The 288358-nt window shown below is 39.0% G+C and overlaps 3 protein-coding genes and 1 long non-coding RNA gene across 8 annotated transcripts; 1 reads left to right on the forward strand and 3 right to left on the reverse strand.

Moving 5' to 3' along the window:
* Nucleotides 1-13755: 13755 nt before the first annotated feature.
* pigg (phosphatidylinositol glycan anchor biosynthesis class G) lies at nucleotides 13756-206238 on the reverse strand. 3 transcript variants are annotated; one of them, XM_022683537.2, is made up of 13 exons: nucleotides 205641-206238; nucleotides 204380-204588; nucleotides 185034-185243; nucleotides 182124-182312; nucleotides 162163-162301; nucleotides 153033-153245; nucleotides 126320-126537; nucleotides 116322-116606; nucleotides 101218-101636; nucleotides 86719-86910; nucleotides 36907-37225; nucleotides 31168-31331; nucleotides 13756-17522 (listed from the first exon to the last, which is right to left on the reverse strand). In XM_022683537.2, the coding sequence occupies exons 1-13, from the start codon at nucleotides 205792-205794 to the stop codon at nucleotides 17303-17305; spliced, it is 2931 nt and encodes a 976-aa protein (XP_022539258.2). In that variant the 5' UTR covers nucleotides 205795-206238; the 3' UTR covers nucleotides 13756-17302. The 3 variants fall into 3 exon arrangements, with proteins under 3 accessions (XP_022539258.2, XP_049340348.1, XP_049340347.1); XM_049484390.1 differs by lacking the exons at nucleotides 13756-17522; nucleotides 31168-31331; nucleotides 36907-37225; nucleotides 86719-86910; nucleotides 101218-101636 and adding an exon at nucleotides 110222-113830; XM_049484391.1 differs by lacking the exons at nucleotides 153033-153245; nucleotides 162163-162301; nucleotides 182124-182312; ... (1 more) ...; nucleotides 204380-204588; nucleotides 205641-206238 and adding an exon at nucleotides 149849-150331.
* Nucleotides 68834-69945, reverse strand: LOC125804811 (uncharacterized). Of its 2 annotated transcripts, XR_007440987.1 has the most exons (3): nucleotides 69915-69945; nucleotides 69187-69705; nucleotides 68834-69089 (listed from the first exon to the last, which is right to left on the reverse strand). It is a non-coding gene; the product is annotated as an uncharacterized LOC125804811 (long non-coding RNA). The 2 variants fall into 2 exon arrangements; XR_007440986.1 differs by having other exon boundaries at nucleotides 69187-69936.
* hmmr (hyaluronan-mediated motility receptor (RHAMM)) lies at nucleotides 203631-223123 on the forward strand. Of its 2 annotated transcripts, none has more exons than XM_049484392.1 (19): nucleotides 203631-203649; nucleotides 209699-209797; nucleotides 210279-210355; nucleotides 210441-210512; nucleotides 210905-211093; nucleotides 211228-211314; nucleotides 211431-211542; nucleotides 211757-211822; nucleotides 211911-211984; nucleotides 212632-212702; nucleotides 212800-213167; nucleotides 213308-213456; nucleotides 214509-214723; nucleotides 214808-214924; nucleotides 215000-215149; nucleotides 217829-218215; nucleotides 220059-220131; nucleotides 220254-220430; nucleotides 221652-223123. In XM_049484392.1, exons 3-19 carry the CDS (start codon nucleotides 210317-210319, stop codon nucleotides 221799-221801), a joined length of 2496 nt encoding a protein of 831 aa, XP_049340349.1. In that variant the 5' UTR covers nucleotides 203631-203649; nucleotides 209699-209797; nucleotides 210279-210316; the 3' UTR covers nucleotides 221802-223123. The 2 variants fall into 2 exon arrangements, with proteins under 2 accessions (XP_049340349.1, XP_007247541.3); XM_007247479.4 differs by lacking the exon at nucleotides 203631-203649 and adding an exon at nucleotides 207640-207778.
* A 260-nt stretch (nucleotides 223124-223383) lies between these two features.
* On the reverse strand, nucleotides 223384-225912 carry insb (preproinsulin b). The gene is made up of 3 exons (XM_007247481.3): nucleotides 225862-225912; nucleotides 224091-224283; nucleotides 223384-223569 (listed from the first exon to the last, which is right to left on the reverse strand). Exons 2-3 carry the CDS (start codon nucleotides 224269-224271, stop codon nucleotides 223424-223426), a joined length of 327 nt encoding a protein of 108 aa, XP_007247543.2. The 5' UTR covers nucleotides 224272-224283; nucleotides 225862-225912; the 3' UTR covers nucleotides 223384-223423.
* Between the last annotated feature and the right edge of the window lie 62446 nt (nucleotides 225913-288358).

Below are 288358 nucleotides of genomic sequence, written 5' to 3' on the forward strand. Positions count from 1 at the left end.
CAAGAGTTTAGGTGTTAGTAAAATGTTAGTTGAGTAAATACAGTATATGGAGCATCTATAATGTAATGGACCATCTAAATAAGGTGTTACCCTATGGAGCAGATAAATATAAACCTATTGGTACCATGCCTTATGTTGCTTTGTTAATGCATGCAATTAAATAATTTAAATCCTCACCGCAGCTCACTGCTCCAAATACTGTACATTGAGTAGAAACATTTCCTGGACACTAGAGACATTACTCTAGTTACAGTAACAAAGGCAGGATAAATATATAGTTGCAAGAAAAAATATGTGAATCCTTTGGGACAAGTCACAACAATAGACAAAAACAGTCTGATTAAACTAATACAACACAAAAATAATATATGTTTGCATGGTTTTACTTTATTGAACACAGTGAGGGTGGAAAAAGTATGTGAACCTTTGGATTTAATACCAGGCTGACACTCCTTTGGCAGCAAAAACCTCAACCAAACGTTTCCTGTGGTTGCAGATCAGACCTGCACAACAGTCAGGAGGAATTTTGGAGCATTCCTCGTCACAAAACTGTTTCAGTTCAGCAATATTCGTGGGATATCTGGTATGAATCTCTCTCTTGAGGTCATGCCACAGCAGTAAATAAGCAAGTGTCCCAAAAAATTGTTTGTTTTTTTTGCACTTTTATTTTAAGATGTGGCTCCGTGGTTGGAAATTACAGTGCACATGCTTCCCAGATCTGAAGCAGAATGAACACATGGGGCAGTCCCCCTTGGGTCAGCAGAACAAAGGCTTTATGTAACGGTTAAGTCCCTCCAGGCCTGGCCTCTTTATACTGTACTGTATGTTCACGCCTGTGCGTTTCACGCCTTTTCTTTTTTAACACCTTTAACACCTTTTTTTTATTTCTCTCTTTTTTTGGGGGGGGGGGCCAGGGCTGACAGATGCCGGCAGGTTTCAGGGTGAGGGATGGCGCGACTCGAGGCAGAAAGCTCAGCAGATGCTGCATTTCAGAGTTTGCCTTGTCAGCCATCTTGCCTTATTGCTGGGCCGCAGTGTCCAAGCTGAAAGCGCTAAGAGACAGGTGGCCTGTCTCGTCCCGTCTCCGCTCGAGTCTGCTCGCTAATGAAAGCCTGTCTGCGGACAGGGAGTGCTTTTTTGCGCTATTTGCTGCTTGAGTGGGCGGGCTGAAAGGAAAGTTCTGGTCTGCGAGTGGCCGTTTGGGCTTTGCTTAGAGCTACAGCTCTGGAGGACGTTCCAGGCCTTTAGTGCTGTGTTTGCTGCTGCGCTTATTGACTGGAGGCTATTCTTCACAGTGCCTTTTAGGCTGCACTCAGGAGCTGTGTGCGACAGTGTTGTTTTTCTAGGACAACGGTCCTCAATCCTCGTCTTTGAGTACACCGCTGCCCTTCATATTTCAGTGTCTCTTCAGCTCCCAACACACCTGCACTGGAAAACTTGACAAGTTAAGTAAACTCAAACGATTTGAGGAAACTGATTGCCTTAAACCATTTAAGTTTATTAACTCAAACAATTTGGGCATAATTTATTATTATAAATGAGTGTGAATAATGCTCATAATCATCGTTTTATAGAATTGAGTAAATCAAGTGACCTGTGCTAATCCCTGTTCACAGTGTAATTGTTAGTTTATTTAAGTATTTTGGATTCTTTGCCTCAAATGAATTAAGTTTTCAAAACTCAAAATCTCAGGAGTTCTCAAAATCATTAATTCGCATAAATTAGCTAGAGTGAACACTATGGAGAGCACAGCCAACACAGTTAGCAGCTGCTCAGAAAATTATGCCTGTTCTTATAGCCTACAACACAGAGGCTACCTAAGGTAGCCCGGGGGGAATCCCTACACACTGATGGTGAGTTTCAGAAACTGTTGGACACACCCAGTATGCAAAAAGATTTTGCCAGAAGCCAATGGAAAAGAAGCTGTTAATGGCAACAGACTAAACTCAGTTACTATAAGTGTAATTGAGCAGGAAGAGCACTACAATATGCAGTGCACTGGTATGCCTGGACCAAGACCAGGATTAAGACTGCTTAACAGTCTGCTTCTTAGAACGACAAATGAAGTGAAAGCCAATACTGTATTTTTTACACTATGGAGCACACTTAAAGTATTATAATTTTCCCAAAAATCTTCAGTGCATCTTATAATCCGGTGCTCCTTATGTATGAATTTCACCAGTCAGTTATAAAAGAGCAGTAAAGCCACTCTGCCGAAGTACAGAGTTATACAGAGTTATACAGGAGTTTCAGTGAAGTTTCTCCAGTTCCGAGGCTGGAGCAGTATTAGCATTAGCTGCTAAGCACACTAGCACTAGCTCTTTTGCCAGTTAGAGGTGAGAATTATCAGCCTTTAGCCTGCTGCTAACCCCACCTAGCACTGGTTGAGCAACCTTAGCCGCTAATCGCTAGCTCTTTCGCCGTCCAGAGGTGAGTATTTCAGACTGTAGCCTGCACATTTACTGTTTAAAACAAGCTACGTGGGATGAACCACTAGCTACAGTAATATTGACCTGACATTCCCGAACACTCAGGGTCCCTCAGTGTAATGCTGTCAGGTGGCATTAAGGCTAAATTAATGCTAAATGTACCTAACTTAGTAACCCCCCCACCACCACCCAGCAGCAAAACCTGCTGAATTAGAAGGAAAACCCTTATATGTGATATACTCTGACATTCTGTGCTCTCAATAGGACTTTTTAATAAGGTGCCATTACTGTTAAAATGCTGCATGTTGTGTCGTGACGTGCTACACAAATATCAAACAGTGCTTGGAGTCATGATGTGCCTGAATGCATGTGCAAGTGTGACAAGCCTTGTTAGATGGTAAATGTTCTTTTTAACTGTAAAACCCATCTAACTTAACTCTTCTCTCCCATATTTTTTTCTCCCTCAGGTCACACCTGCATTAATTGTTTTAAATTAAACGCTCCCTACTAATTATAATTACAATTTTAACGATAAAGATAAAAGATAATTAAGGTAAAACATCTAATAAAATAAAACACAATCTCTCTAGACAAGATTCCCTTGAAAATGTCCCTAATTTTGTCAAATCAAAAAAGGCAGAAAGTCAATTAAACAGTATTTTCCCCACAGAAAAAACAACATGGATCTTTAAAGCATGACTGAATCATGTCCTTTTAAGGGCAACAGAGGGTTAGATACCAGACTGTAGTACATTTACAGAGTGGTGTAGCAATTCAGTAGAGACCCCCTCTTCGCTGTTTTGTAATTGTTCAATATTAAGGCAGTTCTGCACTTGTGGAGGTCAGTTAATCCACTGGGGTTGCGCTTCCTCTTTCTGCATGATTGTTTCCGTAAATTAGAAAAAAAAAAAGAAAGACAAAGGTACTGACGGTTGCTGTGGTGTGCAAAACTTCAATCTTTGAAAGTAATAACACACATCTCTCTAAGGGAAAAATCTTATAACTACGTGATGAGCATTGTTGGTGCTTCAGGCCAGGCTCATGCAAAAAGCAAGATTTATTCGGTGACGGAAATATGAGGGCTTGTGGGTTTTAAATAATTCAAATTTGTATTTTGGACCATTACAGACTCAAGTACCTCCCTTGAGCATGCACATCCATTGGTGCTAGTGTTGCAGGATTGCCTGACTGTTTCTATAGATTTTGGGTTAGCAAGAATTTATGACAAGTATTTAAGGACCTGTAAAAAGATACCAATGCCTGAAATCCAGCTCAAAACCAGCTTCTGATGGCAGCTAGATTTAGATAGTCTAAACTAGACTAGTTGAAAATTTAGTAATGCTGGTCAATCAACTTCGTCATGCTGGTCAATGAGCTTGGTGTTGCTGGTCTGTTTGGTCAACAAGCTTGGTCATTTAGGGCAATCAACTTGTTCTTTATGGTAATGCCGGTCAACTGGCTTTGTGATGCAGGTCATGCTGGTCAACCAAATTAGTCATGGTGGTCTTACTGGCCAAACAACTTGGCCATGCTGGTCCTTGAGCTTAGTCTTCTGGTCATTCTGGTAATCAAGCTTGGTATTGCCGGTCAACCAGCTTGGTCATGCAGGTCATGCTGCTTAAACAACTTGTTCTTGTTGGACATGCTGATCAACCAACTTGGTCTTGCTGTACATACCGGTCAACCAGCTTGGTCTTGATGGACATGCTGGTCAACCAGCTTCGTATTTGTAGTGATGCTGGTCAACCAGCTTGGTCTTGATGGACATGCTGGTCAACCAGCTTCGTATTTCTAGTCATTCTGGTCAACCAGCTTCGTATTTGTAGTGATGCTGGTCAACCAGCTTGGTCTTGATGGACATGCTGGTCAACCAGCTTCATATTTCTAGTCATGCTGGTCAACCAGCTTCATATTTCTAGTCATGCTGGTCAACCAGCTTCGTATTTCTAGTCATGCTGGTCAACCAGCTTCGTATTTCTAGTCATGCTGGTCAACCAACTTGATCTTGTTGGACATGCTGATCAACCAACTTGGTCTTTCTAGTCATGTTGGTCAACTAGTCATGTTGGTCAGCTAAGCTCACGCGTTTGAGCTTCACCAAGCCTGAAAATATAACACTAAGCAGACAGACATGCATATGTCTGTATTTTTACAGTGGATTTCAATATTTATCCATTCATTTTTATCTCATATTTTATAATAATAATAATAATAAAGATACTCCCACAGATCCGTTGCAATTATGCCAACTGACAGGTTCTCAACAGAGTGCTTCTCAGCACCACCTTCTTCAGTTGGCAGTAGGGCTGGATCATTAGTACGGGAACACAGGGTGACAGGGGGACATAGCCTCCGAGCATCTGTTGATCCCGGTATCCGGCAGGGCAGGGACAGAACTGATTTGGTATGAATAGCTTGTTAAAAGTTTGCCTGCGTTTATTAAATGTCAGCCAAAAGAGGTGTGAAATGCAAACACTGGGGAGAAGAATGATCTGTGAAAATATTAAGTAACTAAATTTAGTAGGAGCAAAAGTTATCTGTTTCACTGTAGAGTAAAAAAAAAAAAAAAAGTTCCAGACCCAATTCCAGCACTAACAGACCACAAGCACCTTTTTTTTTATACAGAAAGATTACCGCACTCTTACTGCTCATTAGACTGCCTAGTCAAATGCATCTTCTATAAGTCAGGTTCAAATCTGTTTTTTTTTCTCTCTTCTGTCCCTTTTTCTTTCTTTTATTTTTTGAAGGCCAGATTTTACTTTATAAGGCTGAGACATGATGTTCCACCAGCAATTCACTGCAAGCAGGTACTTAATGTTCTCATTTGGCTTTGGGTCAGAACAGAACCATTTCATGCAAACAGAGAGTGAGAGTAAGGATACAGAGGTATTATTTAGATTTGCACTTTTGACATGTTTGGACTGAGCTGTCTGCAAAGGACACACTTTTCAAAAGCAAGATTTATTCAGTGACAGAAAAATGAGGGCTTGTGGGTTTTAAATAATTAAAATTTGTATTTTGGACCATTACAGACCCAAGTACCTCCCTTGAGCATGCACATCCATTGGTGCTAGTGTTGCAGGATTGCTTGCCTGTTTCTATAGATTTTGGGTTAGCAAGGATTTATGATACCAAAGATACCAATGCCTGAAATCCAGCTCAAAACCAGCTTTTGATGACTAAAGGACACACTTTTCACATGCATTTTAGAATTAGAAGTTTTATTTTATGCTGTAATCCTCTGTGATTATGTTTCTCACAGACTTGGATCACCTGGCCAATGATATATCGCATAAAGAAGATGTTTCGGTTGTACTAAAAATATTTCTTGTTCACTTTTGGTCAAAACAAGAAACAAACAAAAAAAAACTCTTACTTTTATAAGTACATTGTGAATAAAATATTTTAATAAAGGGGCATTATGTATACAAATATGTTTCTTGCTCCTGGGCCCTCCTTACAGTCTGAACAGGAAGTATAATTCTACTTTGAACTGTCAACAAAGGACACGCTTTTCACATTTCACATGCATTTTACAAGCTAAGAGCTACAGAACTGGAATCTAAAGATGGTTGTTGTGATGAGACCAGGGTTTCTCTAGGGGTCCGCAGGCTCATCCTCAGAGGGAGACAGTAGTCTGTAGTGAGCACTTTAAATCAGGGATCTCAAACTCGCGGCCCGCAGAACGATATTTTGTGGGCCATGACTTAAAATTAAATTTTAGTGTTAGTGCGGTGCGCACGCAAGAAAGACGCACCCTCTCCCCGTCCACCAGCACAGCGCATCCTATTCATTTACATAGAGAGAGCCGCTGCATGAGCGCAGCCCCTCCTCCTCCTCCTGAAGCAGTTTGAGTAATTGGCTTTGTATCTGTTTTAAATGTGCACTGGGTGTGTTCACACTTAGCGTTTTAAGTGGCTTTGCTTTATCCAGATATAATCCTGATTTTTAAGACAGAATAAGTGACTAGATGTAAACAGGGTCATACTATTGCTCTTTCTTTTCTCTCTTACTTTGCTTTTTTATCTTTTTACTTTTTTTTGGAGGCCAGATATTCCTTTAGGATGCTGAGACATGATGTTCTGCTGGCACTCCTCGCTTGCAATTCACTGCAAGAAAGTTCTGTTCTTGCCTGGCTTGGGGCCAGAACTGAACCACTGCGTGTAAATAGAGGGTGAGGGGGAATACAGAGGTGCTTTGGATGTTTCCTTTTGGTCAAAAACAAGAGACTTTCTTTACAAAAAAGTTGGAACACTGAGGAAAATGCAAAAAAAAAAAAAAATACATTTAACATTTGTTGCAGACCCAATATGTCACAGGACTCTCAGAACTCACAAACTGAGCATAAGACATAAGATATGCATTTAAAGCAGTTCACACACCACACCTGGTACCTCACACACACACACACACACACACACACACACACAGAAATCACTAGGAGTACACTCTACAAACTATCTCTGATCATCAGTAAATTCTGCATTTTATTTTTAATTTAAGGAAGAGTGGAGAGACACACAGTCCAAACTGCTTGAGGTCTAGTGTGAAGTTTCTGCAATCAGTGATGGTTTGGATAAAGAGACATGTCATCTGCTGGTGTTGATCCACTGTGTTTTATCAAGTATTCAGTCCAAAGTCAGCGCAGTTTTGTTTTCCCACAAAATCTTACAGCACTTCATGCTTCCCTCTGCTACTGACAACTTTTATATAGATGCTGATTTCATTTTCCAGCAGAACTTTGCACACTGCTCATTATCATCAACAATAAAAGAAACAAACACTTAAAATAGATCACTCTGTGTGTAATACATCTATATAATATATGAGTTTCACATGTTGAACTCACCCTAGTGATAAAAGTAGATTAAAGTATACTAAGCATTTTTATACTCTAGTGCGATAAAGTGTTCTTGTAGCCACATTATTATTAATCAGTATAATTAATGAGTGCTTAAATGGAACAACTGTTTTTGTACTTATTATACTTTAATTGTATAAAAATAGTACAAAAGTCTTACTTAAATTGTGCTAAGTGTGCTTAACTGTACTAAAATGGAACTATTTAAATTAAATTTAAATTGAAGTAACATTTAAACTACTTCATGTATGTAACCCCATCTTTTAAATATGTCTGTCTTTTGTAAGTAGCATACTTCTAGTATACTTTGTTGGGTATAAAAATATATTTAAATATACTGTACTACAATTTTTAGCATGTTACAAATTTACTTTAATTTTTTGTATTATTAGTAGTAATTTAATTTACTTTAATTTAAAAAGTTAAAAATTGTGACTGAAGTAAACTACTGTAACAGCTGTTTTTAACACACTTTACTAAAAATGTAAAAAAAAGTATTTTAGATATATTTTGAATTACATTAAAAGTGTACTTCATAGTTCATATACTATATTTTTTAAATACACTATATTGTATTTTTTAGCATGAAAAGCATGATCAAAGTTAATTTTAAAACATTTGAGGAAAGCACTATATTAATGAACTTTTAATATATTTTAAGTAAGTACATAAAATGTTATAGTATATTTACAGCATACTTAGACATTTCTCAATATGGTTTAAGTACAATTAAGTGTTTTTTTTTGTTTTTTTTTTTCCACCAGGGCAATTACTGAACTAAAGTACATTTTCAATGATATTCTATTTTTTTTAGATGCACCTATATGTAAGAGCTTTGTGTGTAATGATGAACACCACTTTAACCCTTGTGTGTTGTTCATATTTTTGTTACTCGTTTACTTTGTTATTTGTATTTAATTCAGCAAAATTAAGCAATTTTATATTAAAATGCTTTACACATGCTTGCTTCACCTAAATTGCAAGCAATATAAACAGCTTACATGGTTAATATTTGCCCTTTACCTTTCATATGTTACATTTCTTTCAAAAAGTGCTACTCTTTTTTTTATTAGTTTTTTAATAAAATGTAAAAGAAAATGAATTAATTCAAGATATGAGTAGAAATTTTTATTTAAAAATTTTTTTAGTATCATTTGATGATAAATGAAAACGGGTCCCACAGACCCGAACACCACACAAGGGTTAAACACAACATCAATCAAATTTGCACACTCAGCAAAATTCTCAGGCCTACCGCACACTTACCCAAACACTCCACATACGGAACTCAGCTGCATCTTCTCATTTGGTCTCCATTACTCCTGTTGATTTATCTGCTCAGCCTAAACATAGCTTTAACCCTGTCTTAATCTGCTGCTCAGGACAAGCGACCCAAGCAGAACTCATCTATCTTACTCTGTAAACGGCTCCACTGAGTAAACAGCTCCTTCCAGGAGACGCCTATAGGTACATACAGTCTTCCTCGCTGCGGCTCTGACCCCGGTCCCCTCTGTATTCCTCCTCTGCTATCTCATCAATCTCTGATCGACCCTGAGCGTGTGCTAATTAGAGGAGAAAGCCATGCTTAGGAAGCAGCAGTTACTTTATTTGCAGAAAAGGTGAACAGCTTCTCTTGATCAGAAAACAATCGTGGGAAGGAAAAGCAATAAACACTGATAGGGTGACAAGACAAAGGTGTAGAAAATGTTTTTCTTTTTTGCAGTAGACTCCAAGTTAATCTGAACAAGAGAAGTAACGAAAATGAAGAGAAGTGAGACAAGAAAAGAAGCAAAAAAAAAACTACAAAAAAATAAAAAAAGAATGTAATGAACACAACACAAAATCTCACCCACACAGAACATTATTAGTTACTTGCTTCACACACTGTTTCACCTAATCACTCACAGAAAACATGCAAGCAGTTCTGATATACAGTGTCCTGATTTTCAGGGTATTGTTCATAAATTGTACATTATTTGCAGGAGTCAGGAAGCTGTTATCAATATGCGGGAGACATTAACAATACATTGAAGAAGTGCTAGCCGACTGTATATCCTCCATCACTAGTGATGCCTCAACACAAGGAGGGTGAAACCAATCACCACCTCTTTTCAAACTGCTGCTGAGCATTGTAGCATTGTCTAGTAGCATTGCAATGCCCTCGGAGGAAAGCGCAGCGCAGCTCACAGACGCCTTGCACTGATCGACATCACCCTTTGGAGTGATGAGGTGAAAGAGCGCCATATATCCACCCAGAGAGGGCAAGGCCAATTGTGCTCTCTCAGGGCTCCGGCAGGACTGATGGCAAGCTGCATGACCGGGATTCGAACCAGCGATCTGGATGGTTTGCAACCAGTTTAACATTTATAGAGTCCTCCAACATATTTATATTTCGCTTTGTACGTTTTTACAACAGCAAACAGAAGTGTCAAAATTTGCGAGGTCTCCACCTAACACTGTATAATAATTGGTAAGTTCTATTTCAAATGAAATGCTAAAATGAGTAAATATGTAAATGTTTGTATTTGTGAATGTTTCATAAATTAGACTGAATCTGAAAAATTTAAAAGAAATGTTATAATTATACTACAAATTACATAATTATTACAACCACTTAATTATTTATATTAACACTTCCCCAACCTCACTTACATTCAAGTACACTTTACTCATGATGGGGTATTCACATATTCACATTCTCTTTTTAGAACTATATTTGTTACAGATACATATTTATATTATATTTCTATGTCACATCAGTCACTTTCGTAATCGATGTCATTGCACATTGCACTTTACTCTGTTGATTATTTAATTATTTGTGACCATTAGCAATATCTACTGCACTGCTCCGTTTACAGATAGATCCTTACCTTGTATAGTTAGGTTTTTTATAGCCTTATATATTTTCTATTCTTCTGTGTTTTGATTTGTCTGAGTATGTTTCTTATTGTATTGTGTTGTTGCTGCTGGATGCCTAAATTTCCTTCGGGATAAATAAAGTATCTATCTATGTATCTATCTATCTATCTAGTAATTCACAGTACCAAAAAATGTCTCAGCTAAATATTAAATGACACTAGATCACAATTTATTATTATTATTTGCCACATTTGTAAGCATTAAGTATTTAGCAATTAGTGATGCTTAATGATGTCTCAACTTGTGTCAATTAACATTTGACATAAACTTTAACAATGTTTATTACTGTTGTACGAATTGTTAATTGTAAATTGTTGTAAAAGTAAGTGTGATTTACTTCTAGATCAAATGGATTAATAGTGAACACAGTGATAAAAACTCTCACAGTGCAGTAGAAGAAAGAAGAGAGAAGAGAGAAGACTGAGGAGCTGGGGAGGATGGCAGGAATGAAATGACTTGTCAGCAAAGTCCAGCAGCTGGTCTCTTATGGCTAACTTGCTAACATGGCTTTGACTAAACCCACTTGAAGCCTTTGGTTGGACTGAAAGTCTAAATAAATAAAGTGAAAAGGAAGCTCCTGAAGCTGCTCTCTGGTCAGAAACCTTCTTTCATTTTTTACTTTTTTTTAACTTTTTTTTCCTAACAGTGTGAGTGAGTGCGAGTGTGAGTGAGCGAGCTGTGCGATTCCGTCAGCTTCCAAATGAAGTCACGGATGGCTGCTCAATGCTCCATTCTGCCTGCCTGCGTTCCAGCCAGCCAATTTGCACAGTAAACTCGGGCTAAATGGGGGGATTAGACAGGGGGGAAATCGCTATCTGCAGCCTCCATCCACAGTCACCCAAGAGTGAAACTTTCGCAATTTGAAACCTTTCCGAAAAGGAAGGCGAAGAAGGAGAAAAAAGACGAAGAAGAAATCGCACAGGCTTTTTGCTCGGCTGACAGTCGGGCGCCAATACATTTCCACCCACCTACACCTCTGCCTCCCAGCTACTCTCCATCGCAGACGTCGGGGGGGGGAAGGATGGCAGCCTCTGCACATTAAACCAGTGAGGCTGTCACCTTCTGGCATGAGGAGAATACGTCTATCTTCCTTCTCTCGCTCTCTCTATCTCTCTCTCTCGTTCTGTCTCTCTCTCTCTCTCAGCAGAGTTTCTTCTCTCCTACAGCTTGAATAAAGTGACGGAGGTGAACAGTAATGAGAGAGGAGGAGAGTGAGAGCGCGAGAGAGAGAGAGAGAGAGAGAGAGAGAGAGCAGAGCTGAGGGACTCAGATGTGCTCAGGGTTTCAAACCAGAGGTAAAGAAAGTTATCCCAGCGAGAGAGGGACTTCCAAGAAAAGGAGAGAGAGAGAGCGAGAGAGAGATATATAGAGAAAGCTGTGAATGAGGGAGCGAGAAGGGGAACGAATAGTAAAGGAAATCCACCAGCAAAGAGACTGAAGACAGACTGAAGAAACACAGAAAGAGAAAGAGAGAGAGAAAGAAAGAATAAAAGAAGCAAAAGTACAAAGACACCAAGAATGAAACAGAGTAAAAAGGCAAGGACAGAAAGGCAGGCAGCCGAGGGAGGTGTAGAGCGAGGGCAGAGGGGGGTCTGGGAGTGGGTAGCCCGTGCCGGGTGAGATGCCACTCTGCTCTGGAGCTGATAAGAGGCTCAGCGACGCAGTGTGGGAGAGTGGCAGGAGATGGGCCTTCAAAGGCCCGCCAGCAAGGGGATAGGGGGATAGGGGGACAGTGATGGAGAAGAGAAGGAGACGGAGGAGAGGACAGTGGGGCACTGAAAAGCTCCTAAAGCATCATCAGCTAACTCCTCCGTGCTTAACATTTCCCCTTCCTAACTGTAATCCGAGAGCAGGGGGAAGGGAGGGATGGATGAACAGGGGACTGTACTGAATGAAAAAAGGCTGCTGATAGAAAGAGACTGGAAGAGAGAGGAAGAGAGAGAGAATGAATGAGTTTACGCTCATTTCTAGCTGTGTTGAATCCTTTTGTGCTCCTCCTGAATGTAAATGATGACTGTGCTTGAGTATTTTTACATTTCAGTTTATATATATATATATATATATATATATATATATATATATATATATATATATATATATATATATATATTTAACAAGCAAGGTCTAGGTTCAGCAACAGTATGTGCTCAAAAAAATGAGTATGAATGAATGCTAAATATAGACCAGGTTATTCCATTTTTTTCTTCCCTGATGAACACGGCCGTATTCCAAGATGAGAATGAATGTCAGGATTCATGGGGCTGGAATTGTGAAAGAGTGATTCAGGGAGCATGAGATCATCATTTTCACACATGGATTGTTCACCACAGAGTCCAGACCTTAACCTCATTAAGAATCTTTGGGATGTGCTGGATGGAGAAGAGCTGCTTTGTGCAGTGGTCAGACTCTACCATCATCAATGCTGCTGCAAGATCTTGTTGAAAAATTTATGCAACACTGGATTAAAATAAATCTTGTGACACTGCAGAAACTTACTGAAACAATGCCACAGTGAATGTGTGCTGCAATCAAAGACCACAAAGTGGTTCAATGACCAACTTTACAGGATGGTGAACATGGCAAATAACTGTAAAACCTGGAATCAAAATCCTTTAGTCCACTACTTTTCTTTTTAAGCTGACTGAACCAAAACCAGGCTTTCAATACATTGGAATAGACACAGCAGCGCTGCTGAAGTGTTTAAACACTTTGTCCACCCACAGTCTACTCTAAAACACACTCTATGGTCCAAGTTATAGATGTAAAGAAAAAGAAAAGAGCTCATCTGTTGCTGTACAGTTTGTTTTGGCTGGATATTTTTGGTTGGTGTACTATTCTCCAGTGTTCAAAAACTCCAGCAGCACTGCTGTATCTGATCGACTTGTACTTGCACCAGCACAACACACACTAACACACTTACAGTATCTCCACCATACCAGTATCATTGCAGTGCTGGGAATGACACACCACCCAAAGAATATCCCATTGAAGACCATTGAAAACCAAGGTAAAATTTCATTATGAATGGACCAAATGAAATACTCCAATATACTGTAACTTAGAATGAAATCTTTTTACCTGTACTTCTTTAACACAGCTGTCATTTTTAAAGGAGTTTTTATCTATTTTATCATCTTCAAAAAGTATTGGCTCATCCTTAAAAGGTTCAATATTGACCGATTGAACCTTAGAAAAAGTAAAGTATCATGTCTTCTCTACTTAGCAAAGACAGAGGTTTGGACTGAGGCCATGAACTCATTGTCCCGGCTAAGTGAAAGGGTCTTACAGGTCATGTGGAGCCCCAAGGTCATGTAGAGAGAGTTGGTGAGTGAGATGGTGTGTGTGTGTGTGTGTGTGTGTATGAGCTGTGCTCCTCAATTCCACTGAGAGCGCACTCCATTTGGTAGGGCAGTCGATTAGAAAATCGACCTCGCTCTGCTACTGAAAAGCTGATAAGGAAAGCAGGCCCACACATTCCGTCCGTTCCCCGATGGTTATGGCTATTGGCCAAGCGGCAAAGAGGTCAAGACGAGGTAGCACTGGTTTAGGAGCGATGATTTAATGATGAAACATATCAACTGATACATTAAATGCACATTAAACAACATTTGCCTTGAACTTCACAGTGGTACACACAGACCAGACCCTTTCTGTATGATCACTGCTTCATCAGTTGATCAGTACACTCTTTTATGATCAGTACGCTGCATTTATGATCAAAAAACAGGAAAATAAATAACAGCAAAACAAGCAAAACACATGGGAGTGATGATGATAATGGCTCTTTGATGAATTTAAGGAGAACCAGAACAGCAGAAGGCTTTTAAGTAGGTCTGTACAGTGACAGTGGCCGTTTGATTAATGCACCCTAATAAATGCTGTAATTAAAATGGGAAAAGAACATAAAAAGCCCCAACAACAACACATTTTAGCATTCTTTATATCTAGAACCATATCAATTTAATAAAAACCCATTTCCCCACATATAAGACAAATCATTATTGATATTAGAAAACAAACACCACCCGAATCACCTGAATACCACTTGGAAGCAGCCCTTATCATCAACATACATAAACATTTTTCCAATATAAAGCAAACCACGTAAACCCTACTACTTGTTTTCACAGCAGAGGCTCAATTAAGCTTATAAAGCCAACATGGCATTAAACAGTCCCCCTCGTAAGCAATCTGATCTGCATGCTCTTAATTAAAAGAAAGCGATCCACGCTGCATTATAATCAATCTGTTCACACTGTGAGATTGTTAAAGGGCTGATTTTAAACTACTTTAATATGCATAGCTGGAGTTTGATAAGATTCCTTTCCTTTGAAGCGCTATTTTAATCTAAAAAGGGAAATATTTAGGGAATCTTGCAAAAAAAAAAAAAAAAGATCCATAGGGCAGATATGTATTCTAAAAAAAGGTGAAACAAGGGTTAGGGATGATACGTAATACGTTATAATATAATATTTATCATAATGCATGACTAATATTCTCTGTTTTCTTATCTCTGAAGCAGAACAGTACAGTGATTATTAAAGAAACTACATGTGAGATTAAAGAGGGGACAATGCTTTACCATCTGAACTCATACAGTATGTTGTTCATCATGACGTTCATACATAATTCAGAAACTGCCTGTTTACACCAGGACACTTCATGTGATTAATATCTGGATTGTCTCCTTATAAAAAATTGCACAGATGCGGTTACACTTATACAGTCCTAATTTACCTACAGCCAGATTTTATTTTTAGTTTTTTCACGATTATGTTAGAATTTCTGGTTCATGGTATACGGGGCACTTTGATGTAGCTACTGTTGTGGACACTAATCATAAAGTAACTAGCTTACCATAGAAAAGGGCTTTCCAAAGAAGGTGCCTGCATCTTTGCTTGAACATCCCAAATCTAACCATCCAATAACATCCCCACAAATGTTCATACCTTTTTGTATTAAGCAGCAAAAAAGAAAAATGTATAAACACTGCACATTCTGCAGTGTGACTGTTTCGCATGTGTACATCGCAATTTCAATGCTAAAATTTTAAACTGCAACCCTAGTAGGATGTTTAATTTAAACATCGCCGTTTCAACCATAGATGCAGCTCCTTTTCTTTGGGAGAAGGTGGCAATAAGTTATATTCACAACACTATAATCTTTTTGTGTGTTAATGTTCATAGCACAGCAAAATCTTTAGAAGCGGACCAACTGTCACACTGTAAGTTCTACACAAAGTGAAACTTGGATAACGAGGCTGTGAGACCACTTACAGAAGTGGTTTGAGTGACTGGATTTAGTTGATCAACTTTACCAAGTTAATCTAGCAAGCTACTGTCTATAATACTCTCTTTCATGTTCAGAACAGTTCAAACTTCCGGGAATATAAACGAAGTACAGTAGGAATTAAAGGTTCACAGAGCAGAAGGTGGGAATCTCAGACCCCCGTTTCAGTGATTGGTGCAAAGAATTTGTTTGGCCAATGTTGCATTGATTCATAATTCAAAGTTAAGGAAATCTTCTGCGTTGCCTGCATTAACAGGAAAGTGGGAGGCTCAGTGCACTGAATAACATATTCTGAGTAAATTTTACTTACTTCTGCATTTGCTTTCAACTCAGTTTCAAGACGTAAATGTTAAATAGAGTAAATAAGTGAACTGAACTTCAGGCAATCCTTTCTTTTAGTGAACTTTACTTAATTTATTTTTGCTGAATCAATCCTTTCTTTTAGTAACATTTACTTAATTTCTGCATACAATATTACCTAATTACAATTACTTCATTTATACAATATTACTCATATTATAATTCATGAAATTTAAATATTTTTAGTTAAAACACACATTAAAATATTTACATTATCTCAAAAATGTAATTTGTAAACAGACCAAGTCTCACTGTTTCAACACATGAATGGCATGTAATACATTATTTTACTAAAAAGAATGTATTACATGCTGTTCATGTGTTGAGACAGTGTAATATGTGTGTTTTAACTAAAAATATCTAGATTTCAGGAATTATAATATATTATGTATCATAAATTATTTGAGTAATACTGTATAAATTAAGTAACTGTAATTAGGTAATATTGTATTACTAAAGTTACTAAAATTTACTTACTGCCTGAAGTTCAGTTCACTTATTTACTCCATGTAACATTTAAGTCTTGAAACCAAGTTGAATTTACTTAAATTTATCTCAAATTAAATTTACTTAACCTATAATATAATGGACCTATAATAATGTAGTTACATTTCTGGGGAGTTGCACGTTGGGCTATGGCGTAGGGTATGGTGTAGGCTATTCCATCTACACACAGGCTATGGCATAGGTTCAGTGCAGAAGTATAAACTGACCTTTAGTCTGCTTACTTACTGGGAGTCCCCGTAATATTTTACTTTCTATGTGGCTTGACTTCATCCTAAAAAAACACAAAGTGATCAGGTGTAAACAGGAGTCACAGATGAACCCTATGAACAAGACATGTTTTAACTATTATTGACGAAAGCGCATAATAATTCATGTTTGTAACTGGTTTAGGAATATAATCTTACTTGTAGTTTGTTTAAAGCATTGGAAGCCGAAAGCTGTGCAACACTGTAAACCTCCATTCCCTAAAGCTTCACCCACAATAAATTACCCCCACACATCTCCAATACAAAAATAACTTCAGAATACATTGACTTTATCTTCTCACAATCAAGCCAGAGGTCTTTCTGCTGCACATTCTGCTGCAAAAGCTCTGGAGGAAATTTGAGTGTTTTGCTTATTGCTTTTTTTTTTTTTTTTTTTTTAAACTTCCAATCTATTCCTCGCTCTCTCGCTCTCTTTCTCAGTCACCCCCCTTTATAACTTGCATTGTGACTTGGAATGAATTGTGCTCGTCAACATCCTTTCCATCCATCTCAACAAATACAATCTTCCATCCTTCCATCTTCTACTCCTGAACAAACCTCTCTATAATAAACCTCTCCATCACCTTCTGTCCTCCGTAGCTCCTGACCTGACACCCACTGCTCCTGAGACTTGGGTTAAGAGGTTCTGGGTCGGTTTAAAGGGTTCTGGGTCAGAAGGAGGCTGGAGCTCATGGTCTACGGGTGCGGTCCTGGTCCATGAAGGTGAAGAAGAGGCAGACAGCGGCGGTGACCAGAGTGTGCATGGCCTCGTAGAGGAGCTTCGGGGAGAAGACGCTCCAGATGAAGAGATGGTAGCGCAGCGCTGTGACCAGAACCACGTAGAACACGGCGGGGATGGAGCGCAGAAGGGCGAAGCAGTAGCTGCCGTGCCCGAGAGACACTGCGGCCCTGAGGGAATAAAGAGAGAGAGAAAGAAATAGTAAAAGAGAGTAAAAGAATGTGAGACAAAAAAAAGCTCTTTCATAAACACAATGTACGCTTATGTATTACAGCTATTATTCAGCATAGCCTGGTATCGCACTCTTTTTAAGCCCTGCAGCTCCATTTTTCCTCTATAATAAATACAATAATCATCGTGCTCCTCCAGACAATGCCTGAAGGCCTTGTTCGCTCTCAGTGGCATGCCAGCGCATGCAAAAATGTGACCATGACAATTCACTGTGTCCCAGTGCTCCACAAAACACCCGTCTCCATTCCTGACACGCACCGGACTGTATGTACTTTCTGAACCTAACTCAAAATATTTAGACCACTTGTGAAGAAAAAAATTAGCAAATAACACTACTGATTCCATTACAGTAAAGCAAAACAGGGTTTAGCATGTACAGTACCAATCAAACATCTGGACACATCTAATTAATCATATCTATTTTTCAATATTTATATATTGTAAGTAGGGCTGTATGATATATCGTTTAAGCATGGTCATCACGATGGTCACATTGCAGGATGTGCAATGTCACTTGAGGCAATTAAATCAAACTTCTTGGCACAAGAAGTTGATACACAGTGCTGTCTCTGTGTCTGTGTCAGTGACCGGCTGCTGCTGCCTGAGAAGCATGAGGGGAGGGGGAACCTCCATCCACATGATTGGGTACGTGCTTGTAAACGCTTGTGTTGAAAGCTGTGCACCTCAGTACAGCACAGTTTTGCAGGGCAGATATTTCCAGTTACAGCTGAATTCATGCTTTTAATACCAGAAAAACACATTTATTTACCTTTTAAAAAGCCATTTAAATGCCTGATTAAAGGGCCGATTACTGTTGTTTTGCTGTTTTCCTCAGGTTTTGAGTGCTTAGCGCTGACTCTCAATCGATTCAGACGCGAGACAGGCGCGGGAGAGGGCGGGGCTGGTGACATTATGGGCCCTGCATTGTTTAATATTGCGATATATATTGTTAAAAAAAAAGAACATTTGCAATGTAAATTTTTTCCAATATCGTGCAGCCCTAAGTTATTTCTCTCTGCTTATTGATCAGACCTGTATTGGGTGGAAGTAAGAAAGTAAATACAGAAAGAAAGTCATGTTGTTCTGGGTTAGTGTACACTGGTGTGTAATTTGGTAGATTACATCTGATATTTGGGTCAGGCTGAGGTTGTAATATATTCTCACTACAAACAAACCATTCAAAAGTGTAATTCCATTATTCATATTCTATATATTGTAAATTAATATTGAAGACATCAAAACAATGAAGGAACATATTTATATGCACTTCATATAAATTGATATTAAATTACATTGATAATAAGGACATTGATGGTGGCTCTCATTTTCAATGTAGCTGAGCATTTACAATAGAGAGATTGAAATAAAAATATTAAATCACCTTAGTCAATATCAACAAAGGTAAATAAGCATGGTAAAAACTAAGAAAAAGCATTACAATAAGTCTAATATAAGTCTAAACTTAAGATTTATTTAATATGAAAAAGGTAAAATAAGGCAGAATAAAATAAATAAAATACATACTGTAGATCTAATAGGAAAACACACCAATAACTTAAAAAACAAACACCTTACTATAAAATAAATAAAAAAAAATAATAAAATAAAGCTATAAAAAATAAATAAAGCTATAAAAAATTAAAATAATAATAAAGAATTAAAACCAAGCTCTTTTTATTTGACTATTGACTAAATTAATTAAAATAAAAAAGTAAAAAAAAAGATAATAAGAATAAGAGCAGGTTAATAACAAAAAAAAAATAACCATTAAAATAACTATAATAATATTTTTTTTTTTCCTGTAACGAATTCCATCTCTGACATAACCACTACAGTGTGTCTGATAATGAACATTATGTAGATATTAAAGACTATTTATAGATATTAAAGTAATAACATAAAGTGATATCTGTTGGCATATGACTTGAGATGCATATGAGTAAAGAGCAGTAGATGGAGTCCAGTGGATTAAGGGAACTGGCATAGGCATATTTATGAATCACCACAGTCCAGACAGTGAAGCTGTCTCAACAATTTATTTTCTTGCTGTTTTGTGTTAAACTAAACTTTTTGAATGTATATTTTAAATCATAAAGCTGTGTTGTGCAGAGGTAGGGTTGGTATACTGCTCTAAACTATATATCTATACTATATCATCAGGTGTGATGACACAAAACAAACTGTTAGAGCTCTTACAGTTAGAATCTCTTACAGTGAAATCTGTGCTAGAGGTAAGCAATACCATATGGCCCAGGATTCGCCCTTGAAGCACTAAAAAAGAGATTGAAGCATTTTTGTTTTTATCAGCTGCAGCATATGCACTGGTTTTATTTGTAAAATGGTTTTAGCAGTCTCACCTCGTAAACTTCAGTTTATGTGCACAGTTAACGGTCTTATTACTGGAAATGCTTCTGATGGTAATAATTTAGGAGGACCCTGACACCTGTAAAACTGCAGTTTATGAACACAGTCTGCTACCTGAAATAGACTTGAAAGGCTTGTTAATACTAATATTTTAATAGGATATCAGAACAACCTTCTCTCTGCTGTACTGATCATATAGCGCAAGTCTTTCAAAGGTGAAAAGAGTATGTTCGAAGTTTATTCAAACACACCAAAGATAAACTCATTATGGTAATTTTTTTATTCTTAAAATAATAAATATTTACAGCTCTGGAAAAATAAGACACCCCTGGAATCACAAGCCATCAAACCACCAAGCTGAACTGCTTGAATTCTTGCACCAGGAGTGGTTTAAAGTTATCCAAAAGCAGTGTGTAAGACTGGTGGAGGAGAACATGCCAAGATGCACCAAAACTGTGATTAAAAACCACCAGGGTTATTCCACCAAATATTAATTTCTGAAAAACGTTATGAATATGAAATTGTTTTCTTTCCATTATTTAAGGTCTGAAAGCTCTGCATCTTTTTTTGTTATTTCAGACATTTCTCATTTTCTGCAAATAAATGCTCTAAATGACAACAATGTTCATTTTACTCAAACATATACCTATAAATAGCAAAATCAAGGAAACTGATTCAGAAACTGAAGAGCTCTCTTAATTTCTTTCCAGAGCTGTATTATTTGAAAAAATTATAATATCATATAAATGTCTCTGTGTAATAAAACTGGGTATAGAAAAGGGTTTGATATTTCATCTAGAGGCTGAGAAATATTGTTAGGAACAAAAGCCACACAATCATTAGTAATGAATTCCTTTCATGAGTTAATTCATTTTTTCTTTAACACTTTGAACTAAACTAAAATCAACTTAGAAATAAAATATGTACACATGACTAAATCTGTAAAGAGGCACATAAGACCATTTAACTGTATATTTTGGTTTGATTTATCTAATAAATAATAAAGCTGTGTTTTCTCAATTGTTGCCACAGGGCAACATTATAAAATGAGACTATTGTTAGAACCTTTTTAAGAAAATCTGATGCAATGCTGATGCAGTGTTTCTCAAATTTTATGATTGGTTTAATTTAAAGTTTCTGTATTTTTACCTGCATGTACAAATTATAAAGGGAATCACTTAAAACCAGAATCACTGTAACTGAAATAAAAAAAGTGCAATTGTGAAAACACACTCAAACCTACATGCAACGCACATTTCACTGCTCAGATATTTGCCAATTATAATCTGCTGAGCAGCACACTGATGGAAGGCCACGGTTCACCCTTGCTCAAACCATTGCCGTGGTTTTGGAGGCCACAGATTGATTTTCTTTAGAAACTGGCGATTGCCCTTCAGCTTTGGAACGTGTCACAAGGCCAGGAATTCAACACTACAGAGTATTAAAACAACAACAAAAAACTGTAGTGCAGAAATGCACCCACAGGCTAGCTCAGAGCGTAGAATGTTAGAGTTAGAAATTCTAATGTGCAGCCGCAAAAAAAAAAAAAAATATATATATATATATATATATATATATTTAAAAGTACTTAATTCATACAGGCATCCAAAAATGTTATATCAATGTACTGTATTATTACTGTTAAAAAAGATCCTGTCATCTCCAGTTTACCATTTTCAGTTTCACCATTACCTGACCAGAATGTAACTGCTCTTTAAAAGAGTGTAATTTAATTTTTTATGCTTTTCTAATATCATTATACACTGACATACGATATATGTGATGGGATAGGAACTAGTATCGTATTCCATGAATTTTGCCATGTCCCATGGAACCTAAAGAACACCGCATTGATTAGATTTCTGCTAGAGTCGCTTGTCATGCATTGATGCTAATGAAGAATTAGGTTAGACTTAATGAGAGTGATATATAAACTGATATATGTTTCTATAATAATAAGTCATTGGATAGAAACTAGTATCAGAACAAGTATCTGATATTCCATGACTTTTTTTTCCATGTCCCATAGATGCTCAAGAATGTTGTAAAATGCAACATCCCTTCTATCTGGCTCTCACGTACAAGACAGCACCTCACAATGAATACACATGAGAACATTCTTCTTAATTTGTTTACATACTGCTATCCCATGACTTTTGGTATGTGAGTGTATCAGTGTATCAGCATACAATTTTCTTAAAATGACAAGAATATTGTGTATTGCCTTACAAACAGTTATCATACATTTACATTTAAGGCATTTAGCTGACGTTCTTATCCAGAGCGGCTTACAATGTTATTCTTATTACAGAGTTGGACCAATGTAGTGTTAGGAATCTTGTCCATGGACTCTTATTGGTGTAGCCCAGCTTAGTTACCCAGACCTGGAATTGAACCCCAGTCTCCTACATGGTAGCTCACTGGCAGGGGTTGGTAGCATAGTTACCCAGACCTGGAATTGAACCACAGTCTCCCACATGGTAGCTCACTGGCAGGTGGTGGTAGCATAGTTACCCAGACCTGGAATAGAACCCCAGTCTCCTACATGGTAGCTCACTGGCAGGTGGTGGTAGCATAGTTACCCAGGCCTGGAATTGAACCCCAGTCTTCTACATGGTAGCTCACTGGCAGGGGGTGGTAGCATAGTTACCCAGACCTGGAATTGAACCCCAGTCTTCAACATGGTAGCTCACTGGCAGGGGTTTGTAACATAGTTACCCAGACCTGGAACTGAACCCCAGTCTTACACATGGTAGCTCACTGGCAGGTGGTGGTACCATAGTTACCCAGACCTGGAATTGAACCCCAGTCCTCTACATGGTAGCTCACTGGCAGGGGTTGGTAGCATAGTTACCCAGGCCTGGAACTGAACCACAGTCTCCCACATGGTAGCTCACTGGCAGGGGGTGGTAGCATAGTTATCCAGACCTGGAATTGAACCCCAGTCTCCTACATGGTAGCTCACTGGCAGGTGGTGGTATTATCCACTGCACCACACCAACCGGACAATAACAGGACTACACTGTAAAACAATGTTTTATAACATCTCAACATCTCAGAACCACATGCCTACCAACATATTCAAATCAGAGAAGGTCAAAACACAACTATATGCCGATACATATATATTTTTTTCCTTTTTTCTTTATTCTCACTGATCTGCTCCCCTGCTGACTGGCTGGTCTGGAAGCTAAGCACTATATCAGAATTCTCAGAGTCTCTTCTATTTTACATCACTCTGCTTTTTGACTGGCAGCAGGCGGATGTAGGATGTTACAGCTCCTAATTAGCCCATTGCCAATCCTTCAAGGCTGCTAGTTCACAGAGCGGAGTTGCTTGCCTGTACTGTTGCATTTGAATATCTGCCATCAACACCCTACAGCACTGCCTGCAACGATTTGCCTCAAACTCTCTGAAACGTTCCAGACTGAATTCTCTTAGCACCCTGCAAGCTTTTCTTCACACCCCTCCTTTCTTTCCAGACCCTCTCCCAGCTACGGAGGCATTAGCAATTCAATCTCCAGCTCCTCCAACAGAAGCAGGGGTGTCGGATTGATCCCAGCCCTCAGTATCCGTAACCCAGCACACCTGTCGGATTCTGAACTGGGAACAGTCGCCTAACGAAGAGCTAATTCTGAAACCTCAGCATATCCCTGCACCTCCATCCCGGCGGTCAGTGGAAACTCAGCTCTCAGAGGGAGGAGGGGTCAGGGCGTCCTCTCCCGGGTTCCGGAAAAGCATGTATTGATCAAAGGCAATTTCCTGGATTTGGTGTGTGTGCGTGTGCGTGTCTATGTGTGTGTGTGTAGTAAGGATGCTGATGGATAGAACACAAGCATTATTAATGGGCGGCTGTGTGTGAGACTACTTAAGCCCGTAATTTATCTTGTGTGAGAGAGAGGATGCACTTTGTGGAGTTGTTTTAGAGTGTGGAGGGAGGGAACGGGGTGGGAAGGGGAGGATGTGATGTGAACTGTGATGTGAACTAAGACTATAGGTTCTGTCTTGTCACTGCAGGAAGAAGCAACTTTTTCAAGAATTTTTCAACAAGTTTTCTAACAGCGGAAAATAAGAAATTCTAAACAGAACAAAAAAAAAAGAAAAGAAAATATTTGAATATCGCACATGTTTTGTGGGTTACCATCTGTCTGTGATTTATTCCTGACAATATTGTAGAAATGTATTGGTTTCTAAAAGGATGGCACTCAATAACGCACAGTCTTGTGCAAATTATGTTGCAGAAACATTACAACTGAAGGTATAAAAAACTCTATATTTCTCATATATACAGTTAGGTATTTAGTATTCACATATCTATCATGCTATGTTTTTGAGTTATTATATTGAGATATGTGTTTTTAATCATATCGGCCAGCCCTAATCAGAGATTCTGAAGCGTTTTACAGCTTAACATGGATAATATTGCCTACTTTGATGGAAAGTCTTTGATGTAAGTCATTTATTTAACAAAGAAATAGATAAATCATAGCCAGATGTTGTTGGTACGGTGTACTGAGGAGGGCAACACAGTGGATCAACACCAGCAGATGACGTGACTCTCCAAACTATCACTGACCATCAGTAAATTTTGCATTTTATTTGAAAATCAAGGGAGCAGAGTCTGTAGGAAGAGTGGAGAGACTGCAAAAAGTACCAATTGGTCTTATATAATATTCTTATTTTCTGAGGCACTGACTTTTGGGTTTAAAGCCATAATCATCAACAAATTGAAATAAAGTGATTTTCAATGATATTACACCTGTATTTAACATTCCTTGATTCTCAGTGTCATGTCTGTACAGAAAATACACCCTAGAAGACATTACCACCCACAGTGGACAGCACAGTGTCCATGCAAACAGACCTCCTGCAGGTCAGTGCAACATTCTGTAGCGTCTATGGCACATGGTAAACATCATGGAATATGATATCTGTTCTGATATTATTCCTTTTCAATGACTTACAGTATAAATATGGATACATGTATCAATTAACATACATAATCTCAATACATAATTAAGTATTGATTAGCATTAATGCAGGGAAAAATAATTAGAAAAAGACAAAATGGGAACAACTGGTTCATCAAAGTGCTCTGGAATCATGAATTATATCAACTAAAGTGCACACACAGATACCTCACTGCACAATATCATCATCAACGTATAATACACACCAGCACTTTTAATGTTTCTTTAAAAAAAAAGTGGTAATAAATTGGCCAATCAAAGCTCTGGACAGAAGTTTTAATGAACTGATCAATAAAATGTAAGCAGACAGGATGTAAAAACCCACTGATCAGCTCATGCTCAGGGGTGTGAGATCTCCCAGCGAGAGACTAGCAACAAGAAGTGCAACACATAATGATCAAAACACTTTTCAAACGCTTCAGATGCCGGTCTGGCCGAACACACTCCAGCGTAATTAAATTTTGATAAGAATCTCCAGACATGCAGTCAGACATCCTCACCCTCTACACTCGCCCAGATTTGCATACATTTCTATTTTTAAACCACCGCAAACACTGATGTTTGTCCCCACCGATGATTCAGAGCGTTCAGATCTCACAGCGTTATCATTACCCATATTCCAATCCCGCATTCATCACACCAACCCCAGCAATCTGTGTATTACTGGTCTGTGGTGACACATCATTTTCATGTTGGAGTAATTAGCATGAAAAATAGTGCATGATTGATTAGATTAATATCTCATAATGAGGTAATAGCCCACAATTAAGCAGCGGTGATGCATGCAAGAGCAAATCACTCAGCGAGGGACAGCTAATGGTATGATGAGCAAATTTTAGCATAGAGTTGATTTGTGTTATTAGGAGACAGAAAAAAAAAAAAAAACTAGGGCAACATTTACAGATATACACCATCCAGCCACTTCATTACAACCATCTCCTTCATTCAACTCTTCACTGTCCTTTTTTGAACTTGATTTACTATATAGGAGCAGTTTGTAGTGATTTAATTACAGACTGTAGTGCTGTATATGTTTCTCTGCATACTGTATTATTGTCCTCATTTCACCCTGTTCTTTAAAAGTCAGGACCCCACAGGAGAGACCACCATATAGAAGCTATTATTGAGACACAGCTGTGCTGCTGGAGTTTCTAAATGCCCCTCTATCTGGTCTATTGTCTGCCTCTCCCTTCTCTGTCTGCTGCGTCTCCCCCTCTGGTCTGCTGCCTTTAACCCTCTGTCTGCTGCGTCTCCCCCTCTGGTCTGCTGCCTTTAACCCTCTGTCTGCTGCGTCTCCCCCTCTGGTCTGCTGCCTCTCCCCCACTGGTCTGCTGCCTCTTCTCCTCTGGTCTGCTGCCTCTCCCCTGCTGTATGATGCCTCTCCCCCTCTGTCTGCTGCCTCTCCTCCTCTGTTTCCGGGCATTTCCTCTCTATCTGCTGCCTCTCCTCCTCTATCTGCTGCCTCTCCTCCTCTGTCTGCTGCCTCTCCTCCTCTGTCTGCTGCCTCTCCTCCTCAGTCTGCTGCCTTTCCTTCTCTGTCTGCTGCCTCTCCACGCCTGTCTGCTACCTCTCCCTCTCTGTTTTCGGACATTTCCTCTCTATTTGCTGCCTGTCCTCCTCTTTCTGCTGCTTTTCCTTCTCTGTCTGCTGACTCTCCCCTGCTGTCTGCTGCCTCTCCTCCTCTGTCTGCTGCCTCTCTCCCTCTGGTCTGCTGCCTCTACCCCCCTGGTCTGCTGCCTCTCCCCCTCTGTCTGCTGCCTCTCCCACTGTCTGCTGCCTCAGGCTTTAGTCTGCTGCCTCTCCCCCTCTGTCTGCTGCCTCTTGTTCTCTGTCTGCTGCCTCCTCTCTGTCTGCTGCTTCTCCTCCTCTGTTTCCAGACATTTCCTCTCTATCTGCTGCCTCTCCTCCTCCGTTTCCAAACATTTCCTCTCTATCTGTTGCCTCTGGAAATTTCTGAAAATGTCCTAAAATTATAAAAACGTCTGTTGTACAAAAACCATACAATGTATAGTACAGTAGAGTTTCTAAAATGCTTCTAAATTCCGTGTTTCCACGTCAAAAGCTGTAGGAGGAGTAGCATTTAAAAAATGTGAATAAAATAATATTGAGAAGATTATGAAGAAAAGTATGTTGGCTTTTGCAAGCCAACTTAACAGCAGCCTAGCAGAAGGTTGAAGCTGTGCAGCTATTATGTCTTTCCTTCTTTAAGTTTCTTTTCCTGCAGTTGACAACCATCTCAGTCTTGAAAATCACATTTTAACTTAAAATACTAATTCATATCTAACCTTAAAATTACAATGATATCTGTTATTAGAATTCTTCTTAAAAACTTCTTAAACTCAGTATATGTCTTTGAACCTTAGTATATATAGATAAAAGACTTTGTGTTTGTGTGTCTTCTAGGCTGACTGGTGACAAATCTGAGTCTTTAATGAGGCAAACAGTTCGAGTCTTACCAGGCTGTATAATGTCTTGCCATCAATCATTTGCAGAGCTTTAATATGATTGGTTACACAGAGCACACAGCACAGGGCGCACAGAGTGAGAGTTACAGAAAGAGGAACACAGTATTCCAGAACAAGGCCAGGGACTGAGAGAGAGAGAGAGTAAGAGAGGGTAAGTTATAATTTGTCTGTTCCACCTCATTCACTACATGGCACCTCACAATTGAACGTTTGTGTGATTCAGGTTTCTTTACAGCTTTAAAAGAAATGGTTTCTGGCTGCATTCATTTGATCACATTCATTTGATCTCTTTCTCACACTGGTTACCATTTAAATTCCATATTAATTATAAAATACTTCGTCAATAGTTGCAGTAATATTAAAATTAAGCTTAAATTCTTATCAGAACACAATTCTCCACATAAATATGCAACAAATCCCAGGTACAGTGAAAAGTCAAACTGTTCAATAATTAAATCCACATCGCTGGAATGCGTGCTGGTCTAATTAGCAGACAGGTTTTGCTCATCTCCCACAAGCTGTATTTACTGTTTACTGTTTTAAAGACAGCTAACGATAAATAGATTTATTCATTAAGCATTACTTATCACTAAGCCTTCCCCGTGACTCAGTAATCTCTCTCAGGTGTGTTTGTAAAGGTCTGGATTAAAGGACTAACAGCACGGCGTGTCTGCAGGGAAGGCGTACCTGTCACTGCTGCTACCGCCGTTCTCTTTCTTTACACCTGGATGTGTTGAGTCATATTTCTATTGCATGTCGTCGCTTTATAAACAAAATGTTGTGGTTCCAGTATGGTTATTATATAGCAGAGGGAAAATCCTAATTACTTTTAATTGGAAATCAATGTGAAATGTTTTATTCAAGATCAATTTCTCAATGTTGATAAAGCTAACAACTTTGAATTAGAACAACCTTCGGACTCAAAATATGTCAAACTATGAAAAATGGTCAAAACTTAAGGCACAAATTGAGGTTTTTGTTTTGTCAGTAGCAGTATGGATGATTAAGTATGTGTGTGTTTGGGATGGCTTTACTATATCAGCTAGTTAATCTAATATACTAGGTGCCCAAGGACATAGTGTGCACCTAGAACACTGTCAAAACATTTAATCGGTGATTACCTATTGCCTTTCAGTGTGATTGGTCAATAGTTGGATGTTGTGCGTAAATTCTATAAAGTATGTGAGTTTCCTTTTAAGATGAACAAACTTTACTTTTTTTGTATTCAGTCACCTGCCTTTGTAAGTGCTGTTTGCTGATACTTACTGTAAGTGCTGAGTGATGTTCTCTCCAGAGGAATATCTGGTTAGCAGTGCTAAAAAGTCTTTATTTTCTATATAGCCTGCACATATGTTATAAACATGTAGTTGATTAAAAAAAAGTGTCATTACTACTATTAGCAGATTATAAGATAAGGTGATAGAAGTACATAAATCGAGTAGCCACTACCTTTTCAGTGTTTTATACTGAGATTTTAATAATTTTATTGTTTTATTTTTTATCTTATTGAATCGGCCATTCTTTTTTTAAATCTTTTTAACAGGCTTCCTGTAGATAGATAGATAGATAGATAGATAGATAGATAGATAGGTAGGCAGGTATTTTTTTAAATCTTTTTAACAGTTAACAGGCTTCCTGTAGATAGATAGATAGATAGATAGATAGATAGATAGATAGATAGATAGATAGATAGATAGGTAGGTCGGTAGGTAGGTCGGTAGGTAGGTAGGTAGGTAGGTAGGTAGGTAGGTAGGTAGGTAGGTAGGTAGGTAGGTAGGTAGGTAGGTAGGTAGGTAGGTAGGTAGGTAGGTAGGTAGGTAGGTAGGTAGGTAGGTAGGTAGGTAGGTAGGTAGGTAGGTAGGTAGGTAGGTAGGTAGGTAGGTAGGTAGGTAGGTAGGTAGGTAGGTAGGTAGGTAGGTAGGTAGGTAGGTAGGTAGGTAGGTAGGTAGGTAGGTAGGTAGGTAGGTAGGTAGGTAGGTAGGTAGGTAGGTAGGTAGGTAGGTAGGTAGGTAGGTAGGTAGGTAGGTAGGTAGGTAGGTAGGTAGGTAGGTAGGTAGGTAGGTAGGTAGGTAGGTAGGTAGGTAGGTAGGTAGGTAGGTAGGTAGGTAGGTAGGTAGGTAGGTAGGTAGGTAGGTAGGTAGGTAGGTAGGTAGGTAGGTAGGTAGGTAGGTAGGTAGGTAGGTAGGTAGGTAGGTAGGTAGGTAGGTAGGTAGGTAGGTAGGTAGGTAGGTAGGTAGGTAGGTAGGTAGGTAGGTAGGTAGGTAGGTAGGTAGGTAGGTAGGTAGGTAGGTAGGTAGGTAGGTAGGTAGGTAGGTAGGTAGGTAGGTAGGTAGGTAGGTAGGTAGGTAGGTAGGTAGGTAGGTAGGTAGGTAGGTAGGTAGGTAGGTAGGTAGGTAGGTAGGTAGGTAGGTAGGTAGGTAGGTAGGTAGGTAGGTAGGTAGGTAGGTAGGTAGGTAGGTAGGTAGGTAGGTAGGTAGGTAGGTAGGTAGGTAGGTAGGTAGGTAGGTAGGTAGGTAGGTAGGTAGGTAGGTAGGTAGGTAGGTAGGTAGGTAGGTAGGTAGGTAGGTAGGTAGGTAGGTAGGTAGGTAGGTAGGTAGGTAGGTAGGTAGGTAGGTAGGTAGGTAGGTAGGTAGGTAGGTAGGTAGGTAGGTAGGTAGGTAGGTAGGTAGGTAGGTAGGTAGGTAGGTAGGTAGGTAGGTAGGTAGGTAGGTAGGTAGGTAGGTAGGTAGGTAGGTAGGTAGGTAGGTAGGTAGGTAGGTAGGTAGGTAGGTAGGTAGGTAGGTAGGTAGGTAGGTAGGTAGGTAGGTAGGTAGGTAGGTAGGTAGGTAGGTAGGTAGGTAGGTAGGTAGGTAGGTAGGTAGAAAAATATAAAATATAAAGATATAATATACATATAAATACAATCAAATAAAAAATAGAATGTACAATGTAAAAGTACAGTCTTTAGTGTGTGTGTAATGTAGAATGGAGGTAGTGCAGTTGACAATGGTAGTGCAATAGACAGTGAACACCAGTTGATGTGCATAAAGTGAGGATAACTTCAAATGAACCACTTCAGTTTCTGAATCAGATTCACTGATTGTGTTATTTATAGGTTTATGTCTAGGTAAAATGAACAATTCCCAAATTCCAAATAAAAATATTGTCATTTAGAGCATTTATTTGCAGAAAATGAGAAATGGCTGAAATAACAAAAAAAAAAGAAGAAGCAGAGCTTTCAGACCTCAAATAATGCAAAGAAATCAAGTTCATATTCATAAAGTTTTAAGAGTTCAGATTTTGGTTAAATATTTGGTGGAATACCCCTGGTGGTTTTTAAGCACAGTTTTTGTGCATCTTGGCATGTTCTCCTCCACCAGTCTTGCACACTTCTTTTGGATAACTTTATGCTACTCACTCCTGGTGTAAAAACTCAGGCAGTTCAGTTTGGTTTGATGGCTTGTGATCATGCTCTCATCTTGCTCTTGATTATATTCCAGAAACACTCTTTTTAAGTGGTCTCTTATTATTTTTTTCCAGAGCTGTATAAGTGTGTGTGTGTCTTGTGTGCTACCTTCTATCTATTTGCCTACTTGCTTACTCATAGCTGAACAGATCTCAGCGGTAAGTGCTTCTACGTATGTGTGTGTGTGTGTTTGTGTGTCACCTACTTTCTTCTTTCTCTCTTACTTGTGGAACAACCCTGCTGCCTGCTGTCACTGCAGGAGTGTGTGTGTGTCAGTATGTGAGTGTGTGTGTGTGTTTGTGTGTGTGTATGTGCATGTGAGTGCACAAAACACTCCTACCTGTCTCTCTCTGAGCTGAGGTAGCACACCAGGTGGCACGCCCAGAGCAGTGGACCCGCGTAGGTGCTAAATGCGGTCAGGAACACAGCGGGAGCCTCCACGTAACTCTCCAGCCCCACGAACCCCACCGAGATATCCACGGTCGCTATGTTATTGGAGTTCCCCTGAGAAGACATCAAAAGCAGACCGAATAAAAGCCCGCACAAAGACAGCATGCTGACAAAAAAGTGACAAAAGGAATAAACCACAGTTTTCTTTCCGCCTGCTTTTTCAGCCAGGCAAATGAATGCACGGCGACGCAGCTGCTGTATAGGCAGAGGGAAAGACTTAAGGCTGGGAAATATGCATAATGCATACACACACGCCATGGGGAAGAGGCTGATGTCTCTGAAGAGAGTGAAGCGAGTGTCAGATTTGTGCGCTTGTTAAAGCGGGGAGAAAGCTTCGGAAAAGGGAATTTACTCTTTGCCGCGTTTCTCTGAAGGCAGCAGACACATTTCTACTAACTCTGTAAAGCTGATGGAATGATTGAGTTGAGAGGAGAAGAGATGGAGGGAGGGAGGAGGAAGAAGAAGAGTTTGGACTTCGCATCTTCACTCTTTCTCTGACAGCTATCTGGAGGAGGTCTTGTCTGTCACTTGTCTGACTGCTCGTGTCAAGGCAAACACAGTAGAGGAAGACCTAAAGGTAGCAAACACACACACACACTCATACACACTCATAGACATACATACATATATACACACTCAAGTCACACCCTCTTCCCCCGTCTACACTCTTCATCTTTCACTCTGTCTCACTAGGCTGACACAGTGTATGATGAAAGAGGCCAGGCCTGGCAGGCCCCAGATCATTCAGGACGTGATCAGTGATGAAGCAGGAAGATGATCCACCCCCAACCCAACACTGACCACTGGGCTTTCTGTCATCATGACGACTGATGGAAACATCTTTTTTCATACAGCTTACGACACATGAAGAAAGAGGGATGACCAGATTCAGAAGCTGAAAAGAGAGGGGCTGGGTTATTAAAGAGAGAGATTTATAAAGTTTTAGGTTTTAAGAAAGCAACAGAGGAAAAGAAATAGCAGAAAAGCTGAAAATATGGACTAAACGGAAGACAGAAAGAGAGAGAGAGGGAGAGTCAGAAAAGAGAGACTTATGTGAAAAAAGAGTAAGTGAGTGAGTGAATGAAAGAAAGAAAAAGAAAGACAGAAAGAGATCAAGAGAGGGAAAGAAATACAAAAAGACAGAGACAGAGAGACACAAAGGAGGAAACACAGAAAGAGAGAGCCGAAAGAGAGACATAGAAAGTGAGACGGATACAGAAAGACAAAAAATAAGAGACAAAGAGCAAGAGAAGGGATAAAAGGACAGAGAGAGGGAGTAGGGAGCGACAAGAAAGGATATAGAGGATAGAGAATGAAAAAGACAGATACATTAAGAAAGAAAACATATGAGATAAGAAAGTATGCAAGACCAAAGTGAGAGAAAGGGATAATGAAAGAGAGGAAAATAGAGAAAGGTAGAAAGATGAAGAAAAACAGGAAGAAAAACAGTGAGTGAGAGAAATACAGAGAGACAGAATGTGATGAAAGAGAAAAGACTTGGGATATGAGACAGACTAAACAAGAGAAAGAGAAATGGATAGAAAGATAGATATACAAAAAAAGAGATATATGGCAAGAAGAAGTGAGAGAGAAAAAAAAGGGGCAGAGAGAGAGAGACATGGGAGTAAGAAAAAAGAAAAGGACCGAGTAAAAGAGACATAAAGAGAGAAACGTAGAGAGGTATAGAAAAATACACAAAGGAAGACAAGAGGGAGTATAGAGAGAGTGAGCAAAATAAAAACAGAAAAGGACAGCAAAAAAAAATTGGGGATACATAAGAAGAGACGCAGGAGGAGAGAATGAAAGAGAAATAGGGAGAAACAAGAAGAGAGAGAGGTATAGAAAAATACAAAAAAGAGACAAGAAATTGTGAGAGAGAGAGAGAAACAGAAACAGGGTAAGAGTGAGATAGTAAGACAAGGAGAAATGGAAAGAACAAAAAGATTGAGAAACACACAGAAGAGTTTGAGTGTGAAAGAGAAAAAGAAGAATAAAAAATACAGAAAGAGAGACAAGTATGTGAGAGTATGTGAGAAAGAGTGAGAGAGATAGAAAGAGAGAGAGAGAGAGAGAGAGAGAGAGAGAGGGCATATCCTCTAAAGGCGCGGTGCAGGGGTTGACCTCGTTTGGCTCCTGGATCCGAATGCCACTCTCCACTCCGCTAATTTCATGCTTGGGCAGCTAAAATGATAATTTGCCGGGGCCGGCGTATTCATGGCCAGTAGTTAAAAAGCCAAAGAGGCCCAGGCACAATAAGGCCCTCAGGGGTCACTGACACCTCTGAAAATATCGGTACGGGTGGCTGGACACCCTCAGGTAATGAGGACATCACAAACAGCCTACGACAGACACACTCAGAACAAAGAGTCAGGTATAGATTTGATCTGGTTAGATTTGGTTTCACTCTGCAGTTCAGTAAGCGGATTAAAGACCTACACTACATACCTACACTACATCCTGTCATCCTTACTTACGTGGCCTGTGTCTTTCTATACTTCACACTGATTGGTTAGTAGAATGCTGTGCTGAATCCTGCCTGCCTGCCAGAATTTGACTTCCCATTGCGAACACACATCACACAGTAATGCTTTTTTTTTTTTTTTTTTTACTGTATTTCTCTTAATAAATAATTCTTAATCTACAGTTACAGTAGATACAGGAATCACCAGCACAATCTGTTGCACCCATACTGCTGCGTAATGCACATGCATATGTAAGGGAGTCATATTTCAGCCCAACAGCAGTTCTTTTTCTTCTTCTATTGTTTAATATGGGATTATGGCCAGCTTTAACGTCCAGTAACTGGCCCAAAAGATCTAGAAAAGATCTAGAAAATCATTTTCACACTTAAAACAAACTAAACCATGATTCATTAGATCAATACAAAATCCACCTCTTTTAGTTAGACCAAATTTTGGTCTTTCTTTGGTCTAGACTGTGGTTTGCAGTACCTTTCACACATGCCATTTTATAGGCAGACATTCAGGTGTTGGTGTTCGAGTGCAGAAACCGTCTGCATAAGCAGATGCATTAGCTGGAGTGCTATCTGCACATGAACAGGCTAGCATTTGCACGCCGCGGTTTTGCTGAAGCCGACACCGACAAGGTATTCTGTCCGTGGTTCCATGAAAAAGGATTAGCAAATATCGCAGGTACTAGGAAAAAAAGGCTTTATTCTCGCTTTACGCTGCATTAATATTTGTAAACCAACCCATTACAATTCCGAGAGCAGGCTACATTATTCAGGTCATTCTGCCCCGTCCTATTCAGAGTGTAAAACTGAATTTACACTGCAGAGTAAATGTTTCTACAGGAGCACGAGGCGTGAGGTATTGAGATGTAGAGCTATGGAACTTATGCATTTACCTAAGGAGACAAAAGACTGCAGACCCAGCATCTTTCTAACCCTGAACCCTGAATCCATCTAAACATCACAATTATCCATTTTCACTTCCTCTCCACGTTTTAAAGAAACAGCCTGGTGAAAAATAAGCTTCTACATCACCTGTGGGCATCAGGCAAGCTGTCTTGCATGGAAATGCGCCTCAAACCTAGTGTTAATTTTGACAGGTGATTTTGATTTAGTTTTAGTCGCAGTCTTTTGAATAAAATGTATAATAGTTTTAGTCACATTTCAGTCTTTTGGTTAGTATTAGTTTTAGTCTGGTTTTAGTCAACGAAAATAAACAACATTTTAGTTTAGTTTTAGTCTAATGAATTTTACTCATATAAAAAGTTTTACACATTTTTTACATTTTATATTTATGTTGTTATTTTGAGATGATTTACTGCTAATATTTATTAAAATAATATCCTATAAGCTTTGTTGTATTTAAATAATGATAACATTAAAATGTTTTAAAGCAAGTTACCTGTAAATATGGTGGAACAAATAAAGTGAAGTTTCTGAAATTATACTATATATATATATATATATATATATATATATATATATATATATATATATATATATATATATAGTATAACGTTTTGTGAACTAATAAAAACTAAACATAAAAAAAAGACTGACGAATGGGGAAATTATTTTTAATAAATGATATTATTGAGCAGTGATATATGTATATATATATATCACTGTAATAATATATATATATTATATATATATATATATATCTCACTGTAATAAAAAGTGTAATACATTTCATCATAGTTTTTGTTTTCAAGTATTCATTTTTATTTAGTTTTCGTTTCATTTTTGTCTTGAAAAATACGTCGTCAACGGCAAGATTTTCCGTCATAGTTTTTGTTAACGTAATTAACACTGCTCAAACCATACTAAGTTGTTGCGAAAAATGTGTCTTGCGCTTTGTTTCTAATACTAGAAACAAATGACTGAATACTGTTAGTTTCTCTAGAGGCAAAAAGGGTTCTATATACAGTGAAGGAAATAATTATTTGATCCCTTGCTGATTTTGTAAGTTTGCCCATTGACAAAGACATGAACAGTGTTATAGTGAGAGATAGAATATCAAAAATAAAATCCAAAACAAAAATCACATTGTATAAATGATAACAATTTATTTGCATTTTGTAAATAAAAATAAGTATTTGATCCCCTACCAACCATTAAGAGTTGAGTTCAGGGACAAGATCATACCCCTGCACAAGGCTGTAATGAGCTACAAAACCATAAGTAAGATGCTGGTTGAGAAGGAGCCAACTGTTGGTGCAATAGTGAAAAAAAAAAATTCACCTTGTGGGATATCCTTGATCATAAGGAAGGTGAGAGATCAGCCTGGGTCTTCCAGCACGACAATGACCCAAACATACAGCCAAGGCAACATCTATCTCTCACTGTTACAATTAAGCTACTTTTACAATTATAGACTGTTCATGTATTTTTCTGTGGGCAAACCTACAAAATCAGCAAGGGATCAAATAATTATTTCCTTCACTGTAGTATTAAAAGTAAGTTCTTTAACATGTGATTTAACACTGACATTCCAAAAGTCATGGGATAGCAGCATGTAACGTGATCATTCCTTATGAGAACTAATCTGAACTAGGCTGGACTAACCAGTGGAATATGTGTGTTGGTTCCCTTGCATTGAATGAGGATGCGATTTCATTCGCCAGTCACGGTCCACACCACCCACTGCACTTTTTTGTCATTTAGTGTCATTTAGCAGATGTCTAATGAACTATTAGTGATAATTGTGTGGTATTGTTCCAAGAACAATAGTCAGAGTCTCATATAATTAAAGAGAGATCTCAGACTTTTGCAGCACAGTATTGTAAATAAATAACTGTGTGCCATATTATATCAGAAACAAATCTATCTGTGATAATGGAAAATATGTGATGTGTTTTGAGCCAAGCGTGTGCTAGATTAGCTATTCAATTTGCATGATATAATTGGTGAAAATGAGCCACGATTACCTGTTGCTAAGTTACCGTCAACGATCCGATTCAAAACTAAAAAGGGTCACTGTGATTTTGGGTGAGTGGAAACATAAGAAAATGAGATTTTTCACTGAATATTGATTTTAGGAGGTGTTTATTATATTATAACTACTCATTAAAATTCTGATCAGACATGTGCACACACACACACAGAGAGTACACACTCTCTCACACACTTCCCAAACAGTCTGTGAGCTTCTTTTACCTGGAAATAGAAGAAGGCCTGCCCGAACCAGTAGTGCATGATGGTCGTCTGCGCAGCGTCGTAATGCAGCTTCTTCCAGATGAACTGAGCCATGAGCGTCTGAATGAGCAGGCAGCACGCCAGCGTGGGCAGGTTATGAGCACGAAACAACAGAGCCACCAGCAGCACTACACCACTGTACGCTTCCCATAATCCCCTGCTCTTCAGTCGCCTGCCCTCCACCGCTGAAGACATCACTTGAGAGCGCAGCAGATCCTTCACCCCGGTGAACAGGATCCCCAACACGAAGACGTACACAAACCGAGCCTCCCCTGTTCCTCTACAGAAAAAAGAGAGAGAGAGAGAGAGAGAGAGATATTACGTGTTACACAGGTACGTAAATGTATTTTTATGTACTGGTGTAATGTGGTGTGCATGCCCAGCTAAGGGTTTAATCCCTAGTCTACCACATGACCAGGAAAGTGTAGTATAATTTTTAGATTTTTAAAGGTAATCGTAATATTGTTTTTAAAGCAGCACGCAGACTCTCTCTCCAAGCAAAATTTCACCTTGTGGGATATCCTTGATCATGAGAAAGGTGAGAGATCAGCCTGGGTCTTCCAGCATGACAATGACCCAAACATACAGCCAAGGCAACAAAGGAGAGGCTCAAAAAGAAGCACAAGAAGGTCATGGAGTGACCTAGCCAGTCTCCAGACCTTAATCCCATAAAAAAAAAAAAAAAACGTATGGAAAGACCAAAAGCTCAGAGTTGCAAAGCAAGAGCCTCAAAAAATCTCAGAAATCTTAAAGATCTAAAGATGATCTACAAACCGAGCCTCCCATGTTCCTCTACAGAAAAAAAAGAGAGAGAGAGAGAGAGAGAGATATTATGTGTTACACAGGTACGCAAATGTATTTTTATGTACTGCTGTAATGTGGTGTGCATGCCCAGCTAAGGGTTTAATCCCTAGTCTACCACATGACCAGGAAAGTGTAGCATAATTTTTTGATTTTTAAAGGTAATCGTAATATTGTTTTTAAAGCAGCACGCAGACTCTCTCTCCAAGCAAAATTTCACCTTGTGGGATATCCTTGATCATGAGAAAGGTGAGAGATCAGCCTGGGTCTTCCAGCATGACAATGACCCAAACATACAGCCAAGGCAACAAAGAAGAGGCTCAAAAAGAAGCACAAGAAGGTCATGGAGTGACCTAGCCAGTCTCCAGACCTTAATCCCATAAAAAAAAAAAACGTATGGAAAGACCAAAAGCTCAGAGTTGCAAAGCTAGAGCCTCAAAAAATCTCAGAAATCTTAAAGATTTAAAGATGATCTACAAACCGAGCCTCCCCTGTTCCTCTACAGAAAGAGAGAGAGAGAGAGAGAGAGATTACGTGTTACACAGGTACGTAAATGTAGTTTTATGTACTGGCGTAACGTGTGCATGCCCAGCTTTTTAAAGATAATCGTAATATTGTTATTAAAGCAGCAGGCAGACTCTCTCTATTGCAAATAGGCCTTTCACAATAATTACAATATTGACTAAACCTATGGTAAATGGATATGACCTCAATAATACAAATTATACCACAGTTAGTTCCGACCCTGCAATGTGATTGGCGGAGAGGCGTTTTATGAGTGACATTATCAGCCGGTAATGCACTGTAACCGAAGCTCTTCATGTATTACTCCTCCACATACAGGTAACCTAGCAACGATACAGCGCTTAAAAGCCAAACAGCACAGCTACAAACAGAGCAGCAATGGAACTATTTTTAAATAACTCGCAGATCATATTTTCTAGACCTCTTTCACTCAAAATCTTTTAATAAATAGCGATAACAAAACTGTGGTATCATCGCAATAATACACTCAAGGTTTATGCTATAATGTGTAATATTGGCAATGCTGTGCTGATCTACAGGACTTTGTCTTGTGCCTACGACCGCAGCACAGCAGTGCCAATATTACAGGTTATAGCACTCCCTCTCGTGTGTTATTGCTTCCATAATCATAATATTGTCTACTGTGTTTGTATAAGTTTGTTCACCTAAAAGCAGTGAATAGTATTTTAGCCAGTCATGTTTTATATATATATATATATATATTTCTAAAACTATGATTAATAAAAAATAAGTTGTCTTTAAATGGCATAATTGCTTTGTTTTGGTATTCTATTATCTTATATCAATGGCATTTAAGTTCTTTGTCTTAAAATAAGCAATAATTCCTGGGATGATATATATATTTATCGTCCACCAGATTTTTTTATTGTAACAAGCCTAATTGCAAATCTATGTTCAGACTTAGTGGAGCCATAATCATTAAAGGCTCTGAGAAAACCTTAAGTAAAGTATGATCCCGCTGACTCAAAGGTGATAGGTTAATAATTCCCTTAGGCAGGAGAGATGATCATCTGGCTTGGGTCCTGTTCTGCTACTAATGATTATTGGTTGGTGGATATGGTCCTAACCCTAAAGCTGCATTTACACTGCTTAAACACACATGAATGCACTGCCCCCCTTCAACTGGTCACTTGGAACACTGCCCACACTGCCAAAAGTATTGGTCTTACATTGGTCTATGGTCTTATATAATATTAAAAATGTGTTTTCATTTTTTGTGTTTTCATTGACTTAAGGAGAAGCTGTAGGGGAGAGTGATGCGAAAGAAGCCATTTCTTCAAGCACGCCACAAACAGAGTCGCCTGAGGTATGCAGCGACTCTGTTTGTGGCGTGCTTGCAGAAATGGCTTCTTTCGCATCACTTTCCCATACAGCTTCTCCTTGTGCAAAGTGCGCTGTATTGTTGAGCGATGCACAGTGACACCATCTGCAGCAAGATGATGCTGCAGCTCTTTTGAGGTGGTCTGTGGATTGTCCTTGACTGTTCTCACCATTCTTCTTCTTTGCCTTTCTGATATTTTTCTTGGCCTGCCACTTCTGGGCTTAACAAGAACTGTCCCTGTGGTCTTCCATTTCCTTACTATGTTCCTCACAGTGGAAACTGACCGGTTAAATCTCTGAGACAACTTTTTGTATCCTTCCCCTGAACAACTATGTTGAACAATCTTTGTTTTTAGATCATTTGAGAGTTGTTTTGATGAGCACTCTTCAGAGGAGATTCAAATAGGAGAACAACTTGCAATTGGCCACCTTAAATACCCTTTCTCATGATTGGATACACCTGGCTATGAAGTTCAAAGCTCAATGAGGTTACCAAACCAATTTTGTGCTTCAGTAAGTCAGTATAAAGTAGTTAGGAGTATTCAAATCAATAAAATGATAAGGGTGCCCATACTTTTGCACCGGTCAAATTTTGGTTTAATGCATATTGCACATTTTCTGTTAGTACAATAAACCTCATTTCAATCCTGAAATATTACTGTGTCCATCAGTTATTAGATATATCAAACTGAAATGGCTGTTACAAACACCCAAATATTTAGAACAAAAAATTATTAAGATTAATAGGGGTGCCCAAACTCTTTCATATGACTGTACTGAAATAAAGTAACTTTTCAATTATATTTTATTTTTATGAGATGCACCTGCATAAGAAAAACACAAAAATAAAACAGGATTATAGTCCAGGCTTATTTGTATTGAATTGTCTTGTCATTCAGTGTAAAGTATCAGGATGGTGAATCTGCTGCAGTGTGAGGTGTGCTTATAGCTGGGTCATGGTTATTGATTAAATGTGTCTATAGCTGTCATACTGTAAGTGTATTGATGAGATGCGTCTGTAGCTGAGGCGTATACGCGTATTGAAGAGATGTGTTCATAGCTGGGATATAATTACTGTTTTTTGCTGGCTGTAATGTAATTTAAAGCACTCGTGTCAATAAAGCCTCTTACAGTGAAGTGCCTTTCCCTGAGAAATCATCTGAAAATGTATACAGTGGGGAAAAGTCCCGCAAAATAACACACGCTCTTTCTCTGTGTTAAACACACTCCTCTGGAGGGGTCGATATCGACAGAAGTCTTTTGTTAGAAGGTTTGTCTGCAGTGCACCTCCCCAGACCTGCTGTAGCTCGGTGGATCGATAGCAGTGAGGATATGTTCTATATTACAGAGTGCTGAATAGATCTTATTAGGCCTTATTACAGCCCTCTCAAACAAACACACACACACACACACACACACACACACACACACACACACACACACATACACAGAGGGAGCGGCAGGTTAACAGGACAACACTAATGAGAACATCCAGAACATTTACATCAACACATACTTACAGCTCAGTCTGTAAGTAGCTGGACATGACCTGTACTACAGCACAGCAGATTAGAACTGATTAAATGAAATGATAGCTTTTAAAAACATCTTTTAGAGGGAAAAACAGGACTCATTACACTTATTTTGTACTGTATGCTGTATCAGCCATAAGATTACCTCCGTACATTCTTCACACTAAGAAAAGTAAGTACAGATTTGTACTTAAAAGAGTACAAAGCTTGTCGCTGGGGCTGTACCTTATATTGAGGCACAAAAAAGTACCTTTCAGTGAAAGTCCTTTTTTGTACCCATGGTTTTTGTGGCAGTAAAGATCATAAAGATTATAAACATTATCATCAACTGAATATGGCTCAAAAACTTGATGATACAAAATTGTCTGGCTTTCAAATAAAAAATGTGCAATTTAAATATATATTGTTCATTAGTACAGTGATGCAGAATACTGAATGTACCCTTTGGCTGGTTAAATGGTACAAATTTGTACTTATTGCTGTTAGGAATGACTTTGTACTTCAGAGGGAACAAATCTGACCCCGTAAAGACCAATATTGTACCTTTGAGGGTACAATTATAAAGAGTGTACCTTCGAGTACAAAAAAGTACTCATATCGTACCTCTGTTTTTTAGAGTGTTGTTTCTTTTTTTTTTATAATTTTATTCCTAATTTTTCCCATTATCTCCCCAATTTTGCACGGCCAATTATCTAACCCACTCATTAGGACTCCCCCTATCACTAGTAATACCCCAACACAACAGGAGGGTGAAGACTAACACATGCTTCCCCCAATACACGTGTATTTAGCCCCCCTTTTTTTCGAGCTGCTGATGATGATCAGCATTGCCGAGTAGCCAGCACGCTTGGAGGAAAGCACAGCGACCTGGTTCTGATACATCAGCTCACAGAAGCCCTGTGCTGCAGACATCACCCTAGAAGTGATGTGGGGAGAGAGAGCGCCATTTACTCACCCGGAGGAAGCAGGGCCAATTGTGCTCCCTCTGAGCACCGGAAGCTTGATGGCAAAGTTCCATGAGCGGGGGTTCGAACCTGCGACCTCCCGCTTATAGTGGCAGTGCTTTAGACCACTAGACCACTCAGCGCCCATACATCCTTGTTTCTAAACACATTTTTACTATATCAGATCAATTAAACATACAAGAGCACTAGGTTTAGATAGCATCCTGAAGACACCATCATGTGACCACTGATAAAAGACTAGAGGATGACCAATACAAACTGTTCAGCATCAGATTTAGAGCTGACTTTACATCCACCACCTGGATCAACTATATAAAGCAGTGTATAATAGAGTGGAGGACAGTGTTTAAAAACCCCAGCAGCACAGCTGCATCTGATCTGCTTGTACCACCAGCACAACTCACAATAAAATTGGGTGCGGGTAAATAGGGGCTTGCACTGCATGTCAAATGCAGAAAATAGGCAGAGCTCTTTCTGCGACAAAACTTCTGGCATGTCAGAAATCTGTCCTCGTGCCCGACTGCTCATTCACAGCTCATTTGGGCAATTAATCAGACATCACTTCCCCTCTCACACGGCACGAAACCACACACAAAGAAGCTAAAATTTGACCCGATCATGACATTTAACCGCATTCAATCCAAATACAGTAAAAGTTGCACTGTGGTGGATTTCCTGTGGAGTTCTAAATTATCATCATTTAATAACAGATGAAACGGACAGTGATGGAAGAAACTAGGAGATGGAATAAAGCATCAAAACAAATATGGCCTCATTTCAACCTGCTGTTTTTCTTCTCCAACTGGGTCCATGAGTGAAGTGTAAACTCTAAGGAGATATACTTAAAACACTCACACACCTACTTTCTAATGTCTTCTATATTTAATATAAGAATAAAATAAATTGCTGTAATCATTAGGGCTGCAATAATTAGAAAATATAATCGGCAATGTTGATTATAAAATTTTGTCGATTCCAGATTTGATTAATTATTTATTTGTAACAGCACTGCACAACACAAAGTGCCGGAGACAGAATGAGAGAGGGGTAATAGGTTCACTTTTACAACTTACACAGCTTTTCACATTTTTTTTTCTTTTTACATTTTTTCTTTCTAAATTTTTCACATTTTTCCCCCAATTTACATGGCCAATTACCCAACCCACTCATTAGGACTCAGCCTATCACTAGTGAAGCCCCAATACCAGGAGGGTGAAAACTAGCACATGCCTCCTCTGATACTTGTGAAATCATCCACCGCCTCTTTTTGAACTGCTGCTGATGCAGTATTACTGAGTAGCATCACAGCGTGCTCAGAGGAAAACGCAGAGACTTGGTTCTGATACATCAGCTCACAGACGCCTTGTGCTGATCGACATCACCTGTTGGAGTGATGAGGGGAGAGACCATCCCTCCAACATCTACCCACCCAGAGAGAAAGCAGAGCCAATTGTGCTGTACATGAACAGGATTCAAACTGGCGATCTCCAAACTTTTCCCTTTTAAACATCTTTTCACTTTGCACTTCCAGCTCCCACATTCAGATGTTTCTTTACTTACTACTACTAAGTGATGGAGAGCATTAATAGACAAATCTAAAAATGATTAAAAATCATGTTAACTCACAATATAGACCTAATAATCATATTGGCAGAACAGTTCCAGCAGTGCATTAAAAATGCAAGAAGGTTGATTTTAGAACAATGCGCTTTTAATATAAATTTGTATTTAAATAAAAAAAATACATATTAACAAAAATACATAATAACAAAAATACAGGATAAATAATTAACTGATGTGTTGCTTTACTGTTAACATACTGTAAATCAGTTAGAAATGAAGGAGAAAAACTGGCCTCATAGTGAATAAAAAATCTGATTAATAGTCTGCTTATAAAGTAAACGTTTATGCATTAAAACTACTATATATTGATATAGGAGAATGGAAATTTAATGCTTCAGCTGCTTCAGCAGTCTCATCTTTAATTCCTCACATGCTGCTTAAATTTGCTGTATCAGTGTGCAAAACCTCACCATCAATCAGAATGAGCCAGCTCTCACAACAATCCTGTTTAATCAGTTTTTTTAATCTGTGCAATACTGGTCTTGCTGTGGTTTAATGGAAGCACAGATGAGCGGAGAGGCACAGTAAAAATATGCACATGGTTAATAAGCCTGTTTTATTAATTATACGATATTGAACATGTGGTGAGACCGTAATGACCAGGCTTAATCGAAATTGAATTCTTTATTAGTATACATCCATTATAGGCCACTGTCAGAACTACTTAGGAGACGTTAAGACAACCCGCTGTATCGATTCCATAACCACAAATTATGTGTTTTGTTGGAACACTGAACTGTGGTCCACATTTTCACAACTGTCTAGCTGATGGTTTGATGTTATTCTGAGGTTCCCATTTACCTTGTGTAAACTACTAGTTCCACTAGCAGAAAAAACAGCCCAAGAGCATGATGCTAATGATGCTACCACCACCATGCTTTTCTATAAATGTCAGCCTCTCAGTGAATAAAGATATAGTGTATTTTTCGCACTATAAGGCGCACCATCTATAAACGTCTATTTTCTGGTCTATTTTTATACATAAGGCGCACCGGATTGTAAGGTACAATACGCGACACCAGTAAGGAACAATGGTATTGCCATGTTTTCCTTATAATTCAGAAGGTTTCACTGCTGCGTGGCTAAGTGCTGGATGCTACTCTACACAGATTTCTCTTCTGAAAACTGTTTATTTGGGTGAGTAAAGTGCTTCCGTTTTTTTTACAATAAGCTTCGATTTTTTGATTTCCACTAAAGGCTGGGTGCAGCAGCATTAGCATTAGCAGCTAATGCCACCTGACAGCGTTACACCAAGGAACCATTAGCTAGCAGTTGTCCCACATAGCTTGTTTTAACACAGTTAACAAGCAGGTTTTTTTTATTAGTTTATTTAGTTTTTTGCAAAACATATACACACATAAAGAACAGATAATAAAGAAAAGAGAAAAAGAAAAAAAAAACACATCCTGTATCTTGCATTTAAACAATCACTAAAGCAACCGAAAAGGTATAGGCTGAAGCTTAACTTATTTTGCCTACCCTTTTTTACCTAACTAATATATATATATATATATATATTTATATATATATATAGGTTATCGGCTATTGCTAATACTTCTCCAGCAGCGCTAGCCTGGGTTAGCAGCAGGCTACAGGTTAATAATACTCACCTCTGAACGTTAGAAGAAGCTAGTGCTTAGCACGGTTAGCGGCTAATGCTAATACTGCTAGAGTACTAAATTGAAACTCCTGTTTAACGCTGTACTTCAAGTGGCTTTACTTCTTCTTACAACCTGACTGGTAAACTTCATACATAAGGCACACTGGATTATAAAGCACACTTATGATTTTTGGGAAAATTAAAGGATTTTTAGCGTGTCTTATAGTCCAAAAAATACAATAATATATTTTATGATGACACTGGTGTTCCAGCAGCTTTCAGATCATGGCAGGCCTCTGCCTTGGTGGTTCTTGAGATGTTCCTGACCATCTGAAATCCTCCCAGGTGTGTGAAAGAGGCTTCTGTTTGCCTCACATTGAAATACTGTATAAGCCAGCTAATATAATAAGCCACTATATGGCTAATACAGTACAAATGAATAAAAGGCTATGGAAGGCAGTAAAACGGCATTCTCTATATTACTAAGATTAAACTTTAAAAGCTTTTCTCCATTATATTCTCCATTATTCTTCAAATATATAGCCATTATTGTCATTTTGGTCATTGCGCTGCTCTCTTTTCCTGTGCTCGTCCTTACCTCAGACAGCTAGCAGAACAAAGAATAAAACAGTTTGACTGCCTTTAAAATTAAAGGAGAAACCCAGTGTGAAATGGATGTAGTGAAACATGATAACGAGAAAAAACATATGTCAAATAGCCCATCTCTGTTCACCCCCAGCATTCTGAAATACAGAGCTTTTAGCCAACGCTAAAAGATCAGCAGGCTTTTAATGCAAGAGATAGGGGCATAGCATTTACCATACACAAAAAATCAAAAAAGAATTTTACACCATTAACAAAATCAAAGTAGAATTCCGGGGGTCCTTTAAAAGCTTTAAAAATGCAAAGGTAGCTTATTAAAACACAGTTTTTACACACACAGTACTTTTAGGTAGTTCTTCAAGCACCGCCATCTTGAAATTAAGTTACAATAAGTCAATTGATGAGTTTAAACAAATTAATAGCAATCTAGTACAATCTGTTCCTTATTTAACCCATCATCTTAACCAATCAAAAAAAAAAAAAACTATCCATGCACTTTCAAAGCTCTCAGAGCCTCGTTTTGAATGTCAAGAGCCTCAGAATTCTACCAATGAAGTGTGGAGTTGCTCTGAGATTGATAATGATGTAAAAAGAATAAATAAATGATAATAGAGATTTATTTGCATGGGCTATGCTATGCCCCTATCACGAGCATTGTAAGCCTGTTGGGAGCATTGGCTATAAAGTGCTGTATTTCAGAATGCTGGGGGTGAACGGAGGTGGGCTATTCACCAAAAGTTTGGACTTTTTATCATGTTTAACTCCACCTAAAGTCCATTTCACACTGGAGTTCTCCTTTAAGTTGACTCACATGTAATACATGCAAGTAAATTCAGCAGGAAATATATTGTACATAACTGAATAAGAGAAAACAGTTTGGGGAGTTTTAGGTCTAGAGTAAAAAAATCTATATAATTGACAGACTCACAAAATAGTGAACTAAATGAGTGCATGTAGTAACAGTGTAAAAAGCTATAGTGAATAATGCAGTGACCAAGACTCTCTCTGCTTCTTCACTCCATCTCAAAGCTGTTTGTGTGCCATCAGGTACTACCTTACGTCTGCGCTAAACACTCGCTTGGCAATGTGTTGCCATGGCGACGCAGCCCTGGCAACAGCTTGGTATTAGGCAGGTACATGCAGGAGCTGAAGCAGTGATGTGGCATTGAGACTAACGGGCAGCCCGCAGCAACAGAGCACCACAAGACCAAAAGCAGCTCCGCCATGAAAACCCAGAAACCAACCAGCAGCGGGGGCAAGCCCCGCCCATGTAAAACAGCCGGACGAACACAGACCTGACCTGTGTAATAATTGCTCAAGTCACATCAAAGCTGTCTGACAGCAGGACATGATTTTTTCCATGCATTATAATTTGGTAGCATATCTCCAGCCCAAACCATTCAGCCTGCAGTGTGAAGGAAACTAAAGCAATTACACTGCCCTCCGTTAAAGATAGAGATAACAGGAATGTCAAGCTCTTCAACAGAGCAGAACTACTATTTACCATGGCAACATCACTGCAACAAGTGATATTCACTCTGATTATTGCTTTAATAATATAAAATACATAAAAAAATTCACCAATGTTTAACATTAAGCAACTTATTCAAAAAGGCCTTAGTCATCCATCCTTCTTAAAATGTACTGAGCAAATATTCTCTAAAAAAAATATCCTAAAGGAAGTCAAAGGAAAAGTGTGGAATAGAAGAGGAAAGGAGGGGAAGAAGTAGAAGTAGTTAGTTTGGTGTTAGAGGTGTTAAGAGAGTAAGTGCTCTTTGAAGAGCTCTGTTTTCAGGAGTTTAATAAAGATAGCGAGAGATTCTCCTGATCTGGTAGTGGAGGGTAGTTTGTTCCACCATTGGGGAACTCTGTATGAGAACAGTCTGGATTGTTTTGTGTGAATGTTTGTTTGGTAAAGCAAGGCGACGTTCATTGGAGAATCGCAGTGGGACAGGGCCTTAATTTCATTAAGTATTTTACAGCAGTTCTGACTGTTGCTCAGTCTATGAGATTTCAGATCCAGAACTATCCATTTTACAACCCATCTTTTCAGACTAAATGGGTTCAGTTAGACACAGCGCTACAGGAAGTAGGAACTCCTGACACTCACGCACAGGACGCGACAAGTCCTGCCGTTTTAGACTGACAGTGCGAGTGATGGACCCTAAGGGTGCGTTTTCCTCCGGAACGGTGAAAAGAGGAAAGCTAAACAAAGCTGGAACTCCAGAGCAGAGGGAGGAAAGCAGATGTTCCGTCATGTTTTATTAATCTGCTCTCTCTGCAACTTGCTCCCATGGTGATGGAGAGAGAGAGGGAGAGGAAGAGGGAGAGACAAACAAACTGAAGAAATGGGGAAAAAAAAAGTTCAATTTCTGATGGAAACCGATAGAAACTGAGAGAACTAAGAAAGACTCACACTCACAGTCAGCTGTTGGCTGTTCAAGTAAATCAGTTTGAACCCAAAACCAAACCCGCCGTGGCCAGTCACCGCTCTTTAAGCAGATCGGTTTAAATGGACGCCAGCATTGTCCAGCCTCTGCTCTCCAAATGGCGAGAGGGCACCGCCCATGGGAACAGAAATGCCGCTATGCCATTTAAAGCGGCCCCAGGCAGGCGGGAACAGCATGCCAACTAGCAGCGTTCAGCAACCTCCAATAAACTAAAAGTGGAAGAAGCACCAGAGACCATCTGCACCTCTGACATGCACTCTGCCTGTGAAGATCAATAAGTACTATATGTGAATAAATTGCTGGCAAAAGTCTATATAGGACCACTATAGCACAAATGCATTTAAAATCCCAAATGGTGCTGGTGGTGGCAGCAATGAGTTGGGTCATTATTTGACATCACTTATCTGGAAAACATGAGCAAAACATCCGATCATTCCAGCATTTCTGAATCAGGGTATCTGATTTTGCTATTTATAGGTTTATGTGTGAGTGAAATGAACATTGTTGTTTTATTCTATAAACTACAGACAACATTTCTCCCAAATTCCAAATAAAAATATTGCCATTTAAAGCATTTATTTGCAGAAAATGAGAAACGGCTGAAATAACAAAAAAGATGCAGAGCTTTCAGACCTCAAATAAAGCAACGGAAGCAAGTTCATATTCATAAAGTTTAAGAGTTCAGAAATCAATATTTGGTGGAATAACCCTGGTTTTTAATCACAGTTTTCATGCATCTTGCCATGTTCTCCTCCACCAGTCTTACACACTGCTTTTGGATAACTTTATGCCTTTACTCCTGGTGTAAAAAAAAATAAAGCACTTCAGCTTGGTTTGATGGCTTGTGATCATCCATCTTCCTTGTGAATGTGTGTATGATCTTATGCCCAAATATGGATTGGCACTCAAAGACCAATGCCGTCCATCGGGTGAATGGTAGCTCTGGTTAAGAGTATGCTGTGTGTGTGATTGGCCACCACCTCTTACTGGTATGTGTGTGGATGAGTACTGAGTGTAAGTGATTGTGTATAAAACATGATTGTAAAGCATCCTTTGGTGTCTTAAAAGACGCAAGAGGAGTGTAACTTAATTAATACAAATTGCTAAATTTAAAGGGCTCACTTACTTTTTCTAGCCTGCACTGTCGGCACACACTCAATATGCTTGATTAAAGACATACATGGTACAAATGTTTCAGGTTTTTAGATTTAGTTAGATTTTACTTGCAACTGTACATATCTCAAAATCAACAATTTAGCCCCCATTCACAATTACGCTATATATAGAACTTTTTAAAATGCACTACTTTTATGAACGAGATACAGTAAATGCAAGCATTTATACTAAATAGTAAATAAATTACTTATATTAGGTAATTATACCAATAAATAAATAAATTATTTCAGTCCTAAAGGTACTCTCACAAAAAAACAGTCTGTAAAAAGGATAAGAGGTTGAGAAATGATTAAATAACTAATTATGATTTTTCGAAAAAATATATATAAAAAAAATAAAAATAAAATGGAAAACAATACAACACTGTTCCTTTAAGGACATAGCGTTTACTTGCTCCTCTAATTTATGGACTGATTGGAAGATGGTTGTCTATATCAGCACAACTGCCACTTTGTCATTCATCAGCGCGCTCTTCCATTGATTAATTCAGGCTGACGGGTTTCCAGCGTGGTCTGCCAGTCCGGGCTTATGTATTTCACTCTGCTGCTGCTGCATGTGTGTGTGTGTGTGAAGCCTGCTAAAATAATAATGATAGCCTGGTGTCAGAGGTGTGAGAAATAGGAGGGTTGCCAGGTATTGAGTCAGATTTCAAAATGTCACATGCTAACGAAAGAGCATGTACTGCATCGAGAGGGACCAAGGGGCTGGCTTTGCTTCACAGCGAGCTCACTGCACACACTGATCCAGTGGGAGTGCGATCACAGGAAAAATATGCAAACAGATCCACGTGTATCAGAACTCAGGGCGGTATAGAACAGAAGAATGAGCAGATTTTTTGGACTTTTGCTGGAGCTGAGCATTCCTGAAGCCAGATTTGCCACAGGATGCATTTATTTGGTGTTCTAATAGGTTCTTTAATGTATAAATAGTTTAGGTAAAACAGAATATTCAGATGCTGTTTTACAAGCCTATTTACAACCCTGTTATTTTGCCTCAGAATGAAACAGATTGATTTTTTATCTTTTATAATAGGCTCATGAAAACAATGACAAGCTTTGCATTTACTTGCCCAGTCTAGCATATCATAGCTTTTAACACTGTATCGCAAGGGGGTGGGACAATATATTGATACTGGGCCATAGTGTATTGTTTCAATCATTTTGTATTGTGTTGATATGTGGGATCAAATATTGATTTTTGATTGAAACACACACAGGAGCTCTACACTTCTCAACACTTGCCCCCTAATTTGACTTACTAAAGTTATTGTTGCAATAATGGGGTTTGGTTAGCTGTGACTGTCGGGGATGGGTGCCCATCACTGCGGGCATGTGTGCTCACTGTATATCACTGTGTGGAATATTTGTCCTATTTTTCTTGATAGTGCTGGAGTCCTCTCTTTGTTATTTGATATCCATTTGGTGACACAATGTATGGCTAGCTAGCTTGCTGGTCAGCTTTTAACCTTAACAGCTTCCTCAAAGCAAGCAGTTATTCTTCTCCATTCATCTCACTATATTGCTTCCTTTGGAAAGTTAGTGTGAGCTTTGAGCCTTTTTAGTCTTAATATTAATATTCTCCAGAAGCAGTTAGGGATTATTTGGCTTGTATAATATTAAATTAGAAATGTTGGTAACACTTTCTAGGAATGGTATGTCTATTAGACTCTAAAAACTAATTCATAACATAATATAATGCATTCATAAAGCATTATAAAACATATAAATATACATAAAATTATACTATAAATATTTATAAAAATGCATAACCCATTCTAGCCATGTTTACTATGCATAATACCACATAAGCTGTGTTTATAATATGTATTAAAATAACTAAAATAGTATATTTTAAATCTGTCATAAATAATCTAGTCCCATAATGAAAGTCTGTCACTTTACTTGGAGCACACAAAGACCTGTTATAATACATTATAAGTGACTATAACTAATATTATATTCAAGACAAGTATTCACTGGCAGTTCAAACATATATTTAGAGCATTATACAGGGTGTGTTTATAATTCTGCAAGCTGGGACTGAGTTTCTTGGTATTGATGCATAACATGTTATAAACACAGCATAAACACACAAAGGTGCATTATGATGCCAATTTAGAATGCATGATAAACATGGCTAAGGTAAGTTATACCTTTTTGGTAAATATGTATATTCATGTTCACAATGCTTTATGAATGCATTATAATCTATTATGGGTATATGGGTTATATAGAGTTATTATATGTGATGACATTCATAGAAAGTGTTACTGAAGTGTTGATATGCAAATTAGAATAAAACTTGTTCGTACATTGCAAAACAATGAGCTGTCTAACTTCTATATTCCATGAAGTTTCCCATTAGCTTTGTCAAAAGTATGAAATATTAACAGCAAGATTACTGTAATATCTTTAGCTGGAGCAGTGGAATTGCCCATGCCATAAGAACACACCCACACCAGTATGGAACCAGTCCTAGCCTGAAAACTGGCTTATTAACAACTAGGGTTGACCCCATGGCATCATGGGGTCTGTGTCAACTACCAGAACAATGGAAGCTAAAGTATGCTCAACTGACCTGCAGGTGTAAAGGTGTGCAACAACTTCTGCATTAAATCTGTGGGAGTCCCTTGTGCTGTCCACTGTGGATGGTAATGCCCTCAATGGCATATTCCTAGTATACACAACTTACAAAATAAATGTCTGTTCCATTCATCTGACACCCAATATCAGGCATTGCTTGAAATCTAATAATTTACATGGCCTTGCCATGAGCACACTGTTTACAAGATAACACCTCACAACGAATACAGGTGTGGTTGATCCTAAGCCATTCCCTGAGGTAGCACTTTATTCATGATCTGTATACATGCTGCTCTCCATTGACTTTGTGTATATAGAGTTGTTGTGGGTTCTGTGTAATTTTTAACTGAATAAATCATTTCTGTTTTTCTCCCCTAATGTTGATAAATGAATAATGTACACTTAATGGCTGTTTTGACTGGAAACAAACCAAACAAAGGGCGGTCTCTGACTTTCGCACAGCGCTGTACTCCGCCCAAAGGAAAAGTGCAGTCCAGACTAATCAGATGATTCATTCATTGGAGAAATACATTAGCGATTTGAAATGATTTTACTCAGGAAACACAGCGCTGCGCCACACTTAATCATTACAATTACAATCAAAATCAGTGCCTCTAATGTGCGCTATCCACTGAAGTCCCTGAACTGAACTCCTAATGCGTGCTGAGAGGTCTATTTTTAATGCTAATTTTGGCCACTTTCACATAAAAAAAAGTCCTTTATTAGCGCCAGCATGGGGCTTCAGTAGGAGCTGAGAGGACTGATGGAGCTGTAACGCAGGGCAGTAAATTACAGGTGGGATGCTGGTTTTTAACGGTGAGAATGTGGCATGACCCCACAAGTCCGTTCACTACTTTATAATATTTTATTTCCAATTGTTCCCTCATTTTTCTCCCAATTTAGCTGGGCCAAATGTCACACCCATTTAGCTGCTACTCAGCTGTATATCCCCCATCATTAGTGATGCCACAACCCCAGGAGGGTGAAGACTAGCACATGCCTCCTCCAACACATCTGAAGTCAGACTCCGCCTCTTTTTGAACTGCTGCTGATGCATCATTACTCTGAGGAAAGCGCAGCAACTCGGTTCTGATACATCAGCTTACAGGTGCCTTGTGCTGATTGACATCACCCTAAATGTGATGAGGGGGAAAAAGCACCATCTACCCACTCAGAGAGAGCGAGGCACTCTCAGGGCTCCGGCAGCTAATGGCAAGCTGCATGACAGGGATTCAAACCAGCAATCTTTTGATCATAGTGGCAGCGCTTTAGTTCGTGCATTAGCGTTCTCTTTACTGGTTCTCTATACTTAGCTGGAAGGTTCTCTATCCTGCACCAACCCAGCATGATCAGCTTTTAAAGCAGCTGGGAACAGGGTTGCCAGGTCCAGCTAAAATTTTCATAGAAAAGAGTGTTTTAATCTGTCACTCTATATTGTCTCAGACCATATAAATGGCAAAATAGCTATGAATATATTTAAATCTAGTTACAAAAAAAAATATATATATATTTTTTTTTTTTAACAATTTTGTCTAAAAGGGTATTAACATAAGTAGTAATGCTATTGCAGTACAAAAAGCACATTTTGCCACCTGTGAATTTTCACCTTCGACTATACTTTTAAACAAGCTCAATGTGGTGGGAAAACTGCAAACCTGGCAACTCTGGCTGAGAACTTTTACTAATAACCTGCAGCTGACGGCAATCAGGGAACAGCGAGTGAAATGACACATCCACCTTTCTCCATCTACATTACACATAAATAATTGGAACAATAAACATATTGCACCTATCACTGAAGGCAATATACAGCCACACCTACCTGATGCAGCTTTAACTTCATCAAAACATGACAAATTTAGTTTGTGGTAGTAAGTTGATGATATGTGTATTTATGTTCATCACGGATGTGGAGACTAGGGGGTGCAGAATTGGGGGTGAATGAGGGCTAAATGGGGGTTCGCACCAAGATCCATGTCTTTGTTACATTGTATATACAGTATTTGATCTGGTTAGTTTTAGTTTCAAACTGCAGTTAGGTGGGTGGAGTCTCTCTATTTGGGCACAAATAATGCAAAGAAAACAAGTTCATATTCATTAAGCTTTAATAGTTCAGAAATCAATATTTGGTGGAATAACCCTGGTTTTTAATTACAGTTTTTATGCATCTTGGCATCATGTTCTCCTCCACCAGTCTTACACACTGCTTTTGGAACTTTATGCCTTTACTCCTGGTGCAAAAAATCAAGCAGTTCAGTTTGGTTTGATGGTTTGTGTTCATCCATCTTCCTCTTGATTATATTCCAGAGTTTTTTAATTTGGTATAATCATAGAAACTCATCATTTTTATATGCATGTTCTTCATATTAATTGGTTATGTTATGTTAGTTAAGTTAGAGTTCGGCTTTGAGTTGCTTTGCCAGGTGTTGTGCTGAATTCTAGCTCTCTGTCAGAATCCAACTCTCCTTTGCATACACACTTTCATACTTAAGCAGAATGAGTGTAAAATATTCTCTTCAGATTTTCTTTTATTTCTGTTAATAAATAAGGGTTAATTTACTGTTACATTGAATAAATTAATTCCCACTGTAAGCGTTTGTGTTCATACTGCTGCTTGACGTACCTGCACACAAAGGGAAGTCGGATTTCGGCATAACACCATTTAATTTTTTCCTCAGGTTTGTTTAAAGCCTGCCTCAACTGCCTGTAATTGGTCTGAAAATTTGAACCATCTAGAAAACTGTTTTTACACTGCAAAAGAACCGGATGCATGCTTTAGTGGATCCGAACTGGACCAAACTCTGGTTCTTTGGTTTGGACCGTGGTCTGTGGCCCCTTTCACACCTAATACTTACTGATTCGGACCCAAACTGCAAAGCCAGAAAGTCCAGACCAATCAAGGCAAGTGTGAAAATGCTCTATATCACTATAGACTCTTTTGGATTAAGGTCATGGATTATTGCTGTGAGGCTAAGCAGAAAACGCATTAGAAAAAAAACAATTTTTGATTGATCTTCCCCTCTCTGCGTACATGTTTATCAGCGTGTGCGCACGTTTATGTATTTCCTGATGAGAGCTGGAATTCATTTCCATCTTTATGAGAAATCTGCATGCATAAACACTCACAAATGAGGTGTCAGCACAACAAACGCTCGCAGATTAATCAGGATAAAAATAAAAGTGCTGTTTTTGGTACTATCCTCTCGACGCAGGTGTGCCGGGGACTTTTTAATTACTGCGCTCAGATGTTTCGAATGCCGCCGCTGTAATCCTGAAGTGATACGCAAATTAAAGCGGCTGCTTAAGTTAATGAAACTCTGCCGGGCTCGGTTCACGGTTCAAAAGACGCCTCCCTGTCAAAAGACGCTACGTGAAGCCTGCCAGTCTGGCTGCAGCTGTCCCGCCGAAGACTTCATCAAGAATTCCAGAACTCCACTTGAAAAAGCTGCTTCTTCTGCTGCACAGCAGGATCTCAGCATGTCGGCACTGCGATAGACTGAGAAAGACTCTGAGTGAACCGTCTTCCCGAACCTGACGGGACTAAATCTGACTACACACGCACAGTTCAGCTGAGCTGGGACATCGTTTAGCCAAGTGTGATGGAATTAAGCAGCAATTCATCTCTAATTTCATCATTTTTATCTCCTGGGGAGGAAATCTGATGGAGGACACTGGGGCTGAATCTGGGCCTTCAAACCTAAAACTTTTAACAAAATTTTAAATGACTGTTTTAATCAGGTTGAAAAAAAAAACATAGGGTAATGTGTTTCCAATTTTCATAGTGTGAAAAGTTGTGGCCAAAATAACCTAATAAGCCTATTGGGAAGTCTATAAATGCAGGTAAACAATATATATATATATATATATATATATATATATATATATATATATATATATATATATATATATATATATATATATATATATATATATATGTAAAATTAAAAGACGATTTCAATTTCTGAACTAGTTTCTCTGATTTTGCTATTTATAGGTATATGTTTGAGTAAAATTAACATTATTGTTTTATTCTATAAACTACAGACAACATTTCTCCCAAATTCCAAATAAAAATATTGTCATTTAGAGCATGTATTTGCAGAAAATGAGAAATGGCTGGATGAAAAAAATATGCAGAGCTTAATATCAATATTTGGTGGAATAACCCTGGTTTTTAATCACAGCTTTCATGCATCTTGGCATGTTCTCCTCCACCAGTCTTCAAACTGCTTTTGGATAACTTTATGTCTTTATTCCTGGTGCAAAAATTCAAGCAGTTCAGTTTGGTTTGATGGCTTATGATCATCCATCTTAATCTTGATTATATTTTAGAGGTTTTCAGTTTCAAACCAAATAAGTGGTCTCTTATTTTTTCACATATTTATCCTATTTTACTTTTATTTATTTTATTTTAAGTCACAGTTAACACACAAACAACTATAATTATACTATAATAAGAACATATATTTTTCTTTTTCTGTCCATCGTACAGACGCTCAGCTTATAATTATTGTGATAATGATAATATGATAAGAAAAAGTGCAGACTATTATTAGTCTTTTTAGAAGGATAATAACACTCTGTTGAGGTCAACAAATGATCATAATAGTAGAATAATGTATGCTGATTATAGATATAAAACATATATTAAAGGGTATTTTAAGTTTAGGGTAGCTTTGACAAAGAAATAAAAAATGAAATAATATAATCAATGTTGTCTTTAATTAGAGTTTTACTGTGTAGAGGAATATATTCGCAAACATCTGACAGATGGCAGACTGCTTCTGAGAACATAATGCTCCTTATGATGATGCTTTTAGCCTTGCTACTCTCTTGTTTCTGTATTTTTTTTATTTTCTTTACGTACATTTAGCATATTTTTTTGTCTATGCATAAAATATCTTTTTTTAATATAATATATTTAGTAGTTTTTTCCTGTGTATTTTGTAATTTTTTTTTTCTGAAACTTGGCAATCCATTTTTTTCATTTATGAGGTGGACATAGGTCTCTGAACTATGTTCAAGCACTATTTGTGTAATCTGTTTGAATCTGATGATACGGTTAAGAGAAGATCCTTTTTTTTTTTAATGGGGGCCATTGTAGCTTTCACATTTAATGGCAACAGGAGAGCAAGTGTCCACTTTTCTGGTCTCAATTGATATGACTGAAGATTTATCAAACTTATCAAACTTACTAGTTGTTATCTGGCCAGACAGTGTCCTAACAGCATTTTTATACATAAATTGGACCAGATAATAAGGCGCATTTTATGAGACTCTAGTAAAGAACATGGTGTTGCCTTTTTTTTCTTTAAATTCAGCAGGTCTCGCTGCTGGGTGACAAGACCTGTAAAGCTAAGCTTAGTTAAGTAAACAAAAATGTATTTCTTTAAAAAAATACTACACAAGATTTCTCTCCTAAAACTGTTTATTTGGTTGAGCAAAGTGCTTCTATTTATTTACAGTAAGCTTGGATTTCCAGATTTCCACTAAAGCTGGAGCATTAGCATTAGCGGCTAACGGCTAATGGCGGGTAATGCCAATGCTGCTCCAACTGTGCTAGCTGTTATTAGCAGCAGGCTACAGGACGATAATACTCACCTTTGAGCGGCCAAAGAGCTTGAGTGGTCCAGCAGTCTAAAGCACTGCCACTATGAGCGGGAGGTCACAGGTTTGAACCCCCTCTCATGCAGCTTTGCCATGCAGCTGCTGGCGCTCAGAGGAAGCAAAATTGGCCCTGCTCCCTCCAGGTGGGTAGATGGCGCTCTCTCCCCACATCACTCCTCGGGTGATGTCCGCAACACAGGGCGTCTGTGAGCTGATGTATCAGAACCGAGCCGCTGCGCTTTCCTCCAAGCATGCTGTGATGCTGCTCGGCAATGCTTTTTTCAGCAGCAGCTCGAAAATAAGCGATGGCTGACTTCACATGTATCGGAGGAGGCATGTGTTAGTCTTCACCCTCCTGGTGTGTTGGGGCATCAGTAGTGATAGTGGGGGGAGTCCTAATGAGTGGGTTGGGTAATTGGCCGTGTAAATTGGGGAGAAAATGGGAAAAATTAGAAGTAAAATTATATTAAAAAAAGAACTAGTGCTTTGTGTGGTTAATGGCTAAGGCTAATGCTAATTCTGCTGTAGAACTAAACTGAAACTCCTGTAAAATGTGGTACTTTAGCGAGTTGTTTTACTACTCCATACAACCTGACTGGTAAAATGAAAGGATTTTAAGGGCGCCTTATAGTGCGAAAAACACATGTCTGAAAAGTCTGAAAGCATAAGGTTCAAATTTAAAAAGAACCACTACGGGTTAGATCTTTTTGGATTTGGACTGGAACTATTTTGAGCTACATTTTAGTTCAAAGCAAAATTGCAAAACCTGATTAAAGCTCTTACAAGCTTTGAACCATGTGAAAAACTGCAGCGATTTGGAAACCCTGCAATGTGAAGTGCGGTCTCGTGTGAAGCGCAGTCTGGCCGGGGAGCTGTACCTCAGGAAGCTAAAGCACTCAGCCGAGCCCGGCAGAGCCGAGCAGCTAGTGCGGCTCGAGACGCTGTGTAGGCGACCGGCTGTTCGGGGGTGTTCTAACAGACACGGTTCTTTACATATGTTAGACTGCAGAATCCTACAGGCACCACCGCCCACTCGCTGTTCTTACCCTGCCACCGAGAGCTGTGCACAGCTACTCTGCATTTACAGGAGCCATTCACTGGCCAAGGTTTCTTGGGGACGTGAAATAATAATATCTGCAGTGCGTATAGAGATCGGCTGAAGAATACTTACAATTTCAAATTCCAGGTTGGTGTGGGTTTAGTATCCGTACTGGTATAATTTAATTAATCTCAGACTGTGTAGATGATCAGAGTTATGCAGAGCTGTTACAGTCAGAGATGTACTGAATTTACCATATTCTTTTATAAGGACCAGCTGCTTGTTTCTACACCTACAGTACCAGTCAAAATCTGGACACACACCTTCTCATTCAATGTTTTTATGTATTTATTTATTTTTTTTCCTACTCATCCAGACTATGAAGGAGCACATAAAGAATCATGTATGTAGTTAACCGTCCAGTTATGTTCATTTTGTCATTTTGACCCGTTGCATGTTTAATTATCCAAAAGATGTCTAAAAAAAATCTTAACAAGCAGTGTGAATATTTTATTACTAACTCCATTGCTAATTATTATCAATATAATTACTATTTAGTTCAATGGTGTTCCTTACCTCTAAGAGGTAATGGTTCCATTAGGAAAAAACAAAATCACTCATTTTTAATAATAATAATAATAAAAAAAAAAACTACATGTTCAACCTTTTTTAAATGTTTCCCTAATTAATTACTTTTGAAAGACCAACATATAAAACAGTTGTTTTACATAACATTAAAACATAACTTGTTTTGTTTTAGTTTTTGCAGGCGGTGGTTGCAAATAAGTGAGATGAACCATTTCCGTATTATGTGTTGATTACACTAATTAAGGCAAGTAGAAGAAGTTTCCTACTGAAAAAAAACAAACAAACTTTTAACCATTTTTTTTCTAAATCTACAAACTTCAAGACAGGTCAATCTGACCCATAACATAACAGGAGGGTTAAACTTAAAAGTGTTAAACAAACCAAAACACAAGAAATATTTATGTGAAGCATTTAGGTGCTCTTATCTGGGTTTAGGCTGTTAAATTGTGGTTTTTGAGACTGGTAACTCTGATGAATTTATCCTGTGTAGCAGAGGTAACTCTTGCTCCTCCTTTCCTGGGGCAGTCCTGATGAGTGCCAGTTTCATCATAACAATTTTGATTGTCTTTGCGACTGCACTTGAGGATGATTTCAAAGTTCTTGAAATTGTTCAGATTGTCTAATCTTAATTACTTTAAGTATTTTTTTCGTTACTTAGTTGAGTAATTCTTGTCATAATAACAACAACGGATTAGAACAGTACTCAAATAGAGCTATTCACTGTATACCTGTAACTCTACCTCTTCACAACTTTACAACTGATGCTCTCAAACTAACATTAAAAGACAAGAAATTCAAGTAAATGACTCTTGACGAGTTCAGCACAGCTGTTACCTGAAAGCCTGAATTCTAGGTGACTCTACCTCATAAAACTGACTGAGAAAAATGATAGATTATATATAATTATAGATTGTAGCCCTGTATCTGTTTCCCTGTATACTATTATTATCCTCCCCCCACAGGAGAGATCACTCTCAGCACTGCACACAGTAACACTGACCTGGCAGTCTATTAGTGTGTATGTTGCACCAGATACAGCAGTGCTGCTGGAGTTTTTAAACATCTAAGGTTAGGCCATCAACAGGGTCCTGTGGGCATGTTCCTGTAACCACTGATAAACAACTACAGGATGACCAACACAACACTGTTGGACAGTTAAAGTACATAGTGTTTAAAAACTCCAGCAGCACCGCTGTGTCTGATTCACACTAACACACTGAACAACTCTATAGTGTCACTATCACTGTGTAGAGTGATGTGAATGACCCACATCCCAAATAATACCTGCTCTTATACTATTGTGGGTCTTGTAGGTTCTTAGTATTAGACTCTGGAGGAACATCAGAGTGAAAGAAGGATAATTGATGAAAGTATGCTGAGAAACCTCCTATAAGATCAGTAGAGCTGAAAAATTGAAAGAATAATATGTATAGAAACAAGGAGGTGGTCATAAACTTATGCTTGATCTGTGTATTTTTTCCCCTAGTCTATTTTTTGAACCGTATTTTATTTTATTAGAGTGACGGGGACTGCAGAGAATTTTGCTGGGTCGCAGAGCCGGGCGAAGCTGTTCCATTTGATCAGTATCTGTGCTCAGTTCTGTGCAGACGTGCAATTATCTCTCGGAAGCATCTATAGAATATAGAATTTCAGCTTCTTGCATTCTCATAGTTGTGAACTGGGGAGGAGAAGCGCTGGCAGTGTGCTTGAATCATGGCGTGAGGGCACCTCCTCATCCGTTTCTTTGCACAGGGTGCAGTTTGTTCCCTGCTTGAGTCAGCTGCTCCACTTTTTGCTGTAATTTCAGTTTGAAAGTCGTGAGAGGTAAAAAAAAAAAAAAAAACGAGGAAACTGCTGACAGCCCAGTAGGGGGCAAAGCAAACAACAATGTGCCTGAAATAGAATTGTCAGAACTTGTTCTGGGACCACCAGCCACACCAATTTCATCAGATCTCCACCTAAAAGAACCTAAAGGAGCCCAAAAAACAAACCGACAAGCAAGCAAACGAAAAAAAAATAAGCATGTAAATCTACCTACTCATAGTCCGATATGTAATTAACAGCACATAACATCAGTGACACTGATATCTGCATGCAGAGATTCTCCTGAATTCTTCTGAATATCTTATCTCTCTGTGTGTATATATAATGAGATCGACTCAGAAAGCGAGTTGTTTCCCTGCATATTAAATCATCAGTTCCATTAAACGTTCTTGTTTACACAAAATCTATTTCAAATGAAGCAAATACCACATGCTGGGCTGCTCGGCTACAGCGCCTGCAAGCCTGGCTCTCGTCCTCAATGCAGGAGCGTTGTTTATCCACCTATTACTGTTCAGATCATTCACAAAAAAGAAAACACTTAGGCTATGGACAAATATCTAACATGTACAGCAGCATGCAAGAGTTTGGCAACCCTTAGCACTAAAGGTGGGACAAAATATTGTTATTGCGATATATCGTGTCTTTTTAGTTTGTGATACCTGGAATTAAATAGCAATGTTTTCACTGAAATATAGGGGCTCTAAAGTCTCGAAAGCAGAGGTCTGCAAAAGGTGGCCTGTGGGAAGGTTGTTTGAACTATAATGAACAATAATGAAAAAAAATAAATAAATAAAGTAATATGCTTCTCTGGCCAGCTTTTGTTTACATGCCTCCCCTGTTTCTCTGTCAAGCTCGGCGTGAGTTTATTTTCCGCCCTTTTTTTTTTTTCACCTGCTCCCTATCTTTTTGTAAGGGTGTTTTTTTTGTCTGCCGTGTCTTAATTCACTAGCCAGGGCAGCGGTGGTGTATTGGACCGCGACCCTGACGACACAGGTTTGATGTGTTTATTTATTTATTTTCTTTCTTCTTGGGTTTACCTGCTTTGAGATCAACTGTTCTGCAATTGGGTTCAGCAACCCTCTGGGCTGGAGAGCTACTGTGCTAGTCTGTAGCACTCCATCACATTACACTTCATTTCCCAAAACAGAATTATTTTTTTTGTGGCCCGCCACGTAACAGCTTGAAAAATATCTGGCCCCAAGCCAAACTTATTGCCAACCTCTGCTCTAAAGTAAAGACTTGCCCCCCAATTTGACCTACTACAGTTCTGCTTCATTGCTCCACGTCGTGGCGGCTGTAATCAAATTAATAGGGTAAACAAGGAGTTTTAGGAGTATTTTATCCTCTTCAGTAACACAGATGCTGTGAGGTATCGTAAAGATCGTATATCGAGTATCGCAGAACGATGGTATCGTGATATTATCGCTATCGTAGGCAGCATATCGTGAAAATGTTGAATCGTATGATGCCCTGTGATTTACTGTGGGCAGCTAAACAAGAAAGAGATGACCTGATTTTCAAAACCATTCACGCAAAGGACCAATATGTACAGTTTTATATTTTATCCACTAAGTGACGTGTTTGATTGGGAATCACTGTCAGAAAATCTGACATTTTTGAAGCTTTTAAATTTTTGAGTTAGTGTAAATTAACCACTTGTTCTTTCCTTTTCCTATTAAGTTGCCATTTCAGAGACACAATGTTTTTGTCTGACAGTAATGAAAAAGGGAACTTGCAAACCAAATTCAACCCTGAACTTTTTACCATTCTGTTACTTCAACCAATCAGAATTCAATCTACTCTACTCATAAAAGTGCATTGGAAAGAGAAGTCATTACCGTTTGCTTGCCTAGAATCAATAATAAAGTTGTTAAATACTTATTAAGATTAGTGTTTTTTGCCATTTATCTAAAGAATAAGATTTATATTTAATATGGCAACACTGGACCTGTCCTTCAACTTCCCCTGGTGTCATTAACAACCTATTTATGTTATTCTCTCTATAATTAATAATCGCTATATCAGTGAAATATAAAACTTCGCCTTCATGAAACACTGGCTTCCTTATAATGTATATATGGTATACAGCATTATGGTATATTAAACATGAATGATAAAACTGTAGCACAGATAAAACAGAAAATACTGTAAAAGTATCGTTTTCTCAGAAGCTGCAGCAGGTTTGAGGTTATAGAGTTGTACTGATGTGTGTGTGTGAGTGTGTGTGAAGGATAAGAGCAGACAGTGCAGTAGTGACAGTGCGGGGGGTAAAGCGGAGGTGTTCTTTAGAGCCTGCTGTGATCTAAAGTGTAATATCAATCATTATCACACTCAGCACTGAATACACAGCCCACTGCAGTGAGTACATCCTTCATTAGTGAAGGGCAGATTCCATCAGCACCTCGCCTGAACCCTCATTAAGTTGGCTTGGAAAAGCCAACTTATTGTTCTTCGTAATCTTCTTATTTTTAAGTTGGCTTGGAAAAGCCAACTTATTGTTCTTCGTAATCTTCTTATTTTTTTTATTATTAAGTTGGCTTGGAAAAGCCAACTTCTTGTTCTTCGTAATCTTCTTATTATTAAGTTGGCTTGGAAAAGCCAACTTCTTGTTCTTCGTAATCTTCTTATTATTATTATTATTATTATTATTATTCTTACGCCTTTTTTTCTGTACGCTACTCCTCCTAGAGCTTTCAACGTAGAATCACGAAACTTTCACGGATCGTAGGACCTATGCCAACTTAGCGTGCTTGTGCTTTTTGGAGCGATTTATCGTACGGTTTTCGTAAAAACTTCGTAAACGTACGCATTTTTTCCCCATAGGAATGAATGGGGCGAAATTTTAAACGTCCGTAACCGCCACAATTTTTGAGATACGAAGACCAAATTTGGCGAGCTTATAGATCTTACCGAGATCTTTAAATTAATAGCAGGTACGAAGCGATACGACGTACGGTTTTCGTACAATTTTCGTACGAAGTTTTCCCATAGAAATGAATGGGGGGCCCAGAGTTCCATCTCGCACACGAGCAGCTCTGCGCACGGAACCCCTTCTCTCCCCTGCTCCTCCAGTACTGTGAGTGTATGGAGGAGCTGCTGTATGGAGCAGCTATCAGTCAAAAGTTTGGACACCCCGGCACCCCAGCCAGGGTTTAGCAACCACCTATTAACTGCTTAGCAACCACTCTCTCTTTCTCACTCTCTCTTTCGCTCTCTACTTCTCTAATTCTCACTCTCTTTCCCACTCTCTCTCTATTTCTATATTTCTCACTCTTTCTTTTGCTCTCTACTTCTCTACTTCTCACTCTCTCTTTTGCTCTCTACTTCTCTATTTCTCACTCTCTTTTGCTCTCTACTCCTCTATTTCTCACTCTCTTTCTCACTCTCTCTCTACGTCTATTTCTCACTCTATTTCTCACTCTCTCTCTACTTCTCTATCTCACTCTCTCTTTCTCACTCTCTCTCTACGTCTCTATTTCTCACTCTCTCTCTCTACTTCTATATTTCTCACTCTCTCTACTTCTATATTTCTCACTCTCTTTTTCACTCTCTCTCTACGTCTCTATTTCTCACTCTCTCTCTACTTCTCTATTTCTCACTCTCTTTCTCACTCTCTCTCTACGTCTCTATTTCTCACTCTCTCTACTTCTCTATTTCTCACTCTCTCTTTCTCACTCTCTCTCTACTTCTCTATTTCTCACTCTCTCTCTGCTTCTCTATTTCTCACTCTCTTTTGCTCTCTTCTTCTCTATTTCTCACTCTCTCTTTCTCACTCTCTCTCTACTTCTCTATTTCTCACTCTCTCTACTTTTCTATGTCTCTTTCTTTCTACTTTTCTATTTCTCTATTTCTCTCTTACTCTTTATTTCTCGCTCTTCTCTCTACTTCTCTTTCACTCTACTGTCTTGCTTTCTCTTTCTATCTATCTCTCTACTACATCCTCTTTCTTTCTCTACTTCTTTATTTCTCGATCTCTCTTTTTCCCTAATTCTCTTTCTCTCGCTCAATATTTCTCTCTACTTGTCACTCTTTTTTTCACATTCTCGGGTGTTCTTTCTCTACTTCTCACGCTGATTTTCTCTCTACTTCTCTATTTCAGGCTCTCCCTTTTTCTGTACTTCTACATTTAACACTCTTTCTTTTTATCTACTACTGCCTAGCAACCAGTTAGATACACCTTAGCAACCACCTGGAAAACATTAGCAACTGCCTAGCAACCACTTAGCAACCATGTGTAATACGTTAGCAACTGCCTAGCAACCAGATAGCAACACCTTAGCAACCACCTGGAAAACGTTAGCAACTGCTTAGCAACCACTTTAGAAATGGTAGCAACTGCCTAGCGACCAGTCAGATACACCTAGCAACACCTTAGCAACCACCCCAGATACCATAGCAACATCTTAGCAACCACCTAGCAACACCTTAGCAACCACCACAGACACCATAGCAACCGCCTAGCAACCACCTAGCAACACCTTAGCAACCACCCCGGATACCATAGCAACACCTTAGCAACCACCTAGCAACACCTTAGCAACCACCCTGGATACCATAGCAACACCTTAGCAACCACCTAGCAAAACCTTAGCAACCACCTAGCAACACCCTAGCAACCACCTAGCAACACCTTAGCAACCACCTTGCAACCACCTAGCAACACCTTAGCAACCACCCCGGATACCATAGCAACACCTTAGCAACCACCTAGCAACACCTTAGCAACCACCTAGCAACACCTTAGCAACCACCCTGGATACCATAGCAACACCTTAGCAACCACCTAGCAACACCTTAGCAACCACCTAGCAACACCCTAGCAACCACCTAGCAACACCTTTGCAACCACCCTGGATACCATAGCAACACCTTAGCAACCGCCTAGCAACACCTTAGCAACCACCTTGCAACCACCTAGCAACACCTTAGCAACCACCCCGGATACCATAGCAACACCTTAGCAACCACCTAGCAACACCTTAGCAACCACCCTGGATACCATAGCAACACCTTAGCAACCACCTAGCAACACCTTAGCAACCACACCATTGCATCCACCCCGGATACCATAGCAACACTTAAGCAACCGCCTAGCAACCACCTAGCAACACCTTAGCAACCACCCCGGATACCATAGCAACACCTTAGCAACCACCTAGCAACACCTTAGCAACCACCTAGCAACACCTTAGCAACCACCCTGGATACCATAGCAACACCTTAGCAACCACCTAGCAACACCTTAGCAACCACCTAGAAACACCTTAGCAACCACCCAGGATACCATAGCAACACCTTAGCAACTGCCTAGCAACCACCTAGCAACACCTTAGCAACCGCCCAAGATACCATAGCAACACCTTAGCAACCACCTAGCAACACCTTAGCAACCAACCCGGATACCGTATCAACACCTTAGCAACCACTTGGAAACCATGTGGAATATGTTAGCAACTGCATAGCAACCAGTTAGCAACCACTTAGCAACCACCTGGAAAATATTAGAAACTGCCTAGCAACCACTTAACAACCATGTGGAATACATTAGCAATTGCCTAGCAACCAGTTAGCAACAGCTTAGCAACCACCTGGAATATGTAAGAATCTGCTTAGCAACCAATTAGCAAACACTAAGCAACGATGTGGAATACATTAGCAACTGCCTAGTAACTACCTAGCAACCACTTAGCAACACTTTACTTTATATAGGTATATATAAAGTAAAGTGTTTATATTACTTTATAAGACAATTATTAGCTTTTCACCATGTTAGCCAAAACTTTTTAGACTTTAACATTTAGCTGAAAGTCAACAGCAAAGCAACCACTCTTCACACGCTTTAGACAGAAATATCTTAGCAACCATTTTAACTTTTTCAACGTTATTAACGTACTTTTCCAAGCCAACTTAAAGTTCGTTATCGAACTTTCCTTTTCTAGTTATTATTATTATTCTTACGCCTTTTTTTCTGTACGCTACTCCTCCTAGAGCTTTCAACGTAGAATCACGAAACTTTCACGGATCGTAGGACCTATGCCAACTTAGCGTGCTTGTGCTTTTTGGAGCGATTTATCGTACGGTTTTCGTAAAAACTTCGTAAACGTACGCATTTTTTCCCCATAGGAATGAATGGGGCGAAATTTTAAACGTCCGTAACCGCCACAATTTTTGAGATACGAAGACCAAATTTGGCGAGCTTATAGATCTTACCGAGATCTTTAAATTAATAGCAGGTTGCGAAGCGATACGACGTACGGTTTTCGTACAATTTTCGTACGAAGTTTTCCCATAGAAATGAATGGGGGGCCCAGAGTTCCATCTCGCACACGAGCAGCTCTGCGCACGGAACCCCTTCTCTCCCCTGCTCCTCCAGTACTGTGAGTGTATGGAGGAGCTGCTGTATGGAGCAGCTATCAGTCAAAAGTTTGGACACCCCGGCACCCCAGCCAGGGTTTAGCAACCACCTATTAACTGCTTAGCAACCACTCTCTCTTTCTCACTCTCTCTTTCACTCTCTACTTCTCTAATTCTCACTCTCTTTCCCACTCTCTCTCTATTTCTATATTTCTCACTCTTTCTTTTGCTCTCTACTTCTCTACTTCTCACTCTCTCTTTTGCTCTCTACTTCTCTATTTCTCACTCTCTTTTGCTCTCTACTCCTCTATTTCTCACTCTCTTTCTCACTCTCTCTCTACGTCTCTATTTCTCACTCTATTTCTCACTCTCTCTCTACTTCTCTATCTCACTCTCTCTTTCTCACTCTCTCTACGTCTCTATTTCTCACTCTCTCTCTACTTCTCTATCTCACTCTCTCTTTCTCACTCTCTCTCTACTTCTCTAATTCTCACTCTATCTTTCCCACTCTCTCTCTACTTCTCTATTTCTCACTCTTTCTTTTGCTCTCTACTTCTCTACTTCTCTACTTCTCACTCTCTCGTTTGCTCTCTACTTCTCTGTCTCACTCTCTCTTTTGCTCTCTACTTCTCACTCTCTCTTTTGCTCTCTACTTCTCTATTTCTCACTCTCTCTCTACGTCTCTATTTCTCACTCTCTCTCTACTTCTCTATTTCTCACTCTCTCTTTCTCACTCTTTTCTACGTCTCTATTTCTCACTCTCTCTACTTCTCTATTTCTCACTCTTTCTCACTCTCTCTCTACGTCTCTATTTCTCACTCTCTCTCTACGTCTCTATTTCTCACTCTCTCTCTACTTCTATATTTCTCACTCTCTCTACTTCTATATTTCTCACTCTCTTTTTCACTCTCTCTCTACGTCTCTATTTCTCTTTATTTCTCACTCTCTCTACTTCTATATTTCTCACTCTCTTTTTCACTCTCTCTCTACGTCTCTATTTCTCACTCTCTCTCTACTTCTCTATTTCTCACTCTCTTTCTCACTCTCTCTCTACGTCTCTATTTCTCACTCTCTCTACTTCTCTATTTCTCACTCTCTCTTTCTCACTCTCTCTCTACTTCTCTATTTCTCACTCTCTCTTTCTCACTCTCTCTACTTTTCTATGTCTCTTTCTTTCTACTTTTCTATTTCTCTATTTCTCTCTTACTCTCTCTTTATTTCTCGCTCTTCTCTCTACTTCTCTTTCACTCTACTTTTCTGTCTTGCTTTCTCTTTCTATCTATCTCTCTACTACATCCTTTTTCTTTCTCTACTTCTTTATTTCTCGATCTCTCTTTTTCCCTAATTCTCTTTCTCTCGCTCAATATTTCTCTCTACTTGTCACTCTTTTTCTCACATTCTCGGGTGTTCTTTCTCTACTTCTCACGCTGATTTTCTCTCTACTTCTCTATTTCAGGCTCTCCCTTTTTCTGTACTTCTACATTTAACACTCTTTCTTTTTATCTACTACTGCCTAGGAACCAGTTAGATACACCTTAGCAACCACCTGGAAAACATTAGCAACTGCCTAGCAACCACTTAGCAACCATGTGTAATACGTTAGCAACTGCCTAGCAACCAGATAGCAACACCTTAGCAACCACCTGGAAAACGTTAGCAACTGCCTAGCAACTGCTTAGCAACCACTTTAGAAATGGTAGCAACTGCCTAGCGACCAGTTAGATACACCTAGCAACACCTTAGCAACCACCCCAGATACCATAGCAACATCTTAGCAACCACCTAGCAACACCTTAGCAACCACCCTAGACACCATAGCAACACCTTAGCAACCGCCTAGCAACACCTTAGCAACCACCTTGCAACCACCTAGCAACACCTTAGCAACCACCCCGGATACCATAGCAACACCTTAGCAACCACCTAGCAACACCTTAGCAACCACCTAGCAACACCTTAGCAACCACCCTGGATACCATAGCAACACCTTAGCAACCACCTAGCAACACCCTAGCAACCACCTAGCAACCACCTAGCAACACCTTAGCAACCACCCTGGATACCATAGCAACACCTTAGCAACCACCTAGCAACACCTTAGCAACCACCTAGAAACACCTTAGCAACCACCCAGGATACCATAGCAACACCTTAGCAACCACCTAGCAACACCTTAGCAACCACCCTGGATACCATAGCAACACCTTAGCAACCACCTAGCAACACCTTAGCAACCACACCATAGCATCCACCCCGGATACCATAGCAACACTTAAGCAACCGCCTAGCAACCACCTAGCAACACCTTAGCAACCACCCCGGATACCATAGCAACACCTTAGCAACCACCTAGCAACACCTTAGCAACCACCTAGCAACTGCCTAGCAACCACCTAGCAACACCTTAGCAACCACCCAGGATAGCATAGCAACACCTTAGCAACCACCTAGCAACACCTTAGCAACCACCCCGGATACCATAGCAACACCTTAGCAACCACCTAGCAACACCTTAGCAACCACCCTGGATACCATAGCAACACCTTAGCAACCACCTAGCAAAACCTTAGCAACCACCTAGCAACACCCTAGCAACCACCTAGCAACACCTTAGCAACCACCTTGCAACCACCTAGCAACACCTTAGCAACCACCCCGGATACCATAGCAACACCTTAGCAACCACCTAGCAACACCTTAGCAACCACCTAGCAACACCTTAGCAACCACCCCGGATACCATAGCAACACCTTAGCAACCACCTAGCAACACCCTAGCAACCACCTAGCAACCACCTAGCAACACCTTAGCAACCACCCTGGATACCATAGCAACACCTTAGCAACCAACTAGCAACACCTTAGCAACCACCCCGGATACCATAGCAACCACCTAGCAACACCTTAGCAACCACCTAGCAACACCTTAGCAACCACCCTGGATACCATAGCAACCGCCTAGCAACACCCTAGCAACCACCTAGCAACACCTTAGCAACCACCCTGGATACCATAGCAACACATTAGCAACCACCTAGCAACACCTTAGCAACCAACCCGGATACCATAGCAACACCTTAGCAACCACCCCGGATCCCATAGCAACACCTTAGCAACCACCTAGCAACCCTCTAGCAACCACCTAGCAACACCTTAGCAACCACCCCAGATACCATAGCAACACCTTAGCAACCACCTAGCAACACCTTAGCAACCACCCCAGATACCATAGCAACCAGTTAGCAACCACCTGGAAAATATTAGAAACTGCCTAATAACCACTTAAAAACCATTTGGAATACGTTAATTGCCTAGCAACAAGTTAGCAACAGCTTAGCAACCACCTGGAATATGTTCGCAACTGCCTAGCAACCAATTAGCAAGCACTAAGCAACGATGTGGACTACATTAGCAACTGCCTAGCAACTACCTAGCAACCACTTAGCAACACTTTACTTTATAAGATAATTATAAGCTTTTCACCATGTTAGCCAAAACTTTTTGGACTTCAACATTTAGCCGAAAGTCAACAGCATAGCAACCACTCTTCACACGCTTTAGACAGAAATATCTTAGCAACCATTTTAACTATTCAACGTTATTTAACTATTTAACGTACTTTTCCAAGCCAACTTAAAGTTCGTTATCGAACTTTCCTTTTCTAGTTATTATTATTATTATTATTATTCTTACGCCTTTTTTTCTGTACGCTACTCCTCCTAGAGCTTTCAACGTAGAATCACGAAACTTTCACGGATCGTAGGACCTATGCCAACTTAGCGTGCTTGTGCTTTTTGGAGCGATTTATCGTACGGTTTTCGTAAAAACTTCGTAAACGTACGCATTTTTTCCCCATAGGAATGAATGGGGCGAAATTTTAAACGTCCGTAACCGCCACAATTTTTGAGACACGAAGACCAAATTTGGCGAGCTTATAGATCTTACCGAGATCTTTAAATTAATAGCAGGTTGCGAAGCGATACGACGTACGGTTTTCGTACAATTTTCGTACGAAGTTTTCCCATAGAAATGAATGGGGGGCCCAGAGTTCCATCTCGCACACGAGCAGCTCTGAGCACGGAACCCCTTCTCTCCCCTGCTCCTCCAGTACTGTGAGTGTATGGAGGAGCTGCTGTATGGAGCAGCTATCAGTCAAAAGTTTGGACACCCCGGCACCCCAGCCAGGGTTTAGCAACCACCTATTAACTGCTTAGCAACCACTCTCTCTTTCTCACTCTCTCTTTCGCTCTCTACTTCTCTAATTCTCACTCTCTTTCCCACTCTCTCTCTATTTCTATATTTCTCACTCTTTCTTTTGCTCTCTACTTCTCTACTTCTCACTCTCTCTTTTGCTCTCTACTTCTCTATTTCTCACTCTCTTTTGCTCTCTACTCCTCTATTTCTCACTCTCTTTCTCACTCTCTCTCTACGTCTCTTTTTCTCACTCTATTTCTCACTCTCTCTCTACTTCTCTATCTCACTCTCTCTTTCTCACTCTCTCTACGTCTCTATTTCTCACTCTCTCTCTACTTCTCTATCTCACTCTCTCTTTCTCACTCTCTCTCTACTTCTCTAATTCTCACTCTATCTTTCCCACTCTCTCTCTACTTCTCTATTTCTCACTCTTTCTTTTGCTCTCTACTTCTCTACTTCTCACTCTCTCGTTTGCTCTCTACTTCTCTGTCTCACTCTCTCTTTTGCTCTCTACTTCTCACTCTCTCTTTTGCTCTCTACTTCTCTATTTCTCACTCTCTCTCTACGTCTCTATTTCTCACTCTCTCTCTACTTCTCTATTTCTCACTCTCTCTTTCTCACTCTTTTCTAAGTCTCTATTTCTCACTCTCTCTACTTCTCTATTTCTCACTCTTTCTCACTCTCTCTCTCTACGTCTCTATTTCTCACTCTCTCTCTCTACTTCTATATTTCTCACTCTCTCTACTTCTATATTTCTCACTCTCTTTTTCACTCTCTCTCTACGTCTCTATTTCTCTTTATTTCTCACTCTCTCTACTTCTATATTTCTCACTCTCTTTTTCACTCTCTCTCTACGTCTCTATTTCTCACTCTCTCTCTACTTCTCTATTTCTCACTCTCTTTCTCACTCTCTCTCTACGTCTCTATTTCTCACTCTCTCTACTTCTCTATTTCTCACTCTCTCTTTCTCACTCTCTCTCTACATCCTTTTTCTTTCTCTACTTCTTTATTTCTCGATCTCTCTTTTTCCCTAATTCTCTTTCTCTCGCTCAATATTTCTCTCTACTTGTCACTCTTTTTCTCACATTCTCGGGTGTTCTTTCTCTACTTCTCACGCTGATTTTCTCTCTACTTCTCTATTTCAGGCTCTCCCTTTTTCTGTACTTCTACATTTAACACTCTTTCTTTTTATCTACTACTGCCTAGGAACCAGTTAGATACACCTTAGCAACCACCTGGAAAACGTTAGCAACTGCCTAGCAACTGCTTAGCAACCACTTTAGAAATGGTAGCAACTGCCTAGCGACCAGTTAGATACACCTAGCAACACCTTAGCAACCACCCCAGATACCATAGCAACATCTTAGCAACCACCTAGCAACACCTTAGCAACCACCCTAGACACCATAGCAACACCTTAGCAACCGCCTAGCAACACCTTAGCAACCACCTTGCAACCACCTAGCAACACCTTAGCAACCACCCCGGATACCATAGCAACACCTTAGCAACCACCTAGCAACACCTTAGCAACCACCTAGCAACACCTTAGCAACCACCCTGGATACCATAGCAACACCTTAGCAACCACCTAGCAACACCTTAGCAACCACCTAGCAACACCCTAGCAACCACCTAGCAACCACCTAGCAACACCTTAGCAACCACACTGGATACCATAGCAACACCTTAGCAACCACCTAGCAACACCTTAGCAACCACCTAGAAACACCTTAGCAACCACCCAGGATACCATAGCAACACCTTAGCAACCACCTAGCAACACCTTAGCAACCACCCTGGATACCATAGCAACACCTTAGCAACCACCTAGCAACACCTTAGCAACCACACCATAGCATCCACCCCGGATACCATAGCAACACTTAAGCAACCGTCTAGCAACCACCTAGCAACACCTTAGCAACCACCCCGGATACCATAGCAACACCTTAGCAACCACCTAGCAACACCTTAGCAACCACCTAGCAACACCTTAGCAACCACCTAGAAACACCTTAGCAACCACCCAGGATACCATAGCAACACCTTAGCAACTGCCTAGCAACCACCTAGCAACACCTTAGCAACCACCCAGGATACCATAGCAACACCTTAGCAACCACCTAGCAACACCTTAGCAACCACCCCGGATACCATAGCAACACCATAGCAACCACCTAGCAACACCTTAGCAACCACCCTGGATACCATAGCAACCGCCTAGCAACACCCTAGCAACCACCTAGCAACACCTTAGCAACCACCCTGGATACCATAGCAACACCTTAGCAACCACCTAGCAACACCTTAGCAACCAACCCGGATACCATAGCAACACCTTAGCAACCACCCCGGATCCCATAGCAACACCTTAGCAACCACCTAGCAACCCTCTAGCAACCACCTAGCAACACCTTAGCAACCACCCCAGATACCATAGCAACACCTTAGCAACCACCTGGAAAATATTAGAAACTGCCTAATAACCACTTAAAAACCATTTGGAATACGTTAGGAATTGCCTAGCAACAAGTTAGCAACAGCTTAGCAACCACCTGGAATATGTTCGCAACTGCCTAGCAACCAATTAGCAAGCACTAAGCAACGATGTGGACTACATTAGCAACTGCCTAGCAACTACCTAGCAACCACTTAGCAACACTTTACTTTACAAGATAATTATAAGCTTTTCATCATGTTAGCCAAAACTTTTTGGACTTCAACATTTAGCCGAAAGTCAACAGCATAGCAACCACTCTTCACACGCTTTAGACAGAAATATCTTAGCAACCATTTTAACTATTCAACGTTATTTAACTATTTAACGTACTTTTCCAAGCCAACTTAAAGTTCGTTATCGAACTTTCCTTTTCTAGTTATTATTATTATTATTATTATTCTCGCCATGTTTTATAAACAACTACTCCTCCTAGAGCTTTCGAGCTAGAACCACGAAACTTCACACGATGGTAGAACTTATAGCCGCGGGGTGTGCTTGTGCTTTTTGGAGCGATACATCGTACGATTTTCGTAAAAACTTCGTAAACGTACGCCCTTTTTCCCATAGACAATGAACTAGGAGAATTTTGAACGGCCGTGAACGTCACAATTTTTAAGATATGAAGCTGAAATTCGAATGACCTATAAAACTTACCGCGTTCTTTCCGAAAATATGCTTTACGAAACGATACGTCGTACGGATTTCGTACAAATGTCGTACGAAGTTTCCCCATAGAAATGAATGGGGGGCCCAGAGTTCTAACTCGCACACAAGCAGCTCTGCGCACGGAACCCCTTCTCTCCCCTGCTCCTCCAGTACTGTGAGTGTATGGAGGAGCTGCTGTATGGAGCAGCTATCAGTCAAAAGTTTGGACACCCCGGCACCACAGCCAGGGCTCAGCAACCACCTATTAACTGCTTAGCAACCACCTTAGCAACCACCTGGAAAACATTAGCAACTGCCTAGCAACCACTTAGCAACACCTTAGCAACCACCTGGAAAACGTTAGCAACTGCCTAGCAACCACTTAGCAACCACTTTAGAAATTATAGCAACTGCCTAGCAACCAGTTAGAAACACCTTAGCAACCACCAGGAAAATGTTAGAAACTGCCTAGCAACAGCTTAGCAACCACTTTAGAAATGAAAGCAACTGCCTAGCAACCACTTAGCAAGCACTTGGAAAACAATAGCAACTGCCTAGCAACCACCTGGAAAACATTAGCAACTGCCTAGCAACCACTTAGCAACACCTTAGCAACCACTAGGAAATCGTTAGCAACTGCCTAGCAACCACTTAGCAAACACTTCAGAAATGATAGAAACTGCCTAGCAACCACTTTAGAAATGATAGCAACTGCCTAGCAACCACCTGGAAATGTTAGCAACTGCCTAGCAACCACTTAGCAACCATGTGGAATATGTTAGCAACTGCCTAGCAACCGCTTAGCAACCACTTTAGAAATGTAAGCAACCACCTATTAACTGCTTAGCAACCAACTGGAAAACGTTAACAACTGCCTAGCAACCACTTAGCAACACCTTAGCAACCACCTGGAAAACGTTAGCAACTGCCTAGCAAACACATAGCAAACACTTTAGAAATTATAGCAACTGCCTAGCAACCACTTAGCAACCACTTTAGAAATGAAAGCAACTGCCTAGCAACCACTTAGCAACCACTTGGAAAACGTTAGCAACTGCCTAGCAACCACTTAGCAACCACTTTATTAACGATAGCAACTGCCTAGCAACCACTTACCAACACCTTAGCAACCACTAGGAAAACGTTAGCAACTGCCTAGCAACCACTTTAGAAATGATAGCAACTGCCTAGCAACCACCTGGAAAATGTTAGCAACTGCCTAGCAACCACTTAGCAACCACCTGGAAAACGTTAGCAACTGCCTAGCAAACACTTAGCAAACACTTTAGAAATTATAGCAACTGCCTAGTAACCAGTTAGCAACACTTTAGCAACCACCAGGAAAACGTTAGAATCTGCCTAGCAACAGCTTAGCAACCACTTTAGAAATGAAAGCAACTGCCTAGCAACCACTTAGCAACCACTTGGAAAACGTTAGCAACTGCCTAGCAACCACTTAGCAACCACTTTATTAACGATAGCAACTGCCTAGCAACCACTTAGCAACACCTTAGCAACCACTAGGAAAACGTTAGCAACTGCCTAGCAACCACTTTAGAAATGATAGCAACTGCTTAGCAACTACCTGGAAAACATTAGCAACTGCCTAGCAAACGCTTAGCAACCACTTTAGAAATGATCACAACTGCCTAGCAACCACTTAGCAACCACTTGGAAAACGTTAGCAACTGCCTAGCAACCACCTGGAAAACATTAGCAACTGCCTAGCAACCACTTAGCAACCAATTTAGAAACGATAGCAACTGCCTAGCAACCACTTAGCAACACCTTAGCAACCACTAGGAAAACGTTAGCAACTGCCTAGCAACCACTTAGCAAACACTTCAGAAATGATAGCAACTGCCTAGCAACCACTTAGCAACACCTTAGCAACCAATAGGAAAACGTTAGCAACTGCCTAGCAACCACTTTAGAAATGATAGCAACTGCCTAGCAACCACCTGGAAAATGTTAGCAACTGCCTAGCAACCACTTATCAACCATGTGGAATATGTTAGCAACTGCCTAGCAACAGCTTAGCAACCACTTTAGAAATGAAAGCAACTGCCTAGCAACCACTTAGCAACCACTTGGAAAACGTTAGCAACTGCCTAGCAACCACTTAGCAACCACTTTATTAACGATAGCAACTGCCTAGCAACCACTTAGCAACACCTTAGCAACCACTAGGAAAACGTTAACAACTGCCTAGCAACCACTTTAAAAATGATAGAAACTGCCTAGCAACTACTTAGCAACACCTTAGCAACCACTAGGAAAACGTTAGCAACTGCCTAGCAACCACTTTAGAAATGATAGCAACTGCTTAGCAACTACCTGGAAAACATTAGCAACAGCCTAGCAAACGCTTAGCAACCACTTTAGAAATGATCACAACTGCCTAGCAACCACTTAGCAACCACTTGGAAAACGTTAGCAACTGCCTAGCAACCACCTGGAAAACATTAGCAACTGCCTAGCAACCACTTAGCAACCACTTTAGAAACGATAGCAACTGCCTAGCAACCACTTAGCAACACCTTAGCAACCACTAGGAAAACGTTAGCAACTGCCTAGCAACCACTTAGCAAACACTTCAGAAATGATAGCAACTGCCTAGCAACCACTTAGCAACACCTTAGCAACCAATAGGAAAACGTTAGCAACTGCCTAGCAACCACTTTAGAAATGATAGCAACTGCCTAGCAACCACCTGGAAAATGTTAGCAACTGCCTAGCAACCACTTAGCAACCATGTGGAATATGTTAGCAACTGCCTAGCAACCGCTTAGCAACCACTTTAGAAATGTAAGCAACCACCTATTAACTGCTTAGCAACCACCTGGAAAACGTTAGCAACTGCCTAGCAACCACTTAGCAACACTTTAGCAACCACCAGGAAAACGTTAGAAACTGCCTAGCAACAGCTTAGCAACCACTTTAGAAATGAAAGCAACTGCCTAGCAAATACTTAGCAACCACTTTAGAAATGAAAGCAACTGCCTAGCAACCACTTAGCAACCACTTGGAAAACGTTAGCAACTGCCTAGCAACCACTTGGAAAACATTAGCAACTGCCTAGCAACCACTTAGCAACCACTTTATTAACGATAGCAACTGCCTAGCAACCACTTAGCAACACCTTAGCAACCACTAGGAAAACGTTAGCAACTGCCTAGCAACCACTTCAGAAATGATAGCAACTGCCTAGCAACCACTTAGCAACACCTTAGCAACCACTAGGAAAACGTTAGCAACTGCCTAGCAACCACTTTAGAAATGATAGCAACTGCCTAGCAACTACCTGGAAAACGTTAGCAACTGCCTAGCAAACGCTTAGCAACCACTTTAGAAATGATCACAACTGCCTAGCAACCACTAAGCAACCATTTTAACTTTTCAACGTTATTAGCGTACTTTTCCAAGCCAACTTAAAGTTCGTTCACGAACTTTGCCTTTTCTAGTTATTATTATTATTATTATTATTATTATTATTCTCGCCACGTTTTATAAACAACTACTCCTCCTAGAGCTTTCGAGCTAGAACCACGAAACTTCACACGATGGTAGAACTTATAGCCGCGGGGTGTGCTTGTGCTTTTTGGAGCGATACATCGTACGATTTTCGTAAAAACTTCGTAAACGTACGCCCTTTTTTCCATAGACAATGAACTAGAAGAATTTTGAATGGCTGTGAGCGTCACAATTTTTGAGATACGAAGACGAAATTCGGATGGTCTATAGAACTTAGTGAGTTCTTTCCGAAAATATGCTTTACGAAACGATATGTCGTACGGATTTCATACAAATGTCGTACGAAGTTGCCCCATAGAAATGAATGGGGGGCCCAGAGTTCCATCTCGCACACAAGCAGCTCTGCGCACGGAACCCCTTCTCTCCCCTGCTCCTCCAGTACTGTGAGTGTATGGAGGAGCTGCTGTATGAAGCAGCTATCAGTCAAAAGTTTGGACACCCCGGCACCCCAGTCAGGGCTTTGCAACCACCTATTAACTGCTTAGCAACCACCTTAGCAACCACCTGGAAAACTTTAGCCACTGCCTAGCAACCACTTAGCAACCACTTTAGAAATGATGGCAACTGCCTTGCAACACCTTAGCAACCACCTGGAAAATATTAGAAACTGCCTAGCAACCACGTAGCAACCATGTGGAATAAATTAGCAACTGCCTAGCAACCAGTTAGCAACCACCTGGAAAACGTTAGCAACTGCCTAGCAACTGCTTAGCAACCACTTTAGAAATGACAGCAACTGTCTAGCAACCACTTAGCAACCATGTGGAATATGTTGGCAACTGCCTAGCAACTACCTTAAATTGATAGCAACTGCCTAGCAACCAGTTAGCTGCTGCCTTAGCAACTGCCTTAGCAACCACCCGGAAAACGTTAGCAACTGCCTAGCAACCCCTTAGCAACAACTTTAGAAATGATAGCAACTGTCTAGCAACCACTTAGCAACCATGTGGAATACGTTAGCAACTGCCTAGCAACTACTTTAAAAATAATAGCAGCTGCCTAGCAACCAGTTAGCTACACCTTAGCAACCACCTGGAAAATGTTAGCAACTGCCTAGCAACCATTTAGCAACCACTTTAGAAATGATTGCAACTGCCTAGCAACCAGTTAGCAACACCTTAGCAACCACCTGGAAAACGTTAGCAACTGCCTAGCAACCACTTAGCAACTACTTAGCAACCATGTGGAATACGTTAGCAACTGCCTAGCAACCAGTTAGCTACACCTTAGCAACCACCTGGAAAAGGTTAGCAACTGCCTAGCAACCGCTTAGCAACCACTTTAGAAATGATAGCAAACTGTCTAGCAACCACTTAGCAACTATGTGGAATGTGTTGGCAACTGCCTAGCAACTACTTTAAAAATGATAGCAACTGCCTAGCAACCAGTTAGCTACACCTTAGCAACCACTTGGAAAACGTTAGCAACTGCCTAGCAACCACTTAGCAACCACTTTAGAAATGATAGCAACTGCCTAGCAACCAGTTAGCTACACCTTAGCAACCACCTGGAAAACGTTAGCAACTGCCTAGCAACCACGTAGCAACCACTTTAGAAATGATAGCAACTGCCTAGCAACCACTTAGCAACAACTTAGCAACCACTAGGAAAACGTTAGCAACTGCCTAGCAACCACTTAGCAACACCTTAGCAACCACTAGGAAAACGTTAGTAACTGCCTTGCAACCACTTAGCAACCACTTTATTAATGATAGCAACTGCCTAGCAACCACTTAGCAACACCTTAGCAACCACTAGGGAAACGTTAGAAACTGCCTAGCAACCACTTTAGAAATTATAGCAACTGCCTAGCAACCACTTAACAACATCTTAGCAACCACCTGGAAAATGTTAGCAACTGCCTAGCAACCACTTAGCAACCATGTGGAATATGTTAGCAACTGCCTAGCAACTGCTTAGCAACCACTTTAGAACCGATAGCAACTGCCTAGCAACCACTTAGCAACACCTTAGCAACCACTAGGAAAACGTTAGCAACTGCCTAGCAACCACTTAGCAACCACTTTAGTAATGATAGCAACTGCCTAGCAACCACTTAGCAACACCTTAGCAACCACTAGGAAAACGTTAGCAACTGCCTAGCAACCACTTTAGAAATTATAGCAACTGCCTAGCAACCAGTTAGCTACACCTTAGCAACCACTTGGAAAACGTTAGCAACTGCCTAGCAACCACTTAGTAACCATTTTAGAAATGATAGCAACTGCCTAGCAACCAGTTAGCTACACCTTAGCAACCACTTGGAAAACGTTAGCAACTGTCTAGCAACCACTTAGCAACCACTTTAGAAATGATAGCAACTGCCTAGCAACCACTTAGCAACACCTTAGCAACCACTAGGAAAACGTTAGCAACTGCCTAGCAACCACTTAGCAACACCTTAGCAACCACTAGGAAAACGTTAGTAACTGCCTTGCAACCACTTAGCAACCACTTTAGTAAAGATAGCAACTGCCTAGCAACCACTTAGCAACACCTTAGCAACCACTAGGGAAACGTTAGAAACTGCCTAGCAACCACTTTAGAAATTATAGCAACTGCCTAGCAACCACTTAACAACATCTTAGCAACCACCTGGAAAATGTTAGCAACTGCCTAGCAACCACTTAGCAACCATGTGGAGTATGTTAGCAACTGCCTAGCAACTGCTTAGCAACCACTTTAGAACCGATAGCAACTGCCTAGCAACCACTTAGCAACACCTTAGCAACCACTAGGAAAACGTTAGCAACTGCCTAGCAACCACTTAGCAACCACTTTAGTAATGATAGCAACTGCCTAGCAACCACTTAGCAACACCTTAGCAACCACTAGGAAAACGTTAGCAACTGCCTAGCAACCACTTTAGAAATTATAGCAACTGCCTAGCAACCAGTTAGCCACACCTTAGCAACCACTTGGAAAACGTTAGCAACTGCCTAGCAACCACTTAGCAAACACTTTAGAAATGATAGCAACTGCCTAGCAACCACTTAGCAACACCTTAGCAACCACCAGGAAAATGTTAGCAACTGCTTAGCAACAGTGTGGAATACGTTAGCAACTGCCTAGCAACTGCTTAGCAACCACTTTAGAAATGATAGCAACTGCCTAGCAACCACTTAGCAACACCTTAGCAACCACCAGGAAAATGTTAGCAACTGCCTAGCAACCACTTAGCAACACCTTGGCAACCACTAGGAAAACGTTAGTAACTGCCTTGCAACCACTTAGCAACCACTTTAGTAATGATAGCAACTGCCTAGCAACCACTTAGCAACACCTTAGCAACCACTAGGAAAACGTTAGCAACTGCTTAGCAACCACATTAGTAATGATAGCAACTGCCTAGCAACCACTTAGCAACACCTTAGCAACCACTAGGGAAACGTTAGAAACTGCCTAGCAACCACTTTAGAAATTATAGCAACTGCCTAGCAACCACTTAACAACATCTTAGCAACCACCTGGAAAATGTTAGCAACTGCCTAGCAACCACTTAGCAACCATGTGGAATATGTTAGCAACTGCCTAGCAACTGCTTAGCAACCACTTTAGAACCGATAGCAACTGCCTAGCAACCACTTAGCAACACCTTAGCAACCACTAGGAAAACGTTAGCAACTGCCTAGCAACCACTTAGAAACCACTTTAGTAATGATAGCAACTGCCTAGCAACCACTTAGCAACACCTTAGCAACCACTAGGAAAACGTTAGCAACTGCCTAGCAACCACTTTAGAAATTATAGCAACTGCCTAGCAACCACTTAACAACATCTTATCAGCCACCTGGAAAATGTTAGCAACCATGTGGAATATGTTAGCAACTGCCTAGCAACTGCTTAGCAACCACTTTAGAAATGATAGCAACTGCCTAGCAACCAGTTAGCTATACTTTAGCCACCACTTGGAAAACGTTAGCAACTGCTTAGCAACCGTGTGGAATACGTTAGCAACTGCCTAGCAACTGCTTAGCAACACCTAAGCAACCACCTGGAAAACGTTAGCAACTGCCTAGCAAACGCTTACCAACCACTTTAGTAATGATCACAACTACCTAGCAACCACTTAGCAACCATTTTAACTTTTCAACGTTATTAGCGTACTTTTCCAAGCCAACTTAAAGTTCGTTCACGAACTTTGCCTTTTCTAGTTTAACCTGTTACTCACCATGACACACAGCCAGGGGACAAATATATATATATATATATTATCAATAATATAACATAGCATTATATTAATACTTTTTATTGTTACTAAAGTAACACAGTTTTATACTTGCTTTGAGAGAGAGAGAGAGAGAGAGAGAGAGAAAGAGAGAGACAGAGAGAGAAAGAAAGAGGTGAGGAGAAGAGAAGGACTGAGTAAATGAGTGAGCTGGTGGTTGAATAAATTAATTAGTGAGTAAGTGGGTAAATAAGTGAGACAGTAAGTGAGGGAGTGAGGGTGTGGGAAAGTGAGTGAATGAGTGAATAATGTACCTAGTGAGAGAATGAGTGAGTGAATGAGTGAGTGAGTGAGAAAGCGAGTGGGTGGATGAGTGTGTGGAAGAGTTAGCAAGCAAGTGAGTAAGCTGTGGTGAGTGAGTGACCTAGCAACTGAGTGGGAGATTCAGCTAGCAAGCAAGTGAACGAGTAAATGAATTAGTAAATGAGTGAGCTGGTGGGTGAATAAGTGAATTAGTAAGTAGGTGGGTGAGTAAGTGAGTCAGTGAGTGAGTCAGTGGGTGAGTGAGGGTGTGGGAGAGTTAGTGAGTCAGTAACTTTCCTAGCGAGCAAATGAGTGAATGAATAAGCAAGCGTGTGGGTGAATGAGTAAATGAGTGAGCTGGGGGTTGAATGAGTGAATTAGCGAGTAAGTGGGTGAATAAATTATGCCTTAAGTGAGTGAGTGAGCGAATGAGTGCGTGAGTAAGCAAGCTGGTGGGTGGGTAAGTAAGTAAGTGAACTAGTGTGTAAATGAATAAGTGAACGAGTAAATGAGCAAGCTAGTGGGTGAGTAAGTGAATGAGCAAATAAGTGGGTGACTAAGTGAGCCAGAGAGTGAGTGGGTGATTCAGTGAGTGTGTGGGAGAGTCAGTAAGCAAGTGAATAAGCGATTGGTGAGTGAGTGATCTAGCAAATGAATGGAAGAGTCAGCTAGCAAGTGAGTGAGTGAATGAATGAGTAAATGAGTGAGCTGGTGGTTGAATGAGTGAATTAGTGAGTAAGTGTGTGAGTGAGTGAGTCAGTGAGTGAGCAAGTGAGGCTGTGGGAGAGTTAGTAAGTGAGTGAGTGACAGAATTTACCTAGTGAGCGAATGAGTAAGTGAGTAAGCAAGCAAGTGGGTGGGTGAGAAAGTGAGCTGGCTTGTAAATGAGTGAGTGAATGATAAATGAGCAAGTTAGTGGGTGAGTGAGTGAATGAGTGAATAAGTGGGTGAGTAAGTGAGCCAGAGAGTGAGTGAGTGAATAAGTGAGCGTGTGGGAGAGTCAGTGAGCAAATGAATAAGCGAGCGAATGAGTGAGTGCCCTAGACAGACAGACAGACAGACAGACAGACAGATAGATAGATAGATAGATAGATAGATAGATAGATAGATAGATAGATAGATAGATAGATAGATAGATAGATAGAATGAAATTAAAGTAGAATGAGGAGAAAGGAATACTGTAGGTGGCGATAGAAAAGAGATAAAGCACATGAGAAAGACTAAACCCGTAGCTATATGAGAGAGAGAGAGAGAGATAAATGTGAGAGAAAAGAGAGAGAAATAGAAAGTGAGAGATATAGAGAAAAGAGAGAGAAGTAGAACAGAATTCCCTCAGATACCAACCTAATAGAAAAGCCAGAGGTTGCTGGGCAACATAAACAACATTCTGTAGTGATTAATGAATGAGCGAATGGCTCTGGTGGCACGGGTGATGCTGTCAATTACAAAACGAGTGCAGAGACCCCCCCCCCAGTCTCTCTCTCTCTTTCTCTCTCTCTCCTTCTCTCTCTTTCTATCTATCTGTCTGTCTGTCTCATGGCTGGAGACTAGGTAGGGGAATGCAGCTGGTGGCTCAGCAGGAAGGGCGAAAGGTCAAAGTTTTAATTAGGTGAGAGAAAATGTCAAGGGTAGGAGGTGAGGAGCGTAGCTTTGTCTTGTCAGTGAGGTGTGTGTGTGTGTGCGTGTGTGTGTGTGTGTTATAACCAGGCGATACAGGGGCGTGTGCATGCGTGTGCGTCAAAAAGAGAGAAAAATAATAAAGGAGTGCATCATGCGAGCTTGTGTGTGTTTAGCACCATTAGAGCGGCATTCATGGACTAATGGACGAGGGGCGGGGAACAGATGTGACAGGGTGAACGAGTGAATCAGTGCAGACTAATGAGGAGTAAATGGGGGGGGGGGGACTAAAACACGCCGGCCTTCTGACTCAACTCTTCCCGATTCCACAACAGGCCTATAATCAGAGTAATAATAGACTCCAATGATTTCCAATTCAGACTAATCAAAGGCACTTTCTCTGCTTAACACGCTAAACAGTGCCGCACAATGCACGGCCTTCACCAGGCTGAGAGCAGGCCTCTTTTACACGCAATATCCACACACTCCAAACACGCCCTCAGAGTGTTTGTAGCTTCTCCTAATAAGAATCGAAAACACGGCTAATTACAGCCTCTTCCTCGAGTGCAATCTCCTAACCTCTAGAGGAACTTTCCAACATCAGACAGTACATGCTAATTATACAGATTGGAAGAGAACATTATTATTCAGAGGATGAGGCCAATAAGACAGAGCTCATTAGAGCAGCTATGATAAATGGGTCGAATATTGACACATGAAAAATAATGAGTGAGGATGCGCTGAATATTTGGTGAGGTGTTACCTTGTGAGGGAGGTCGATCACTGTGTGAACCAGTGTGTTTATGGTAGGCTAATGTAAATTGGCAGAGTTTGAGAGTCTATTTTTACCCCTTGCACCCATGCTGTTAAAACAGCGTCTGAGTTTAGGAATAAATGTACACTGCCGTGTTTCTGTTTTGGTGGCACAAAAAAGCACAGGTGCACCACTGACTGATTAAAACCATGACAACATGGCAATATGAGTCAGTCACTAAACACACACACACTTAGACGCTGCAGAGCACAAACCTACTTTTAACTCAACAATAAACAGAATATAAAACAAAACTGCTGTTCCCTTAAATGAGCTGCTGGTGCACCTTCACAGCATGAACACACAGGTCTGTATACTCTGCTGAGACACACAAAAGCGCTGTGCTGTTAAGATACGAACTCGTCAAAGTCAGAGCCTACCTGACTCTTAAAGGGAATGACAACATGACAATTGGCACACTGATTGGTTTATTTCACGGTACACCCAAAACACACCCATGATTAATTAAGATAATTAGAACATGGCTTTTGCGCATTTCCAGTCGTGCAAGCCATATTTTTTGTGCCCTCGTGACACCAAAAACACATCGGCACGGCCTAAATCAAGCTGTGTGATAACTGACCAGTGCAGTATAGATTGCTAAAATAGGGCCCTCCATCCCTAAAGTTGTAAAGTCACATGTGAACTGGGAATACATCATGAAAGGCAAAATCCCCCACAGTAAAGAGCAGCGTAGTAGGGGGTGGTAATGATTGTGACCAGCAGTATCTGGCTAAAATTGTCCATGTAATCAAAAAATAAATAAATAAATAAATAAAAAAAACGGGGTCAGAACAAGAGTATTGTTTAAGGGCTTTAACCTGCCTGGGTATTGAACCCACACTGCTGTAATGTATTACCCAGCACTATAACCACTAAGCCACCAAAACTACTCTTTAAATTACAATCACAGCCTCTTCCTTAAGAGCAATCCTCTAACCTCTAGAGGACCTTTCTAACATCAGACAGCACATGCTAATCATACGGATTGGACAAGAACATTATTATTCAAATGAAGAGGCCAAAAAGACAGAGCTCATTAGAGCAGCGATAATAACTGGGTTGAATCTTGAAACATGAAAAATAATAAGTAGGGATGTATTGAATATTTGGCAACTGAAAATGGAAAAAAAAAAGGTGAAAAGTTTGGCTGAATAAGTGAAAAGTCCAAATAATTTATCCCAAACAGTTCAGAGCACTTACAAAAAAACATATATATATATATATATATATATATACATTTCTCTGGTTACTGAAACAGTTCTGTTTGGAATTATAAGAACCGTGGTTTAAAATTTGGTTTGCAAACCAAAACAGTGGCGGTTCCACAACACCTGACACTCATAAGCTGTAGCCAATAAAATATCTGAATTTGTTCATACTTACTTGGAGACGGACTGGCTTGAATTTTGCCATGGAAACAGGATGTTGTCAACTGCGGCGCGGTAGCTGTAAACTCCCAGAAGGCCGAGTGCCAGGGCGATCTTGGACACCATAGAACAGCGACGCTGGACGAGCAGGAAGATCAGCAGCAGGGAGAGAACAGCCAGCAGAGACAGAAACACCTTATGATCCCCACTGTGAAAAAATACACACATACACAAAAACATAGACTCAATACATGCCAAAAATCATGGGACAGCTGCATTAAAATGATCAAAAATGGGCCTGGGAATGCCCATATCTGTATAAGCAAGAAGTGAGGTCTTATCTTCTTGTGAGTGAAGTTCTTGCTATAAAATGTCATATCCACATTTAATGCACATTTAGTGCCCTGCTATGTTTTTTTCATGCAACATGGCAAAAGTCATGGGATATGACAATATTTTCTGTCCCATGACTTTTGCCATTTAAGAAAAATGTGTCTTCATTGTCATTTCTACATCTTCTACACCTTAAAAAAGTAGATTATCATTGAAAAGGTACTTTATGTCAGTAATTTAGTTCAAAATGTGAAACTCAAATATTATATAGATGTATCTCACACACAGAGTGATCAATTTTAAGCATTTATTTATTTTATTGTTGATGATTGTGGCTTGCAGCCAATGAAAACCCTAAAATCAGAAAACTACAATATTACATTAGACCAATTGGTACTTTTGGCAGTGTGCCAAGTCCTGCTGGAAAATGAAATCCGCATCTCTATAAAAGTTGTCAGCAGAGGGAAGCATGAAGTGCTGTAAGATTTTGTGGGAAAACAAAACTGCGCTGACTTTAGACTTGATGATATAACACAGTGGATCAAATCCAGCAGATGACATGTCTCTCCAAACCGTCACTGATCATCAGTAAATTTTGCATTTCATTTGTAAATCAAGGGAGCAGAGTCTGTAGGAAGAGTGGAGAGACACACAGTGCAAACTGCTTGAGGTCTAGTGTGAAGTTTCTACAATCAGTGAAGACTCCACATATTTCCTGCAAGTCAAAGAAGTGTTTTTTTAGCACCTCTATCATGTGGCAAAAGTCATCTATATATATATATATCTATTTCTTATCTTGTCTTATCTGTAATACATATATGGAAACTTATCCAGATATACTAGGCAATGTATCACTGCAACCCTATACTACTCTACTCCACGACTTTCTCTGTAGAAAAATTGTATCTTTATTCAGTCTTAATAACTTCAGACATGTAGGATCAGCAGTAACCCTGCTGTCTGATTGAGAGCACATGCCACACACACAGACAGAGAAAGAAAAGTGTAGTCAATCTTAAATCAAGGCTAGCTTTAAACCAGGCTATTTATATTTGCTGCTCTCTGTGCTTATTTGTCTGCTCTTTTTCTATCTGTATTTGTTGTTCTATTGCAGCTCTGATATTTCCTCCTCCAAGTTTGCTTATTATTTAAAATTATGCGGAATGTGATTTAGACCAATATGCAAAACATCTTCCGAAACAAAAACAAACAGCGGATGATGATCTCTTTTGTGCGGTTTGTAAGCTGGGTGTATTAAAACGGAAAATAAACCAACAGAGCTCATGAATAAACCAGGACGTCTTCACATTGTCTGATTAATACCAAACATAGCTACGGCAAAACGCATATAAATGGTGGCAGTCTTTTAATTACGGGAGCATCGGCAGAGACGCCTTTATTAACACTGGATAATTAACTCGATAAGAGTACACACCTTTAGAAGCTTTAAATTGACCATCGTCGTAACGAGAGGCCGACCAACAAAACATCAACAATTAATGTATAGGCAGATAACCACACTGTATTAAGTGAAGCTACTGAAGTACACACTGTGTGTGTACATGTATACACTGCCCAGCCAATAAAAAAGAACACACAGTCTTAGTTGGTTGGTAATAGTCGGTTGGAGCGCCTTTTAGCTTTGATTTATTTGTGTCCAGAAAGCTATTATTGATAATTTAAGAGGTTTGGACCATGGATGGATGGATGGATGGATGGATGGATGGATGGATGGATACTTTAGGAACACACACACAAAGTCTTCTCCAGCACATCCCAAAGATTCTCAATGAGGTTAAAATCTGGACTCTGCGGTGAACAATCCGTGTGTGAAAATGATGATCTCCTGCTCCCTGAAACCTGCACTCTTTTATGAATGACGATGACAGCCGATTTTGAGTTTAGAGATCTTGTGGTGAGCACTTCATTCCTGCATTTTTTAGAGAGCAACACACTTACCCAAATGCTCATGTGCTGTTCTCTTTGTCATCTATATCCAGGCTAGAGTTTAGACTATCTGCCTGAGCTGGGCTTTAGAAAATGATGCTTAAAATTGGGCTGAAAATCAAATCATTTTTTTTTTATTAGAAAGTGTTTTATATTCTTAAACATTGTTGATTATATTAGAGTAGAGGAAAGTTATTGTAAATGATATTATTGTTCTTGGTCTATTTCAGTTTAATGATTGCGCAGAGCATAGCCGTATTGCTGTTTTTTTTTTGTGTGTGTTTTTGGACCTAGCCTATATGCTAAATATTAAAATGTTTGTTCGTTCAGAAAGTATTTTATATTCTTAAACATAGTTAATTATATTAGAGCAGAGGAAAGTTATTGTAAACTGTAAAATGTAATTGTTGTTGGCCTATTTCAGTTTAATGATTGTGCTTTTTCTTTTTTTTTTTTGCAAGTTTGTTTCTTTAGAAAGTAATTTATACTTTTAAACCATGTTAAATTATATTAGATTAGAGGAAAGTCACTCAGATGTGATTTTTGTAGCCTAATTTACCGACGTTTTAGACCTGTGGATCATTGATCACATTGTTTATTGTTTCTGAGATCTGTTCTTAATAAATATTTTTCTTAAACTCTAGGTCTATGCTTCTTCAGTGTTGCAATGTTAATTAACATCATTCTGAAAAGATTTTTCTTATTCTAACAGCCCAAATTTTTTTTTTTTAAAGCTCAGTTTTAACGCTCTACTATCTATCCATCCAAATATCCATTAATCCATCTATCTTAAATTGGGCTCAGGCTAATGATGACAGTTTATGGGGAGGGGAGGGTCATGCTCGGACAGGATTTCTTGGGAATTTTTGGGACAGATCTGAGCTCTAATCCAGGCTAGATGCGGTGTGTGTGTGAGTATGTGTATGTGTGTGTGTGTGTGTGTGTATGTGTGTGTGTTTGTATGTACGTGTTGGGTTACTGGAGCCAGACTGTCTGTGGGGTGTTTAGCATGCTGGCAGGGTTGTCCTCTCATCTAAAGTAATCAAGGAGAGGGTACAGGAGCCAAGACAAATGTGTGTGTATGTGTGTGTGTGTGTGTTTGTGTATGTGTGTAAAACAAGGTGGAGGTGTGTTTAATTGTGTAAGTATATGTTGGATTAAAGAGAAGTGCAGGGAATGTGGGCACTATAGCATTATAGCATTGGGAAGGTGAGCCCTGTGTGTATGTGTGTGTGTGTGTGTGTGTGTGTGTGTGTGGTCTGAGCAGGGTGTGCTTGTCAGATCTGAAGCCAACCAAGTTCTGAGTGTGTGTAAAAGTGTGTGAGGAAGTATTCAAGTGAGTGTGTGTCCATGCATCTGAGTGCAGAGGTCAGCTGAGCAGACCCCTAACTGGGGGGGTCAGAGCATCTTCCACTTATTACCCACCTAGAGAGTAGGAGAGAACGAGAGAGAGAGAGAGTGTGTGTGAGAGAGAGAGAGAGAGAGAGAGAGAGAGCATGTGCTGCTATAGAGGGAAGACTGAAGACTTTAAAAGCAGACAGAGAAGAGAGAGATGCTCTCCTAGTCTGTGACCCTGACGGCCTCCCTCTCCTCCATTCATTCATCAGCGTGTAGACAGCCAGCAGAATTCTAATGCACTCAATGAACTGAAGACGAGACAGGCAGGCACACACACACACACACACACTCACACAAAATCCAATTCTGTTTAATTTAGTGTTTACCTCTAAAACCGGCATTGTATCAATCTGCCTTTATCCATATATCTCCTCTGATATGTGTGAATCCATACATCCTCTCTTTTCAAAATGTCACTAGTGCATAGAGCCCAGAGGAAAGCGCTGGATCTCCAGCTCTGATACATCAGCCAACAGATGCCTGTGCTGAACAGCATCACAATACACTGTAAACCCATACAATGCTTGAACTCAAACTATTTAAGTCTGTTTTACAGAAAATTGGATATTTCTAAACAACACTCAACTATATTGAGTTAGTTGAACATTTGTGGGCACATATTATTCAAACTGAGATCTTTGCGTTGAACCAACTTATTATAATAACTGGGTTCAGTGTGTTGCCATTGGCAGGTTCTTTTCCATTGGTTTCTGTCACAATCTATTTGCATACTGGGTGTGTCCATCAGTTTCTGACTCATACTCACCATCAGTGTGTAGTGATTCCCCCTGGGCTCCCTTTGAAATAAATCAAGTTCCCCTTTAGATGTAAAAACTTGATGTTTTAATTTATGCTAACTCAAGTTTTCATTCCCCATTACTTAAACCATTTGAGCAAACCAGCTGCCTTAAAAAAGGTAAGTAAACTCACCTTATCCGGTCTTACAGTATAACACAAATAAAAACGTTAAATCAACTTCCCCTTTAGCTGTCATAACTTGATGTTCTAAGTTATGATAACTTAAGTTTTCATTAGCCATTACTCAACTTTTTTAAGGCAACCGGTTTCCTCAAATGTTTTAAGTAAATTCAACTCATCCGGGCTTCCAGTGTAGGAGTAATTAAGGGGAAAGAATGACCAATTTTGCAATATTAGGCTGTATGACCTTATTCGTCTCATTGAATACAGTGTACAAGTAGTAAAAGAATATCCTTTTTTTTATAAACCCATGATGGTGACTCTGTCCATGTCTACTTTCCTCCGAGCGCGCTGTGATGCTACTAAGCAATTCTGCATCAGCAGCAGTTCGAAAAAAGGTGGTGGTTGACTTCACGTGTATCGGAGGAGACATGTGCGAAATGTGAACAAGCCTCCCCAAGGTCAAGTTGAGTCTATGAGTTCAGCAGATTAGACATTAACGGAGTTATTTTTACAAAATATTTACAAAAATGTATCTCATTTGTGAGATACTGTTTTTTTTTTCTTATTGTAAATGTAAAACAGTAAAACAATAGTAAGCAGTAAAAGAGTTATTTAATTTACCAGGATGCTCTCAACTGTTCTCTGTTCTGTCACTCAAGCTTCATTTCTTTGCCTAAGCAAAATGCAGTACATTTTATTGCACTGTGATTATTACATCACTGTTATGGGTATATTTTCCAATTCCCATTTCATGTCCATTAAAGTGTCTTCTTTTTATGAAGAGCAGAATTTGTCTAAATGAATGAATTAATTATTGTATTAAAGTGTGTTATCCCTGTTGTAAAGGGACGTGGCACAAATATGTCAAGAAAGTGGTGAAGTATTCCTCAATATAAATACATGGTTATATTAAAATATAATGTATTTTGTTATAATTTTTTATGGGTACCACTTTAAAATAAGACTACCTTTATAAAGGGTTTATAAATGGTTTATAATTAGTTTATTAATGGTTACTAATTAGGTTGTAAATGCCTTAAAATATGATTAATAATCAGTTATAACACGTACGTAGAAAGGGCGACAATGACCTGTTGTATGTTAAATAGTGAACCCACAGCCGTCTATATTGTTGCCCTTTCTACGTATGTGTTATAACTGATTATTAATGATTTTTAAGGCATTTACAACTTAATTAGTAACCATTAATAATCTAACTGTAAACCATTTATAAACCCTTTATTAAGGTAGTCTTATTTTAAAGTGGTAGCTTTTTATGTACATAATTTATCAAAAGAACAATAAAGTGGGTTGGAACTTTGTGTGTGTGTGTGTGTGTGAAAGAGAGAGAGACAAAATAATAGAGAGAGAGAGAGAGAGAGAAAGAGAAAGAGAGAGAGGCAAAGTGAATGAATGAGTAAGTATTTGGCAGCCCTATGTGTGAGTATCTGGCAGCCACTCAAACCCTCTAACGCCTTGTAGGTCATTCACCACCTCCTTGCATTCCCCCATATATGAGCTGTATAAGTGAAAGAGAATAAAAAGAGACCATTAGAACTAATATCTCTACAAGCATCAGGACCTTGCTGCTCTGCTGCTGGTCTTTCAGAGGCAGCAGGTCCAGATCAATGAAGCACGTCTCTCACGGCTTTAAAATCCTATAGCTGTGACCTTGAGTCTCATACAGATATCATCCACCTGCATACTACACAAAAACACTTCATTAAAATATCTACAGGCTGTAAAAGAGTGCAGATGTAATCACATGTTCAGTTCTGGCTCTTAACTTGCCAAGGCCACGGCCTCTTTACTTTCTGTTAGTAGTGACAGAGTTCCTTTGTTGCTCTCTGCCCACATTGAAAGTGTTTGTTTGACAGTGGGGGAGTTAAGGAAGTTCAGTGCAGTTATAAAGAGGATAATCCTGGACTTACACAACATTATTTGATGTAAAAAACATTGTACGTGATGACAGATTATTGAGAAATCTAGCCAACTGCCACCTTCAGTTGAGATAAAATTGAAAAATTGAAAAAAAGTACCTTCAAGCTTGACGTGGTCTAAAGTTGGCAAAGTTGGAGTGGTGGTCAGGAAAATTTCTGGCACATTTTTATCTTGGAAACGACCATTTTGTGCACCACTGTATGAAATCCAACCTAGACAGATGTCAACCGTTAGATGTTCATTGCTATCTTGGCAGCTATGAAAACTTTTACATCAACAATAAACAGAATGAACAATCCTAAATAATCAGTTCAGTTTCCTCTGCTGACAAACATTGGACCCGTCCAGGTAGCTGCGCCGTTAAAATAGCAATGCACCAAAGTTAGAGCGCACCTGGCTCTTAAAGGGGCAGTAACGCCTTTGATTTTTGCTGACTCTACCCTAAGCTCTAATTTGAAAAAAAAAAAATAAATAAATAAATAAAAAAACGGGAGAGGCATTTTTGGTAAGGGGCACTGGGTGATGTATGGGTTTAGAGGCAGGGCAGGAGGGAGAGCTGATTGGCTGAGCTGCAGCAGCAGTGTGCCTATTATAGCAGTGAGATGCAGATGGTTGGACATCACCGAAGGCCGGTGTGTTTCATTATTTAATTATTTACTTAATAAATATGGTTTAGGGAATAGTGGATCTTTAAAGGGAATGGCAAGCTACACGCTGATTGGTTTACTGCACAATAACCACCAAGCACAAGCCTGAATATGTCCTCTATATTTTACACAGCAAAAAGTCAAGTGTTGAATTAACTTCCACAGTTGAGTTTAACTCTTTCCCAGGGATTATATACTGTAGCTCCACACTCTTTAGAATTAAATGAACACTTTCAAAATAGTTAAACATTTAACTTCTTGCCAGAGTTTCTTTATAACTCACATTTGTATTTGTTTAACTCCCTACATTGTTATGCTAACACTGACAATAGTTACGAAAAATACATTCGAAAGATTAGTCAATTGATATGACTATTTAATATTAAATTATGATTCAGGGGAGGTCAGCTTGTGTTTTTGGTTCCTAATACATGATAAAAGTTTCTTGCTTACTTCCTGCCAGTGTATTTTTTTATTGCATGGCAACTTTAATCCTGCATTGCAGTTCTCAGTGCATTACCAGCACTTTGCCACAATTTACAGTACATAATATGGTAACTTGCTCTTATAGCCTACAATATGATGGATAGTAAAACAGACATTATATAAAATATAACAGAATTCCCTAATTGAAGGTAGACCTTGAGGGTTGTTAGCACTGTGCAAATAATGAGTTTAATTGGGAGGAGTTTAATTAAATTTCTGTGTAGTCGGGCATTATTTATTGGGTTTATTTGGGTTAACACTGACATATTCAACTCTGTCAAATAACTCCAACACTGAACACCATTTAAATCTGAATAAGTTAAAATTACACTTTGGGAGTGAACATCAACTGAAATTTAAACTCTCCAGTTTTTGCTGTGTACATTTTATTTTTGGTATTTTTGGCATTATTATGCTTTAATTCTAATCAGGTTAAAGTTATGATCATGTAATACAGCTAGGCAGTAATTAATTCCAAGGAATTAAAAATCTACTATTCATATTCAAGACAGACATAAAATAAGTCCTGATATCTTTTTATACAGTAAGCGTATTGCAATCTTCTTGAGCAGATATGCATATTAAGATCTTAATTCCCAGATACTTACTACCCAGCTGAATAAAACCAGAATCTTCATCATGTCTGGATTCTCTGAGTGGTGCAAAGTGTGACATTCAGTAGAGGTGTGTTCTTATTTAGTAATTCCAGTCACTGCTGCTGCACAGATCTCCACAGTCGTTTCAGGAAGCTAGAAGGATATTTCAGCTACGTCTCCATATCCAGCTCATTAATGTGTGTAAATATTTACTCTCAGGTGGCCGCGGCCTTCAGAGACGGAGATGCGCTCCTGAATTATTAAAGAACAACACGGCTACCTTCATCCAGTCTAAACAACAGTTTACACTCCCTTTAAACAGAGCAGGGCCTGAAGCTCCTCCAGCAAGCACCCACCTGTGAACCAGTAGCAAGCGTGCTAAACATACTTTTAAAACTTACTAGTACATCTCAAACAATTAGAAAATTATTGAAAAGTTAATTTATTTCAGTAATTGAGTTCACAATGTGAAACTCATATATTATAAAGAAGTATTACACACAAAGTTATCTATTTTAAGCGTTTGTCTACTTAAAAATTGATTATTATGGCTTACAGCCAATAAAAAAACCCAAGTCAGAAAATTAGAATATATATTTTAGACCAATTGGTACTTTTGGCGGTGTGGGCAGTATGCGAAGTCCTGGTGGAAAATTAAATCTGCATCTCCATAAAAGCTGTCAGCAGAGGGAAGCATGAAGTGCTGTAAGATTTTCTGGGTAGATCAATTTACACCAAGACGAACGAACCACATCCAACAGGATTAACTGTGGACGCCACTGTCCATCACCACAATAAATTATTGTGCTCTAAAACCCGGTGTGTGTGGCCCAATCCTACTATGACTCTACTCTACTAGACAAACTTCTGATGGGCGATCATGATCACACAACCCCCTAGCAAAGGCCACATTTTTGCACCATTTTACATTAAAAAAACTTTGAAATATCTCCTTCAGCTCCTCTGCTAGACTTCAGCATTAATAATGTCTCACAGTGTGAAGCTCGACTCTGCCTCCGAGTTTCACTGTGGCTCTTTACATTCGCAGCCTCATATCCATAATGAGAGGACCTATTCCACTGCTGCTTCCAGACGCAGCAGAAGAGCACGCTTCCCGCAGCACGTCTCTCCCCGAGAGCCTGGCATCTGTCCATCTTCTCCCGCATAACAGAGTCTGGATTTATGATGAGCGTAATCATGGTTATTTATCGGCGGAGCTGCCGAGTGCTGAGAGAATATGATTGTGGCTTTTTGCCTCGGTGACGGGTCTTTCAGGCGCCTACAGTAAGGGGACGGCATTAAAAAACCTGCAGGTATTGATCCACGGGATATTTTTCAGAAAGGCTGCATCAACTGCAGCCTTTCCAGAGGCACTGTGAAGCCAGTGAAGTGAAGTCAAGCCAACCAACTCTGGCAATTATTTATTTATTTATTTTTTTACTTAATGCACCTGTGTTAACAATCTTTAGATTTAGACAGATGTATTAAGTAATCTCCATCAGTTTTGGGTACAAACCGAACCCACACGGCTCAAGGGTTGTGAACAAAACTGATATACGAACATAAAAATAGAACACCGATATACTAGTGCATCTTACAAAATTTTAATATAATTGAAAAGTCAGTTTATTTTGGTAATTTTGGTAAAAATGTGAAACACATACATTATATAGATGTCTTACACTTTTGGTAGTCGACTAATCTTATGGTTATTTTTTCGATTAGTCAATTAGTCATAGATAAAAAAATGATAGAAACAGCTGAACATGAGATTTCAAAGACATTTTAATGCCTGGTTGTTGTTTAAATATGGAAATTAATGATATTTAGTGATTAATTATGTAATCTGTTGTGTTTGGGCATTTTTGGAGACACAGATTTTTGAGACGTTGAGTGTAAATTGTGTGAGTGAGCTGTTTACCCTTTTATCTCCCATTGCGCTTCTGTCCCCAGCACTTTGTGTAAAGCAGTACTGCTACAAAATTAACGATTAGTCAACAATCAAATTTGTATTCGACAAATTTAAATAATCGACATTTCAATTATATTGACTAACCGTTGCAGCCCTATTGATGATTAGGGCTTACAGCCAATTAATGAAAAACCAAAAATGGGTGTCTCAGAAAATTAGATTATTATATATTATATAAGCCCAATTAGTATGTTTGGCAGTGTGGGCAGTGTGCCAAGTCCTGCTGGAAAATGAAAATGAAAGAATACGGAAACTCCACCCAGAACCCCTATAAAGCACTATGAAGTGAATGTGTTAACCACTATAAGCCACCATGTCGCCAATCTAGGTCCTTTAGTCCTCTCGCCCTAAACATTTTATATTCAGAGCTGCAGTGGTGGTGTATTAAAGCAGGGAAACCATTAAAATGTGCAGGGCCTAGTGCCTTGAGGACCAGAACTGAGAAATAATGTTGTAACTACATGTACAGTACGCAATTCCACTCAAACAAAATGCAACAAAACAAAAAGGCTTCAAACTACACATGACTAACGTGTTAACTATAGTGCAGCAGCACTGTGAGCTGTTTACACACAAACATCACACCGGAGTCAGTGTAAAAGCATGAGGGTTACTCAGCCGGAGCTGCCAAGTGAACAGTGTCAATCCCCTACGCATGTCAGCCTTGGCACCACTTCCTTCACTCTCGAGTGTGTGAGATCAGGCTGCTCTTTGATTGGCTGATTGCTCTGGACGGGTTTAATGGGCCGGAATGAAGGCTGGCACTCACCGGCATGCATAGCAGCCAGACCGTCTGTCAGTGTGTGTACAGCAATGCCACTGAGCGCTCCAGAACACACACACAGACACACACACACACACACACAAGCAGACGGGAGAGGGCTAGGGAAGGCCAAGTCAGCGTGGAAGAAGTTGGGATCCAAGGATTATTAAGCAACAAATTGGACGCGAGTGTAAGGACGCACAATGTAATTATGCACTCTTTTTAAGTGCTTAAGCCAAATCGTTTTGTTCAAGTCTATCCACTCTAAATAATTAAAAACACCCTAATTTGAACTTTCATGCTTCACGTGGCTTTCTTTAGTAACTGGCCTTTTCCTAACAAACAACACACACACACACACACACACACACACACCTTTAAAAAAAGGAGATTTAATTGAAAAGAGTTCTGGCCCGAGTTTTTCAAAAGCTTAGATTAAATTGGAGATCAAGTATGGATAGTCTGGAGTGACGGTCTGAGCTTTAAAGCTTCCTCCTGCCCTAATTAAGCTTACTTACTGTAGCATGGATACAGATAAATTTACTGTAGCATATTTACAGATGGCATTACTCTAGCATAGTTACCAATAACTTTACTGCAACGGTTACAAATGGCATTACTCTAGCATAGTTACCAATAACTTTACTGCAACGGTTACAAATGGCATTACTCTAGCATAGTTACCAATGACTTTACTGCAACAGTTACAAATGGCATTACTCTAGCATAGTTACCAATAACTTTACTGCAACGGTTACAAATGGCATTACTCTAGCATAGTTACCAATAACTTTACTGCAACAGTTACAAATGGCATTACTCTAGCATAGTTACCAATGACTTTACTGCAACAGTTACAAATGGCATTACTCTAGCATAGTTACCAATGACTTTACTGCAACAGTTACAAATGGCATTACTCTAGCATAGTTACCAATAACTTTACTGCAACAGTTACAAATGGCATTACTCTAGCATAGTTACCAATGACTTTACTGCAACAGTTACAAATGGCATTACTCTAGCATAGTTACCAATGACTTTACTGCAACAGTAACAAATGGCATTACTCTAGCATAGTTACCAATAACTTTACTGCAACGGTTACAAATGGCATTACTCTAGCATAGTTACCAATGACTTTACTGCAACAGTTACAAATGGCATTACTCTAGCATTGTTACCAATGACTTTACTGCAACAGTTACAAATGGCATTACTCTAGCATGGATACTGAAGAGTTTACTGTAGAATGGATGCCAATGGTGTTACTCTAGCATGGATACCAAAGAGTTGATTGTATTATGGATACCAATGTGTTTATTGTAGCATCAATTCATTTACTATAGTATAGATAGTAATAAACTTACTGAAACATGGATAGTGATAAATTTACTGTAACATGAATACTGATGAATTTACTGTACAATTAATACCGATTAATACTTTCTTTAGTAACTGGCCTTTTCCTAACAAACAACACACACACACACACACACACACACCTTTAAAAAAAAGGAAATTTAATTGAAAAGAGTTCTGGCCCGAGTTATCAGAACTTTCAAAAGCTTAGCTTAAATGGGAGATCAAGTATGGGTAGTCTGGAGTGACGGTCTGAGCTTTAAAGCTTCCTCCTGCCCTAATTGAGCGTCAGCGTCTACGGCGGGAGGCTAAGGTTTATAACAGGACTGAGGGTCTGCGCTCTGACTGAGGCTCAGCCAATTAAAACAAGACTTTTTAATGAAACCTGGCTGCCGTCAGAGACGAAGGCGGTGAGGCTGGGTGCAATATGACAGGGCTTACGGGGGGATCGGGAGAACGGCGCTGTTTGGAGAAAGGCTGTATGTCATGGAGGGCTAATGGTACAGCTTCTCATAAACCCAGTCAATACTGTACAACAGCACATGCACAGGGTCTGGGTACCCGAAGCCAGAGAGTGGGCTTACTTACTAACTTCTTATGCAATCTTTAGTGAAAGGCTATAAACATACACTGACATGGGACAGATGAGTATGGAACAGGAACGAGTCCCAGTGAGCTAAGCGCTGCCACTATGATCAGGATATCACCGGTTCGAATCCAGGTTACGTAGCTTGCCATCGGCTACTATTGGACTTGCTCTCTCTGTGTGGGTAGATGGCGCTCGTTCTCCTCATCACTCCAAAGGGTGATGTACAGTAGCACAAGGCGTCTGTGAGCTGATGTATCGAAACTGAGTTGCTGCGCTTCCTCAGCAGCAGCAGTTCGAAAAGAGGTGGTGGCTGACTTCGGAGAATAGATCCCGATTGCGTTACTCTAGCATGAATACCGATGAATACCAATGTGCATACCAATGTGTTTATTGTAGCATAGTAAATGATATGTTTACTGTAGTTTGGATACCAATGTATATATTGTAGCATTGTTACCAATGATGGTTACTGATGAATTTACTGTAGCATGGTTACCGATGAATTTACTGTAGCATGGTTACCAATGAATTTACTGTAGGATGGATATCAGAGTTTATTGTAGTATGGATACCAATGTATTTATTGTAGCATGGATACCAATGAGTTTGCTGCAGCATGAATAGTAATGAATTTAGAAATGAATACTGTAGCATGTATCAGAACTGAGTCACTGCACTTTCCTCCGAGAGCGCTGTGATGCTACTCGGCATTGCTGCATCAGCAGCAGCAGTTGGAAAAGAGGCGGTGGCTAACTTCACTTGTTTTGGAGGAGGCATGTGCTATCCAGGTGTTGGGCCATGACCAATAATAAGGGGAGTCCTAGTGAGTGGGTTGGGTAATTGGCCTTGTATATTGGGGAGAAAATTAGATAAAAAATCGAAATATAATTAGAAAGCAAGGAACAAGTTGACTGAGTTAGTGTCCCATGACTTTTGCCATATCCTACAGAAGCTAAAGAGAGCAGTACAGAGCTGTGGAAATGTGTGTGGAGCCTACTGCACTAAATGTGCATGTGATTTGAATCAGAAACGAATGCTGATCGCATGGACAATTCAAGCCAGATGCAGCCCCATCACGATGATCATTACCACCCACTGTGCTGTTAAACTGTGATTGGTACACGCATGTACAACAGTGTGCATTGAGGAATGTAAAAAACACCTGCACAGCTATACATCAAGGGAAGCCCTGGGAATGTATATGCCTGTATAAGGTGTGAGGTGTTATCTTGTGAGTGAGGCTGAACATTGGCCAGGATGCTCATGGCAAGGTGACATGAATTATTAATTTAATTCCACAGTCCACTTCCAAAGTTCTAATATGTGACTATATATCGCAGGTCACAGCACAATAGGTGGTAATGACTGTCACAAGCAGCATCTTCATAGAAATTTTGAGCAAAAGAGATATACATTATAGTATGCACTTTCTTGTCCCCAAAAATATAAGTAATCAATTATATTAATAAGCAATTAATTATAGAAATAACTGTCAGCTCAGCCCTAAATACCATACTACAATGCAGCTTTTGAACAGAGATTTGTCCATCTCTCTCTTACCTGTTGAGCCAGTGGCTCAGGTCAGGCAGGTGTGCCCACTGTACTCCGGTCTGGTTCAGAGACCTCAGCAGTCGACAGCAAGCCAGGGTCAGAATGGGAGTGGCCAGGGCCAGCCACTTCTCGGACCCCACGCTGACCCCCAGCTCTGCTGTTGGTGAGAACGTGGCTCGGGTCGGATCCTCCTCCACTGTAGAGGGCAGCAGAGGACCTTCCTCTTCCTCATCGCTGCTCTGTCTCCTCTCCCTGAAGTACTTCCTGCAGACGTCCTGGAAGACTGCCAGGCACAGAGTGTTGAGCAGGAAGTACCAGGTCTGATGCTCCTCCTCCACAAAGCTGCTGGCACCCAGACTGAGGGTGTGACCGACTGTGCCTGTCAGGAGCAACACGTCCAGCTCAGACAGAGTCCAGTCTGATGACTTCTGGAAAAACAAAAGACAAAAAAAAACAAACAGAGAAAGTAAACTACCAATGAATTTAGAGTAGAATGGATACCAATGAATTGGCTGTTGCATGGTTACAAATGTATTTAATTTAGCATGGTTATCAATGACTTTACTGTAACATGGTTACAAATGGCATTACTCTAGCATTGTTACCAATGACTTTACTGCAGCAGTTACAAATGGCATTACTTTAGCATGGTTACCAATGACTTTACTGCAACAGTTACAAATGGTATTACTTTAGCATGGTTACCAATGATTTTACTGCAACAGTTACAAACGGCATTACTCTAGCATGGTTACCGATGAGTTTACTTTAGATTGGATCCCAATAGTGTTAACTTCAGCATAGATACCAAAGGGTTTACTGTAGAATGGATCCCGATGGTGTTACTCTAGCATGAATACCAAACAGTTTACTGTAGTATGGATATCAATGTGTTTATTGTAACATCAATTATTTACTATAGTATAGATAGCGATAAACTTACTGAAATATGGATAGCGATACATTTACAGTAGCATTAATACCGATTAATTTACAATAGCATGGTCACTGATTAATTTATTGTAGCATGGGTACCGAAGAATTTACAGTAGCATGGTTACTGATCAATTTACTGTAGCATGGTTACTGATGAGTTTACTGTCGAACGGATGCCGATGGCGTTACTCTAGCATGGATACCAAACAGTTCACTGTTGTATGGATATCAATATGTTTATTGCAGCATTAATTCTTTTCTGTAGCACCGATAAATTTACTGTAGCATGGTTACTGATGAATTTACTGTAGCATGGACATCAATAAAATTTACTGTATCATGGTCACTTTTTTGTAACATGGATACAAATTAATTTACTGCAGCAGGGTTGGCAATTAATGTACTCTAAAATGGTGAAAGAACGAAAGAAAGATCTCTGCTTCTCTACCAAATGTATAATGTGCAGAAGGCTAATTAAACAAAAAATAGTTAATTAATTAACAGAAATAAAAGTGTGAACAGCCTGGAATGCAGGCAAGTGTAAAAACCTTCTTGAAGACAATAAAGCTGAACTGAAAAGGTCAGCTTCCCCAGCTTTTGCTTGCTTATTTCCTAGCTTCAACCTCTTTTCTGATGCCCCAATTAGCACTGCGGTATATTTGGGTAAAAATATAAAATAAAACAAAACCTGTATTATGTCACATTTGGAGGTGGTCAGAGACGGGTCTCATTCATGTTTAATACAAGTGTAAAAAAATGTCTTTTCTGTGATCAGATTCTGTCAAAGAAGCGGAAACATAACTGTCAAAAACGGTGCTACTGATGCTGCATTGCTGAGCAGCATCACAGAACGCTCGGAGGAAAGCGCAGCGACTCGGTTCAGATACATCAGCTCACAGATGCCTTGTGCTGATCGACATCACCCTTTGGAGTGATGTGGGGAGAAAGCGCCATTTACCCATTCAGAGAGAGCAAGGCCAATTGTGCTCTATCAGGGCTCTGGCAGCTGATAGAAGCTACTACATGAACAGGATTTGAACCATTAATATAACAAATGTAAACAAAATATGGTGAAAGTAAATTCAGATACTATTCAGATAAAAAAACATGATGTCATAGCAAGAAACTGAACAATGTTCACAGTCCGTCAGCATGTGTACCTTTAATAAAAATGGTTTAGAATTGTCAATAGGCTTCCAGATGTTGCACGTTCAGTGTGTGGTCATGCAACAAGACAATGACCCAAATCTTTTCCCACAGTTTTTGGGTTATCAACTCTATTCAAATTTTAGATTGTTTGGTCTAATTGTGTTAATAATGCCAGATGTAAACAGGCCTTAAATGTACATCAAAGTGCTACATGAAACCAGGACTTCAAATCTCAGCTTCCTACAATCAGACAGGAAGGAAAGGATGAAGGAATCTTGAGATGGAGAAGCAGAAAGGGCCAGTCTGGCAGACTGAAACAGAGAGATGAGGCAGAAAATGGCTTTGGAATGAATCAACGAAAGTAACAGAACCAGAAGAAGTCTCACTGCGCCAAATACACAGATGCTTCTTCACAGAGTCAACTGTGACCAACTACCCATTCAGTTAGACAGCAGAGACTACAACAACATCAGAGAACTCACAAGCTGTGGGCAAAATCTCTCTCTCTCTCTCTCTCTCTCTCTCTCTCTCACACACACACACACACACACACACACACACACACACACACACACACAAATGTTGTCCTCGATGTGTTGTTTTATTACAAAGCTGCTGAGAGCAAGGGTTGGAGGGCTGAGCAATAAAAGGAGGACAGACACACACACACATAGCTATTGCCTCCTGCAGGCTGGCATAAACACACACACACACACACACACACACACACACACAATAAATGTTTCTAGAGAGGGAGGGAGACAGAGCTAACACTCGTGTGCACAAACACACCCACACACACACACACATACACACACAAAGCCGCTCTATACTTTATCTACTCTGGGAATATTTTTTATTTCTTTTAATGGCCGTTTAAAGATCAACGCCTGCTCACCCAACTGGACATAACTGTTTATAGCCAATGAGTAAACTTAATCTTACAGCTCTACAGCACCTTAACATGCATAAAGAGTCCGAGTCTATTAATCAGCATTAAATAAAGCAGTAGAGATGAGCAGCTGTGTGTGTGTGTGTGTGTGCTAAATGTCTAAGATGAGAGCTTATTAGCGCACACTTCTCTGCATGGTGACAATAAAAACAGCCATGGCCATCAAACCCACCCACAGAGAGCGAGTGAAGCTAACTGTGCTCTCTGGGAGATCCGGACATGTGGCATCATCACTGTGGATCGTAGCTGTGTTCTCCAAATGACAGGGTTAATGCTTAAGTTGGTGCTGTTAGCAATAAAAAGACAAACTAGAATTACAGAGATATGAAGATCTTAATTGAGAAACCACATTAAGCTATTCTATTTAAACAAAAGTAACCCTGAGTTCACAAGGGCAAACCACATAAGCAACTATTCATTTCCGATAGGCGGCTGAACAAATTCTTCTGACCAATCACAGAAACGGGAGGCCGAAGTCCTTATTTTTCGCTGTCTGAACATTTGATTCCTTAATTCACAGCCCCAGCAGTCTCGTTCTGGACATGGCTTATAGACACTGATTACTGTATTTTTCTGTAATGTATGATGAATATGTTATCATTGTCCAAAGACCAATTTGTATTGTACCTTCAAAACAGCAACTATACAGGAGAGAGATTAAACTTTCTATCTGATAGCAGACACTTTAAACAGTAATACACAACCCAAACACAATGTCTGAAAGAAAAAGAGCACTTTAAAACAACACCAGAACCGCATTCCAACAGTGAAGCATGGTGGAGGAAGTATCATGGTTTGCAGCTTCTTTGTTACCTAACAAACTGGTGTTTTAATTGAAACAATAAGTTCAAAGTTGTATCAAAACACAGGAATTGGTTATATAGGAGAATGTAAGGGCCATGCAACAAGACAATGACAATGACCCAAAACCTCATCCTGTAGTTTTTTGGGATTTCGACACCATTCCAACTTCAGACTGTTAGTTTTGATTGCATAATTGGGGTTTATATACAGAAATTGTAAAGTTTCAGTTTCTGTACAGCACCTGCATAGCAACTATTGAACAGCATCACAGAAACCACCTGGTACACCATAGCAACCACACAACAGCAACAGCTTAGTAACTGCTGAGAAACTGGAACCATATAGGCTGGTTAACTATTATATAATAATAAACTAGATATAACTGCTTAATTTAATCATCTCATTTGCCCACATCAACATCTTTACTGAAATTTGTAATCATTTATGTTTGACTCATTTACAGCAGACAAGAGGGCAACAGAAAGTCGTTTAAATTTATAGTAAAGAACAGAAAGGAATCAGAACATAGCGACAGATTTTGATTGAATCTGGACTTCTTGACTCTTTTTTAATCTTTTAGTCAATCTCACCTAAAATCATTACTCATGGTCATGTACAGTGTTGTACTCTCCCTCACACACTCTCCTTCTCTTTCTCTCTCTCTCTTACACACACACACACACACACACGAGCAGACCTTGCTTTGTGTGATAATGAAATGCTAGTTAGGCACTGTGCGCTTGGGCCAGTGTTTGTGATGGATATGGCCGTGTGCAGCCCTGACACCGGCAGTGTGTAGTCGCTCCTCAGGGGGGTGACAAGGCCTCTACGCTGTGCCCGACACACCGCCATCCATCACCCGTGACAATGGTGTGCACAACTTAGCATGGGAGGTTGAGGGGACAGAGAGGTAGGGGGTGAATAGTGTAACTAACACACTGATATCTGTGTAAACACAATACAGGGAAAATAGGGAGAAAGATAAGAATGAACATTAGCAGCATAAGACTGTAAACCTGCGCTAATCTGGGCTAGCTGAGAGCTATGAGAGCTCTACTGGTTAGCCAACTCACCTACACGCTGGTTGATGCCTACCAACATCTGCTGGTGCTGCCCAAGAACCTGGTCATGCTTTCACAAACCAGATAACAGAACCTCAGAATCCGCAATGCGAGACGTGGGTGCAACACACGCGGATTAGAATCAGAGAATTTATTAAAGAGGGTAACAGAGCTACAGGGAAAACCAAGCACAGGTGTAGCTAATAGGGGTGTGACGAGACACTAATATCACGAGACGAGACGAGACGAGACACGATACTGGGTTCACGAGAACGAGACGAGACGAGATTTAAAAAAATAAAAGTTTAAAGAAAACCTCAAAAATGAAAAATGGCTTGAAAACTAGAGTTTTATTTGACAAAATCATATAACACAAATTTAACAGACTGGTTTCTCTCAAATATTGATTTTATAAGAAATAGAAATAAGAATAAGAATAAAAAATATTCTTATATTATATTATATAGTGAAAACAATAAATGCAAATTCATATTAAGCCTATGGTTTGTGTTTTTTTCTCCTAAATAATTTAACTATTCATAACCAGTCATATTAAGACTATGCTTGAGGTGCAAACAGAGAACATTTTTTTTAATACAGTTAAATCTAAGGGATTAGTACAACTGCCTATGAAACAGTCACGTGTAGGATTTACTTACAGTATTTACATATGGTTTGTGTCTTGTTGGTCACTCTGTTACCGTTTATTGTTTTGGGACGCATAGGGGCGCTGCACTAAAGGGGGCGCCAAATGAAATCCCCAAATAAATTTTTCTCAGGAGAAAGAGCCAATCAGCTTGCTGGTTTTGCGGAGCACGGTGGGCTAGTAATGACAGAACGTATCTCCCACCCCCCCACCCCCCACCCCCTGGGGGCGGTGATTCTACATTTGCATACACCACAAGCACTCCGGCTGTGTTGCCAGATCCCGCTTAAAAAGTCCACACTAAACTATTTTTTTTCCCCGCAAGACAGTTTAAAGCTTGACGAGAAATATCGTCACATTTATTCTCGCGAGATATCGTGCCACGAGATCTCGTCACACCCCTAGTAGCTAACAACAACAGTAAGGCAGCATAAACAAACAAACAAACATACCAGAGAGTTTGAAGCCGACGCCATACACAGAAGATTAACAACTCAAGCCATGGGCAAGGCAGAGAGCAAGGGTCACACCAAAACACAATCTTAAACAAAAGGGCTCAGCTAAAGCAGCAGTGAGTAAACAAACAAGCAAAGGTCATACACGAAAGACGCAAGGTAGAAGAGCTAGAGACTAGATTCAATACCAGGAACAGAGAACAAGAAATGAGGGGTATTTATACAGGAAAGCACAGGTAAGAACAGGTGAGACTAATTAGTATGACGGAGAGTTTGTGAGGTGCAGTGGCACGTGACAGGGAGAGTATGGGGAAAAGAGAGCACAGGGGAATTCTGGGAAGTGTAGTGTAGGGAGTTACTGAACTGGAGTCCATGGCAGGCAGGCAGAGAGGCAGGAAGTGGCTGGCCTGACAGGACAAAAAAAAAAAATCCACTAAAACTATAATGATACAAAAAAAACATTTTAAAGCAATGTTGACACAATCTTAAATAATAATAATAATAAAATGTGTGTCAGGTCCTGAGAGCTCCATTGTACAGGGTTAGTTATATTACTGAACTAACGCTGAGCTGATGTATCTGTTAGCTCAAAGTAGCTTTTCTCAGCCGATAAATTGAAACAAATTGCTATTTTCTAATTCCATAAGTTTTCCAGGTTTTTAAAGACCGACGAACCCTGACTGTCTCTCTCTCTCCCTCTCTCTCTCTCTTTCTTTCTCTCTCAAAAAACTTAGGATAGCTGAGTAAGCTGAGTAGTCTCTCTCTCTCTCTTTCTTTCTCTATTCCTCTCTTTCTCTTTCTCTCTCCCTCTCTCTCCCTCTCTTTTTTCTTTCTCTCTCTCTCAAAAAACTTAGGACAGCTGAGTAAGCTGAGTAGTATATCTCTCTCTTTTTCTGTCTTCCTCTCTTTCTCTCTCTCTTTCTCTATTCCTCTCTTTCTCTCTTTCTCTCTCTCTCTCTCTCTCAAAAAACTTAGAACAGCTGAGTAAGCTGAGTAGTCTCTCTCTCTCTCTTTCTCTCTTCCTCTCTTTCTCTCTCTCTCTCTTTCTCCATTCCTCTTTTTCTTTCTCTCTCTCTCCCTCTTTTTCTTTCTCTCTCTCTCAAAAACTTAGGATAGCTGAGTAAGCTGAGTAGTCTCTCTCTCTCTCTCTCTCTTTCTCTCTCTCTCTCTTTTTCTATTCCTCTCTTTCTTTCTCTCTCTCCCTCTTTCTCTTTTTCTTTCTCTCTCTCAAAAAACTTAGGACAGCTGAGTAAGCTGAGTAGTCTCTCTCTTTCTCTCTCTCTCTATTCCTCTCTCTCTCTCTCTCCCTCTCTTTTTTCTTTCTCTCTCTCTCAAAAAACCTAAGACAGCTGAGTAAGCTGAATGGTCTCTCCCTCTCTTTCTCTATTCCTCTCTTTCTCTCTCTCTCTCTCTCTCTCTCTCTCTCTCTCTCTCTTTCTCTCTTCCCCCCTCGTTGGGAATATTTGGATCCCACAAGCGCTTGCCTCAAACTGGCTGGAATGCCTCCACTTTGAGAAGATTTGCCGAGTTTGTTTCTGCGCTCTTTGTCTGTCTCTCCGCTGGCTCTGGGTTTTGATGTAAGAATAAGAACAGAACATGGTGGTGCCAAACGAAAAAGAGAGGGAAAAACAGCCGGGGTAGCCATTTATATGCTAATTCATCCTCGTCTGTGAGGCCGAGGAGCATGAGATTCTCTCTGACGATAGGCTGCATGTGTTATTATGAGGGCACCAGTCAGATCGCTCGCTGTCCCCTACCCGCCTGCCTGTCTTTATCTAGAACCAAGACTTGAAACAGCTGCAGTTCTCCTCACAACTGAAAGAGATGAACTCATCTGAAGCATCTTCAGGCTGAAACAGTGAGACAGTGAGGATGATCAGTGTAACGTTTAGCAGCTTGGTTTGCTGACTGCCTGGGGCTAAACTTAAAAAAACAGAAAGTCCATTTTTCATTTTTTTTTTTATCATTTCTGCTTCTCATAATCAAAATAAAAATTCTGAATTGTTAACATTTTTGCGTCATGTAACAAAAACCTGATAGTATAATTAAATCTACTTTTGCCCCAAGATGCAAAAATGGAAAGATAATCAAATAATGGAGAATATATATATATATATATATATATATATATATTTTTTTTTTTTTTTATGAAATTGTGATTGTGAGGGACTAAAGATAAAAAAAAAAATTCTGCACTGAACTAAACAAAACTAATGAAATATTGAAGTTTTACATATTTTTTTTATTTCTATTTAGAACTCAAATGTCAGAAAATTACCTAAAGTCCTGGCTGTAAGATGTGTTTAAAAACTGTTGCTTCTAAACGAAGCAGCACAATGGATTCATTCAAATACTTTTCTGAAGTTGCCTTAACACAACTGTATAACAGGTGCCAAAGAATCACTAGAGTTCACAAAATATCAGCAGAGTTTAAATGTGCCCAAGCCTTCCTTACTTCCTGTCCTTATTTTCTCATTCTAGTTATAATGCCAAATGCAAGTGACATACTTTTTTTTATTAAAGTAGTAACTGAAATGTGATTTCAAAATATTTAACTGTAGTGTGTTTAGCCCTATCTGGATGGGATTTGTTTTTCAGGGGGTCCTGGGGTGATTTTTTTCTTTTATGGGGGGTCATTCCTCGCTGAAAGTAAGTCCCGTCCGGATGCAAATCTTTGAGTTTCATCACCTTGTGTTTAATAAAATAGTTATTTGTCCACTGCTACACATCGTGATTACACTTTGGGTGCGCGTTTCCATGGAGATGCACGTAAACACAACAGAGAGTGGAAATGGAGGAGCTACTGAACGCGATGTCATGTGACCGAGAAAGCCTAAAAACTTACTGGTGCTCCTGTTTTTCAACTGCAGTTTTGACGTAAGAATTTTATCACCAAGTAGAAGTGTGAACTATTTTTCACGGACGTCCATCTGAGAAACTAATCCCATCTAAATAGGGCTGTAGAATACTTTATTAGACATAAATGCAGTCAAATTACTGTAATGTGTTACTTTGTAACAAACTTTCCCTAACAATCCCTCAACCTATGTTTAAATGCTGTAGCACTGAAACAGAGCCAGCTAGCCTCCTCAGGTTTGTTTTTTTACAGTTCTAGAGTTTAAGAGGTTAAATTTAGTCAGTGAGCTCCTGCTTTTTTATTGATTTCTAATGCAGAAATCAGGTAGCAATCAGAAACAAATGCAAAAATCACATCAGTAAATGAAGAATTTAATTAATGAACAACAGAAATAACCACATTGGATTTCAGTGAATGGATTTAGATTGCAATTAATGTGCAATTACTCCCTCCCTTTGTCTGACTGTCTGTCTGTCTGTCTCTCTTTCCTCTCTCTATCGTTCTTTCCTTTCCTCTCTAGAGAGCCTAGATTATAGTGTCAAAGGAAGCACGCCACAGTCCAATTAACATAATAATCAAAACATGGTTATTAGTAAAACGACTGAGTGAGCACTGAATCAACATCATTATTAACGAGGATGACAACCCTACTAATTGATCGGGTGGCAAATGATCCAAAATAATTAAATGCCACATCAGAATTCCCTAAAGCCGCTCTGTGTGGAGCAGACAAAAGCTTCGCTACAGTGTCGGGATCTCTTATAAAATAAATGCACTGCCAGGGTTTCTTTAATATCTTTTATATGCCAGGTTTCCACATTAATAACATAAGTACTTAAGTAAGTGGTATGTTTCATAAAGCTTCACAGCTGCAATGCCCGAGAGATCCGGCTTAAACCTGGCTTGTTCTGTGTGTTAAACGCCATCTCTCCTCTCACTGGAGAGGAAATCAAGGCCACAGAAAGCAGCTCATTAAACACCGACTGGATCTCCACTGGCCGTGTTCAACCAGCTCACAGCTCACGGCTTATTAGAGTGTGGATGAATAAGGTAATATGAATGGGTTTAACTGTGTTTTATCCTGTTTTTTTATCCTGTAAAGGCTTAATTAGCGCAGGCTGAGGTGTGTTTTCACTGATGACAGAGATCTTCAGAGCTGGGTAACACATCCCTGTTTAACTGTCATCATCAAAGCAGTGCGTCGCGCTGAAAAGTGTAAAAAACCTGGAATTTAAATAAGCACACGAGGCAAAATCTCACCCCCCACTGGCTGCATTCATCACACGCTTTTAGCCACCCAGTTTTTGGGTCGGGAAAGAAAAGCCGGGCAAGCAGTGGACCCGTTACGGTCCAGCTCTGGCCGGGGGGTAAAGATAATGGATGTAATCAAAAGTTAGCAACCACATCATACATAAATATGCATGAGCATATGCCTTACTTCAACACAGTTCACACAGTTCAGACAGCCATGCTTACCCTCTCCTTTCTTTCTTCCTCTCTGTCTTTTTTTTCCTCTCTTTTTCACACACATTACTGTACACTCTCGTGATCGTGCTCGCTGGTCTTGCTTTTTTGCAGTCAGCACTTTGTGTGTGAATATGATAAAAAAAATAAATAAAAAAATGTGTGTGTGGGGGAAAAAAGTGAGCATGAGAGATTTAGAGGAGAGGAAGACAATAAGGACAATAAAAGAGAGATATAAAGAAAGAAAGCAAGAAGGTTTTTTTTAATTTAATGAAGAGGGCCAGAATAAGATTAAGAGAAAGAGTAAGAGATAATGAGAAGAATTTGGGAAAAGATTAGAGGGAGAGTGTGGCAAAAGAAAGATAATAAAACAGTAAAAAAAAAAAAAAGTAAGAGCAACATTAAGACACAAAAAAAGCATTGGGGAGAGAGTGATAGTGTAACAGATGGAAAGATGGATGGATGGATGGAAAGGGGCAAAAGAAAAATTGAGAGAAAGAGTAAGAGAGAATGAGAAGAAAAGGAAAAGAAAATAATTGGGGAAAGATTAGAGGGAGAGTGTGGCAAAAGAAAGACTAAAAATTTTAGTCTTTAGACTAAAAACAGATGGATGGATTGAAAAAAATTGGGGAAAGAAGAGAGGGAAAAAGAAAGATTACAAAACAGTCATGAAAAAAAGAGCAACATAAGGAGAGAAAAGAAAGCATTGGGGAGAGAGTGATAGTGTAACAGATGGATAGATGGATGGATGGATAGATAGAATCATACATAGATAGATCAACACACCAATCACTGGCATAAATATAAATCATGGGGGGGAAATAGCTGTAGCAACCACCTAGAAAGACTATAACTACCACCTATTAAACCTTTATCAACATCATAACAACCCCCTAATATTCCTTAACCACCACATACATAGCAACTCCAAAGAAACCCTCTGGGATACCAGAGCAACCACTTAGCAACACCATAGCAAAGAGGCAGCAACACCAAAGAAACGACCAACAATAAAATGGCAAACATTAATTATAGCTGCTCAATTATTCTGTGTTTTCTCATTACTAACAAATGAAACGTATGTACAGCTCTGGAAAAAAACAATAAGAGATCACTTCAGTTTCGGAATCAGTTTCTCTGATTTTTATTCTATAAATTACGTTTACATTTATCCCAAATTCCAAATAAAAATATTGTCATTTACAGCATTTATTTGCAGGAAATCAGACATGGCTGAAATAAAAAACAAGATGCAGAGCTTTCAGACCTCAAATAATGCAAAGAAAACAAGTTCATATTCATAAAGTTTTAAGAGTTCAGAAATCAATATTTGGTGGAATAACCCTGGTTTTTAATCACAGTTTTCATGCATGTTGGCATGTTCTCCTCCACCAGTCTTACACACTGCTTTTGGATAACTTTATGCCTTTACTCCTGGTGCAAAAGCAGTTCAGTTTGGTTTGATGGCTTGTGATCATCCATCTTCCTCTTGATTATATTCCAGAGGTTTTCAATTTGGTAAAATCAAAGGTACTCATCGCTCATTTTTTTTTTCCCAGAGCTGTATGTATTATGTTATTATGGAACATGGTATCTATACACTGTGTGTTAATTCTATCCTAGTAAACTGAACTGAGCTAAAAACGAATAGATAAAATAGATAAAAAGAGAGATGTAGGGATAAAGAGGTCACGTCTCATCTCCAAAGAAATTATTAAGAGAGTTGGCTGGATTCTTGTGTCATTAACTCAGAACCAGATTTTTTTTTTTTCTCTTCATTTCAAAGGCTCCTCATTTGTCCAGTGGTTCTGTAAAGGGTAAAACCCTCCACACTGCCCCCCCCCGTTCACACTGACTGTTCAGCAGATTCCCGCTTTTATTAGGATGGCCTATTCCCAGGGTACAGAAGCACTGTTTAATAAGACCTTTACATCTGGAGGAAAGCAGTGGCATTAAGAAGCATGCGGTTATGTAGCAGAAGGTGAAGAAAGTCAGGCTGTGTAGCAATAAAGGAGTGCATGGAACTGCATCTGCCTCCCAGACCAAAAGGTGAACCAATTACCAGCCAACCCCTGGCCCCCCCACCACGAGCCGAGTGTAGGGTGCAGAGCTGCTCGTACTCATTTACCACATACGTGCAGAACTACATCAGAACCCCATGCTGTTAGCTGACACTTATCTCACACTGTAGCTCAGACAGAGGAACCACAGAGTGAGAAGGTTTGGACAGCCTGCTCTCCTGGTGAGAACTTCTCCACGCAACCGGGCCATGACATCAGCGCACAACAGGTCCAGATCCTGAACGGCATTAAGGAAACAGCTCCTGTCAGGAAGTGTTAAAGTAAAGCCTGGAAGTAACTAGACAGTGTCTAGTTAAAACAGTAGCACAGATTTGTAGTTTGAATGGCAAAAAGACAAATAATAATACAAAAAAAAATAAGAACTATAGTCATCACTAGTGATGCCACAACAAAAGGAAGAAGGTGAAGACTAGCACATGCCTCCTCCGATACAAAGTCAGCCAGCAGTTCTTTTCTAACTGCTGCTGATGTAGTAGCACAGCGACACGGAGGAAAGCAAAGCAACTCGGTTTAGATACATCAGCTCACAGACGCAGCCTTGTGCTGATCGACATCACCCTAGGAATGATGAGGTTAAAGAGCGTCATCTACCCTCCTAGAGAGAGAGAGAGCAAGGCCAATTGTGCTCTCTCAGGGCTCCAGCAGCTGATGGCAAGCTGCATGACCGGGATTCCAACAAGCGTTCTTCCAATCATAGTGACAGCACTTCATATAAAAACATCTATTTTTTATAACTCTAACTTTAATACAAGGCTACATTTCTACACAGTGAATTAAATGGTCCATTATCTTATACTGCTGCCATCTCATAATCCTAATTGTACCCCCATTAAAAATGTGTAGGATGTTATTAAATGAACCACCAACACTACTGGTCCACATCTACTACAAAATCTGCAGAAACTGTGTAAATATTCAAGCAGCATAGGATGGATTATCATGATAGACATTATTAGGAATCTGTTCAACTCCATGTCGAGGCATCGTTACATTACATATGCATTACAAACTACTTATGTATGTGTAGTCTATTTTTTATTATTTTTTTCCCCTGTTAATCTCATCTTCCTTCCAAACAGCACTGCAATCTGATACTTCCTTCTGGGTGCGACTATACTTTTGATGATCTAATATGTCACAAAATTAATAATGTGCTTTTTGCATCCAAGATCGAAATAAAATTAACGAAACCGAGCAGATGTAATCTGCTTCTGGTAGATTGAAAAAACATGAAAAAATGGGAAACATGACAACGGGATAAGCCACAGGAGAAGAAACAGATAAAGATTAAAAAAAAGATACTCCATGACGGATGCTTTACATTTTGCTAGTGTCCTTGTCACTACAGGTAGTGCATCTCATTCAAAATTACATGTCCAAGTATGATATTCATTAAAGATAGTTTGCTGTGTTTCCCAGTCCAGTTTCAAGAGCACAGGGGAGCACCGAAACTGAAACCAATGCTGCATTTACACGCACAGCAATGTATCCCATTCACTTTCAATGGGATGTTTCAGCTCCGTCAGATGCAGATGCTATGCAATAAAAAAAATTGAGCCGAGGTGAAATTTATGTAAATTAATCCATCCAATGCAATGCATTTATCCAATCAGAGAGCATGTGTTTGCCTGATACGTGTCCTCAGCGCAGTGCCTGAAAATTGTCAGTTCCGCTTTCAAGCGTTTCAGAAAAGCATGAAAGAGAAGCTAATCATTGCGGTTTCAGGCTTCCCTGAGCTTTATGATCAATCCCTGCTGATTTACAGGGACTCTGGTAAGTATAACTGATTGAATAGGTGTCGGGGTCTATGGTGGGTTTTGAAAATATTAATATATAATTTAATTGGACAAGTTTGCTTTTGTTAGCCTATATGCTAATCACTAGACGGTGTTATGCAGCTTAAATAAACATTTATATTTTAAAAAATAAATGTATATTTATTAGTATATAGCAAAAAAACGTTCGTATACAACTGTTCCCCTTTTATTAAAACTATTTAATTGGACGATGCAGAAAACACCTTTGTAACGCCCACATGCGACCAGTTGAAGGGGGCAGTTTGTTCATGTGCACGGACGTGACGGAGCAGTGTGTCGTAAATGTTAGGCTGAGCTAAAAGCGCTGTTGCCATGTGGGTCAGCCAAACCTCTTCCTGTACCAGTTTTCTTCAGTTTCTATTAGTTTTTGAACTTATCATTCTCTGGCTTTATCTGTAATTTTTTCTAAAGAAAAGCATGATCTTACACAGTAACATGATCTGTTTTAGCACTGCTTCACAACAGACAAAGTCTTAGCAAATGTACATTTTCTTTTATACATTTCTAAAGCTCGGGTTATTTCTATTGCTACTTACCAGCTGTAAGTTGTTAACCAATTAATTGTTTGCTAAGACCATCACCTTTTTTTTTTAGCTTTTTCCCCAATATTACATTTTTTGGCTTTTTCTTTACTGTACTGTACTTTACTTTTTTTAGTTTTTAGTTTATTTGTTTTTCTTATAGACCCTGCCAATTTTTTGCAAAATTTTGTACACTGGATTTTGTACCATTTCCCGTTACTGACTGACTGAAGAGCTTAAATGGCATTTTTGTTTTTTCATAAATTATACATAATGCAGAGCCACACTGCATGTAAAACATGTGGATCTTAATGAAAGTTTGGGCAAGAATTCTGAACTTCAACCCAAACTAAAACTCCAGTCCACTCACCTTAGGCTGCGAGCTGCTGGGTAAGGGGACCCACCTGGCCGCCATGACCACCAGAGAACAGAGTAAAGCTGAGGAAAAGAGGATGGCGGAGAACGCCAGGAGCCAGGGCAGCGAGCAGAAGTAGCAGGACGCCTCGGCGGAGGTGCAGACCAGGACGTGAACGGAGGAGCCCAGCAGGCTCAGCAGGTAGAAGGGCAGAGAGAGGAAGGCAGGGGCTACAGGCACGTCCACACACGCCGCCCCACTCAGAGCCTCCGGCATGGCCAGCAGCAACAGCACCAGCACCTGCAGAGAGCACACAGAGGAAGATAGAGATTCAGAGACATTATACAGGTTTAACATATCAATTTTAATTACGTGAAATACACTTAAAACCACAAAAACTCCAAAAACTCATCCAGTTTTTAGACCCAATCTAATCTGACGAGTGTCGGCTGATACCGATCCGATCTTTGTGCTTCTATTCGAAAAAAGTATCAAAAACAGAGAAACATCTGGAGATAAAGAGAGATTTAAATGTAGCCAAAGCACTGATAGCATAGATAGCACTGTAGGTTTTCAGGAATCTCTGAAAAATATAAATACATAAAAATAATGTTTAGACTCTGAACTGTTCTGTATCATTCTGAAAACACCCCTCTGCAAGCTGCTACAAGTTGTGTCTATTGTCAAATTTCTATTGTTCATTATAAATTATACTATTCACTTATTCGGCTGAACATTGAAAGTGCTTTTTGTCATTTTTTAGCAGGATTATTTTGGTAACCGTCATAGAGAACTTTATTAATACAGACTACGGAAGCACTGAAAAAAAGAAAATATATGGAAATTAAAACAGAATGAAATGAAACAGTTGGAATAAAGCTGAATACGAACACCAAATACAACATAAATGTATTTTGTCTTGGTCTTATAAAATATTCATATAAATATAAAACATTTACTGAACTCATGAACATCCCAACTGGCTGCGATTAGTCTGCATAATCAAAACGATAATTGTTCAGTATAAATTATTCCCTTCACTTTTCTCAATATGATTTCGCCACTTTGCTCAATATGAGCATTAAAGCATTAAAGTTTTTTTTGTGTGTGTTTTTTTAACAGGTTTTCATTCATTTTGACACTTTTTTTCAGGACTTAAACAACATAAACGTCTTGTGTCTTATTTTTAAAGAAAAAGTAAAGACGAAATATAAATCTAAAGAAAACAGTGTATCGAGAATAATTTATATATATATATATATATATTAATCATCTTTTTTAACATCCCAGCTGATTGCAATTTGTCTGCAATAAAAAAAAATGTTCTGTCTTTTTATATTAAATAACCCTAAAAAAAATACAATTAAAAAAAATGACTGAACACATAAGTGTTGACATCACTGCTGGTTGTGACTCGAAAATGGTTCTTTGAAAGATAAAATATAAGAACCCATTTTGGTCCTATAAAAAAAAAAAAAACATGCTGGTAATAGAGAGATTGACGAAGAAAGAAGGTTCTATAAAGAACCCTAAACCTCGTTAAATATGTAATAGGCAATGAAGATTCTTTGCTAATAACAATTTATTGGATTCACAAGAATTACAACAATCACACATCATTATATACACATTCACTAATCACAAACATGTACGGTAACACTTTATTTTAAGGAACACAAATTAGGCGCTTATTAATGTCTTACTATTTGCTTATTAAAGCCTTAATTAGACATTTGTAAATGATTTATTCACTACTTATTAGGCTTTATTCTGTGTAAGTGTTATTGGTGCTTAATTAGGGCTCTGTGATTGATTAAATATTTATTAATTTCTTATTCAGTGTCTAATTAGTGATGAACAGATCCTAACTTTAGTATATGGTGCACATCATGGTCTATTAACATTTATTAACTCAATAAACTCCAGCACAGCCATAACCTTACCAAACTCACATAGATCAAACTGCTGCCAATTACACACTAATAACATGCTTTATAATCAGCTTAACAGGGTGCATAACTGTACATAACTGTTTATTGCGCACTATAAGAACTAATACAGCCATTATTAATCATTTCCACATAACAGACCCCTAATTAAGCACCAATGACACTAATTTATTCACTAATAATAAGTAGTGAATAAATAATTTACAAATGTCTAATTAAGGCTTTATTAAGCAAATAATAAGACATCTAAGCCTCTAATTTGTGTTCCTTAAAATAAAGTGTTACCACATGTACATATACAAAATCTCAAAACTGGAGGAAAACAAAAGACGGTAATGAAGATTCTTTATTAGGGAGGTCCCGATCAAGTGTTTTTGAAAACCGTAATGGTGGCTTAAGGCAGATACAATTACTGTATTACTAGACAAATTATTAGAAAAAATCCTGGCCTGGAACTTAGGCAGGATGCGCCGAAACATTATTAAAATCACGTTAATATGTTCAGGGAGAATCATCTACTTAATCAAAAACTTTAATCGTTCAGTATGAATCGTTTATTTTACTTTTACAGATTATTTTCATGTAAAGCTTTATCAGCACTGCTCATGACTGAGCGAGCTGGTGAGTGAACCGGTGCTCGGAGTCTCTGTGGACTGTAAGTACAGGAGAAGAAGCTGTAGAAAAGGACAAGTCACTGCTGTGTTGTCCTTGCTTCACATCAAAGCCGTGCCAGTCAAAAGTGGAGCTTTGAAACACACACTCCTCTCCTCTTCACTCGGCTCAGTTCCCTCAGTCTGGGCTCCCTCCAGCCGAGGATGACTCTCTCTGGAAGCAGAGCTGGAGCCGAGGACAGTGTTTGATGAGACACCTCGATGAGTCGGCGCAACATCTCCACAACTTTTAACCCAAACGAAAAAAAAGAAAAATCAGAAACCGCCGGAGGGGGCAGAGGAAGTGTGGGCGAAACGGTCCTGTTGGTTTTTTAAAAGCCAGAAACACACACAGACACACACACACACACACACACACGGCTTAGTACTCACGATTTACATAAAAGCATAAAAATGGCCTGTATGATCATGCAGACTCTGACGCAGGGCACAACTTTAGAAAAAAACAAAAAAAAAACAAAAAAAAAAACAAGATATGAAGATCTACAAACTGTAAAACCACTAAGTTTAGATACTCTGAGAGTACCAAAACACAAACAACCAGAGGACATGACTTTCATCAGCTTCTTTAGCCAACTAAATGTTTGAACCAGTTGTGTTTTTTGTTGCTGTGTCATATTTACAAAAAGGCTCTATGCTAAGCTAATTAAAGAGGCCAATTTAGAGTATCCATTTTTGTAAAAGGAAACCAGAGTCTGAGTGAGCTGTTTTATTGCATATACAAAAAAAGTGTTACAGTGTTTCCGTATAGCCCTGCTTTAGTTACTGAATTTGCGGTTTCTGACGAATACAGGATTTCGGCTCTTGCTCATAAATATTCATAAATGCAAACATATTCTCTCTGAGAATGCAGCGCCTCTCTCCCCACGGCAGAGACATATTCAGAAAATCAATGCCATGGGGGAGCGGAGTAGCTTGCCCACGCTTGCCCACAACCCCTGCTATCCCCCAACCGTGCCTAGGTAAAACGCAGAATCAACCGGAGATCCAATTTAAATCTACAGTCATATGAAAGAGTTTGGGCACCCCTATTAATCTTAATATTTTTTTGTTCTAAATATTTGGGTGTTTGCAACAGCCATTTCAGTTTGATATATCTAATAACTGATGGACACAGTAATAGTTCAGGATTGAAATGAGGTTTATTGTATTAACAGACAATGTGCAATATGCATTAAACCAAAATTTGACCAGTGCAAAAGTATGGGCACCCTTATCATTTTATTGATTTGAATACTCCTATAAACTTTTTACTGACTTACTGAAGAACAAAATTGGTTTGGTAACCTCATTGAGCTTTGAACTTCATAGCCAGGTGTATCCAATCATGAGAAAAGGTATTTAAGGTGGCCAATTGCAAGTTGTTCTCCTATTTGAATCTCCTCTGAAGAGTGCTCATCAAAACAACTCTCAAATGATCTAAAAACAAAGATTGTTCAACATAGTTGTTCAGGGGAAGGATACAAAAAGTTGTCTCAGAGATTTAACCTGTCAGTTTCCACTGTGAGGAACATAGTAAGGAAATGGAAGAGCACAGGGACAGTTCTTGTTAAGCCCAGAAGTGGCAGGCCAAGAAAAATATCAGAAAGGCAGAGAAGAAGAATGGTGAGAACAGTCAAGGACAATCTACAGACCACCTCAAAAGAGCTGCAGCATCATCTCGCTGCAGATGGTGTCACTGTGCATCGCTCAACAATACAGAGCACTTTGCACAAGGAGAAGCTGTATGGGAGAGTGATGTGAAAGAAGCCATTTCTGCAAGCACGCCACAAACAGAGTCGCCTGAGGTGTGCTTTTGCTGAAATATTACTGTGTCCATCAGTTATTAGATATATCAAACTGAAATGGCTGTTGCAAACACCCAAATATTTGGAACTAAAATGAATAAGATTAGTAGGGGTGCCCAAACTTTTTCATATGACTGTACTTACACAAGATAACTAAAGTTAACTAGCTGGTGTAAACAGAAGCTGTAAGCTCTTTAGCTGATAAGACAGTGTCAGCTCTGCTGCAGCCCGGCTTTAGCTTTGTCTGTGGGCAGTCCTGAGCCAAGGTGGGTGAAGCCATGAACTCACGAGTTGACGTACGGTAGACACAAAGCTTTTCCTGATCGATTTGTTTTTCTGAACATTTTCTTTCACTAGCTACTGCGGACAATGGGAGGTTGTACCTATTGTACCTACAAAGAAAAACAAGAAAAAGTGGATTTCAGCGGAAAGAGACTTTTAAATATTATAAAAAAACATAAAATGCTGATACCCAATCCATTTAAAAAGCCCCGGATCGACCCCAAATCCCAAATCATAGGAGCGAATCAGGACATCAGGACATTTTTTTTTTTTTTTTTTACCAATTTAAGTACATTTTTTTCAGGTTCTTCTCTGAAATTACTCAAAGAACCCTTTTTAACTCCATCAACTTCCAAAGTACAAAACTACAAACACAAACAACTGCTTGTCAGACTAGAGACACAGCATCCGTCCTGCGATTCTCAAGACAGCGGCAGTCCTCCAATCTGCAAAGTCCCAGTGGCTGCGGGAGCTTGATTTTGTTTGCCGTTTTCTTGCTCTTTTCCACCCATCAAATGACCCATTTAAATGATAAACCTCAGAGAAAAGAGGAAAGAAAACAGTAAATCAAACATGCTTCTGTTGCCGCTTTTGGATTGCTTGTTCAAGCAGATGATGTGTGTGTGTGTTTGTGTGAATGTGCATGCACTGTTAATTCATTTGGGAGGCGCCTCCTGGGACGCGGGCTTCGTCTCACAAGTCTCAAAGCTCGGGTTCTTCCTTTGAGTCGGTGTATAATAGCGCACTTTCATAAATGGAACCACCAAAGAAAGTGCCTTTGGAGATAAAACGGACAAAAAGACCCCCATCACCAGGAGAGCAGCGCCGAACACGCTCCACCGAGCAAATGTGCTGACTTCTGAAACATCCGCACTTCATTTCAGAACGATAATTAAACAATACGGAAACAGAACACGACCACAGGGGGGTCTCACCTCTCTATACACAGCATCAGGCAAACAACTGCACTGAAACACACACACAAAAACACAAAGAGCTGTGGGGAAAATGCAGTTACAAACGGCACAAAGTATGTATTTTTACACTACAGGAGCGTTAACAACTGAAAAATAATAAGAAAAACAAATCAAAAATAAAAATGAAAACTTAACAATGTTTAAAACTTTAAAAAAGTTTCTTTTATTTTACCAAATTGAAAACCTTAATCAAGAGGAAGAGGAAAATGGATGATCACAAGCCATCAAACCAACATGAACTGCTTGATTTTTTTGCACCAGGCATGGCATAAAGTTATCCAAAAGCAGTGTGTAAGACTGGTGGAGAAGAACATGCCAAGATGTATGAAAACTGTGATTAAAAACCAGGGTTATTCCACCAAATACTGATTTCTGAACTCTTAAAACTTAATGAATATGAACTTGTTTTCTTTGCATTATTTGAGGTCTGAAAGCTCTGCATCTCTTTTGTTATTTCAGCCATTTCTCATTTTCTGCAAATAAATGCTCTAAATGACAATATTTCTCTTTGGAATTTGGGAGAAATGTTTGTCTATAGTTTATAGAATAAAACAACAATGTTCATTTTACTCAAACATAAACCTATAAATAGCAAAATCAGAGAAACTGATTCAGAAAATGAAGTGGTCTCTTATTTTTTCCAGAGCTGTATATACAAATTATAAAGGCAATATTGCAACAAGTGGGGTCAATTATTAATCACATCTTTTTCTTCCCAAGATTTAAGCAATCAGTAGTGGACATTAGGGTTGGACAGTGGATATCACTCTCTGTGATATAATTCCAATATCGACCGCCTATAAGAGTTAGTTATGATATTCAATTCATAGCTCAGCATTCAGCTTTACTCACACACACACACACAAACACAGGGATGAGAAAAAAATGCAGATTAAATTGTACAAACACTGTATCCTCAAACTGCAGGGCTGTTAACAGTTAAAAGGTGAACAAAACATTGGAAATGGTAATGATGTGCATGATAAGTACAGTACTAATTCATTTCGATGGTTATAAATGCATTATTTTTTTTACTAATTCCAATATAACTGCCCATTAAAATCATAATTTACATAGCAATTTTCCAGCTGGAGTGTGAAATTGCTTGATTGCATCCAGCTGACAAAAACTGCCGACAATCCCTCGTTACGAACAGCCACCTATGGAAAACAGAAACCTGCAGGAATCTGCAGTTCTGTGAAAGTGCAATCAATTATTAAAAGGCTGCAGTCTACACTGAGTCAATAAAAGCCCAGGAATCTTGGGGGCAGGGGAACATGTGATCCGCTAGAAATACCTCAGGTACTCCAGAGGCCTTCAGTGAGTCTCCACTGAACTGAAATGTCAACCAAAATCTATAAGGAGAGAAAACTATGCAGCTAAAGTTGCAACAAGTTAGATACAAAAAAAGTTAAAGTTTTTCATGACAATTTTGGTGTACTCTGAGTCTGAAACACAGGGGTACTATGTTTTCTAAGTATTTTGGCTTGAAATACATTGATTTGCCAAATGTCATGGGACAGAAACTAGTACTGTTTCCCATGAATTATGCCACGTCCCATTATCTGAGGAGCTCCTGCTGCTGTTCCTTGCAATATGAGTGTTTTAATCCAAGTAAAATAGAAAAACAACAGCAATTATACACTCAAAAGTCAACCCTAGAAATCTAGAATTTCCCCTCGGGGACCAAAAAACCAACCAACAAACCAACCAACCAACCAACCAACCAACAAACCAAAAACCAACAAACCAACCAACCAACCAACCAACAAACCAACAAACCAACCAACCAACGAACCAACAAACGAACCAACCATCCATCCATCCATCCATCCATCCGGAATGTTTGGATGTTTAGAGGAATGGAACCCTAAACATTCCTGAGTACATAATCATGTATTCAGTACAATTGATAAAACTCCATAAAACTCTGGATATAAGGTGAAAAATACTGTAGCTTGATCATTTTAATGCAAACTGAATTGTATTTATTTGTTAACTGGAGAAAGAAGGGAATTGTGTCTGATTTTAATACTGTAATGCCTTGGCTTGATTAAATTGATATTAAACTTGTGTCTTACTTAGAGCTTTTGAGAAATATTTCTTTTGAATACTTTTAATATACTTAATATATATTTTATATACCGTGATATACTGTGAAGTACTGTGATTCTTGACAAATACAGTGATATACTAACTGGCCCTATGTTGAGTTCAGAGAGGAAGAAAAATCTACACACTGCCCTGCAAGAAAAAAGGATGTGATTTATCTGAGGAGCTCCTGCTGCTGTTCCTTGTTTTTGGTTCTGGTTGTAGACTGCATTTCAGGAGCAACTTAAATTCAAACTAAAATTTCATCAAATCTACAGAATTTACTACTACATGAATGGAATGAATTTAGCTGAAAAAAAGCTGAAAAATATAATAACTGCTTCTGATTTTGCTGCATAGAGCACAGCAAATAAATAAATGGAAGAAGAAAATAATGTGAGACTGTACGTGAAGCTTGGAGTGGAGGTAAGGTGAATAATAAGCCAGTGGAAACCGAATGAAAAATAAATTTTATGAACCTAATTTTTCCTGTTATGGGAAACTCCAGAATGAATCTGTTTTGGTTTGCTTTTTTCATTCCCAACATTAACCCATTCATTTCTGGTTTGTGTCTTCATTATCTAAAGCAGTTCAGAGCCCTGCGGCGCAGGAGTCTGCTTTTCCCAGAGTTCTGCTGCCGGGTAATGATCAAGCACTAAATCAGGAGCTAAATCACCAGCGTCAGGCCAGGAAAATATGAATCTGCAGTGTGAGAACGGCTCCAGGGCTGGAGCTGGAAAAGCACTGGTCTACTCGATATTCTGCACCTAACCTGTATCTTTGGACTGTCAGTGTGTGTAGAAGAGCTTCAGTCTAGACACACCTGTTTATAACTCAGACCCAAATCTCTAACAGGCTGCCCGGCTCAGTCTGACGAGTTCTTCAGAGATCATCAGTGATGAGAATCAGTCTAATGAAGCATTTAGTGACCTGGCTGAAGGTTGACTGTGGAACAGGGGAGTCCTTCAGGCCAAAATTCACCATCCTCATCCTCGCATATTTCCTTGTATTTCATTAAAACTGTGATTGGAAAACGCAAACTACTTGTATGTACTTAAATTACGACATCATAGTATATATTGTCGCTGTCCAATGAAAAACACTTATCTCCGTTTGTGTTGATTTTTAGTTTACTACATAATTTGAACAGACTTATGCCATGTCCCTTTATCTGAGGAGCTCCTGCTGCTGTTCCCTGCAAAGTGTTTTTATCTGAGTAAAATAAAAAAAATAGAGGGCCAAAAAAAAAATAGCAGCAAACAGCAATTATTCACTGAAAATAGAGGAATGGAACCACAAATGTGTCTGAGTAAAGAATCATATATTCAGCACAAGTGATAAAACTCCATAAAACTCTGGATATGAGGTAAAAAAAAAAAAAATACTGTAGCTTGATCATTTTAATGCACACTGACTTGATTTTTTTTAGTTTATTGGAAAAACACAGACATTTTAGCTGATTTTAATACTTAATACTTTAATGTCATGGCTTCAAGAATAACATTAAATTAAGGTTAAAAATGGTCCCTTACACTGTTCCAAAATTTCTTGATGAACGGACCAATAGAAACTCTTCAAAATTCCCTGGAATAAACTCTTTTTACATTGACTTCCATTGAAAGTTTACAAGATTTTTCTCTCTCCTGTAAAGTTGCTGTTTTGGAGATAAGTGTTTTTCATTGGACAGCTAATGAATTAGTGCCCATTCCACCAGTACATAGCTTTATCCATTATCCATGCTTTCGAGCGCAGCTTTTAAACCCAAATCCTCTAGTGTTTTGGGGAATGTGTGTTTTGTAGAGTGCTCCCCATGCTTGGCTACAATTACTTCTTAGCATAGCTTAGCTACCAAGCTAATGAATTAGCACCCGTTCCTCCAGTAAATAGCTCACAGCTTTTTGAAATATATTTAATTTGATCTATCTTTCACCATGGATATTTACATTGAACTCTGTTCCTAAATATGCCAGACACAACTAAGAAAATTACCTGACTAAAACCCTATAATAGGGAATGATGTTTCTGATGTTGTACAATATCTTTAATGAGATACTAATGAACCAGTTTGCTAGGGGTTGCTATGGTTTTATTAGGTTGTTTGCTACAGTTCCCAGGAGTTTACCACGGTGCAGATAATGTGTTTTCTATAGTGTTACAAGGTTTTTGATAAAATATGTCTGAGGTAAATCCAAGACAGTTGCTGGGGTGTTGCTAAGGTGTTTTTAGTGGTTGCTGTGGTGTTGCTTAGCGCTGTACCTGCAATACGAGGATCATCCCCACAATCATGGAGTAGATGTCGTATTTGCCCAGCTGTTTGCTGAGTGCTGCACTCATGGCTTGGAGGGCCTCCAGATACTGCTTTAACACTTTCTTTCCCATGTTTCCCAGAACCTCTGATGCATTTCCCTCCATATACAGCTTCATCCAGTTCCCATGAGCCTTTTCAGCCACGCGGAACTGCTCATAACCATCCTCTGTTTCAGAGAGAGAGAGAGAGAGAGAGAGAGAGAGAGAGAGAGAGAGAGAGAAAGAGATAGAGAGAAACTTATTATTGAGGTAAAACATTTAGCAAAATATGCATCTACATTATATGGACAAATATATTGAGACACCGGCTCTTTTATTGTCTTTTTCAAATTACAAGGTGTTAAAAAGTACATTTATCTAGCTTTTGTTGATATAACTGTCTTTCAATAAGATTTGTGGATCACTGCTGTGAGGATTTGATTGCATTTAGCAACAAGAGTGTTGGTCAGGATGTTGGATGATTACCACCCCACCTCAACCCCAACTCCACAACTCCACAAAAAGCCAAAAGTATTGATGCCAGTCCTATTCTGTTGGCAATATTTTGCCAAGAAATTTTATAGATGTCCTTGAAAATGAATGAAAATGAATGAAGTGTGTAAAAAAAAAAAAAAAAAAAAAAAAAAAAAAAAAAAAATTAAAATAAAGACCGTATTTTTCACACTATTAAGATCCTTAAATTTTCTCAAAAATCGTCAGTATGCCTTACAATCAGATGCATTCAAATGTATAAGTTTTACCAGTCAGCTTGTAAGAAGCAGTAAAGCTTTATAAAGCATTATAAAGGAGTTTCAATTTAGTTCTTCAGCACCAAGACTTGAGCAGTATTAGCATTAGCTGCTAACCATGTTAAGAGCTAGCTCTTTTGCCATTCAGAGGTGAGCCTTATTGGCCTGTAGCCTGCTGCTAACCACGGCTAGCACTGCTGCAGCAGCATTAGCATTATCTGCTAATCGTGATAAGTGCTAGCTCTTTTGCCATTCAGAGGTGAGCATTATCGGCCTGTAGCCTGCTGCTAACCATGGCTAGCACTGCTGCAGCGGCATTAGCATTACCCGCTAACCGTGATAAGTGCTAGCTCTTTCGCTGTTGAGAGGTGAGTATTATCAGACTATAGTCTGTGTGTTTACCATTTAAAAAAAAAACAAGCTATGTGGGACAAACCGCTGGCTAATATCGCCCTGGCTTACCGGAGACCTGCACTGATACCTGCTGAATCAGAAGGAAAACATGGCGACACCCCTGTTCCTTACTAGTGTCGCACAATTTGATTTATAATCCAGTGTAGCCTTGTGTATAAAAATAGACCAGAAAATTTACAGACATTTATTGATAAGTGCACCTCATAATCTGGTTGCACCTATACGCTAATTACAACTGAAAATCAAAAAAAAAAAAAGAAAGAAAAGCGCCGAAGCTCCAACTGCCTGACTGTCGGGAGCTCCACGGCGCACATGCAGCGTGGCAGTGGCAGTGGCGGCACTGATGCGTTTGAGAGCAGACAGGAGAGCCCAGGGCGATCTCAGCAGGCAACTCCCTGAGTGCTAACAGCCGTGTCAGCTTCACACAGCACACAGCAGGTTCACACCGTACCCTACCGTGCAGAACCATTAGCGAAGTACACCTCTACAACCCCGTCACGCAGCCTGACACAATCACCCACTGGACACACGCTAGCAGTGCTCACTGCAGATAACCTCACCGGGAGTCTCAGTACCAGTACCCAAAACACACACTCACACACACACACTAGGGCTGCAACGATTAACCGGCTTAATTGACAACATCGACTAAAAAAAATTGTCGACATGGAATTTTATAGTCGATGCCTAGTTAATGGGTGATAAAATAGATAACAAAGTAAAATAACACAATAAAATTAGAATAGAACAAAATAGATAAAGATAAATACACAAAAATAAAAAAATAAAAAATAAAAAAATAAATAGGGAGAGTAGGCAGGTAGCCTAGCTAGCCAGAGTGCAAGTTTTGCTATAGCAGCATGATAGTGTGAATTAAGAGCATCCTGATTGGCCCCTCCTCAAGAATATTTGGCCAATTAGGTTTCAGTATGGGTGTGAATTGCAGCAAGTACAGTACAAGTAAAAAATACATATTCTAAGTGTTCTAGCAACCAACCTGTATGAATGTTTCCAATAATATACTTAGTAATCTTTTGTTTAATATACGTATGTCAAACTATCAAAATGTACTGCACAATTGGTCTAAATATTAACTTGGGGGATAAATATTTAGCTGTCCTCACCAGTAAGAAGGACATATAGAGGGCATGACAAAAAAATTTCGTGACTAATCAACTAAACTTACAAATTATCGTCAGACTAGTCAACTACTAAAATAGTCATTAGTTGCAGCCCTAACACACACATGTGTATACATAGTGGCTATAAAAATATATGGCAGCATGGTGGTTTTAAAGTTAACATGTTTGCCTCCCAGCACTGGGGTCTTGGGTTCAAGTCCCTTTCTGGGTGGAGTTTCCATATTCTCCATGTGTCTGCGTGGGTTTCCTCCGGGGACTCGAGTTTCCTCCCCCACAGTCCAAAAACATGGAGATCAGGTAAATCGGATACTCTAAATTGTATGTGGTATGTATGTAAGTTTGTGTGTGTATAAATGTAAATGTATGTATGTATGACTGTGTGCCCAGATATGGACTGGCCCTCTGTCCTGGGTAAATACTGTAGTGCCCGATGCAGTCCTCCAGGTGGACGGTTGTTTCCGGTTGAGAGTACACTGTGTGCTATTGGCTGTCGCTTTTCACTGGTGTGTGGATGAGTGCTAAGTATAAAAGATTGTGTGTAAAAAGATTTGATTGTAAAGTAGTGCTGGACAATTTTCACAATTAATTCGGATTACAGTTTTAATGCGATTTTTTAAATGGAGTAATTGCGATTTTACATCTTTACATACAGACATTTTATCTTTTTAATCTAAAATATCCAAAAATGCTACTCATACATATCTGTAGTTTCATTTTTAATGTGCGGGGGAATCAATTAAAATTGATAATTGATTTTTTTGTGGGAAAAAAACGTCCTTGGGGTTTCTAAAAAGACACTATATAAGTGAAATTTAATTAGTTCATTTATTAATTTAAACTAAAGGAAGAGAGCAAGACGGTAACATAGACATGGAGGCACCCAAAAACACTGGCATCCACCCACTCCACCATCAGCAAACCTGAGTGATCACATGCGGTGGGTTATAGTGAACAATAGCACCAGCATCTCAGTTTACCACCATTCCCTATGTCCATGAACCCCTGGATCTGCAGCCTTTATCTAAGAGAAAACATTAATTACCAAAAGATTAAGTTTTTTTGTTTAATCTTTAAGATTAAGACTGTGATACATATTGTGATAAATTGCTTTAGTATCAATTATTCAGTTGTTTGACTTATTCGGCTAAACACTAAAAGTATTTTAGCCCAAATCATCTACTGTTATCCTAAAAAAAATGGATACATCCTTAAAGCGGACAATCTCTTTTATTGCTTTTCTCAAGAGGACGATTCGTACGTACTCCAGAAAGGCTGTGCTTTTCATGGCAGGGTGCATCCTATTTTTACAAGTCATCGTAGCTTAGAACAATATATTAGGTATTTCCGAGAGGGGGTGCTTTTCCTGGCGGGGGTCCTAAATTCAGCACAACACCAGCACTTGTCTATGCATAAATCAGCTGTCCAGTGATCTGGCGGCAGTTTGAACAGATGCGTTGGATGATCTCAAATGTGTCACAGGAGGCATCAGACCTTTCTAATTGTGGTAAAGTGAGTGGGTGGGGTTAACTGAATTAGCTAAACAGAGCAGAAAACTGGGTAAAACTTGTTTGTTAGGGAGCCATCCAAAAAAACAAACATATCTTGGCCGATAGCTCAATTTTTGCCTCAGGGAAACCCTGCAATACTCCCTTTAGCGGCAGCTCTGAAATTCACACCTTGGCCGGTTTCTTTCTTCCCAGCCCTGCTGATCTCCAGCTCCACAGAGCTCCACAGAGTACGGCTGGGTTTGAATAATAAGGGCATTATGGTGATGAATGGTGGCTCTCATTATGTTGGCGAAAGGAGCGCGAGAGCAAGATACAACCGCCTGGAGTCAGGCGCATGAATCAGATGGCAGAAACGCCGGCCAATCAGCCGGGACTCCCACCTGAGGCGACCAGACCGAGCAGGCCGGCTCGCTGCTGCGGCGCTAGCTGAGCTGAAAGCCAGGGTTAAACCAACCCCCCCCCAAAGAAAGTTCCACGAGAGGGTCTCGGCCACTGAAGTCAGATTTTTCATTAACCAAGCCAAGCATAGCTGCCTCATCGACCTGACTATTCACGCTAGCTGGAGAAAGAAAGCCTGCTGGGATGATGCAGATGATATTCAGTGCAGTCTGCTGCAGGCAGGGAAGATACTGAGGCTGCTTTACAAAGCCTAGGTTGCAGTTCAGTGGTAGAATTGTCTTGTGAAGACTCCTGCTTAGTAGTCTATTGGTCACACATATGAAATGCCATGTCAGACGTAAGTTACAACAGATCATCTGCAAAAAAAAGTCAAATATGAAACAAGGACAATTGCTTATTCACAAGTTTTTTTTAATAATCTGGCTTCACAAATCTGGTCCCAGCATCCACCAGCCTCTGGCTTTTCTAAGCAGCTGCCTAGCACAAAATAATCATTGGCTACAAAGCAGGAGTACACTATACAAAGATGGCAACGTTTTGTCAGGGTAGCCATATTTTCTGTGTGTTATATACTAGATGTTTATAAAGGAGACTAAAGAAGTTAAAGACCAAGAAAAAAAAAAATTCAATGCCCATTGTTCTATTTGTAAACTAGAAAATCTTTTCCTGCATCCTCACAGACATAAAACAATTAATGATAAAGTAAAATAGGACGTTTTGGCTGAAACTGTTAAGCATGGGGGCGGATGGATCAGGGTTTGTGACCGGTGGCAAAAAATAAGAAAAAACTTGGGTAGGAAATATTACATCACCAAAAACCAGCAATTTTTGGATTCTGCAGCAAGATTTTTCTTTTTTTTTCTTTGCTATGGCTTTCACTACTCCTACCCCCTACCTGAACATCATTTAACATCTCTGGATAAACCTCAGAACAGCCGTTATGCAAGATTGTCCAATAATCTCATTGAACTAAAAGACATTTGCAAGTATAACTGGAGGAAAAAAAAAAAAAGAATTAAGCTGATTAGTCGGCTATAAAATGTACAAAAATTCAAGCAGTTCAGTTTGGTTTGATGGCTTGTGATCATCCATCTTCCTCTTGATTATATTGCAGAGCTTTTTTAATTTTGTAAAATCAAAGAAACTTATTTTAAGCGGTCTCTTATTTTTTTTCCCAGAGCTGTATATGTTTGCATCATATGTACAGGTAGCCTTGCAAAAATACAAAAAAAAATAAGATGAAAAAAAGTCATAAATTATTTGGTTTGGTTATATTGTTCAGTTCTACACCCACGAGTGGCGTAAACAGAGGAGCAGTTATCGTCTCTTCACCTGCCGGCTCTCTCTCTCACACAGAGCCCTGCTGGGCAGACTGCGGCATCAGGACTAAGACTAAGACCTGCCAGGGGAGAGGATTACCTGGATCAGACTGCATGTAAAGAGAGCTAATCCAGACTGCCCTTCACAGAGGGGAGATTAAAGGATAAGTGAGATTGGACAGTGATAGAAAAGACCTGGGCGGGGCCAGATTAAGCGGTGATGACACAGAAATAAGCCCAGGTAATGGGGAAACGCTGCAGATAGGAGACATAATAGAGTCAGGCACAAATGAAGGGATTTGATATGATAATGATGCGGTGAATCATATTAAGCAGGGGGAATAACAGAAACACGCAGCGATGATAGTGGAAATAATGGAAAATCTGTGTGTATGAGGGGGAAAAAAGGGAAATTTATCATATTAATACACGTAATTATTGCTTTAAAGCACATTCTGTGATTGAACATGCAGGTAGATGTGTTTCTATTAATCTTGGGTCTACAGCATATAAAAAAGTGCCGACAACAGTTACGACAACGACAACTGGAGCTATTAGTGTAATATTCAGCAATGTAATAACGATATTAATAATGCTATTATGCGGGAGTGACAGTCGGTATGTATGAATCCCATAAGAAGGCCTTTCTCTGAGTGCAGTTACCTACTGGGCGTTGATAATGAAATTTTAATTTCACGCATTGATCATTGTGCTGGATACAAATGAATGGATCGCATGGGAGGCTTTTCTCGCGGGACCTAATGGGATCATTTCTGCCCAGTGCCTCACTCACACTCGCTCTCTCTCGCTCTCTCTCTCTCTCTCTCGTTCTCTCTCTCTCACTCCTTCTCTTTCTCTATGTTGCTCTCTCTTTCTCTGTCTGCATTACCACTAATTATTGCTGCCTCTGAGAAAGAAAGAGAGAGAGAGAGAGAGAGAGACGCCATCAATGAATATTTACTGCTTTAGCTTGTAGAGCAAGAGCAAGCATTATAGATAGAGAGAAAGAGCGAGGTAGAGAGAGTGAGAGAGAAAGAGAGAGTTAGAGAGAGAGGGGGAGAGATGTAAGTGCGTAGTGATATAGGGCAACGCTTGCAGGTACCAATTAAAAGCAGAACGTTCAATCATGGATTCAGCCTCTCCCCTGACTTTATCCACATTTCTCTCTCTCTCTCTCTTTCTCTCTCTCTCTCTCTCTCTCTCTCTCTCTCTCTCTCTCTCTCTATTTCGCTCTCTCTCACACACACATACACCCTGCCCCATTTCACAGGCTCCTGTATGAAACACTCCTCTCCCTCAGGAACAGATGGATGGCACTTTTTTCTGTCCCCACAGCTGCACCCACCACCGGAGCCTGGAGTCCAGAGAACAAACGCTGCGCTCCTTTCAGCTCCGGCTTTCACTGTAGGCTTCAGAGCAGAAAGCTTGGGGTGAGGATCCGATGTGCCCTGTATTTACACTGAGTAAGCAAAACCAGCCGTCCGAAGTAACAAACCTCACAGGGTCTCAGGATGGAGCTGTCAGCATTCGTTGGCTTAACTTTTTCCACTCTTGTCCTCCCCAACCTGATTCAGACAGCTGTACAGGTGTAGGATTCATAAATATTAAATGGAAGTAGCAGTAGACTCAGTACTCAGTAGACAATATAGTGACAATGTATACTCATTGTCAACAAAAAAAAAAATTGCAAAAAAGAAAGATGCACCCAGTAGGAAGTGTCGGGTTTCAGTGCCATGTAGAAAAGAAGATAAAAGAGACCGGGGACAATAAATGGTTAACAATTTAACTGATTTATTGACATGTTTAACACATGTCAAGCTAAGTCATCTTTATTTTAGGGCTGTCAGCGTTAAAGTGTTAACGCACGCTGTTATTTTGGAATCAGTAACGCGTTACTTTTTTTTTTTACCCCATTTTCTCCCCAATTTACACGGCCAACTATCTAATCCAGCATTGCTGAGCAGCCAGCGCGCTCAGAGGAAAGCGCAGCACCTCAGTTCCGGTACATCAGCTCACAGACGCCCTGTGCTGCAGACATCACCCTAGGAGTGATGTGGGGAGAGAGCGCCATCTACCCACGCGGAGGGAGCAGGGCCAATTTTGCTCCCTCTGAGTGCCGGAAGCTTGATGGCAAAGCTGCAGGAGCGGGGGTTCGAACCTGTGACCTCCCGCTCATAGTGGCAGCGCTTTAGCCCGCTGGACCACTCGGTGCCCGCAAGTTTGACTCCTACTTCCGCCGTAATCTGCCCCGCCCCCGCCCAACGCACCAATCTGTACTCTGGGTAAATGATTGAACAGCACGCTCTGAATTTACAGCTCAGACCCAGTCAGAGAGCTTTATTTCTCTCTCTCTTATTCTCTCGCACGCATACACGCAAGCACACACAAACACAGATTGACTAATCGGAAAAATAATCGGCAGATTATTTGACTACTAAAATAATCATTAGCTGCAGCCCTAGTTTGTTAGCACTTGCAATATCAATCAGGGATAGGTCTGTCACAGCAGATGACCATGGCACAGTATCTGTGTCTTTAAGGCAAGCTCTTACGACAGCAGCAGTACGGGTTTGAGCATTGTCCTGTTGAAAAAAGTAGGACCACTAGTTGCAGGACCTCAGTAATTTAACACTGAGCTGAACATCAAAGTGCAATAAAGTGCAATAAAGACCGAAAGTAATCAGGCATCATATGAAATTGTCTCCTCATCACTGAAGAAGACTTATTGCCATTCTGATTCAATCAGTGACAGTCTAGCATGACTACCCACCAAGTTTCATCCCTGTCGTTTGAGTCCCTCTTGGTGCAACATTTTATTTTTATTTTTTTTTTGGATGAAGAGTGTAGTAACCAGCACCGCTGACATCTTTCACAGCTGTCTCCAAGACTTTCCTTGCAAGGTTGGAGAAGCGGCTCTGTGAATAATGCATTATTACACACATGCAAAGCGAAAAAGTAGAGAAGTAGAGAAACTAGAGAGTGTGTGTGTGTGTGTGTATGTGGTGTGTGTATAAGTGTGCATGAATAATGGTGCTGTCTAATTCATCGTGGCAGATTAATGAAGACATGAGCGAGGATTTAGTTTTATTCGTTTCTGTAATAATGGACACGCAGTAAAATTGCTGAGCACTAAGAATTGGAGTGACACTCGACCGCCACCGCAACACGCGCACCCACACACACACACCCACCCACCCACCCACCCACACACATACACACACACACTTAAGAATACCCCATGCTGACCACATCGCTTTCACTGGTCAGTGATCTTATGTCTAACAAGACTAAAGACAACCAAGCACACACACACACATACACACACACAAACACACACACACCCTAAAGAAAACAAATAAATCCTCCAGATCCATCAGTATCTCTGTCTGACAGCGTTTATAGAAGGAAACATGCTGTAAAACTATAAAGAAGAGGAAAAAAGACAGATGTCAACAAAAACAAAGGAATTGATCACTTGATACAAAACCACTAGGAGTGCCTGGATACTATATATGGGCTCCAGAAATTCAGCAATGATTATCGCCACTATTAAATATAAATAGTTTAAGAAAAAATATTAAGTCAAGAAATAAAAAAATAAAAAAACAGGGTAGAGCAATTGGTGATGTTATATACTGACTAGGGCTGCAACAATAAGTCAATATAATCGGCAATATCGAGGATAAATATTTGTACACTCCCATTTTTTATTGCCGATTAATCTGTAATTTGTACCACAATGGAAGAGGCTGAATCACACAGTTTACAATCAACTCAGCCTGCACCCAAACACAACAGATTACAAATTTTCTCACTAAAAAGCAGCACTTTCTATTTTTTTTTTATGTTTTGGACATTTCTACAGCATTTAAGGATCATGTTTAGCTGTTTCTATAATTTTGAACTGATAGAGAAATCTAGAAACGGGAGGCGTACCTACAGCAAGCAAATATGGAGGGAATGGCAGAAATAATCGTTGACTAATCGACTAATCTGAAAAATAATCGGCAGATTAGTTGACTACCAAAATAATGATTAGTTGCAGCCTTAATACTGACATTCCAACAGTCATGGGACATCAGTATGTAAATTGATCATGAAGTGTAACCCTATAAGACAGATTGGGAATGCACACACCTGTACAAGTTGTAAGGTTTTATCTTGTGAATGAGAATGAACACAGGCCAGCATGCTCATGGCAAGAACATTTCCATTCCCAAAGTTGTGCAGGCATTTAACAATACAGTAGACAGTGCAGTGGGTAACAATGATTGTGACTGGTGGCATCTGGCTAGAGATGGGGGGTCATGGGACACAACAAAATTTTCGCGACCACTTTAAAATAAGACTACCTTTATAAAGTGTTTATAAATGGTTTACAATTAGTTTAATGGTTTACAATTAGCAACAATATAGATGGCTGTGGGTTCACCGTATGGCAAACAACATGTCATTGTTGCCCTTTCTACGTATGTGTTATAACTGATTATTAATGATTTTTGGCATTTACACACTAATTAGTAACCATTAATAAACTAATTGTAAACCATTTATAAACCCTTTATAAAGGTAGTCTTATTTTAAAGTGGTATCCAATTTTCTGTACTAATATTTACAAATGCTTATATATATAAAAAAAAAAAAAGTTTTGGTACTTTTATGGTTTAAAGAAAAATAGGGATATGTTATAATGACAAAACATTAGATTTCATTAGAAAACACTGGCATATTGTCTTTAAAACTGTTTAACTACACAAAATACTTGTTATACATTTTAACTCATGTGAGTTCCTCCACCTCTCTCTACTAAATACCAAGTTAACAGATCATCTAATGTAACTTCCTTTATTAAAACTGGACAATGGTAAGGCCGATACTTTTCACATAATTGCTCCACATACCAAATGGCAAAACGAGACTAAGATGATTCATTACTACATACTGCTGGCACATTATTTGTGTGTGTGTATGTTCAGTGTGTGTGTGTGTGTGTGTGTGTGTGTGTGTGTGTGTGTGTGTGTGTGTGTGTGTGTGTGTGAAAGAGCAGCAGAGTTCCAGGGAGAGGGAGTGACGCAGTGCGGCTTTGGGAAGTTCGGCCCTGGAGACGGACCCCCTCTCATAAATCATGTGATGTCATAAAAAGGGAAATGATCCGGGTGGCGTGCAGCGGCCCATTGATATGCAGTGTCCACTCCAGTCTCCATCACATATGCACTTTATTCCCCCGTCCCTCGTGCAGACGCACTTTCTGACATCACGCAATGCATCAATATGAGGGCACAGCCTGAGCGAAGGCTGCTGGGATCTCACCTAACTTTTTCAGCCATCTTCACACACTTTTATATAATTTTTTACACGGCTCTTTCTTAAACATAAAACAGATTCAGTCATGGGAAAAAAAAGAAAGGACACCCTATGAAAACCTAATTATTTCTTTTAACATATTCAAATTCATATTAAAGAAACATTTGAATTAGATGCAGCACATGAGCTGCAGACGTTTAGAACATGGTTAGAGAAGATCTAGCAGGAGCCTGTCATTTTTAAACCTCAGATATCAGTTTGCTTTACTCTTGATTGTTCAGAGCAAGAGTTTCCTCTGTTGCACAGGATAAGGTTATCAGAGTTACCAGTATCAGAAATTGCAAAATAATAGCTCCCTAGATAAGAGCCCAACTAAATGCTTAATAGATTAGTTTGGTTTGTTTAACACTTTTAAGTTACTACATGATTCCTTATGTGTTCCTTCATAGTCTGGATGACTTCAGTATTTATTTACATAATAGGGGAAATATAAAATAAAAATTTCAAATTAAATGAAAAAGTGTATCCAAATTGTATATTATACTGTATATTTCTTTCATTCTTCTAAAATAATGTTACATTTACATTTACAGCATTTAGCTGACACCTTTATCCAAAGTGACTTACAAGGTTATTTCTATTTCAGAGGACCAATGTAGTGTTAGGAGTCTTTCCCAAGGACACTTATTGGTGTAGCGCAGCATTAAGTCACCCAGACCGGGAATTGAAACCCAGTCTCCCACATGATGTTGTAGCTCACTAGCAGGTAGTGGTGTTATCCACTGCACCACACCAACCACACCTGCGCTCTTATGCTGCTACAGTGGATGCCTCCACCTATTCTCGGTTCTGTTGAGCTCAGCTCATCATTAATACTGTTACTTTAGGCTTCTGGCCACACCTCTATTTGCCATTAGTAGAATGAATTTTCATTCCACCATTGAGACAAACAGTATTTGTAGACAAAAGTATTAGCATAAAACATAGCAACACCTTAACAACCACCTATCAAAATATTAGCAACACCTCTGCAACCAATAACTAATTCATAGTATAGAAACAGAAATGGGGAGAAATAGGGACTTCGGACCTCGAGTTGCACAAACAGAGACTTCAGACTCGACACAGATTCATGATTTAAGACTCGTAAACAGTCATTAGGTTTTTTAGCAGTATGAATATTGAGAAAGTGTTTTAGGGCCACTCTTAAAAAAAAGATTAAAGAGATTTAAGTTGTAATATTACAAGAATAAAGTCATAGTATTTTGAGGGAAATGTATTTCTAACTGTGTGGGCTGCAGTTAAAGAGTGGCGCACTGAGAGAGGGAAAGGGGGATTTTCTAATTTCCATTTCCTTTCCAGAGAGCATGTGACAGTATATTTAAAAAAACTTAAACAAGTCCAGAATTCCCATGTTAAATATAACGAGCGTACGTTTCGCTAAAGCCTGCCCATCATAAACTTTGCTACACTGTATCACTACTCTAACGAAATTAGACTATTTTCCCTACTTTTTTTATTCCGCAGCCTCAAGCTAAACGCTTTCGGGTCAAACGAAGCAAAACGGAGCGGCGGAGACTGATTTGCCTCTTAATCGCTGTAATCAATCGCTGATGAAGCGAACTGATTCGCTAAGCTACGATCCCGTGATGAGACAGCTACTGTGCAGTAACGAGCTGTAATAATCACACACAATCCCAGCGGACTGACCCCGATTTAGCTGAGCTCCACAGAACCGCGAGTGGGTGGAGGCGTCCACTGCAGCGGCCTAAAGAGCGCAGGAAGAGACGATAATTAGAGTCCTCATTTGTGGAACACAAGGCGAGGACTCGCCGCATCACTGCTGCTGCTACTGCAGCTGGATTGTCTGACAGCTTTAGAGATTTTGCTTGACTAAAGGAATAAAGAGGATGATATTAGTACAGTCAGACTCTGAAGAGAAGACGAGAATAATATCTATCTATGCCTCGTTTGTAGAAGTTGGAAAATGTTTCAGTGGCAAAGAATGAAAATCAGGTTTGACATTCCTTCAGGATCAAGCACTCTTCAATATTAAAGAATGTATTTTTAGAATAGAAGTACAAGTGGGGATTTTTTTTGTAGCTACTTTTTTGACTTTTGAGGAGTTTATTTAATGTAAACCACTTCAAGTCATGTTCAAGACAGCAGTCCGAACATAAAAAAAAAAATCGACACAACCCTAGTTAAATCAGAACTTTTTGGCTACACTGAGTATGTATGTAAGTGTATGTATGTATATAAGTGTAAAAAGGTGCAGAATTATTATTTTTTTTTTTTATAAATTGATATCAGATTTTTTCCCCCATTTTCTCCCAATTTGGCTATCCACTTGTCCCACCCCTTTGTGTGTCCCAATCACGAGCGGCGCCTGCGACGCTAGGAGGGTGTGGACAAGCACATGCCTCCTTCAGTCACCCCTTTTTTTGGAGCTGCGGCTAACGCCCTCTGAGGAAAGCGAAGCGACTAGGTTCCAATACATCTGCTCACAGACGCCTCTTGCCGCTCGGCATCACCTTTTTTTGGGGAGCAGGGTCAATTTAGCTCCTTCTGGGTGCCGGCAGCTGATGGCAAGCTACATAAACGGGATTCGAACCTGCGACCTCCCACTCATAATGGCAGCACATTAGACTGCTGGACCACTCGGCACCCCAGATATTAAATAAATAAATAATAAATAATACTTTTCTCTGATTTAAGGTTATACATGTAAAATATTACTTCAAAATAAGAATTAGATGATTTAATGCATTTTCAAGGCATGCTAGCCAACACATGCTAAACAATACTTTAATTAAGACAGCAACAATCCGCAGCAGTTTCCATGCAGCAGCTAAATCTAACAAAAAAAAGTTGCTCAATATCAGCAATGTGGAGTAAGGCACTAAGTAGTATATAAGCATATTTACAATAATTTTGCATCTATAAATGTGGGTTTGTATGGCATTGTTTTAAAGTAATTTTAACGTTTTATAATTTTTTCGGGTTACGCTATTGTCAGGCCCGTCCAGCCAAGCCAAGCACCCTATGCCCAAATAAGGACTTCCCCTAATTAGAGCACACACACACACACATACACACACACACACACACACACACTCTGAGAGGCACTCCATGCCCATATATGGACTTCCTCTAATCAGGGCACGCTCATGCAGTCATCCAGCCCTGATTAGAGATCAGCTTCACCTGGGCAGAGTTGCTTATAAGCACGCTGCTCCTCTCTGCTGTTGCCGAGTATTGGTCGCTCTCATGGTCTGTGTTTCCTTGTGGTTCCAGCCTGTTTGCTACTCTACAAAGCGTTCTATCTCCCAAGCCTGTCTTCCCTAGTTCCTGTTTTTTCCTTGGACTCCTCCCGGCCTAAGTATCCCTGTTTTATTTCTTGTTTTGTTTGTTTGCCCTGTTTACTTTCTTAGTCTAGCCATTTTCCTAAGCTCTGCTTAGTAGTTTTCTGTTTGCTATTTTGTAGTCTAGTGCTCCCTTTGTTTTTCCCCATTCCCCTTACTACTTCCTGGTTTTATTGTTTTGGCCGTTCCACTTATTCCTTAGTCCCTGTTTCTTTTGGCCCAGTCCCGTTTACTTTGTCAGTGTTTATATTTGTTTTCAGTTTTGCCCTACTTTAGTGTGTTGCTCTAGTCCTCTCTTATATTGTTTATTTTGTTGTTTATTTCAATAAATTTTACTGCTTCGTTCTACATCCCAGCAGTGTCTCTTATTTTCTCTCTGCCTGTTTACAGTCAGGCATGACAGCTATATACTAGTGCATCCCAAAAAATTTGAATATCAATGAAAATTTACTTTATTTCAGTAATTCAGTTCAAAATGTGAAACTTATATATTATACAGAGTGTATTATCTATTTTCAGCTTTAAGCCTATCATTTCTTTTATTGTTGATGATTATGGTTTTCTGCTAACTAAAACCCAAAAATTAGTGTCTCAGAAAATTGGAATATTATATAAGACTAATTGGTACTTTAGGCAGTGTGGGAAGTGAGCCAAATCCTGCTGAAAAAAGGAAATCCAAATCTCCAAATTGTCAGATTTGTCAATTTTGTGGGAAAACACTGCACTGACTTTGGACTTGATAAAACACAGTGAATCAACACCAGCAGATAACATGACCCTCCAAACCACCACTGACCATCAGTACATTTTGCATTTCATTTGGCATTCAAGGGAACAGAGTCTGAAGGGAAAGGTAAATTACTAATTAATTAACAATTCATTACTGAAATAAAGTAATTTTCAATCACATACTAATTTTGTTGAGATGCAATAGTGTCTTAAATATTATATAAAAAGAACTAAATGCTTTGATGGATCATAAAAGAGAAAATAAGTTCATATTCATTAGTTTTTGAAGTTCTTATAGTTCAGAAATTAATATTTGGTGGAATAACCCTGGTTTTTAATCACAGTTTTCATGCATCTTGGCATGTTCTCCTCCACCAGTCTTACACACTGCTTTTGGATAACTTTATTCCTTTACTCCTGGTGCAAAAATTCAAGCAGTTCAGCTTGGTTTGATGGCTTGTGATCATCCATCTTCCTCTTGATTATTTTCAATTTGATAAAATCAAAGAAACTGTGTATATACTGTATATGTGATGCACAAAATGACAAACAGAAACCAGGTTACCTCCCAGTTTACTGATCCACAGTTTTCTCTGTTATATGAAGATGGAGTGGTAACTAAAGATGACAGTGTGATGTCTGTCCACTCAGGGAGCTGCTCTCAGTATGACACACGCTATAGGTCAGGACCACGGAGAGCGACCCGTCCAGCTTCAGCACTGCTATTAGACTCAGCTGCCAGTCACTGATTAGCCACAGCTGCACACAGAGCCGCCGCTCAACCGTGGTGGCATAAATCCACCCTGCACCCAGCAGGTCACTGGAAACGTGTAAGAGACCTGCACTAAGAAACTGCATCAGCTCTCTCTCTCTCTTTTACTTCAGTTTACAGAATATCTGGAGGACAGCCAAACAATACTGTACAAATGACAAGATACTGTCCATCTTCAGAGCAGAGAAAGGCAATACACTGTCACAGAGCATCACAGGATGACCACACACAGTGAGGACACAGTTTTTAACTAGGGATGACCTGAATAATTGAAATACTCCAAAATATATTTGTCATATTTATGTTTACTTACTTAATATGTATAAATGCCACCTTTTATCATGAACTGAAAAACAGAATTTATCTGCTTAGAATTAAACAGATTTTTTTTTACCATAAACTAAGGGAATATATGACAATTTGCTTGATCACATGCATGATATTGGGTTGTTTCCATTTATTATGAATTAGTTCTCAATAAATGATGATTCATAAATAATTACAGAGATAGCTGAAGCTGACTTCTACAGTCCTATATGATATAAACATTCATAAAGTTTTTTTTTAAATCCAGAATAAAACACTGACATATAATTCATAAAGCTATTAAGTCCCGAAAATAATTTGCACTGTACAGTGTAGAGAACTTAACACATTATTTAAACATTTATCACAGCTACTGTATGAGTATTTATGCTTGTAAATCCCAAATCCTGTTAGAACAGATGCAAATATACATAAAACCATTAAAAATAATAATTAAGACAGTCCCCTACACTGTATATTCTGAGCCAGATTTAAGAAATGTTTGATTTCATTTTAGATTTCTACAGGACACCTTCAGCCAGCGCCTCATTGGATGTGTTCAGTTATATCAGCATATCTGTTTTAAATTGATCAACAAGAAATATGATTAAAAAATACGATATTGTGGGACAAAAAAAGCTGACATTGTGATATTTTGCTGCTCTGAGATACACAGTTCTCAAAAAAAATAGAGCACTTAAAAATTATGAATTTCTTTGATTTTACCAAATTGAAAACCTCTGGAATATAATCAAGAGGAAGATGGATGATCACAAGCCATCAAACCAAGCTGAACCGCTTGAAGTTTTGCACCAGGAGTAAAGGAATAAAGTTATCCAAAAGCAGTGTGTAAGACTGGTGGAGGAGAACACGCCAAGATGCATGAAAACTGTAATTAAAAACCAGGGTTATTCCACTAAATATTGATTTCTGAACTCTTAAAACTTTATGAATATGATCTTGCTTTCTTTGCTTTATTTGAGGTCTGAAAGCTCTGTATCTTTTTTTTATTATTTCAGCCATTTTTCATTTTTTGCTAATAAATGCTCTAACTGAGAATATTTTTATTTGGAATTTGGGAGACATGTTTGTAGTTTATAGAATAAAACAACAATGTTCATTTTACTCAAACATATACCTATAAATAGCAAAATCAGAGAAACTGATTCAGAAACTGAAGTGGTCTCTTAATTTGTTCCAGAGCTGTATAATACGATATTAAAACAAATACTGAATATAGTAGAATTGAGCAAATGTTCCTTTTGTATCAAGCAGAAAAGCCTTGAAGAATCTGATCAAAAAATAACATTATGCGACTATTGTGCATCCACACACTGTGATGACTCCTCTTTCTGCTCCAAATGCTCTAAAATCTCTGAAATTCCACGTTTTACATCATGGAGAAACAAAAAACAATAATTATATTTAGTAAGAGTTCCTGATCTTTCCATTTCACTGAGGAAATATAATTAAAACAGTCAGAATCACCAGCGCCAGGTGCTGAAGACTGAAAAAAACACAATAAATACTGCATAATTTCAGGAATTGACCTCTGAGGAGAAAGGAAAAGTGAGTGAGAAAATCTCACAGATCCCTCATAATAAAGAGAGTTAAATACTTGTGTGACTGTGCATTATGCATACTGCACATACAATGTTAATATAGCATGAAGGTGAGAAAATGAAAATCTGATAATTTTTTCACCACTTATGGAACATACGGATATACTGTGAACATGTATAATGAATATTTGGAAATAAGCTGCTAAGAGCCAGCTAGCTTAATGTTCCCAGTGTAATTTTCACCCATTCCTAGTTGTAAACAGATGCTGTGATGTTTGAATCCAGAATTTTATGGAATTCAATTGAATCCATTCCTCCCTCTACCACTGAATTGTGCCACTGGCTGGAAGACAAGCTACAGTACAGACTTGATGCATCCACCCCCATGCTTAACAGTTCAAGAGGTTATTATTTTTTCTCGATATGTACTTTTGCTCAGTGCTGTCAATTTACATGATTTGGCTTGAGCACCAACGCTTCAGAGTCTTCTACAGTCAAATAGGAGTTCAACTTAAGGTACCCAACATCTTATTTATAAAATTATAAAATAGTTTATGATTTTAGAAAAATGTTAAATAGTTTGCATAACACTTCTTTCCTTTTTTCTACTTTTTTCACTGTAAATGTACAAAAAATACCAATTGTGTAACTACTTGCGCTTTTAAAATGCGAAAAATAATGTTTATGCCATTTTTATCTTTACATCATATCTTTTATCTTTACATCACTGCTCTGTCTACTGTGAGAGGTAATGCCTTTTATGACGTATTTCCAATAAACAGGTGACACTCTGGATCGAGGAATGTTAAAAATGCCTTACTGAACCCTAATTGAGCCTCACTCACAAGATACTACCTCACAACATATACAAGTGTGGGCATCCTTAAGCCACCCCCTGAGGTTACACCTTATGATTCAATTACATACTGCTATCCCATACAAACTGGTTTTCATGTTTTCAGGTGTTCATGCATTTTATTAAGCACATTGAGTACTCATCCATAGTGCAGGCTAGAAAAATTAAGTGAAACTCTGTTAATAATTCAAAAGCTCTTATATGTACGTATTAGATAAATTACAGGGGTTGGACAATGAAACTGAAACACCTGTCATTTTAGTGTGGGAGGTTTCATGGCTAAATTGAAGCAGCCTGGTGGCCAATCTTCATTAATTGCACATTGCACCAGTAAGAGCAGAGTGTGAAGGTTCAATTAGCAGGGTAAGAACACAGTTTTACGCATAATATTGCAATGCACACAACATTATGGGTGACATACCAGAGTTCAAAAGAGGACAAATTGTTGGTGCACGTCTTGCTGGAGCATCTGTGACCAAGACAGCAAGTCTTTGTGATGTATCAAGAGCCACGGTATCCAGGGTAATGTCAGCATACCACCAAGAAGGACCAACCACATCCAACAGGATTAACTGTGGACGCTGTAAGAGGAAGCTGTCTGAAAGGGATGTTCGGGTGCTAACCCGGATTGTATCCAAAAAAACATAAAACCACGGCTGATCAAATCACGGCAGAATTCAATGTGCACTTCAACTCTCCTGTTTCCACCAGAACTGTCCGTCACCACAATAAATTATTGTGGTCTAAAACCAGGTGTTTTAGTTTTTTTATTGTCCCACCCCTGTATATGTTTCTTGCACATTAAGCTTTTTTTTTCTTCTTACGATTAATATACTTTCCACAAATTAAATACTGATCAGTAAAATTCTCAGAATCTGAAAGAATCCTGATTATTTTTTTACTTTTTTCCCCCCACTTCCAATCCTGTAGGCTAAGTTTAAGCACCCCACCTCCAAATACGTGCACACATGCACACATGCACACTCCACTGAAGCATGAAAAGCGTATGCTGGAGCTGCTGGGCTTGTCTGACACATTCCGGGCTTGAATCAGCTTTGATCATGCTTCATCTGAGCTCCCCTGAGAGCAGGCTACGTCACCCATGCACACACACACATTTCACAAAGCAGATTACACAGTCTGTCAGGTTCACACACACACTGCCGAATAGGCTATATATATGATAACTACCTTTTTCTCTCTCTCTCGCCCTCACTGGCACACATTATATGATGTGCCATCTACATTCATATTTTATGAAACTTTTTGTCTGGGTTACAGATCCAGGATGTACAGATATAGGCACAATCCCATTTTACCCCTTTCTCCTACCACTTATCCCTACGCCTCTGTTTTGCAGGTTGACACATAGCGGTAGGGTGTCCCTATTCTTTATATAGCTCTGCAAAAAAAAAAAAAGAAAGAGATCAGCTAAAAATGATGAGTTTCTTTGATTTTACCAAATTGAAAACCTCTGGAATATAATCAAGATGAAGATGGATGATCACAAGCCATCAACCCAAGCTGAACTGCTTTAATTTTTGCACCAGGAGTAAAGGCATAAAGTTATCCAAAAGCAGTGTGTAAGACTGGTGGAGGAGAACATGCCAACCTGCATGAAAACTGTGATTAAAAACCAGGGTTATTCCACCAAATATTGATTTCTGAACTCTTAAAACTTTATGAATTTGAACTTGTTTTCTTTGCATTATTTGAGGTCTGAAAGTTCTGCATCTTTTTCGGAAAATAAATGCTCTAAATGACAATATTTTTATTTGGAATTTTGGAGAAAAGTTGTCTGTATTTAATAGAATAAAATAAAAATGTTCATTTTATTCAAACATATACCTATAAATAGCAAAATCAGAGAAACTGATTCAGAAACTTTAGTTTGTTTTAAAGAATATAGAGGGAACCACTGTTTATGTCTTTGAAAGATATTTGGAAACTCTTTTTTTCTCTCTCTCTCTCTCTCTCTCTTATACACATACACACACACACACACACACACACACACACACACACACACACACACACACGTGCGCACAAACACACCGATCTATAACCCTATCAATCTCTTGCAAAGGTCAGTATAAGCGCTTCACGCTGCAGAGCTTTAGTGAGCGATCCTCATTACAAACTCAATCTGTAGCATTACTTATTAATCAGAACAAAAATTGAAAAAGTATGAGAGGAGGAACACTTCTTTTGGCCTAGAGGAGATATTGAGGGTTGAAATGTAATAGTGAATTAATATCATATCTGAGCCCAGCATATCTCAAACCTCCTCATACAAAAGGTTCCAGCAATTACATTTACATTACAATAGTGTGCTACTACTGAACCCCTGTTACTACACATCAATTCCTGCACTATTGTGGTTGTGTGCATCAATATATAATGTTTATCTTGTACTTATCTTTCCATTACATACAGAAAAAAAGTTTGGACACTTTCCAGACACAGCCCTTAGCAACTTACGCATATTAGCAACAAAGCCGACAGGTCAGGGAGCTGTGGAGGTCATTCCAACATCTTCATTTTGTGGCGTATTGGGTAGTCCATGGTTGATACTGTGGTATGTTCTATGATCCTTAATTTACTTTTGGATTTTAGCTTTTTACATATGTTTTAACATACAGCTCTGAAAAAAAAAATGTTTATTTGATTTTACCAATTAAAACCTCTGGAATATAATCAAGAGGAAGAGAGATGATCACAAGCCATCAACCCCAACTTTAACATTTTATAATTTTTCAGGTTATACTATATACTAGCGCATCTCAAAAAACTAGAATATCAATAAAAATATACTTTATTTCAGTAATTCAGTTAAAAATGTGAAGCTTATTATATATTATATTATGTAGAGTGTATTATCTATTTTCTACTTTAAGCATACAATTTCTTTTATTGTTGATGATTACGGTTTACTGCTAATTAAAGCCCAAAAATCCGTGTCTCAGAAAATCCTTAATTTATTTTTGGATTTTAGCTTTTTACATATGTTTTAATATACAGCTCTGGAAAAAAAAAAGTTTATTTAATTTTACCAAATTGAAAACCTCTGAAACATAATCAAGAGGAAGATGGATGATCACAAGCCATCAAACAAAGCTGAACTACTTAAATTGTAGCGTGAAGTTATCCAAAATCAGTGTGTAAGACTGGTGGAGGAGAACATGCCAGGATGCATGAAATATGTGAATAAAAAACAGTTTTTTTCACCAAATATTGATTTCTGAATTTTAGGAATATGAACTTGTTTTCTTTGCTTTTTTTAATATAAATGCTCTAAATTACAATAATTTTATTTGGAATTTGGGAGAAATGTTGTCTGTATTTCATAGAATTAAAAACAATGTTTATTTTATTCAAACATATACCTATAAAAAGCTAAATCAAATAAACTGATTCAGAAACTGAACAGAGCTGTATGTATCCAGCATTTGCTGGTATTTGGTAAAATCAATTTCACCTATGTGGTGTGAGATTTTTTTTTTTTTTTTTACAAATTGTGGACTAATATATCAAAACTCTTTTTTTCTTTTTATATTGATCTATTTTCTCCTGACATGAAAGTTAATTATTATTTTTTTTTTATTTTATGTTAGTGACAATATATCTTCTGCCTACCGACTATTCTATTATTTGGATTAATCACATCCGAAATCAGTTAAACAAATAAATGAGCACTACTAAAAACAAGCCTTTTTTTTTACATATATATTTTATTTGTCTATAGTAAACGTCAGTTTTTATTTCTATTTTTTTAAATATATTTTTAAATGTAAATGCTCAGCGGCATTGTAAATGAGGGTCCCTATCCAGTGTAAATAATCGATTGCTTGTTTAATATTCAGTGTTGCACCGACTACCGACTATTCTATTATTTGGTTTAACCACATCCGAAATCAGTTAAACAAATAAATGAGCACTACTAAAAACAAGCCATTTCTGGGACAGTGAAGGACTGAGCAGCCTGAAAGCTCCGGATCTCAGTGAGAAGGATGAGCACCGATGCCTCAAGAGTGCTTTATTAATTGCATTATTATTTTACCAGACGAGGAGAATACACACAGAGTGCCCTGAAAGCCACATACAGATTGCTTGTGTTCTCAAAAAGCATCAAGTGATCCATCTTTCTGACAGAATGGCAGCTGCTGAAGAACCTCATGGCTACTGTTGCCTGCAATTGCCACATCTTGTCCCATAATGATGACACTGAAAAGTGGACACTGTCTGTTTTAATAAAAATGATGCGCAGAGAGAGAAGAGTCCTTTTTATCATGTTTACTACAGAAGGATACAATAGCTCATGTTTTCAGTCATTTTTCAATTTCCGACCCATTTTAAACCACTGATTTAATAATAATAATAATAATGCTATTTCAGTCTAACAAAAAAAAAACGTTTTAATAGCAAGGTTATGTCGACATTGGGATTGTCGTACAATAAACAGTATCCTAAATTAATAAAACAAACTAACAACTCAACAAATTAATTAAAATAAAAATATAAATTCAGATGAATGGCCTGTCCGCTATAAGCAAACACAATGGGAAATATTGAGGGGAAAAAAATAAAATAAAATGATTGAGATTATGTAAATTTATTGTACAATAAAGTTGATAATGTAATTATTACAGGTCTAAAAGTTGATCCAAAGTCAAATATTTATTTATTTAATTCCAACTCTCTTATTTATCCTTTTTGCTTGTTTACTGTGTTGTTTATGTAGCTGAATGTGTAATTATGTTACCTAATATTGGCCAAAATTGGCAAGCTCATGGACGTTAAAAGGCCACAAATTAAGAAAAATGAAACCTGATCTGTACATAAACAAATCAACACTCAATCATTTAAAATGCAATCAAATGCAAAACCTACATAAGCTGAATTAAGCTGTAGAACAAAAGTTGAAAGGCTAAAAGCTAATGCTAGCTAAGTAAAATATCACTATTTAAGTGAAGTGAATTATGTAGTGATTTGAGTCTGAAGTTGTGCTGTAGCTTTGTGCTGTGTCATGTTGTGGAGGGTGTGTGTTCAGTGGGTAGTGCAGTAAGTAGCTCACCCTTGTGGAAGTTGGGATTGCTGTCGAGGAGCAGGCTGCTGAGCTCCTGATTCACTCAGTCATCCAAATGCAGAAGCATATAAAACTTGCTCTCCCTGGGCAGTAGAAACAGCTTCTCCAACAAAAGCCCAATAAGCGTTTTGTAATCTGATCTTGATTTCAGAAAAAAACAGTACACGGTTGTAGGTGTTTCAATAATTTTACCATATAGTTTAGTGTATGGTGTAAAACAAAGCTGTGGAAAACAAAGCTGATGACTGCAGTAAGTTTCTCACTAAGGGTGGGAGTCGCTGCAAATGAAATCAATTTCAAATCTACAGACATCTTTAAAAGACTTTAAGTCTTAACACACTCCTCCTTCACGCTCTCTGACTTTTACCCCACTGTCACACACCTCCAAATGGCAGGGCTGATGCACATGCACTCAACATACAACATACATGCAAGCCAACAAAAATGCATACATACTCAAACAGAAACAGGTATATGTTTAAATAAAATGAACATTGTTGTTTTATTCTAGAAACTATGGACAACATTTCTCCCAAATTCCTAATAAAAATATTGTCATTTATTTGCAGGAAATGAGAAATGGCTGAAATAACAAAAAGATGCAGAGCTTTCAGATCTCAAATAATGCAAAGAAAACAAGTTCATAACTTATTCATAAAGTTTTAAGAGTTCAGAAATCAATATTTGGAGGGAAAAAAAAAAAACCCTGGTTTGTAATCACAGTTTTCATGCATCTTGGCATCATGTTCTCCTCCACCAGTCTTACACACTGCTTTTGGATAACTTTCATGGTTTTGGATTCCATTCCTGGTGCAAAATTTCAAGCAGTTCAGCTTGGTTTGATGGCTTGTGATCATCCATTTTGCTCTTGATTATATTCCAGAGGTTTTTAACTTGGTAAAATCAAAGAAACTTTTAATTTTTAGTGGTCTCTTTTTTTTCCAGAGCTGTATATTTACTGTACACAGACAAACACATGCAAGAGAAGTGTGTAAGTCACAGATAGAAGACTGTGTATCGTGAGAGTCATGCTGAGCGTATCCTGCTGAGTGTGGATATGATTATGCTCCATAGAGGAAAACAGTTTCACACACACACACACACACACACACACAGACTAAATAACTGGATTTGGGCTCAGACTCCAGTTCGCATGGATTTAGAGAATTCCAAACGCTGAGCCCATGTCCCTGCCCTCTCTATTCAGAGTACTGCCAGGCTGCGAGGCTGTGAAGAGCAGCGGTGGTGATGAAATTGAATTGGATTGAAAACTAGACTGTAAATTTGCGAGGTGTGCAAGCGGGAAAGCTGCAGATCTGTGTTGCAAGACTTAAAACACAACACCCAGAATCTGGAGTCATGCCCTGAATCTTATTACACTTCACTGCACTGGCACAAGAGGTTCAGAACCGCACCAAATAACAGAAGATTACAGGAGTGATTCACATTCTGTGATCATACTGCGAGAGAAAAAGAGGAACATTGCCCTCTTCAGAAGATTCACTCGATCTGGCCTTAAATTTTAAATAGAATTTAAACTACATGTGCCAAAAGTCATGAAAAACTTTACCTCAGTTTGTACTTAAGAACCCTCACACCTGCATAATTTGTTGTGAGGTGATATCTAGTGAATGGCAAGATATGGATGGGACATTACTTTTTGGAAATTGTAATGACATTTAATATTTCGGTACCACTCTAAAATAAGACTACCTTTATAAAGGGTTTATAAATGGTTTACAATTAGTTTATTAATGACTACTAATTAGGTTGTAAATGCCTTACAAATCATTAATAATCAATTATGTGGCTGTGGATTCACTATTTGGCAAACAACAGGTCTATGTACATTTCTACGAATGTGTTATAACTGATTATTAATGATTTTTAAGGCATTTACAACCTAATTAGTAACCATTAAAAAAGTAAACCATTTATACACCCTTTATAAAGGTAGTCTTATTTAAAAATGGTACCAATATTTATTTATCTTCTCTCATGCCTCATATCATTGAGCACACTAGTGTATAAACCTAAAATAAACCCAAAATTATATATAAAGAAATGTTTAATGCTGAAATGGCACTGATATTGCAAACTGGGCATCCAATACTAAAGGCATCCAAACTATGAAAAAACATATCATCACTGTTCTATGAAAAACACTTATCTCCATTTTTGTTCATTTTTAGTTTACTACATAATTTGAACTGACAAACTGTCCCCTACACCGTGCCAACATTTCTTGATGAACGGACCAATAGAAATACTTCACAATTACCTGAAATAAACTCTTTTTACACTGACTTACGTTAAAGTTTACAAGTTTTTTTTCTCTCTCCTGTAAAGTTGCTGTTTTGGACATACTTGTTTTTCATTGGACAGCAACGATATGAAAGTATTTAGTAAATAAAAAATATGTTTTATATTTTAGATACTTCAAAGTAGGCAATTTCTCAGTCAGTTTTATGAGGTAGAGTCACCTAAAATTCAGGCTTTCAGTTAACAGCTGTGCTGAACTTATCAAGAGTTAACTACTTAAATTTCTTGCTCTTTCAATGAATTGTGAAGGGGTTTCACTTTAAAAGTATCCTGAAATGCAGCTGCAAAGACCTTAAAAATATGTTATAATGAAACTGGCTCTCATCAGGAATGAGCCAGGAAAGGAAGAGCAAGATTTTTAGCAAAGTTACCAGACTCAGAAACTGCAAGTTAACAGCATTCCAGATAAGAGCACCTAAATGCTTCACATTTTGTGAGTATTTTGGTTTGTTTAACACTTTTAATATATATATATATATATATATATATATATATATATATATATATATATATATATATATATGATATTATTTGTGTCCAATTAGTGTGTTTTACTCAATCTGCATTAACCTTGGCAAAGTTAAATAGTGCAAGTTCTGTACATAAACACATCAACACTCAATCACTCAACATGCAATCAAATGCAAAACCCACATAGGCTGAACTAAGCTGTAGAACAAAAGTTGAAAGGCTAAAAGCTAATGCTAGCTAAGTAAAATATCACTATTTAACTTGAAGTGAAGTGAATTATGTAGTGATTTGAGTCTGAAGTTGTGCTGTAGCTTTGTGCTGTGTCGTGTTGTGTTGTGGAGGGTGTGTGTTCAGTGTGTGGTGCAGTAAGTCAGCTCACCCTTGTGGAAGTTGGGGTTGCTGTCGCGGAGCAGGCTGCTGAGCTGGTGGCCGTTGATGTGGAGGAATCGGAGCTGCTCCCTGAGTGAGGCCTCCTCGAACATGGCAGGGATCAGCCGGCCCACGCTGTTCTGAGAGATGGGCAGGGCTAGAGCCAGTGCCAGAGTTGGGGGTAGATCCACCTGCTCCACCACAACAGGCTGCTCCAGACCCGCTGAACAACAAAAACAAGAAGCATATGTATTGTATATAATACGTATCAATATGTGCTTGGTTTTATACACCTGTGGTCATGGAAGTGATTGGAACCTGAGTTCTATGATTTGGATGAGTGAGCAAATTCTTGTGGCAATATAGTGTATCTCAGTGTTCGCAGTAGTACTTGTATCAGCACCATTAGCAGCACTGCGGTTGTTCAGGTAAATAGCAAAAGCTGTTATTGGCAGATAAAAGATCCTGGGACACCCTTATTTTTAAAATGAATATATCTGGTAGCAGAAGCATATGGATGCCTATTTATTATAATAGTTTGGTTTTTTTTTTTCACCCTGGGGAACACTACTGTTTTCAATATAAAACAGAGTACACTTACAACGCCCTTCATAATTATTCTTTTTTTTTTTTTTTTTATCCTGACTAACAAATTATTATTTTTTTTTCATAAAATGACCTGTTCCACAATTATTGGCACCCTTAATATTTTTTTGGAAATAAATGTACTTAAACCATTTAAATCATTTATACTGTAGTTTACAAAGTATCTAGGAACCTTTAAATAGTAATTCATCGCCTCCTGTTTCCCTGGGGTATAAATATGTGGTTACACAGAGGCCTTTTTTTATTTCTCTTACTTACTTTTAAAACACAGGAAGGACAAGAGAACACACTTATCATGTTAGCCCTTTTTTTACATTCCATTACATTTGGCAGATGCTTTTGTCCAAAGCGGCTTACAATAATGATGTACAGAGGTGTGTTAGAGATGTGTTAGAGGTGTTAGGAGAGTAAGTGCTCTTTGAAGAGCTCTGTCTTCAGGAGTTTATTAAAGATAGCGAGAGATGCTCCTGATGCTCCTGATCTGGCAGTGGAAGGAAGTTTGTTCCACCATTGGGGAACTCTGCATGAGAAAAGTCTGGAGGAGCGCAGCGGCCGGGAGGTAGCCTAAGCCTTCAGGAGTGATCAGTGCAGGTAGGAAGGAGCTGTTCAGTTCTGTCAGCACCTTGTAGGCGATTGTAAGAGCTTTGAATTTGCGCCCATTGGTTTTGGCTGGTTGAAGATCAGCCAAACATGCTGCTGCATTCTGGATCATTTGGAGTGGTTTTACTACACAGGCCGGGAGGCCAGTTAGTATGGCATTGCAGTAGTCGAGGCGTGAGGTGACCACTGAGAGTGATAGTCATAAGCTTATATACAGAAGTTATGAGTTATAATCATAACTTAGTGTAAACTGGTGGAGTTTTTAACAGGTGAGATTTTAACTGGGACCGTCTGCTAGGGGTGTGCCATATCTTATCGTACACGATAATATCACCAACATTTTTGAATATCGTGAACAATATGATACCCTGAAATATCCCTCATCCCTCAATAAACACTCACCCATAATTTTCGCATCAGGGTACTACTTTTTTGCTGTTTTAAGCAAAAGAAAAATTCACATTGTTCTCATTTCCTATTATATATCTACTAGAGACAGATTATATCTGTCCAGTATCATTTATTTTTCTTTAATCCTGGATATATGAAGATATTTGGAGTGCATTATGATTATAAATATCATGACATTCTGACTCATTGACTTCTGTTACAAATCTGCTAGTTAGAGGTGTGCCATATCATATTGTATACAGTAATAACATGTAAGTTTTGTTTTGTTGCAGTATTGTATTTTTTTGTCATATCGCCAAAAGTATTGTTATCGCGATAATACCATGATATATCATGATATTATTTCAGGGCCATATCGCCCACCCCTACCATCTGCTATGGTCAAATGAGAGCAAGATAGAGCTTTTTGGGTCTGGGGTAACACTAAGGATGACTATGCAGAAAAACATCTCATGCCCACTGTTAAGTATGGGGGAGGATCAGGGGGAGGTGATGCTGTGGGCCTGATTGAAAAAAATAAAAATTTATTAGAAGCCAAAAAACACTTCTTAACCAGGGGTGCCAATAATTATGTATACACTGTATACACACACACCCAAACACCACAAGAAACAGCCGCACACCTCACACGCCTCCCTCACTTACATCAACAAATCCTGAAGACAGAATCAGGTTTAAAATCTTTCATTTCATCTGCAGGAGGAACTTGTGGAGTGAAACAAATCTGACTGCACTGTCATACTTTCACAATTTCAATTACACTCGCAATATTTCACGCACAAATATGTTTATATGCATCTTTGCAGAGCACACGGCCTGCAGGGCTACTTCAAGTAAAAATGCCAACGATACTAAGCCCATATTTCGGATCTATAATGCAGAATATAGCGCATGAACCCAGTCAGAGCCGGGCTCTAGCTGTGTGTCTTCTGAATGAGTGTGTTTATTCCTGAATAAATGTGAGCACGGAGTGTGAACAGGCGCGTGTTATCTCTGAAATAGATCAGGCAGGAAAAGAAACAATTATCACGATCATCCAGGCAGTGTGGAATAGACAGATGCTTAGCCCATCCACACGTTCGTCAAGGAGAGAGAGAGAGAGAGAGAGAGAGAGAGAGGAACGATAATGAGCCTCTCACATGCTGTGCCAAGACGTCAGAACCTCACACTCTAGGGCACAAGCAAACAGAAAGAAAGAGAGAGAGAGAGAGACGGAGAGAGAGACTGTGTGTGTGTGTGTGTGTTTGTGCACATGCACGTGAGAGAGCGAGAGAGTTTAATCACACAGTCAAACGCATTTAGTAACACCTTGGCTGCAGCGACATACAGCAAGCATGCTCACAAAACAGGAATTCTATTTCACCGTACTGAATACGTTTATATTTTTGAGTGTGTGTATGTTTTTGAGTGTGTGTGTTTGTGTGTGTGTGTGTGTGTGTGTGTGTGTTTTCCCAACACATTCATAATCAATTACCCACCGTGCTAATGCAAATGACGAGACGAGGGAGGGGAAAGGTGAATGAGTGTTTTGAATTAGCAGACATGGGACTCGTTAAACGCGTGAGCAAAAGGCTCACAGCTACAAAACAGCCCCTGCTAACAACCAGCACCATCAGTTTAACTCAATCAGACGTGTGCACGTCCAGAATTACCAGCCAGAGATGAGCTTTCAAAACTCATTCACGTTACATAGAGGCTGCATGAGGCTGTACTGTACATGTACATCTGTCAGTGTGGGCTGTGTTCTCTGGGATCAACACGGGGATGAATCACTGTGAACGCTGCAATTTAGGATGTTTAGCCTGTTTAATAAAATATTGATCTGTTTAGACGGTTTCATAAAACATTGATTGGTAGGAATTTAAATAATGTAACCATATGTCAAGCACATTTGCCTTCTTTTTTGCTGTTACATTTTAAGCTACTTTAAGTTACTTTAAGTGCCTTAGGTGAAAAAAATTGAAAAAAAAAATCTATGTCTAAATAAAGCCCCTTTTATATATATATATATATATATATATATATATATATATAAAAGGATTGATACATGGTTTGGGGTGGGCATTACTGCCATATATCACTTTCAAAAATGTACTACTGCAACAAAATAAATGTATACTTTAGTTTTATTGTGTATACGTGGAACAGTTTCATACATTCAGTAAAATAAATAAATAAATAAATAATAGTATATTATAGTATAAATGCTTGTTTACCCTGAGTTTGTATTAAATAATAAATAAAATAAAATAAAAAATAAAACAATAACAACAAGATTCTAGGATCTACAGTGCAAAATATTTAAATTCCACACAAACAATTAAAATAAATACAATAAATAGATATTAATGATAGCTTTTATTATTATTATTATTTTTTTTTTAGTAATTAAATTTGTGATGCAATTGTTTATATGATATGATATGACATAAGCCTATTTGTTAAACATAAAATAAGCTTTATTTTTTTATTTATTTGTTTGTTTGTTTGTTTATTTATTTAAGAATACCAATAAGCCCTTAATATTGCCCAGCTTTAGAGGTCGGATGTGGACAGACCCAATAAAAAAGATGGGGCTCCCAATTCAGGCTGTTTAATAAAACACTAATCTAGGCTTCCTAAACGCAGCTTAGCACAAGTTTTTCTACATTCATTTATCTGACCAATTGCCATAACCGAACTGTGAAGCATGGGGGAGGGAGCATTGTTTAGCTTAATAAATAAATATAAAAAAAGAAAAAAAAAAACTTTGATGACTGTATTACACTTTACAGCATCCCTTGACATGAAATAATGCTTACTATACATTAAGCTTGGATTGCAGTTTGCAGTTATAATTTGCGTCCACTTACAGTATTGTTTGTTTCACAGTACAGTCGTGGAGGCTGTGCACATTATTGTGTCTAGCTTGCACATTCCTCCTCATGCCTCCTAATTCATTAAAGCCGATCTCAACCACTGTGCATGCGTATGTGCACAGCTGCCTCTGGCTTAAGAATAATTTTACAGTGAAGGAAGCGGCGAGCTCCTCTGTAAATAAACATTACAGCCGGAATGACTTCTTAATTTGCGTTTATTTGCAGAATCAGACCCTTTCCCTCGGCTCGGCACAACTTCCACCTCAGTGTGTGCGGTGGGCTTTAAACATCATTATAGAGCCTCAGTCAAAGAGAGAGGAAACGCTGCTGCTACTGCTGACTGGTAATTTGCTGTATAAATGTATTGTAGGGACAAGACACGTGCACCCTCCAAAGTACTGAAGACTGGGGACACCAGCTGTAACATCCCGCCACTAATAACAAATGTTATTCTATTAACTGATAAAAATCAAACACAATTCTTTATATGATCAAACATATAACAGATTCTTTTTACAAGGTTTTATAGAAACAGTCCCCCATTATGTTTAATTTGTTTACTAAGAAACATAACATCGATATAGTACAGCATACCAAGAACTTGCTTCACATTTTCAAAATACAAAGAAATGTGTATATAAAAATATATATATATTAAGAGAGCATATAAAATGATGAGTTTCTTTGATTTTTATCAAATTGAAAACCTCTGGAATATAATCAAGAGGAAGATAGATGATCACAAGCCATCAAACCAAGCTGAACTGCTTGAATTTTTGCACCAGGAGTAAAGGCATAAAGTTATCCAAAAGCAGTGTGTAAGACTGGTGGAGGAGAACATGCCAAGATGCATAAAAACTGTGATTAAAAAACAGGATTATTCCACCAAATACTGATTTCTGAACTCTTAAAACTTTATGATTATGAACTTGTTCTCTTTCCATTATTTGAGGTCTGAAAACTCTGCAACATATTTGTTATTTCTGCAAATAAATGTTTTGAATGACAGTATTTTTATTTGGAATTTGGGAGAAATGTTGTCTGTAGTTTATAGAATAAAACAACAATGTTCATTTTACTCAAACATATACCTATAAATAGCAAAATCTGATAAACTCAGTATATGATTTATACTTATTCAAAAGGATCCATCATAAACCCCTTCCTCCACAGATTGCTGTGCATATCCAGTGCCTATACATTCAGTTATCTTCCAAATAAGAAAGAAAATGTTATCATAATTCTCTTAAAAGCATAAGAATTATCTGTTAGAATAAATCATATTCTCTCCAAATGTAACATATTTGTCAGTTCAGTTAAAAATATTACCTTTGATTTATTCATATATGATTTTAAGATTTATGATGATTTCTTATTTTATCTTATTCATTTTATATCTTTATATCTTTTTTAAATTCTGGGTCTTTTTATTTATTTATACTTTAACTTTGACAATCCCTTCCATGTGTATTGGCTCAGCTACACTGTAAATAAGGGCCACCCTCAATGTACTCCTAGTTTAAATAAAGGTTGATTGATTGGTTGGTTGATTGATTGATTGATTGATTGGTTGGTTAGTTGGTTGGTCGGTTGATTGATTGTGAAAGTTTATTCTATTTATTCCTGTTTATTCCGGAACATAAGGATTTATTTATTTATTTATATATTTTTTGTTTTTGCTACAATGAGTGAATGATCAAGTAGAGTAATCTGGGTCACGCTTAGCTGATAATTAGTACTGGATCCAAGTCTAGCTGAATAAACCGTCCCACATTAGAAGAATGCAGCTGATTCGTGTTCCCTGTAAAGGTAAATTGCTTAATTATTAAGAGATTAAAAACTAAATGTCGTGACAAAAACACAAAAGGATGGCAAAAGGTTTCCTAAAAGGTCACATTTATCACAGACGATGAAAGGCATGGACTAATTCCAGCCCACCACTGACCTTCCAAACATAACAGAGAACGTCCGCCTCTATTCTACACCGGCCAACAGTTTATAGTCTTTCATTTTGCAAAGAATGCGCAATTATTTGAGCAAAACAAAAAAAAGTATGCAGAGTATGTCTCCAAAAAATGCCATCAACATTCTGAAAGTTTTGGGTAAACAGAGCACAGTTTTTACCAAAACAAAAATGGATCCATTTAGAGTGGTATGCAAATTTTGGAACATTCCAGGTCAAAACTTCCAGTACTGCACTGACCTGTAATATGCCATGCATCATCTCTCAATATGAAATGTACTTTACTTTTTACAATCAACCACATTAAAAACACTGTGGAACTCCAGCTGTCAGAGTCTGAAAGTATGAAATACAGAGGTTGGACATTGAAACTGAAACACCTGGTTTTAGAGCACAATAATTTATTGTGGTGACGGACAGTTCTGGTGGAAACAGGAGAGTTGAGGTGCACATTGAATTCTGCCATAATTTGATCAGCCGTGGTTTTATGTTATTTTGATACAATCCGGATTAGTACCCGAACATCCCTTTCAGACAGCTTCCTCTTACAGCATCCACAGTTAATCCTGTTGGATTTGGTTCACCCTTCTTGGTGGTATCTCGCTGACATTACCCTGGATACCGTGGCTCTTGATACATCACAAAGACTTGCTGCCTTGGTCACAGATGCGCCAGCAAGACGTGCACCAACAGTTTGTCCTCTTTTGAACTCTGGTATGTCACCCATAATGTTGTGTGCATTGCAATATTTTGAGCAAAACTGTGCTCTTACCCTGCTAATAAATCACCAAATATTATTAAACCGACCTCAAAAGTGCAGTGCAGCAAGATTCGCCACAAATCACTGAGAATTAGAAATCCTACACAAGGGTAAAAATCCCCCTAACAGGAAATGATAGACTCTTAACCGGCTACAAGAAAAAGGTTTACAAGCTGTGACACTTCCTAAAGGGGATCTTACAAAGTACTGACCATGCAGGCACAAGCTTTTCCCTTTTTTATTAGTGTTGAAATGTAAAAAGATAAAAAGAAATATGTAACATTGTTTTAAATAATTTAAAACATGTGCCATCTCTTATTTAATGCATTTTCAAAATCAGGTTCTCTACTACACGCCCAGCTATCAACTATTAAGACTTTTAAAAAGATGCACAAATGTTGCCATGGGTTGGATTGGTCAAAAAAACAAAACATTTTGTTGATAAGAATTAAAAAATCCTGTGTTGATAATGAGTAAATAAATAACTATTTTTCATCCTCTGCAGACATGTAGTCAGAGGAAGCTGGCTGCCACATGCTTACTGAATGAACCAATTACCATTAGTTTTAAGGTGCAATGTTGAAAACAAGTACATTTGTGCTGTCACTTCCCAGTGGGCAGTGAAAGTCATATCAATGTCTGCAATATTCTGAGATTTTTTTTCCCCGTCCAGAACTACCATGTATGTATTTTTCTCAGACGTCCTCTAAAAAAAAATTACAGGCTGAATTAAAATCCTACGGTTTTTCGCTGAACTCTGTCATTTTAGTCCTGTCCAGACCCACATCTCCTCACGTTTAATAAAATAGCTATTTGTCCACTGCTGTGCACTGTAATAACACTTTGGCCGCGTGTGTCCACGGAGATCCCTGTAAACACAACAGCCAGTGGAAATGGAGGAGCTACTGAACGTGTCATGTTATGTGACCGAGAAAACCTAAAAACTCACTAGTCCTCCTGTTTTTTCAATTGCAGTACGAGTTGCAAGAGTTTTATCACTGAGTATTAGTGTGAAATATTTTTCACAGACGTCCCCCTGAGACACTAATCCCATCCGGATAGGGCTAAAGTAATATGTTTGTAGTTTAAGCTTGGATGGGGAAAGCGTGGGAAAACCCCCACCTGTTGTGAGGTGTTATCTTGTGAGTGAAGCTGAAAACTGGCCTGTGTTTGAGAAAGACCTGACAGTGTGAAAGCTGTGTGGGTATTTAACATCCTTCAATCCACGATGTTACAAAGCTTCCATGGGACTCAATACTCCTCACATATCTCATGATGTTTGATATGCCAGTGTAGTTTCCTTACCTAAGCATTGAAGGGTTCACCATGGAGGACACAGTGAGATCATTGAGGGAACAAGTTTTGTGAAATGAATGTAAAAAAAAAAAAGTCCTTAAGCTCAAGCTTAAGAGGTGCTGGGCAATGCAGCAGGACAATGACCCAAAGCACACAAGTAAATCAAAGAAAGAATGGTTGAAAAAGGGAAGGAATGCTAAATACCATTTAAATGCTTTAAAATTAGAGATTCTTATTATCTTATATCAATGTGAGGGCCTGTATACAGTTTTCCAGCTGATCTCATAAATGCTCTATTGGCAATAAGAAGTTTGGTGACCTGGCTGGCCAAGTAAGTGTTGGTGTTGTTATATGGCAGCAATGTTGCTGGAAAACGCTTACTGTGTGTGGATGAAACACATGAATTGTTAGCTCTTTCATGATGAGAGGCAACAACATGGGGCTTCAGGATGTTCTGCACAAATTGCAGAGCTGTTAGTGTCCCTCACATCACTACTGCAACAACAGTTCCAACAGTCAGGGACATGTGTGTGTTTTGTTTTTTATTTTATTTATTTATTTATTTTTGTCAGTGAGTGTAATATAGCTGCCGGGCCCTACAGTGGACAGGTGACGAGGACCACATGCCAAATAAATGGGGCCTTACCTTTCCTCTGGAAGGCAGGGCTGAAGAGGACGAGAGGGGTGCTGACTTCAGGTTCTGACGATCCTCCGTGGCTGCCAGTCTCGGACATGCCGTGGTCGCCACACAACACCAGCAGATTAGGAAGACTGCCCTCGGACTCCTGCAGTACACGGCAGGTGTCAAAACAGCAGAGCACAAGAACAGAGAGGGCGCAAACACACTTGACAACCATAGAAGGAGGGGGATTGGCGGGGGAAGAGAAGATAAAAAGGTGGAATGGAAACTCTGTCCAGGTACAGAGGCTGTCCAGTGAAGCGAATCACTGTCGTACACCCTGTCTCTCTCTCTCTCCCTCTCTCTCACTCTCTCCCTCCCCTGAGGGATATTAGAGTGCTGAGCTGTGTTTCACATCAAACATTCTCTCAGTGTCTCTTTGACACTCACTGCTCTTCTAAGGCCACGCTCCCAGCAGCCCTCTCCAGTCCTCTGCCCAGAGCAGATCACACTCTAACAGAGCCGGCTAATGCCATGCCAACAGCTAACCTTGAAAGGTGTTAACTTAGCCTTGCCACATTCACCGCTGACCCGAGCTTAATGGCCTAAACGCCGGCAGTGTTGACTTTAGCTTTTAGTAGTGGGAAGCAGCATTGTAGAGTTTGCACTGTGTGCTCCACTGAGGCCCACCGTTAACACTGTAGTGGGTTGTGGTATGACAGTATACTCTACAATACTGAACATTTACTGTAACTCTATTTTACAAGCAATTTAGACGGGGTAAGGGGTGCAATATACAGCTCTGGAAAAAGAAGAAAAAAAAGAGACCACATAAAAATGAGTTGGAATATAATCAAGAGGAAGATGGATGTTCACAAGCCATCAAACCAAACTGAACTGCTTGAATCTTTGCACCAGGAAGGGCATAAAAAGTTATCCAAAAGCAGTGTGTAAGACCGGTGGAGGAGAACATGCCAAAATGCATGAAAACTGTGATTAAATATCAGGGACATTCCACCAAATATTGATTTCTGAAATCTTAAAACTTGAACATGAATATGGACTTGTTTTGTTTTCATTATTTGAGGTCTGAAAGCTCTGCATTATTTCTCATTTTCTGCAAATAAATGCTCTAAATGACAATATTTTTATGTGGAATTTGGGAAAAAAGTTGTCTGTAGTTTATAGAATAAAACAACAATGGTCATTTTACTCAAACATATACCTATAAATAGCAAAATTAGATAAACTAATTCAGACCTCACATTATGCAAAGAAAACAAGCCTATGTTCATAAAGTTGTAAGAGTTCAGAAATCAATATTTGTTGGAATAACCCTGGTTTTTAATCACAGTTTTTATACATCTTGCCATGTTCTCCTCCACCAGTCTTACACACTGCTTTTGGATAACTTTATGGCACTCCTGGTGCAAAAATTCAAGCAGTTAAGCTTGGTTTGATGGTTGTGATCATCCATCTTCCTCTTGATTATATTCCAGAGGTTTTCAATTTGGTAAAATCAAAGAAACTCATCAATTTTAAGTGATATTTTAAATCTGGAATTTAAGGAACATGAAACTTACAGTGTGTACCATGAATCTCAGTATTTGTTGTGTATTCCTATTCAGAATGAGATTCATGCACTGACACTAACCAGAAATATTATCTTAATATTATATTCCTGTAACTAATCACTAAAGGAGGACTAAAGGATGACCAACACAACACATTTTATGCCTCAGTAATAATACCACTGTGTCAACCACACAAGAGAACTGTCATATTGCTATCTGGTCCCAGCTGGCCTTAAAACACAGCTCTGCTCATTTGAGCCAGAGCAAATTCAATCTGAACAAGTCCTGAAGTCTCCTCCTGCAGTCTGCTGCACTGTTCCCTGCAGTGAAGAGGATGGCCGTATGGCTGGCATGTGTCTCTGAGCGACAGGCGGAGATGCCATTACAGAGTGTCAGGAACAGAGATGGATGAGCATCAGTCTGGGAAAAAGTGTTCTCATTGCTCCCCGTATTCAACTACTTACTCCTCCTGGACTGTAATAGGGCCGCGGATAAGAAATGGAGGACAAAGTGTGCAAAACTGATAAAATCCAATACTAAACTAAGTGTTCTGTGCTGGCTATCTTTCTCTCTCTCTCTGCCTTTGTCTTAGTCTCCTTCACCAAAGCTTTCGCGCTGATTTACAGCACAGCTCTCCAAGGCTACCTGCTTGTTGCCACCAAAACACATACATATCCAACGCCCTTCACATTGATTTAATGCCGAGGAGAAGGAAGCGAATCCGAAACGGTCAGCGTGTAACCAGAGGAGATGAGAGTAGGCGCTCAGTTTCAGACTGATGCCGGTGATTTTAAAGAAGCTTACATCTCCTCAGTTTCTTCTAAGAATCTGAAGATCTGGATCTGTGTGCTGTTCAGAAGTCGAGTGACGTGGTTGAAGAGAAGCTGTGACCCTGTAGTGATCAGGGCCAGCAGAGCGATGAAAGATGCTGTTGTCCCCAGAATCACCTTAATCTTACTGAGGGCAGCAGTCAACGAGCGTGAGGAGAGGAATCAATGTTGCTCTCAAGTTGTGAAGGTGTGCATATGTTTGTGAGTGTGTGTGTGTGTGTGTGTGTGTATCTAGCTGACAGTATCAAAAATGAGGTCAAAAAGGAGCTGTTCACACAGCCCAAATAAGGGCTCAAAGTTCACTCAAAGAAAAAAATCTAAGCACGAAAATGAAAAAGACTGAAAGAAAAGAAAGAAAAGAAGCTACACAGACAGAAAAGAACTCATGAAAGAAATGACAAAAAAAAAGAAAAAATCCTGTATAAGGACTCTATGTAATGCTCTATGTAATAAGATGCTCCGGATGCTCTGGATAACTGGATGATCTGAATAAGAAAAAAAATGCTCTGGATATACGGATGTTCTGAATGCTCTAGATCAGAAGATGTTTTGGATGCTCTAGGTAAGAATATGCACCGAATGCTCTGAATAATTGGATGCTCAAGATAAGAATATGCTCTGGATAAGTGGATGTTCTGAATGCTCTAGATCCGAAGATGCTCTGGATGCTCTGGATAATTGGATGAGCTGAATAAGCAGATGCTTTGGATATACAAATGTTCTGAATGCTCTAGATCAGAAGATGCTCTGGATGCTCTAAGTAAGAAGATGCTCTGGATGCTCTAGGTAAGAAGATGCTCTGGTGCTCTGAATAATTGGATGCTCAAGATAAGAATATGCTCTGGAGAAGTGGATGTTCTGAATGCTCTATATCAGAAGATGCTCAGGATAATTGGATGCTCAAGATAAGAATATGCTCTGGATAAGTGGATGTTCTGAATGTTCTAGATCAGAAGATCATCTGGATGCTCTAGGTAAAAAGACGCTCCGGATGCTTTGGATAATTCGATGTTCGAGGTAAAAAGATGCTCTGGATACGTGGATGTTCTGAATGCCTTAGATCAGCAGATGCTCTGGATGCTTTTGGTTAGAAGACGCTCCAGATGCTCCGGATAATTTGATGCTCGAGATAAGAAGATGCTCTGGATAAGTGGATGTTCTGTATGCTCTAGATAAGAAAATGTTCTGGATGATTTAGGTAAGAATACGCTCCAGATGCTCTGGATAATTGTATCCCCAAAATAAGATGATGCTCTGGATGCTCTATGTAAGAAGATGCTCCTGATGCGCTGGATAATTGGATGCTCAAGATAAGAAGATGCACTGGATAAGTGGATGTTCTGAATTCTCTAGATCAGAAGATGCTCTGGATGCTCTAGGTAAGAAGACACACTGGATGCTTTGGATAATTGGACGCTCAAGCTAAGAAGATGCTCTAGTTATATGGATGTTTTGACTCCTCTAGATCAGAAGATGCTCTCTATGCTCCAGGTAAAAAGATTACTGGATAAATGGATAAGTGGATTCTCTGTATAAGTAAAAGCTTGTATGCTTGTAATAAGTGAACACTTTTGATAAAAGGATGTCATGAAAAGGAAGATGCTCTGGATGAATAAATGTTCTAAACAGAAAGATGCTCAGGATACATAAATGCTCTGTATGTTCTATTCAAAAAGAGCCTCTTAATGCCCTATTTAAGAAGATGCTCTGGATAATTGGACAATCTGGTTAAGAAGATGCTTGTATACTACTATAATTTGATGTGCTCTAGACGAGCAGATGCTCAGAATAAAATCTTGGACAAATTCCATAAATGCAATGGAGAGAAAATACATAAAAGGGGAAAGAATGAGATAAAAAATAAAAACCGGCATTAAGAGCTATGACAGAAAAAAGATAAGGTGCTCATATTCCCTCCATGGTTTTCTGGATTGTTCCGGATGCGAAACTCCCGCTGTGGTTTGTTTTCTTTGGAGAAGCAGACTCCTGAGGCAACCTCTCTGTGGTGAACACCGGCTTACAGCAGTCACACTTGTACACTTAGAAGGAAAATGAGGTTGGAATCAATGGAGAAGAACAAATTAGTTAAGTTAATATCTGCGCCCCTGATCAACCCTTACAAATGAGAACATGGAACCGTGAAGTGTGAAGCATTTAGGGCCATCTTAGCACCAGCACTCGGGAGAATGTGGGTTTTATTACAGTTTTATACAGTGAGACCACTTTCCTCAATACACACCGGGCTGGATAATGTGTTTATGCTGTGAACCATCTGAAGGTAGATTTACACATTATCTCTGCACACGTAAACAACATACACTGGATAAATGGATGCTCTGGCTAAATGGATGCTCTGGACAAAAATACGTGCTGGACAAAAGTATGCTTTGGACAAAAGGATGCTCTGGATAAATGGATGCTCTAGACAAATGGATGCTGTGGAAAAAAAAAAGATCTGGACAAAAGAATGCTCTTGACAAAAAGATGCTAAGGACAAGAGGATGCTCTGGACAAATAAATGCTCTGGACAAAAGTAAGCTGTGGACAAATGGATACTCTGAACAATAAAATGTTTCAACAAAAGGATGCTCTGGACAAAAAGATGCTCTGGACAAGTGGATGCTCTAGACAAAAAGATGATCTGGACAAAAGGATGATCTGGACAAAAGGATGATCTCGAAAAAAGGATGATCTCGAAAAAAGGATGATCTGGAAAAAAAGGATGATATGGACAAAAGTATGCTCGGGACAAAAAAAAGGATGCTCTAGACAGATGGATGCTCTGGACAAATGAATGTTCTGAATAAAACGACACTGTAGTTAAAAAGATGTTCTGGATGCTCGGAATAAGAAGATGCTCTATAGGCTCTAAATAAAAAGATGCTTTACACTGTTCCTGATAAGATGAACAAGAGGCCTTAAAAAGGATTATGCTTTGGATGCTCTTGATGCTCTGGATAAGATGCTCTGGAGGCTCTAACTAAGAAGATGCTCTGGATTGGTCCTGATGAGATGCTCTGAATGCTCTGAATAAAAATACACTGTAGTTAAAAATATGTTCTGGACTTTGGGATAAGAAGATGCTCTGGATGCTCTGCATCAGAACATGCTCTGGATTGTTCCTTATAAGATGCTCTGGAGGTCTTAAAAAGATGACACTTTGGATGCTCTTGAAGCTCTGGATAAGAAGATGCTTAGGATGCTCTAAATCAGAAGATGCTCTAGATTGTTCCTGATAAGGTGCTCTGGATAAGAAGATGCTCAGGATGCTCTAAATCAGAAGATGCTCTGGATTGTTTCTGATAAGATGCTCTGGAGGCCTTAAATGAGACGATGCTTTGGATGCTCTTGATGCTCTGGATATGAAGATGCTCTGGAGGCTCTAACTAAGAAGATGCTCTGGATTGGTCCTGATGAGATGCTCTGGATGCTCTGAATGCTCTTAATAAAAAGACACTGTAGTTAAAAAGATGTTCTGGATGCTTGGGATAAGAAGATGCTCAGAATGCTCTAAATAAGAAGATGCTCTGGATTGTCCCTGATAAGATGCTCTGGAGGCCTTAAAAAAAGATGATGATTTGGATCCCCTTGATGCTCTGGATAAGAAGATGCTTAGGATGCTCTAAATCAGAAGATGCTCTAGATTGTTCCTGATAAGATGCTCTGGATAAGAAGATGCTCAGGATGCTCTAAATCAGAAGATGCTCTAGATTGTTCCTGATAAGATGCTCTGGATAAGAAGATGCTCAGGATGCTCTAAATCAGAAGATGCTCTGGATTGTTTCTGATAAGATGCTCTGGATAAGAAGATGCTCAGGATGCTCTAAATCAGAAGATGCTCTAGATTGTTCCTGATAAGATGCTCTGGATAAGAAGATGCTCAGGATGCTCTAAATCAGAAGATGCTCTGGATTGTTTCTGATAAGATGCTCTAGAGGCCTTAAAAAGGACGATGCTTTGGATGCTCTTGATGCTCTGGATATGAAGATGCTCTGGAGGCTCTAACTAAGAAGATGCTCTGGATTGGTCCTGATGAGATGCTCTGGATGCTCTGAATGCTCTTAATAAAAAGACACTGTAGTTAAAAAGATGTTCTGGATGCTTGGGATAAGAAGATGCTCAGAATGCTCTAAATAAGAAGATGCTCTGGATTGTCCCTGATAAGATGCTCTGGAGAACTTAAAAAAGATGATAATTTGGATCCCCTTGATGCTCTGGATAAGAAGATGCTTAGGATGCTCTAAATCAGAAGATGCTCTAGATTGTTCCTGATAAGATGCTCTGGATAAGAAGATGCTCAGGATGCTCTAAATCAGAAGATGCTCTAGATTGTTCCTGATAAGATGCTCTGGATAAGAAGATGCTCAGGATGCTCTAAATCAGAAGATGCTCTAGATTGTTCCTGATAAGATGCTCTGGATAAGAAGATGCTCAGGATGCTCTAAATCAGAAGATGCTCTGGATTGTTTCTGATAAGATGCTCTGGATAAGAAGATGCTCAGGATGCTCTAAATCAGAAGATGCTCTAGATTGTTCCTGATAAGATGCTCTGGATAAGAAGATGCTCAGGATGCTCTAAATCAGAAGATGCTCTGGATTGTTTCTGATAAGATGCTCTAGAGGCCTTAAAAAGGACGATGCTTTGGATGCTCTTGATGCTCTGGATATGAAGATGCTCTGGAGGCTCTAACTAAGAAGATGCTCTGGATTGGTCCTGATGAGATGCTCTGGATGCTCTGAATGCTCTTAATAAAAAGACACTGTAGTTAAAAAGATGTTCTGGATGCTTGGGATAAGAAGATGCTCAGAATGCTCTAAATAAGAAGATGCTCTGGATTGTCCCTGATAAGATGCTCTGGAGAACTTAAAAAAGATGATAATTTGGATCCCCTTGATGCTCTGGATAAGAAGATGCTTAGGATGCTCTAAATCAGAAGATGCTCTAGATTGTTCCTGATAAGATGCTCTGGATAAGAAGATGCTCAGGATGCTCTAAATCAGAAGATGCTCTAGATTGTTCCTGATAAGATGCTCTGGATAAGAAGATGCTCAGGATGCTCTAAATCAGAAGATGCTCTGGATTGTTTCTGATAAGATGCTCTGGATAAGAAGATGCTCAGGATGCTCTAAATCAGAAGATGCTCTAGATTGTTCCTGATAAGATGCTCTGGATAAGAAGATGCTCAGGATGCTCTAAATCAGAAGATGCTCTGGATTGTTTCTGATAAGATGCTCTAGAGGCCTTAAAAAGGACGATGCTTTGGATGCTCTTGATGCTCTGGATATGAAGATGCTCTGGAGGCTCTAATAAGAAGATGCTCTTGAAGATAATACACTCTGGGTGCTTTTATAAGATAAGATGATGCTTGGAATAAGTTGATACTATAAATACAAATACATTTGGGAGTTAACATTCAGAGCTCTGATCAACTCTTATAAATGAGAACGTAAAATCGTGAATTGTGAAGCGTTCAGGGCCATCCTAGCAGCACCAGCACTCAGGAGAACGTGGGATTTTGTGTTAGTTTTATGCAGTGCGAGCATCTCTCGTCACACACCGGGCTGGATAATGTGTTTACTCTGTGAAGCATCTGATGGTAATACACACATTATCCACACACATGAAAACAACATGCATCTGCTGACAGTTGTTTCATTCCTGTAAACAAGTACACAAAAGCATGGCCCACTTTAAGCAGAAATCCCCACTTCATGCTGAGAGATGGACACATTATACATGAGATACAAGAAAAAAAGAGGCCAAGCATTGCACGCTCTCATAATGCAGCCTATATAAAGACTCTCTAGTGGTTCTCATTACTGTAGCCTACTGTAATTTATACTGTATACTTCCTCTGTGTTGGCATGGCATCCACTTTAAAGGGAATTATATATATATATATACTTTTTTTTTCTAAATGATTGTATAATTAGATTATTAAGATAAAAAAACAACTATAAATAGAGTGGTTTGATGCAAAGTTCTTTTTAAACTTTTGAAGAAAACATAATCTACAGAAATCTGTTCTCAGTGGTGGTTATGGGAAGCAAAATCTAAAATATTTAAAATCCTTTAAAAATGATATTACTGTACAAAACAAAGAGGGTAAAGACATAGAAAACAATTAGCTATGTATCAGAACCAGCCTATTTTAATCCAACAAATGCAATCAGATGATATTTTGAAAAGTTCATTTCAGAGAGTTAAATATTACAATAGCCCTATCCAAGGCTCACTGTAGGGGCTCTGTGACAGTAAGCTGCAGTTCTTATCATCTGATTCATGTCTGCTAAAAACAGTTAGTTTAAAAAGATATTAACCCATGTAAACTGATACTGGGTATATTAAGTAATGCTGAATAGTAGAGCTGACAAGTAGGGCTGAGTGTCAGCTAAACCAAAATCTGAGTACAGGATTGGCAATTGGGGGCAGAGAAACACTGGGTTTACTTGAGATTTTAGAAAACTGTAATATGTTTCTCCACAATAAGCTTATTCAACTCTAATATATCACTATTAATGAATACAGTTAATGTACTCAATACAATCTCAGAAAACCACTCCACAGTGATTCTGAATAATGAAATAAAAATTGTAACTCTGGATATCCCCATTATTTTCACACTTATTCAGTTCCAAAGGTTTGAAATGGCTTCTCAAGGCTTGTAGATGAAATGCTGGGAAGCTATTTCATGCTGCTGGAACACACTCCCCTCACTGTCAATGGGACAGAAATGAAGGTCAGGTAAGGCTTGGTGAGGAGTCTCCTGCCTCCTCTGTACTCTATTAAGTTTCTGCAGAAATCCAATGCTGTGTTTGGGGGATTTGAGGGCACTGAGACAGAGAGACATGGAAGGATGTTTTTTTTTTTCTTCCAAACGGAAGAGGAGAAGAAGAATCAATGAAGATTTCTCAACAGCTGAACAGAGCTTGCAAAGTCACTAAGACACGGGATGATGCAAAAGCAGCTAATGCAATCTTAAAAGAGAGAGAGACAGGGAGAGAGAGAGAGAGAAAGAAGTTGGGAGGGTGGGACAAATAGAACAAATGTGGGAGGATAGTGGGGAAAGAGGCTGGGTGGACAGAGACAGGTTGGGGTGGTAAGAAACAGGGTGGGAGAGGAGAGACATGGAGAAAAGAAAGGCAGCAAGACATAGACAGAATGAATAGGATGAAAAGGTGGAGAGAGGTGGATGTGAGGGAGGAGAGGTGAGGAAAGGAAGGATGGGTGGAGAGAAGTGGGTATGGACATGAAGGGAAGTGAGAAAAGGAAGGATAAGTGAAGAAAGGTGGGTGTGGGGATGGAGAGATGGCAGGAAAGGAAGGATGGGTGGATAGAGGTGGGTGGGCAGGAAATGAAGGATGGGTAGAGAGAGGTGGGTGAAAAGGTGGAAAGATGGGAGGAAAAGAAAGGATGGGTGGAGAGAGGTGGGTGGGAAGGTGGAGAGATGGGTGGAATAGAAAGAAGGGGTGGAGAAAGGCGGGAGTAGAGAGGCAGGTGGGATGGCAGGAAAGGAAAGATGAGTGGAGAGAGGTGGGTGGGAAGGTGAAGAGATGGGAGGAATAGAAAGGATGGGTGGAGAGGGACGGGTTGGAAGATGGAGAGATGGGAGGAATAGAAAGGAGAGGCGGGTTGGGAAGGTGAAGAGAGGCGGGTGGGAGGGTTGGAGAGAGGCGGGTGGGAGGGTGGAGAGAGGCGGGTCTTTCACACCTGCCCTCCCGCCCTGCCTCGCACTCTTTCCCACCCTCCCTCACACTGTTTCACACCCTACCACACACTCTCCTACCCTCTTTCCTGCCCTGCCTCCAACTGCACCTCCTGTTCTACCTCTCTCCACCCCCCCTCCCCCCTTTTTGCCCTGCCTCACTCTGGGTGCAGAGAAGATGCAAGAAGGCAAGAAGGAAATTGAGACAAACAAGCAGCACAGACAAGATCTGAAGGCAAGGAAGATAAAGAAAAAAGGATAGGAGGAACAGAGTGCATGTGAGAGAAAGTGTGTGTGTGTGTGTGTGTGAGAGAGAGAGAGAGAGAGAGAGAGAGAGAGAAAGAATGAGAAAAAGGGATGTGAAAATCACATTAGTTGAGGTGGCTTATAGTGCCAAGTCTGGAGGCAGTGGAAGAGAGAATGCAGCAGCAGCAACTCACCAAACACAGCCCTGAGTTCTGTTCCGCCGTGGTCAAATGTGGTCAAATATTGAATAAATCCAAATATCTGACTAGCTGTAGCGTTAAGGCTCGCACCCAAGACAAACCAGTGGGAGGAAACACAATCTCTGCCATTCTGACACGAGGCCTACTTACTGAGAGGATTTGCATACATATGAAACCACCATTTCGGCTTCCGTGTATCTGCGTACCATAAGCCTGTGGCATGGAGAACACCCAAGTGCAACATGGATTTAAGCATGTAATCACTAATTAGTCACTTATTCGACGAGCTGTGACTGTGCCTCAAATGGAATTGAATAAGTTGTGAGGTAGTTACAGCTCTGGGTCAGTTGAGTGGTGAAGAAACTGAGCAGATACGAGAGAATTTTGCATTTGTGCTGAAGAAGCAAAAGAAAAAAAAAAGGCGCACTGGAAAAAAGAACGTCTGTACTGTTTTTTTACTGCTTTATCATACACAAGAGAGCACATTTATCCACAGCTTTCAGGAAAGAGGATTTCTGCCTTTCTCTTTGGTCATAAGTTAAATCCATATATGCCATGTGGAGATGAGAACTTTTCCAGGGAACCCAAAGTTCCTGCACTCCGTCCTCCTGCGAGGAACAAAGAGTAAAGCTGCTTAAACAGAGACAATAGAACAAAGGTGGAGGTAAAGCCCAGATCAATGCAGGGCTTACCTGGATGTTCTACAGTTTAACAAGAACTCTGATTCATTTTAGCTTTAAGAAGACAGGCAGCTATACATACTTATTTTTTTTTCCGAATATGAAGCAAAACTGCACCTCCACAGTGCTGCCACTCGTCACGAGACCTCACCGTCTGAGTAGTGAAGCCTTAAAAAAGCTGATGTTAAAAACAATAATTTAGGCAACAGAATTTCATGGGTTAATGCATTATAAATGGATCAACTTTCTCACTAATGTTAACTGTCAAACTACTGAATTGAAAGCTAATATGTTAATGTTTCTTTAGCTTTCTTAATTCTAATATAATATAACTTTTGTCTCTTTCTTTAGCTGCAAGTAGGAGTGGGGGTCAAAAACTAGCATAAATTAGCATTGAAAGTGCTTTTCCAAAATGGAAATAAAAAGGAATATGCCAAAATTAATCATTTTAGTCCAAAACTGAACACTGATTTTTTTGGTTGTCAAACATTCAATGCATTACTAGAAAAAAATTTCCCATGTGAAAGGGATGGAGTTAAATCAGAGAATTAGACCACCTAAATTGAGCTAGATGTAAATCCATAAAATGTACTCAAGAGTGAATTATGTAAGAAACCAAAACATAAAGCAGATCAATCATCATCATTTATAGAGATGAGTTTAATTTAGCTTTGGGGAAATCTCTTTCAGATAAATATATGTAATACAGGTCAACTGTAGTTAATGCTTAATAACTAACACAGGTAGTGACTGATAAACCCCTGAATGCATTATAATATGCCAGGTGTTACTTATAAAGAGATTTTAAAAGGAATGGGAATGGACAAAACCATTATTGTGTTATGTTCCACTACAGGCTTTAAAAATCAAAATATTACCAGTAATTAATGATTATTGAACTAAATAGTGACAGAAAAACTAAGGCTTAACTTTGTAGCACCATAAAACATAGACATGTTGTCATAACTCAATGAACCACTTAATTACCAACATCAATAAACCTTTCACAGAATAATATGTGAATGTAGAATTTAGCTCTGGAAAACAAAATTGAGAGCACTTCAGTTTCTGAATCAGTTTCTCTGATTTTGCTATTTATAGATATATGGTTGAATGAAATGAATATTGTTGTTTTGTTCTATAAACTACAGACAACATTTCTCTCAAATTCCAAATAAAAATATTGTCATTAAGAGCATTTATTTGTAGAAAATGAGAAATGGCTAAAATAACAAAAAAAAAGATGCAGAGCTTTTAGACCTCAAATAATGCGTAAAGTTTTAAGAGTTCAAAAATCAATATATGGTTGAATAACCCTGTTTTTTAATCACAGTTTTCATGCATCTTGGCATGTTCTCCTCCACCAGTCTTACACACTGCTTTTGGATAAATGTATGCCAATCCTGGTAAAAATGCAGTTCAGCTTGGTTTGATAGCTGTATATCCACTGAACTGATAACCCTAAATGCCAAATTGCCAATCATGTACCTGTTCTATGCTCTTATAGTCTGTTCCAGCCTAAAATCAGACCCAGGAACTGGCTAGACAGAGGCTCACACATCTACAGCCATTCACAGGTCAAACTGGTGCTGAGGGACAGGGTGAAATAGCACTTTCGCAGAAGTGAAAAACACTTAGCTGCCCTTGCTGACTGACACTTTCCCTCTGTAATTTGCTGATGTGCATCGGCTACTGCACACACACCCAGGGGCCTTTGCAGCGTTAATGAGCGATGTCACCTGTCGAAGAACAGGCAACAGATAAGCACACCGGACTCAGTGAATCTGGCTGCTATGTCTATATTTAGTCCTGATCTGAGAGCAGTTTAAAAGATCAGGTCTGTATTTGGAGAAGAGCAGCCTATCCTGAATGAACCCAGCAGAAGTTGTGTCCCGGGCTCGTCCTTGCCCGAGTGCAGAGTTAACTGAGCGCATGCCCTTCCTTGCCAAGCTCTGAAGAGTACAGGCAATTATCCCTCTCATCTGCGCCGCATCAAACAGGCCCGCAGCGCAAGACTGAGCTTTTATGACTTGTCTGACACGACTAATGCTCTAAAGCTTCTAAGAGGGAGACAAAAAGAAAGAGTGACACTGCTTTTGTGCAAATGTGACTTTCTGAAAGGCACACTGTGCTTACAACCTGCACCTCTGGGGTCCATTTTATTTATTTTTTTAACCATTTTATTTTAAATACAAGTTTACTATGTCCTTTACTTACTTTACTTACATTAAGTTACAGTGTTTGTTTACTGCAAGTCTGTTTTTAAAAGGTTGCATATGTATATACTAGTGCATCGCAAAACAAATTAGAATATCAATGAAAAGTTACTTTATTTTAGTAATTCAGTTCAAAATGTTCAAAATCTGTATATTATATGGGGTAAAACTTTACTTGGATGGTCCATTTGATGGCCTCTTTGATGCTCAACTGACATTCAACTAACATTCAACTACATGTCTATTAAATGCAAATGAACTTAAAGGTGAAAGTAAATGATTCTCTATTGAATATAACCCTACATTCAAATCTAATCCAAACACTTATCTTAATATTTTAGGATTGGGTTTAGGGTTAGATTTTAAGCTTAGGTTAAGGTTAGGGTAAGGGTTAGGGTTTGATTTTATGGTTGATTAAGGGTTAAGGTTAGGGTTAGGTGTAGGGTTAGGTTCTATTTTGAACATTTACATTCAACATAGGGTTAAGTTCAATTTATGGACATTCAATTCAATGTTAGTTGAATGTCAGTTGAGCATCAACAAGGCCATAAAATGGACCATCCAAGTAAAGTGTTATCTTATATAGATATATTACACACAGAGTGATCTATTTTAAGTGTTTTTTTTTTTTTATTTTATTATTGATGATTATGACTTACGGTCAATGAAAAAACAAAAAAATCAGTGTCCCAGAAAATTTGAATATTATATAAGACCAATTGGTACTTTTGGCCAGTAAGTATGGGCAGTGTGCCAAATCATGCTGGAAAATGAAATCTGCATCTCTATAAAAGTTGTCAGGACTTGATGTAACACATTGGACCATCACCAGCAGATGACACGACTCTCCAAACCATCACTGACCATCAGTAAATTTTACATTTAATTTGGAAATCAAGGGACCAGAGTCTGGAGGAGTCTTGAGTGTCTAGTGTGAAGTTTCCACTATCAGTGATGGTTTGGAGAGGCATGTCACGGTTGAATGGTGAATGTTCCATCCATTTGGCACCAACTATCAGGCCTTACAACCTCACTCGCAAGATAACACCTTCCCAAGCAGTCCCATGAGGTAGCACTTTGATAATCGTTAATACCCTTAAATAACAGACTCCTGAGTTTTAACTGTGTTGCAGCACTTTAGAAAAAACAGCACCTGATAACTCATCTGTCTTCTTTGTTCTGACAGAACCTCAGAGTTCAGAATGACCTGAAAAATGGCCGGGTATTAGAAAACTTGAAACTACTTTTGACACATAAATGGCTTGCATGATTTCATCTGATTTTATCTTCATAGAAAATGCTGTCTGGGTCCTACAGAAGCACTCTCACTCTTACACCTTCATCTGCTGAAAATAATTCTCTCCAGGAACAAATAGAGGAGAGGTGGAGGGCCTTAAGGCCATGTGCAATCTCTTTGTTCTGTACATCTGCATTTGGGTCACCACTGCAGCTGTATGCTGAACTGCTAGAACAGACACCAGACACTTCTTTCTGGCTGAGATCCAGATCCAGATTCTGAGCTTACTGATAGAAGGATTTTAACCAGGATCTTCTTCTTTGCGCATCATTTATCTCCCTATTAACTTGTTCCTCCATGCCCATTATCTTAGGTCTTTACTCTAAATAACCTGACACTGCCACCACCAAGTTTACCAGCTGGGATGATGCAACCTGGTTAATGAGAAGAAAAAGAGATACATGGAGAGAGGGGGAGAGAGAGAGAGAGAGAGAGATAGAGGGAGAAAGAGAGCACCTAAGGGCACAGTGTGATCACTATGTACATCTGTATTTGGGTCACCACTGCAGCTGTATGCAGAACAGCAGAAACACCAGCTCCCTTCCCAGAACGGAACTTTCTGGCAGAGGAAAACACTTTTTTTCTCCTGAAACTCTCTGTCCTGTAGACCATTAATCTTCCCATCAATCCTGGCCAATTGCCAGACCTTGTAGACTAGGGCGTCACTACACCAAATGTCTGGACTATAGTCCGAACTAAAGCTGTGTATTTCTTATATTGTATACGTTTGGTCTGATCTCGTTAGTTCTTAACTATCTACTTCTGAATCTAAAATGTGTTTTACTCTGTAAATGAATGAGACTACGGTTCAACTGATCCAGACTGAGATCATTCAGCCTCATTCTGTCTGTCCTTTGGTTACTTTCACACCAGCTCTCTTGGTTTGGACCAACTAAAAAGTTTTAGGGGTTGGTTTCCCAACAGGGATTAAGCCTAGTCTTGGACTACACCACATTCTATAAAGAGATTTCCTACTAAAAGAAATTTAGTCTAGGACTTGGCCTAATCCTAACTGGAAAACCAACTCTTAAATTCTGGTACCAAAAACATGGGTGTGAAGGCACCCTGAAAAGCATTCCAATACATGATACTGCCAGCACCAGGTTTAACAGCTGGCAAGATGATGCAATCTGGCTAATGGTCAGAACTAGCTAGATTGGTCTTGGCTTTTTGACTTTTCAGTTTAGAACCAAACTAAAAGGTTTTAGTAAATTAAGCCTAGTCTTGGACTACACCACAACTGAAAGGAGATTTCCCATCAAAAGGAAGATTTAGTCCAGGACTAGGCCTAATCTCTGTCTGGGAAACTAACTCTTAAGTTCTTGTACCAACAAGATCAGGGTGAAGGCACTCTGAAAAGCATCCCAATATATGATACTGCCAGCACTAGGTTTAACAGCTGATCATGCAACCTGCTTCATAATGGTCAAGAATAGCTAGTTTGGTCTTGGCTTTTTGACTTTTCAGTTTAGAGTCAAATTAGAAGCTTAAAAGCTTCTGAAGGTCTGAAAGTTGCCAACGGTTTAGTCCCAACCAAAAATGTGATTTCTGTATGGATTTACTGAAACATGGATCTGTTTGTTTGCATTGTCAAAACACCAATTGCTAGACCTTGTAGACTAGGGCGTTAGTTCTGAACACAAACTGCAAATAAATCAGACTATGATTCAACTGATCCAGACGTTTTGGTCCTTTCACATCATTTCCTTTGGTTTGGACCAAACTAAAACGCTTTAGAGGTTGGTTTCCCAACAGAGATTTAAGCCCAGTCTTGGACTACACCACATTTTATAAGGAAATTTCCTACTGAAATGAAAATTTAGTCTAGGACTAGGCCTAATCTCTGTCTGGAAAACTAACTTTTAAGTTTTTGTACCAACAAAATCAGGGTGAAGACACTCTGAAAAGCATCCCAATACATGATACTGCCAGCACCAGGTTTAACAGCTGGGAGAGATGATGCAACCTGGCTACCATGGTCAAGAATATCTAGATTGATTGTTAATTCAGTTAGTGACAGATAGTTTGGACCAAATATAGAAGGTTGCACTGGCTGTGCATCATGAAGCAGTATAAATCCAACAGACTATGCTGGTAAAGTAATCTGGTATGATTGTAAATAATCTGTTACGTTCATTCTGCTGTCCATCTATCCATAAAGGAGCAGCGGTTCTACTACAAGTCCCTTACAGATGAATGAGCTTCTCACCCTACGTCTAAGGTAGACCCCAGCCACCCTTCAGAGGAAACCCTTTTTGGCCATTTGCATTCGTCCACTCTTTCGACTGTAACCCATTGTTAATGACCGTAGATAAGAGTAAGAAAGAAGACTAACCAGTAGATCGAGAGCTTTGCTTTTTTGATCAGCTCCCTTTTCATCACAACAGTGTGGTAAAGTACACAGAATACTGCCCCTGTTCATCCAATTCTCCAGCCAATCTCACGCTCCATCGTTTCCTCACTCGAGAACAAGACCCCAAGATACTTAAACTCCTTTACTTGGGTTATTCTGCTGTGTGGCACAGAATTCTGCACAACACCTGAAAAGGTAACTTACTAAATTTACAACATTCTACAAAGCAATCAATGTTTTGGATGTATTAGACTGGTAAAGTATAGGGAGATGCAGCCAATGTACAGTAGGTGATGATAACAGAATGCATCAATCGCTATAATCCATCGCTAAACAGCAGTGTGAAACCGAAACCAAACGTACATAATTTATACAATGTAACAAACACCTAAACCCTGGTTTGGACTGTATATAAGTATGGACAGCATGACATTGGTTGAAAAGTGAAGCCACTGTGTCTCTTACACCCTCTGGTGGCTGGCTCCAGAACAACATTTAACCCCGCCTATTTCCATTCAACTGAATGAGAGATGAAGAAATCTTTAATCTAAAATTACACATCCAGGATTTTTTTTTTTTTTTTGGAAATTGAGTTCTGTACATTCTGCAAGCCCTTTCTTTAAAGTTAGTACATTTTCTAGGAGTCATTCTGTGATATTTAAAGAGGTGTGGCGATTGTGGTGATAGGTTAGGTTTTTAACCTAGCGTTAGGTACTTAGGTAACTAGATAACTAGGTTAGCCAACTCAGGTTAGCTAAGTTAAGTAACTTGTTTGGTGAAAATGACAGTGAAAAGAGTAATTGAGGACGAGTATTAAAATATTTCACACTGAATAAAATAAAGAGATTAGCTTTTAAATATAAATAGGGTTTTATTAAATATAATGCATCAAAATATGTAAGGTAAACTATTGTTTTATCTAAAGTTTAATTACAGAAGAGGTTGCTATGCAGACTATTAAAATTTTCTACTGATAACTATTCATTATTACTGATCATTATTTCGTGATATATTATTGTAAGAGACCTGTAAATAGCCAGCTAAGTTAACGCTAGTTTGCTAAGTTGTGAACAGGAGTCTAGACGATAGACTGTATTGTTATTTAGCCTAATTCACAGTCTATTGTACGGCAGGTCCGCTGGCTGTGCGCGTCCTCGAGGGGGAGGGCGGGGTTTAGGCAGTCACACGGCCCCGCCTCCCACCTCTGCCATGCTAGTTCTGGCTCCAATTTGCCTCTACTGCGTTAGCGCACGCAAGATGGCAGCTTCCATTTCGGCCATACTTTGGCTTTAAAACGCTGGAAGGAGAGTGAATAGGGACGTCCTGTCCATAGTTATATACAGTCCATGACTTTCTGGTGTAAAAAAATCCTAAGTAAAAGGCCCCAATGTGAAAGGCTTTCAGTTGAAGAACAGCTGAGACCTCAGCCACCAGCCAGACTGGAGCTATTTTGGGGTCTTCAGTGCATCGTCTCAGACATGTCAAATTAGCAGGAAAAAAGGGGAGAGGAAGGTGTTATTAATACAAAAAAATATATAAAAAAATAGAAAGTAAGAAAAAAAAAAAAGCAAGACCCCTACATTGACTTTTCTTTGAAAGCAACTAAAAGCTCCAAGGCTGGTTGTGGTTAAAAATGCAGGAGAACAGAGTGGTGGGTTGTGATTCCATTAAATAAAACAGCAGCAAAACGACGTGCCGAGCACTTCAGATAAACTCATCAAAGACTGAAATTATTCACACAAAGAGCTGACAGAGACACGAGCCGAAAAGCAGCGTACACACACTCCCGTAACCTGGATAAAACATGAAGCGCACTAAAATTTGATGAGGATGATACAATACAGGCTCCACTGAGTGTTTGGAACTGAAAAGTCTTGAATGCCGCCACTTGATTGAAAAGCGCATTTAGAAAGGAGTTGACAGAGACCGCAGATGCCAGCGTGGCTAGACATAAGAGCTAGCTCACTACATCGTCTGGAATGAAGAGCATCGGAAAAAAAAGAAGAAGAAGATCACCACATAAAGCCTCCACAGTGACATGCACTGTTGAATCAGAGTCAAAAGCATTAAAGATTTATACCAAACAGCCAGAATACGATCTAAGAGAGAGGTGATTTAAAAAAAAAAGAAGAAGAAAAAAAAAAAAAAGACTGTACAAAAACAACTCATTCCTATGCAAAGCCACATCTGATATTATGCAATCAAAACAAGATCATGGGACCAAGCCTCTGATTAGCAGAATGAGACCTAATTCCAGTGGATTGGTTCTACTAAAATCTGCTAAAAACAGACTCAGAAAATAATAGCACTGCACTGTAGAGCAGGAAGACATAAAGACAGTGAAATAAAGTTCGACTAATCAGTGTTTTTTGGACCAATATTGATCACCAATTGTCTTGCAGTTAAATCAGACGATTGTTGGTACCAATTAAGGGCAGAACTGGATGCTAGATTAACCCCTTTCAGTTGATTCCTTAGACTTTCTGACTGTTGCTGCTGTTTTTTTCAATATGGTTGAATGTGGTCTCAAGTTTGTCGTTTGCAGTTTAATGTGAACAAGATAGTGGTGTTGGATAGCTCTGTTGTGTTGCTGTGCTAATACTCAATATTCAAGAGTGGCTCACTGTTTGATTAGTGTTCTGAGACTGTACTGAGCTGAATGAATTACTCTACAGAGGGGAATCTGGTTAGTTGTCTTGAAACTCTTTACTCCGCCTTCTTTACAAGGCACTTTAGATTTACACATTCTACAAAGATGTGAGTTTAAGACAGAAACAGCAAAAAAAAAAAAAACACATGCCAGACTACAAATGGACAACAAATGGACAAGAGGGACAAAGAGGGACATCATGGGGGGAAAAAAGAAAGAAAGAAAGAAAAGAGTACCTGTGTTATGAGGGAGGCGTGGATCTTCTTGATGACATCGTCCATCTCCAGAAGTTTGGGTCCGATGAGCGAGCTGTGAGGGCCGCTGATGTGTCCGATGTGGTCCAGTCCCAGGTAGTGCAGGATCAACATGTCCCAGTCATCCCTCTTCAAAGTGCTATCTAAATGACGTGTCACGTTATTATCCACCTGAAACACAGTGGACAAAAACAGTAAGCAGTCAGAAGGGGGTTGTCACTGTAGCATTTTTGTTGCAAAATTCCCCACACATTCTCTACTGGGGAACTGTTAGAACTGCAGACAAGCCATCCAATACTCATACACACTTTTTGCATGTGTTTTTGCTATTTCTTGTAGAAAATCGCATAGACATACCCGGAAAACCTGCTTTTTCAAAGTTTTTTTTAGCACTACCTCAAATCATGAAACCTTAACACCTTAACTTTTGGACGTGTTGCTGATAACAGTCTGGATGGTCCTTTTTTATCTTTACTCCAGCACACTAGGCTTACATATCTTCAAAAAAAAAGATCTAGCATACTGACCAAAACACACATTTCCACTATGTTATGGTTAATCCCTGGATGTCTCCGATCCCAGAGAGTAGACACTTTAGAACAAGGCTTTTATTTTGCACGGAAAAGTAGTAAGTGGCATAAAGTTATATTATAGGTTTGTAAAAGCAAGCCCTTGTTTTGTGGTTCTACGAGCTATTACTGAATGATGGTTCTTAATGTAGTGCTGTCAGAGATTTCACAGACTAAAATTTCAACAGGTTCCTTGAATGGTTTAATGATATTATGGGCTGTAGAGTTAGAAATATGCAAATTCCTTCCAATCTTTCTTTAAGGAAGTTTCTTTTTATGCATTCTAATAACTTTCGCATGCTTATGTTACAAACTAACAACCCTTCATATTTGAATCTCAAGCAAAAATCAGCCTTTCCTGGATACCAAATAATTTCCTTTTGTACCAAATCATGATTACGATCACCTGTTGACATCACCTGTTTCACATCATTATCATCATCATCATCATTATTTTGTGTTTATTTTATTACTAGCCCTAAACTGCCCTGTCACACCTTTTTGTAATATTGCAGGCCTGAGGTGCATGAATGAATGTATATTAACAAATAAAATAAAGATGACCAGGCAAAACATGTGCTATCCTTAGTTTATTTACTGTGTTAAACGTCATAAAAGAAAATGTACTCAGTTCTGACTTATTGCCAGATCATGCATCATGTATGTGGAAAGCATACCTATGACATGACACTACCTTCACCAAGTTTAACAGCTGGGCCATTGCAACATTGTTCATAAGCAGTATGAGAGTGATACCACGCACACACAGTTTGTTATTCATGCTGAAAAATTTCCAGTCTCAACAGACTATAAGAAATTCTGCCAAGTCACTGGACCGACTTCCAAGTCATGCGTTCCAAAATCTTTATGAGCATTTTTTTTTTCTTTTCTGGCACAAACATCCTCCTTGTCATTCTTCCATAAAGTCAATTTCAGTGTAATATCATAGAGACTGCTGATCCACGAACATTAACTTTAATCACAGTCACTGACAACCCGGTCAGTAAGATAGCTGGGGTCACAGTAGCCGCTCTAACAAGTGTCCCTCATGTTCAGTGATTATGTTGCTAAGAGGAACAGCCTGACCTGGGATATGGTTTTATGGTTCTTTTCCATTTTCACTTTATGAATGAATGGACCAAGCCCTGTAATACATTCAGTTCTTTAAAAATAGTCTTTTATTAGTCCTTCCTGTAGATTTTTTCTTGTCTTCACTTAAACCTGCAACATATTCAAATATGCTTTCAATGCTATATTATCTAAATTTAGGTGCGTTCTGTGTTTTTAGCAGTGTACCATACAACTGATTAGGGCTGTGTATTGATAAGAACACGTCAATATGATATGTACTATGACCTGCAGAGGCAGGGGATTCGTGGGTCCTTCCCACAGTATGACACACAGCTCCAGTCTGTCCCAGCTGGCATGCATTTGACTTATTAGGCAGCCAGCTGGGACAGACTGGAGCTGTGCGTCATGGCGTGGGGCAGACCCAGAGTTCCCCCGCTGGGACTGGTATAAAGACCCTGCCTCAGAACAAACCTAAAACAGTAAAGTTACATGACTAGAGCCCCACTGGGCTGTCAATATATGTCTTTAAGTTTGTTTGGGTGTAGTGAAGAGCATGTTTGGCCCAAATAAAGGTACGTTTAAGTTCATTCACTCCCTGTGTCTGTGTCTCCCTGTGCTAACAGTGGCCACGCCCCTATCCTTACGGGTGCCTTCACAGTACTATGACACAGGGGTTATGTTCCAATATATTGTTATACTTTCCAATACTTATACTTTCCTATAAGCAAATAATCATGGTGTAAAAAACACAGCATCATACACACACAATCTAGGTGAAAGAAAAGCTTATTTGTTCTCCAATCAGAACACATGGACATGAATAAACTGTTTTTTTTTGTTTTTTTTAATACTGATACATTATAGTAAATAATAATATTACGACACTTTGATACAACCTTTTATCAACATTTTCCTACACCCCACTGCTGAACTTTAAATTAGGCTCTATTCACGCTGTAGAACAAATCAGATCTGAGCTGCTTTTCTGAACAAAGCCACAAAGAGACATGATACTCAACTTCCCAAAGTCACTAAAATCTGCCGTTTTTCCATAATAGTGGTAACCATTAACACATTCACACTGGAATTGAAAATGTAACGTATTGCATGAGGGCAAAGTTAAAATAAGTATGTTAAAAGTATAGTTTAGGTTTTTACAGTATGTTTAAAAATCATATATAGATCTTCTCAGACATCAAACTATCAGTGCAGTTTTGGGGGCTAAAACAGCTGCAGAAGCAACACCGCTCACCTCAGTGTAGTCAGAGACGAAGAAGGACGTGGTGCCGTCGTACTCCATGAAGTGTTTGGGGAAGAGTCGCACCCAGGTGTCGTCTCCGTAAAAGATGATCCTCTTCCCGGCGTTTTTGGCCTGCCATATAAGATTGTCCTCCAGGAGAGCCGGAGAATTCAGGTTCATCACCACATCGATGAAGCCAGGAATGCTGCCTGTGGTCAGCGCCTGTCCAAAGAGAGCAGCAGGAAGAGAGCATTACTTCACTCTCGTTTGAAGTCATAAAGTAAAAATTTAAGATGTAAAAACAAAAAAATTAAGGTTTCAGATTCTAAAAGATTATTGTGATTATTGTGTATTTTTTATTACTATGTTCACGTTTTTAGGAACATAGTAATAAAAAAAACATTTTTTCAAATGATAGAGATTTTAAAACAAACGAAAGTGTATATATACATATATATATATATATATATATATATATATATATATATATATATATATATATATATATATATATATATATATACAATTAAAACAAAATTTATTTTATTTAATCATCCTAAAGTTAGGATTTTTATATCAGTGGCAGCATGCCCACACTTCACCCTTCTCTTCCACTAAGAACAGGGTGTAATGGTTAGATCCAGCAGGTTGGTTGGTTGTCACCAAACAGCAGGTTTATGAAACAAACCTGAAACAAAAGTAGGCGTTAAGCATCTCTATACAATCTGTCTGTTTTCCAGCTGAAAGATACAAGCTGTACAGAACTAGAATAGTAATGCTGTATTTGCCAAAGACAAAAACACATTTTGGCTATTTTTTTATTGAATAGTAAAAAAAGTGCCAAAATAAATGAAAACCTGAGGGAGTGCATTTGGACTGGGCCAGATGTTTCAGTATTTGCACTCTTCGGTTTCAAGCAAAAATGTACATTTTGCTGCATTATCTTGTAGGGGTGGGCGATATGGCTCTAAAATAATATCACGATATTTCAGGGTATTTTTGGGATAACGATATACTTGGCGATATAGGAAAACAGAAAAATAATTAATTCATTTCAGGAATATAGTATAATAGTATAACAGTATAATCATAATGTGTCAAAATAAATAATATAGCATAAAATAATATAATGCAGCAAATAATATTTCAGAATATTTAGTGCACACATTTAAACTGCAAACTAAAACAATTATACAATAAATAAACCTAAAGCTTCACAGTAAATAATAGACTACTTTTAAGACAGAACAGCCCTATTATCACGATATGGATTTTTAATATCATGATACGATATAATATTGCGCACCCCTAATACCTTGCAAAAGTTCTGTGAACAATACTTCAATTTAAAAGTACAAATATCTCAAGAACAAATATGAGAAATTCTAAAGAGGATGTAGGCGAATGAGACTCAAACAGTACAATGGACGTGGGGGGTGGGGGTGTACAGTTTTTGTACTGCTTGAAGACGGAAGAAAAGGCACAAAACCACAGAAATACATCTGGAACACCATAAGTCTATTTGCATACCTCATGTTCCTGTTTGCCGATCGCAGTTAATGAATATGCGATGGTATACTCAATGAGTCACATAAAAAAAAAAAAAACACAAGAACAACAGTCTGCTGAAGCCTGGCACATCTACTGATTAAGCACCGAACAAGAAACAATGAAGGGAACTTATGGCTCCGACTCAATTTGTACCTCTCACATTCATACGCACTCGTACGCACACCCACTCACACAACACTGAACCCGTAATTGTGGTAGACTGTATAATCACAGCGTTTATTCTGACTTTCGTCACAGAGCAGCAGCACTGCAGTGATTTTCCTTCAAATCTTAGACTTGAGACAATTAACGGCGCACAGAGAGGAGCACGAGTCTCAGGCGCTGAAGAAAGAGCTGGGGTCATCACCAATCTGTCTCTCTCTCTCTCTCTCTCTCTCTCTCTCTATCTATCTCTCTCTCTCTCTCTCTCTCTATTCTCTACACTCTTCCGATGAGATCCACTGCGCCAAGGTTTTTGTCAATATCCCTCGCTCTGTCTCTTGCCATGCTGAAATGTGCACACAGTTGGCAGTTATAATGATAATAATAATTTAAATTTAAAAGGCTTTTACACTGTGGCGAGTGAAGGAGTTACTGCTTACAGCAAGTTGGTCAAGGTGATAAATACCCAGGCAGGTCACACCAGTGAACTTTTCAGCCTTTGTGTGAAAGGCAGCCACAACACACATACAATCATGGCCGAAATTTGATTATTTTCTTCCAGAAATGTTTTGTTATTTGCATTTGTTAAACACAAAAAAGCAGAGAAAAGACAAAAAATATATATAATTTCACGAAAAACTCTGGACAAAATTATTGTCAGCATCAACTTAATATTTGGTTGCACAACCTTGGAAAAAATAACTGAACTATGAAACTTCTTATAACTCTTAACTGGAATTTTGGACTGATGCACCCCGAGCCTGCAGGACAGCTTGAATTTCTTTGGAGCTTAATTGGGGCTGCTCATCCACCAGCTGGAATATCCTTTTCAACAATTTTTTCATCCAGAACCTTTTTTAGTGAGATTAGCTATAGTGTCATGTAGGGGTGGGCAATATTATATCGTATACAATATATCGTGACACAGAAATATCATGATATTAAAAATCCATATCGTGATAATAGGGCTGTTCTGGCTTTCTGTAAAAGTAGTCTATTATTTACTGTGAAGCTTTAGGTGTATTTATTGTATAATTGTTTTAGTTTGCAGTTTATATGCATGCACTAAATATTCTGAAATATTATTTGCTGCATTATATTATTTTATGCTAAATTATTTATTTTGCCACATTATGATTATTCTGTTATACTATTATACTATATTCCTGAAATGAATGAATTATTTTAGTTTTCCTCTATCGCCAAGTATATCGTTATCGCAAAAATACCCTGAAATATCGTGATATTATTTTAGAGCCATATCGCCCACCCCTAGTGCCATGATTTGCTAACATCTTGATTATGTTGCGCACGGTGGGCAAATAAACATTGAGGTCTCTAGAGACAAACTAGTAACCTTGAGGTACAGAAAGAGATAACCCAATGCAAAGACGCAGTCAACTTATCTCCTTTTATCTGGGTTCAGGTGTGATTTTTATACTGCCGACACCTGTTACGTCACACAGGTAAGTTTAAACGAGTATCACATGCTTGAAACAAAGTTATTTACCTACAGTTTAGAAAAGGTGCCAATAATTTGGGGGTTAGTCCATTTTTGAAGTTTTGTCTCAAATTGTTTTTCTGTTTGTCCTCTGCTTTCTTGTGTTTTTCAAATACAAAATAAAAAAAATGAAGCTGTAAAATAGTGTTTCACCTGATCCCCTACAAAAAGGGGCTACAAAAACCCAGAGGCTTCTTGGCTACTTAAGGGTAGGGTACCTCTTGGTGAGAAGATATTTGGCCTAGCTGACAGACTTTAACAGGGCTTACATCATTGAAGTGAGAGTAGTAGGTTTTTTTTTTTTTTTTTTGACACTGCCAGCCACTGTCACATTCATTTGCAGAAACCTGGATGATATGGGCCAGAAAAAGCTTTGTCTTTACCTATGAATCCAGGATCTGTTTGGAAATAAACAGCCGGTCAGGTTTGAGTCTCGTGGTTTAAAGCGACACACTGCCCCAACTGCTGGTGTGGTTATATCGGGAGCCATCGCACACGACAGTCAGTCACCCCTAGTAGTGATACGAGGAAAAGAGTCAGCTCAGTGATATGGGCAGGACATCCTGCACCCACACGTGGTGCTTTTTATGGAAGAGCTTTTAACTGGCCTATTTCAGCAGGATAATGCTCCTCCACACACACAGCAAGGGTTTCCCAGCAATGTCTCCTCCTCCAAACTGCAATACTTATATGACCTGCCCCTTCACCATATCTGTCGCCAATTGAGCATTTTATGGATACAAGCTATAAATGTTGTATCAGGCCGTCCCCACTGATTACTTTTACTTACAGTACTGTATAGTCCCTTAAGCATATCTTCTGCCTACTGTTCTTCTCTCTCATTTTCTCTCTTTTGCGCTCATACTCTCTCTCATTTCCTCTCTCCCACCTACAGTGCGTATTATGTCAGGCAAATGCAAGATCATTAGTTACACCGTTTTAGCAGATGTCCTACAGCACAGGGTCTTCATCCCCCAGCGCTTCAGAGTCTCTCTCTCACTTAGCACGAGAGTGCCTTGCTCGCTCAGCACTTAAGAGAAAGGTTCTTCTTGTTGCCGTAGGCCAGGAACTTTCACAAATGCCACACAATGGCAATGCTCCTGTCATATCTGCAGTGAAACACAAACAATTAAGTTATCCTGGCCTGCTTCTGCCATAGGCCTGCATGCTGTGTTGGCAGAAATGGCTTGTGGGAAAAGGCTCAGATTTTCATACTGTCTAACCACCACTCAGGACACTGCCTGGAGCCAACTAGGACGCCACTAGCTCATAGCTGGAGGGAGAACATGCACTAGCTACACTGTAAAAAAAAAAACTGTAGTTTTTACAGGAAAACGCTGGCAGCTGTGGTTACCAGAGTTTTCCTGTTAAAATTACAGACGATAAGTAAATAACTCTACTGAAAAAAAAATGTAAATTAATTTACAGTGATTGAAATCTGCTAAATTACAATAATAATCTGTCAAGTTTACACAAATTAAATGTTAATTTTGCATAGCAGTGTTCTACATAAAAATACCCTTTCCTGTATTTTTTACCTCTAACAAATGTCTTTACTAGCACCATTCACTAAACTAACAGCAAGCACGTTTTTAGTATATGTTTATTTTCAAACTGTCATTTTTCAGCAGGATAATGCTCGCCCACACACAGCAAGGGTTTTCCAGGATGTTTTGACCAAACTGCAACACTGCAACCTTGTCCTCTCCAACCACCACTCAGGACATTGCATGGAGCCAACCAGGACCCCACTAGCCTCGTCCACCTTGGCTCAGGACCGCCCACAGACAGAGCTGAATCCGGGCTGCAGCAGACCTGACACCGTTTTGTCAGCTAAAGAGCTTACAGATCTGTTTACACCAGCTAGTTAATGTTAGCTATCTTGTGTAAGTAACTATAAGTTTTTTAATTGGATCTCCGGTGGATTCTGTGTTTTACCGAGACCTTAAATATACACTAGGGAAGCACAGTTTGACAAGGTAACACAATTAGACAGATCACTGGTCAAAGCGGTCGCCGTTTGCGTCGGATTTTATGATATAGAGCGGACTCTAGGGTGAAACTGCCCAAGCACCGAATCACCAAGTCCGAGACAAGAGTTTAGTAGCGTTAGTTTAGCTGAAAGCATGGCACTAATCCAGTGAACTAAAGCAGGCTCATACAGAAACACCGGAGCACTTATTTTTTTCACAAAAAAAACTCTCACATGGCATTAATTTATACTTGAGACCACAACTACACATTTTAAATGAATGAAAAACAATGGAATGGAGACCTTAGAATAGATCTATTTTCAAATATTTTTCAGCATTTTTATATCCTTCAACATTTATATCCTGCACTTTTCAGCAGGATAATGCTTACCCACACACAGCAAAGGTTTCCCAGAACCATTTTGACCAGCTGGGATGCCAGTTTTAGCATCTCAGGCATCCTAGACTACTGTATCTGCCAAAGCCCTGCATGATGGCACATTTTTTCTTTACATATTTCTTTCAACTCACAATTTTCAGCAAAATAATGCTCGACCACACACAGTAAGGGGTTCCCTGGAATGTCTCCGCCAGTCTGCAACACTTTCCTGCCCTGCCCGGTCAACGAGTTTAATGTCAATTAAACATTTATCAGCCCAACCTGAACCCCAGCTTCAGGCTCTTGGCCTGATTCTACCCTAGTTTTGCTCAGGAGCCTGCATGAAGCCAAATATATACCACTAACTTATAGCTGGAGAGAAATATGCACTAGCTAGTACCATTCACAAAACAAACAGCAAGCTCATGTACATATTAATATTAGTACATATTTTTTATGCCTCTGAATAGCGAGCCAGATGAGCTCAAGGATATTTTAAATGAAACTGACTGGTGCTACAGGAAGATAAGCAACACAGAGCAGAGCTGGCACCACTGCAAGAAAATGATTACAATGTTTTAAACTCCACATTGTACAAATATGTGAATTTAGAGCCTTGGGAAGTTCTCACTGACTTACACTCATAGTCAAAGGAAATGTTGCAAAAATAGCTGCACCCAGAAGGAAGATGAAGGTTACCAGGAACATGAAAAACATTAGAAAAATATAGACGGATATGGGAAACTCTTGGTCATATTTACTGAGCTAAAAAATAGGTCTACAAATAATGATTATTTTGGTAGTCTACTAATCTGACAATTATTTATTAGATTAGTTGATCAGTCAACGATTATATCTGCCATGTCCTCCATCTCAAAAAAAAAATGACAGAAACAGCTAAACATGAGATTTAAAAGGCATTAAAGGTTTAGATGTTGTTTAAACATGGAAAGTACTGAAACTTGGTGAGTAAATCTGTTTATAATATGGAATCTATTGTAAGTCAAAGGCACTCTGCTGGGGAAAAATGATTAAAAAGCCTTTAATGTGTCATGAAAAGTACATTTAAAAACATTGAGGCCATCTTAGCCTTCTTCAGGGCATGAAACAAAAAAATATAATAAAAATAAATAAATAAATGAAAAAAAAAAAAGAAGAAGGCCAAGATGGCCGCAACACGTCCGCCTCAATGTTTTGTTTTTAAATTTACTTGCCATGACACAGTAAAGGCTTTGTAATCATTTTCCCCCAACAGAGTGCCTTTGACTTATATTTCTTTTATATTTCAATTTTTGCCCAGTTTCAAAAGAGCACCAATTGGAGAGATTTACAATTCCAATACTCCTAGTAGCACTTCAGCCTATCTTTTTCTTTGTAATCTGTTGTGTCTGGGCCCTTTTGGAGAGACTGATTAAGTTGAGAGTAAACTGTGTGAGTGAGCCATTTACCCATCTCCCATTGCGCTTCTGTTCCCAGCACTTTGTGTAATGCAGTACTGTTACAAATTAATTGTAGAGACAAATTTAAACAACCGTTAAACATTGGCGATTACATTGACTAATCGTTGCAGCACTACTAAACACACAGAATTAGTGTGTAAACGTGTAACACACATGTACTGTTACATACCAGACATGTTGGCATTGAATGATAGGTTCAATATGCATGCAGTTGGTCACAGCAAGTGTTCATAGCACCTCCAGTAGCATCTCACACATCTTCAATAGGGGATAGATAGTTCTGGTGATTCAGCCAGCTACGGCATAGTATCTAGTATCTCTTGGAATGGCATCAGCATGTGGATGAGCATTGTTTCGTTGGAACAGTGCGCCAGAGTGTGTGTTCAGAAAAAGTAGAGGCACTGATTCCAGGACCTTATTGGCACAATATTGAGTTCTTGACGTCCGTTGATCTTGGAGCTGACAATGTTTCCTTTGTTGGTTGACCCACCAAGACAAAAGCATGACTCATCACTGAAAATGGCCCACTGTCATTCTAATTCTCAACATGACAGTCTGGTGTCATTCTTGTCATTTGATTCCCTTTCCCTTTGCAAGGTTTTGTTGATGATGGGAGTAAATATAGCTAAAGTTTAAACTATATTAAGGCATAAGGCATTGGGGTGAATTGTCTTCCTTTTATTTCTCACTCTCTGTCTTCCTTATGTCTCCCTTCCTGTCTTTCTTTCTCTTCCCCTTTCTTCCTTCCCTGCACTCTCTTGGGAGTAGTGCGCTTCTTGTGTCCGGGTTTGAAAGGATGAATCAATGCTAAAAGTGCTGAAATTTGCATTCTTTTAGATCAGGGTTCAGCGGTTCGGTGCTGTAGAGTCAATGCTTTATCTTTTACAGCACTTTTCCAGCGGAAACTCTTGTGCCAACATACACAGGCTTTGATCAAAAGTTTGATAAGAAAGGAGCGTGTTTAGTGCTCAGCCGGGTCGCTGTCGATCTTTAAAGGGTTGTAAAGTTGGAGGACACGACGATCTTCCAGGATATGTGTGTGTTTAACAAGCATAGCATTCAGAAATCTTCTAGGAATATGCAGACCTACACAACACCACAGTCAGAACTAATATATTATCTGAGGATCAGAGGACAAATACACAGATATCAAGAGCCCCTATCTAGTAGGATTGTAACGGTATTTGCATTGGTATCTTTGAACGTTTACACTATGAGGGTCACAGATCAATGTCTGCAATCCCACACGCAATACACTTTATACTGTGGCCTGTTAGTAGGGGATATAGTGTAGATTTTATATTCTCTGTTCAACACCGAACCTAAGAATTCCCACCACTTTACTCGGGGCTTGTCGGGTTGGTCTCAAGAAAATGGTCTGTGACATAGACTAGATATTTAATGTTATGTGATATCATTCAACATAGTGAAGAAAAGAAATCCCGCTATGATCGTAAAAAAAAGTTAAAACGTTATAATCACGCAGAACTGACCTAACATCCGATAGTCCATAGCTGCAGCTATAAACTCTGTAGGTCTATCCATCCATCACACACCTCAGAATGTCTTTAACTACATGAGATAGGGACAAGGTAAAACAATGGAAGTTTTTTGGGGCAAAAATCAGTAAATACAGGCACCTACAACTTGGAATTGAAGGTTACTAAATTTGAAGATTGCTACATTTGCTCCTCTGCTATCAAAACGTACTGGAAGGATAGTCCTACAGAGCACCACTACCTGGTAGCCTAGTAATGAAACAATGTTCTTTATTTATTTATTTATTTTGATGACAATGTTTCAAGTTTTTAAAGGGTTGTCCCATGTCTCTTCAGCCTCTTCTACTTATAACACTGAAGACACTGAAAACAATGGGTAGGTGTAGAAATGAGAAATGGGATTGGGTATAAAAGTTTAAAAGTTGGGACTATGGGTGGGCAATATGGCCCTAAAATAATACCACAATATTTCATGGTATTTTCACAATGACAGGGATATCTTGGCGAAATGACAAAACACTGAATTAAAAATATATACATATTTCAAGAATACACCACTGCAACAAAATGAGAATTATTATTAGTTTTTTTTATATATATGTATACTCCTATATATATATATATATATATATATATATATATACACACTCCTAACTGAGATATAAAAAAATGCAAGAATTTTATCAAATTTTTAACAGAAGACAATGTTCCAGAATGTCTTGATATTAATAATGTGCTCCAAATATATCCATATATCCTGGCCTGAAGTAAAATAAATGATAATGGACAGATATAATCTGTCTCTAGTAGATATAAAATGAGAAATGAGAACAGTGTGAATTTTTCTTTCGCAAAAAACAGCAAAAAAAAAATAGTACCCAGATGTGATAATTAGAGGTGGATGATATGGCACGATATTTCAGGGTATAATATTGTTCATGATATTCAAAAATATTGGCAATATTATTGCGTACGATATGATATGGCACAGCTCTAGTTGGGACCAACAAAAAAAGGGTTTGTGTGAAAGCAGTCTTAAATAAATAAAAGTGAGACAAACCAAACAAACAAAGGAACATGAACACAGATTTGTGCACTCTCTCTAATGAACACCACTCAGCTCCAACTCGTTTATTAGAAAAGACTCCACCAACAGGTCTACATCACGACAAAGCCCACGGCATCTTCCCCTGTTCTACTGATTCCAGCACTTCAGGGTGGCATATTAACGCCGGCTACGCACATTGTAACTGCGCGGGCCTGAGGCGTTCTGTTTCAGAAGAGTTTGAACTCCACGGGGGGCTGAAATTGAGGGTCTGTGAGTATTCAACTTGAGCGCGTCTTTGTTACAAATCCTTCCGCCAGCCCTATTCATGTTCCAAATCCAAATTATTCAGCCGGTGTTGGTTTTCTAAGCCATTTACAGAAAGCCAGAGTGGCAGTTAAAAGACAGAAAGAATGAGAAACACTGCCGATAACAACAGGTCTTTCTGGATGTCAGTTTTAATGATTGGAGACATGAAGGGGAGGTGGAGTGACGAAAGAAAAAAAAAAAAACACACACTTTAAAAGCCTAAATCTGCCTCTTTCTTTGCTGCTAGCTCACTTTTTTTAGTCTCTTTTTTTTTCAGCAACCCACAAAATCTAAGCATTTGCAAAGTATGAGTTAGGAGGATTAAGGGTTTCTTAGCACAAAGAATTCTCCCCCACTCAAAAATATAGAAATAAGTCCACATTATGCACTAAAAACTAGGCTAAGACAGACAAATACTTATTTCAGGAGAAATCCAGCCATCAGAGGATCACCAGAAACTGTGCATCACTATCAAATCTGCACCCACCCACTCATCTAACCAGAGTTAGGATGTTCTGGCATCATATAAATCTATACTTTTCCTCCCTACTAGGCAAAAACACATCAGCTGGAGTTATAGCAGAGATTTCCAGCCTGAAATCTCCCCGCCCAGTCTGTCTGCCTCCGCGCATGGATAACTGGGAGCTAGGACACTGTAAAAGGATCACTGGCTATTCTTGTAAACTTTTATGAGGTATTGATTAGCTCATAAAAGATAAAAGAGGCCTAATGTGTCTCGAACAAGGGCCTGCAGAGGGGAACCTTTGAGGCTCGTTTTTTGGAGCACTAGCGCACCGACTCTAACGGCGCTCTGAGGCTGGATCGGTTGCAGATCTCCATTAGACTGAATGTACGCCAACTTCAGAGTGGGTTGGGGTTGGGTAGTCTAGTTTAACGCCACATCAGCTCGTCGGCTATTTCGTGGCACGAAAGGTACTGTCTAATCACAAGGTTCTACGATCTAAGCCATCGCAAGGCAGACAGACACAGACAGACACACAGACACATTCACTCACACACTCACACCTAAGGGGCAATTTCAATCAAGTTCCAATTAGCCTGAACGTGCCGTCTTTGGACTGTGGGAGGAAACCGGAGAACCCGGAGGAAACCCACGCAGACACGGGGAGAACGTGCAAACTCCACACAGAAAGACCCGGGACGCCCCAGCCGGGAATCGAACCCAGGCCGTCTTGCTGTGAGGCGGAAGTGCTACCCACCGCGCCACCATGCCGCCCCCAACTTCAGAGTAAAAAAAAAAAAAGGACATTAGGAAAGTACTCTAAGATCCTGGCTCAGGCTGGCTTTCCAAATGAACATTCTGATTGTCTTCATGGGTTTCATTGGCTCCTTATTAAATACAAAAATAGTATTAGGCAAAAATCTGCATCATAATAATAATATTTCCTTTTCTAATTTGCAATTGATCAGCCAAGAAGTGTTTAAAACCTCCAAAATTGTGCTTCAATGATGTTACACAGAGGAAACACTAATGACCAATGTCTGACAAAAATGATTACATGTTAGCTAACTTAGTCTTGTAGCTTTAGGGAAAAAAGAAAAGAAAATATTGCTTTGGTGCAAAATACTGCACGTCTCTTTTGACTGAATAGATTACAGCACACTAACACTGCAATGTGATTGGCTGAATTGTGTGCAAAGCTGTTCAAGTATTACACAATACTAGCACACAGACATAAGCTAGCAGTGATACCAACATATAAAAAAACGAAGAACAGCCTATACTATGACACATTATAATTATACAACTGAAAGACTCTCAAAATAAATCATACATGACGTTACTGCCTGTAGTCTGATGTTGATGATGAATGGGGTTTCTCTGAGTGGTCCAGCAGGCTAAGCACTGCCACTATGATCAGGAGATCGTGGTTCGAATCCTGTTCATGTAGCTTGCCATCAGCTACCTGCGCCCTGAGAGAGCACAATTGGTCTTGCTCTCTCTGGGTGGGTAGATTGGCTTTGCTCTCTCTCCACATCACTCCAAAGGGTGATGCCAATCAGCACAAGGCGTCTGTGAGCTGATGTATCAGAACCGAGTCACTGCACTTTCCTCCGAGCATTAGCGCTGTGTTGCTACTGGACAATGCTGCATCAGAAGCAGTTTGAAAAGAGGCGGTGGCTGACTTCACATGTATCAGAGGAGGCATATGCTAGTCTTTAGCCTCTTGGTGTTGGGGCTTCACTAGTGATAGGGGGAGTCCTAATGAGTGGGTTGGGTATTTGGCCATGTAAATTGGAGAGAAAATGGGAAAAAAAATCAGAAAGAAAAAAAAAAGAATGGGGTTTCTGATTGAATTTAAGTATTTCTCCTCGAAAACCTGACCTCTTTATCTTAAAAACGAACAATAATCAGCAAAAACAGAACTGTGATATAATCACAATAATATACTCAAGCTTTGTGCTATAATGTGAGATATCGTCACTGGTGTACTCAGTAAATTTATGCCTATATCTGACAATATAGCCCTCGCTATTGTGTATTACTGCTTAATTGAGTCTGCAGCAAACAACAGCTGTACTAACATCATATATCAGCACCGGCTTAGTGAGTCACGTATCAACAGCCAGTCTGAAGCAGGGGGCAGGTCAGATTAGCCGTGCTGCAGACCTCCACCCTCTTCACCTATCTCCTGTGTACTCCCTCCATCATCTTAAGGTCCATTAGTAACCCGATCATGTTACTGCAGAGCAGAAGGACAGGGACCGGACCCTGCTACGCATTCCTCTAATACAGAGAACTGCGAGCAGACTGGAGTCTGTCCAGAGCGTGCAACACAAGCAAATTACCGCTCAGTCAATTACTGGCCATTTTCCACTTAATATCATCATTTCTGAACATGACCTAAGTGGAGTGGGTCACTCTCTCTGCAGCACAAGCGCGAATAAACAGACCATAAAGGATGTCCAATAAACGGCGGAAGAAAGAGAAGGAAGCAGACACCTGTGTATTAAGAGATGAAAAGAAAAAAAGGGCATTAAAAAGTCCTCTGTATCATGGCAGTATAACTTTCCTTTTTCTTCGATCATGGGGAGTGGGGTTGGGTCAGTACTCTTCTACCTGTGATGCAGCATTAATGTGGAAAAGCACACTGAAAACTTACAGCAACATATGCCTCATTCAAAACCACATCTTTTTCAGGAACGTCCAAGCATTTTTCTAAACGAACTCTGGAGTGGTTCTCTTTTGGTATGAACGTAATCCGGTCTCGATCCAACCCAGCTATCAAATGTACTCCTTTTATTTGAACTGCTGATAAATCTGATATATTAGCCAGATAACTCGGTACCACTTTAAAATAAGACTACCTTTATGAAGGGTTTATAAATGGTTTACAATTAGTTTATTAATGGTTACTAATTAGGTAATAAATGCCTTTAAAATCATTAATAACCAGTTATAACACATGTAGAAAGGCCAACAACATAGGTGGCTATGGTTTCACTATTTGACAAGCAACAGGTCATTGTTGCCGTTTATACGTCTGTGTTATAACTATATTAATGATTATTAATGATTTTTAATGCATTTACAACCTAATTAGTAACCATTAATTAACTAATTTTAAGCCATTTATAAACCCTTTATAAAGGTAGTCTTATTTTAAAGTGGTACCGATAACTCTAATTACCACAACTGTGAACAAACACTGTCTCTGTTCAATGTGGTTTACACACGCAGTGTGTGCAGCGTTCACTGCTCACAGCCAAGCTTCCTGTCAATCATAATATTTGTGTAAAATGCAAAATGTACCAAATACATTTGTGCAAATGTTACATTATTGTTTTTATTTAAGTAGCATATGTACGTACTTTATGAGATCGTATTAAAATATGCTGGTTCAGTGAGTTCAGTTTAGTCAATTAGTCACTACATGGATATGTTTTACTTAATATCACTTAATATACCATTATTTCTAGACATGGACTAAGAAGAGGTGGGAAAAATATTGATAATGTAATATATTGCATTGTTATTTTTTTTTTTTGTTTATGATACAATATCAGATTGAAATTGCCCCTTAGGTGTGAGTGAATGTGTCTGTTTGTCTGTCTGTGTCCATCTGCCGTGTGATGGATTGGCGGCCTGTCCAGGGTGTATCCTGCCTTCCGCCCGATGCCTGCTGGGATAGGCTCCAAGCCCACCCCCGCGACCCTTCATGGATTAAGCGGTTGACAATGAGATGAGATGAGATGAGATGATACAATATCAATACGTGGCAAATATTTATATACTTATTAAAACATTAAAAAGCACTCCAAACCACCAATGTGATTTACTAAATTTACTGCTTCATTGATCCACATGGTAGCGCTACAATTAAATAAATAGGATACACCTGCAGTAAAGAATATTAGTCAGCAAAAATATTTTGCAATAGATTTTGAGTACTGCAGAATCACAGTATCATGCTTTTATCGTTATCATGGGGAGTGGGAGTGGGTCACTCTCTCTGCAGAACTAGCACAAATAAACAGACCACAAAGGAGGTCCAGTAAACGGCCAAAGCTCTGAACAAGTTTTGTTAGCAAGAAAAGAGAATAAAGCGGACATCTCCTAGTGCGAGAAGAACCTCACACATCTCAGGAGTTTCAAGCCTCTCTAAGGATCTCTTTGGAGAAAACTCTCTAAGGAGCTCTGTGTGTTTTTTTCCTCATCGCTCTCTCTCTTTTTTTTTTCTTCAAAAGAGAAGAGGCACAGGTAGTGACCCAGAAAATAAGCTACAGCAGAAAAAAAGGAGCTGCATGAAAGGCCAGCTCTCCAGCAGACCAACATTCTTTCAGATTTAGATTAAATTCCACCTCTCTGAGAAAAGAAATAATCCAAACAGTATAAAATGTCTACAAAGCCTGTGTGTGACCACAGTCAGTCACAGGACAAGACAGCTCTGGGGCAAGAAAAGCAGCTGCAACGAGTTTAGGACTATATGACATATAATGAAAAGTGCTCCCTGAGACAGCTCCTGAAATCAGAACTGACATTTTTTAAGTCATGTTGGTTCAGGTGCCTCTTCATATTAAGCATGATTCATTGTATCTTGTATAATATAAAAGACAGTGTTGTTTTATTTCAAAACCTTCTATCAAACTGTAATGACAGTTCTGAAATAACTTATAAATGAATTGATTGCTTATGTCAACTTAAACCAGAGTGGTAAAATTATATTAAGCAATAATAAATATGTTTCACCTGCCAACCACCCCCACCTAACACTGAGCAATACCACTCAGATAGCTCACTCTGACAGTATGGAGTGATAATGCTTATTTCTGATGATATTAATCTATGAGAGGTATGTGTAAGATTAGAAAGAAATGGCATTAATATCGGCGCTGTCCAATGAAAAACAAGTATTTCCATACAAGAGAGAAAAAAAAAACCTTCTTAACTTTCAATGGAAATCAATGTAAAAAAGAGTTTATTTCAGGTCATTTTGAAGTATTTCTATTGGTCCATTTATCAAGAAGTTTTCACATTGTAAGTGACAGTTTGTGTGTTCAAAATGTGTAGTAAACTAAAAATCAACAAAAATAGACATTCTTGTTTTTCATTGGACAGTGACGATTTACTGTATTTTATATGATCAATAGTATACAATCAAAATAAATATGATTTTTTTTACTATATTTGGTTAGTTAAAGCTAATGATAGTAGGGGTGGGAGGTTAATAAAATTAATTTAATTCATGCGATTTTTTTTAAATGGATAAAAGGAGACTGTATATATTTACTGATAGAAGCTGCCAGAGGGAATCTCGGTAGATATATAATGTATAATGTAGATATACATTATGCTTGTTTGGACACAACTTTTCTCATTCAGTGTGTTTTTTCTTTCTTTCTTTTTTATTTTTTTACATTGTAAATTTACGATTAATCTAAACAGAATTATGTTGTAATCCAGAAGATGTTTTATACTTTATATTGTTCTAAGTAGACCTATATATTAAGCTTTGAGGACAGATCTGCACACTCTTGGTATTATAATCTAAGTGATTTAATGAGGGAGAGTCACCTGGAATATAATAGTTTTCTCAGCATCTTGAAGGACTTCCTGGAGGTGCTGAACAACAGTTGCTGCTTTTCCTTCATGCTGTGAAGAAGCTCCAGCTCATCCCAATTAAATCACCTCAAATCACCATCTCAGTTCATCAGGTTTATGTCAGGGGATTGTGGTGGACTAACACTTTTTTTTTTTTTTTTTTTTTTTACTGTTTACTACGTAATTTCATATGTGTCCCTTAATTGTTTTCACTTAATTGTTTTCCGGCAATCATCGGGTTCAAGCACCAACTTGCACAATGGTGCCTACTGGAGCATTGAATGGTGATGTGTAAGAAGGTCTAATATGATTGGAGATGCCCTGTCACATTTAGAAATTATCAAGTTTTTCACCTGTTATTAATGTTGAGCAGAGGCCTTTCAACCTGATCAGTGCTTAAATTCACATGTAAATCTAGTGAACTTTGTAGGATATTCATTAAGTGAGTTAGAACTAGTCAAAAGGTGTCTACATGTTATTGGTATTGATCAGGTGGCTTCAACCAGAATGTTCACAAAGTGGTATTCAGATTGACCTTTGAACCTTTGCAGAACAAGCTGAAATGTTTGACCAAACAAGTTTAAATTAACACAAAGGAGTGAATGTTCTGATATGACATGTAATTACGAAGTTATTATAAATCTAGTTCTGAACTAGCACAATGGTGCCTACTAGAGCATAGGATGGTGATGTGTAAGAAGGTCTAACACAATTGGAGACATTTTGTCACATTTAAAATGATCAAAAGTCTTTCACCTGTTATTAATGTTGAGAAGAGGCACAAAGGAGTGAATGTTCTGATATGACATGTAATGTCAAGTTATTCTTAATCTAGTTCTGTATTAAATGGCGCTTCATCAGAGTGATATTGTACAGAGGTCTTTAACATTGTGAGATTACAGCAAATACTGCAGAGTTACAGCAATTTAGGTTAGAAATTCCAAGGACGCACAGATTGCTTGATGCCTGGAGAGTATTGTATGTGAAATTTTCACAAATGTTTTTAATGAACATTTACCTAGAGACTCTACAGTGTGCAGCAAGACTGAAATGGAGGTGATAGGCCAAATATCCAGAGAGTAGTTTCAATATAGCTATTTTCAAACAATTAGCAATTATGAATGAACAAAGCACTTTTTAAACATAGTTGTATTGAGAAATTTGTCAGAGCCACTGTACTAAATATGGCAAAAACAATTAGATGTCAAAATAGTACAGCATGATTGACATATACTCGTTTTTTTGGAACAGCGCCCCCCAGTGGGCGGATTGTTTCAGCACTTTGCAGGTCACTACAGTGTCTCCACCTGAACATAACTGCCAAATATCATCCAGATTGGGCAACATTCAGCCTGCCAAAATGTCTGCTGAATGCTGATTGGCTGATGGTGTTCAGCCATGTTGATTGATTAAGTTGCCCTTTGAACATCCTTTAGAGGCTGTATGATAGATTCTGCATGCAAAGTTTCAACTTGCTAGGTTGCATGGTTGCTGAGAAACAGTGCTCCAAATTTACCTCTTGAAGTGAATGGGGCATATATCCGGAAGGACTAATTTGCATATGGCGGCCATATTGTTTACATATTTCAACTTTTTCTTAATGAATATTGAAGCGCATGCTCTCACGAGTGTTTTGATACCAAACATGCCAGGATTGGTCAAAATTCCTAGGACTAGTTTGCAAAAGTAGGTTTTGCATATTATGCAAATTAGCACAAAATCTATATAGACGGAAGTGCATGGTCCAAATTGGAAAGTTGTTGGTATTGACCCAAGGAATCCATCAAAAAAAGAATTTTGAATGTAGGTCTTATGGTTTTTGAGTTATTGAGAAAATTGTGAAAAATGAATTTCCTTGTTTATAGCGCCACCACTTGACCAATCGGTGCCATTTTTGTTGTCCACCGAGATGCACTGATCCTACATCTACCTACCATCTAAGTTTCATTTCTCTATGACTTACGGTTTAGGCTGCACAACTGTTTTTACAGGAGAAAAAGAATAATAATAATAAGAAGAAGAAGAAGAAGAAGAAAAATCTTAGCAAAAACAATAGGGTTCTACGCACCTTCGGTGCTTGAACCCTAAAAACATACAAAAAGAGACGGTGTGTCCTTCTTTTGAACTTTTGACCTGTACTGTATGTAGAGAAAATGTTTTCACTTAAAAATTCCATGGAATACATGTAATTCAATCACATGTGTCCATAGTGTTGCATTAGACTGTATGGGTACCTATTCTTACATCAACCTGAAATAGAACGATAGCACTGCGTGCTACTGAACTTTTACTGAACTGTGGTCAAGAAGAAAAAAAAAAACACTGGCAGCATTTGTTTGAGGATGAATCAACATCTTTAAACCAGATCTTATTCAGTCACAGTGATCCCTCTGAGCATTTCAGCGAGCGGTCAGTCAAATCCCTCACTAAAAATAAACCGCATGTCTCCTGAAATATTTATCTTCTTCTGAACGTTTGTCTGTCCCTCTATTCTTTCTAGGCCTTTCTACAGTCCAGCCTCTGCCAGACACAATGGTGCATAATGACTGACTTGGTCTCCAGGAGACAGTGATTTGGGTTAGTTGGCCGTGTCATGCCGGTTAACAGCAGGAACAGCTGCAGTGAACAGTGGGGATCTAATTCATGACAGAAGAGCTCTACTGGCATCTGCTGGACACTGCTGATGTGAGTATACATGGAACAGTAAGGCAGATATGAATCTTGAGAATACTACTAGTGCATCTTAAATATAAGAATATCACTGAAAAGTTACTTTATTTCAGTAATTTAGTTCAAAATGTGGAACTCATATCGTCGCTGTCCAATGTTTATGCCTTACAGACAATGAAAACCCAAAAATCAGTGTCTCAGAAAATTTGAAAATTATATAAGCAAGTTCTGCTGGAAAATGAAATCTTCCTAAAAGTTCCTAAAAGTTAACGGCAGAGTAATATGTGTTTTATTTCACGTTTCCTTATTTAAACCAAGGTGAAAGCATTCTGAACACTGACAACAGTGAATATTCACAATAAATATAGAATATGTTACTTTGCTAAAAGTATGTTATGGGCTTCAATTTTCTGCAGCTCATCTGAAGCACTGCCATAAAATGACAAGATTTACCACAATTAACTTATGGTAAATGCTGATGTAACAGACAAACTTCTAAAAGCACTTTGATTCACATATACATTAGTCTTCACTTTGTATCTGAGAAATTTTGGTTCACAGAACCGAGTAACAAAGCAATATATTGCAATATACAGTACTGTTTACATTGGACCTAGATGGGACTCAGTTGAGATTAACGTGAGTTGTAATGGTAACACTACACTTACTAGCCATGTGAGCCCTACCTGAGCTCAGATGAAACTGTTGGGTACATAAATAATATGCGATTCATTTTCAGACTCACCTTAATTCTGGGCATAGTGACAGTGGGAGGTCTGGCTTTGGCGATGAAGCTGTGAGAGGATCCCCTCTCCACTATGTGTCTGGTGTAGGGCATAAATCTCTTCCCATTTGGCCCAAAGACAAAATCCTCCCTTAAAGCATCGATCAACACGATCACTACTCTCTTGAACAGAGGTGAAGGGACTTTGGTTGAGTTTGGTTGACTACTTCCTACAAAGGCAAATAGAAATTGGGGTAAATGTCAACAAAATTACATCAGAAATGCAGGTAAATATATAATGATCATGACATCTGTCAATCTGTCAATCTGTTTGGTCCCTCCATAGTTATGTTAGCATAAATTATGACTGCTTTTATACATAAAAAAAATTTGCATATACTGTATATACGATATACTGAGAAAAACTGTAAAAAACATTTCATTCTGATAGAATTTTATCAGTAGTATAGGACTTTTTTAAAAATAAATTTAGCTGAGAAATACTCCCTTTACAGTAGGGATGTCTCATATCATATCATACACAATACTTTGTGATGCATTAATATTATAATTGAAAAAAATCTATACTGTGATAACTGTGATAACAGTTTTTTTTGGGTAATTAATTATATAGACAATTTATATGCATGCACTTAATTTCTGCACTGTAGTATTGTACAGCACATGCATATGACATCCTTCCATTGCTCCATAATCCAATCTTTATGCTCCTTAACAAATAGAATCCGTTTTTGCCGGTTAGTCTTACTGATAAACTGTTTTCTTAAGGCTACACAGCTGTTTAGTCCCAATCCCTTAAAGAGGCGCTAAACCCTGATTTTTGCTGAAGGGGGTAGTTTGGGCAGGGCATTGGGTGATGTATGGGTTTAGAGGCAGGGCAGGAGGGATTTAAGAGAGCCAATTGGCTGAGCTGCAGCAGCAGCAGCAGTAGTATGCCTCTGATAGTGTTTAGACGCAGATGGTTGGATGTCAGCAGGGGGGCGGAATTATTGATTATCTTATTTGCATATTGTGATGTGTCACGCCTATATCATAGTTAATCCAGAGAGGGTGCTACAGAGGCAGAAATTACCACAGTAAAAGCGTTTTTTTTAATGGTTAGGAAATGTTATAACAATTTTAAGCAGGACTGATACATTAAGTTTCATTACTTCGAAGAAACACATTTAAGCAAATAATGAAAAAATAAGGTTTAGGGCTTAGTGGCTCTATAATAAGTCATTTGTTCTGAATCTGAATTAAAAAAGGAAAGTGTTCTTACCTGCATGTGGTTCTGCAGGCAGATCGGACAGCTTACTCTTTGTTGATAAAGAAGATTTGATTGGAACAGGGAAAAATCCTCTAAGGAAAAGTGCAATCCCGAGCAGCTCGATGAGGAGACAGACTGCAGCGAATACTGAAGAGCTGAGTCTCATGATGACAGCAGCGGTTAGCTAGGTTAACTGAGTGGTGGGTAGTTGAGCAGCCTGCTGTATATGCTGTTTTAACTGATATAAAGCTATAAAACCCCAGTCTAAGACAGTCAATAGGGCTGAGTGGTGTTTGCTCGTCTGTCAGCTCCTCATATCCCATAGAGAACTGAGCCAAGCCACACTGACATCTCCCAAACTGGGTCAAAACATCACCCAGCTGCCCTCAACTTAATCCCTCACCAGCGCTGCCATGCTCAGCTTGAACTCCCGATATCACAACATTTAACTCTTTGCACATGAATATAATGAAGCGTCTATTAGATAAGTGTGTAAACTACAATAATACCCCGCTCAGTGCGCATTAATTCCACTATTATTGAACTGAGAGAGGAAATGAATGAAGTATCTGTGTTTTCAAATCCACTTCCCGTGTTGTGATTAAAGCGGAGTACGGCAAGCGAGCTGTTCAATCCGCCCGACAGTGAGTGCGCTGAAATACGGGCGCCCCCTGTCGATCTTTACACGCAAAACCCACCACTTTCCCTTCATTTCTCACTCAGAATGGCCAAAGCCTGTTGTCACTATATACTATGGAAAAAGTTATGACTTTTTATCTCATAAATATGACTTACTATCTCATAATTATGACTTTTTTATCTCATAATTATGACTTTTTTATCTCATAATTATGACTTACTATCTCATAATTATGACTTAGTATCTCATAATTATGACTTACTATCTCGTAATTATGACTTACTATCTCATAATTATGATTTACTATCCCATAATTATGACTTTTCTATCTCATAATTATGACTTAGTTGAGGAAGTTTTTTTTTCTTCAGGTGGCAGAAATGGGCTTCCATAATATACCGTACTAGTGCATCTCCGAAAATTAGAATATCATTGAAATGTTCAGTAATTCAGTTAAAAAATGTGCAACTCATATATTATGTAGATGTTTTATACACAGAGTGATCTATTTTAAGCGTGTATTTCTTTAATTGTTGATGATTTTGCTTACAGCCAATAAAAACCCGAAAATCATTGTTTCAGAAAATTTGAATATTATATAAGACCCCTTGGTACTTTTGGCAGTGTGCTGCAATCTGCTTTGTTATCTGCTGGTGTTGGTTCACTAAGTTAACTCAAAGAGGTTAAACTTTGTTTAAAAAAATACTAATAAAAATTATTTGGTTTCAGTAATTTAAGGAAGGAATGTAAAAAAAATATTTTTTTCATGTAATAAAATTATTATTATTAAAATAGAATTATGCTGATTATTATTATTATTATTATTATTATTATTATTATTATTATTATTATTGTTGTTGTTGTTGTTGTTCTTGTAATTGTTATTTATTTGTTGTTTTCATTTTGGTGTTGATCTTTGTTTTTGGAGTTGTGACAAAGTAAATTGATTATGAATACATTGTAGTACTATTGTTGTGCTATCTATCTATCTATCTATCTATCTATCTATCTATCTATCTATCTATCTATCTATCTATCTATCTATCTATCTATCTATCTGTCTGTCTGTCTGTCTGTCTGTCTGTCTGTCTGTCTGTCTGTCTGTCTGGCTGGCTGGCTGGCTGTCTGGCTGGCTGTCTGTCTAATAATGAGTATATGGTTATATAGTAGTCATATGGACCATCTATGAATGTAAACAGCCCAACATTTTCCAGCGCCGCATTTCCGCCACACGAGGGACCTAGCGAGCACAAAGCATGCCTACGTAACACAACAAGCGAGGCTTCTGATTGGACAGTCTTCAGGTTTTTCTCTTTTCAAGAGCGTTTCATTGGGCAGCGAGTTTCCTTCAATTTGATTGGCTGGAGCGGGAGTTTCAAACCGTCCAGCGGGTGTAGCTGAAGCTGCAGTAGCTGAAGCCTCGTTTTTAAACTTTTAGCTGTTTTTTATATACGTTTATAAAGGATGTCGTTTTCAAGAGCTCCTCTGAAAAGATTCAATGAGCACATGGGTGAGTATTAATGTAGCGCTGCTGTTTGGAGCGGGTCAGGGAGAGCCAGAGCTGCTGCTGCTGCTCTCATAACAAAGTGGAGCAGAGTGAGGTTGCTGTGATAGACAGACAGCGGTATCATGGCTAGAGCTGGAGCTACAGTACACTGCTATAGTTAGCTAGTGTTGTGTACACTAGCTTTATCATTTAACTGAACTAAAGTTTAAACGATTTAAACGGTTTGGTTCTGTCTGCTTAACACTGAGCTAACGAGTTAACTATCTGTTTAAACTGACTACAGGCTGACAGAAATGTTGAGCGGTGTTGTGGGTAAAAGTATAACTGTTAAAGTTAGTTATATTTGACAAATTGAAGTAACTTAATAGGTTTAGCTTCCAGCAAGGTAGGTTAGGTTAATTGCAGTGTTAGCTAACTAGATGGAAAGCTAGTTAGTAAAGTTAGCTAACCTAGCTAATGTGAACAGCTAAGTTATTTGTAAAAGCTAAAGTCAATTTAGCTTAGCAAGGTCGGCTAGCTAGCTAACTAACAAGTTAAGCAGAGAGAAGTAGCTAGTTAGCAGTTGGGTAACTTAGCAAGTAAGGCTGGGTAAAATGGCCCTAAATTAATATCACGATATTTTAGGGTATTTTTGCGACAATGACATTCTTGGCAATACGATAAAAATGTTGAGTGGTGTTGTGGGTAAATAGTTATATATAGTTATAGTTAAATAGGGTATAGTTAATTTTGACAAACTGCTGTAAATAATAAATTTAGCTTCCAGCTAGGTAGTTAGCTAACGCTAGCTAGGTTAGGTTCATTGACTAGCTAGTTAGTTAGTTAAGTTAGCTAACTAGCTTGCACGTTAACTAATGTTTGCAGAAGTACAGTTTTGGCTAACTAGATAGATAGCTAGTTAGTTAAGTTGGCTAACCTGCCAAAGCTAAAGTCAATATAACCAAGTTATTTAGCTTAGCTAAGTTAGCTGGCTACATAACTAACAAGTTAAGCAGAGAGAAATTAGCTAGTTAGCAGTTGGGTGAACTTAGCAAGTAGGGATGGGTGGTATTGCCCTAAATTAATATCACGATATTTCATGGGGTATTTTTGCTAAGATGACATTCTTGGCAATATGACTAAATATAAAAAAAATATTGTAATAATGTTAGTCTTTCTACTTTCTACTTTTTTTTTCTAATAGTTTCTTTGTCAGTGGAGTACATTGTACAGTGTAACTGCTCGTTTAATGTGCATATTGTGTACAATGACAATTAATATGTTGAATCTTAAATTAAGTCAGTGTCTGCCAATTGTAGTAGTCCGGCCAGTGTTGCTTGGTCCCTTCCAGTATAAAATAAATAAGAATTGTTTTTGAAATGTTAGCCATATAGGCAGATTATTTATTTTTTGAAAAAGAGGAGTTATTGGCCGATACCGGCGTTATGCCAAATTCAGCACCCCCACCAGGAAAAGCACCCCCACATACGCGCGTACGTCGTCTTGATAAAGGCATTTTGACATAACTTAGAATTATGCTCTAAGAGGAGTGCCTTTCCTGGCTTCGGTATATGTTTTATATAGTATAAGCTCTAAACATTCAGTAAAAAAAGTAAACTTTATATGGTTGTAAACAACACTTATTTACCAAGATAATGTAATAAATAATAAGTGTAACATAGACATATATAGTGTAGCCAACAATGTAGTGCAATTATACAAACTGCCAACATATACAATTATACAAGAAATACCCTTAAATCATTAAACAATACACTTCCTTCCAGACATAATACTGCTGTTGAAGCCCTGGTTCAGACAGCGTGTCTTATTCAGCTATATAGAAAGATTTGTGATCTTCTGAACCATATACATATATTATAAAAAAAAAAAACTAAATAATAATAATAAAACTTTTTTCATACTTTTTCTCCCCATTGCCAGGCTGTGCTCCTCCACCTGGTACCTACGAGCTGAAAGGTGGGGATGTGAAGGGACCTGCGTCCTTCCATAAGTCAGAGCGCTTCAAGGTCCCGTCTAAATGTAAGTCCGACCTAGTTGCAATTTTTTATTTCACCAAGGAATGCAGTTAGTCAGGCATCACACGTTTGCCTGAAGTTTGTTTCCTATACTAATCTAAAAAGCCTAATATGCAACAGCTTTCTGTTAACTTATTATTTTAGACAGGATGATGTAAGGGACAAAAGGCCAAATATGCTGTGAAACTGTACATTTCAAATGAACATCTTTAGTACCTCTGTTCATTTTCTTTGGCTATTAAACATGTCCCCATCACCCTTAACATACTGTACTTTAGCCTTGTGGCTTCCCAGCAAAATGAAACATTTTAAAATACACCAATGTATTTTTCAAGAAATTATTGCAATAAGCAATGCTATTGCTCAAATCTTTATTTTATCTTTTTAATTATCTTAGGAAAGTTCATGTCATTCATGTCACTGCCTTTAATACTATTTCTTGGCTGTCTTGTCATCTGTGGACATGTGTTTTGACACTGTTTTAGCCACAGAGTTGCCTCCACCACCTTCGAAAGATGTGCCGATGTCTCCAGTGCGAAGAACCATGTCTGTGGATGGACTGGTGAGTATCTTCTAACCTGTGTGATGTGTAAGATAATACATAAATCATATAAGCAGCTGTCTTATACACACATTCTCTCACACAGGATAGCAGCTCCAAAAAGGACAAAAGCAGTGTCCAAACTGAGATGAAACATCAAAAACTTCTGGAAAAAGAGGTGCGTGTCAGGATTTCTAACGACTAATTATTTATTTATTTATTTATTTTTAAGCAGTGTTGTAGATAACTAAAATTTAACAATTAATTCTCATCATATGTCCCTGTCCTAAATATCATAAAAGTGTGAAATGTTAGTATATCTTAAACAAGAGTTATGTTCTGCACAGATCAATAGAAAAAAAGAAAACATATTCAAACAAATGAATTGTTTTAACAATTATCTATGTATGGTGCCCATACCATTTTTTTTAGAATAAAAAATGGCACTGTTATGATTTACATATATGTGATTGTAACCTATTATTATTTTTACATGTTATAAATTATATACACCATGTTTATAACAGTGACATCATTGCACCTCTAAACCCTGGCTGTTCTGTTTCCCAGATCCGGACGTTGATTCAGCAGAGAGGGGAACAGGACCGCAGGCTCCTGACTATGGAGGAAGAGCTTAAAAAGTTGGAGGCTAAACTACTTGCTGCTGTCAGAGAGAAAACTGGCCTCGCAGCCAATGTAGCTTCTCTCGAAAGACAACTTGCTGAACTGAAGAAAACAAACGAGTTCCTGAAGTCTAAGGTCGGTTGTGTAGTTAAATACATGTAGTGTTAGTTAGTTTAGTCAAACACATACCACTTTTACTACTTTAATTTTGTTTTTTAATGAATAATATTATTATAATAATATAATAATTTTAATGCACGCCATGGTAGGTCTCTACAGACACTACAAAGAAGAAAATCAATTCTCTGTCAATGGAGTTGATGGAGGCAAGAAATAAACTAGACGCTAAAGACAAGGTGAGTTGTTTTTATTGATCTGCAGGTCAAATCTTTCAGCGTTTTGCAGTAATGAAACATTAATATATTCAAACCATGACCCATATGAATTCCCTGTGTTGATGTTTTTCTTACAGGAGCTGAGTTTTTTGAAAATCAGTTCAGAAGGCAAAGTAAAGGTGCTGGAGACAGATCTTGAAGCCTCAAGAGCAACCCTTAAAGCTCTTCAGGAGAGGAACAAAGACCTTGGTTAGTATTGCATTTCTTGGGACAAGGGAAAATTTAAACAAAGGCAACAAAGCTAATGTTCACAGTAAATAAACTACATGTAGAACATATATAATAATGACAATATTGTCATTGTTCAAGGGCAATGTAGATGCAGGCATACAATAACTATTTATATATTCATTTATTTATTTATTTTTTATATTAACTGTGCTCTTGAATGCTGTTTTTGCAGAGGACCTTCATGAAGAGACAAAAGCTCAGAATGAGGAGATTGAGAAAGAAATGGATAAGCTGCACAGTTGGTTGATTTTATTATGTTTTTTGGTTAATATTATTATTTTGTTACTATTGTTAATATTAAATATTTATGTAACCTTCCTTTTTAGCTGTCATACAGGAGCTGAGGGAGGAAATCAAGGCTCTTCAAAGTTATCTTGATGCTGCAAATGAAGAGATTCTGGTATTGTTGAACTCCTTAATATGTTTTATAGTCATTTTTTATTAAACAGTTGAATTTTTTAAGGAATGTACATTTAGGCTATTTCATTCTTGTAATGGTGAAACAAATGGCAAAATTCAACCTGAAATATGAATTTCTGGTGCAGCCGTACTTTGTAATGACTGAACTGGTAATATGAGCTTTAAAGTAAAATTTAATTAAATGGTATTAGTTTAATAATTACATTTATCTGACTTTTGATAAACTTGCAATATTACTTTTTTCTATTAGCATATCTATTTATTTATTTTTATTTATTTTTTATTTTTTTACGTGGTAAGGTTTCTGTTTGAATCCATTCAAAATAATGATTTACAATTTTTAGATAAGAAAAGTTCCTATTCATAAGTTCAAATTTATTTGATTTAAAATTTTGAAATACTAGTTTTGGTCAGAGATGAAAGATTATAGATAGACTTAAATTCATGTATCTGAAAGTGTATTTTTCTGTAACAGCAAATCTCACCACTTTACAATTGAAATTAAATGGAAGTAAAAAGTAGATGTAATTTAATTCATATATACAAATTGCAGTGGAAAATTCTTGTTAGTTTTAAGCTCCATATGATAAGCTTAAATTTAAAAACTTTTTTTTTTTTTTTGCTAAGGATTTGAAGGGTAAGCTGCAAGACAAATCTGCTATGGAGCGACGGGTCTCTGACTCTCAAGACAAACTCGGGTAAGCGTTTGCCCTCCGCACTAAATATGCTTGACTGTGGTTTTGATTTTGACAACGTTACAAATACTTTATCCCTCTGTTTTTGCCCTGCTTTAAGTGAGGTGGAGCAGAAGTTGAAGAAGCGAACTGCAGAGTTACAGTATTCCCAGAGCGCCCTCATGGAGAAGGAACAGGAGCTGCAGAAGTGCCAGCAGGAGCTTCAGGAGACCCAGACCGCTCTCTCAGAAAGGGAGAGGGAGCTGAAGCAGCACGAGAGTGAAAGTGAGGTTTCCAAGTCTGCAATGAGAGAGCTAGAGGAGAAGATCCAGCAGGGAGTGCAGGAGCTTCAGGACTCCCAGATCACAGTCAGGCAGCAGGAGCAGGAGCTGGCACGCATCCGGGAGGTGTTGAGGAGGACGGAGGAGGAGCTGGACCAGCGCGTGGCTCTTATGGGTGAGCGCTGCCTGACCCTGGAGGGTGAAAGAGGTGGGTGTGGTCACTTGTAATGCATATTGCCTGTAGAATTTAAATTTACATAGAGAAATATGATTGGGTGTGTATGTGTTTGATGAAAAATACACTTGTACAATCTTTTTATTTTTGTGTTTTTCTTTATTTGCCTACAGCCAGGACACAAGAGGAAGGTCTAAGGAGGGTGCAGGAGTTGCTGTCCAATATTAGCGCCCTGGAGGAGAGTAGGAAGACTGACAGAGAAGCCAATGATGAGTTAAAACAGCAACTGTCTACCCTTACTAAACAGCTAGAGGAGGAAAAGGTGACCATACTCTCACATTATTATTGTTGTTATTGTGTAATGCAAAATGCTTCTTGGTTTAATGTTTCTTGCTAGATATCCATCCTGTATCTCATCCTGTTCTTCATTAAGTTTTTTGGTGTTTTTAATGTATTTATTATTATATTATAATAGAAGTATATGCAAAAAATGCAATAGGAATGAATAGAGTGCTTTGGCATGACATTATCCAGCTATCAACATCAGCTATCAAGAGCACTTCAGTTTCTAAATCAGTTTCTCTGATTTTGCTATTTATAGGTATATGTTTGAGTGAAATGAATGTTGTTGTTTTGTTTTATTCTATAAACTATGCACAACGTTTCTCCCAAATTCCAAATAAAAATATTGTCGTTTAGAGCATTTATTTGCAGAAAATGAGAACTGGCTGAAATAACGAAAAAAGATGCAGAGCTTTCAGACCTCATCCATCTTCCTCTTGATTACATTCTAGAGGTTTTCAATTTTGTAAAATCTAAGAAAATTACCATTTTTAAGTGGTCTCTTATTTTTTCTGTAGTGTACCACAGAAATCACATGGCAACACCTGAACAACCTGAAATATTGGTCATTGTCTTGCCACACTGTAGCACCAATCTAGCATCCACATTTAGCAAAACCACAGCTCCCACCTGGGATACCTTAGCAACCATACATAAACACATATAATAAAGTGTGACTTTGAGGTGAAAATGCTTAGATTGTTGGACTGGGGTGTTCTCTGTCTCTGTTTAAGATTTGTTTAAGGTAGAGAAGGCAGAAAAGTGATACTTTTAGTTAGTTCTTTTACACAGATGGATAAAAAAAACAAATGTTTCAGCTGCACAATTTCAGTCTGTTTACTGTGAAACGGTAATGGGATGAACCTGCTCTGTGCAGTTTTGCAAAACTATCAGTTCAAGAATATAAAGGAAAAATGTGCCATTATTATCTCGCTAACTTTTGCAGGAGTTTGGCCAAGCTAGTTTTGAACCTAGGAGTTTTAGCCTATTTCAGTTAACATGATCTGACTTGTTTCCATCTAAATGCTGTAGACCCGCAGTGACTCCCTGAGCAGCGAGCTGGCACAGGAACATCAGGTGACAGAAACCGAGAGGAAGCAGCTGGAGGAGGAGCTGGAAGAGGTGCTGGAGGAGCTGTCTGTACTGGAGCAGCAGGAGCGGCTGCAGGAGGAGGCCATCCAGTGTCTGACCGGAGAGAAGAGCGCTCTCGGAGATGAACTGATCAGCGCTCGTACAGAGCTGGAGAGGTCAGAACCTGGGAGACTAAGTAAGTATGATCTGCCTGTGGCTACCCTGCATTATTGATGTTAATGTCTGCCCTGTGTCAATAGGAGGAACCTGGAAATAAAGACTCTAAAAGAGACTCATGAGGAGTGTCTAAAGAAACTTCAGGAGGAACACAGCAGCTGCCTGGGCAAGATTGGTGAAATGGCGGCTGAGCTAGAGGGGTAAGTAGTGAGCGTTTACTGCTGAACTAATCACTTTAATTTGGATTATGCTGTTAATACTTTTACCCTTTCTAGTTCCAGGCAGAGTTTAAGTGTACAGAGGGAGCAGGCTGAGACCCATGCTCAGCAGCTGGAGGAGAAAGTGAGAACGGTCAGCCAGCAGCTGCAGGAGCAGCAGGAGAAAATCCTTCAGCATCAACACAAGGAGCGGGAGGAGTACGCCAGGTCAGATTTCATGTCTGCATGCTGAATATCAGTTATCTTATAAAAATCACATTTCGTACATGGCTTGTTATGACCTGGTCTAGGGTCAGTCTGTAACTGAGAATGTGTGCAGGCTCTCTACCCAAACCTGATGGACCAAAGTCCTTTGGGGCTGAGCAAAATGACAAACAGAAGAACCAACAGGACAACTTTTTCTCTAATATGAAAGAATAGAAACCAAAAGACACCAAGCTAAATTTTTGAAAGCAGGAGAAAAGATGGCGACAACAAAAAGGCACATAAAAGTGCCCTTAGCTGTTCTTGTCTTATTTAATTTAATGTTGATCGTTTGATTTAAGCACTTGTTTGCAAAGGCTGCATGATATAGGCTTATATTCATTTCTTATATCCATGACATTTTACCTCTTCACACCAACTTTATTTTATTTATTCTTTTCTAGTGGGACATTTATGCCATTGACATTTGTCATTTATATATGACATATATCATGAAAAACAACACATTTAGAATAACAGCAACACACTGCACTGACACCAAGGACAAATTACTGTTTACTGTTTACCAACATGGTCACTTTACTTGCACTGAGACACTTTATCTCCACTGCTCTAATTCACATTATCATGCTGCTATAGCACACTTGCACTCTGGACTTCATGAACTTTTCTACTCTCTATTTATTTTTTTTATTCTTTGGGATATTTATCTATCTATTTTGTATATTCTATTTATTTTATTGTATTCTTTTTTTTATCTATATATCTATTAATAACAGCTCTTTGGGTGTAAAACTGGATCACGATTTCGTTCCACCTCATGTACCACATGTGATGCGAATGACAAAATCTCCTTGAATCCTAATCTTAAAATTTGAGATGAGGCATCAAAATGCTGGTGAAGAAATGTAAGAACTAAAATATATATATATATATATATAGTCAATAGAGTTAGTTTCATCTTATAAATACTTAGGTATTATGCTAGATGATAAGCTCTCTTTTAAATCACATATTGAGTATATCACTAAAAAGCTAAAGCTGAAACTTGGATTTTATTTTAGGAACCGTTCTTGCTTCACTCAACAGGCTAAGAAAAAATTAGTTGAAGCAACCTTTTTACCTGTTTTAGATTATGGGGATATAATTTACAGATTTGCCCCAAAGACGACACTGCAATCGCTGGACTCTGTTTATCATTCTGCATTGAGATTTATAACAAGTGCCAATTTCTTAACGCATCATTGTAAACTGTATGAAATGACAGGTTGGGCTCCACTATCAGTAAGACGCCAAATACACTGGGCAGTTTTTGTGTATAAAGGAATTATTGGTCAGCTTCCCTCATATTTGTCTGAATTTTTGATAAGAAACGGTTCCTTGTATAATTTACGCTCTAGTAATTATATAACACTGGATATTCCTGCTGTTCGGTCTGAATTTGGAAAGAAGTCTTTCAGTTATGATGCACCTTCAACCTGGAATGATCTTCAGAAACATTTTAGATTAGATCAGTTTATTTCACTGAAGGAATTTAAATCATCTGTCTCAAATCTTTATACATATGCTTGTTCTTGTTAAAGTATTTTGTTTGTATGTGTGTTATAAGGGTGTAGATTAGTTGATTTGTGTTTTTGTGCTGCTGTCTTGGTCAGGGCTCACTTGTAAAAGAGATTTTTAATCTCCATGTGACTACCCTGGTTAAATAAATGTAAATAAATAATATATATATATATATATATATATATATATATATATATATATATATATATATATATATATATATATATATATATACATATATACATACACATCTCCCATATGACTGGGTATAAGAAAATAAACAGCATGTTAGAACAGTAGAGTCTCTCAGAACAAAGATGGGCAGAGGTTGATCAGTCCTGCCAAAAGTGCACCCAAAATTTAGACCATTTTATAGAAATGTTCCTCTGTGTAAAAAAAGGCTTTGGAGATTCCATCATCTACAGTACACAATATCAAAAAACATTTAGAGACTCTGTAGCAATCCTTGTGTGCAAGGGATAAGGCATGTGTTCAATATCGGATGCTGGTGATCTTCGGGCCCTCAGGTGACACTGCATTAACAGCGGACATGATTCTGTATTGGAAATCACTGCGTCAGCTCAGGAACACTTCCAGAAAGCATGGTGTGTGAACCCAGTTTACAGTGCAGTCCACAAAAGCAGGTTAAAGCTGTATTTTAAACAAAAAGAAAATTTAAGGCTAATTGAATTAATTAAATTTTATTGGGAGCAACAGGGAGGAAAGGGTTTCAGTTTTGCAATATTTTGTTGGATAACTGTCTAATTAATGGGAAATTAATAGTGGGGAGGGGGTGGGGCTCATAGACAGTTGTGTATCTAGATTGTCTTGTTACTTGGCCTTAATATTAAGTTGTTTTTAGTAATATTTAACCAACAATCATATATTATTTTTTGAAATTATATCACCCAAAAAAATTTAGTTGTCGATTGTCCTAAACACTAATGAAAATGGCCACCGTCCACTAATTTATGGACTGCATTGGCTGCATACAGACATATATTTGAAAAACAACTTGTATTTGCTGGTAATAATTTTCTGCCTTATCCAATTGGAGCGCACATTATTAGCATTTTTTGGCAGACTAAAACTAACTGTACGTGACTCATTTGTGTCCAGGATGTTACTAGAAGTGCAGACCAAGCTGGCTCAGAGTGAAGAGGAGCTGAAGAAAGTTGTGGAGGCTCACATCACTGAGCAGAAACGTCTGCAGGGAGAGACTGAGCAGGAGCGTAAGGAGAAAGAGCAGGTCCTGGCTGAGCTGGAGCAGACCCGTCAGAGGAGGAGGGAGTCAGCGGAGGGCCGGGTTCAGGAGGCACAGGTCCTAAAGGACAGGGTGGGGACGCTGCAGAAGGAGGTGGCTGAGCAGTGCAGGCTGCTGGAGCAGAAGGAGGCCTGTCTGCAGAGCTGCACACAGGAGTGGCAGCAGGAGAGAGAGCATCTTCATCTGCAGATGGAGCAGGAGCGACTCAATTTCACCAAGCAGCTCTCAGAAGCACAGCAAAGGTGAGTGCACTTCATAAACACGTTAGTCAGTCTTCAGATAAACGACCTGGGACCAGTTCTAAGAAATTGATCGCGTTTTACTGGCTGGATTAAATGAATTAGAAGTAATAGCAGCATTAATCAAATTCAAATGCCAGAATCTGATTAGGGGGTTTGTTTCCTAACAATATTAGACTTAGGATTAATCTGGGTTTAAAGAGGCTGCAAGAAGCTAATAGAGCTGATATTGGGGAGGTGTGGCGGTTCGGGGGGGGGGGGAGGTTGTCTAGGCCTAAGGGCATTTACTTTTCTCTGAAGGTTTTTTTTTTCCAGCACAGCAGATTTAATGAGTCAAGATGAAGACAAGCCCTGTATTCCATTTAAATGGTGGTCTTTGCTGTAATACTCCTGATAAAAGGACACCAGGGACTGTGTATATTTTTTTCCAAGCAGGAATGTTCCTAGATCAACCTTCCTTCACAGAGTTGTTTATAATTAGTAGTATGAGAACATTTGAACACTCAGTGAAAACCTATACTGAATATAAAAAATGTATATCAAAAGTTGGATAGGCTTAGTTTTACCTGGAGAAGTTGGAGTGGTCTATCAGAGGTCCTTGGTGATTTTAGTCCGGTCCTAAATCTGCTAATTAAATCTAATCTCAAAGTGACATACATAAAGTAAAATTGACTTTTTCTCAAGTATGGTGGCACTCGGGGGAAATTTTTGTTTTGTTGTGTATGTCACAGATATGTCTAGATAAGTCCAGGTGCTTCTGGCAGTCTTCTACAAATCTTAGGGTAATAGAGGTCACAAGTGTGTAAATCGAGTAGTGACTCCCATCTCCGTTCTTTATTTTAAAATGTCTTATCCCATGTGAATCGGTCATATATATTTTACAAATGTTCTGTTGTAATTACGTTACTCCACTTCCCAACTTTTTATCCAAATGATGCTTTTAATGTATGTTTTCTGTTTAAACAATATTGTTAGATGTATGTAACTTAACTAAACTTAAACGGGTACGAAATATCTGTACAAATACTAAATAGTAAAATGTAATTCATAGAAAAGCAAGCTACTCTTTAGCTATGTCCTCAATTTGATATTTTGTATCACTATCTGCCCCACCACCTAACCATCTAATGTCTCTAAAATTTTTCTCCTCTACTTCTAAGAGGATATTTGGTCAATGTAACGATTATTAATTACGTTTTCTTACCATTTATTCAAAATGCAAAAATTTATATTTTGTTTGTTTGTTTGTTTTTGTTTTTTTGTTTTGGTTGTTTTATGTAGTGCAGTGTATAAGAAATATGTTTTAAGCCATTTTTTTTCAATTGTGTTTTTTTTTTTTTTTTTTTTTTTTTTTTTTTTCCCCCATCTCTGCACCTCAGAATTGGATTTTTAGGAACAAACGAATCTTTTCTCAATCTTTTCTGTTTTTTTTTTTTTTTTCATTTTTGCACTTTGCAAGGATTATACCATCAGAATTGACAAATCTGAAAATCTAGAGAAGATTCAACTTTTCATTTTTCTTAAAATTCTGTTGGAAAAAGACTAAAATAATAAACCAAAATAATTGAAAACTTGTAGGGGGTGGAAACAATGATTAATTTTATACCCTTTTTTTTTTTTATCTTGATACGGTCAGAAAATTAAATTGTTAAACGTTACACTGACCATGCTTGCATGCACAACCTATTTAAAATTACTTAAAATTCAGATATCTTAAGTGATCTGCTCAGAAAAGTGTATTATGAGAAAATTAATCATTGTCTTACTCTCTGCCTCTGTTTACACTGCACTCTTACTGTTAAAACTGTGTGTTGTCATTTATTCCTGTGTTCATATCTTCTTACAGCACTTCTAATGAAGAACTGGAGCACTGGAAAAGCTTGTATGAAAAACTTTACTCCAAAGTTAAACCCTTTCAGGTTAGTCTGTGCTCCTTTAAACTTCTTCTGCAGAGCTGCTATTGCTGACAGTGTGAGCGGTGCAGATGGTCTCAGTAGCTCCCTGGTGTGCCTCTCATTTTTCTGCTGCTTGTGGTCTCCAGGAGCAGCTGGACGGCTTCGCGGCGGAGAGGGATGCCCTGCTCAACGAGAAGGGGGCCACTCAGGCGGAGCTGAGTAAACTGGCTGGCGCCTACGCCAATCTGCTGGGCCATCAGAACCAGAGGCAGAAGATTAAGCACATGGTCAAACTGAAGGAGGAGAATTTGGAGCTCAAACAGGTCAGGATTGCACTGCAACAGCAGCGATTAAAAGGCCTCTGATGAAAACATATATATACACATTAAAAATGTTAGATTTTAAGAATAAAGTCATAATATTTTACTACAAGGAATGTTGCATCAACTTAGTCAAAGACTTTAAAGAAAATGTAATTTTCTTCTTTATTGGTGAAATTAAAATCGTTCATTTTAACACAGAGGTTCATGTACCTGGGCATCTTAAAAAAAAATTGAATATCATTAAAAATGTACTTTATTTTAGTAATTCAGTTCAAAATGTGAAACTCCCATAAAATATAGATGTATTACAGAGTGATCTATTTTAAGAGTGTATTCTTTTTTTGTTGATGGTTTTTTTTTTTTTTTATTATTGTTGATTATGGCTTACAGACAACCAAACCCCAAAAATCAGTCTTTTAGAAAATTAGAATATTATAAGACCAATTAATACTTTTGGCAGTGTGCCAAGTCCTGCTGGAAAATGAAATCTGCATCTCCATAAAAGTTGTAGAAGTTGATATATAACACAGTGGACCAACACCAGCACATGAGATGGCTCTCTAAACCATCACTGATTGTGGAAACTTCACACTAGACCTCAAGCAGTTTGGACTGTGTGTCTCTCCACTCTTTACTGATGGTCAGTGATGGTTTAGGGAGCCATGTCATCTGCTTGTGTTGATCCACTGTGTTATATTAAGTCTAAAGTCAGTGCAGTGTTTTCCCATAAAATCTTACAGCCTTACATGCGGATTTCATTTCCCAGCAGGACTTGGCACACTGCCAAAAGTATCCATTGACTTTATATAATATTCAGATTTTCTGAGACACTCATTTTTGGGGTTTTATTAGCTGTAAGCCATGATAATCATTCTTAAAATAGATCAGTTTGTGTGTAATACATCTCTATAATATGAGTTTCTAATTTTGAACTGAATTACTGAAATAAAGTAACTTTTCAATGATATTTAAATTTTTGAGATGCACTGGTATGTTCCTTTTGCGAAGTATATTTTGCGTAATAGTGTGAATTTACCTGGTAGGAAAATCACTGTAATGTCACTGTATTTGGAATATATTGCAACATTTAAGGCTAGCATATGTAAAAAATGTCTTACTTTTTTAATTCTAAACACTGGAGATGTTTAACATGGTCTGTTTTCTGAATAACTGCTTGCACAAGTTTTTGTTACTGATTTGTTTCTTTTTTGCGCTCTACAGGAAGTGGCTAAACTGAGATCACAGGTTGGCAAACAGAGGCGGGAGCTGGAGCAGCAGAAGTCCAGTCAGGCCCCACGCAAGTTTGATCCCAGCAAAGCTTTCAAACACGAGCTGAAGGAGAACCAGCAGCCTATGGCAGGTCTGAGATAGTGGGTGAATGTAGAAAGGGCTAAGGTTATCATCTGTTGAACTTCTGATGTTCTGGGCTGTGTGTGTTATTCAGTGGACAATGCCTTATCTGGATATGTGCTCCTGCTCAGAATGAGCATTACTGAGCACCTGACGATGTGTATTTTATTTAGACCTGAGAGGAAGGAGGGTGGCCAAAACTACTGAAAATAATAAAGTATACAAGCATAAGTCACATATTCTGGAAGTATTTCCTGTTTTACACAGGTGTTCTGGTTTAGGGCTTTAGCATTTGAAAAATATACATTTTAGAATTGCATCGATTGGAGTGGGATTTTATTTTATTATATTGTATCAATTTTGTTCTCTTGGAACTAAATTACAAAACTTGTTTTAAAAAATATATTAAAAATGTGCCTCTGTGGTCTATGGTCCATACAGCTCGAAGCAGCTTGTTTTTTTTGTTTGTTTTTTTTTAAATCCTTCTGTATTATTATATTCACTAAAGTTGTGCTTTTGGTTTTTAATCTGTTCCAAATCTTAATTCCAGATTAGCACTGTCACACACTCTAGTCTGGCTAACTTCTAATTTTCTCTTCTAAATGTGTTGTCTATATAATGTGATTTTAAAATATTAGTGCACCTCAAAAAAGAATATTATTGAAAAGTTACTGTATTTCAGTAATTCAGTTTAAAATGTGAAACTCATATATTATATAGATGTATTACACACAGAGTGATCTATTTTAAGCATTTATTTATTTTATTGTTGATGATTGAGAGTCATGTCATCTGCTGGTGTTGTTATATCAAGTCCAAAGTCAGTGCAGTGTTTCCCCAAAAAAATTTACAACACTTGATGCCTCACTCTGCTGACAACTTTTATGGAGATGCGGATTTCATTTTCCAGCAGGACTTGGCACACTGCAAAAAGTACCAGTTGGTCTTCTATAATATTTTCTGTTTTTTGGAGTTTTACTGGCTGTAAGCCATAATCATAAACAATAAAATAAAAAAATGTATATATGAGTTACACATTTTGAACTGAATTATTGAAATAAAGTAACTTTTCAATGATATTCTGTTTTTTTGAGATGCATTTGTATTTTGAATTTGTCATGGGCTTAATCTGTATACTAGTACAGATTAAATCAATATTTCTTTCTAGTGCAGTGGTGTTAATTTCTCACTAAAGCCATCACACACAATTCAGTCTAATATTTAAAAGTATGTAGAAGACAAAAATGACTTTCTATTTGTTTGTTTTTGTTTCTATGTGTGTTTGTTTTATTTGTATGTGTTTGTTTTTTAAAACTATTAATAAATATAAATTCCCTGTCAAATCTGATTTGCTGCTTTTTTGCACTTGTCTCCAGCAGAGGGCACTATAGTATTGTACAGCACAAGGAAACTGTACTTGATACCTGATTTGAAACTCCTTTCTTCTCTATTTGTAATGTAGGTTTGACCTTCCCACACATCCATGTGAGTAAATTTCAGACATTAGGAAGAGGTTATCTTATTGTCTGCTTTGTAAAGGAAATGGCACTTGGTGTTGCAATAAATGGTTTATTTGTTGGCCAAGGTCATCATTGATCTTCCATAATCAGTAGCAGAGTGGCTGGAGGACTCTGAGCAGCTGGTCAGTTGCAGTAGTTCTGCAGATGAGAGAAGCTACAGGGTCTGTGGCAACACTGGTCCACAATTCCTCTCTTTACCTTCAGCTCCGCCTTCTTTAGAGGACTTCCCTCCACTGCATTCTCATGTGGGGAAGTCTGCGAAAGGACAGCTGGAGGAGAAAATAGTATTTTTTTTTTAAGAAAGCAGGTATTTTGGAGTTGAAAACAACTGATCTTTGAAGTTGTACTTAAATTATTAACTCTGTTGATTGGAACGCAGCAGAAATACCTCTGTGTATTCTATTTTAAATTATTCTAGAACATCCCTTAAAACAGGGGTGTTATCAGACAGCTAAAGAATGCCCACATCTGTGTATGTTGTGTGGTGTAATCTTGTGAGAGAGGTCTGATAATTCCTCCTTCATCCACAGTGTTGTGTGTACTACATCAAAGACAATGTGTAAGGTATTACCACCCACAGTGGACAGTGCAGTGGATGGTAATTATCATGACTTATGTTTTCTGCCTACAACTTTCCATGTGTAAGTAATCTTGACAGGACTAGCTTGTTGTACAAAACTATAAACACAGATTTGGGGCTGAATTTATTTGGAGGAGGTTAAATTAAAATATCTATTGATTTTGACTAATTTTAAGAATGTGAGCAACACTTTCGCAAAGTAGCTTTTACCCAGCAAGGCCTCGAGGTCCCTCTCTCCTCTGTTGGCATAAAAGAAGCCTCTCGCTCCACAAACGAAGTAGAGAGCATCTACCAGGCTGGAGCCACACAGGTACTGAGATGGAGCGGAGTGGGTACCTGGAGAATAGACCAGCAGGAGGAGCACTGGGGCTGCCTGCAGCATCAAGGCCATGGCGAGCCGTGTCTACAGTGAAGAACAATAGTTATAAACCACACAGCATTTTAAATTCATATTTCCCATTGAAAGGTGGGCTTGGGTAAGGCCTAATCACTCCATGAAAAGCTGGTCCAAAGAGAGTAATTTTGGAGGGTCTACATGCAGAGCTGTCTTGAGGCCTAGGCCTGGACTAAACTGCAGAATATACATGAAAAGCCAGTTATGTGGCCTAGGCTAGGACTAACTTTAAATTGCCTCTGTGTATGAAAGGTGCTATACAAATAAAATTGTCTTTCCTTAAATTGCAGGTTTTACATGCAAAGCCTGTTTTGTAGCCTAGGCTTGGACTAAATTGTAGATTTTACATGGGAAGCCTGTGTTGTTGCCTAGGCTTGAACCAAATTGTAGATTTTACATGCAAAGCCTGTTTTGTAGCCAAGGCTTGGACTAAATTGCAGAATTTAAATGTAAAGCCTGTTTTGTAGCCTAGGCTTGGACTAAATTGCAGATTTTACATGTAGTAAAGCTTGTTTTGTGGCCTATGCTTGGACTAAATTGCAGATTTTACATGTAGTAAAGCTTGTTTTGTGGCCTATGCTTGGACTAAATTGCAGATTTTACATGTAGTAAAGCTTGTTTTGTGGTCTAGACATGGACCAAATTGTAGATTTTGCATTCAAAGTCTGTGTTGTGGCTAGGCTAGGAATAAATTGCAAGATGTACATGCAAAAGCCTGTTTTGTGGCCTAGGCTACGAATAAATTGCAAAATGTACATGCAAAAGCCTGTTTCGTGGCCTAGGCTAGGAATAAATTGCAGAATTTGCATGCAGAAGCCTGTTTTGTGGCCTAGGCTAGTAATGAATTGCAAAATTTGCATGCAAAAGCCTGTTTTGTGACCTAGACTTGGACTAAATTGAAGGTTTTACATGTAAAGCCTGTTTTGTGGCCTAGGCTAGTAATAAATTGCAAAATTTAAATGCAAAAGCCTGTTTTGTGGCCTAGGCTAGGAAAAAAATTGCAGAATTTACATGCAAAAGCCTGTTTTGTGGCCTAGGCTAGGAATAAATTGCAGAATTTACATGCAAAAGCCTGTTGTGTGGCCTAGGCTAGGAATAAATTAAAGGTTTTACATGTAAAGCCTGTTTTGCGGCCTAGGCTAGTAATAAATTGCAAAATTGACATGCAAAAGCCTGTTTTGTGGCCTAGGCTAGGAATAAATTGCAGAATTTACATGCAAAAGCCTGTTGTGTGGCCTAGGCTAGGAATAAATTGCAAAATTTACATGCAAAAGCCTATTTTGTGCCCTAAGCTAAGAATAGATTGCAGAATTTACATGCAAAAGCCTGTTTTGTGGCCTAGACTTGGACTAGATTGCAGGCTTCACATGTAGACCATTAAAAATCCTTCCTTAGGCCAGGCCTAAATCAAATCTGGTCCTGGGAAACTACACCCTGAAGCATGTTTGATGCAAAAGCATCAGCATGCTTATTCTGCATGCATGAGTATCTATAAATTAAAGCATCCAATTCAAAGATAAATAAATGAATAATTACCACAGCGCCACTCAAAGGATTAAAATGACAACGCAGCAATGCAGCACTCACCAGACACAGCGCAGGCGTGATCAGCAGTGAAGTGGTTGGGATGCTGGAGCAGGTCTCCACTGCTTATATAGCTCTCTCCTAATAGAGCTTTAGGCCTTTACTGCATCGGCGGAAAAACTGAAGTTCTAACGTAATGCAGTGACTCCTTGCGCACGATCATCCCTAAGCACGGCATTACGTTCCGAGATGATATAACAAGCTCAGACAGAAGTCAGAGTGTGATGCACAGGTCAAGGGTGTAACCTCCCTCAGAATTATATTTGTTATATGACATTTATATACTGTATATATAACATTGCATAAAATATCAGCATAACTTGCATATGAGTAGATATTGGAGGGAAATCAGTGAATCATCCAAGGGACCAATGCAATCGAAAGCTATTGTAAGGTAGCTATTAATTTAAACTAAATAAAATAACTGAAGCATAACTCCATTCTCCTGAGCTATGGTGAATGGGACATTGATGGATTATACGTTTTAAGTGCATTATGCTAAGTTCTAAGTCCATTCTTAGCCCAATTTCCAAGGGCTTGAGAACAGCAAAAGTGTGAAGCCTCAGTTGACCCTGTAAAAGTCGCTGCAAAGGCCGATATCAAGTAATATGAACAAATGTAGCGTCAGTGTTGCAAATTCCAGCAGTAAACCTGCATAGCTTCATATAATATCATAAATCAGCTGAGAGCATGCAGCCTGGCGCTGGAGCTGGGAAGATCTGTGTAATCCAGCTTAGACAAAACAGATGTCCTTGCATGTGGAGATGAGCAGCTCTGTAGAGCAGCCTGTAAAATAAGAGGCTTTCCCATGCATGCTTCAGTGGCCACAGGGTTTCATTACACCCTCTGCATGCACCTGTCTCACACAGTGCTAAGATCCATAGCTATTCATGCTAATAATTCATACTACATTCTGTTTATATTCTCACTTGTATTAGATAACATCTAATACATCTCATCTATTGGAAATTATTTACCAGAATCCCACAATCAGACACAGCAGTGCTGCTGGAGTTTTTAAACACTGTGTTCACACTGTCCTAATACACACTCCTACCTATAAGCTGCTCCACCTTTGTAGATAAAGCAAAGCAAAAGACAGAAGCTCTGAAACTGTTGCTGCATAGTTTGTGTTGTTCATCCTCTAGTCCCTTATCACTACACACAGAACAGTGCTTACAGGATTGGTGGACTATTTTCAGCTCAGCAGTGACATTGATGAGTTTAAAAACCCCAGCAGCACTGCAGTGTCTGATTCATGTACAAAGGGCTCAAAATGATTTACATTCATTACTCTTTAGGTAGAAGTATAGATTCTAGGGTTCTGGGCCATGCCACAAGGACCTATAATGCACTTTTTTCTAAAAAGCCATAATGACTATAGTGTTATATTAAAGTGTTAATGTTGATACAGTTGGGATTCTATCCAGATTCAGAGATTTATCTGGATAGGGTTGTTTTTGAACAATGAGAAGCCGAAATTAAAACAAGATGACATACATTAGGATTAAAGGGGCTGTTTTTACCAACATTTCTACTTAAATAAGAAAAAGTATTTGTACTTCATTACCTGTAACCTTTGTCCATTTGTACCAGTTCGTATGGAATATTATGTGACTCAGGCCTCATGATCATGTTTTTTTGCCCATTCCATTGCCCAGAGCAGGGGAGCTAAAAAAAAAAAAAAAAAAAAAAGGCTACTGTGAGAAATTCAACTTTTCAAGCTTGCTCTTTTCTTCAGATATGAAATATATTGTATATAAAATCCAGTTTTTCTCTTGCTGTGAGTGATTGTAATGGCTGTTCTGTATCTTATTCATGTGTAAATGAACACATTTGTCTCACTAAGCTGCAGAAGTGTTATATGGTCAGTGTTCCTCTTCATAAAGGGAAGATGTGACAAGTTCTTTTTTTTTTTCTTTTCTTCTACTTGTGGCTCTTGACCTGACAGGCAAGGGGAAATGCTTAAGGGCATTTGACATTCTGTTGTGGGACAAGCACTTTAGAGCTGAGTGCAGGCCCATGGGTGCGCCACCCTCCGTACCCTGACAGGGTCTATCTGCGCCTGCTCTTGCCCTGTCTGAACAGTGACAGCCCGTAATTCTGCACTAACCTCTGTCGTGACCTCCCCTCCGCCCCTCCATTCCTCAAAACCCTAACATGTGCACACATACACACACACACACACACACACACACTATACACACACAATAGTAGCATTAGTTCTTTCCAGCGTCCTTCTTTGGACATACAGTATCTCGCTGAATACTAAAAGAGAGCCTCGTGAAGGATGTCTTGTGAAACCCTGACCTGCTTTGAAATGACTTGTTAAATTGAGTCTTCTCTTTTCGCCTTCATTCTTACCTACACACTTGTCCTGCAGGCATGAGGACGTGATGAATGCTGTCAGTGAGTGATAGAGTATGGTGAGGGAATGGCTTGACAGTTGAGAAAATGGATGTATTTCTTATATTTGACAAATCCCCATAGAAAAAAAGACAATGAGACACATGCATGTTTCTTTTTTATCTTTCGGCAAGAAAAGGGGAATTTTTGAACTAGTACGTAATTGCCCCCTTTGTCCCGAACCTGACGAGGTAGAAATGGGATGTAAATCATTGGAATTGAGCTGTTGTCTCATTTTCTTATTGCCGTGTGATGTTCACTTTGATTGATGCTGGTGTTGCAGTATTTTTTTTTCTCCTGTGAAAATGATTCACTTTGGCCTCCAGAGCTTTAAAGCCTCAGAGACTTTATTGGCTACTCCATATCCAGCACTGCAAACAGTACCAGATATCTGCTTTCTTGTAAATGAGCCACCTTTGAATTGAGTCACTTTGTTCCATGTATTTTACTGCTGATGTTACACTAATGTGTGTTTGTGTGGGACAGGGCTGTAACGTTTCCTCTGATCTAAACCTGTATGGATTTAATGAACAGCTGAGAAGAATATGTGTGAGAGTCAGAGATCAGCTGACCTGCCTGTTCTTTCTTAAGTTAAATGTGGCTTTACTGCACCTTATAACCTGACTGGTCATACATAAAGCGCACTGGATTATATTCCACATTGTCGATTTTCTGGAAAATTAAAGGATGTTAAGGGCACCTTATAGTGTAAAAAATACGGTACTAAGAAACACAGGATTTCACACAACAGTTAATTTACATTTACTTGGATTAAAGATAGGTAGGATTGAGATTTTGTGCTCGTGGGCTCCCCCTACAGTTGCAGAGTGTAATAAATGTTTCAGGCGGATTAGTTTCTCTTTCTCATTTTCTGGCTTTCACAGACATATTCGGTCTCTTTCCAGCTTCTGCCAGAGTGTCTGTATGTTAGTTTGTAAAGAATGAACCAGTTGTCCTTGCAGAACTGTTAGATACTAAAGGTCGGAAAGCAGGTCGCAGTTCTTGCGAGCGTTGGTCGTGGCCGCCTCGGAAAACTTACAGAGTCTGGTTTGAGCTCAGAGGAGCTCCGGCACAGACACGAGAGCACCGCTATTCCTCCTATTACACCTCAATGGAGCGCTGCAGTGAGTTTCAAGCTGTAATTTTACTTCCTTAAAAAGATCAAAAATCAAGGAAATCCTACCTAGTGCTGCTTTAAAAGTGCTCTTTTACATGCTCTGTGCAATCACACATTCTCACCAGAGAGGTCACTAAATTCTATAAGTTCCATGCATGTAAATGTATGGACTTTCGCTTTAAATTAAGGCCTAAAAAAAAGAACAGTTTGCAGTGTTTGGCTCAGTAATGCCCAAAAAATTCATGAAAATGAATAACTGAGAGAGGATTGATTCCAGCAGCCAAGATGCTGGAGTCTGTTAAAGCTAGCGTAACACTCAGCCTCATCTCGTATGTACATTCCTGAAGCGAGAGATATTGATGTGCACTAGTAGCCCGGTCCATCCATACCTGTAAACCCATTGCTGCTGCAGATCTACAAAGCATGGAATGAATGTAGGTATCTTCTCCCTCACTGAGAATGCCTGAGAATGTTATTTTTTTCATGCAACATCCTTCAGTTTCTTGGAGAACATTTACAATCAAATAGACTTGGGTTCAAGTATCAGGGTTCACTAGTCTTTGAATAATACAGGGTGTAGTTCAACCTAGTGGATATACCATAGCCATTAATTCTTCAGATAGACAAATACGTAAAGGCATGCCGACTAGTGATCAATGCTGATTGCATAGCAGGTATGGCAATATGGCTGCCCAAAGAAAGTCATAAAAAATTTTAACACTATTTAATACGATTTCAGGGTAACACTTTACATTAAGTGTTGACTAACTAACATAACTCTTCAGAGGAGATTCAAACAGGAGAACAACTTGCAATTGGCCACCTTAAATACCTTTTCTCATGATTGGATACACCTGGCTATGAAGTTCAAAGCTCAATGAGGTTACCAAACCAATTTTGTGCTTCAGTAAGTCAGTAAAAAGTAGTTAGGAGTATTCAAATCAATAAAATGATAAGGGTGCACATACTTTTGCACCGGTCAAATTTTGGTTTAATGCATATTGCACATTTTCTGTTAGTACAATAAACCTCGTTTGAATCCTGAAATATCACTGTGTCCATCAGTTATTAGATATATCAAACTGAAATGGCTGCAAACACCCAAATATTTAGAACTAAAAATGATTAAGATTAATAGGGGTGCCCAAACTTTTCCATATGACTGTAACAGGCCAAACAGAATGGTTCGATAAAATACAGAAAACTGTTGCATCCCTAGGAAACTCATAGGTCTAACACAAAATTGTATCAATCTGCTCAACTTTACTGTATTGGAAGGTTACACCGTTACAGTGTGAAGGTTATTGATAAGGTTCAGAGATGACGTGTGGTGTAAGATGGTGTGTGTGCGTGTTTGTGTGTGTTGGCGCCTATGGACTAGTGTGATTTTTGCTGCCACAGGAAGCCTGAGGTCAGGCAGATCAATATGGCGGAATCGGCTTGTACGGTGCTTTCACCCCTCAGCCAGTCAGTCAGGACCGGGGGCAGCCAGAGTGCAGCACAGGGGGAGGTCAGGCCTGGGCCATAATGAAGTAATGAGGTCTACAGGTTCCTCCATCACCACACCGGGCCAGGTAGTGAGTACATGTGGGGAATAAACAAAGCCACAAAGCTCCTTCTCTGATCTGCCCTCTGTGTGTGTGGGGCCTGCTTATATCCTGCACTCGGCCTCTGAGGGTTGGTGAAGGGCATTAAATATCCATAACGTGAGTGTTGTGAGAATACTGAAAGAGGGTGCAGATGGTTATTTCCTGTGAACATGTCCAGTTTCACTTGGTTTCCCAAGGCGTTCCCCTGCTTTTGCTCCACTGCAATAAAATAGTCACTACGCAGATCTTTTGGTTCGACATATATTGATGCCAACGTTGGCTGTCACTGCCAGTAAATACCTACAGTACGTACTGTAAAATCCTATAGAGCTATTTCCTGCAGGATTTATCTCTTCCTCGTGGAAGTGGGATTGCCAGTAGGCCTCTGTCTTATTAGTAGGTATAACTTCATATTACCAGAGCGATCTATATCTCACTCATAAAAATGAATAACTGAGAGAGGATTGATTCCAGTAGCCAAGATGCTGGAGTCTGTTAAAGCTAGCGTAACACTCAGCCTCATCTCGTATGTACATTTCTGAAGCGAGAGATATTGATGTGCACTAGTAGCCCGGTCCATCCATACCTGTAAACCCATTGCTGCTGCAGAGCTACAAAGCATGGAATGAATGTAGGTATCTTCTCCCTCACTGAGAATGCCTGAGAATGTTATTTTTTTCATGCAATGTCCTTCAGTTTCTTGGAGAAGAAAAACGCAAGTTGAACAGGTTGACTGGTTCACATATCAGGGTCATAATTTGCTGGTATTTGAATTATTCTGCTTATTCCTCACTACACTGACATGCTGAAACACATTAAAAAGAAGTATTGGGGTGCATGACATTTGCCATGGCCCTTGGAAGCTAAAAATCTTCTAATATACAAACTTGTGGAAACTGCATGTGTGGCTTCCTGCATTGAATGAGAATTCCTGTTTGGAAATCCTTGCTGTGTGTGGACAAGCATTATCCTGTTGAAAAATGCCAGTTGGAAACCCTGGTATTAGGGGCAACATGTGCAGTGGCAGGATATCCTGCTAGTCCCTCGTATCACTACTAGGGGTGACTGATTGTCAGTTACGATGGTTCCACAGATCATCACACCAGCACTTGGGGCTTTGTGTGGTTCTCCACAGCAAATACATGGTTAAAGTGCTTATCACGAGGCCTTTGTATTTAAAACTGACTGTCATCAGTTGCCTAAATTTCCTACGGTACCAATAAAGTATCCTACCATCAACAATTTCGTTCACAACACCCATCCTAGGGGCTTCGCTGGTTCAAATCCTGGTCATGCAGCTTGCCATCAGCTGCCGGAGCCATGAGAGAGCACAATTGGACTTGCTCTCTCCGGGTGGGTGGGTGGTGCTCTTTCCTCCATCACCCCAAAGGGTGATGTTGGTCAGCATGAGGCGTCTGTGAGCTGATGTATCGAAACCGAGTTGCTGCGCTTTCCTCCGAGCACATGTGATGATGCATTAGCAGCAATTCAAAAGAGCGAGGCTGACTTCACATGTGTCAGAAGAGGCATGTGCTTGTCTTCATCCCCCTTGTGTTGTGGCATCACTAGTGATGGGGGACATACAGCTGACAAGCAGCTGATTGGGTGGGACTGGCTAAATTGGGAAGAAGAAATGGGAGAAAATTATAAATAAATCTTAAAAAAAGTACCCATCCTCGAAAATTCTAAAAACCATGAAATCTCAAAGGTTTCGCATACTTTTTACTGTCACTGTATATAATATGAAATATATTTTCATTGGAGCGTGACATTGACAATAGCCGAGCCTAAAACAAAAACATCCGCTGATTTTAGGATCTTTATTTCCAGCAGAAGCACTCCTCCTGCAGCATTTCATAGACACCAGAGAGAATGCCTTTGTCAATGTCTTTTGTTTGCACTTGTTCAACATGGACAGCTCCACACTGGGCGAGTCAATGACGATCATTTGTTTGCCGAGGTATAATGCAGCTGAAACAAACGGCAGCTTCAGTGGAATGCTAATGCAGCTTTTGATGTGCTGATGAGGGCCACTCTTTGACTGTAGCAAGTTTTTTTTTTTTTTCATTTCATGTGTGTGTGTGTGTGGTGCGTGTGTGTCCTTGCATTTCAAACATCGCTGCAGGAGGTCAAACAGAACATTGAACCGAATCTCACCGAAGGCATAGTGCAAGATTTCATTATCCCCTCGCACTACAGATTGTCTTTGCTTAACAACGTTATTTTAAATTGGTAAGGGGGGATTTGGTCCGTGCCACCTGTAGGGCTCCTGAGTCCTGCTGGGTTGTAATTTCTCAAATTAAATCCGTTTGCTACTCTTATTATGCCTGAGAGGTTGCCAAGGGTAAAGAAGAAAGGAAGGTCATTGGCTTTCAGGTCAAGTTTTTGGTTTGGCCTGATTTCCGTGCTGAACAATCATTAGACACCATGGAGTCTTCATCAAAGCTTCAGGAATGTATTATATACTGGGGAAATTTTAAGCTCTTTTGTGGGTCACCTAAACAATATTGTGAGAATGTATCCTCTAGGCTCAAGTGGGCCTTAAAAATGTTAATAAAAAACTTTAGTGGTGACTTAAATGTGTAATTGAAAAATAAATGTGGGCATTTCCACTCACGGTGGATAGAACATTTGTAAACAGAATGCATTACAGTGCATTGGTCAGTAATTATCGTGACTGGTGGTGTCTGGCTTGAATTGTCCATGTAAACAGACACACAAGAAATCACATCTACATTCAATGAGGAAGGGTTTGTATGCATATCATGTAATGAGTGAAGATTTATTTTTTATTTTTTGCATCAGTGGGATGCTAGTTCCTGTCCTATGATATGTGGCTTATGAGGACGTATTTGAATGCTGTTTTTTGGGCCACCTATAGACCGTTTCAATGAGGAAAACAATAATAAAGCTACTGCGCATGTCTGTTCCGTCGACGCTTCCGGTGGCGCTATTTTCAAGTATACAGCTGTCAAAATGAGAGTGCATATTTCACAAATCTCCCGAAAACAGAGCAAACATACGGTCAGAAATTAGTAAAAAGTGATTAAACCTCTTTTCCTGATCCTTTTGATAAGAATCTAAAAGGGAAGTTTTTTTTAAACGCTTGCCAGAGGTGACCTACCCAGATGGGTATCACTACCTTGTTGAAACAGAGCGTGTTTACACCAGACAGGCAGTGAAAGCGCATATAATTACTTTCTCAGTGGAAAAGTTGGGAATATTTGTTCCTATATTAGAGAAGCATCACTATAGTGTATTTTGAGGTTGGATCAAGTCAGACGCTATCGAACACGTACTCTGCATGGTTAGAAGGAGGGAGAAGTTGTGAGCAGACACTGTAACTGCATGGCAGGTTAGCAGTGTGAAAAACGAAAGCAGGTGTGTTTACTATGGAGGACCAAAAATGACAAAAGTATAAATAAATAAATGTTGAAATAAATAAATGAATAAATATTGACATAAATAAATACACATATAAGTGAATAAATAAATATATAAATAAGAAATGTATTAATTCATTAATTTATCTACCTATACAATTATTTGTGCATGTATTTATTTATTTATATATTTATTTATTCATTCATTTATATGTGCAACTATTTATATATTTATTCATTTCAACATTAATTTATTTATTCATTTATTTACTTATATATTTATACATTTATATGTGTATTTATTTATACTTATGTAATTTTTGGTCCTCCAAAGTTTACTTGTTTAAAGAACAATTTGACCTGATTTTCAACGTTTGTGACTCTCAGATTAGGTGAAGTTTGCAGTCATGATAAATTAAAAAGTTACGTCCACTGTTTCTAACGCCGTTTACCGCTAAACGGAAGTGTCCTGGGAACAGCTACGTCACTTCCTGCGCCCATGAATATTCCTCTGAAACGGTCTATAAGCAGCATCATGAGAATAGTGGGTACCACTTTAGAATAAGGATAACACTTTTAAAGTGTTTAGAAATAGTTTATAAATTAGTTTATTAAATTGGCCAACAACTAGGTTGTAAATCTTTTAAAAAATAAATAATAAGCCGTTAAAACACCAGGTATGCACCGACACCAGCTGCAGTAGATAATGATTGACAAGGAGCTCCTGTTCTCGACTTAAAATTATTCAGTTGAACATGTTATGATCAAAATATGGTGAAAAAAAAACAGGAAAATCTTTAGGTGCTTTTCTATGGAAGCCCATTTCCGCCACCTGAAGAAAAAAAAAAAACGTCCTCAACTAAGTCATAATTATGAGATAGTAAGTCATAATTATGAGATAGTAAGTCATAATTATGAGATAGAAAGTCATAATTATGAGATAGTAAGTCATAATTATGAGATGACTTTTTATCTCATAAATATGACTTACTATCTCATAATTATGACTTTTTATCTCATAATTATGACTTACTATCTCATAATTATGACTTACTGTCTCATAATTATGAATTACTATCCCATAAGTATGACTTTTCTATCTCATAATTATGACTTAGTTGAGGAAGTTTTTTTTTTCTTCAGGTGGCGGAAATGGGCTTCCATACTTTTCAGATTTTCTATTTTTATTTTTTAGATATATGTGCAGTGTTCCTTTAAGAACCTCTCAAAGTGTCGGGTTACAGACCATCACCCCCCCTCCCCCAACCTCTCAGCATAAGGCGTCACCTGATTGACCGACAGATTTCATTCAGGTGCGCGTTATAATGCAGCAATCCAAGGCAGACGATTTTAATACGGCTTTAAAACAAATATATTCTTCTGGCTAAAATTTCATCAAGCACTGTTTGGACCTAGATAAGGATTACTGGCGACTGGTTTGATGGATCTGCTGATTTGTGGAGGGGTTTTGAAGGCAGGAGTCTGAGGTGAGCCCTGGGGACTGGGTGTGTGTGTGTGTGTGTGTGCGTGTGTGTGCTGAAGTAGAAACCTGTAAAAAACGCTGCGATAAAACAGTGTAACGCACTCTTTCGGTTCTAATTCAGGAATCGGCATCCTATAATAAAATGGTTCTGTAATCCTGAGAGTTAGACGGTTTGAAAGATGTATAACATGTCCACATTGGATCAAATATGGACCTACAAAAAACGCAAATATGAAAATTATGATGAATATATATAATTAAAAAGCATATATATATAGATAGATAGATTTTTTATAACTAAAAAGCAGATATTTTAAGCTTAAAATTGGCATATTGGGTGTCTATATTGAACCTATAACATTAATTATTTATAAACACAGCCAGATATTAATTTCTGGCCCGCCGGTGGGCCAGGGCGCTTTAAGAGGTTAAGACTGTTACTCAGGCAAGTATTCATTATTCATATGGTTATTTAGGTAACTTAGCTGGCTCCTGTATTCAGATCTGTATTGTGTAAACTGATATAGGAGTTGTAAAGTGATCCAGAATGCAGCAGCACGTCTGGTCTTCAACCAACCAAAACGGGCACATGTCACCCCGCTGCTCATTGAGCTCCACTGGCTACCAGTTGATGCTCGCATCAAATTCAAAACTCTTACAATCGCCTACAAGGTGATGACAGAACAGAACAGCTCCTTCCTACCTGCACTCGCTCCTGAAGGCTTACGCTACCTCCCGGCCGCTGCGCTCCTCCAATGAACGTCGCCTCGCTTTACCAAACATTCACACAAAGCAATCCAGACTGTTCTCATACAGAGTTCCCTAATGGTGGAACAAACTACCTTCCACTACCAGATCAGGAGAATCTCTCGCTATCTTTAACAGACTCCTGAAGACAGAGCTCTTCAAAGAGCACTTACTCTCCTAACACCTCTAACACACTAACTACTTCTAACCCCATTTCCTTCTTCCCCTCCTTCACTTCTCTATCCCTTTATTTCCCTTCGACCTCCTTTAAGCCCTATCTAAAAATGGGTTATCTAAATTCCTATTACTTTTGTACTTCATTATTGTAAGTCGCTTTGGACAAAAGCGTCTGCCAAATGTAATGTAATGTAATGTTATGTAAAGTTACTCACCAGGAGATGATGGACGGCAGTAATCCTGCTCCATAGCGTTAGCGTTCGGCTTGGTTAGCAGTAGAGCTGGGCGATATGGCCCAATAAATAAATCCGATTTTCAATTAAAATTTTGTGGTTAAAGTGCAACCAGAAACAAGCAAAAGAAAAAAAAAAAAACAATTGTAAACTGTGAGAACATCTAGTAACTTTTAGAAAGCTTTCTCCAACATAGTTTAGGTACTGACACAATGCACCCTCAAACTTAAAAAATAAATAAACAAATAAACACACCCTCAAAAAACAAATAGAAAGAAATAAAATGGTGGCCTTTTTGATAAAACTTACAAAATAGAAAACAAGTACAATTTAATATGCTATTAAGCAAAGACTTTTCCCCATTGGGCTTAATTTGCGAAACAAAGCTTTTAAATAAGTTCCAGTGTTCTATAAAATTAGATGATCTTTTCTCTTGAATATGAAACAAATCATAAACTGTAGTGCATACAGAACCTGGTACCAACTCACGGATCTAGTTGCGCTTTTTTTCGCACAAGATCCGCCATCAAGTTGTGTGTGTGGGGTGTGCGCGGGAGGGAGGGAAAGAGGGGCGGAGGTGCGGGCGGGAGGGAGGGAGAGAGAGAGAGAGGGGCAGAGGTGCGCGCGGGAGGGAGGGAGAGAGGGGAGGGGTTAATTTGGGTGATATTAGCTAGCTGTTTGTCCCTTGTAGTTTGTTTTAACACGGTAAACACTCAGACTACAGTCCAATATACTCGCCTCTGATCATTGAAAGAACTAGCGCTAAGTGCGATTAGTGGATAATGCTAATACTGCTCCAGCAGTGCTAGCCAGAGTTAACAGCAGGCTACAGGCTAATAATACTCACTCCTGAATGGCAAAAGAGCTAGTGCTTAACGTGGATAGCGGCTAATGTTATCGCTGCTGGATAACTAAACTGACACTTCTGTATAGCGCTGTAGTTTAGCGTAGTGGCTTTACTGCTCCTTACAACCTGACTGGAAAATTCATACATAAGGTTCACTGGATTATAAAGCACACTGACGGTTTTTAAGTGCACCTTATAGTACAAAAAATATGCATTTAATGATTTTTTAATTATTAACAATCTAATTAATAACCTATTATATTATATACCCTATTATAACCTATAATAAACTACATATGAACCCTTTATAAAGGTGCCTTATTTTAAAGTGGTAGCGAATACTGTATATCCCCTAGGCCCAATTAGGCCTATACTCGTAGTTAAAAAACGAGAGTGGTTTGGGTGGTTTAAAGCCACCCATCATACAGACCCTCTGGAGTTAAGGGTGTTTAACACATATATAACGCTAGAGATCAAAGCTAAGGATTCTGACATCCATCTGCCCTTGTGTTCATCCCACCCAGCACCTCTGAACCCCCCGGTGTCCTGGTCTCCATGGCTAGCTTGTCTTTGTCTAGGTAAATGAGTTGGGTAATTGGCAGGTGTGCTCCATGCCTCGCCCTTCATTGGACAATAATGAGATCTTGACTGCTTCTACTAATGATGGAGGAGCTTTGATATTAAAATCAACACTAGCTAACGTGCCTGGAATTGGATACAATACATTTCAGTCCGATCCCTCTGATCTCCAGCTAGAATGTTAATAGATTCAAAATGCTCCTGTTTGAATACAGATGTTATGCCGATTGCTTATGCATGCTGCCGTATGTTTGATACCTGTTTCATGTACAAGAGACCTGCTGATCAGGCTTGTTCCTGCTTATCTGGAAATGTTGAGCATTTCTGAGGAGTTCAGAAAACAAAGTGCTGGATGGAATGGGTTGGATAGAGTTACTTGAGCAGAAAATGAATGAAGGCGTGAAAGAAATCCAGAGGTGCTCCTCCAGATTTAAAGATACAGTATTCAGTAAAACATGTCTAGTGATTCTTGTGCTGCATTTCATTTACCTGTTTGGAGATTAAATAGATGCCATATCTGAGTTGAGTTTCCATTGTTTAAGGTTAGAACTGTTAGCGATTAGGGCTGGGTATTGTTTTTTTAATTTTTAATACCAGTACTGATACCCAAACAATGCTTGTTTTGATCATTTTTTATGAATTAGAATTTATATATAATAATAATCATATAATAAAAATATAATTATAATTATTCTCACACAACATATTTATTTAACAGCTCCCAGGGGGAGCTGGATCTGGAGGAATACACATCTGGAGAAATGCACATCTGCTGTTCTCGGGTACATCAGCAAGTGTGTGGAGGATGTCACTACTACCAAGACTGTGACTTGCTACCCGAACCAGAAGCCCTGGCTGAACGCAGAGGTGCGTTCCCTGCTGAAAGCCAGGGATGCTGCCTTCAGATCTGGAGACTCGGATGAACTCAGGAGGGCTAGAAGAGAGCTGACTGCTGGAGTTAAGAGGGCAAAAGCTGCATATGCTCAGAAAATCCAGGGACACTTTTCCTCCCAGGATCCACAGAGCATGTGGAGGGGCATCAAGTGCATCACGGACTACAAATCTAACGTTGCACAAAGCTCCAAAGACCCATCCCTGCCTGAGGCTCTCAACATGTTCTACGCCCGCTTTGAGAACCCTGACACACCCCCCAGCACCAGACTCCCACACTCCCCTCAGTGTGACACCAGCAGAAGTAAGGAGGACGCTGAGGAGGATTAACCCCCGGAAAGCTGCCGGCCCGGACAACATCCCCGGACAGGTGCTAAAAGACTGCGCAGACCAGCTCTTGGACGTCCTGGCCGACATTTTCAACGCGTCCCTCATCCAGGCAGCTGTCCCCACTTGCCTGAAGACCGCCACCATCATCCCGGTCCATCAAGAGCTCCACAGTGACAGGTCTGAATGACTACCGGCCAGTAGCCCTCACTCTGATTGTCACAAAGTGCTTTGAAAGACTGGTTCAGACCCAAATCAAAGCCACCATCAACATCAATGTGGATCCACACCAGTACGCATACAGGAAGAACCGATCCACAGAGGATGCCATTTCCTCCGTGGTCCACACTGCCCTCACCCACCTGGAGCAGAAGGATTCCTACGTTCGGATGCTCTTTGTGGACTTCACATCTGCTTTCAACACTATGATTCCTCAGACACTGATAACCAAACTCTCCTCACTTGGACTGAGCTCTTCCCTGTGCAACTGGGTCCTAGACTTCCTGACCAACAGGCCGCAGTCTGTGAGGATTCACAACATCTCCTCCCCCTCCATAATCCTCAGCACTGGCTCCCCTCATGGCTGTGTGCTGAGCCCCCTCCTGTTCACACTGCTCACATATGACTGCTCACCTCTCCATCCAGGCTGTCATATTGTGAAGTTTGCGGACGACACGGCAGTGGTTGGATGCATCACGAACAGAGATGAGTCCAGCTACAGGCAGGAGGTGGAACACCTGGAGGATTGGTGCAGAGAAAACAACCTCTGCATCAATGTAAAAAAGACAAAGGACTTCAGAAGGGGCAAGCATGCCCACCTCCCCCTGCACATTGGAGGATCTGCGGTGGAAGTGGTTGACAGCTACAGGTACTTGGGTGTGCACCTGACCAGCAACCTCACCTGGAGCAACAACACTTCCACTCTGGTCAGGAAGGCACATCAGCGGCTCTACTTCCTCAGGAGGCTGAGACGAGCTGGACTCGGGAGCGCAGTCCTCACCTCCTTCTACAGATGTGTGGTGGAGAGCATCGTGTGCTCCAGCATCAACGTGTGGCATGGAAGCTGCTCTGCTGCAGACAGGAAAGCTCTGCAGAGGGTGGTGAAGGCTGCACAGAGGATTGTTGGAGTTAGCTTCCCCACCACCACAGACATTTACACCTCCAGGTGCAGGAAAAGGGCCACCTGCATCAGGAAGGATCCCATCCATCCAGCACACGCACTTTTTGTCCCACTCCCCTCAGGCCGGAGGCTGCGGAGCATTAAGTGCAAAACAACAAGACTCAGAAACAGCTTCATTCCGGAAGCTGTAAGACTCTTAAACTCCACTTAACAAACACACTGCACTGACACCAAGGACAAATTACTGTTTACTGTTTACCAACATGGTCACTTTACTTGCACTGAGACACTTTATCTCCACTGCTCTAATTCACATTATCATGCTGCTATAGCACACTTGCACTCTGGACTTCATGTTGCTGAACCTTCTACTCTCTATTTATTTTTTTTATTCTTTGGGATATTTATCTATCTATTTTGTATATTCTATTTCTTTTATTGTATTCTTTTTTTTATCTATATATCTATTAATAACAGCTCTTTGGGTGTAAAACTGGATCGTGAGATCACAATTTCGTTCCACCTCATGTACCACATGTGATGCGAATGACAATAAAATCTCCTTGAATCCTTGAATCCTATAAGTAATCTTATTCTCATACTGTCACCATGAAAGACTCCATCATTTTGGATCTTGTTGGAAGAAATAGTGAGCATGTTTGTGGCACTTTATTAAGAACAAAATTCATTGTTTGTGCTTAAACTGCAAATATTTTAATATGCACATTGCTTTATGCCATTTAATGTTTCTTTAAACTTAAAAAAAAATTGGAGGTAAACTTGACAAAATAAATTAATTGTATTAGTGGTGTCAATCTGTGTTTGGTGTGTTTATGCACAGTTCTTGCAAAGTATTGAAAACAGGCACAGAATTGTTTTTAGATCTTTAAGTAATCGGTAGTACTGAGACAATTCGAACGGTGCCTTTTTGATATGGAATTTCGATACCCAGCCTAGTTAATGTTAACATATTATACAGTATCTTGCACAATTAAACAGCGTGGAAACATCTCCACATAAAAAAAATGGACAGTACTGTGTTTACGATTGATTTACAGAGACACAAATATACTATATGTGTGCAAAGAAGTGCTAATTAACTGTATTATACTGGTTCTTTTACTACTATTGATCTAAATTGTAGGAGCATTCCAGTAAAAGTACTCTGTGAGAAATGAGGAAATTACTGACATCTAAGTTCAATTAAAATGCAGCATTACCTCAATGTGTGTTTTACCTCTGTCCATCGTTCTGTCTTCTCTACCAGAGCCGTCTATTCACTCAACCACATCTAAACCCAGTTCTCTGAATGTCAAGTACAAGTCAAGCTGAGTTTTATAGAAGTGCCCTGTCTCACATTTCCAGAATTACCACTCTTTGTAAAAATGCCCTTGTCACATATTATTTATCCATCATTCTTCAAGATTGCAAGGTAATGTCAAGGGTGATGTTTGAAATGCTGTATAATTTTTACATGTTTAAAGCTAGGTTCACACTGCTGGCATAAGCATTTACAATAGTTTGCTCATATTTGAATTTATTTTTATTTGCATCTCTATCCGACCTTTATTTGACCTAATAAAAATGTCTGACAATAGTCTAAAGAGGTCAAACTGACGGAGAAATGGAATAAACACCAGTTTTACAATTGTTAATCTACTGTGCGGCTTTATAAAGGGTGAATAATAATTTATTTTGAGTGTATAGAAGTTTAAGATTGTGAAAATATGCTTCATTCTGGAACCAAAAGTGTTTCTCTTATTGCATCTCTTCAAAAATCTTTTATAGCACATTTTATTGGTAATACTGACCATAATACTTACAAAACATCATGTGAAAGTAAGTATGTAAAGTGGTGGTTAAGTGTTACCTCGGTGGACAGCTTGGGAATACCCATATCAATCAAATAAAACTGTATAAATTGTGAGGTGATATCTTGTAAGAGAGGTTGAACACTGGCTAGTGTGCTCATGGCGACATGAATCATCCAAGATTGGAACATTATTGAGAGAGGCCATTGTTAAAAACCTTATGTTAACCATGTTCAGAAGCTATTTTGACTTCTCTGGGTCAGAGGCATATGGGATGGACCAGTAAAGTACAGTAGAAATGTGTACCATGATTAGATTTTTCAGTATTTTACTCTTAGTTTTTTTTTTGAAGAAATAGGTGCCATGAACTTCCGTGAACTTATAATAACCAAGTTTTTATTTATTTATTTCAGCAATAAATAACAAAGCCAGGGTCTGTTATGATATGGGGGTTTTGGCAGTATTTGCACTTTTGTGATGCAGAATTAATGCAGAAAATATAATTGAAAGGATAGAGCAAAATGGCATCTTTTATCTACAAGACAATGAAAAACCATATGCTGCACATTTTGCAAAGCCATGGCTGCAAAAGAAGAACAGTGTGTTTGTTTCTGTTCACACTGTTCACATTCATAAAACCACATAAAACTAACATTATTAGTGCTATATTTGCTATGTATCTACCATATACAGCATGTAGCCTAAATGTCTTTAGAAATTATATGATATGCTATGGTTTTTATTTATGCTGTAATGGTGATGTGAGGAAAGCTCTGCACAGGGATTTGGCTCGGTGGTAGGCCTATATGGGCTGGTGTAGACTCAGGAGTTATGATGGGATGGCAGACGGGGCTTGATCAAAGGGATTAGTCTCTGCAGCCTCTAGCTGATTTCAGCGCCCTTAGACCCCGAGCACCGAATGCTGTAATTCCTAACATCTTTGCTCGCCAGGTCCACACATCGTAAAGCATATTTCAGCAGCACATGCATATGCTTGGCTTTGGCACTCTCACACCCTCATTAATACAGCTGGTGTATATAGTAGAGAAGCCGACGGTTCACCTTTCCACACACCTGGAGTCTTGAAACTCCAGCAATGCTGCATCCCCCTATCCCTGTATCCCTGTAGCACCTCTGCATGCCGTACGATGCTGTTTTATACAGCCATTTCACACTGCAACAAAAACCATTACCGTGGCAAACAGCCCCACAGGGGACACCATCTTATTCCATGAGCCTCAGCTCCAATAAAAGCTATAAAGTAATACCTTATAACCAAACATTGCCACCTCCTCGTTTCTTTTACAGTGACAAATAAGAAAAGCTTGTTTTTCCTCTCTTTCTCAGCAGAGAAAAAGCGTATTCGTTGCAGGAAAGCGGGCCTCGTTTGCTCTGATTTAAGCCGGTGGAGCCGAAATGCAAAGCAGAGCAGAAGTCGTTCTTTCTTTAAAAGGCTCCCACACATAAAATAAACAAGAGGAATAAGTGTAACCTGCAGCCCTTCCTTCACCCAGCCAATCCATTTAAGAGAGGCTCCTGATTTATGAAAGGGTTCCGTACAATGGAGGACTTTAATGTGCTTTATTAATATTTTTCAGTTTATGAAATTGGATGAAAGGGGTCATGGTAGCCATTAAGCAGATTAATAGTCCATGTTGGGTAAAGAAGATGCAATAAACCTTAAAAGTTAATGCTGTCGTCGCCGAGGAAAAAAGGGCTGATGTGAAAGCAAGCCGCAAAGCAACTAATAGACATAATTCAGTAAGGTAATGTCTGATAACTGCAGACAAGATGGATATCGCTTGGCAATATTATGGAGTGTGTCGAGGAGTGCGGGCACATTTATGTACATTATTTATGCCCGGTAATGAACACCATAATGAAAAGTGGACACACCGATAAATATGAAGTAGCAATAGATCCTGCCCGGTAATCATTGGTGCAATTAACGTGTCCCACCGAAGTGCCGTCAGCCGGGAGTTTTTCCTTCCCTCGCCCGAAAGTAAATTTGGGCCTAAAACATCTGATTTTAATCATAGATATGGCTCCCAGTGAATACGCCTCGGCCAGAGACTGAAAATAACCTGCTTTTTCCATCACGTTCGATGATGAAAAGAAGTTTACACCCATTTAATGGGTGGGAAATGTTGAAAGCTCTCATTTGTAGAGGCTAACCAATCATTTCTAAATATGTGCCTTTGGAAGATAATGACTTCTCAGCACAAATGGGCAGAATTACCCTCCCATTGATGAACCACAGTCTGGACCAAAGGACCAAAAATTGGTTCAACAAAAAGACGTGGTCCAGATAAGTCCAGATCAACTGAACCATGTTCTGGTTTGTATGTGGTGTAAAGGAACTCTTTTCTGGATGGTTTAGACTTTGTGATCAATTAAATGACTGTGGGCCCTATTTAACGATGTACAGTATAAGCAAGCCACCAACCGTGCATCGTGCTGATGGATTTATTACGTGTTGGTGTCTTTGGTATCGTGAGGACGCAAAAAAACACACACCTGGCGCAGCTTAAAACACACAAAATGCATGTACTAATTATTTTAATTAATCATTGGTGTGTTTTGGGCATAACAAGAAATAAACCAATCAGTGTGCCAGTTGCCATTCCCTTTAAGGGGCAGGTGTGCTCTGACTTTGGCGCATTGGTATCGTAACAGCGCAGCACTTTGCGTGTCTCAGCAGAGGAAACTGACCTGCACATTCATACTGTGATCGTACACCAGTAGGTCATTTACGGGAACAGCAATTGTATTTTATTTTGTATTTTGTTTATTGTTGATGTAAAAGCTGAATTTGTGTGCTGCTGCACGTCAGTGTGTGTGTAAGTGGCCTAACTATTGTGACAACTGACTGTTGTCAGGCTTTTAATCAGTCAGTGGAGCATCTGTGTTTCCCGCCACCAAGATAAAACACACCAGAAATTTACCTGAACACACCTTTTTTGCAGACCACCACACCAATCAGTGTAGATATATTCCTAAACTCTATTTTAACAGTGTGAAAATAGACTGTTGATGGAGTGTTAGGTGCGCAGGGTGTTTGCAGGGCCTTGTCGTAAACCATAAAAGAAGAAAAAGAACCTGTGTTGTTACTAAATCTGACTCCTGTTTACATGCAAGTGCACCACACAGCAGCATAGGCGCAGGCACTAATATAAGTGACTGCTATATCTACTGTATCTGTAGATTAATCCTTGTTTATACACAGAAAAGAAGGGGAATTTGTTTCGCTCATTCCGCTATGTGATGCAAATTTACTTGAAAGGATGTGAGTTCTGCCAGGGTCCACGATTCAGGCAACTCACCGAACTGACAACCTTCTAAAAACCAATCAGTGTTAAATAGGCATATAAGGATATACAGTCCACATAGCTGTATATCCCTATACATAGTTCTTTAGTGTGCGCTCAGTAAACTGCAGTTAGCCTTGAGTTTTTTTTTCTTCCCTCACCCCAAAAGTAAATTTGGGCCTAAAACATTCGATTTTAATCATAGATATGGCTCCCAGTGAATAAGATGCTGCCTGGCGCAGGAAATAACCTGCTTTGTCCATCATGTTCGGTGATGAAAAGTAGTTTACACCCACTTAATGGGTGAGGAATGTTGAAAGCTCTCATTTGTAGAGGCTACCCAATCATTTCTAAATATGTGCCTTTGGAAGATAATGACTTATCAGCACAAATGGGCAGAATTACCCTCCCATAGATTGTTCAAATTATCATTCGTCTAGTTTGCTTTTGCTCGCGTCCCGTTGTGTCACGGCCATCCTTAAGGTCATGCTGGCGTGAAGCGCTGAAGAGACAAAAAGCTTTTAGAAAATCTGAACAGAAGAAGAGCTGTAGAAACCAGGAGAAACCTCCTGTACCAGCTGTTAACATTTTTCTGTGGTTCAACAGTGTATTTATGATGCTTTCACACCTATCTTGCTTGGTGTGGACTGTACGTATTAGTTTCATTTTTTTTGGACAGAAATCAAGTCTAGTCTTGGACTATACAGCATTTTGAATGGAGAGTTTCCATTGAAAGGGAAGCGTACTCTATAACTATGCCTTAATCCCTGTCTGAAAAACTGCCCCAAAGACTTCTCAGTTTGGTAAAAACTAAAATAGCAGGTTTAAAATGTGCTACGTAGTGTAACAATACTAATAATTCAAGATCGTTTAGACCTCTGGACCAATTAAAGGACTTTGAGAAAGACTGTCCTCACCCATTAAACAGTAGAAGAAGAAAAATAAACTGTGTGGTGAGTAAATCTGATGCCTGTTTACATGAAAGCACATCACGCAACAGTGAAGGCACAGGCACTTATGCTAGTGACTGCTGTATCTACTGTAACTGTAGATCAACCGTTTTTTTCTACACAAAAAACTAGGGGAATCTGTTGATACACACTTGATGGGAGTTGGATTCTGCCAGGGTCAGGGATTCAGCAAAACACCTGGAAAGACAACTCACCTTACTGACAACCTTATAGAGAGACACAGCCCACGTAGCTGATGACTGAGGACAAAACTTAACAAAGTTCTTTAGTGCACTTTTCTTTTTAGTTCTTTTGGACTTTCATATTCAGACTTTTATATGTGAAAAACGTTTTTGTTTGGTGCAAACTATAACAGCATGTGTGAAAGGGGCCGTTAACCATGATCTAGACCAAGGGACCAAACTTTGGTCCAACTAAAGAGGAGGCTTCAGTCAAGATCATGCTCTGGTTTGTTTGCAGACTTCTGATGGTTCAGATTTTCAGACCAATTACAGGAAGTTAATTACATGAAAATGAGCGTAAACATGGACCCGCGTATAGGGGTTAAACAATAGAAGAAGAAAAAGAACAAGTGTCTTGCTGAAATCTTAATCATTCAGCAGAAAAGATGCAAATGCTTGAGCTTGTGACTGCTATATCTACTGTAACTGTAGATTAGTCATTATTTATTAACATAAAACGAGGGCTATATATGCTTTTTAGGCAGTGTGATGCAGTGTAAAACCAAAATTAACTAAATATTACTTGTACAGTGTAACAAACGTATTGTATCCAGTGAAAACTCCAAAACAGAGCTTTACAGGATAGAGATAAAACCTAAACTTAAGAAAGTCAATGTTAAAAGAGTTTATTTCAGGTACTTTTGGAGACATTTCAATGGTCCATTCATCAAAAAATGTTAACACAGTGTAAGGGACAGTTGGTTTGTTGAAATTGTTTGTTGAAATGTAGTAATCTAAAAATCAACAAAAATGGAGATACTTGTTTTTTATTGGACAGCGATGATATGAACTTTTAGTTCAGGACATACAGGGTTTACAAATACAGTATGTCTGAAGGGGAGGGCCAGTCATGCCCTTTGTCCAGGTTTTATTGGAGTGTAAGTGTGTGTGTGTGTTTGTGTGTAAGTGTGTGTGTGTCTGGGTGTGTGTGCACACGCACGCGCCGGAGTGTGCAGCCTGCTGCTGGGCTGTGATAAACTGCCATTACTGAGCTGCTTGTCAGCCAGAGGTGATCTATCAGTGTCAGAACTGCTCAGCGTGCTGAACATCCCCCATTCTCACGGCCATATCAAAGCCTATCTCTGTCTGCCCGAGCCTCTTCAGCCCTTCTCTTCTCCTAACCTGAGCCCTGCGCAGACTCTACACCCTGCTCCAGCCTCATTCACCATTTATAGATCATACCCACACTTACCAACATATTGCTTCACACATTTTACAGTTTTTTTTCCTCTCTCCTTGTCCTGCGCGCAAACTGGGGTTTTGCGATACGGACAAAATACAGTAGAATGTGTAGTACCTTGTAATGTATTAAAGGGCTTGTGTCCTAAAAAAAAAAAAAAAACATATTCCTTATCTGTTTCTTTGATTTTGCTATTTATAGGTTTATGTTTGAATAAAATGAACATTGTTGTTTTATTCTATAAACTACAGAAAACATTTCTCCCAAATTCCAAATAAAAATATTGCCATTTAAAGCATTTATTTGCAGAAAATGAGAAATGGCTGAAATACCAAAAAAGATTCAGAGCTTTCAGACCTCAAATAATGCAAAAAAAAACAAGTTCATATTCAAGTTTTAAGAGTTCAAAAATCAATATTTGTTGGAATAACCCTGATTTTTAGGGATTAATCACAGTTTTCATGCATCTTGGCATGTTCTTCTCCACCAGTCTTACACACTGCTTTTGGATAACTTTATGCTTTACACTCCTGGTGCAAAAATGTAAGCAGTTCAGCTTGGTTTGATGGCTTGTGATCATCTATCTTCCTCTTGATTAAATTCCAGAGTTTTTTTTAATTTGGTAAAATCAAAGAAAGTCATCATTTTTATGTGTTCTCTTGTTTTTATTAGGTTTCTAAATAAACTAGTAAATAAACAGGTTTAAAATTTAAATATTGTTGATAATTTTTACCTTTTTACAGGGCACCTTAAATGTCTGAGATTCTTAAAGTACACAGCTAAAAAGGGTCTCTCTGTACACCTATTCTTAAAATACACTGCAGCATTTTACATATCCGTCATCTTAACACGACTCCTACAGCCTATTGTATACCCAGCGGTGTCTGTACGTGTCCTGTGTGAGGAAACAATTATTGGGATGGTGCTATATAGATCTTGCTTTTAGTCACCTCAGTTACTGTATTTCATTTTCCCCAGCTTGTTTTCCTCAGCCTGACACACAGAGGTGTGGAAAGCTCTCTGATTTAGAGGTTACAGCCCCATGAGTGGTGCTTTCAGGAGACTAGCGAGATTCACTGTGGCGTCTTAAAGTAACAGTGTCTCTCACTGTGGATGAGGCAACAGTTTGTGCTGCTTTATCAACCTTGCTTTTTATTCTTCTTAATCCTCCCTCTCCTCCACTGCTCAGTGAGATGATAGATGCAAGAACTGGACAGTTATTGAACAGAATTAGATGATTAGTGTTCTCCTCCAAGCATGTACAGCTGTTAATTGATTATGTTTATATTAGCAGTAGTTTAAAATATATGGTGAAGCTTCACTAGAAATCACCCACCCTACAGATGTCGCTCAGTAGAAAGTAGAAAGGGTCCTAAACTAAATCAAACTAAATTTTGATACTGAGGTAAAAAGGGGAAAAATTGAGATTAAAATTAGGGGAGACTTGGAAACAATACTACAGAAAAATTAAATTATGGATACAATCGAGGAAACTGGTAAAAGCTAGGCAGGATAGAAATAAATGGAAAGTATTTAAATTGGGAAACATGAAAAAAATATATTTTTTAAATATTGAAAAAATTGTAAATTGTGAAGACACAATAACAGGAACTAACCCAAATTTTGATGGTTGAAAATAGACATAAAAACAAGACAAATACAATGAGACTAAAGGTTTAGAGGATATGAACTTTTTATTTGTATTCAGGAAAATATTAATTTTAAAATAAAGTTCAGGAAATAGACAATTGTAATATTCTATTCATTATATTTTGACATTAGTACTTCACTTAAAAATAGTAAATTGTGAAGACACTAGGGACAAAAAAACAAATAAATTTTGAGCAAGACTGGAAAAAATGTGTCACGCTGGCCAGACGAGTTGTAGACATGCGCATATATAAATAAAGTTTATAAAATACAATAAAAAAAAAAAATTCAGGGCTAGGCAAAAGAGTAGTCTATAATACAAAATGTGTCAGAAACAAAGTAGCAAGAACTCAAAACAATCGCAGAGTAGAAGAGCTAGGGATATACTGTGGGTTCAATACTCAGCAACGAGGAACAGAAACAGGGGGTGTTTATACAAAGGCAGACAGGAAAAAAGCAATCTCAACAGTCAGGTGAGCCGGAATGCCGAAGCTTCACGTGATCTGGCATGTCCGGGAGACGCAGTCTGCAGACGCAGGTGCATTCTGGGAAATGGAGTCTTTCGAGTGAGAACTAGGCTGCGTCCAGAAACTTTTGCTACTCCTCCTCTCCTACTCCTCCTTTCCTACTCCTCCTCTCCTACCCCGGAAGAAGGTAGAGGAATCGAGGAGAGGAGAGGAGGAGGAGGAATGGAGGGAAGGAGCTGTAATTGGGGAAATGGGACAGCTGATCCCTTTTAGAATTTTTTACTATCACACACAGCTAAAAATTCAGATATTCCAATTAAATCCTGTTTACTCCCAGCCGCATTTTTGGCCGCATCTCTGGCCAGTGACTCTGGCAGCCCTGTCTGACCTCAGCCTTATGAGGGATTCAGTTTCCTCATCAGTCCCTAAGTTAAAATAAATAAGTAAATAAATGAATTAATTAAAATTATATATATATATATATTATATATATATATATATATATATATATATATATATATATATATATATATATATTATAAATAATATATGTTTTTATATGTATAACATGATACACATAGGGTCATAAATATAGTTTTACTGAGCATACAGTTTATCTAAATTATAAATTATATTACTGCTTTACTGGCTGTTTAATTAGATAAGGAACCTAGTTAATTATTTTGTTTATGACGTATATTTGGGCGTTGTCGTCCCCATTTTCGCGTGCTCTGTGGGCGTGGATGCAGTGATGTCATTGGAAAATCCTTAAAAGTCTTCCGGAGTAGGATACACTGATGTAACCTCCGTTGGAAGCCTACTACAGGTGGATTTTAAGCGGCTCCTTTCGTCTCCTACGGTATTCGGACAGGCGGCAAGATGGCGTCACGAAATCAGTTTCTGGGTCATGGAGGAGAGGAGGAGGATCGGTAGGAAAAAGGAGACACTTTTGGGGTTTCTGGACGCAGCTCTAGAGTCTATGGCAGGCAGACAGTCAACGACGGGACTGACAAAATGGTCAAAATAAAAAATATATAATTAAATTTGGGAAACCAGAAAGAAATAACAAATATTTACAGTTGGGAGAGTGAGAAAAAATGGGGAAAATACAAAAATGTTAAATAATTTTTTGAACTTGAGAGACTGGTAAAAGTCATAGACAATAAATGTGAAAAATTTTGGAAAATATGTGAATTGAGGAGACGGGGAAATTGTGTACAGTAAAAAAAATTAAAATAATAAAAATTGGAAGACAGATAAAATATTTAAAAAATATTGTAAAAAAATGTACAAAATATATGAGACTTATATTAAGATTAAAGCTGAATGGTTGAAGCCTTAATATATGGTTCAGGGAAACACTAAATTCAAGCAATTTTGATTACTGGCTTAAGTTACAACATTTGGACACTTGTGTCCAGAAATGGGTTAATATAAGTCCAGAATATACTGTATAGGTTATAAATATATATTAATATATATATACTGCGGCCTGCATTGCTGCTGTGTGTGCTGGGGGTAGGGCGTGCTGAATTGATTTGCGCACTGAAGCCCAGATTGAATTGATTTGCTCTTTGTGAGCTCTTTTCTACACCTGTATTCTGCCACTGTTGGCTGGCCGGACTGCCTCCAGGCTGAGCCCTGTCATTTCAGAGCCTGTCACAGGCTGTTAGGTGTGACTCTGAATTCCCCACACCCCTCTCCTCGCCTCGGCCTGACCATAAACACAGTCTGGCACCCCGCCGTCTGCTTCATTATCTCGGCGGAGGACTGTAGGACCTGTTGGCCCACTGCTCCCAAAGCTGCTCTCACTTTCTCCGAATCACTGCCCCGCAGGGTCTGGAGGTCCAATCTGGCTCAGATAAAGAAGAAAAAAAGTCTTGTGTGGAGAGAGAGAGGCACAGAGGCTGGAATTAGAAAAGTGAACTGCTTTTTGATACCCAGGTTAAAGACAAAGATGTGTAGTGTGGAAAAATATGAATAAATGATGGGCCTTTATGTGTGGGTACAGATAGATGCTTTGTAATGAGCTAATAATAAATGGTTATTAATTGTGCCAAACAAAAATAAATTAATAAACTAACTTTTTCTATTTATAGGTTTATGTTTGAGTAAAATGAACAAACAATGTCCTCATATGGTGACTGTAGTACTTTATTTAAAAATGTTTTATTATTATATATTTTTAATTTTTAGAAAACAATTATACGAACAATTTATTAGGAACCACTCATTAGGATCCCCCTATCACTAGTGATATCCATTACATTACATTACATTACATTACATTTGGCAGACGCTTTTGTCCAAAGCGACTTACAATATTGAAGTGCAAATAATAGAAGAGGTTAAGTACAAAAATAATAGAAGTTAAAAATAAAGCATCTATAGATAGGGCCTTAAGGAGGTCAGAGGGAAATAATGGGATAGAGGAGTAGAGAAGAGGAAGAAGGAGATGAGGTTAGAATTAGTTAGTTTGTTAGAGGTGTTAAGAGAGTAAGTGCTCTTTGAAGAGATCTGTCTTCAGGAGTTTCTTAAAGATAGCGAGAGATTCTCCTGATCTGGTAGTGGAGGGTAGTTTGTTCCACCATTGGGGAACTCTGTATGAGAACAGTCTGGATTGCTTTGTGTGAATGTTTGTTTGGCAAAGCGAGGCGACGTTCATTGGAGGAGCGCAGTGGCCGGGAGGTAGCGTAAGCCTTCAGGAGCGAGTGCAGGTAGGAAGGAGCCTGTTCTGTCATCACCTTGTAGGCGATTGTAAGCACTTTGAATTTGATATGGATATGGATAGTGTCTCCATATGAGGCCATCAGTCAAGCATATTGTTTGAAAAATAATCTTTTCTTGACATTTTGCCCTTTGAAACTGACAGCTATTTTTTTGTATGTTGTCAAATTTTATGACGAATAGACCAATGAAAAAGGCCCAATTTATTTTTATTGACTTCCATTTAAAGTTGCCATTTTGGAGATACTGTCTAAATGGTTTTTGAGCAACAGCAATTCATTCACACCGTCACCATCATTAACACCACTGACAGATGTGACAGAAGTGTCAGATTGATGATCTTTATCTACAACACCATCTGTCATTGGCTGGGATCTGCATATTAGGCAGCAGGTAATAAGTAGTAGTATGCAGTGATCAGTACCTAACACTACATTTGGTTCGAAAAAGGACAACCAGTGATCTGGAGGTGATCAAGGGCCATGGTGCCTAGGGGTTATAGATGTGATTCATGGTGGCCCAACCCCTCAACCTGTAAGATTTGTAAAAGGATCGGCTACTAACTAACGTCATGGTGCCTACCAACATATATACTATAGGACTCCTTCAAGAGGTCTTATGGAGTGCATGCCTCAAAGAATGGCATTAACCGTTAGTGTTAATGCTTTGGCTCATTGGTGTTTATCAGTCAAAGTAACCAAAAATAACCAGCTTTATTATAAAGGATTAACTAAAGGCACAAAAAATAATACATTAACCCTTTAACATGCCTTGTTCAGTGTACAGGCTACAGGTGTAAATGATACAAAACCCTTTTGTTCTGCAGTAAAAATAAGTTATTATACATTCTGAAAATTACTGCCTCTTTTCTCTCTACTCTACTTAATAATTCCATAATGAGTAACAGGAATCAACCCAAATTCTGCATGTTTGACAATAGGCAAACTGTTGTTTGATTTGTATTCAGGAAAATATTGATGTTAAAATCAATAGAAGTTCAGGAAAGAGCCAGGCCAATTGTGCTCTCTCAGGCCTCTGGCAGCTGATAGCAAGCTACATAAACAGGATTCGAACGGTCAATCTCCTGATCATAGTGGCAGCGTTTTAAACTGCTGGACCACTCAGAGCCCTTTTTTTTCCACATTTAAAAATGATCTTTGTCATTTGGGATCAAAATAACACCATTAGTCCAAAAACAAACAGAAATAGCCTTTAACAAGTAAGTAAATAAACTAGTTTCAAACATAAAATTGCACGAGAAGTTTGATTTGTATTCAGGAAAATATTGATGTTAAAATCAATAGAAGTTCAGGAAAGAGCCAGTTTTATGAATTTATTCATTATATTTTGACATTAGCAGATTTACTTATATTACTTAATATGTTTTTATATTTTCTATTTCTGTCTTTATCAAACATGAAAGCTTTAGTGGTGTGATTTCTGGCAGACAACTGACAAAAATCCTGGCCTGTTAGGAGGTTAAATTAAATACTATTAAAAACTATGGTTTATGTTGTGGGTACATAACTGTCATACACAAATATTGTCAAGAAACAGAATCATATCAATCAGAAGATCAGAGAACAAATAAATTGGATATTTGATGAATCAGAAACCACATTTTCAAACTGTTTTTATAACTATATATTGTAAAAATGTAATGTAATGTAATTTTTTAAAGTACATTTTTTTAAAATTATAGCTTTTATCACCTGCTTGTTTGTATTGCTCTTGATTATTTCTTTTATACTAAGACTGATATATATACTGATGCTCTACCTGCTGTTCGAGCTTCTAGCTCTAGAGAGCTTCTGTGAGGCAGCAGGTGGCAGTATTGCACTTCAGAGATGTGTATGTTCTTTAAATGAGGAGCATTGATGTATTTGTTTATAAAACGTTGAGTGGAGTTTAACGTATTGGCTGTAATCTGCCCTGGCTTGCAACTAGTCTCAGGCAAATAGATATATGGATTGGGGAAGAGGAAGCCAATGAGAGATACAGAGCAGATCAATATTTATAGTGCGGTAATGGTCTCCGAATAGAGACTAGGATTTCTCTTTCAGTAGGAAAAGCAGTTGGCTGTGCACGTGGGGAGGTTCTGTGGCACTATATTGAGCCGATGAACTGAGCTATGCTTGCTTTTCTTTTTCTTTCCTCCTATTTTTTCTCTTTTTTCGCTTCTCATTCTCTTTTTTTTTAAATCAGAATGTACAGTAGCTGATGAGTTCATGTATGCCTCTGTGTAACACCGTGTGCAGTATTAGTGTCATTTAATTGCCCGAGCACAAAAATGCTTTGCAGAAAAAGAGGGAAAAAAAGGAAAAATATGTGCATGTTTTCCCGAAATCTGCATATTAAGAGGGTGCTCTTAATTTCATTTGTTTCTCATAATGACCTTTGTGAACCTCTCAAGCTGAGCACAATTACCACGCACTGTTAAATAGATTGTTCAATTGAATTAAAATTAATATTCTCTCAATTAAATGCTGTAAGGTTAACTAACTCTGAATGCTGAAGAGACAGTCCAATATGATTATTGAATTGTCCTTGATTGCTCTTTGCAAAAATAACAAAAAAAGAAAAAAAAAAGAAAGGAGGCTCTGGATATGCCTGAAATAGAAGAGGAAATTATATGTGAATACCTATGGGAAATGATAAGGAGAAATGTCCCATTTTTAATGAATCTGTTGTGCGAATGGAAAGAAAAAAATTAATTATGCTCCTAAATATCGCGTGTTTGAAACTGACAAAGAAATTAAAAGGAAGGCCAATCACATGGAGAAAATAAATTGTCTTAATTGCCATTTGAAATAAAGATTTCCAAGGAAAACTTCTTTAATCAAACAGAGCAATGGAAGGAAGTGGTTGCTGGGAGTTAATTAGTTTATTGGGTGATTGGTAATAAAAGTATTGAAAGAGAGACTTGGGAAAATCTAATTGAGATTTTTTTTTAGCTTTGTCTAAGAGCTAACAGTTCTGCTGGAATGAATAGACAGGCTGGGTGACTTGTAGTTTTCTGTGGATCGACCAAGCAGATAAAGACATGAGTGGATCAGACACAACAGTGCTGCTGGAGTTCTTAAAGGTGTCCTTCTGCTAAAATCTACTTTTCCTCAAACTCTATTGTCTGCAGTAGCTGGTAAAAGAAAATGTTGAGAAAAACGAGTCAATTAGGAAAAACAGCCGTGTCTACATCAACCCGTGAATTTACAGGTTGGCTCGCGACCCCCCAGAGCTAAGGAACAAATGGTTAGTATTTGTCTATGGAACACCACCAGCGAAGTACAGTTGAGATAGGTACGTGTATGTTTAGAACAGTTCTGTTCACTCTAGGTAAAAGTAAAAATCCACCCCGGGGTTTAGTTTCAACTGCCTGGACGGCTATGCTGCAGCTCAGCCAACAAAACCCTGGTGTGGATTTGTACTTTCTGGACCTGGACTACCCACCTCTGTGTGTTTACATAGGATCTCCGGTGGATTTCATGTTTTACAGAGACTGTAGAACAGAGACAGGGAATTACACATGTTGTAAAGTAACATATGACATTGCAAAGACTGTTATTAGTGTAAAAAATTCTTTATTTTTCTAATTGTTGTCCGTATTGCTGTTAGCCAATCAGAGGCAATATGTTTGCATGTTTGAATATTTATGAGCAAGAGACAAAAATCCTATCCTGACAACAGATTCCCCCAACTCTCCCCGGGACTAAAGCAGTGTTATACTGGATCCCGGAGTAAATTTTGTTTCACAAAAAACAGCTTACTCACGACTAGCTGTGTCTGTGACTTTTGAGGTTGTTCCAGTTGAAATTTTGTACTTGAAATTTAGAAATTCTGACATCCCAGTTCAAATGTAACAGAGCCTTACTCGCTGTCAACTCTTGCTACCTCAAACCAACACAAAAGGAACTAACACACGTGATGTATTGAGTCATCCGTAACTGTCACATACGCTGTAGGTTCATGAAGTAAAGACTCAATTTCTTCAGCACTGTTGGAGTGATGAAAGGATGGTGGACTCCCACAATCTCTCTCTCTCTCTCTATCTTTCTCTCGTTCTCCCGCTCGCTCACTCTCTCAGCAGTTTTTTAGGCTGAAATTTAACTGAAATTTAATGAGAACAGTTCTGCAATCATGTGGAGTGAATTAGTGAGCTTGTCACCAGTGGACCATTGAAGACACATTATAGCGTAAAACTCACGCTGGGCCTTGGAACAGGCCCAAACTCATTACTGCCAGGATGGCACTGTCTCAGCTCGGAGATGGAGCTCAGCAACTCTATTGTCAGAAGTGTTCTTAATGAACCCTTGACATGTCAACTTAGAAGAGGAAGTGGTGAACAGGTGTGTCTACTGCTGAAAAAAAGAGGGGGAAAAAAAACGATAAAAAGGATGAAAAGAGTTCTTTGGAGTGAAGCCACAGCAGAGTATTTCAATGGATGCTGATGGTTCTTTATTAAAGAACCAGGTGGTAAACAAGGTGTGTACATCTGAAACGCTTTCTATACAAATAAATGCTTTTCCAAGAACGCTGGTGTTTGATTGTGTGAGAAAAACACTTTAGATTTTTTGAAAAATTTAATGTAATCACATCATTCAGATAAACAAAGTAAACAAAGACAAGATTGTTCCCATTGGTGGCGATGGGAACCAGTTATCTAAAGAATGTAAAGCAATTCAAAACGTAACTTTTTTTTTGTAATTTATAATTCTGTATGGAGTTGAACAAACATTCACCTTTAAGTTCAACAGACAAAACACAAGAACTTGACACTCAAAATGTTCTGTACCTAAAATTTAACATTTTAAGTTTTTTGCAATGATTATATTAAGTTATTTTCACTCAACATGTAGATATAACATATTGTAGATTCTTTATAGCCTTACATTCTAAATAAGATGGGCACCACTAAAAACAATGACACTACCACTAAAAACACTAAACAAACAATGACATCAAAGTTAAGTTGAATTAATAAGCTTGCATTAATAGCCTTTTCTCAAAATCATTAATTCACACAAATTATCTATAGAGAGAACAGTGCACAGAGCACAGCCAACACAGAATTTCTGTAGCTCAGAAAATGATGCTTGTTCTAACAGCCTACAACACAGAGGCCAAGCAGTTAATCTTAATATATAATCTACTGTACAAGTTTACCTAAGGTAGCCCGTGGGGAGAATCACTACACACTGATGGTGAGTGTCAGAAAATGGGAGACACACCCAGTATGCAAATAGGTTTGTGCCAAAGGCCAATTAAAAAAAAAAAGCCAGTTACAACAGACTAGCCTCAGTTAATATAAGTTTTGCATGTATTTGTGCCCATAAAAGTTCAGCTAACTCAAAATAGCTGAGTAATGTTTAGAAAAATCCAGTTTTATTTAAAACTATTTAAGACTTAATTCATCTGAGTTTAAAAAACGTATGAGTTTACATTGTGTGTGAGATCTGGCTTTTCTTGCTACAGAGCTCCTCCTACATGTGGAGAGTGTAATTCACAATTACACCACTACCAAAATACAAATTGTGCTTTGTGCGCCCACTTACTGAAAGCTGTATACATGCATTTCTTGACAAGCTAAAGTAGAAGAAGCATGTCTAGAGACAAATGAGAATTATATTATATTACACTAAAATGACTTGGGTTAGGTAGTGTTGCATAGTCTTTGTCCCTTTATGTTCCACCAAAGTTACGTAGTGCAGTAGTCAACATTCTGGTCTTAAAGTGGTATTGAGACAGAAAACATCATTCCTATTACTGATATATCATCATCAGGTGGTGCTTCCTCTCTTCATCACTTTATTCACTTTACCATTGTGATGCTGATCGGCTCAGGCATCTGTTGGCTGATGTATCAGAACTGGGGATCCAATACATTCCTCTGAGCATGTTGGCACACACACTGTAGCTTTAAAGACTTCAAAAAATACCTCCCGGCAGTTGCCATTGTTTTATGATAGGTTTGATAAGATTTTGGACTGGAATTTTAATTTTAAACTACATGCAGGACAGAGAGCTGAATAAAAGGTGCTGTTAAGCAAATGTTGAGCCTTGTTAATCTTATATAACTTTTACCAGTAACAACATAAAAAGCAAATAAAAACTCAGCTTGCTTTGATACTAAATAAAATGGCTTTGTTGGAGCACTTTGGTTCTTATTATCATGTAAGTTTTTCCTAAAAATTAAAATGTCCATTAAAGTCTCTCTTGAATTGACTTTGTTTATGTTTTAACTGTCATATTATGCTTTAATTTCCGCAACATTTGGTGCAATTTCCCCAAAAAACAGTATACGTATTTATATTCACTATTATCTACTTCTACTAGCGCACTCAGTGGTTCAGCAGGAAGCAGTGGAGGATATCTCATGGCGAGCACACAGAAGGTAGTTCAGCACATGTTGTGTGATAGAATTAGATAGATAGATTTTGCTCTCTTCAGACTCCCCCCCCCCCCCCCCCGCCTCGCCTCTTCTCACCAGTGGGGTGTTAAATATGTATAGAGCCTCTGCCTATGACGATTCTTGGAGAGCAGGGGCTGGCCGGGGCAGAAAGAAAGACAGAAGAAGAGAGAGATTATTGTGAAGAGTGTGTTGATTTGCAGCTGTGTCTTCTCTCCAAGGACACTCCACATCTCTGTGTCATCACCCTTATCCCCCCACCAGCTGTTTACACTGCTGTTGTCGTTCTGGCTCATTCTGAAACATCAGTCTCCTCTCACCTCACCCGACAGGGCTCTGTGAAGGAAACTCATTTAGTACTTTGACCCAGAAATCTCCTGAAAGGCCCCGTAGAATAGAATCAGCACACTGAAAAAAAAATGGTTTAGAGTGGCTATTGGCTATTTATGTAAAGAATATGTGTATGCTGACATGACAGTGACAATTCCCGCTACACCTTAAAATGGAACCTAAATAAAGGTTATAATACTGAGTTCTAACATTGGTCCATAATACCTGCAGTTATGGACATGCCACCTCCCCCAGCATAACACATATGACAAAAATAAATAAAAGCAAAATTGAGAAAGTGTCGAACTGTAGCTGTTTGGGGTGCTGAGCAGTCCAGCGGTCTAAAGCGGTTTGAATCCTATTTATGTAGCTTGCCATCAGCTGCCAGAGCCCTAAGAGAGCACAATTGGCCTTGCTCTCTCTAGGTGGGTACAGTAGATGGCACTCTTTCCCCTCATCACTCCTGGGGTGATGTCGATCAGGCCTACAGTCAGGCGTCTGTGAGCTAATGTATTGGAAACGAGTTGCTGCGCTGTCCTCCGAGTGTGCTGTGATGCTACTCGGCAATGCTGCATCAGTAGTCCAATTTCACATGTGTCGGAGGAAACGTGCTATTCTTCATATATATATATATATATATATATATATATATATATATATATATATATATATACATATATATATATATATATATATACATATATATATATATATATATATGTATATATATATATATATTGACAGATATAAGAGTTGTTGCTTTACTTTTAGTAGCATCTGGAAGTGAACCAGCTAAAACATTTTAGTAATTGAATATAGTAGATATGTTAAAATGTGGTTGATATATTAATCCATAGCTCTTTATTGATTTCAATGTGCAGAAAAGTTGACTTGTAATGTGATGTCTGTTTATTCTAATTAACCTCAGTGGATGGTAATATATAATAAATATATACACAAGTAATAAATCATATATACTTATATAAGAAACCTATATTAAGTTGTGCTTCAATGTCTGCCTTAATGTTAAAGGCTGTAAGAGCAAGTTACAGCTTACTCTGTTGCTGAGAGTAGCTGTTGGCTTATTGCTACAAAGACCACTTTTGCACTAATAATTGTTAATATGTAAGTCATGTAAAGACTATAATATTTAAATAATTAAAAAATTCAAAAGTTGGTTAAACAAATCTTAATGGACTATACTGTACATATAATAATAGTTCTAAATTAATATAACAAAGTGTTTTGCACAAATGCATTATTAAACCAGTGTACGCATTTTTTTCATATAAATCCAACAGATTTTTTATTCAGTGTAGATAGTTAAGGTCATCTCCAGTGACCTTGAATTGAATGGGTTTTTGAATCATGATTTGTAAGTACTGAAGCCTCTCAACCATAATGGAGTAATTATGCGCAGTCCGACAGGCCGGGAGCTAAACTGGTCTCCTCAGACTGGTAAAGACATGCCATATGGCAGCAGAAACAACAAAAGGAGAGCACACGTTTCATCTGATTTGTTTGCACCTTGAAACACCAAAAAAGGATACGGGCCAGCTCATTTCTCCAGCTTCTTCAGATTTCATCGTCTTTTGTTTGGAAGAGCCAAGCTTCAAACTGTCTCACGTTTCATACAGACTAACAAACCACATCAGAAACAGTGTTCCAGAGTAAAGGAGAACAATAAAATATGCAGAGAATCCAGAGCTGGCAAGTTTTTTTTTAGAGGAAAGTAACTAAACCCTGCTTAAAAAGTCACTAGATTATTCAATGTACTTATAGTTTTACTAGAAGTGGTCCAGCAGGCTAAGCACAGCACTTTGATCAGGAGATTACCGGTTTGAATCCTGTTCATGTAGCTTGCCATCAGCTGCCGGAGCCCTGAGAGAGCAAAATTGGTCTTGCTCTTTCTGGGTGGGTAGATGGAGCACTCTCTCCCCACATCACTCCAAAAGGGTGATGTTGATCAGCACAAAGCATCTGTGAGCTGATGTATTGGAACCGAGTCGCTGCGCTTTCCTCCAAACACTCGCTATGATGATGCTACACGGCAATGCTGCATTAGCAACAGTTCGAAAAGAGGCACAGGTGGCATGTGTTAGTGTTCACTTTCTTTTATAAAAAAGGTATATAGAGAATAAGTAAGTAGACAAGATGAAAGTACAGTTCCCACAGTAGGAAGTCACATGACACTGAGACCTGTGACTTTGGCAGGGTGAAGGTCAAGGCTGATTCAACTCTAGCTGCTCGCTCAAGCAGCAGAAAAAAAGATGTCGCGGAAGAACAGGCATATCCGCTTAACATGTCTAATGCTCTCCCCCATGCAAACGCTCATCGCCTTTCTCTTTGAAACTCTGCAAATGATGATTCATTTTCTTATTGTCCAAATTAGAATTTTAATTTGGAGCTATGAGATGAAAAGAGTGCGTTTCTATGGCCGGCCAGCAGCAGTAATCCCTCACAACACGAAGTTTGGCACCAGGGAATAGCCCTTACTTTCAGACGATTTGCGAGGTGGCAGTCATCAGTCCCTTCACAGTTTTCCTCCTTTTTCCTTCCTCTGTCTCACTCTGCCTCTCACGCACTCCTACACACACTTCCACTCTATTTCCTGAGTGTGGAGCAGTCATGCCGAATTCCCAGAATAATAATTTTTCTCCCACTTAGTTTGCATGAGTGATTTCTTAACAAGTTATTCTCATTTGTTAATAATGCATGTTTTCACGTGATTAAACCGTTTTACATTAGCCATGATTGTTTAAACAATGTTTTGGAGACTTTTTTCAATTCCTGAGGCTATTTGTTTCAAACAGACCTGCTCGGATTTAATAGGTTGAAGTATGATTTCCAACATCTGGAGCCGTGTAGAGATTAGAAATTAACCAGTTCCTCTGTTGATAGCTGGGTGGTATGTGGTTATAAGCATTGCAAGCTAACACTGAAATGTCAAATGCCATGGGAAGGAACTCGTATTGTGTCCCATGACTTTTGCTCTGTCACCTAGATAACACCTAAATACAGCTCTGGAAAAAAATAAAAGACCACTTAAAAATGATGAGTTTCTATGATTTAACCAAATTGAAAACCTCTGGAATATAATCAAGAGGAAGATGGATGATCACAAGCCATCAAACCAAACTGAGCTGCAGTGGCATAAAGTTATCCAAAAGCAGTGTGTAAGACTGGTGGAGGAGAACATGGAGATGTTCCACCAAATATTAATTCCTGAACTCTTAAAACTTATGAATGTGAACTTGTTGGCCATTTCTCATTTTCTGCAAATAATTGCTTTAAATTACAATATTTTTACTAAGAATTTGGTAGGAATGTTGCTCGTAGTTTGTAGAATAAAACCACAATGTTCATTTTACTTTAACATATACCTATAAATAGCAAAATCAGAGAAACTGATTCAGAAACTGAAGTGGTCTCTTATTATTTTTACAGAGCTGTATATACAGTAACTTATAAACAGAAAGTGTGGACATTCCCAAGCTGTCCCCTAAGGGTTGCAGTTAACGTCCTGCTATCCCATGACTTTTGGTAGGCTCGAAAAGTCGAAAAAATGACTAAGTCCAACTTGGTCTACCAGTGGTAGCTCCGAAAAGTCGAAAAAATGACTAAGTCCAGTATATTCTGTATACAGTGGTATGAAAAAGTTTGGGCACCCTAGTAATTGTCATAATTTGCCTTCATAAATCATTCTGAGCACATGCCACAAGTCATCTGTGGACTGATGACACTAAAATTGAGTTACTTGGAGATAACAAGGGACGATATGCATGACAAAAGGAGAACACAGCATTCCAAGACAAACACTTGCTCACCACAGTAAAATTTAATGGTGGTGGTTCCATCATGCTGTGGGGCTGTGTGATCAGTGCAGGTACTGGGAATCTTGTTAAAGTTGAGGATCACAGGGATTCCAGTTAATATCAGCAGATTCTTGAAAACAATATTCAAGAATCAGTGAGAAAGCTGAAGTTGTTCTGGGGCTGGATACTGCAACAAGACAACGACCCTAAACACTAAACACTGCTCAAAATCTACTAAAGCATTCATGCAGAGGAAGAAATACAACGTAAAAGAATGATCATCTCAGTTCCCAGACCTGAGATGAATTGACCTGACTGAACTGGAGATGTTTTGTAAAGAAGAATGGTCTATAATACCTTCAGCCAGAAGCCAGACTCTCTTTGGAAGCTATAGGAAGCATTTAGAGGCTGTGTTTTTTCTGTAAAAGGAGGATCCACTAAATATTGATGCCTTATTTGTTTAAAGAATTATTGCACACTTTCTGTCCTAAAAACTTAATTTAACCTTTAAAAAAAAAAAAAAAATCACTGTGTTCATCTGCTATATGATATATTTAACTGAAATTTCTGATCTGAACAACCAAAGATTTATAAAGGAAAATCATGAAAATGATCAGGGGTGCCCAAACTTTTTCATACTACTTTATACCACTGTATTTCCATGTGTACAGTACAGGCCAAAAGTTTGGACACATCTTCTCATTCAATGCGTTTTCTTTATTTTCATGACTATTTACATTGTAGATTCTCACTGAAGGCATCAAAACTATGAATGAACTCATGTGGAGTTTTATGTACTTAACAAAAAATGACCTGGCCTCCACAGTCACCGGACCTGAACCCAATCCAGATGGTTTGGGGTGAGCTGGTGCACAGAGTGAAGAAGTGGAAAGGGGCAACAAGTGCTAATAAACACCTCTGGGAACTCCTTCCTTCAAGACTGTTGGAAAACCATTTCAAGTTTTTCTCTTGAAGCTCATTGAGAGAATGATGCCAAGAGTGTGCAAAGCAGTAATCAGAGCAAAGGGTGGCTATTTTGAAGAAACTAGAATATAAAACATGTTTTCAGTTATTTCACCTTTTTTGGTTAAGTACATAAAACTCCACATGTGTTCATTCATAGTTTTGATGCCTTCAGTGAGAATCTACAATGTTAATAGTCCTGAAAATAAAGAAAACGCATTGAAAAAGAGAAGATTTTGGCCTGTACTGTATGTTTATGTACAGTTATATATGTTATACAGTTATGTAGGCTATATATCTAGGCTCTGATTTGAGTCCCACTCACTGTGTGTACAGCTGGCAGTAGAGGAGTCAGTATGGTGGAGATCTGGAGTTGGGAGTGTGAGAGGACATGGGAAATCAGAGCTGTAATCAGTGCTCATTATCTAATTAGCCAGTTGAGGCTAGACCAGCAATCCCCACAAAGCACACACACACACACTTACAACACACACACACACTTACAACACACACACACACTTACAACACACATGCACATGCACTCACACACGTAGATGATATACGCATGCATCTTTATCTTTAAAAAAAAAAAAAGTTAACAGAATTAAACTTGTGTGCGCAGGATTACGGTCTAGACGACTAGCGAGCGTCTCCTCGGGTCATAATGCAATTTTCACTTTGCAGCTTTTTTTTTCCCGTGCCGTAATTGGGCGACGTCTGAAACTGTTAATTAGCGTGTGCGGAATCCATCCCGAGCTTCTGGTAAGGGGCATCATTCAGGATGATTTCAGGCTCGGCGCTGTAGCATGTGGTGCCGGGGCGTGCTACGGCCACAGCCTGTGAGAGCAACTGCTGATTAGAGCAGAAAGCGCAGCCAGCAGCAGCCTGGGTTAATGAGAGAAGATAAATGAACAGACATAAATCAGCTTTATTGAGCAAACAACCACCATTACAAAGGATTTGTTTAGCAATAAGTTTGGGAAGATGAGACCAATGGCTCAACTCCGGATGCCAGAAACGCAGTCCAAATATGGAGCGCATTTTTTTTTTCTTTCCCCTCTAGACTTGGATGCCTCCGTTGGGCTTGAGGAGAACCGGATATCACAGCTATTGGTGTGGGGATAGGTGTGTAAGAGTGTGTGTGTGTGTATCAGTGTGTGTATATGAGTGTCTGAGAGAGAGATTGGGTGTGCGAGATATGAAATACCATCCATTTGCTGTTGATGAAAGTGCCGCATGAATATCAGAGCACGGCGATTGCATACAGTATCAGTCTCTGTGGACACAAAGCACACATCCAATCCCCCCGCAGAATAAATCTCACGAGAATCAAGTGATGTTTGACCTTGCGAACCCTCTGCCATCGCCGTGTCCTCTAATATTGATGAGTAAATATGTGACTTATCGATTCGGAGGAGCCACCTTCGACGGCAAACACAGATTTGCTATTCAGAAATGTGTGTTGGGTTAGCATTATGCTAATGGGTGGTGGTGGACAGAACAGGGTGGATAATAAGGAGGACGGAATTCACACTGTGCAGGGTTGTTCTCGATGATGATGAATGTAAACTTTGCTATTCTTCTGTCTTTCTTTCATACTTTTGTTTTTTTATTTTTTAGTAAGTCTACTGTAGCTGCCCCCTCCACTCCTACCACCTTCTGTCAAACTCAAAAGCTGAAGCCTGGAACTAAATGGGTGTTAAATTATGTTAAATGGTGCAGGAGGACATAATAATTAACCATTAAGCAAAACCCTTATAATTACATGTATAAAATCTGCAAAATGTTCTTATTGGTGGAATTATAGGTCTAACGATACACTAATATCATCTCCCATGACTTTTGTTAAGTCTATAGTAGATTTATAACTGGCCAGTTCAGTTCAACCTCACTCACAAGATATCACCTCACAACATATACAGGTTGTACAGGTAAGTGTTCCCAAGCTGTCTTCTGAGGTACCACTTCAAGTTCTTCAGTTACAGTACATCCTAGCATTAGGGTTTAGTTCAACCTCACTCACAAGCTATTACCTCACCATTTATACAGGTTGTACAAGCTGTCCCATGAGTTCTAATCTGATCTTCAGTTACATACTGCTATCCCAAGACTTTTGGCATGTCATCTGAGTTTATGAGCTGCAAACTATTTGTGCTGCAAACTAGGCCTGTCACAGTAATTACATTATCGACTTATTGTACAATATTTGGACATGACCTCAATAATTTTAGCTTGATGTTGCCAATTATTTTTGCTCTACCAAGAAAAAAGGCTTATTAAATCAATAAACTGATATGTCTCCTTTGTTTAAGATAAAACAGTGTTTTTTATTTATTTAGGATGTTAACATTATACATTATATCAGTGGCAGAAAATGTTGGGTTGCATATTACAAAAAAATATACAGTGCTTACGATTCAACATATTACGATATACTGTATATTGTGATAATGTAAATAAGTCGATACTGTATATTGTGATTGTTCAAATCAAATTTTAGAGACAAAACCTGCCATAGTATAAAAACTCTATAATATTAATAGAATTCTGAGTAAAGAAAAAGTTTACTTTTTATCCAATCAGAACAGTGGGATCTAATGCACATACAACACTGCCCTCTAGTGGTCGAGATTTACACACAACACAGAATGAACCACTGTCTGACACCAATCTTTACACCTACTGTAAACTATAACAGAAAAATTAATACTGTGTTTTTTGGAAATAGCAATCAATCACAATACACTATAACAAAAGTGATCTTTAATTTACAATATTACAATATATTTTATTGCAAATAATTCTGAGAGAGTTTTAAATCTTTATACAAAAATTAATAAGGCCAGTGCGCCTTATAATCGGGTGCGCCTTATGTATGATTTATACCAGTCAGGTTGTAGCATAAGCATTAGCCGCTAACTGTGCTATCCTTTAGCTCTTTCGCTGTTCAGAGGTGAGTATATCAGACTGTAGCCTGCGTTTTTACTGTGTTAAAACAAGCTATGTGGGATGAACCTCTAGCTAATATCACCATGGCTTACCGGAACACTCCAGTAAGGGTTTCTCAGTGTAGCGCTGTAGGGCTAGCACTAGAGGTTAGCCAGCTTTACTGCTGCATCCAGCTTTACTGTAAATAAACAGAAGTGCTTTACTCACCCAAATAAACACTTTTAAGGAGATAAATCTGTGTAGATTAACATTCAACACTCATTTTATTTGTTTACTTAGCTTAGCTTTACTTAACTTAGTCAACCCCCCACCGGCATTTAGCAGCAAGACCTGCTGAATTAGAAGCAAAAAACATGGCGACACCCCTGTTCCTTACTAGTGTTGCATAATGCGCTTTATGATCCATTGTTTTTTATGTATGATAATAGACCAGAAAATAGACGTTCATTGATACTGCGCATTATAATTTGATGCACCTTCATAGCCACCGCAGCCATGCTAACTACTTTATTAGCATGTCCATATAGCAGCTGACAGAAGATTAGAATTATGGCTTGAGCTTTTAAATTAATTCACTTCACATTTTCCCCCCAATACCGTTGTGAAGGTCAGGCGGACATATTTCATGTAGGATAATACCGCTTTGATGATAGTCACATGTCTGTCCATATTACAATGGAACCTACAAACGTAACTTACACGTTTGACCCACACAAAAGTGAAGCATTCCTCTTAGCTGTCATCACCGTGTTACGTTCCTCCCCTGCAGCTTTAATGGAGAATTCTCCTTATTGCTCCCTTTAAATATACCATTTATTGGCGGACCTTTTTGCCGCCGAATGAGAGCCAGTAAAGGGTGTTGATGGGAGCCATACACCAGAGAGTTCTTCATTCTGGGGCTTCGGAGGCTTTAATGGAAATGAAGCGCCGAATTCACCGGCCCTCTGATCTCAATGAAATAGGAAACACAATGAGATGAGAGCCGGCGAGAGAAAATTTAGATGACTGCTGCCTTAAATCACATCTGACTGTACAATTGATCTTGTTCTCTGTAATAACAGCCTGCTGACGAGTGAGAAAAGGGGAGAGAGCCAAGTTACCTGAGAGACTGCCCACCTCAATTTACTCCTACGCAGGAGATGGTGAGCTATTTCTTTTTTCTTTTTTTTTTTCCCAGTAATACAGCGCAGTATGTGAATGTAATAAATCTACCGCCCGGTTTAATCGGGATCATTATGGGCTACTTTAAAGGTAATACTGGAGGAGGTATTGGATCCTGAGGATGTTGGCTGAGATCACTGGATGTTTGCATCAGCAGAAAGCCTTGATAAGAGATAAAGATTCTGGTCCTTAGAGTAGCCAGAATTGTGTATGGATTAGTCAGAAAAAAGATCAGAAAAAAAAACATTTTATTTTAACAGAACCATCCACTTAAAGTTTCTTGATGTAACTAAAAGCATGCATTTGACATGGACACATTCTCATTCAATTTCTTGATTTTTGATCTTTTTAAAGAAGTAAAATTACAGCTTGAAACTCACTGCAGCGCTGCATTGAGCTGTAATAGGAGGAATAGCGGTGCTCTCGTGTCTGTGCCGGAGCTCCTCTGAGCTCAAACCAGATTCTGTAAGTTTTCCAAAGCGATCAACGCTCGCGAGAACTGCGACCTGCTTTCCAACCTTTAGTTCTAACAGATCTACAAGGACTACTGGTTCATTCTTTACAAACTAACATACAGACACTCTGGCAGAAGCTGGGAAGAGACCGAATATGTCTGTGAAAGCCAGAAAACGAGAAAGAGATACTAATCCGCCTGAAACATTTTTTACACTCTACAACTGTAGGGGGAGCCCACAAGCTCAAAACGTTGATCCTACCTAGTGGAGCTTTAAATAAATACATTTATTTTCTACATTGTGGATTAATATTAAAGACATTAAAACAATTAAGGGACACATATGAAATTTTATAGCAACTCCCCCGACCTAAATCTGATCATTTCAGATGTGAGGTGATTTGAGGTGATTTGGGATGAGCTGGAGCTTCACTGCATAAAGAAAAAGCAGCAACTATTGTTTAATCATCACCTGCAGAAACTCCTTTCTTCAAGATGCTGAGAAAACTATTCCAGGTAGCTCTCCCTCATGAAGACACTAAAATTAAAATACCAAGAGTGTGCAGATCTGTCCTCAAAGCTAAAAGATTAAAAACAGTGTTTTAATAAACAATTATTTAGTGTTTTATGGTAAATCTCTCTATCAGTCTCTTTCTCACATTTAATATCTCTGAATATTGTTGTTAGCATTGCCCCAGCTTAGCATTTTTACCAATATCATTTGGTAACCGTGTCTGAACCACATGGAAATTTACCTACAGATAGATGTACTGCACAGTACTGGATGTAAAACTAATTTAAAAAAATGAAACAAATACATAGAAGTGCTAATAAGCTGTATAATACTACTGCTTTTACTACTGTTGTTGTGTGATGCAGCCATCTTGGATTCTAAAGTCTCTTTAAAAGTATTAAGGACTAAGTATTGAGATGCTTCATTGAAGGGTGTCACTGAAGAAACATGGTGACGAACCAGGCCAAGTCTACACCTCTGTTACAAACATGGTTCCTTATGGAACCAAAAAGTGGTTCTTCTATGGCATCACCCAAAGAGCCATGTGAAACACCTTGATTTTGAGAGTGTATATGCTTTCTTCTGCAGGTTTTCAATGTCATTATCAGCCTCACTGGCTGTTCTCTGCAGGGCACGCCACCTTCCTGTTTGCTGCCAGGCCTGAAAATTGCTCTCTTCACATTGGCTTTTCATTACCTTGCATAGCTCACACCAAGGCGTGACGTGATGTAATTACATGCGGAGTTGCAATCTCAATCACACCTTCTGTGTGATAAATTGTTCATCACTTCCGCAACCTCTGTAAATATTGTTTATTGAAAAGCCTTCCTGAAGCCTGTATACGTTGTTTTCCCTCCATTCAAATGGAATTACGGGTCCTTGACAGAACAGTCTCTTGAATAATTGGACGGGTGGGGATGCGAGGGGTTTGCGTTTGAATCACACGGCGCCTGCGGTGTGTTTTCATTGCCAGAGCCAGTGATCAGTAATCTGGGGGAGTAGTGATGTCTGCTGTCCAGCCATGAGTTCATTTGAGCCCACACTCTCGCCTCCAGCCAGCACGGGGCAGGCCGAGCCGCACTGAGAAACGCTGGCTCTCAGAATCTTCTGGAAAACGCAATTGAATTAACCTCCTGCTCCTTTTAGCAGACCATAATTTTGTTTGTGCAAGAAGAAAAAAATAGAGACTCATGCTCTGGAGATTGTGCTTAATATTTGTATGAATTGGTGAATGAGTTTGTGAATTAGATTCCAGCCTGGCTGTTTTTGGCTTATGTATGGTGTGGTTGGAAGTTTGCGTATTTCATAACTCTTAATTTCCTGTTAGTGATCATGACTGATTACAGTTGATATTCTTTTCTACACTGTATTTTGCCAAAGTATCTGCCCACTTTCTTGTGTTTGGTGATGTGAGGCTTAGATGCAGCTGCTTCACCATTGAAACCCATTTCATGAAGCTCTCTAAGCTCTACTGTCTTAGAGTTAATCTGAAGTTTGGAGGTCTGTAATACTTGCAGAACGTTGGTGACTTCCATACACTATGCTCCTTAGCATCGGCTGACCCTGCTTTGTTATTTTACACTTACAGAGTGAGATTCTTTCGTTCCCAGTCACTTTCACTGTCATAAGTTCACTGACAGTTGGCTGGGGAATATTTAGTAGTGAGTAGTGAAATTTCACGACTGGACTTGTTGAACAGGTGCTGCATCCTATCATGGTACCACACTGGAGGTCACTGAGCTCCTGAAAGTGACCCATTCTATTAGTAATGTTTGTAGAAGCAGTCTGCATGACTAGGTTTTTCTTTTTATACACCTATGTCGATTGAAGCGTTTGGAACCTGAGTTCAATGATTCAATGTGTTGCTTGTGTACCTGACCATCTACACCAAGAGAAAATTGGTTTACGTGGTTAGGAACACCCCAAGAAACAAAAGCACACTGCATGCACCGTGCCACGCCATGTAGCATTGAAAGTAGTGAAGTGCTAAAGTGAGAGAACCATAACCAACAATTTGTTTATATTGAAGAAGTTAAGGTGAAATAGACTCTAGATAATTTATTATCTAATACGTTTAGTTTAGTCAACTACTGATGAGTCTACTCTTCAATCATCCACACACAATTTTCTTATAAGAAAGATCTAACATTAGTAAGCTGAACGGAGCTGGCATACATAAAAAAATAGCACTGTTTGGAGTCCTTGATTACTCCAAAATCCCTAGTTCAGAACCCAAACTCCATTTTCCATAGTCCTACTGGCAGAAAGTAGGTGGGGCTTAGAGTTTATAGGGGGCAGGAACAGAAGGACATTTTTTGATCTCCTGTTAAATAGTGTGTTTTTTCATATACTTCACACTTTCTATTGCTTGGAAACCAATTACCTTCATCCTGTCTTGGAATATCAGTGCTTATAATGATGGTTTTTGCATCTTTACATCCTTTTGTCATGGTATTCCTCATTCTTAAACATCCATAGGAATCGTTTCAAGCGTGCATTGTTGACGGTGGGCTGCATAACACCATTAAGAACCATGTTGTAGTTTTTTTGTGCGATGGCCTTAACTCTGAAAACTACCAAGCAGCCACTAGAATGTTTTAGAATTCTGTTTGGCTTTAAATGCTTAAATGTTGCAATTTTGTGGCTAATGATACGTTTGGATGCCATATTATTGGTGCCAGATGTTTGTGATTTTTTTTATTTTTTTTTATTGGGCAATAAAATAAAATAAAAATCCCCTACTATGTTGCCTTAGGTTTCACCTCTCAATCTAATATGAATGGTTAAAACTACAGTATTAGTAAAGCCAAGATGGCTCTATACATTACTGTATGGACTGACTGAAAGAGCTGGTGGTAAATGAGCTTTGTTGTAGAGCAGAGGGATGATGCTTCTCTTGCTCTGACCCGCCATCAGTGCATTACTGCCTCCCAGACAGATGTGCTTTCTACACGGCACCTCATCAACATGAAGGAGTACAGCACTGAGGACTTCCCGCCACCACAGACCAGAGTCCATCACTCTCAGACGCTCCGCCTGTGACCCAGTTAAATGCTCAACATCTCTGTATGTTTGGGAAACTGTGTGTACACGGACTGTTTTATCGTTTTGTGAGGACCTGTTCTGAGGACCTGAATAATGGGGACAAGTTTCTGGGTCCCCATTAGGTTTTATAGATTTTTTTTTTTTTTAATCACAGTAATGTATTACTGTACGATGTAACCCCTACACAAATGTCACACGCATGCTTACATACAGTAGACAATGTGTGTTTTGGATCATTATCTTGCTGCAGGTTGAAGGATGTCCCAATCAGTTTGGTTGTATCTTGAATTTTATTAGACATCTTGTCTCAGAACATGAATATTTTGTAACTAGGGGAACTAGGTTGTCTACATGGCTAATAGTTCAGTTTTTAATCTTAGTTTTAATATGGGTTTTCCATAGGGTTCGACTGATCTGACATTTTATTCAGTAGTGTCTTGGTTGGCACAGTGAATTGCTGGTTAGACCATTTAACTTTCAGTTTAAGGGGTCTTGGGTTCAAGTCCCTGTCTGGGTGGAGTTTCTATGTTCTCCCATTATCCATTCTTCTTCTTCCCAGAGTCCAAAAACATAGAGATCAAGTAAATTAGTTAAGTTAATTAAGTAAATTAGTGATTTTTAAATTAGCGCTGGTGTGTGTCTGAGTGTCAGTGTATGTACAATATGGGTTTCTGTAACCTCAGATATGTATTGGCTTTCCATTTTGCGTCCTGATGCAGTTCTCCAGGTGGACTGTGGTTTTCAGTTAAGAGTATGCTTTGCATGATTGGCTTCTGCTTCTTACCAGTGTGTGCATGTTAAGTAATAAGATTTGAGTGTTGATTGTGAGAACATCCTTGGATGACATGTACGGTAGTATTTAGGCAATTTATACCCAAACAAATATAGCTTTATCTATAATGTTTAATCTACATTGGTTAGATCTATAAGCTTCAGCGCTAGTTCTAGCAGTGTTTTTATAAGACCAGCAGTGTGTTTATAAGACCTTCCCTTGCATGCCCTTCTTTGCTTGCAGGCGCTGTTTCATTTTTCCCTCTTTCCTTCCATCAGCCTCCACTTTTGGTCCCACTGCCCAGAAGGTCCAGATGCTGCATACCTGGGCCAACGATGGGGCCTACTCCAAAGACTTTACATAAATTGTTATCAAATACATTGTTAATACTAAGGGTGTGCCATATTGTATCGTATGCGATAATATCCCCAACCCCACCCCTAATTATCACTTCAGGGTGCTACTTTTTAAAACATTTTTTTTACAGTTTTTAGCAAAAGAAAAATTCACATTGTTCTCATTTCCCATTATATATCTACTAAAGGCAGATTATATCTGTCCAGTATCATTTATTTCACTTTAATCCTGGATATATGGAGATATTTGGAGTGCATTATTATTATCATGACATTTTGGATCCTTGAATTCTATTACAAATCTGATCAAATTCTTGTATTTTTTAATATCTTGGGTAGGGGTGTGACATAAATCGTATGCAATAACAAAATAAAATTTTCATTTTGTTGCAGTAAAAAAACATAAATTTATATCGCCAAGAGTATCATTATCGCGGAAATACCATGAAATATCGTGATATTATTTTAGGGCCATATTGCCCACCTCTAGTTAATACTATTGAAATTAAAGCTGTTGTTATTGCACACTTGCCTCTGGAATCTTCCTGGTTGAACTAGTTAATTTTCAGAGGTACCACCAATGGTACATATACCACAGTTTGAAAACCACTGATCTACAGCATATAAGGCAGCTGCAATGGAATTCATCAATAAAGATAGCCTGAAAAGTGTGTGTTTGTGTGTGTATATATATATGTGTGTACAGAGGCACTCGCTGTGATCAGCGATTGACTTGGTAGGGAGGCCTAATTGGGACCTTGCTGCTGGACAAATGAGCTTAAGCGGTGGAGGTGAGCCTCGCTGATGAATCGGTGTATGTGCTCTCGTTAATGATGCTCATTCAGGAGTAATGAGCAGGGTTAGGGCTGGCGTAACCCCCAGGCTAAGTTAGGGAGATGAATGCGAAGTGTGTGAGCGCGTGTCCTGCGAGACGCACATCGACAGATCAGGCGAGCGGATCATTTGACAGATAAGTGGAAGTGCTTTCGGACAGCGCGGTGGCGGGAATCGGGGTTTTCTATCTGAAATGCATTTGCCATGCTGAGGCACACCATTTGTAGCACCTGCTATCTAATCTCCTTCCGGAGAGGCCTCTTTTTTTGGAATACCAAATAGTATCTGTTTAGCCTCTTTAGACAGAGAGAGAGGCTGGTATTTGGGATTTTAGTGTCGTGATGAGCCCCTTTTTTGGGGGAATCTTTTTCCAGCATCGGGGGCAGGGTGTGTAAACATGTTTCCAGAATTGAGCTCGAGGAGCTCCTAGAGCTGAAATGCTTGGTCTTGCTTTTTGGGGCCTGATGGGACAGTAAAGTGCGCTGGCACCTGGACCGTTCTCTCTGCTTTAGCACTCATGGTTAAGCTGCCTATGATGACTCAATGCCATCAGCTGCCGCACGCCCATTCCAACAAACCCCCCCCCCCCCCTCCCGAAACACACAGCCAAATTAGACACTTCACACACACTTTCACCTCCTTGATGGTAATTGCCTCCCAGCTCAGCTGGGCCCATCATGGCGGGTGGGACGCGTACAGAACAGATGGACTCTTCAGCGGGGTGCTTCTGCTCCTCTCTTCCTCCATCTTACATTAGGCCACAGTGTTTGGAAACCTCGCTGGAAATTGCCCGCTCACTAGGCAAACAGAGCTTGGACAGACTGCTGGTTAAACATGGGCACTGAGGCATGGATTACAGCACACCTACTTTGCTTTGCGAGGACCACAAGCAAAACACGAGCTGTGATAACGATGATGTCCATATCATCACCTCTGCTGTTACTAAACCTTATATCATCTCTCTCTAATAGAACTTTTATTGGTTAAAAGGAAAAATATACAACATTCAACCTTCTAAACCATTTATATCTGTCAGTTTGTCGTGAAATGTTCACAAGAGCAGAAGGCATAATAAAATTGTGCGAATTTACTTTGAACTGACATTTTTTTGTTGTCTTACTTATATATACAGGGGTTGGACAATGCAACTGAAACACCTGTCATTTTAGTGTGGGAGGTTTCTGGCTAAATTGAACCAGCCTCATTAATTGTACATTGCACCAGTAAGAGCAGAGTGTGAAGGTTCAATGCACACAACATTATGGGTGACATACCAGGGTTCAAAAGAGGACAAATTGTTGGCGCACGTCTTGCTGGAGCATCTGTGACCAAGACATCAAATCTTTGTGATGTATCAAGAGCTACGGTATCCAGGGTAATGTCAGCACACCACCAAGGAGGACCAACCACATCCAACAGGATTAACTGTGGACGCTGTAAGAGGAAGCTGTCTGAAAGGGATGTTTGGGTGCTAACTCGGATTGTATCCAAAAAACATAAAACCACGACTGCACCTCAACTCTCCTGTTTCCACCAGAACTTTCCTTCAGGGCAATAAATTATTGTGGTCTAAAACCAGGTTTTTCAGTTTCATTGTCCAACCCCTGTAATTAGTACATCATTATATAATAATGATTTTACTGTTTTAATGCTGTTGAGTTATGACTCTTAATAACTGTTTGATTAAAGTTAAGTTGATTAATTTGATTCAGACTGGTTTTATCCACCTTTTACTTTATATGGCCATATTTTTCATACGTGTACTTATATTTAATTTCTAGAAGGGCTCTGACTCCTGGCCTTGTCCCATATTACTACTGAAGCTTTAGCGTGGGCTACACTCCAGAACAGCTTTGACTCCTGTTTTTCATATTTTTCATGTTTGTCACTGATGGTTCTATGAATTTAGGTGTTTTTTTAATGAATATAAAGAAAGATAAACTCCTCGTAACCAGTAGAGGATGTTCTTGAGTAAGCCTGAGCTGATTTGTTGTAGAACAACCTGGATGCAAATTATATAGAAGTGTGATTTGCGTTCACACATACTGTACAGTTCATCTGGGTAATGTCCTAAAAGCTTCAGGGTTATCGCATGTTTGCATGCATGTGTGAAAGGTCTTAAGACTATAAGGATGTGAGAGAACTCTAAGAACTCCTCCTGGAATTCTGTGTGGTGTCTGTGTGTCTGTATATAAAAGTATCTTATGTGAGCATCCAATCTACTGGTGGTTGGAGCATCCATCTAAAGCTGTTAAAGAGAAGTTTAGCGCAGCACTGGGGCTAAATCAGCTGCTTTACAAGCCTTCCACGGCAGGACAACACCAAATTGGATCGCGCTCTCTTTTGTAATTGCTGCCGGTGGAGGAAAAAAGGCGAGCATTAAGCGCCTCCGGCTGATGTAACGTGTTGTTCCAAGGTGTGCCAATTTACAATCGATAGACTTATTAAAAAATACCGCGAGGTTTTACGACTCCCATTGCTTCCAGACACTTCTGTACAGCCATTACCTTCTGACGGGGAGACAGCCTCATCTCACTCTGACCCTGTGTTTCTGCTCGTTTATGTAGGCAGTAAAAACCACGTCAGGAACGGAACTCAATTGCCTCACACATATACACACCTACACCCCCCCCACACACACACACACACTTGTGCTTTCACCCACACTCATACACACACACACACACACACACACAGATTTGTACGCTCTAGAAGTTACCTTGAGAAAGAAAGTGCATCTCAAAGTTGCGAGGCAAAGACAAAGCAGGCTGCTTCTAGGGCAGCAATCTCGACCGAAGTTGTCAAAGGTTTTGGCTCCAGCATGGTTTATTCATTGTCCGCCGTCGTGTGCGCCTGTCTGAGCGCGGACGCGCACGGAATCCAAAATGGCCGCTGCGTGCTGGGCCAGGTAGAGCGAGGCTGTGTGCGGAACGGAGGCCCTGCGGTGAGGGAAATGGAAGCTTGGGTAATGTAGTTATCTCCTGGCCCACACGCTCCTGCGCCCGAGTCCCTTGCTAGGAGCGACTGCATTAGCCCGGGCTCATGGGGCAGGTGATCACATCGCGGGGCCGCGAGGGGCGGGGCTGATGGGATTAGCATAGAGGACCGGGTTCGGATTAGGCTCTTCCTCTGATCGAGATGCCTGTCATATTTTTGTTTACTCGTGTTCCTCTCTTCCTCCTCGCAGTCAGGGGCTGGGCGGAGAGGGATATCTTTGTTTGCTTCCTGACAACGGCGTGCTGGGGATGAAATGAAAGAGAACAGCGATAGCGCTCGTACGGGGAACCATCCCACCCACCCACCACCGACCAGCGGGCCTGTCCACCTCACGCTGCTCCAAGTACCATTCAGACCTGGCAATTTAGGGAAGAAAATTGCCCAAAGTGCTTGCAACCGGAGGGAGGGATGCGAAAGACAGAGAGAGAGACAGAGAGGAGATGGAGAAGATGGCGATGGCATGGTGCTTGATTTGTCAATCAGTAGGGGGATAGGGGTAATTTTTGAAGAAGAGCAAGGTGGCAGAATGTTGAGGATGGCTTTGTTTGTAAGGCGGTGGGCTTCGGATGGATCAGTGTGAGGAGAGTGGGGTTTGGCAGGTAGAACAATAAAAGCATGGCGGTGTACCTGTGTGAGACGATCCCTCGCTCTGTCATCTGCTGCGAAACTCAGAATGAAGCTCTTAGATGCTCAGAGATAAAGGAAATGCTATCTATGGACTGGGATCAAATAGGGAAATAGAGAAGAACTTAGGGCCTTTTGAATGTTGCATCACTTCAGCATTGATTCGATATTTATTGGAAGCTATTAGCTTAGCATTTTGACATGTGCAAGAAGTAGCCTAGATGAGCATTTATTTGTACAAGGCATAGTAACTTTTAAAGCATTACTCACTAGGAGAGTGAGTAGGCCTGTAGGACGATAGAAGCATGGCAGTGTGTCTGTATGAGGCAGAGATACGTAAGTGAAATGGTATCAATGGACTGGAATCAAACAGAGAAATAGAAAAAAAAACAAAAAACAAAAAAAAAACTTGGTGCTCATTTGAGTGGTGTATCGCCAAGAAACCAGATACAATTGACCATTTGAAAATGTCTTCATTGGGTTTGTCAGACACTAGAGGGCAAAGAAGTCAGAGTCCAAAATAAATTGGTTCATATGGAGCAGAGTTTATAATTGTTTGATCATTTTTATATGAAATATGCATTTGTTTCCCCCAAACACAGAACAATATCAGTCAATATCACGTTTCAGTACTGCAGACATATTTTTAAAAGTTTTTAAAGAGTACAAAAAGGCTGACATCTCATAAACTCTGAAAGCTAAAATCACACACACACAAAAATAATAATTTGATGAGTTACGATAAATGAACAAAATAACTTATCATAACTGATTGATACATTTTTTTTACAGTGTATAGTACATGACCTTAATCTTCATTATTCATGTTTTTTTTAATCACCTTTGACATAATTCAAAACCTGTCTTTTTCAATTGACGTACATTGGATGTTTTTTCCTCTTTTCTAAAGCTGCCATTTTTGAGCCAAATGCTTGTGCGGCAGCTTATATACAGCTCTGGGAAAAAAAATAAGAGACCACTTAAAAATATGAGTTTCTTTGATTTTTCCAGATTGAAAATCTCTGGAATATAATCAAGAGGAAGATGGATGATCACAAACCATCACATCAAACTGAACTGCTTAAATTTTTGCACCAAGAGTGGCATAAAGTTATCCAGAAGCAGTGTGTAAGACTAGTGGAGGAGAACATGCCAAGTTGCAAGAAAACTGTGATTAAAAAAACAGGATTATTCCACCAAATATTGATTTCTAAACTCTTACAACTTTATGAATATAAACTCTTTTTTGCATTATTTGAGGTCTGAAAGCTCTTTTTTTAGTTATTTCAGCCATTTCACATTTTCTGCAAATAAATGCTCTAAATGACAATATTTTTATGTCGATTTTGGTAGAAATGTTGTCTGTAGTTTATAGACTAACAAACAATGTTCATTTTACTCAAACATATACCTATAAATAACAAAATCAGAGAAACTGATTCAGAAACTGAAGTGGTCTCTTATTTTTTTCAGACCTAGATTTGCTGTTGTGATTTATTGTAAGTTTGGGACTACTGTTACTGCACAGTTCACAGCAGTATTAAGACAGAAAAACAATGTACAACACACTGTCAGATATTAAAAGCTCATTCTCTTTATAAAACTTCAGAAGCAGTTAACAGAAAAGACAGTCCCTCTGAGCAGCCGCTGCTGGTGTACGGGTTCGTGGGGCATTAGATTAGAGAAATCCCAGTAGCAAAGCAAAGATACTGCTTTATACATCCTTGACTAAATCCTCCTCTTCCTCGTGCTCATCCTTCCGTAATTTACAGTGGGATTTAGGGCCTAGCCACGTTTGATTGTCTGCCTATTAATCAGACAGACGGTGTGAAATTGATCTAAATAAAGCTAATGATGTCATCCAGTCACCATAAACATAGGCAGGCGGGCTCAGGCATAAAGCTGTCTCCCTGCCTCATCTCGCTGCGATTAGTTACGCCGAACCCTGGCCGAAGAAACGAGCTGCCGCTCCCAAATACTTTTGGGAAGGAAATTTAGGACAGTCGTAAAATGATTATAACATTTTGCTCAAACTGATATATTTTTATGAAGGCAAGATTTTACTGGACTGTTTTAAAGGTAATGTGAGGTAATATTAATATATTTGGGTCTTTACCAGAATACTATGCCTTTTGGCACTCTAAACTTTCAAAAATATATATTTTATTTAAGATTATGTATTATTTTGACTATTTGTCAAATAAAAAGGGTGAAAGTGAATTTTTTGTACACATTTAAATATATTTTTCCTAATGAGTTGCTTGGTGGTTAATGTGGTACCCATATTATTTGCTCTGGTGTTCATAAGGGTTTGACCTAAGTGGTTGGTTGGTATAATACCTATGTGGCTGATATGGTGTTGCTTAGTGGTTGCTATAAGGGTCTGCTATGGTTTTATAAGGTGGTTGACATGATTTGCCAGGTGGTTGCCTGCTTTGGTGTTGCTAAATAGTTGCTAGGTGGCTGTTAGGATGTTTTTGCTAAGCGGTTGCTAGGAGGTTAATGTGGTATTCATTTTATTTACAAGTGTTTGGTATCTAGGTGGTTTCTATTATATTCCATATAGCTCCATTATTATACAATTTTATTTCTAGTTTTCTCCCCATTTTTTCCCAATTTAGCTAGACTAATTGTCCCACCTATTCAACTGCTACTCAGCTGTATATCCCTCATCACTAATGATGCCTCATCACAAGGAGGGTGAAGACTAGCACATGCCTCCTCCAATACATGTGAAGTCACAGCTTACATCAGCTTACAGATGCCTTGTGCTGATCAACATCACCCTAGGAGTGATGGGGGAAAGAGCGCCATCTACTGTACCCACCCAGAGAGAGCAAGGCCAGTTGTACTCTCTCAGGGCTCTGGCAGCTGATGGCAAGCTGCATAATCGGGATTCGAACCAGCGATCTCCTGATCATAGTGGCATCGCTTTAGACATCTGGACCACTCGGAGCCAATTTGAGAAAATATAAGAAAACATTTAGATAAGAACTGTTTTTTAAATATATACAGTTCCTGAAAGAAATATTATTACAGTGTTTGAGTGTATTAAACTTAAAAACACCAAAGGGATGTTATTTTGATATTGACCCACAAACATAGTCCAAATCAAGCATTTCCAACAAGCACTCAACTCAAATTAGTCTCTGATGTTGCCGCTGTTTGCCATGATGAACGCGCAGCGATTTGGAAATACCGCACTAATGATTTCTCCCCCAAAATTGCTCTCGTGACTAGAACTACATGTCATTTGAAGCTATCTATCGGATATGTATGGCTCTATGATTGAATCCGGCCGCGCTGCATTATAAACCAGCAGAGTGGCACAATGGAAATTACATTTCTGCCGTAAAAATGTTGAAGACGCCGGCCGCGGTCATTCAGATTAATATCCGCAGCAGATAAATGAAACGATACGTTCTCGTTATTGGGAATAGACTCCGGATTTCGTGGGGACACTCTGTGCATTATGCAAGCTAATTACTGTCAACTGCTCGCCGATACTGCTGCGCCGACCATAGACTAAGTAAACACACTTAAAAGAGCAGCCAAGGACAACTCCAGCCCCCCACCTTCCCCCCTCCCCCTCCGTACACCCTTCAAAACAGCTACTCAGCTGGGTGCTGGCTTGGGCCTTGTCAAGCCCTGAATAAACGATTGCTGTGTATAAACTATTCACTCTCTGCAACGCTGGCTTTATTGCAGGGTTGCAGGTGGATTGAAGGAGTGGGACCACTGTATGATTTAACATTCCCCACCTGACACGCTGACACATGTTGCAGTATACAAGACCCCGTTGTCTTGGTGCTCAGGCTGAAGCTCGTAGCTCGTAGCTTATTACGAAGCCAGAGCCCAGATGGTTATTGCTGTGAAAGTGGCCTTTGGAGAAATCTGAATGGAGTTACTGGGTGGATATTTAGAAGGAGAAGAGGGTGAATAAGCTATAAACAAAAAGGCCACGCTCATTTTTCTACTTCATGCTGTCGCGCCTTTTACAAATCTTGGTCTGGATAGCGTCCTTTCACCTTGTGTTTGTACACTTTCAATAACCGGAATAACCTAGAAGCCAGACTGGTGATTAAAAATGTGCTGCAATCTAATATTCATTTGATTAAAATGATTTAAACTTAATATAATATTAAGCCATACTGTGACGGACAGTAGTTTCATTGGATAGGAGTCCAATGACAGAAGCTCACACAGTGTAGCATCACATTCTCAATTACAGCAATAAAACTACAGGAACACTTTCTATCAATGTTATGTCTATTATACCTTTATTTATATAAACATGCTAATGACACATGCATTCATAATGCATTCATTAAGCATCATAAACATGGCTATAAATATTTATAGCTATTATATGTCTAAGATATTATAGCTATGTTTATTATGCATTATGAATTGTGATCATAATGCTCACAGCTCATCATTTGTGTTCATAAGATTGTATTTGTCAATACCAAGGACCTCAACAAAGCTGCCACCTAAACAAAGCATGCTATAATTACTTTTAACCACTCATGATTTATACTATATTTATATAAAATAAATATAATAGAATAGCTTATGTTAATTTATAATGTATTATAATAGGTACGTAGTTACACACTCCAAGTAAAGTGACAAATGTCCATCATGAGAATATATTATTAATAGTAACAGAAAGATGATGTGTAGTGTAACATGTTACAAGTACAAGTTATGATGCATTCTGATCACAATTCATAATGCTGCATAAAATGGCTTTAATGTGTTGTAAATATATTGTTATAAATATGTATAGCCTTATTTCTAATGCTGTATAAATGCATTATAGTGTGTTATGAGTATGTGTATAAACTGTACATTGCAATTTTTTTCTTTTCTTATTAATACTTATTGTGGCACATGCTCATAGTTTTTGGTGTGCAGACTCTTAGTATTTTTAGATTTGTGGATGATAAAAATGTAAAAGAATTGTTATATAAAGAATTGATCATAATAAATATACTTTATGAAGACAAGCAAGAAGTGGGAAAGGAATGGGAAAGCACTATGTCAGGTGATCATGAAGTGATGGCTTGGGAAGCTATACAGCTATATAAGTTATTAAGTGAGGTGTTATCTTGTGATCGAGGTTGAACACTCGTCAGCATGCTCATGCTCATGGCAAGGTAATATAAATTATGAATAGGACATTAAATTTCTGAAGATGTGTTTTAGTCTTTTCACATTTCTTGATCCACAGTGCCAGTGGACAGTGCAGTAGCAGTGGTGGTAATGATCATGACCGGCAGCATCTGGCTAGAATTGTCCTGGCAAACAGACAAGCGAAACTGGCAGAAATCAAATTTCAAAATTCATTGCAAGAGGCCCTACAAGAATAGGCCACAGATCACTGCAGCATTCTATGGCTTAATATCTAAGGTCATGAGGCTTGCATTTGATATGACTATGACTGTGTCTGTGATATGACTGTGTGGGCCCTATCGTGCTCTTTGCTATCTTACACCCCGTTAACAGTTTATTTTCACATCCATACTCTTAAAATATAGTGCTGTAGTTTAGGAATAAATCTACACTGATGGGCGTGGTGGTCCGCAAGTAAGGTGTGTTCAAGTACACTTCTGACATAATGCTAAAAATACTGGCAGCAGAAAACAATGGTGTGCCACTGACTGATTTAAACCCTGACAACAGTCAATCGTCAAAGTCCACTCCTATCTCAATTTACCTCAAAAATAAACAGAATAAAGAGTACAATAACATTGCTGTTCCCATAAATAAACTGCTGGTGTACCTTTACAGCGTAAACACAGAGGTCAGTATTCTCTGCTGAGACGCACAAAAGTGCCGCACTGTTAACATACGAATGCACCAAAGTCAGAGCTCACCTGCCTCTTAAATGAAATAGCAAGTGAGAAACTGATTGATTGGTTTCTTTCACATTACGCCCAAAACACATCCATGCATGATTAATTAAGAGAATTACTACATGCTTTTGTGCATTTTGAGTTGCACAAGCATATTTTTTGTGCCCTCATGATACCAAAGACACACTAACACGTCCTAAATCCAGCCTGTATGTTAACCAAAGCCAGAAATACAACATAGAAAAACTGAATACAAATATTTTAAAATGTGTAATTCCTTATAGCTATAACTATGTAATAATATTCTAATTACATTTAAAAAGCATACAAATTATATATATATATCAACAGTGATCTCTCCTTAGGGGTTAAACTGTTTGTATCAATACCCTCTAAGACAGAATCTTCACTTACACACCAAAAATGCTTGTTTGCGTGTTTATTGCATCTAGAATCTTACATCTTAATTTAAGGAGATGCTTAGCATTGCACATATTGCACCAGGGGGCCTTTTCAATTAATGTGTAATATATATTTATGTTTATAAGCTGTGCATCTAGCCATGGCAAAAGGGATGACTTATAGAAAGCGATGCAACATCTCCTCCCACTGGTCTGGTCCAGTAGCTCTGCTCCGCAGGGGGCATTTACCAGCAGAGGGACGACTTTGATTTCATTTTTTTTTTTAGATTTTTTTTTTTTTTTTTCAGGGCAGCCACATTTACTTTTTCCCGCTGCTGGACAGCATGGTGCTGACTGGTCGAAGCTGTGCTTTATTAAGAGAATGGAGCTCAGATGAGGTGAGATGGTGGGGAGGGGGGATTAGAATGGAGGCTGGGGGGGCAGCGGGGTGATTTACGGGCTCTAAAGCAGCAGGCTGGGTCTATTTAAGAGTGGCACAGAGTTGTGCAGAGTCGGCAGCTGTTTAGAGGCTGGTGAGGGTCTTTCTGCTGAGCCAGGCACTTCTTACTTCAGGGTGACACAGGTCACAAGCTGACAGGCTGTCCTCGACTTGGGTACGGTGGCTGTTACACACATGAATTGGCATGGACACACACACACGCACACACACACACACACACACACACACACACACACACACACACACACACACACACACACATTTCATCATACTGCCGTATGTTCCAAACAAGAATGCTAAGAAATGCAGCATCTCGTCAGGTGACATGTTTCCAGCTATTGTGCAGATTATGCTTAGCACTACAGCATGCTCTCTGTCTCTTTCAATCTCTCTCTCTATCTCTCTCTCTCTCTCTCTCTCTCTCTCTCTATCGCACACATAAACAAACAGATTTTTCACTCACACAGTAAAACTCCACACTGCAAGCTGCATTTTCTATAGCTGAGTTCTTACTGTCACCTCCATACTGTAAGCTCTTGTGTTAAATTCTATACTCTTAGACCAAATACATATATAAAAAATACTTAACTTTTCTTTATATAGAAACCTGTAACTCTAACTAAGCACTTCGTGTACCATGACTTTTGGCACATCAGTGTAAATGTAACATTTTATGAACCATAAAGATTGTTGTGTCCACTGTAACCACGACAGTGCTGGAATTCCAAAATGCCAATACAGTTACATAACATAAATGCTTTAAAAAAATTACATATATTCAACTTAAAAGCAAAACCTTCTAGACAGAGCTGAGACATAAAAAACAATGCATATTTCAGTGAGATATGAAATTAGACGTGCACAGATGGAAAACATATTGAAGCACACAAACTGACCCAAAAAATCTTAAAAATGAAATAGGACAGAATATTTTGTTGAAATAGAAAAAAAATGCATTCTACAAAGTAAAAGGTCCATGAGTCTGACTAACCCACATGTATTAAACCCCAGCTCTCTTCCATTGGTTTGTGTGCCTCGATCAAGGTGACTACAAATCAACTCAGACATCCACTGCCACATAAACATTTTGCAGATCTAAGCAGTGACACCGAAATGTTATTTTTCTGATCACCCCCCCCCCCCCCCCCCCCAAAAAAGGTCACACACTAATATTTGGTTGGACCGTCTTTCAATCCAGTGTAACGTTTTTTAAAAAAATGATCATTGTGTATAAAATAGTCTAAATTACTAATTTAAAAGTTATTTCAAGCTTAACAAACATTTGTGTATGCTAGTATGCTTTGTCATCACACATCCATCTTATATTAAAACCAATATTTTTATATCTATGTATTTTTGTCTCTGCTGCGAAAAAAAACAAACATTTTAAACGGTTATTTTTTTTAATTTGAAGAGAAAACTAAGGGTATATAATGTATTATAACATAAATTGATGTCCATCCATCCATCCATCCATCCATCCATCCATCCATCCATCCATCCATCCATCCATCCATCCATCAATTTTCTACTCCTTGGTCCTGGCCAGGGTTGCAGTGGTATAAAATGATAAAAGGAAAAAAAATCTAAAAGTTAAAGTCAGAAACGTATGATATTGCATTGCATTTGGTAAGCCCTCTTTTGCTTGTTCCGTGTTCTTCTGAAAGGCGCTGTTATGAGTTTTTGGGGGGGTTCTAAGGCTGCCTGTCTTTTGTCTATAGATATGAAAGTGTCATGTCTCTCTTTTTTCTTTTGCACAGAGCTGACTTTGTGTGAAGGTTAGAGTTCAAGAGCTCCACAAAAGAGCAAGTGCACAAAAGGCGGCGGAGTTTCGTCTCCCTTTATTAAAGTATATGCCACCCCTGGTCACCTTTAGGCCAGCACCTCCCTCCAGACTTCACAGCCGGTAAAGGTCTATACCCCTGCTGACATTTCCCTCCTTATTGAAATTCAGCTCTGCGCAAAAGCCAAGAGGACGGCCCTATCTCACCCAGGCCACTGCTACACCGCACCTATGCTGTGGTGGCGAATTTATATATATATATATATATATATATATATATATATATATATATATATATATAAAAAATGTCCAAGTCAATTCTGATCAAGCCATGCTGACTTACACATCGGAAGACAGAAGAGGAGGAGAGAGAAGTAGTTAATATGGTAATTAATTATGTTTTTATTGTTATTTTTCCCCTTACAACTTACAGCTGAAAACTAGTGAGAAAATGATTGAAAAACTGTAATATTTTAGGAAGGAAATATCAATAAACAGCCTTGAATTAGCACAGAACATTGTGGTGTGCTCCAGTTACTAAGCATAATATAATATTTAATGAACACTAGATATGATTGAATAAGCATTAGTTACTCTTAGGTGAGCACAAGGTAAGCACAAAGCAGGACAGACAGGCAGACAGGACTTTACTCTTCTATATATTGCACACCAACTGTTACATTCTTCTGTAAAATTTCTGTTCTGTCTAAAGTACTATATATATATATATATATACAGTATTACTGTATATATTTTTTCCTACATTGCAAAATAATACAAAGAAAAGGAACACATAAGAAATCATATGATAAAAGCATTTAGCCATGCTCTTATCTGGGAAGTTGTTAACTTGCAGTTTCTTGAGCTTGTGTCCTGGTGAGGGACAGTTTCATCATGCTATTTTTATGGTCTTTGTAACTGTATTTAAAAATACCTTCAAAATTCTTGAGATTTTTCGAATTGACTGTGTAATTTTTTTCCTTACTTAGTTCTTGCCATGATATAGATTAGAACATTACCCAAATGTTTACCAGCTCTACCTTTTCACAACTGATTACAGCATTTTACTGCTAGTTGTACCATGTTTGTCTATGTGACAAATTAATTTTAAAACTTGGAATAATGTTAAATGAGTACTAGGAACTATTTAGTGAGCACAAGATATAAGTAGTACTAGTAGTACTACTTAGTACTATCCAGTATTAAGTTAGTTCTAGCTAGCTTCTAGCTACTAATAAGTGAGTAGCAGATAGTTTTAAGTGGCAACAAGTTATTGCTAGGTAACAGCAGATTCTGTTTTAAGAAAACAACACTTTTTACATGTTTTTGTCATTTTGTGACATTCAATCCCTTGTAAAAAGTAACAAAATAGATTTTGAACTAATAAACAAAAGTGTAAAACATTGCAAAACAAAACATTGCTGTTTTTTTTCTTTTTCTTTTCAAATAAATAATTAAGTTCTATTAATTAAATTGTGCTGTGTGGCAAAATAACAATTATACCTCAGGAGCTCTGAGGGTTTAAGAAGCCACCCAGAGCTGGC

Source organism: Astyanax mexicanus, chromosome 10 (assembly GCF_023375975.1).
Source record: "Astyanax mexicanus isolate ESR-SI-001 chromosome 10, AstMex3_surface, whole genome shotgun sequence".
NCBI lineage: Eukaryota > Metazoa > Chordata > Actinopteri > Characiformes > Acestrorhamphidae > Astyanax > Astyanax mexicanus.

Bases quoted from the DNA above. Each gene is read 5' to 3' on its own strand.
- pigg (XM_022683537.2), bottom strand. From the start codon at position 205,794: ATGAGACTCAGCTCTTCAGTATTCGCTGCAGTCTGTCTCCTCATCGAG. The intron at 182,313-185,033 runs GTGAGCGGTGTT...ACTGTGTTTCAG, and splicing joins TCGTCTCTGACTACACTGAG to GTGGATAATAACGTGACACG. The intron at 17,523-31,167 runs GTAGGAGTGTTT...TTATTCCCTCAG, and splicing joins CTCAGCTCAGAGAGAGACAG to GGCCGCAGTGTCTCTCGGGC.
- hmmr (XM_007247479.4), top strand. From the start codon at position 207,733: ATGTCGTTTTCAAGAGCTCCTCTGAAAAGATTCAATGAGCACATGG. The intron at 209,798-210,278 runs GTAAGTCCGACC...ACACTGTTTTAG, and splicing joins CTTCAAGGTCCCGTCTAAAT to CCACAGAGTTGCCTCCACCA. The intron at 210,513-210,904 runs GTGCGTGTCAGG...TCTGTTTCCCAG, and splicing joins AAAAACTTCTGGAAAAAGAG to ATCCGGACGTTGATTCAGCA.
- insb (XM_007247481.3), bottom strand. From the start codon at position 224,271: ATGGCCTTGATGCTGCAGGCAGCCCCAGTGCTCCTCCTGCTGGTCTAT. The intron at 223,570-224,090 runs GTAAAAGCTACT...TTTCTCCTCCAG, and splicing joins GGACCTCGAGGCCTTGCTGG to CTGTCCTTTCGCAGACTTCC.